Source organism: Microcebus murinus, chromosome 16 (assembly GCF_040939455.1).
Source record: "Microcebus murinus isolate Inina chromosome 16, M.murinus_Inina_mat1.0, whole genome shotgun sequence".
Classification (NCBI taxonomy): domain Eukaryota; kingdom Metazoa; phylum Chordata; class Mammalia; order Primates; family Cheirogaleidae; genus Microcebus; species Microcebus murinus.
In genome coordinates, this window is record NC_134119.1 from 40,027,260 (window position 1) to 40,312,236 (window position 284,977).

General features: G+C 46.6%; 5 protein-coding genes and 2 pseudogenes across 12 annotated transcripts; 3 read left to right on the forward strand and 4 right to left on the reverse strand.

The window, feature by feature from the left end:
* Positions 1 to 22,056: 22,056 nt before the first annotated feature.
* Positions 22,057 to 48,594, forward strand: TTPAL (alpha tocopherol transfer protein like). 3 transcript variants are annotated; one of them, XM_076011139.1, is made up of 7 exons: positions 22,057 to 22,706; positions 24,208 to 24,359; positions 25,022 to 25,113; positions 36,391 to 36,850; positions 40,050 to 40,243; positions 41,481 to 41,591; positions 44,168 to 48,594. In XM_076011139.1, exons 4-7 carry the CDS (start codon positions 36,406 to 36,408, stop codon positions 44,444 to 44,446), a joined length of 1,029 nt encoding a protein of 342 aa, XP_075867254.1. In that variant the 5' UTR covers positions 22,057 to 22,706; positions 24,208 to 24,359; positions 25,022 to 25,113; positions 36,391 to 36,405; the 3' UTR covers positions 44,447 to 48,594. The 3 variants fall into 3 exon arrangements, with proteins under 3 accessions (XP_075867254.1, XP_075867255.1, XP_012636280.2); XM_076011140.1 differs by lacking the exon at positions 25,022 to 25,113; XM_012780826.3 differs by lacking the exons at positions 22,057 to 22,706; positions 24,208 to 24,359; positions 25,022 to 25,113 and adding an exon at positions 31,390 to 31,485.
* Positions 48,595 to 52,010: 3,416 nt separating this feature from the next.
* On the reverse strand, positions 52,011 to 74,037 carry SERINC3 (serine incorporator 3). Its single transcript, XM_076011138.1, has 10 exons — positions 73,852 to 74,037; positions 66,590 to 66,751; positions 65,814 to 66,007; positions 64,098 to 64,177; positions 62,950 to 63,087; positions 59,417 to 59,586; positions 58,257 to 58,347; positions 57,095 to 57,275; positions 55,328 to 55,555; positions 52,011 to 54,693 (listed from the first exon to the last, which is right to left on the reverse strand). The coding sequence occupies exons 1-10, from the start codon at positions 73,888 to 73,890 to the stop codon at positions 54,555 to 54,557; spliced, it is 1,422 nt and encodes a 473-aa protein (XP_075867253.1). The 5' UTR covers positions 73,891 to 74,037; the 3' UTR covers positions 52,011 to 54,554.
* A 7,678-nt stretch (positions 74,038 to 81,715) lies between these two features.
* On the forward strand, positions 81,716 to 169,625 carry PKIG (cAMP-dependent protein kinase inhibitor gamma). Of its 6 annotated transcripts, XM_076011142.1 has the most exons (5): positions 81,716 to 81,842; positions 96,104 to 96,165; positions 137,304 to 137,373; positions 163,936 to 164,109; positions 168,867 to 169,625. In XM_076011142.1, exons 4-5 carry the CDS (start codon positions 163,959 to 163,961, stop codon positions 168,944 to 168,946), a joined length of 231 nt encoding a protein of 76 aa, XP_075867257.1. In that variant the 5' UTR covers positions 81,716 to 81,842; positions 96,104 to 96,165; positions 137,304 to 137,373; positions 163,936 to 163,958; the 3' UTR covers positions 168,947 to 169,625. The 6 variants fall into 6 exon arrangements, with proteins under 6 accessions (XP_075867257.1, XP_075867258.1, XP_075867259.1 ...); XM_076011143.1 differs by lacking the exon at positions 96,104 to 96,165 and having other exon boundaries at positions 81,719 to 81,842; XM_076011144.1 differs by lacking the exons at positions 81,716 to 81,842; positions 96,104 to 96,165 and adding an exon at positions 115,187 to 115,226.
* Positions 139,882 to 152,737, reverse strand: LOC105880022 (small ribosomal subunit protein uS15 pseudogene; annotated as a pseudogene).
* An 816-nt stretch (positions 169,626 to 170,441) lies between the features above and the next one.
* ADA (adenosine deaminase) lies at positions 170,442 to 193,679 on the reverse strand. Its single transcript, XM_076011141.1, has 12 exons — positions 193,528 to 193,679; positions 185,143 to 185,204; positions 179,336 to 179,458; positions 176,828 to 176,971; positions 176,053 to 176,168; positions 174,626 to 174,753; positions 173,923 to 173,994; positions 173,740 to 173,841; positions 173,418 to 173,482; positions 171,941 to 172,070; positions 171,246 to 171,348; positions 170,442 to 170,774 (listed from the first exon to the last, which is right to left on the reverse strand). The coding sequence occupies exons 1-12, from the start codon at positions 193,558 to 193,560 to the stop codon at positions 170,758 to 170,760; spliced, it is 1,095 nt and encodes a 364-aa protein (XP_075867256.1). The 5' UTR covers positions 193,561 to 193,679; the 3' UTR covers positions 170,442 to 170,757.
* A 14,254-nt stretch (positions 193,680 to 207,933) lies between these two features.
* LOC142861163 (developmental pluripotency-associated protein 4 pseudogene) lies at positions 207,934 to 209,044 on the reverse strand (annotated as a pseudogene).
* A 43,337-nt stretch (positions 209,045 to 252,381) lies between these two features.
* CCN5 (cellular communication network factor 5) lies at positions 252,382 to 265,120 on the forward strand. The gene is made up of 5 exons (XM_012780700.3): positions 252,382 to 252,664; positions 252,818 to 252,932; positions 256,579 to 256,795; positions 261,778 to 262,035; positions 264,165 to 265,120. The coding sequence occupies exons 2-5, from the start codon at positions 252,873 to 252,875 to the stop codon at positions 264,383 to 264,385; spliced, it is 756 nt and encodes a 251-aa protein (XP_012636154.1). The 5' UTR covers positions 252,382 to 252,664; positions 252,818 to 252,872; the 3' UTR covers positions 264,386 to 265,120.
* Positions 265,121 to 284,977: the final 19,857 nt, after the last annotated feature.

Below are 284,977 nucleotides of genomic sequence, written 5' to 3' on the forward strand. Positions count from 1 at the left end.
GGGGACCCCCATAGCTCAGAGTGGGGACCCCATAGCTCAGAGTGGGGACCAGACATGGAAGGGACAAGGGTGATAAGCGGCTTGAAGGTCCAAAGAAAGCGCCGTGCTGTGAATGCCACGTGGGTGTGGCTGCCCTACCCCTCGTTCCTAGGACCCAGATCACCTTTGATCCACGTATCTCGAGTCAGTGTGCCACACGCAAATCCTAAGACATGATCTAAGAGACCTGGATCACAAGAGCCCATGCGGCTGCTTGATGGTGGCAGAGCTAGAAGCCAAGTCATGCAACCAAGGACAACACGTACTGGCTTCTTTCTCTTTGCCAAACATTGCTGGACATGACTGAATCCCCACGACAACCCTCCGAGGCAGTTACTCTCGCTGTTCTGTTTCATACGTGAGGAAACAGGCTCAGAAGGAAGAAGGGCCTTGTCCGAGGCCCACAGCTGGCGTGACAGCTGATCCAGTGCCTGTCGTCCGATTCCAGGGGCCACCACAGGGGATTGAGGAGGACTCTGATGACTCCGTCACCGCGTGGTGGGCACAGAAGTCACGTGAATGGGGGGAAGTTCATCATATGACACGTGTGACCAGGCAAGGCCCCATGCCGCAGCACCCTGGGATTGTGAAGAAGCAATGCCACAAGGCGCTGCCTCCTGGAGCGTTGGGTTTCACCTGGGGAGGGAAAATGGGACGTCCTTGGCTACCACGGGCCAAAGGAGCGAGAGTGGCAGCTGGAGGGAGGGGAGCGAGGGAGAGATCACTGCGCCCTGGGGAAGACCACTCAGAAGGAGGAGGACTCAGAGGCGACGAGGAGACAGACAGAGCCAAGGCCGGGCGCACTGCAGGCTGAGATGCAAACCAACTTGCTAGTCGGAGGAGGCAGCGGGAAGCCTGGGCGGGAGGGAGGACGAAGGCCGGCACTTCCCAGCCCTGGGCATCGCGCGTGCCACCTCGACTTCTCTGTGCCCTAGAACCGCTGTGACTTCACGACTTACCGTTTTCCTTCAAATCAGTTCATCATCATCCTATTTATTTTATTTGTATGGTTTTAGAGACAGGGTCTCACTCTGTCGCCCAGGCTGGAGTACGGCGGCACAATCGAAGCTCACTGCAGCCTCGAACTCCTGGGCTCAAGCCATCCTCCAGCCTTGGCCTCCCAAAGTGCTGGGATTACAGGCGTGACCCTGGGCCATCATTCTCTTTAAACTTTAGGTCACTGACATAACCAGGAAACCAGCATCATTTGCCGTAAATAGAAGGTGATTGCAAAATTAAAGTGAAAAGAAAACAGTGCTCTCGAGCTGCAGCCTGATGGAATTACCCCAGGGAAAGCTCTGCTCTTTCTTCCTTTATTAAAAATGAAAACTGACAAGTGTTGCGGAGATGTTAAAGGCGTACACTTACCCAGTGGAGATTTTCTCCTTAAAGTTTTCAGGGGAAGACTTGTAAAGAGTAGACTTTGGGGACAATGTCACTCAACGCCATTCCTGTGTATCCCGGAAACCTCCCGGCATCCACTGCAGGCCCTCATCCCACGCCTGGAGGCTCGCTCACCACTGCGCTGGTCTGCGCACAGGTGCTGGGGGCCTCGAACGCTGGACAGAAGAGTCTGGAATTTCTTCCGAGGAAGTGGGAAGGCACCGGAGGTTTGACAGCAGGGAAGCTGTCAGGATCACTCCCGGCTGCTTCGGGACAGACAGAATTTTAGGAGCTGTGTCGGGCGACAGTGGTGTCCACACCCAGATAGGGGTGGTAGAGGAGAAGCAAGAACCAATCCGAAAGACATTCGTTCACTCATTCATTCATTCCTTCAGCAAATATCTAGTGATTGCCTACGGTGTGTGGAGCACTTTTCCGAGCCTGAGAGGTGGGCGGGCAAGACCAGACAGGGCCTTCAGGGCCATGAGAAAGAGCTTGTGTTTTATCGTAGGTGCCACGGGAGGTTCTTAGAAGTATTACCTTCATGTTCTTAAAAGGCCACTCCGCTGTGTAGACAGTGGAGTATGTGGAACAAGAGTGGATGCAGAGAAGCCGATGGGGCCTGTGCAGCCCAAGTGCGAGACAGTGGCAGCGTGGATCGGGGTCACGTAGCAGACAGAACCCTAAGACGGCACCCAAGATGCCCACCCTGGGCGCATACCCGCCTTCTCTCAATTATCCAGTGAGACTCTAAGCTAGGCGCTGCTGTGAAGGGGTTAGGCAGATGTACTTAAGGTCCCAAACCAACTGATGTTGTGATGGAGAAATTGCCCCTGGTGGGCCTGACCTAATCAGGTGAACCCTTCAAAGAGACTGGGCTCTTTCTGCAAAATGAAACGAGAAGCATGAGAGGGATCCATGTGAGGGAGATTCTCTGCTGCTGGATTGGAAGATGGAGGGGTCCCCGTGGCAAGGAGTGTGGGCAGCCTCCGGGAGCTGAGAGAGACCCCTGGCTGACAGCCAGCCGGGAAATGGTGACCTCCATCCTACACCCATGAGGAACCGAATTCGGCCAACAAGAGGCAGGAGCTTGGATCCTTCCTTAGGGGCTTCGGGTAGGAACACAGCCCAGCTGACCCCTTGATTTCAGCTGCATAAAACGCTGGGCAGAAAGAACCCAGTCGAGCCACATCTGGACTTCAGACCCACCAAACTGTGAGATAACAAATGCGTGTTGTTTCAAGCAACTACGTGAGTGGTCATTTGTTACGCAACAGCAGAAAATGAATACAGGCTGCGCGTGGTGGCGCACACCTGTAGTCCCAGCTACTCGGGAGGCTGAGGCAGGAGGATAGCTTGAGCCCAGGAGTTTGAGGCTGCAGTGAGCCATGATGATGCCACTGCACTCCAGCCTGGGTGACAGACCAAGACCCCGTCTCTTGAAAAAAAAAAGGAGGGAGTGTAGGTAGCAAACAGATTACAGGTTAGGTGAGGACTTTGCCCTGGGTCATAGCACCAAGGAGGTTGGAAAGAGGAACAGGAGCCAGCAAAGAACGAGTAAGATGAATGTTGGTGGTGAACAAAAGGATTCAGGGGACTTTGCTGCAGACCTACTATGTGCTAAGTGTGCTGACCTACTCACCGTCTTACCTGGTCACACCGGTGAGGTTGTGGAGCAGGTGAAACGCACTATCCTTGTTTCATTGGGGGGAAGTGACTTGCCCTAGGTCCACATGCAGCATAATAGTGGCAGAGTGAGACTCTCCATGCTGGTGTGGCCTGCGCACTGTTTCCTGTTTGTCACGAGTGAATGGATGAATGAGTGAATGAATGAACGAGTGAATGGATGAATGAGTGAATGGATGAACAAGTGAATGGATGAACGATGAACGGGTGAATGGATGAACGGGTGAATGGATGAACGAGTGAATGGATGAACGAGTGAATGGATGAACGGGTGAATGGATGAACGGGTGAATGGATGAACGAGTGAACGGATGAACGAGTGAATGGATGAATGAGTGAATGGATGAACGGGTGAACGGGTGAACGGGTGAACGGGTGAATGGGTGAACGAGTGAATGGATGAATGAGTGAATGGATGAACGAGTGAATGGATGAACGGGTGAATGGATGAACGGGTGAACGGGTGAATGGGTGAACGAGTGAATGGATGAACGAGTGAATGGATGAATGAGTGAATGGATGAATGGGTGAATGGGTGAACGGGTGAACGGGTGAACGAGTGAACGGGTGAACGAGTGAATGGGTGAACGAGTGAATGGGTGAATGGGTGAATGGGTGAATGGGTGAACGAGTGAATGGGTGAATGGGTGAATGGGTGAACGAGTGAACGGGTATCACTGTGCTCCAGGTGCTCCGAGAGGTTGAATCACCAGCAGATTCAACCTGAGGATCTGAGAACACGGTATTTTCAGAGACGTCGGGCCATAAAACTTGTTCCATTTCCTGACTTGCGCAACGCCCAGCCTCTCCCCTTGTGGCGCTGAGATTGCTCCCGGCCTTGGGAAGGCTCCTCGGGCTTATCTCGGGGGACAGTGAAACTGTAAAAACCTTTATGGCTTTCAGAGCGAGTCTGGCGGGGGCAGGATTGTCGCCATAAACCTGAGCCTGCCAAGCGGAGGAGGGCGATGCCCTGGCCCGAGAGGAGTTGAGGACAGTTGAGCAATGCCAGGGAGTGGCCTCTGCTGAGCCAGGTACTTTGGGGCCTGTCACAGACTTACCTCATTTCATCCTCACATAAACCCTGAGAGGCAACAGTTACTGTGACAGCTCTAAAAATTCTATGACACACCCTGTTTCACATTATGATATCGCCAAATCAAGATGTGTCTTATTTTTTTTTTTTTGAGACAGAGTCTCACTCTGTCACCTCTGGGCTAGAGTGCTGTGGCATCATCATGCCTCATTGCAGCCTCAAACTTCCGGGCTCAAGCGATCTTCCCGCCTCAGCCTCCTGAGTAGCTGGGACTACAGGTACATGTCACGGACCCCCGGCGACTCTTTCTGTTTTTAGTAGAGACGAGGTCTCACTCTTGCTCAGGCTAGTCTCGAAGGCCTGAGCTCAAGCAACCCTCCTGCCTCGGCCTGCCGGAGTGCTAGGGTTACAGGCATGAGCCACTGCACCTGGCCAGGATTGTCTTCAAATCAACACAACCCACATAGCTGTTGGTTAGATCAGATGGTGGCCATGACCTAGTTGTCGCTGATCATTACTTCCGGTGGCCTGACTGGACAACTGCACTCCCTTCGCATTTAATCACAAATGACTTAAGGACCATTTGAGGAAATGACATAAGCCCCAGTTGTTTCCTGAAACCTTGCATTGCCATTGCCACCTTCTGATAAGAGCAAGAAGGCAGCAGTGGGAAAACCTGCAGAACAGGAGTCAGTAGGTTGGGAGAAAATCCCAGAGACAACAGCAGCACATTCTTTCATGAAGTGCTGCGTGATCAAAGTGGTTACTAGTATAGGGGACAATATTGCATGAAAAAATGTAGACAGTCAAGACTCTGAGTGGAAAAATGACCTTGATGAGCCGGATGCTGACTGTGAAGAAGTTTTAGGAATTTTTTAAACTAATTTATCTCACTTATATTTTCCTGTTTATGTATGCACAAGAGTGATACATGGTTTTTAAAAAAACTATGTCTAAGTCTCAAAAAGCCTTTTTAATAAATATAAAATAAAAATTCAAAGTGATAAGAAAGCAGTATGTAGCAGCTTGATTGGCACCATGTTGTCTTCCTAAGTGATGCATAAAATGCTAGTGCCTCTTTAGGTAGTATGGACATTTTAACGATGTTGATTCTACCAATCCATGAGCAAGGTAGGTTTTTCCATCTATTTCCATCTTCTACAATTTCTTTTCTTAGTGTTTCGTAGTTCTCCCTGTATATGTCTCTCACATCTTTCATTAAATACATTCTTAGATATTTAATTTTCTTTGAGGCTATCGTAAAAGGTATTGCATTTTTGATTTGGTTCTCAGTTTGACTGTTATTGGCATATATGAATGTCTCTGATTCTTGTGTATTGATTTTGTATCCTGAGACTGTACTGAATTCATTTATCAATTCCAGGAGTCTCTTGGTTGAATCCTTGGGGTTTTCTAGATATAATATTATATCATTGGCAAAGAGCGAGAGTTTGATCTCATCTGCCCCCATTTGGATGCCCTTAATTCCCCTCTCTTGTTTAATTGCTCTAGCAAGGAGTTCCAGAACTATGTTGAATAGAACTGGAGATAGAGGACAATCTTGTGTGGGTCTGGTTCTAAGTGAGAATGGTTTCAATTTTTCCCCATTCAGTATGATAAAGTGATCTACAGAATTAATGCAATCCCTATCAAAGAACCATCATCATTCTTTATAGATCTAGAAAAAATAATTCTATGTTTTGTATGAAACCAGAGAAGACCTCATATAGCCAAAGTAATCTTAAGCAAAAAGAACAAACTTAGAGGTATCAGTCTACCAGACTTTAATCTGTACTACAAGACTATAGTAACTAAAACAGCATGAAACTCGCACAAGAACAGAGACATAGACCTTTGGAACAGGATAGAGAATCCAGAGATGAAACCATCCGCATACGGTAATCTAATCTTTGACAAAGCAGGCAAAAATATACACTGGGGGAAAGAAACTCTTTTCAATAAATGGTGCTGGGAGAACTGGATAGCTACATGCAGAAGATTGAAACTGGATCCCCACCTCTCACCTCTCACAAAAATCCATCCAAGATGGATAACAGACAAACCTAAGGCATGAAACCTTAAGAATTCTAGAAAATGTTGGGAAGACCCTTTCAGACATTGGCCTACGCAAAGAATTTTTGAAGAAGACCCCCAAAACAATCACAGCAGCAACAAAAATAAATAAATGGGATCTGATCAAATTAAAAAGCTTTTGCACAACCAAGGAAACTATCATTAGAGTGAATAGACAGCCTACAGAATGAGAGAATATATTTGCTCTTTACACATCTGATAAAGGGCTGATAACAAGAATCTATCTAGAACCTATAAAAATCAACAAGAAAAAATCAAACAACCCCATCAATAAATGGGCAAAGGAAATGAACAGAAACTTTTCAAAAGAAGACAGAATAATGGCCAGCAAACATATAAATAAAGGCTCAGCGTCTCTAATCATTAGAGAAATGCAAATCAAAACCACAATGAGATATCACCTAACCCCCAGTGAGATTGATCTCTATCAAAAAATCCCAAAACAACAAATGCTGGTGAGGATGTGGAGAGACAGGAATACTCTTACACTGTTGGTGGGACTAAAAATTAGTGCAACCTCTGTGGAAAAAAATTTGGAGATACCTCAAATAACTAAAAATAGAAATACCTTTCAATCCAGCAATAGCACTATTAGGTATCTACCCAAAAGAGCAAAAGATATCATTCTATAATAAAGACATCTACATCCAAATGTTTATGGCAGCACAATTCACTATTTATTGTAAGGATGTGGAAACAACCCAAGTGTCCATCAATTCATGAGTGGATTAATAAAAGTTGGTATATGCATACAATGGAATACTACTCAATAATAAACAACAGTGATCTAGCACCTCTTATATTTTCCTGGATAGAGCTTGAGCCCATCCTCCAAAGTGAGGTATTACAAGAACGGAAGAATAGGCTCTACATGTACTCGCCATCAAATTGGCACTGACTGATCAACACTATGGTGCTCACACGGTAGTAATATTCTACAGGGATCAGGGCTTGGGGGGGTAAACTGACAACTAATGGACACAGTGAGCATGGTAGAGGGGAAGGGCATGCCTCTAATCCTCGCTTGAGTGAGGCAAGGTCATGAAGTATAACCAAAATGTTTGTACCCTCATAATATCCTGAAATAAAAATAAATGAAAAATAAAATACCCACGTATTTTAAAACAATTGCTAATGCCTCTTACAATTGAAGCACCTTAGGTCAGGTTTCCCATTTCATAGATGAGAAAACTGAGGATACAGAGGGCACAAGGCAGATAAGTGAAGGAGCCTGGACTCTCTCTGACAACAGATCCTATGCGCTGTCTAATCCCTGAGGCTGACTTGGATGCCCATTAGCTCCCAGGCCCTACCTCCCTCACAGGTCTTGCCCCAAACAGCTCTAACTCTGCCAGCCCAAGGGGCTCTGGGAGGCAGTGAGCTACTCTGTTGTTCAAAATTCAAACAGAGGACGGTTAGCAGGAAGCCTCCTGCCCAACGGACCAACCACCCCTCCCCTCCTCTGCCCACATCAGCAACCCCAGTCTGGCCAAGACCACCCGATCTGCGCTGCCACACGCCCTTCACACTCTTCCTGGGGCCTTTAACCACCTGGTCTTGGGCCAGGCAGACCGGATTCCCCCCTCATTTTACAAAGGAGGAAACTGAGACCCAGAGAGGTTGCCCACCTCTCTCAAAGTCACGGGTGAGTCAGCGGCAGGGCAGGGCCTGGAACCCAGGGCTCAAAGTCCAGTGCTCATTCTGACTTCACAGATGTCTTAGATCCAGAAGAGACAGGCCAGGACAGGAGAACAAGGAACTCAAAGTGGGTCAAAAGAAAGGACGTCCTGGTCAGAGGGAGTGCCGAGTCCTGAACGTGTAGTGGAGGGATGATGCCAGAGGTTTGACCTGGGGCTCGTCAAGACCTACACGTTCTGGGGCCGCTGCGCTTAGCAGACAGCGGAGGCGCCATCTTGCTCAGAGGATGGGGCCAAACTACGCCAGGCATCTTTCCCATCCCCAGCCGATGCTGCCTCTCCTTGCTTAAAACCCTCCAGCGGCTTCCCATCATTCCCGGAACAAATTCAAACTCCTCTCCAGAGCCCCAAGGCCCTACATAGCTGCCTCCTGATCACGTGCCCAAGGTCATCCCCCCCCATGGGCACTCCGTCCCAGCCTTCCTCCCTGTTCCTCAACCCACTAAAGCTGTTCCCATTTCTCAGCTGATGTTCCCTTTGTCTGGAACATCCTTTCCTTAGCCCTTCCCACGGCCACTTCCTTCTAACCATTCGAGTTTCTTTAGGTTCAAATGCCACCTCTTGGAGAGGGCTTCCCTGATCTACTTAGCCAAATATATGAGGTTGTACAGGCTACACAGTCTCTGCTGCTACTACTACCTAAATCTGCTGCTACAGCGTGAAAGCAGCCATAGCGATCTGTACGTGAACGGGCATGGTTGAGTTCCGATGAAACTTAATTTACAAAAGCAGGCAGCAGGCTGGAGTTGTCCCATGATCCAAGTTTGTGCCAAACCCTGCTCTAACTCATTGTCTTGTTTGATTTTCTTCATTGCACTTACAATGATCCAAAACCATCCGATCTGTTTGTTTATGGATGTCTTGTTTTCCTCTACCTTTCCAACCCTAGACTGTTAACTCCACAAGAGCAGGGCTCTTCGTCAGTTTTGTTCAATTTCTGCTGAAGTAACCAGCCTTCATCCCCATTTCCTGGTATTCACACCACTGTGTAGTCTCCTCCAAAAGTGAATACGGCTGTCCCGTGCAAGCCCCAGGATCTTGTGGAAATGGTGCAGTGTGGCTTTTGAGGTAAGATCATAAAAGGCATTGTGGCTTCCATCTTGCCATCTTGGATCACTTGCTCTGGGGAAGCCAGCAGCCATGTTGGAAGGACACTCAAGTAACCCTAGGGTAAAGTTCACATGGAGAGGAGCGGAGGCCGCCTGCCAACTGCCGGCCACGTGGATGAGCCAAACTGGCGGTGAATTCTGTAGCCCCAATCAAGTCTTCAGGGAACCATGGTCCCAGCTGACACTTTGACTGCAACCTCATGAAAGACCTAAGCCCAAACCATGCAGCTAAACCATTCCTGAAATCCTAGGATACAAAACTATAATAAGTTAATACACATTTGGCGTTTTAAAATTGGGGTAATTTGTTATGCAGCCATAGATGACTAACAAAGTTGCCTAGCACAGTGTGTGATACATAGTATATGTTCACTTAATATTGGCTAATAAATCAGTTAGGTGATTAATTAATATAGAAGGACACATTATAAAAATAAAGATTTGAAAGACAAACATATTTCCTTGATGCAAAGGTATATAAGAAAAAAATAAAATAAAAGATAAACATAATATTTATATAAATAAATATAAAATATAAATTAAATAATATAGGAGGGCACAATTAAAACTTTCCTAATAAACTGATAGTCTTTGGATAAGATGCCTATGCAAGAATTCTTCCAACTTTGAGACCCTAAGCTTCCAGAATTGTCAGTTTCTGTGTATCTAATGCTCTCGTAAGTCCAGGATTATATGATTCTGAGATTTTAGGCTTCTGTTTCACCAAGTCCATGATTCTAAAAGTTTGTTGGTTCTGTGATTCCAACATCTTATGATTCATTTATTCATTTATCAACACATACTTTTGCTCAGCAACTCTCTCTGCCACTCACAGTGTGGGGAGATAGGGATTTACTAAAGAAAAAAAATGACAGGCTGGGCACTGTGGCTCACGCCTGTAATCCTAGCTCTCTGGGAGGCCGAGACGGGCGGATTGCTCAAAGTCAGGAGTTTGAAACCAGCCTGAGCAAGAGCGAGACCCCGTCTCTACTATAAATAGAAAGAAATTAATTGGCCAACTAATATATATAGAAAAAACTAGCTGTGCATGGTGGCACTTGCCTGTAGTCCCAGCTACTCGGGAGGCTGAGGCAGTAGGATTGCTTGAGCCCAGGAGTTTGAGGTTGCTGTGAGCCAGGCTGACACCATGGCACTCACTCTAGCCTGGGCAACAAAGCAAGATTCTGTCTCAAAAAAAAGAAAAGAAAAAAATAACAGTTTTTGCCCTCCTGTGGCTCACGAGCTGATGGGACACAGGCAAGCTCACAGGCACACACGAAGCACAGTGAACTTTGTCACATGGGTGAGCACAGGAGCTGGGGTGAGAAGTGTGAGGAGGGAAGAGGTACCAAGCGAGACTAGTTGGGAGGGACGTGAGCGGATACTGCACCCAGAGGAAACAGAAAGAGGGCACTTCAGCCAGAGAAGGGGGTGCTGGTGCAGTCGGCGCTCCAAGCAGAGGCATCAGCATGTGCAAAGGCGCAGGGATTAGGAGGAAGGAGAGAGAGACAGGGCACACAGTGCATCTGGTGAACTAAAACAAGTTCAGTGTGTGTTAGAGTAGAGTTGGGGGATGGGGGCAAAAGAGGGGTGGAGTGGTGACAGACTGTGGCCATATGACAGAGCGGACCTAGCAGACCATGTCAAGGAGTTTGAACTTTATCCTGAGGGCAAAGGGGAGCCAGTGAAGGGTTTTAAGGGAAAGAGTGACACGGACTGCTTAGTAGTTTGCAGAGATGCCTCCAGCTGTGCGTAGGTCTGAAAGGAGGAGAGACAGACAGAAGGCTGGAACGATACCCCAGGTGAGAGAAGAAGAGGCCTGAGAGGGTAGGAGATGGCCCGAGAGAGACATTGCATCCATGGCGTGGTGGACGGATGGGGGGAGGGGGTTATGCTGGTAACCTGTGAGCCCCGGACTCCTGGATTTCATGATTCCAAGATTCTCTGATTCTGTGTTTAATACTCCGTCATTCTGCGACACAAAATGCCTGTTGACATCACTATATGTTTATGATCCCGAACTCATCACCTCTATCCCTCCTTTCTGAGCCTCAGTAGTCCTGGCTTGCAAAGTGAGGACCGTCAACACTGTCCCTGCAGAGCAGCCGTGGTGGTGAGAGCTGGCATGTGCTCAGCGCGTTTGCCCTGAAGGGCTCAACACACAGGCGCTGTCAGGAAAGAGCTGGTGTCAAGAGAACAAACCAGATCACAAGGGAGTAGCAGGACAGGTAAAGAAAAGCCTGTCCTTATCTGGTGACTGGGGCTGCTCTGGCCTCTGGACTTACTGTTTTCTTTTCTCTTCTTCTTCTTTTTTTTTTTTAAAAGACAGAGTCTTTATCTGTTGCCTGGGCTAGAGTGCTATGGGGTGAGCCTGGCTCACAGCAACCTCAAACTCCTGGGTTCAAGCAATCCTCCTGCCTCAGCCTTCCGAGTAGCTGGGACTACAGGCACGTGCCACCACATCCAGCTAATTTTTTCTATTTGTAGTTGCCCAGCTAATTTCTTTCTATTTTTAGTAGAGACAGGGACTCACTCTTGCTCAGGCTGGTTTCGAACTCCAGACCTCAAGCGATTCTCCCACCTCAGCCTCCCAGAGTGCTAGGATTACAGGCGTGAGCCACTACACCTGGCCTGGCCTCTGGACTTCCGCCTGGGCATCTAGTGGCCAGATTTGCTTGTTTGTTTCTGGGCACCAGCAAGTATAAGAGTTGGTTGTGGGATTCCCCATTTCTGCAGCTAGTCAGCTCTGCCAACTCCCTCTCCAAGTCTTAAACTCCTTCAAGGGCAGCAGACACAAGCTGGGCGTAGCCAGGCAATACCTAGTCTTCCCCCGGCAGGTCCCAGCCATGCCAAATCCCACCAAGTGATTGGACCCAACTTGCTCACAACCAGGTGCCCCCGCTAGGCCATGCCATAGACCTCATCTTCTTAGGCGACTATTCCATTGGCTCCAACAAGTGCAGCTCTTTGGAGACAGAACCCTCACTCTTCTCCCCAAAACAAGTGGTCTCCTGAACCACCCCCAAGGCTTATATGTACTCCTGCGTTATAATTTCCTTCTTGCCAACGGTTCAGTTTTAATTCAGTTCAATTCACAAAATATCAATAGGCTAACATAACTGTGGGCAAACTCCAGAGCTGGCAGGACCCTAGGAGACCTACTCATTGCCTGGAGGAGCAGATGGCAGGCCAGGGGTGGGGGCCTGAGGCTGCACAGCGCTTAGTGGGAAACTTGGGCTCAGTCTTTGCACACAGTCAGTGTTCCACAAATGTCCACGAAACTGAGTCAAATTAGGAGTTTCAGTGACATAAGCCGCATACATGTACAGGCTAGCGTGTGCATCAACCATTTCTACAAGGTGAAGAGAGACCAGAGAGGAAACTGGCCTCTGGGAAGGCAGGCTAGGTAGTGGGGTCAGAGGTGAGAGGAAGACCTACTTTCCATTTTATGACCTTCTGCACCTTTTCAAATGTTGTATTTTCACCAAGTGCATACAGAACAGTCAATCAATGAAACAAACAATCACAATGACATAAACAGTCAGTGTGCCAGGCTCTTTTGAAAGTCCTTGGCTTTGTGCGTGCTGTTCTCTCTGGTGAAATACCCTTTCCTGGGGTTTCTCCACCTGGAAAACCACACATCGTCCAAGATGCACTCACATGTCCTGTCTTCTGGGGCCTGTCCCCACCTCCCCGTGATGGCTCTTCTCCGTGGGCCACCACTTCCACAGGCACACACCGGCCACCCCTCTGTCCTGCTCTGTGGCCCGGGAGGCACCCACGCCTTCTGACTTCCCTTCGCATTCAGCCAAGGGGATGAATCAATGGGAGGCTAAAGGGCAGGATGGGGGAGAAGTGGGTGTTTATACTGCCACCCACCCCTCCTTGTTTTGCCTTAATTTTGGAGGAGGCTGCATTTTTCCATGACCTCAACTCCCATCTTGGCCTTCCTTCCACGGCTCCAGCTACCCCTGGGTCAGGTGACACTGTATTCTCTCTCATCCCTTCAAGCCTTGGGGTGCTAACAGCTCCCCGCCATTGCTAGTCCCTGGGTGCCGCACCTCTGTAAACACTTCCTTCCTTAAACCTGCTCCAGGTAAGCCAGTGGTTCTCAACATGGGGCAACTTTGCCCCCCAGGGGACATTTGGCCCTGTGCTGGAGACATTTTTGGTTGTCACGCCTGGTGGCGGGACTGCTACTGGCATCTAGCGGGGAGAGGATGGAGACGGTGCTAAACATCCTGCCACAGCTGGGACAGTCCCGCCGCAACAGAATTTTCCAGCCCCAAATGTCAGCAGTGCTGAGACTGAGAAACCCCGACTTAAGCCTTTGGGACTCCAGTTGCTGCCTGAGCCGAGTGGGACAGTTCACGGCTGGGCGTCCTGGACTCCCGCTGCCCTTTCTGCACCGTGGTGTGGTCTGCCAGTTTCCACCCTGCTGCTCAACTCCTCTTACTGGCACAGAGATGAAAAGACCCGGACTCTGTTCTCAAGCCACCCCCAGCGCAGTGGAGAGAGACCGTAGTGAGCCGGGTCCCCTAGTAGCCTTGAGTCCTGGAGGGCAGGGTCTCTGTCATTCCCCACATGGCCCCAGTAGGAGATCAGCAGACATTTGCTGACTGAGCCAAAAGGGCCCTCGGAAATATCTTAAAACAGAGCGCTAGACTCAGTGGCCAAGCCAGATGCAGGACAGCTGGGTGCGAGTCCCTGTAACAAAGGTACCAAAGAAACCACAATCAGGAAAATATGTGCAGAATGAGTGATTGACAGTCCCAGGGATATGGGTGGGTGGACAAGACAGAAGACAAGTACCAGCGTCCCATATCTCTAAAATGGATATAATTGTAGATCCTACCTCCTAAGATTCTGCAAGAATAATGTTAATGGAAATCCCTTAGAGTGCTGCCTAGTACAACATCAAATTTTGTGATTGGCACAAAATAGACAGTATTCGCTAGCTACCCAGAGGAAGTGATGGAGGAAACGCATCAAGACAGGGGGCTGATGGCCAGGCGCCGTGGCTCACGCCTGTAATCCTAGCACTCTGGGAGGCCAAGACGGGCAGATCACTCAAGGTCAGGAGTTCGAGACCAGCCTGAGCAAGAGCGAGACCCCATCGCTACTAAAAATAGAAAGAAATTAATTGGCCAACTAAATAATATATATAGAAAAAATTAGCCAGGCATGGTGGTGCATACCTGTAGTCCGAGCTACTTGGGAGGCTGAGGCAGAAGGATTGCTTAAGCCCAGTAGTTTGAGGTTGCTGTGAGCTAGGCTGATGCCACAGCACTCTAGCTCAGGCAACAGAGTGAGACTCTGTCTCAAAAAAAAAAAAAAAAAAAATAGATGGGGGCTGGAGAAGAGCTCTGCCACTAACATGGGGCTGCTTTGCACCCCTGGGCCTCAGTTTCCCAATCCACAAAATGAGGAAAATGTAGGTAAGATTAGTGCTTTGCAGAAATATGTTAAGAGGGATTGACAACATATGACTGAAATATCATTTTCCAAATCAAATCTATAAATTTACAAAAGTAAAAGGCCGGTCTGTTAAATGACAGTGAAATATAACTGTCAGGCAGGCCGGGGGTGCAGCTCATCCTGTTTTGCTCAGGACTTTTCCAGTTTTAGCATTGAAAGTCCTGTGTCCTGAAATCCCCATCAGTTTCTGCAGACTGGGATGTCGGTCACCCTAGCAGGTCAGATGATGGTCACCTTGCCCATGCTAATTTTAAAGATAATAAATAGCTATCATATGTTGAGTGCTTATTTTCTGCCAGGCATTGTTTAAGGACTTTACAAGTATTAGCTCATTTGATCTTCATGAGAACCCAGTGGGGTAAATATTATTAGTGTCCCCTTTATACAGTGACACAGAGAGGTTCCATAACTGCCCAAGTCACACAGCTCCGAGTAGTAGGATTTGATTCCAGGCTGTCTGGGTCCAGAGTTCCCATATTTAACTATGACCTCTACTATATATTTGAATATATATATATATATATATTTTTTTTTTTTTTTTTTTTTTTTTTTTTTGGAGACAGTGTCTCGCTTTGTTGCCCAGGCTAGAGTGAGTGCCATGGCGTCAGCCTAGCTCACAGCAACCTCAAACTCCTGGGCTCAAGCGATCCTTCTGCCTCAGCCTCCCAAGTAGCTGGGACTACAGGCATGTGCCACCATGCCCGGCTAATTTTTTCTATATATATTAGTTGGCCAATTAATTTCTTTCTATTTATAGTAGAGACAGGGTCTTGCTCTTGCTCAGGCTGGTTTTGAACTCCTGACCTTGAGTGATCTGCCTGCCTCGGCCTCCCAGAGTGCTAGGATTACAGGCGTGAGCCACTGTGCCCAGCCTTGAATATATTTTTGAATATATGTGAATACATCTTTTGAAATGATGAAAGTAACAATGATAATAATAATAATAGAAATAGATTTGAAAACATTTTTTATAATCCTTCAATCTCATCGAATATCTAGTTATTGTTCATATTTTTAATTATGTCATAAGAGCCACAAATTGCAACTGGTTAATATATCATTTAAGTCTCCCTTTTTTTTTTTTTTTAAGACAGAGTCTCACTCTGTTGCCTGGACTAGAGTGCCGTGGCGTCAGCCTAGCTCACAGCAACCTCAAACTCCTGGGCTCAAGCGATCCTCCTGCCTCAGATTCCCAAGTAGCTGGGACTACAGGCACATGCTACCACGCCAGGCTAATTTTTCTATTATTAGTAGAGAAGGGGTCACGCTCTGGCTGAGCCTGGTCTCAAACTCCTGAGCTCAAGCAATCTTCCTGCCTTGGACTCCCAAAGTGCTAGAATTACAAGCATGAGCCCGGCCTTGAAAACATTTTTGAAATAGGAATAATGATAATAAATTTTTTGAGCACTCCAATATGCATTCCAGAGTTTAACCCAGAGGAGGCAACTTATACACTCACTTGGGCTGCCAGATTGACTGGTCGTTGCACACATCTCGGAATAAAGTATTTTTGGCCACCTCTGCTGAATTAAAGATGGAGTGAAATATTCAAATGTCTACAGATTCAATGTCAGTGAATGGATGTAGGGCAAGAGGGAGTGGTGGGGATTGTGGCAAAATAGGAATGAACTGCAATGTGCTGAGAAGATGTAGCCAGGACTGAAATCCAGGCACGTGGGATTGGGGACCCACCAATGGCAGATCCTCCAAGAGAAGTCAGGAGTGCATCCTCAACAGCAACTAATTCAACGCAAACAAAACAAAAACACTAGGTGTGTGAAACAAAGCGTGTCTGTGGGCCAAACCCAGTCCCTACCCACCTCCTTCTCCCAAATTGAATGTGTGCTCAGATCATCAGGCAAGCTGTTAAAAAACAATCAGTATTTGAAGCTGTGGTATGTTCCTACAATGGAACCCTGTACAGCAACGAGAATGTATGAAGTATGAGCTATGAAAATGTGAATGATCTTGCAAACATAAGCCAGACACAAAAGAACGCACCGCCTGTGTTGTCCCATTTCTACAGTGATCAACAACAGACAAAAAAGTTCACGCTGGTGTTAGGGTTGTGGTGATCCCGGAAGGCTTGCAGGCAGTGGTGGTGTTCTCTTTGGGATGATCCATTGAGCTGCACACTCAAGTTTTGAGCATTTTTTCTTTTTTTGGATATGTGTTATACTTCAAAATTGATACAGACATTTTTGAAACACATATACACAGAAATTGTTGCCATCTGGGAGTATTTCTCTGGACAAAGCAGATTGTGTTTGGATAGAAAGGAAAGCAAATGCTGAAATAATCAGATGACTCTTCACTGAATGAACGAAAAGAACACAATGGTCAGGTGTACCCCCATTTGAAATGGCAGGGTTTCTATTCAACAGCCTCGTGTTTTTCTCCAGGGTTGCCTTAAATGCTGACGTCGGTGTTAAGATTCGTGTCTGGCGCTCTCCTCTTTTACTGGCCTTCTCGGGCACTGGAACTGATAGCTTCCTATGGATTTCAGCCCTCAAGCTTTCATGGGAAAGGGGCTCCACAGCTGAGACGGTAGGAGAGCCCGAAGGCTGAGGTTCTAACTTCCGCCTCTCTGAAGCAGGCTGCAAGCGGCAGGATGGCTTTGTGGGGGATCCACAGGGCAGGGATGGCTGGGAGGGGAGTGCCTGTGGGGGGCAGGGCCCAGCAGGTAGGTGGCTGCCACAGCCACTCTGCAAAGGCGTGCCTCCATTTACAAAGGGCCCTTTCATCCGCTGGCGGCTCCTCAGCACATGTGTCCCCACGGCCTGCTCTGGGCCAGGTTGCCGTGGCGCCACGTGCATCCAATAATCACAAAGTTGCGAGGTGTCATGAGAGCAGATGGTCTGGGGACCCTCTCTGGTCTCAGCCCCACCTCCCAGCTACCCAAACTGGCCACTTCCCACTGCCTCCACTCCCCGCTCCCAGCCAGCCCTGGTCTCCACTGTTCTGCAGCCCACGGTTGCCACCTCGCTGGTCGCCCGTCCCACTCGGGCCCCTAAGTCCCCTCTCCACTGCGCTTTTGTGAAACACAAAGCAGAAGATGCTCACTCCTAGCCCTACCCCCGCCCTGCCCCCAGCTGGAAAGTTATCCCCGTGCCACATAGAGTAACATCCAAATGCCTTCTTCCCACGGCTCCCAGACGCCGCCCAGCAGCCCCGACGGCCTCCACGGCCCTAACGCCAGCCACGCTGGTCCAGCCCCAGGGCCTTTGCTCCCGCCGTGCCCTCTGCCCGGACTCTCCTCCCGCATCTTCAAAACAGCGGCTGCTGCTCATGACTCAGATGTCCCCACAAATGTCACCTACTCCTGAGAAACAGGCGACACAGGGGCCTCTTGGGAGGAAGACTGCCAAGCGGGGGCCAAGGGCACGGCAGGGAGAAGCGCTCTGCGTGGCTTGTGCACTGCTTGCGCTTCGCACACACTCAAACAAATTCTAATTAAAACAAAAGTGTCTCTTTGGAGAGGCCTTTCCAGGGCGCGACCTCCCCAGTTACTTCCTCTTAGGGTGCTAGAATTTCCCCTCATGAAGTGTTTATGACAGTCTGTAATTGCCTTGTTTGTTTAAGGGCTTCTTTCTTTTTTTAGTTTATTGTCTGTGTCCCCTTCGTGAGGACAGGGACTCTGCCTGTCTTCTCCACCCCGCGGCACATAGTAGGTGCTCAAGAAATATTTATTGAATAGGTGGAAACAGACGGGAGGGCAGGAAGGAAGCATGTCTGAGTTGACCCTCGGGAGTTAACCGGGCGAAGCTGGGGTCGCAGGGCTGGGCTCGGTTCCAAGCAGAGGGAGCGGGTGGCAGTTTGAAGACCTGGATGAAGAAGGCTAATGGCACTCCACGTGAGAGAGCCGGGGGTGTGAGGCAGGCGGGATTATGTCCACTTTACAGAGGAGGCATCTGAGGCTCAGAGATGGCAAGGGACTTGCCCAAGTCGCCCAGTGGGACAGGCTGTGAGTTTAGAATCCAAGTTCCAACTCAAGATTAAACAGAACCTCACTTACTGAGCACCTACATGTATTATTAACTCATGAGGTGAGTACTATCATTCCTTCCTCATTTGACGGATGAAGAAACCGATGCACAGGCAGGTTGAGTGACCTGCCCAAGGTCACACAGCTAGGAAGTGGCAAAGCCTTGGTTCTTTCCCTGGCTCCCCATGGCTACTCTCCACCACCCAGCTCTCAGCCTAGAGCCGAGTCATGACCCTCTCTGGAGGTCTGGGCAAAGCCAGGAAATCCATGAAACCCTCCAAGACCTGGGTTCCCCTAACTCCAAACCAAAAGAGCAAAACCAGTTCTGCTCGCAAGGCTTCTATGAGAAAAAAGTGATAAAAAAAAAATTATAGGACTTGTGATAAAAATAATTGCAGGGCTCCTGGCAAACAGCCCAGCTGTAGAGATACTGACTAATGATAGGAATTTATGGCCCCTGGGCCCAGCCTTTTCCAGGCTCCGGTGATAGGAGTGGGGTCATGAGTAGGGTCACAGGCAACTCCCAGCAGCCCCTTGTGGTGAGGACACTGAGCCTCTCTCCTACTGGCCACTGACTTCAGGGGCTCTCGGAAGGCCACTCCCCCAGCCCGCGGGCCACCTCAGTCATCCATTGGGTTGGCCCTGGTGTCTCTGGCTGCTGGCCTCTCTAAAAACCTTAACCGAGTAGCACTCCACGGTGACTTAGCCCATTCATCCATTCTCAGGGCCCCAGGGAAGGCAGGGAGCAGATTTTGGTGGTGGACCAAGACCCAGAAGGGGACAATAATTCATTCTTCCTGTAACCAACAGGTATTTACCAAGGGCTGCTCTGTGCCAGGGCCCTTGCTGGGAAGATGTTAGTGACTGGGACACCAGTGGCTGGCCCAGGGTCACAGAGGGCTCTAGGGTGGGGGGAAGTCAGGGTTGAACCCTGGGTCCCCAACTCCAAGGATAGTGGTCCCACCACCACAAACAAGACTGGGAACCTCTTGTCCCTTTGGCCAAATTGCTCCCTCTTAGGATGCCAGCCCTCCCTGCAGGTAGGTGTTCACAGCTAATTCGTGAAGACATCAGAAATGCACGTTAAACTGGGTGTGGTGCACCTGTAGTCCCAGCTACTCAGGAGGCTGAGGCAGGAGGGTCACTTGAGTCCCAGTTGGAGGCTGCAGTGAGCTATGATTGTGCCACTGCACTCCAGCCTGGGCGACAGAGCAAGACCCTGTGTCTAACAAAAGAAAGAAAGACAGATAGGCAGACAGAAAGAAAGAGAAAGAAAGAAAGAAAGAAAGAAAGAAAGAGAGAGAAAGAAAGAAAGAAAGAAAGAAAGAAAGAAAGAAAGAAAGAAAGAAAGAAAGAAAGAAAGAAAGAAAGAAAGAAAGAGGGCTGGGCGCGGTGGCTCACGCCTGTAATCCTAGCTCTCTGGGAGGCCGAGACGGGCGGATTGCTTGAGGTCAGGAGTTCGAAACCAGCCTGAGCAAGAGCGAGACCCTGGCTCTATTATAAATAGAAAGAAATTAATTGGCCGACTAATATATGTAGAAAAAATTAGCCGGGCATGGTGGCGCATGCCTGTGGTCCCAGCTACTTGGGAGGCTGAGGCAGAAGGATTGCTTGAGCCCAGGAGTTTGAGGTTGCTGTGAGCTAGGCTGACGCCATGGCACTCACTCTAGCCTGGGCAACAAAGTGAGACTCTGTCTCAAAAAAAAAAAAAAAACAGAAAGAAAGAAAGAAAGAAAGAAAGAAAGAAAGAAAGAAAGAAAGAAAGAAAGAAAGAAAGAAAGAAAGAAAGAAAGAAAGAAAGAAAGAAAGAAAGAAAGAAAGAAAGAAACTAAGGCTCACAGCCTAAAACTTGCCTGAAGTCACAAAGCTGAGCCTTGTACCCCAAACATCTGGACTCCAGAGGCAGACCTTAACCCCCAAGCCATAGCCCCCTTGCCCATCAGGACTGAAAAACAAGCACTGAGAAACCCAGAGGGCTTTGGAGTAGGTGAACATGACTTTGAATTCCTGCTCTGCCACAAACTAGCTGCGTCTCCTCCTCGAGCTAGTCCCTTACCCTCTCAGAGCATCAGTTTTCTCATCTCTAAAATGGGGCTGCAGATACCTATCTCACAGCGTTTCTGTAAATATTGCTATTACCTGGCTAGTCGCTGCTGTTTTGGGAACAGTATTGCATGTGGGGCTCCATCCTATCTGCTTTTCAGACAATACTCATTTAACTGAGAAGCACAGGCAAAGCACCTAACAAGTGAACAGGAATTTTAGTTCCCTTAGACTGTACATCGGACGGCAGGAACTTGGGCTGTTTTGCCCATTGTGTAACAGCAGAGCCTAAAAGAATGCCAGACACAAAGTAGATGCTCAAAAAAAAAAAAATTGTTGAATGAGTGAATGACTCTAACTTAGCCAATATCCATGACTAGGAGTTCTGCACTGCTAAGGGTAACTCACCCTTGGCCACCAACAGTAGGAGGAATAAATATGTGATAGTACATTTGTATGATGGAATACTACACAGCAATGAAAAAGAGCGTGTTACTGATAACCACAACAACATGGGTGAATCTCACAGTTATGTTGAAAGAAGCCAGCCACAAAAGGCTACTATAGTTGCCAGGTAAAATACAGGATGTCCAGTTAAATTTGAATTTCAGATAAACAATGAAGAATTATTTTAGCATAAGTATGTCTCAGGAGAAATTCAGATTTAAATGGTGTTCTGGGTTTTTATGTGCTGAACCTGGAAACCCTAAAGATTTCACATCTATGATTCCATTTATATTAGGTTCACAAACAAGCAAAACAAATAAATGGTGGTGGAAGCCAGGACAGTGGCTGCCCTGGGTGGGACAGCAGTGAGTAGAAAAGGAATTAGAAAAGTTTTACATCTTGATCTGGATGAAGGGTACTTGTGTGCATACACTTGTAACATTTCACGAACACGTGCACTTCGTATTTTCACATTTTACAACATTTGTAAATTATAAAAAAACCAAACTATGTTTTAAATAAAAATCATTTTTAAAACTCTACATGCCCTATGTATACAATCTTTAGTAATAGCCTGTAACTGATGGGGTGTTTGCAAGGTTAAAATGAAATGAAGTTTGTGACTCAACACGTTTTAGGATCTCATAGTAAGGGTTCAATAAATGGAAGCCATTGTTAAATGTAACAAGAGCGTCATGTCACCATCTTCACTCTCATCACGCCATTCTGGTTTTCTCTATTGCAGATTGATTGGGGATTGGGGGTGCCCTCTAGTGTCTACATTTTGTCATAGCACCTCAGTTACTGCGAAGAACACCCTTTTACCCAAGGCTTGGAGTTTCAAATCCAAAGGGCAATGGTTTTCTTTTCTTTTCTTTTCTTTTCTTTTCTTTTCTTTTCTTTTCTTTTCTTTTCTTTTCTTTTCTTTTCTTTTCTTTTCTTTTCTTTTCTTTTCTCTTTTCTTTTCTTTTCTTTTCTTCTTTTCTTTTCTTTTCTTTTCTTTTCTTTTCTTTTCTTTGTCCCTCCGGACCATATAAAAAGGCACGAAAATCCATATCAGACCGATGGTTCCTAAGTCCAACACAAGCCCTGCCCGTGATAGGTAAGTGTGTCAGAAGAAAGGCACAAGGGAACACACAGAGTTTCTTTCTCCCCTTGATTCAAGTGCAATCACGAACATTATCTAGTTTCACAGGAACGCTCATAATAATATTTGAACGTAGCATTGCACAAGCTACAAAAATGCCGCGACATGAATAATGATCACGGATAGCTTTCAGTGACAGCTTCCAGCACCAGCCACCTCACTAAGAGATATACGTCCATTTTTATCTTTAATCTTTAAAGTGACCCGTGAGGCATATATTGCATTGTAGCCTGCTGTTTTCCCCTGCAATAGTATGTTTTGGGCATCTTTCCATGGCAATAAATACAGTTGGGTCGGTACTTGAGTCAAAGGCTGAGAAACTTGAACAGTCAACAGCCACTGCCCAGGTGAAGATCAATAATAGTTAACATTTATTGAGTGCTTTATTACACTCCAGGGGCTAGGCTAATTGTTTAACATCAACTATCTCTCATTTGATCCTTGAGGCAATCCCAAGGTAGCGTCTAGTATTGTGCAGATGAGGAATCTGAAGCTCAAAGAGGCTCAAGAACGCTTTCAAGCTCAGACAGCTCCCGTAAACGGCGGAGCTGGGATTCAAACCCAGGTCGGTGGGATTCTGGTGCTGGGCCTCTCAACCAGCATATTCGGAGGGCCATACGAAGGAGGATACCAGGGAAGGTCTTCCGAGCAGGGAAAGGAACCCCTGACCAAGCCGGAAGGCAGGCAGGAGGGTGGTGTGGGCCACAGCCGCTAAGCAGGCAGTTTCTAGAAAGCCACGGTCCTCCATGGAAGGGACAGTAAGTAACTCTCTAGTTTTTGTTGTTGCTGTTTTTTTTTTTTTTTAATGGCACTGTTGGCCAGGCAAGGTGGCTCATGCCTTTAATCTCAGCACTTTGGAAGGCTGTCGCAGGAGGATCACTTGAGCCCAGGAGTTCAAGACCAGCCTGGGCAACATATCAAGACCCTGTATCTATAATAAAAAAAACAAAAAAATGAAAACAGTATTATTGAGATATAATTGATGTACAATAAACTGCATGCATCAAAATTGCATAATTTGATGAATTATGAAATATATACATACCACCACCACAATCAAAATGATGAGTGTTTCTATTGTCCCAAAAGTTTCCTTTATAAGTCATCCCACCCCCATTCCCGGCCAACCACAGTCACTATAAATTACTTTCTTTCACTATAGGTGGCTCTACATTTGCTGGAATTTTATAGAAATGGAATCATACAATTTGTACTTTTTTTATATGAACTCTTTCACTCCACATAATTATTTTAAGATTTGTCATGTTTTTGTACATGGGCAAAAATAGCATCAATAGTTTGTTCCTTTTTATTACTAAGTATTATAGTATTTTTTTTTCAACAGAGTCTCACTCTGTTGCCCCAGCTAGAGTGCCGTGGTGTCAGCCTAGCTCACAGTAACCTCAAACTCCTGGACTCAAGCGATCCTCCTGCCTCAGCCTCCCAAATAGCTGGGACTGCAGGTGTGCGCCACCATGCCCAGCTAATTTTTTCTATTTTTAATGGAGATGGTGTCTCACTCTTGCTCAGGCTGGTCTCGAACTCCTGACCTCAAGTGGTACTTCCACCTTGGCATCCCAAAGTGCTAGGATTACAGGTGTGAGCTCTCCAGTTTTTGACTATTACAAATAAAGCTACTATGAACATTCATATACATGTCTTTGAATGGACAAGTGCTTTCATTACTCTTGGATAAATGCCTAGGAATACAATTCCTGGGTCATCCAAGTGTAAGTATAACTTTTTAAGAAACTGCAAACTGTTTCCCAAAGTAGTTGTGCTATTTTGCATTTTCACCAGCAGTGTACAAGTCCTCTAGTTACTAGGGCCAGTCTTTTTAAATTGTGGTCATTCTAGATGCATTCAATTTTCAAACTGTGGGTCCAATAGATGGTTTCTTAGACTTTCTGAGCCTCAGTTTTTTCATGTGTAAAGTGGAGATAATTATATCAGCTTTGACATGTAAAGATGGAGCGAACTAGCACATATGCAGCACGTAGTATAGGCATCAGGACATAGCAGGTGTTTCATATAATGCAGCTATTTTATTGCACTTGAACCCCCAGCCACCTCATGATCTGGCAACTTACCCTGGGACACAGCACCCTCATCTAGATGAGAAAAAGCTGCTTCCTGGACATTCAGCAAGTGCTGTCAGCCTGGAGGAATAATTATGCAAGGTGCTTGTGTATGTGGAACCCTTGCAAAGCCCTGTGAGGTATGTGGTTGTTTTCCTTCCACACTGCACATGAGAAAACTGAGCTGCAGTTACCAGCCATTGGCCAAGGTCACACAGCAGTGAAGTGCTGGAGCTGGGATTTGAATCTATGTCAGTTTTGATTTGGGGTCCAGAATTCTCGCTAATGAAGTGCCTGGATCAGGGCTAGTGACGTGGCCCAGTCACAAACGCACCTGCTGATGCCCAGGGTCATCTTCGGTCCCCGGGAAGCAGAGCCTGAGGCAGGGATTAGGTATGTGTGGTTTATGAAGGAGGAACCTGAGAGGGAGGAAGGGAAGCAAGAGAGGGAGGGAAGGAAGCAGGGCTGTGGTCTCAGGTCAAGTCTAGCAAGGGGACTGGCCTTTTGCACCTTTGTGCCAGTCAGGGGTTGGCCGAAAGCCAACGTGGGTAAGGGGAATAGACTCCTGGGAGAGGAGATTCCTGGGTGGGGGACTGTCCCCCACAGGTGGGGGGTGGAGACCGGGAGGGGAGAATAAGGGTCTCACTTGAGTGGTCACCATCCCAGGTGGCTTCGAGCTGCCCCCTTCTGTCGTGGGATGCCACTGTGGGCTCCCCAGAGATGGCCATCCCCGCAGGGCCCCTCACCCTTGACCTTGGGGATAACCTCTCCTCCGGAGGGATCCTTGCGACTCCTTCCTCAGCCCTTAGGAATTCGACCTCCAATGCCACGTCTCGCTGCTGCCCCCCGACCCAGGAGGCCCTAGGGGACGGGAGCCAAGCTGGCCACTTGCAGGTAGGTGCTCCCTGCCCACGGCTGGTCCATGGGAAACACCCAAGCAGCCTGTGCCCCGAAATGCCTGGGAGTGCGGGCTCCCCTCTGCGCGTCCCCACTCCCCGCCCCTCCGGCCCCCTACATCGGACCCCTGGGCCCCACTCGGGAGTCACATGGGATGCTCTCCAAATGCCCCTCAAGGAACAGCCCCCATGACCACATTCCACCCTTCTGAGCAAAGGGCCGCCAAGGAATTCTTGGCTCCCTCTTCCCATCCGACGAGCACTGTGGGTGAACGTGGGGTTTGGAGCGGTCATGGCTACATTTCAGCAGCTGTGGGCTGTAGACTGTGCGCCTGAAAAATGATCACTGGTCGTCACTGCAGAGCTTCCTGGCAACATTGCACAAGTCACGTCCACCATTCCTGAATCTCAGTTTTGTCATATCCTTACTGGGGGTGACAACATCTACCCAATGGGGTTGTCATAAGGGCTGAGTGACACTCCAGGATTTCACAGTCACAGACCTGCAATGCCGTCTCCGTGTGACCATTTACAAGTGATTTGGCTCTCCGACTATGTCTGCTCATCTGTCGAATGGTACTCGAGACAGCCGCTGCTCCCCGGCATCCCGGAGGGGAGCCGAGTGAGTATACACGAAGTGCTTAGCGCCTGCCTGGCCAAGTGAGAACTCAGCCCTCGATGGGTTATGGTGGCTCACGCCTGTAATCCTAGCACTCTCGGAGGCCGAGGTGGGAGGATCGATCAAAGTCAGGAGTTCAAAACCAGCCTGAGCAAGAGTGAGACCGAGTCTCTACTAAAAGTAGAAAAAAGCCGGGCGCGGTGGCTCACGCCTGTAATCCTAGCTCTTGGGAGGCTGAGGCGGGCGGATTGCTCAAGGTCAGGAGTTCAAAACCAGCCTGAGCAAGAGCGAGACCCTGTCTCTACTATAAAAATACAAAGAAATTAATTGGCCAACTGATATATATATAAAAAATTAGCTGGGCATGGTGGCGCATGCCTGTAGTCCCAGCTACTTGGGAGGCTGAGGCAGAAGGATCGCTTGAGCCCAGGAGATTGAGGTTGCTGTGAGCTAGGCTGACGCCACGGCACTCACTCTAGCCTGGGCAACAAAGCGAGACTCTGTCTCAAAAAAAAAAAAAATAAAAATAAAAGTAGAAAAAAATTAATTGGCCAATTAAAACCATATAGAAAAAATTATCTGGGCGTGGTGGCACATGCCTGTAGTCCCAGCCACTCAGGAGGCTGAGGCAGGAGGATCGCTTGAGCCCAGGAGTTTGAGGTTGCTGTCAGCTAGGCTGATGCCACGGCACTCTAGCCCGGACAACAGAGTGAGACTCTGTCTCAAAAAAAAAAACCACACAAAAACATACAATGCAGGGTTGGCCCATGGAACAGGGGGTGTGGGATCTCCACCCCTTCCCGTCCCCCCACTACTCCAGGCCCTGTTTTGGAAAGACTTCAGCCCGGCTGGGATCCAGGGCCCTGGGGACCGGAGGACGTCCTGTACCTCCGAGTGGCAGTGCTGACTCAGATTAGGAAATCAATGTGCGACCACAGAAGCACAGCTGGGCTTCACCTCTTCTGGGAACACACACAGCCAGCCTTTGTGTGCCTCTTCACCCCCAGGCTGCGAGGGGCTAGCTCTGTGCTAGGTCCTGATCCTGAGGCCAGCGGCCAAAAGGCTAAGCACATAAGCACAGCAAGAAACAGGGGCCTCTGCCACCTTAAAGCACTCAGGGCCCGTGGGTCACAAGCTTCGCACGACCCTCTGATTGGGGTCAGGCACGTCTGGTGCTTGCCAAGCCTCTGACTTCTCCCAGCCCTCGCCCGGACGCTTCTCGAGCCAAGCCAGGCTCCGGACCACTGGTTGGGCAACCCATGACCTCAGACTGGGTCAGACCCATCAGGTGAGCATCTGTTTAAGGGTGTAGAACATTTCGTTCCTTAGAATCCCGAGGGACAGAGTATGAACCTTCCCCACCCCCAGTTCAAGCCCCTCTCCCATCCCTTACTGCCAATTACTTACTCTGTAACTTTGGGCAAGTCCCTTCGCCTCTCTAGGGTCGAGTTTCCCAGCCCTCAGATGCAGGCTAACAAGTACCTCCACCTCCCAGGGCTGTTTGTGAGACTCACGTGACGAGTGTCCAAGGATGGCACGCACAGTGGCAGGCACTCAATGGGGGGGGGGGTTATTATTGCAGACAGGGGCTCTGTAAAAAAATAGTCTAGTGTATGTATTAATATGACAGTGGGTGACAGTACAGACCGGGGAGCCAGACTGCCTGAGTTCCAACCCAGGCTGCTCTGCCACCTCCTGTGTGGCCATGAGTAACCTCTCTGAGCCTCAGTTTTATCCTCTGTAAAATGGATACAATCATAATCAGGTTGTGGGGTTCAATTATAATCAATTAGACTAGATGCCCTGGGAACAGTGCCTGGCACATAGTAATCATCTAATAAGTATTAACTATTTTTGACAAGTCAGGGTTTTTGAAAGGATTCACAGGGAACTCATATTTAGTGAGCATCTACTGTGTACCTGGTACCACCAGAAGCCAAACATTCATACACCTGTATATGTACATATACACACACATACGGTGAGGCGGGGACTTCTGTTTTCATTTTCTGAGATCTTTATAGTGTAAAACAAAACATATGCGGAAAACCACACGGATTAAATGTGTAGCTTACTGAGTTATTTCAAGGCAAACACCCTTGTAACCACCACCCAGATCAAGAAATAGAACTTTCCCAGCCATCCCAGTAACACCACCCCCCAATAGACCCCATCCCAAAAGTAACCACAGCTGTTCCCCTCAAAAGCAACCACTAACCTGACCATTATAGTAATTATTTCTTTGAATTTCTTTAATGTCCTATCATGTACAGAACAACACCCCCTGTAGCCCCAAATGCCAATAGTGTTAAGATTGAGAAACTCAGCCAGGCATGGCGGCTCATGCCTGTAATTCTAGCACTGTGGGAGGCCAAGGCGGGAGGATTGCTCAAGGTCAGGAGTTCAAAACCAGCCTGAGCAAGAGCAAGACCCCATCTCTACTAAAAATAGAAAGAAATTAATTAGCCAACTAAATAATATATATAGAAAAAATTAGCCGGGCATGGTGGTGCATTCCTATAGTCCCAGCTACTTGGGAGGCTGAGGCAGGAGGATCGCTTGAGCCCAGGAGGTTGAGGTTGCTGTGAGCTAGGCTGATGCCATGGCACTGACTCTAGCCTGGGCAACAAAGTGAGACTCTGTCTAAAAAAAAAAAAGATTGAAAAACTCTGCCCTACCTATACCAAGGTACCATCCTAAATAAGCCTTACCTTCAAATCAATACTAAAGCTGGTCCTAGGAGACTGTATGAGCTCAGAATCACATGCCTTGGAAACAGAGTCAGCTCAGCCATTTCTAGCTTCCTCCAGCATATACCCACCCAACGTCAGGATTTCTGTCTTCAGAGACTGGATAAAGCTAGGAAAGCAGGGCGTTTGGAACACTCCAAACCAGGACACAGGGCAAGCTGCCCTCTGCTGATCTTTCTGTGTGAGAGGCGGGTGATCATAACCAATAATCAGACATTTCATGATACAACGTACCAGGACTCTGCACATGCCACTCTGCTGAATCCTCCCAAGGGCCCCCTACAAACAAGGGGCACATGCACATTTTATACATAAGGACACGTGTCTTTTCAAGGGCTTACTGAGAGACTGTCACTTCTGAGTGTCCAAGGCAGAAGACAGAAGTTCAAGTCCCCACTCAACCACTTAGTCATTATGCGACTATGGGCAATTGCTTGTCCTCTGAGCCTGTTTCCCAACTTGTAAACACAAAAATATAGATCTGGATGACCTTTAGGGCAAAGTAAAATTGGGAACGGTGGGGTCACACAGATGTGAGCTCAAATCCAGCACGTCCATTGACTATGTTGAGCCCTTAGGCAAGTAACATTTTCTTTCTGGATTTTAGTTTTCTCTTTTGCAAATGGGACGATCCCAGCTTGCTGTTCATAGGGCTGTTGTAAGGCACAATTGAGATCGTACAAGCATGGTGCCTGGCATATGTTATTGCTCAAAAAGTGGAAATTCTTTCAGTCATTGCTGTTTATCTGAGACCTTCTAATCCTGAGATAACTTAGTTCTCTAAAATGTAACCTCCTTGTTCAGGAGGAACAAGAAATAGTGGCCCTCAATTGAGGGATGTGGAAGAGACTTCGGAGTCATCTTTGAAACCCTTCCCAGCCCTGCCCTGCCCTTGAGACCAAGTTCTTCTCCTCCTGCTGCCAGCGTCCAGGCTTGTAGTCTAGGCTCCATATACCGCCAGTAGATCCTGGGTTGGGTTGAGGAGACAAGCTTATCGCAACACCAAAGAAAGTGTGGTTTGGACAGGGGTATCCCTCACCTTTTGCCACAAGAGCTGCCATTTATTAAGCATTTATTGTTTGCCTGGCATAAGGAAAGATGTTTCCTCTTGTGAGATCATTTAATCCGCTTTTTGCCCATGAGAAACTAGAACCTTTAGGGGTTTGAGTAACTTGGCCAAGGTTACACAGCTTGGATTAGGGTTGCCAGATTTTGATAGGATAAATAATGTCCCCTGCCCCCCCCCACACACACACACAAGATGTTCTCATGCTAATGTCTGAAACCTGTGAATATCTTACCTTACCAGGTAAAAAGGATTTCATAGATGTGATTGATTGAAGGGCCTTGAGGTGGGAGGATTGTCATGGATGATCTGGATGGGCCAAGAGTCCTCACAAGAAGGGGTGGCAGGAGGACTAGAGTCAGGAGTAGGTGTGATGACAGAAGCAAGTGGTTGAAGTGATTTGAGGAAGGGGCCACGAGCCAAGAAATGCAGGTGGCCTCTGCAAGCTGAAAAAGGCAAGGAAACAGATACACCCCTGAAGTCCCCAGAGAGAATGCAGCCTTGCCAACACCTTGATTTCAGCCTTCTTACCTACAGAACTGTAAGCGAAAAATTTGTGTTGTTTCAACACACTAAGTTTGTAGTCATTTGTTATAACAGCAATAAGGAACTAAACACATAGATTTAGCAAAAACAAAACATTACAGAACGACAACCAGGATCCCCAGTTAGATTTGAATTTCTGATAAACAATTTTTGAAGTATAAGTCTGTCTCAAATGTTGCATAAGACATACTTACAATGAAATTGTTGTCTATCTGAAATTCAAAATTTAACTGAGTGTTCTGTATTTTATCTGGCAACCCTAGAAATGATGGAAATAGAGCAGGAGTCAGAACTCATGACTCCCTGGCCACCCCCGTGCTGCGTCCTTTCATTCCCCCCCACACACACATACAATCTAGCATCTGGCAGAGATTGCCATGTCGCCTGGTTTGGAATCTCTGCCTTTGGAGCAACCAGTCCCGGAGCAGCTGCGGTGGGAGGGATTCCGGAATGCTGATCCTGAGGGCTGGGTTTGAAGCCCTTTACCTCGCTGATTGCCAGTTTCCCTTTCATGACATAGCAGAATTGTATAAATGTAAGGATTTAATGAGATAATAGATGTAAAACACCAGGTACATGTTAGTGTTGTCAACAGAAAAGAAGCCAAACTCTGTGAAATAATTTAAAGAGGTTTATTCTGAGCCAAATTTGAGGACCCAAGAAACCTTGAGCAAGTGGACTACCTGTGGTTGGGTTACAGTTTGGTTTTATACATTTCAAGGAAACAGGGATTACAGGTAAAGTCATAAATTAATACATAGAAGGCATACATTGGTTTGACCAGAAAAGGTGGGCAGTCTGTTAATCAGAGACAAGCTACTGGCCATATATTTGTTGTGTAAACTGAGGCCCTGCAGGTTTGTCTAGCAAAGCCTTAGCCCTTTAGTGAGTTACAAAGGATGTTTACAAGAAGGGTGGGGGGTCATGAAGAGGCATGTCTGACCTCCCTCCTCATGGCAGGCAATTCACTTTTAGGGTACCCCTTTGGCCAGGAGGGGGTTCACTCAGTCAGCTGGTGGGGAGAAGCCTTAAGATATTATTTCAGTTCACAATGTATTCTTAGAAAATGGCAGCTTCTTTCCTTCCTTCTCTGGGCCTCAGTTTCCCCATCTATAAACCCGGCTTGACAAACTCCTAGCGCTCTCCATCCAGACCGGGCCCCAGAGCTCAGAGTCCGGCCGCCAGGTGGGGACAGAACGCCTGCTTTGCGGGGAGGTGTCGCACATGCGCGCTCCCAGGCGGCGCCCCGCCTTCCCACGCCCTGGACACGTCACTTCCGGCGCGAGGGGCCGGGCCTGGCCGGGCCGGGAGTGCGGGTCGGTTCTGTGCGCGCTGCCGGACGAGGCTCCAGCCGCCGATTGACCCGCGCTCCGCCCCGTAGCCGGGCCGGTGAGTGCCCGCGAGCCCGTCCGTGTGCCCTGGGGACCGAGGAGAGGGCCCCTGAGAGGGAGGGATAACCGGAAGTGGGGCCCAGAGGAACGAGACCCCAGGAAATGGGGACACTTGGGGAGGGGGTGACAGCCGGAAGTGGGGATCTGGGAAGCTTGTCAGCGGGCTCTGGGGGTCTCTGGGGTTCCAGGAGAGATGGCTGCCTGACCTGTCCTTGTTGGGGGGTGGGGTGGGGAGGAAGGGGGTGCTCCGCAAAATGATGGGCTGTAGGTAGGGAAGACGCCCAGCTTCACCCTAACAAATGATGTTTGCATCCCGTCTAAATCCCCACCTCTCAGCTCGCTCACCAGACTGTGACTGAGCCCTGGGGATTAAACATGAAGCTCCAGGTGGGGGGTAGAGATTCTGAGCCCAGGTTGGGGTTAGAGACATCCTTGCTCTGCCTCACTAGGTGTGTACCCTTGGGTGCGTCGCTTAACCTGTCTTCTGGGATTTACAGAGCACTGCCATGTGCCAGGCACTGGGGCTAGCAGTGAACATGGCAGGCAAGTTCTCTGCCTTCGTGGACTTTGCATTCTAGGGGACAGTTAGCTCCTTTGTAAAGTGAGAACAGTAATAGAGCTGTCGCCAAATATTGTGAAGATTACATGAGAAAACGGTGTATGGGGCTTAGCACTGTGCTTGATACATGGCAAAACACTCAAGTACATATTATCTCTTTTCATCATTCCTCTATAATATAAGCTTCATAAGGCAAAGAATAAGATTGGATGCTGCTGGGTGCCCAGTGCCTGTGAGCACAACGCCTGACACATAGGGTGGGGATCAGTAATTACTTGATAAATGAATAGATGGTGAAACTGGCTCCGAGGAGTTTCATAGCACTGGACTGCAATTTCTAAAGAAGAAACAGGAGCCCAGTGCTGTAGAAAACTGGAGATAATCACCTTGGGTGGGGGGCAGGGAAGGCTTCACAGAGGAGGTGACATTGCAGCTTGAAGGTGATGAGTTGTCTGCTTAGGAACAAACAAGGAGAGGAACTATCAGAAGTGCACGAGGTGTTCTGATAATGCTGGGCCACTTGTTTGTTTTGGCTGGCATTTAAGGTGCATCAAGGTGGGAAATGAGGCTGAAGAGGGGTGTTCAGGTGAGGCCTGAACGTGGACATTGCAGTTTATCTCCCAGGTAAACACTAGATAGAGATTGCATGCATCTCTTGGAGACTTCCATTCCTCACTCGGCATACCTCTGCCAAGTAGGTTGAACTCATTCAACAGATATTTTTGGAGTGCAGCCCTTGTATCTAACACCATGTTAGGTGCTGAGCTTAAGGTGATGAACCAGACAGTCAGGAGTGTTGCTCATAAATTGCCTACAGACAATTACAACTGCATGGGAGAAGTGCTATGCCAAAGAGCTCTGGTGTGGGGGCCACCTAACCTGGCTTGTCAGCAAAGGCTGCCTGCTTCAAGCCACTGTCATCCCTCACCAGGATTATTGCAGTAGCTGCTAAATGGTGTCTTTGCCCCAGTCCTTGCCCCCTTACAGTCCATTCTCAGGACAGCAGTGATCTTTTTAGAATGCAAATCAGGATCATGTCACTCTTCCCAAAACCCTCCATGGTGCCTACCTCACACAGAGTAACAGTCAGAATACTTGCCCATAAAGCCCTGGCCTTTGGGCTTCCCAGTAAGTCTCTGAAATCATCTGCTAGTATTTTTTACCTTGCTCACTTGGCTCAAGCCACACTGGCCTTCTTGCTGTTCCCCTAAAAAGCCAGCCATGTTCCTGCCTCAGGCTGTGCACTTCTTCTTCCCCCAGATATACATGGTTTACTCCTTCTCTTCCTTCATCTTTGCCCAGCTGTCACCTGCGTGAGGCCTTCCCTGACCACCTAATTTAAAATTGCAGCCCCTATCCCTGAGTACATCCAGCCCCTTTCCTTGCTCTGTTTCTCTCCATGGTATTTACCACCTTTTAGTAGACTACTGTGTTTCCCCGAAAATAAGACCTACCCATAATATAAGCCCTGGCAGGATTTCTAAGCATTTGCGCAATAGAAGCCCTACCCTGAAAATCAGACCTAGTTATGGGCGTGGCTACGCAGCGGATTTGCACAATCCATGCATTTTGTTGTTGAGCAGTAAAGAAGACGAGCAGCCCTTCTCATCTGCCCCATGAGAGCTCTATTGCTCGGCATGAGAGACTGGGGCCAATGGTTCTAAAGGAAATAGAGTCACAAGAAATTCAGGATGGAATTCGGGATTTGGAGAGTTATGATGATGTTCCAGAAGAAGACGACTTAACTATATTTGAATAAATGTAGATTGTTATACCGTACTTAAAAAAATAACACATCCCCTGAGAATAAGCCCTAGGATGTCTTCTTGAGGAAAAATAAATATAAGACTCTGTCTTATTTTTTGGGGAAACAGTACATAGTTTATTTTGCTTATTGTATCTCTCTCACTAGACTCTAAGCTCAATAAGGACTGGACTTTTTGTTCACTTCCATATCCCTTGTACCTGGAAGAGAGCCTGGTACGCTATAAGTCAGGAGTCCTTAAACTACAGCCTTCAGGCCACAGGCGGCCCACCAAGGACATTTATTCAGCCCGCCGGGTGTTTTTGCCGCTGCTGCCTATCCTGCTTAGCCGATTTGTCCCGGGCCCACAGTGCACATGTGTGGGATGTGTGCCGTGCTCTCCAGCAGCCCTCCAACTGTCTGAGGGACAGTGAACTGGCCCCCTCTTTAAAAAGTTTGAGGACCCCTGCAAGTGCTCAATGTCTGCTAAATGAATGAAGTGGCATTTAATCAGGACTTAAGGGTGAATCAGTGTTGGTCAGGTAAAATCTAGAGTGAGCATGCTAGCCGGAGGAAACAGGATGTGCACAGGACAAGAGAACACACCTTTGGGGGGAAGCAGAAAAATCTGGGTAGAGCTGGAAGTTGGAATGCAGGGAACAGAGAGGGCAGACCTAACATTGAGAAGGCATGACCTGGTTGCTCGTGGAAAGGGCAGGAGTGCAATTAGGTACAGTCAGGACATCAAAGGTATGTGCAGGGACCCTGGGACAGTCCTTGCTTTCCCTGTTGAGCTTGCAGTGGAGGGCCAGCAACAGCCCATCGACAAAAGCCTGTAGTCCCAGCTACTGGGGTAGCTGAGGCAGGAGGATTGATTGAGCCCAGGAGTTTGAGGTTGCTGTGAGCTGTGATGAAGTCACTACACTCTAGCCCAGAGCAAGACCCTGTCTTATATATATATATATAAAAGACTTGGGGTTTGGAACTGGGCAGTTCTGCTGCTACCTTATTCCTGAAATATCTAAGGCAGCTGCTTTGTTTTTGTTTTCCATTCAGTAAGTGTGTTAGTTCAGGTCCTCTGAGAAGCAGACACTGTGTGAGATTAGGCATGCAAGAAATTTAGAGGCATCACCTGTGAAGGATAAAGGGGCAAGGAGCTGGGGAAGTCAGGAAGCGCTTTGGGCCATGATGCCGGTCTGGCCCTGTGAAGGAGGTTTGGAAAGGAACAATGTCTCTGACTATAGTGCAGTCCCCAGAAGGGTCTGGCCAGGCCAACAGGGAGTCCTCAAGCCCAGGACGCCCGTTAGAGCCCAAGTCCCATGTCACACCCATGCATTGGCCAGAGTGATCCATGGAAAGTATGGCATCCTCTGGAAGTAGATCCAGAGGGAAAGTGGTTGGGGCCATTTGTCAATTCTGTTTTCCTAGCAGGAGGTCTGACCAGTGCATTTACATGGCCACCATGTTAAGTTATGTGGGTGCATGGTAAAAAATTCAAGCAGTATAGTAAAATGTCTCTTTCTCATTTTACTTTGATTTTCCTTTTAAAGACAGGGTCTTACTCTTGCCCAGGCTGAAGTGCAGTGGTGCAATCATAGCTCACTGCAACCTTGAACTCCTGTGTTTAAGCTATCTGTCTCAGCCTACTGGGCAGCTGAGACTACAGATGCGCCACCACATCCGGCTAATCTTTAAAATTTTTTGTAGAGACAAGGTCTCAGTACATTGCCAAGACTGGTCTCTAACTCCTGGGCTCAAGTGATCCTCCCGCCTCAGCCTCCCAAAGTGCTGGGATTTACAGGCGTGAGCCACCACACACCCGGCCTTTCTCATTTTAAATGTTTTGTTCCCTAGAGGTAACCATTGGTAACAGTTTCTTATATCTCCTTCCAGAAATTTCCTGTGTATTCACAAGTGTATATATATTTTAAAAACAAATGTGATTATTTTCTGCACACAGTTCTCCAACTTGCTTTCTTTTTTCTTAACATGTCAGTTCATAAAGATCTGCCAGATTCCTTTTCATGACTGGATTGCACCCCATTATTTAACCAGTCTCCTCCTGATGTGCACTTAAGGTGTTTCTAATCTTTTATCATTATAATCAATACTTGTACTTTGCACATATATACAAGCGTATGTCCTAGAAATGGCATGCTGATAGATATTGGCAAACTGCCCTCCAAAGAGGCTGTGTCACCATATACTCCCACCAGCAGCAAGCATATCAGAATACGTTTTTCATTTTTGCCAGTCTCAATCTCAGAGTTGTTTTAATTGACATTTATTTCATGACGGATGAGGTCAAGCGCCTATTCCTGCATTTGTAAGCAAGGCGGTGTGTTTACCGAGGAGTGTGTGTGTCGTGCCATAGCTGCCGGGTGTCTCTCCCCAGACTTTAAGTGCCATCAGTCTGGGGTCGGACCCATCGTTTATGCGTATGGTCCAGATCCAGTTCATTCCCCAATTTGAGAAACACTGCTCTGATGTTACTTGGCTTTGACAAAAATGTTCCTGTCCCCTAGGTCGTGCTGCCCCTGGGGGTTGAGATGCACGCTGCTAAGCTTTATTAATTTCGCTTGGGGCTTCTGTGTTGGCAGGGATCCTGGTAGCTCATGTCAAAAGAAAGCGATTCTCTGAGAACCAGCCCTTCTGTGGCCTCACTCTCTGAAAATGAGCTGTCGCCACCCCCTGAGCCTCCCGGCTACGTGTGCTCGCTGACAGAAGAACTGGTCACCAAAGCCCGGGAGGAGCTGCAGGAGAAGCCAGAATGGAGACTTCGGGACGTGCAGGCCCTTCGTGACATGGTGCGGAAGGACTACCCGAACCTCAGCACGTCCCTCGACGACGCCTTCCTGCTGCGCTTCCTCCGAGCCCGCAAGTTTGATTACGACCGCGCGCTGCAGCTCCTGGTCAACTACCACAGCTGCCGGAGAAGCTGGCCCGAAGTCTTCGATAACCTGAAGCCGTCGGCCTTAAAAGATGTCCTCGCTTCCGGGTTCCTCACCGTGCTGCCTCACACCGACCCCAGGGGCTGCCACGTCCTCTGCCTCCGCCCAGGTATTCTCCTAGACCGTGTGGGCACGTGTACAGCCTCCCTGGGGTGTGTCTCTCCAGCTCCACCTTCCTTTCCCAGTCCCTTTTGTACCCCTCCTGGTAGTCAAGATCTTCTGATTGCAGAGACAAAAACCTACTCAAACCAACTTAAGAAAAAAGTGAGGAGACTGGAGTATCTCCTAGAACCAGAGGGCTGAGAGTGCAGCAGCTCTCCTAGGCCCCAGAACCAAGAACCAGCATGCCACCAGGAGCTGACAGCCATTCTCCCTGCCTTTGCCTCGAACGTCTGTGTGTCCTTGGGACCACACATTTCTGTGGCCTTTTGCATATCTTCTTTACATTTTTTTCTGGCTCTGGCTGCCTCTGTGCACATAGCTAAATCTGGCAGCTCTCGGGTTTGCCTGACTACTCCATTCAGTTCCTCAGTGCAGAGTCCACATTTCCAGGGGAGACCATCTGGTGAGCTGAGGAATCTGCCCCTGGCCATAGGACACAGCATGGCTGCCAGGACCCTGCCTGACCTTCTTTGTGAGTAGGCCGGGGTACAGGAATCATTGAAAGGGTGTGGGCCTGGCCGACACCTGATAAGTTACCTACTCTTCCTGCAGCCTTTCCTTTCTTTCCTCCACTTTATTAAGCCACTGACAAGATTCACTTCAGATTGATTTTTTGATCTTAGCACTGCATGATAGTAATCAGGATACCTTACATTTCTTTAGCTTGGTAGTTTGCAATTGGGGGGGAGCTCCTTGCCACCTCCCAGCAAAGAGCATTTAGACATGACTAGAGGGTACTAGAACTTGAGACTTCTGATTTTTTTTTTTTTTTTTTTTTTTTTTTTTTGAGACAGAGTCTCACTTTGTTGCCCAGGCTAGAGTGAGTGCTGTGGTGTCAGCCTAGTTCACAGCAACTTTAAACTCCTGGGCTCAAGCAATCCTTCTGCCTCAGCCTCCCGACTACAGGCATGCACCACCATGCCCGGCTAATTTTTTCTATGTATATTAGTTGGCTAATTAATTTCTTTCTATTTATAGTAGAGACGGGGTCTCACTCTTGCTCAGGCTGGTTTCGAACTCCTGACCTTGAGCAATCCACCCGCCTCGGCCTCCCAGAGTGCTAGGATTACAGGCGTGAGCCACCTCACCCGGCCACGACTTCTGATTCTTAATCATGTTCTCTTCCATGACACCAAATGCATTAGAAACTTGGGAGTGTTCTCCACTCCACCCCCAACGTCAACATTTTCTATCAAACCAGAGCTGAGGAAAAAAATTGAAAGTAAGATACGATGTTTTTCCCAACCAGGCCAGGGATGGAGAACACACTGACAGCCCTCTTTTGCTCGTGAATACAAACTCCTCTTGAAGGCAAGTCTGATGGGCAGTGGACACCTCCACATACTTCCCTCTGCCTTTAGTCATTCACCAAACTCCCTTTGGAGACTAAACCGTTCTCCAGCCTATTCTATGTAGCAGGCATTGTGTGAACAGCTCACCTGCTGTTTTGGGCACTTTCCAAAATTAGGAGTGTTTATTTTAAAATAAGCAATGCAGTGCAGATTTCAGGGCACCGAGAGATCTAGAAACCAGTTAACGGGTTTTTCTGCTGCAACCCTATACTCAACCCCTAAGAATATTACAAAACAGTTAGATATTACCACACCGGTTGCACCTTTGCTTGTATGGTTTCAACCCTTTGCTCATGAGATGAACTTTTTCCCTGTTTGTCTGGAGCAGATCTGAACCCTTCCCCACTGACTCAGTTTTTTAGGAGGTGGCATTCACAGAAGGTTTTGTTCTCAAAAGTCTTATTTAAAAAAAATTTTTTTTAAAGCAGTTAATTTCTTAAGTTAAAAAAATTTTTTTACATTTTTGTTATTTTCTTTTTTTTACCTTGAGCTCCAGCTCAAAGGATGCCTTTTTTAGAGCTCTTTTGAGACATATGTGGTTGAGAGGGATGATATACAGTTATGAAGGGGCCAGTTTAATGAGCAACAGCAAGATAGCATAATTTTGGACAAAGGTTTGGACAAAGATTTTTGGACAAAGATTTTTCATAAGAATTTTACACATATTATAGATCCCATTGGTGGCAAATGTGAAATTTTACCTTTTTAAGAAAGTGGCATACAGGACTTGGTAGGATTTTCTTAAGAATAGCAGTTACTCAAAAATCATCATTTTCATCTTATTTCCAAAGAGAGGAAAAAAATCATTAAACATATGGGGAGTATTAAAGGAATGTCCATGCTAGAAAGGGGGGTTTGGTGAGGGGTATCCTCACAGCTTATTCTCCATACTCACAATAATCCCCCCCCAAAGGTGGTGTATGAGTTAGGACTCTCTTAGGGTGACATGTGACAGAAAGTCAACTCAGGTTGGATGAAACAAAAAAGGAGATCTCATTTGCTCAGATAACTGAAGTCTGAGCACAGCTGGACTCAGGGGCTCAAACTCCAGCATTGGAAAACTCTCCACTGCGGCTGTCCTTAGCATGGGCTTCATTCTCAGACCAGCTCTTGTCTCATGGGGCCCCTGAATCTCAGGCTCACAGCCTCGCCACTACAAGAGGGAAGAAAGATCTTTTTCCAAAGGGCCAAGGTCCCAGAAGTGAGTCTCCCTGGCTCAGCTTGGCCTGGCTTGGATCACACACTGTGGCCAGGGAGACGTAATACCAGATTGGCCAATCAGTTCCCAATCACTTGCCCACCGCTAGAGTCAGGAGTCAAGTCAGTTCTATCCAAATTGCATGGCTAGAGTGGGAGGAGGTGGTTCCTCAAGGAAACCCAGGGTGGTGTTACAAAGATAAGGGGAAATATCTAATAGCAGGAAGCATAGATGTTCATGGAGGTAGGTATAATTAGCCAATTCTATCCTATTCTACTTGTGCATAGTGAAGAACTTGGCCAAGGGTGCACAGCCAGTAAGCTTCAAAGCCCCAGGTGTGTCTGACTTCAGAGCTCATGCTTGTAACCTCAGCGTTCAATTGCATTTCCATTTCAGAATGTGCTGCTATGCTTAGAGTCAAGAAACATCGGCTGCTGCTTAAAGTGTCCCATTTACTAACCTAAATGGAATCTCGGCCATTTGAATATCTTTTTTTTCCATTTTGAAACAACAGTTTTAGAAAGGAGATAAATCTTTGTCTGATCACTTATTTATATTCACCTCTGTAACATACTGTCCATCTCTCATGACCTTAGACAGATGGATACCGAGCAACTACCCAATTACCGAAAACATCCGAGCCATATACTTGACATTAGAAAAACTCATTCAGTCTGAAGAAACCCAGGTGAATGGAATTGTAATTCTTGCGGACTACAAAGGAGTGAGCTTATCAAAAGCATCTCATTTTGGCCCTTTTATAGCCAAAAAGGTGATTGGCATCCTCCAGGTATGGCCCCTTCTTGTCGTGTGCCTGTTCTGCGGTTGCTTTGGGCTCCCTGGGGCCCTGTCCATTCACTGCAGGTCCCACGTGACACGCAAAGCTACATCCCACTCCCGCAGTCAGAAAGATACAAGAGCAGCAGGGGAAGAAATTTAACAGTCCTATTTATCACCCATTCTCATCAGGGTCTCTAGTACTTTCAATCTGGACAAGGTCAGTATTAGGGCAAGAGTCCAAAAACCCAGGGAAATGCTTTCTATTTTTTTCTTTTTGGTCTAGAAAGCAGAGGAGGAATTTTCCTAACAAACAAAACTGAGAAACTGTGCTTCTGCCCGAGTGTTGGAGCCCCTCTCCTCCCCACTCCCTACCCCCCATCCTCTGTGGACCTGGGGACGTGGAGTTCTGTTGGACTGCATTTTGGTCAGATGCTTCACACCTCATGTGCTGTGTGCATTTCAGAACACAAGTCACAGGGGACCATGAAGTTCCTTCCATATCTGCATAGTGTTTGACAATTTGCTTTTAATGTCATTAGAACCCATTTAGTCCTTTAAGGAATCCTGTGAGATAGGCAAGAATTACTTTTCCTTTTTGATAGATGGGGAAACTGAGGCCTAGAGAAGACACAGCCTCACCACAGTCTCACAGCTGTACAGGTGTTGTTGGTTCCTTGTTCATTCTGACCCACCACATGGGGTGCTGTCTCTTGGGAACTATGGGGCACCAGTGATTATAACAGATCTTCTCAATGAATTCCACAAATTCTGTGAGTGTCTGAGCCCCTGCCACGTACAAGGCTTATTATTTAAACAAATCAATGCTGCATTTAGACATTATCATAAATTCAAAATCTGGCCTTGAGCCAGTGCTCTGGCTTTCCTTAGCTTGCACTTTTCTGATGCCTTTTGCTGAATTCCATGTCGATTCAAGTTTCAGGGTACAGAGTTTGGATCAGTGTTTTCCTAGTACTGTAAGAGCATCTAGAGGGGAAAATATTTCCAGGGTTAGTATGTTTGGTAAATGCTGTCCCTTTTTTGTGAATTTCAACATATACCCCTTACATATTAAAGCCGCTGAACGTGGCTGGAGTTAAGAAAACCCATTTGATTATATTTAGTCTACTAGGAGGCCATGAGGGTCAGGCCAGACTGATGTTGGGGCTTAAAATGAAGATTTAACTGGGGGTGGCAGGTGTAGAAAGGTCCTCCCAATGTTCTAACACCTCTTTGCTTTCCCCCCACAGGACGGTTTCCCCATTCGGATAAAAGCAGTCCATATAGTGAATGAACCTCGAATATTTAAAGGCATTTTTGCCATCATAAAACCATTTCTGAAGGAGAAAATAGCAAACAGAGTAAGTGATGTTCCTATTGACTTCAGAGACTTTAATATATTTTTCTCCCTTGATTTATTTGTGACATCTAGTACTTAGTTTGTTGTTTTTGCCCTGGGACTAGTAATTTGGAAAGAAGTAAAGGGTTACAGATAAAATCAATGAACAATCCTTTTGTGAGGGGACCATGAAATTAGTAAGAATGTAATATTTGCCAGTAGAGAGAGCAGAGCCAGGATTTTTGTCATAAGTTGTGTATCCTTTAGACTTTTTGGTATCCTAGCTTGAGCATTGGGAACCAACGTTGCATTTTATGTGTAAGAGGACATAGAAAAGAGGAAGAGTGAAAGATAGTCACAGGGCAGATAGTTTAAAAGAGCTATGGTCATTTCTTACTATAGAATCTTGGGATTTAAAATTGCTATTTAAGACTTTCTATTTACCTAATATGTTGTCTCACTGTGTAAAGTTTGCAGGGAATTCAAGATTTAAAAGATGTGTGTTTAGCTTCTTATTTGAAAAGGGATTGATGACACTTTAACATTTAGACAGTCTTGGCTGGGCACAGTGGCTCACACCTTTAGTCCTAGCACTCTGGAAGGCCGAGGCGAGAGGATTGCTTGAGTTCAGGAGTTAGAGACCAGTGTGAGCAAGAGTGAGACCCTGTCTCTACTAAAAAATAGAAGAAATTAGCCAGGCATGGTCATGCGGGCCTGTGGTCCCAGCTATTCGGGAGGCTGAGGCAGGAGGATGCCTTGAGCCCAGGAGTTTGAGGTTGCTGTGAGCTAAGCTGATGCCACGGCACTCTAGCCTAGGCAACAGAGTGAGACTCTTTCTCATAAAACAAAACAAAACAAAACAAAAAAAAGACAGTCTTCCTTTCTGACCCAGGAGAGCCACCTCTCTGAACCTTTCCCAGTACCACTGATTCAAATGGGATTGGGAGTATTTTTCTCTTTCTTCCCTAGGCCTAGGAAGGTCACTCCAAAGACTGGGCCCTAAATTTTATATGCCTTTTCAAAGAGGAAGCATATAGAGACAGAGAATCTCAAGGTCGCAAGGGAGAGAACTTAAACTCAGATGTGGATTTCCAGGCCCTTTCCCTGTGGATTTTGATTCATCAGCTCAAGGGCAGAGCCCATTGACCTGTGCTTTTAAAATCTCCTTAGGTAATTCTGATGCATATCTAGGTTTGCAAACAATTAATTTAGTGGCCTCCCTGCTTGGGAGTGAACCCATGTTGGTTCCTAAAGATCCTGTTTGGAACTTTTACCAAAGTAACCTTTGGATGGGTCTTTTATTTTTTATTTTTATTTTTATTTTTTTTTTTTTTTGAGACAGAGTCTCGCTTGTTGCCCAGGCTAGAGTGAGTGCCGTGGTGTCAGCCTAGCTCACAGCAACCTCAAACTCCTGGGCTCAAGCAATCCTGCTGCCTCAGCCTCCCGAGTAGCTGGGACTACAGGCATGCGCCACCATGCCCGGCTAATTTTATATATTTATTAGTTGGCCAATTAATTTCTATTTATAGTAGAGACAGGGTCTCGCTCTTGCTCAGGCTGGTTTCGAACTCCTGACCTCGAGCAATCCGCCCGCCTCAGCCTCCCAGAGTGCTAGGATTACAGGCGTGAGCCACCACGCCCGGCTTGGATGGGTCTTTTATATATGTGAAATGCCCTATTGATAGCCCATGGTGTTGTTCATTTACTACTTTGAATGTTCATTCATTCATTCAAGAATATTTATTGATCAACTACTATGTGCAAGTATGTTCTTGATGAACAAAACAGACCCAAATCCCTGCCCCTAGGAAGCTTACATTCTAGAGAGAGATACAATGAATCATGTGTGTTATCTAGTATTAGGATGTGATAAGAGCTATGGGGCAAAATAAAACAGAGAAAAAGGATAGTGCGTGTGAGAGGTGGGGAAGGGTTGCAGTATCCAATAGGGTGGTGGCATTGAGAAGTGGACATTTGAGCAAAGACTTGAGAGGGAGTGAGCCACACAGGTACCTGGGAGACCAGCAACGAGCCAACGCTGAGGTGGGAACATGCCCGGCATGCCAGCAGAGCAGCTAGGAGGCTGGTGCAGCTGGTGCCAAGAGAGTGGAGGGGAGAATTGGTTGGAGGAGGAGTCAGAGAAGTGAGGGGGCAGGTTGTGACAGGCCTTGTGGGCCATCATGTGGGCTTTGGCTTTTAGTCTGTGAGGTGGGAGCGCTGGAAGGTTGTAAATAGAGGAATGACATGATCTCACTCACACTGAAAGGAGCTTAGATTGCAGAAGGCCAAGACTGGGAGCAGGGAGACCAAGTAGCAGGCTGCTGAGGGAATCCAGGTGAGAAGCGATGGCAGCATGGGACCATTAGGGTGGCCACCAAGTGGTTGGATCTCAGATATATCTCACAGGTCCAGCCAACAGGACATGTGGTATAAGGAAAAGAGAATTAAGGATACTCCAAGCTTTCTGGGCTGAGGGTAGAGTTGCCATGAACCTTTCCTTTCTTCGTTCAATAGATACCTGAGCACCCACCGTGAAGGAGATTTCTGCATTCCTGATTAACCTAAGGACATGTGTGTTTTCATTTCATTCCCCTTTAGTTCTTCCTCCACGGGTCTGACTTGAACTCTCTCCACACAAACCTTCCAAGAAGCATTCTCCCCAAGGAGTATGGGGGCACGGCGGGAGAGCTGGACACTGCCACCTGGAACGCAGTGCTGCTGGCCTCGGAGGACGACTTTGTCAAAGAGTTCTGCCAAGCGGCCCCTGCCTGCGACAGCACCCTGGGCCAGGCGCTGCTGCCTGAGGGACTGACTTCAGACGTGCAGTGTGATGACTCCATGCGAGGTGTGAAATCACAGCTATACTCCTGTTATTAGGCAGTCCTCTGTGTCACCATCTATAAATCCTTTTTTTTCTTTGGAGAGGCACAAGGAGAACTTAAGGTGCCAAGGATTTGGTCTTGTGCCTTGTAATGAAACTGCAGCATGGAGGAACAGCCCTAGAAATTTGAGAGTTAGTCCATCTGGGTAACTTGAATTTACTCCATGGAAGACACAGAAAATGTCCCAAGTGGTTCCCAAACATTTGGAATCCCACTTCGCAACTACTGATCTGGAAGCTGTATCTGTTTTGTTTGTTTCTTAATCTGGTTTTTATGCATCTTGGAAAAAAGAAAAATCATGACCAAAGTCACTTTGGTCCCACTTCCCAGGAGAAAACCGCCTGATTGGCCAGTCAGCACGGCTCTTAGGAAACACTTGGGCTAAACCTGCAAGGTGGCCTAATGTGAGGCTTTGGGAGTTTGTCTTTTACGTGAAGCCTACCTAACCACAGACCTCTGTTGGTCACCAGGAAACTTCACATTTGAAGTCTGGGCACCAGTTTCTATTACTGGGTTTGGAAAGCATCTTAAGTGAATCATGCAAGCATCGAGAGACATCAGCAGCGCTTCCTGATCAAATTTTGAAGCCCAGACTTCAGAGCACCTCTGGGATTCATTGGTTGAATCTTGCAATAGAAACTTAAGTTTTCCCAAACCCATAAAGCCTTAGCCCTGGTTCTCAATAGAATCATACAGGGTCCTAGAAGTGTATGATTTTTCTCAACCTAAAACACGGGATTCCAGGCCTGTGTAGCTGAAAGAATTCTGGCCTAGGAATCAGAGACCTGGACCCAACGTGTGCAACTTGGGATAAAACGAGGGCCTCTGTGGGCTTCAGCTTTCTCATCTGTAAAACGAGCCTGCGTGAAATGATGTCTAAGGTCCTTTTGGTGCTGAGGTTCTGGGATTTGGTTTAGTTACTGAATGTTAGATTTTCTGCCTAGAAAAATGACTACCTAGATACAAATGGTTGGATCCTGCTTTTCTATTGGAACACACGGGCCTTTCCAAGAATGTGTCATCATTTGGCCCTGACTTTAAGGAAACTAGTATGTATATTCCTGGAACTCAGTGATACCAATTTCCTTTGAATAGTGATGGTTAAACTTTAAAAAGATGGCTTTTGCAAGGCCAGGTGAAGTGACCAGGATCTTGTATGAACCTTTCCATCACTGAGACTCTGGTAGTTTGTTGTAAACCCGGCTACAATGGTTACATTCCTTAGGATTCTTAGATTTTGGTCTCTGGATTGCTGGATCACCGCCCTCCCAGATCCACTTGAATCTCTCTCTGGTATAAGCGGACCAGCCAGCCTGAATGTTAGCTCTGCATTTCAGCACTTTAGATCTTCCCTGTCAAGATTTTAGCCTTAGCCCAAGCATCAAATTAGGTGGTTCATATGATGGCTTTTGACCTATTTCCTTGGATGTTTATTCCATGTGATTATGGTGTTAAATAGTGACAAGTACTACGTGTTGTACATGTACCTTCTCCATGCATTTATTAGACTAAGGGGGCAAGGTGGACAGCTCAATTAGGAAGACAACAGTATTCTAAAATTCAAAGGCCAGTCTGTTGTTACAAAGCTGTTCATCTTTTTAGCACTTTTAAAAATGGAGAAACTGTTGGTGGATATTAATTTATTTACCTCATTAATGCCAATTCTAGAGAAAGTTCTTTTCACCATGGATACCAACTCTGGATCTTCTAGGGTCCTGGCTGAGCTGGAAGTGCCAAAACGTATACCCCTGGCTGCCTCTAGTTCCATTTGATGATGATGTGACCAGCACTGCTGAAAAGGCCGAAGTAGGGCAAGTAGGATGGCTAAAGTAGAGCATTCAGAACCCAATGGTCTGGATGGGACATGCTTGGAGGCTTTCTCAGGTCCCAAGAGGGAAGAGAGAAAAAAAACAACAAAAATTTTAAAACTAGGCAAAGAAAGGAATGAACTACTCAGCTCCACCAAGCTCCTGAGGTTTCAGTTCTGCATTGCATTCTTGGCCAATTGCCTTTGTCTATGTGACTTAACATAGGGATGGCCAAGCTCACCTAAAGAAATATCTCAGGCCTGGTGTGGTGGCTCAGGCCTGTAGTCCCTGCTACTTAGGAAGCTGAGGCAGGAGGATCGCTTGAGCCCAGGAGTTGGAGGTTGCTGTGAGCTCTGATGATGCCATTGTACTCTAGCTAAGGTGACAGAGCAAGACTCTGTCTAAAGAAAGAAAAGAAAAATCTCAAAGACCAGAAAGGATGTTGCCCATTTCCCAGGCCTTTCCAGTTGGATCAGGAACAAGCTATTTCATTCAGCTTCTGAAAGGAGTCAGAGCCTTGGTTTGTCTGCCTCCTGGAGGTGCTGTGCTTTCTTTCGGATCCAAAGAGAGATCACATCGTTCTGGCATCTCTCAGGTTTGAGCCAAGCTGTGAGACCAGGACCTCCCTGGGTGAAAATCAAGGCAGTGTCCTTGTGGCTTCACCAGGGTGTTGGTGGGAAGCTGCCCCAGCAGGATGGGGAACTTCCAGGATCAACACAGGGAGCCTGACTCAGTGGGACGCAGCACCCTGGCGGAGCAACAAGTGAACCTCAAGAACCAGGAGCGTTTTCCTTCAGGGAAAGGTTCTGGCCCATCGCATAAATACCTGGAAAGTAACCCTTCCCTAAAATCAAGGTAATGTGGTATTGGGAAGGAAAGGGATAGCAAATTAGGAGAGCCAAGTTCAAATTTACCTCGCTGTGTGGCCTTGGACGAGCCACTTACATCCCTGGATCATCCTATGATAGAGGAGAGCCATACTCTCAATTATCTGTCCCTGGCATCTGATTGGCTTTACTGCTACAGGGACACCACACTCTTGTCTTTCTGGAGGCCTTTTCCCCTTCATTGGGATGTTATTTAGGAGATTTAGGTCTGAATGAATTGGTAACTACAGCTTCCAAATTAATCTGTAAGCTGAGGTACATGGGAGTTTTCTTCCTCTTCTTTCCTTATACCCCTCTACACAGAATTCTGGAAAACTATGCCTCTTCCTAGAATTCTGTTCTACCTTCCTGGGGAGAGGCTGTATGAAATCTACAGAAACAGTCAGAAGTACAACCCTGGCTTCACATCTTGAGTTTCTTACTTGCTCTTGGCAAAGGTGGCTGTAAATCTCTCATGTCATCCTGTTTTTGCAAGAAGTCTTACGTGGTTTATTAATAATTCAGGTAACCAGATACTGTTTTTTTCAGAAACAGGGCAATAAGAAGTATTTTCCCCAAGCCTTTCAAAATTCTCCCTGGCTGGGCAGTTTCTCTCAATGCCATTTGACTCTCAGATCAATCATGGAATTACTTTTTCATTTGGGTAGCAAAAGCTATATATAATACTGTTATGGCATTATTCTGCTACCTCATTTTAAAGTTTTCAGCTTTTAAGGTTTTGCTTTGAAACCACCTTTCATTTAGGGAGTAAAATGTTAGCTAACCTAGTAAGTGTAGCTGTCCTGTGGTCCTAAGAGATGTGGAAGTACCAAACGTGTCTACTGTTGAGGAAAGATGTCAGTTCTGATAACACCTCTCAGTCTTGGGATCTGCTAATTCTAATTCTGCTCCTCTGACGTGGAGAAATGGTTTGCTTAAAATGCAAGTAACAAATACCATCAGAGTCAACAGGAGCTTGCTTCATGGAAGGCCCAGTGTGATTTGTAGGTGGAAATGATAGTGATGAATTTACTATTTTTACTTGGCTAGTTTTCTTTTAATCTCCCTGGGCAGTATATTTAGTCAGGCAGTAAGTCAGCACTGTTATGGATTCTTGTGAACGTGCCTCGGCTTCTTGGCACATCAGGTAGGAACTTGTTAAAAGTGCAATACTTGAAACCTCTCTGTGACCATCAGCCTCTGACACTACTCTCTGATGGGGTGAAAGGTAGGCTAATTTTCTGACCAGTTTGAGGCACCATTTCAGCCACTGGTCACATTCCTTGCTTCAAACTGAAATTCAGTTTGGCTTTGCGTGTAGGACACATGGTGGTGGATTCATGTACTTCAGTGTTTGTTTTGACCAAAAGTTTATTTTTCTAGTGCATTTTCTAAGTCAAAGTGGTGAAAATATGTAATTTTAGTATGCATGACTACTGGGTCTTAATAAAAACCCTTGTAAGGTTAAATATGTGTGGAGTTCTTTTGTGACGATGACAGTTTGGATAAAGTTTCTGAGGTTTATTATTCACAGGCCTTGACAGACAGAGCCTCCTCTCCAGGGGAGGTAGGAAGGGGACTGTCGCAGCAAAGTATCCTCTGTAGATCTGTGGTCCAACCCCCGGACCGTGGACCAGAAGCAGTCTGGAGCCTGTGAGGAACAGGGCCACACAGCAGGTGAGTGAGCAAAGCTTCATCTGTATTTACAGGTGCTCCCCATCGCTGGCATCACCACCTGAGCTCCACCTCCTGTCAAATCAGCAGTTACATCAGATTCTCATAGCGGTGCGAACCCCACTGTAAACTGCACATGCGAAGGATCTAGGTTGCAGGCTCCTTATGAAACTCTAATACCTGATGATCTGAGGTGGAGCTGAGGCAGTGATGCTAGCGCCGGGGAGCAGTTGCAAATACGGATTATTATTAGCAGAGATGTTTGTACAATAAATGTAATGCTCTTGAATCATGCCAAAACCATCTCCCCTTCCCCAGTGGAAAAACTGTCTTCCATGAAACAAGTCCCTGGTGCCAAAAACGTTGGGAACTGCTATTGTGGATGTTGGGCTGGCTGCCTCCAAAGACCATGTGCAGTTAGATTACACCAGTATGTAGAAAGGAGAATGAAACTAGCTACCAACAGCGACAGGAGTGATAGGCACATTTTTTAGTTCTTGAGGCCCAGCTATACTTGGACTGGCCTTGAATCTTTCCAATGACAGCTAACAATTTCCTGAGTGCTCACAAGGGCTGGGTACACACATGTTGAGTGTTGCTCATACATAATCTCATTTAACCTTCAGATACCCTTAATGAAGTAGTAGTATGTCCCTGTGGGAAAAATGAGACACAGAAAAGTAGCTTGCCCCAAGACACACAGCTAGGCAAATAGTGGAGATGGGATTCAAAACCAGACAGCCTGATTGGAGCCCACTATTTCCTCCTGATGGTTGGGGCTAGGTTGTGTGTGTGTCTTATTCTTATAGTTGAATAACCAACCTCCAGACAATATACAGGGAGAAAAGGAAGGGCTTTTTTATAGAGCAAGAAGGTACTAGAAATTGGCTTGTTTTCTGGCTTCTTAAAAATATAAAGCAGCTGTTCTTAACCTCTGAGACCCAAGTTATAATTGAACATTTTATTTCAGAAGCACCTATGAACAAGCCCAGACTCCCTGATGGGTAACTAGGGTGTAGCTGGACCAACTCTGGTCCCATGCATGCTATGCTGTTTCTCTGCATGCCCCGTTTGTTTTTATAGAGGAGCATACACTCTGCTCCAGAGTAGACAAAAGCTAGGTCCCCATGGTGGGTCTGGTGTGTCGCTGATGAGTCAGTTGAGAAATACTATGCCACAGGATGTACGCTTTTGATGATGCAAAAGGTTAAGCACTTACATTGCAACATACCAGCAATTCAGGTCGGCATTTCCTGAGGAAGTTGTGGAACTTAAGCACAGTCTGTCACATCTGGAAAAATGGAGCCACTGCTCCAATCCTTTTTATCTCACAACAGTGTCACAAGGAACACCGGAGGCACATTTCTGTGTCATGAGTCAACACTTTCTCAATGCTCATTCCTTACATGGTACCCTTAAACAATCAATGACAGCAAAAGTTTCACAGTTCAAGACCAGCCTGAGCAAAAGCGAGACCCCATCTCTACTAAAACAGAAAAATTAGGCCAGGTGCCGTGGCTCACGCCTGTAATCCTAGCACTCTGGGAGGCCCAGGCGGGTGGATTGCTCAAAGTCAGGAGTTTGAAACCGCCTGAGCAAGAGCGAGACCCCGTCTCTACTATAAATAGAAAGACATTAATTGACCAACTAATATAGAAAAAATTAGCTGGGCATGGTGGCACATGCCTATAGTCCCAGCTACTCGGGAGGCTGAGGCAGCAGGATTGCTTAAGCCCAGGAGTTTGAGGTTGCTGTGAGCTAGGCTGACGCCACAGCACTTACTCTAGCCTGGGCAACAAAGCAAGACTCTGTCTCAAAATTAATTCATTCATTAATTAATTAAATAAATAAAACAGAAAAATTAGCCAGACATCGGTGGTATGTGCCTGTAGTCCCAGCTACTTGGGAGGCTGAGGCAGGAGGATCACTTGAGCCCAGGAGTTGGAGATTGCAGTAAACAATGATAATACCACTGCACTCTAGCCTGGGGCAACTGTCTCAAAACAAAAACTCTTTAAGTCAAACCCTGGGATGGTTTCTCTGTCTCACCTCTGAGTAACCGAGGGCAAGTCATAAACTTTTCTAAGCCTCAATTTTATCTGTAATGGGGGGAGGGGTGGGTGGAAGGGAGGGAATAATCACCACTGTACAAGGGTGTAGCTAGTATCTGTTCACTGCTTGGTACACACAGCTATTTATGCGGTATTTACTATTATTCTTCACCCAAAGACACAGGCATCATGTGCTTGAGTCACCCAGCAGTAACCAAGGCATCACTGAGTAGGCTGACTGATCTGGGAGCCTAGCTAACAGGATGGACAGACCAACACAACAGGAGTAAAGAGAAGAACAGCAGCTCCCATTAATACTCATAAGCCTATTACCTGCTATATCAGTCTGCAGAGATCAAATGCATGACTCACTGTGTGAATACCCACTTTAGCTGTATAATCAAACAAGGACTTACAATGGACAAAAAAGCTGTCATGGTTTAAATTAGCCTGAGTTATGGCTTGGTTCAGAAACTCAAAAGCTATACCAGGCTGGTCCAAGTGCAGCGGTGTTAACAACTAATTGACCATGACCAGTTACAGATGTCTTTGTTCCTTCTCCATTTGCACTGCGCTTCACTTGATTAACGTGAACACCCTCACCCCCTAAAAATGCCTACATTGATAACCCGGCCCATGGCCACTCTTTGGGAGTCTGATTATCAAGAGAAAGTTTTATTTCCCAACCAAGTATCTTTCAAGACCAACTTAGAAAGTAAACAAATCCAGCATGAGCCTACAAGCTTTCTCCCAGCTGTAACAAGGTAAAACTGCTGTTGCCTTTCATGAATTCCTAAAGCATGCCCCGACCTCAAAGCCACCGTCCTCCAACTGCAGTCCTGGGGAAACAGACAAGCCTGTTCATAGTGATGAGACACCAAGTTAGTTACTCATCTGGAATGAGATGCTACCATGAGATCTTATGACTCAAAATACTCCCCTGCTTCAAATTATGATCTCAGGCTTACTCAAAATGTTGACATTATTTATGCTTATATGTAATTCAGCATTCACGTGCATAATTCACTTGAGTAAACTACTGGGTTTCTGATTAACAGGCAGATGTAACTCATTCTTAAGGTATGACCAAGGAAGGTAGGGGCACTGCTCCCCAATTTTTAAAGATAATTTTTTACTTCAAATCAATATCAAAGTTATCATCATGATAAAAAGTAAAAACTTTATTGGACTTTGTTACATTTATTTTACAGTTTAGTATTGCTTTTATTTTGAATTACATAAGGCGGAGAATGGGCGGGGGACACTGTAATGTTTTAGAAGTTTAGGACCTTTAAAGCTCTTTATCTGGCTCTCCTGCTGTTAAGGAAAGTAGGTATCTGATTTACACGGGTGAAATAAGGGGCTAACTCTTCCTATTTATTCCTCAAATCCCTTGCATCTTTTTCTCCATACATAGACATAAACCACTGGTTTAAAAGACAATGTGGTTCCAACAATTCATACCAATCCCTGCTTCCCTACCCGCTGCCTCTGCCGCGCCTGAGCCCACTCCCTCTATGTTCATCTGTTCGATTTTGTGATAACACCTCAAATCCTGCCTCCATCCATTTCTGGCTGAACATCTCTAACCTTTGAATATCATCCTGTCTCATTATAGCCCACATTGAGATTAACAGCTACTGTCAGAGTGCTTAAAATGGGGTAAGCACTTTGCAAAATGACTTTAAGCAATCTTACGTACTAAGGTACTAAAACTGAGGCTCAGAGAGGTAGAGACATTGGCTCAACTTCATAAAGCATAGTATGTACTCAATAAATACTAGCTCATCAGTTTGGCAGCTAGAAAATGACAAAGCTAGGATGCAGACTCAAACAATCTAACTCCCAAGCCTATTCTTAAGGGACCACCTACCTCCATCCTTCTAATTCCTGTTCCTTTTCCTGTTTCCCACCTGAATAAATGGAACCACCACCCACCCAGATGATTAAAGCAGAATCACTCAGAAATCTACCTCTCCCTCATATCTAATTAATTGCCAATGTTCAAATTCTAATTGCTAAGTAGCTCTCAGCTGTTAATTTCTCCCCATCCCCACTTCTACTTCTCTATTTCAAATCTCACATGGACTGGCCCTGGTCTCATCTCTCTAAATCCATTCTCTATACATCAGACAAAGTGACTGAAGATAAAATTTCATCATGGCACTAAGATGTGCTTCTGTTGCCCTCAACATAATAAGGTCCAAACTGTTTAGTAGGGTTTATAAAGCCCTTCATAACTCAGTCCCTACTTTTCCCCATTCTAGCTTTTTTTTCTATCTCTCTGCCTTTAATATGCAGTTTTGTCTACTCTTTAGCAATGTCATCCCACTTGCCCATTTCTGTCTTAGCTAATGCCTAACAGTTCTTGGCTTAGACATCACTTCCCCCAGGAAGCCTACCATGACACCCTTTATTTACTCCTGGTACCTCTCCTCTGAGTTCTCTGCAATTCCTAAATCATAGCACCAATTCACCACATTATAACCACTTGTCAGCTCATTTTCACTCTCCTCTAAGCTGTAAGTCCAAGATGGCAGAGCCTCTATCATGTTTAATTAAGGCTGTCCTCCAAAACCTACAGGGCCTGGGGCAGGACAGTGAATCTTTGCTGAAAAAACAAAATGGTTTTATTCTACCTTTTTATATGCTGCCTTCTTGAGAAAACATTTCTTAACAGTGCCTCACTTGTCTCTCATCTACCAAAGTGTCTTACTCAGAGAAGATATTTATGACGGTTTCTTAGTGAATTCAAGATTTTGCTCACCAGTCAGACCACATGAAGGAACAAGAGCATCTCACTTAGATGCTTGATGAACCTGACTGTCCAAAAAATAAAAAATGGCTAACTCATAAAAGCTGTTAAAGAAAGGGCCTTAAAATCTTAAAGTCGTTCTAGTTTAATCAAATACCTTTATAGTGCAAATATAACAAATTCACATGCATTTTACTTTTACATACTCATAACAAGATAATTACACAGACTAAAGTTGCAGTGTTTTCCCAAGTGAATGTTCACTTTAACGAAACCCACAAAGCATTTATTAAAATTAACATACCTGGCAAAGCACCACACTTGAATCAAGCAGCATCAATGCTATAGTATAAAAAAGGTAAATTAAAAAACTCAAGATGTAGCAGCAGTAGCCATATCAGCAACCACTCTTCTGGGAAGGACCCACATACATAATTCCCCAAGAACTATGATGCTACACCTCCAAAAAGTTTAAGCATGGAACACAGTGCTTGTATTACACTAGTAAGGACTTTCAGAGGAAAACTGTCATATAAATGCTTTTTTTTTCTTTTTTGCTTTTTAAGGATACTGCAATAGAAATATATTAATGATGGCCTCAAATATCCAACATTTTTCTATCTTATATTTTAAATCAAACTTCTAGGAACATATCAATCTTTATAAAGAACTCTCTTCACAGCACAGCTGTAGGTTCACTTTAAACATAAAAATGTTCCCTTTGTGCTATATCCTTACAAATAAACATAATATTAATATATAGATAAATGGAAAGTTCAGATTCTGCATCAAGCATTATTCGATCTTGCCTTTCTGCTATAAACCTGGATATAGTCAAATTTGTAAAGCGTTCACTTAATATTTTAGTTGAAGCAAACCTAAAAGAGATATGGGTTTTCGGCAAAGGAGACCTTTATGAATTTCAGTGGCATCCTTGGCACTCTGAAGTTCAGCTGAAGTCCCGATTAGTAAGGACAAGAGGAGCCACAAGGGTCCAGACGTAGAGGAGGAGGCAGACCCAGCTGGAGCTGATCTTCACCCAGACAGCTGGCCACTTGCTGGTCATGTTCTGGAACTTTGCATCGGGGCTGAGAAAACAGGAGAGTCATGTAAAGGAGCCTGATATCAGCATTTCACAGCCCCCCTGCCAAGGGCAAGAAATTCTCCACTGAAACATGGTTGGCACTAACCTCCCAGTAAGGTTCTAGAGGGGATTTGAGGAAGCTAGTTCTTAAGAGCAAGAGACTATGCCTCTCAAATGGCTTTTTTCTTCTTGTCAGCAGGAAAGACCCTGACTATCTGGGCAGAGTTCTTCAGAAACATCTCGTTATTCTAGTTACTGGTAAAAGTCTATTTTACCAGTAAATTAGACTGTCAATTGAGATGGCCTCCCGGAAACGTTCCTTCCTTAGCACCTTACTTGAACCATCTCTAGACACAGAAAATTAATGAACAAAGATGGGTCAGATTGCTTTATGTCATCATTATCTCTTTCAATTAACTCAAGTCTGGGAGAGCTCCTGATGATGTGCACTGCAAAGAATTCCAATAGGTTTTAAATGCTAGGGGAGGAACAGTCAAAAGTATTTCAGAAAAGAGTCAGCATTGAACATAACTTCATTATATGTGTAAGAGGACTTCTGAGGTTAGGACAATAGATGGACATTTTATAGGCCATCCAAGAGGCTATGTGGTGTTTTCTGTTTTGTCTGTGCCTCCTACCTGTACCAGCTGGTTAGGGTCATCATGATGTACAAGGAAGCCAAGCAGAGCATTAAGTGGAAGAAGGAGTAGCTGTACTGCACTCCCTCTTTTTCGTTGTCCACAGCCCGCCGAGGCTGCCCATCTTCTTCATCGCTGCCACCATTAGCAGTTGTATCACCAAGGATCACGCTGTCACTCCCTGACAAGGTCAGCTTGTCTACTTGGCTATTGCTGGAATTGCGGATGCTGGAAAGTGATCCCAAGGAAGACAAATCAGAAAGGTGCCATGAAGACAAACTGCTGCCACTGGCCTGTACACATTATTTCTGAGCTGTTCCTACTTTGGAGACAAGGCCTACTGAAGGAAGGCCCTGCTTCAAGTTCTGAACTGTTACTTGTCATCATAACCCCGACAGTACTCTCATCAGTTACTACTTGATGGCTTAATTGCTTATGAGTATACCAAAACATTCTGCTCTCAGTGTCTCCTTCCATGGCTTTTTGACTCTGCTATGCTTGGAATGTACCACCCACCAAACTCCTCCCAGCTAATTTACTCATCCTTCACTTCTCTGACTTGTGCCACGTCCTCTGGAAAGCCTTCCCCTGACACCAACTGTCACTAGGCTAGATTAGAAGACATTCCTCTGACTTCCCACAGCTTCCTAAGCTTCCTTCTGCCACTGCACTTATCATTCCTGTCTTTCTTGCTATTCAAAGAACTCCTTGACAATAACCTTAGTGTCATCTATGTGTTTCTAGCATCACAGATGCTCACTGAAAGTTTAAATGACCAAACAAAAAAGTACATACAAATAAAGGACAAAAACCACATGATTATTTCAACAGACATAGAAAAAAGCACCTGACAAAATCCAATACCCTTTCATGATAAAAACACCCAAAGCAGAAATAGAGAGAATGTCCTCAAACAGATAAAAGGCATCAATGAAAAACCCAGAGCTTACACCATACTCAATGGTGAAAAACTAAAAGCTTTCTCCTTACGATCAGGAACAAGACAAGGGTCCCATTCTCACCATTTCTATTCAACACTAGCTAGATGTTCAACACTGGCTAGATGTTCTAGCCAGAGCAATTAAGCAAGAAAAACAGATAAAAGGTATCCATGTCCAGATTGGAAAAGAAGTAAAATTATCTCTATTTGCAGATGCCTTGATCTTGTATCTAGAAAATCCTATGGAATACACACAAATTATTAGACACAATAAACAAGTTCAGCAAGGTTGCAGGATACAAGATCAATATACAAAAATGAATTGTATTTCTATACACTAGCAATAAACCACCCCAAAGTTAAATTAACAATTTCATTTACAATAGCATCAAAAAGAATACAATAGAAATTTAACAAAAAAAGTTGAAGACTGGTACACTGCTTACTACTAACCACTGAAGGAAATTAAAGATCTGAATAAATGGTCTAAGAAAACCTAAATAAGACATCATCATGTTCAGACTGTAAGCCTTAATATTGTTGAGATGGCAATATTCCCCAAATTGATTTATAGATTCAATACGATCCCTATCAAAATTCCAGCCACTTTCTTAAAATATCTCTTTGTAAGATTGAATAAAATATTTGATGAGTGGATTTAGTGAACTTTTAAGAACTGTACACAGCTCTGTAACTGGAGTAAAAGACTTTTCTTTAAAGATAGCTAATTTTTTTTTGTAATTCCTCACACTGCTTTTTGAAGGCAAAATAGCTTCCTTTATTATTATTCTCCATTGCCATCTTGTCCTAAGTATCTTTTAACTTACCTAGAATACAAAAGGCAGATAACAAAGACCAGCAGCCCAATGAAATTCTCTGTATCCAGAAAACCTCCACTCTTTGATGGTGGAGCAGAGGTAGGGGCCGGAGCAGTGGAATTTCCAGGAGCCAAAGTTGGTGCAGTTATGTGTGTAATGATGCTCAGCAGGCTAGGGTTGCAGGAACGATCTGAAAATGGGAAATGTTTTATTATCCTTCCAAGAAAGGGCTTGAGGAGTTGCTTACACATCATTCAGTCATGATGTAAAACATGGGAATGCCACATTTAAAGAATCTAAAACTCAGCAGTAACATATCTGCATCACAACCAGTGACTTAGTATTAGGAAAAAAAGAAAACAACAGTATCTGTCAAATTTCATAAATGTCTCTCTGGGTTTTATTGGTTTTATAGTTTAACTGACAAATCTTTTGAGTTCTATGATGTCAGGCTTTAAGTACTGAAGTTTATTCCTACTTTTATTTTTACCTAGTTACTTAAGAATAAAAAAGAAAGTTATCATTGGGGAGGGGGTATGCAATAATTGTTTTCCTCTAAAAGAAGCCCATAAAATGGGCATTTATCCTATTAAAAAATAATCCTGTAATAATTACAAAATGAAATTTCCTATAGATATTTTTTCAACAGCCTGTGACACCAAAGTAAAATTCAATAGAAACAATTTTACAAAAGGCCAAAAGAAGGCTGCCCTAGTCCAGAGCTCTTAACTAGATTGATTCAGTATAGGTTTGGTAAAGCTTAGACTATCTAAAAATGTGGTCCCCGACCCACAAGGCTACTACCCATTACTGGTCTGAGGCCTGTTAGGAAACAGGCCTTGCAAGACCACCTAAGCATCATGCCACCCTCGACCCCCCCCCCCATCCCCAGGCCACAGAAAAACTGTCTTCCATGAAACCCGTCCCAGTGCCAAAAAGGTTGGGGACTGCTGATCTAAAAGACAGCGGGACCCTTTAGGTTGTCAGTTATGAGTAGCTATGAATAGACGTAAAATGTGAAAAGGCAAACGTCTGTAAACCTACAGTGAACACTGTATGAAGTTTTGGTTTTTAATTTTATATTTGCCCTAGCTCTCATTTCTTCACCCACCTAAGGGGTAACTTCCTACTTTTCCTTCATCAAATGACTGTGCTATTGACATACCCTTACCAGGTTCATTGGACATGGCTGACCAGGTGAGGTACATGGTGTAGAGGGTGATTATAGAGGACTGCAGGAGGCCGGAGCGAGGCTGGTGTTCCTATGGAATCAAAAGGAAAACAATGCCACAGGGATTGCTAAGGCATGACTTTCTAAAACCCGGTGTACTTCCCAGGGGGTTCACTGAATCCCAAGTAACTGCCAGTAACTGAAAATCAGTTGAAAGATAAAAAGTACCCTTTCAGTTTGAGTTAGCTTGCAAATAAACCAAGAAAGACGAAGCATGTACTACTGTTCTCAAGGCATCTTATAGTCCTAGAAATTCCTGTGTGTCACACAAAGGCTTTGATTTTAGTCTAAGCTCAGCTTTAACACTGTTAGTTAGGTGAGACCCATCACTTCTTTGAGGCTTCAGTTTTTTCACTTTTAAAAGAAGAGGTGATGTTTAGATGTTCTTTTCATATTTCACATCTAAAACTCCATGACTTTTTTAAAGTATGGCATTTAAAAGATGAAACTCAAAAGTATGAATTTTGTTTTGAAATATTAAAATTAATTATTTTTCATAGCTTAATTCCCCCAAAATATCTTGGCTAATGAACCATAAAAATCATTCCCATGATATAAACATTTTTATAAGAACGACAAATTCTCAGGCCAGGCGCAGTGGCTCATCTCTGTAATCCTAGCACTCTAGGAGGCCAAAGCCGGAGGATTGCTTGAGCTTAGGAGTTTGAGACCAGTCTGAGCAAGAGCAAGATTCCGTCTCTACTAAAAATTGAAAAATTAGCCGGGCATCATGGCACACTACTCAGGAGGCTGAGACAGGAGGATCACTTCAACGTAAGAGTTAGAGGTTGCAGTGAGCTATGATGACGCCATTGTACTCTACCCAGGGTGACAAAGCGAGACTCTGTCTCCAAAAAAAAAAAAAAAAAAAAAAATTAAATTACCTAGGTTTTTTTTTTAACAGGGAATTTCATTGAATTATGATACTGGCACTCAATGGTACATTGTATCCTTATTGGATTATAATTATGAAGACATTATTATAGTATGAAAAAATGTTTAAGTGAACAAACTTAGACACAAATTCATTAAAAAAGTTATCTAGATTTTAAGCTTAGCATTAAATAAAAACAGAAGGAAGCAACACAAAACAATCATACCTGAATTTTTGGGTGGATTGATATAACAGAAACCACAATGCAAAGGATTAGATTAATACTGATGAAGAACTTATTTTCTGTGCAGCCATCTGGTTTGGTGTAATACGCATAGAGCAGCCCAACACCGATAATTGACAGGATATAAAAGAAGCTTGTGACAGACAGTAAAACTGGAAAAAGGAAACCAAAATGAATGTCCACAATTATAATAAACTTACAATGAAGACAAATTTTTTTCTACTCCATTTAAAAAAAAAGAGGCATCATTTCACTTTTACAGAGTTAGTAATTTACACTAAAATTACCAAATCTCTAAGGTTAAGTATCAGATTCTGTTAGATTGGCTCCATGTTAAATTCTAAATCCACCAAGCAACTGCATTCACTCGCTAGGTTACCTAATTTGATTTCATGGGTTGGATTACTAGACATTTTATCATCCCAGCTAGAGTAAACTGTTCACTACATGCTAAATAATGTATATTACAAGTTTTTCTTAGGAGCCTAGATGATTCCTCGGCCCTCAAAATGGCCCAGTTTACAGCAAACTACATGCCACGGACAGTGTTAGGGGAAAATAGAAGACATAGATACCTTTTTATGGCAGTTTTTCCTTCTGTAGCCACTGGCTACCTAAATCTGTTTCCCATCACAAACAGTGAGACTACATGACTGAACTGGGAAAGTGGCTCATTTGCTACTTTCAAATATCTAAGGTAATGTTCCTTTCCATTTACACAGATAATCTCTGAAAATCAGGGAAAACATGAAACAAAACATGCAATATACTCAGGCCAACTGCAGCAATGTTGACCTCAGTTAACCTGTACTCATTTAAAAAGCACAGACTTAGGAAAACTAGTTCTACTCTCCTTAATTGACTCTTAATGTTTAAAATTAAATGATGTATATATTAAGACACTAGCACAGCTCCTAATGTTTTTCCATCTGAATATACAAGATTTCTCCACACTTAAGTTACTGTAAAGTATGGCAATTAAGTTCTTCTCAAGTAGTGTGATCCAAAATGAATTACAGAAAACAGACGTAAATAGATGAAAAAATAAAATAAATTTATATTAGTCAGAAAGCAAACGAGCAGCTTTGGGATTTTCAACCCATAATAATAAATGATATAGACAGTTTTTAAAAATCTCTTGCTGAAAGAAATAGTCATTATAAACAATTTAAGTGACTAACAATAGGGCAAAGGTTAAATAAATATGGTACACTATGCGATGGAATGCCCCGGAATTGTATGGAATGGAATACCATATAGTTGTTAAATAAGTAAGTCATATCTATATTCACTAGCATGGAAGGATATGCATCATATAATAAGTGAAAAGGCAAGTCATGGAATAATACATGGTATAATCCTGTTTACAGTTAAATACAAAAGCAATGTATGTGTAACTATATAAAGGTCCAATAATAGTGGCTATACCTGGAAAAGAAAATGCATTGCAGGTGGGTGGAGATTTGCATATCTTATTCTTTATAAAGTTCTAGCATTTGTTTTTATGGTAAACATAGTATTTTTTAATATATGTATATATTTCAAAAAGCTAAATAAATAAAATGAAAATAAAATTGGACAATTTAATAGTATGTAGTAAAAGCATTCAAAATATTCATACACTTTGACCTTTCTACTTCTGGAAATTTATCCTAAGGAAATGATCAGAAATGCACTCAAACAAATATATGCTGTACTACAGCCAAAATATATTCACAGGCTACTTCTAAGTTTAAAAAAAGCCAAACTACAAACTATTCAAAAGTATAATGTATAAGATGATTAAAAAATAAACACATATGTTTTTCAATGACTTAAATTTTTCTTTTCTACACACAAAAGATACATATGGACACACAGAAAAAAGACACAAAGAAGGGCAGGCATGGTGGCTCACACCTATAATCCTAGCACTTTGGGAGACTGAGGTAGGAGGATCACTTGAGGTCAGGAGTTTGAGACCAGCCTGGGCAACATAAGAACTTATCTCTACAAAAAATATAAAAATTAGCTGAGCATGCTGGTACACATAAGTAGTCCCAGCTACTTGGGAGGCTGAGGCAGGAGGATTGCTTAAGCCTATGAGGTTGAGGCTGCAATGAGCTATGATGACACCACAGCACTCTAGCTGGGCAACAGAGGGACAACCTGTCAAAAAAAAAAAAAAAAAGACTGGAAGAATGTAGAGTAATATGTTAACAGTGATTAATAACTACTGGATAGTTGAATTATGGAGGATTTATTTTCTTTTGTGATTTTCTGTTTTCCAAGTTCTTGACACAAAGCATCTGTTACTTTTATAATGGAGGAAAGGCATGGGGTAGTATGGCCGGATAATTGCCACTAGTAAGTAGAGGGATCCAAAGTCCCTCCTCATCATGAAACAGGCTGTAAGTTCTATTCTCAGCCTAGAAATTTTAAGTGTTCCTTTCCTACCAGAAAGCTTTTCACAACAGGTGTGGGATCACATTCTGAATAAAGCAGTAAGGACTATTCACTCCAACTGCCTGAGGGATATAGGCAGCTGTCACGTATGTAGAATCCATTTGAATTCCATGTCCATAGAAACAAAGTTATCAAAATCAGAACTATGCTACTAAATACAACTGTTTTGCCTTATCTAAACAATGTGGTTACACTACAACTTTCAAAATAAATAAATTGGGAGAATCCAATGATTTACATTATCTATACTATTCCCTTCCAATAATGCCAGTAATTCAGAATCAAATTCAGAAAATTACAGTTTTTAAAAGGCAGCTTGAGGCCGGGCACGGTGGCTCACGCTTGTAATCCTAGCACTCTGGGAGGCTGAGGCGGGCGGATTGCTCAAGGTCAGGAGTTCAAAACCAGCCTGAATGAGACCCCGTCTCTACTATAAAAAATAGAAAGAAATTAATTGGCCAACTAATATATATATATATAAAAAAATTAGCCGGGCATGGTGGCACGTGCCTGTAGTCCCAGCTACTCGGGAGGCTGAGGCAGTAGGATTGCTTAAGCCCAGGAGTTTGAGGTTGCTGTGAGCTAGGCTGAAGCCACGGCACTCACTCTAGCCTGGGCAACAAAGTGAGACTCTGTCTCAAAAAAAAAAAAAAAAAGGCAGCTTGACATTGGGAATGTAGACATTTAAATCAACGGCGTTTTCTCTTTGTTTTTGGAGGCAGTCTCACTACCTTGCCCAGGCTGATTTGAAACTCCTGGGCTTAAGCAATCCTCCCACCTCAGCCTCCCATAGCTGAGGACTACAGTAGAGGGCTATATTCCAGATGATAAACCTTTTCGTCTATTTTAAGGGGGGAAAAAAATCACAGTAGAAATCCACAGATGTCACCTGATGCCACGTTAAGGAAGTAGGTTAAGACAGAAAGAGGAAGTAGGTTAAGACAGAAAGTAGAACACAAGGAGTAAAGTCCTTATGTTGATAAACTCTCTGATTAACTTAATTATAATGGAGATTTTATTGTACACCCTATGCAGCAGTACAGCTATCAAAGGTGAGGTTAGATACCTACCAGCATACCACAATCTTGGGTTTCCTTCTTCCATTCGATTTACCCATAATTCATTCAAAGAGTGAGCAAAGTCTACCAACAGCACCAACTGGATGAGGATGAAGAAAGCGGCCCCTCCCATGCCAACAGTAAACCAGGCTATAAAACAAGAGAACAAAGTTATTCTCTACCATAAGAGTAACATTTCAGAATGTATTGTTCAATATTCTGAACAGATTTCAATTCAAAGAAGAGAGATGGTAAAAACATTCTGTCTCTGATAATCTAGCAAGATTATAACTTCAAACTCAAAGGCATTCTCTGAGAAGTAGTCTGTTGGGTTTCAGACTTTTTAAAATGTTTTAGCTTGTGCCAAGGGGAGCCTGGGACCCAACATTCCAAATCATACGATAAGCCTTTTCCCTTATTTTAAGGGGGGAAAAAAAATCACAGCAGAAATCCACAGGTGTCACTTGATGCCATGTTAAGGAAGTAGGTTAAGACAGATAGTGAACACAAGGAATTAAAAGTCCTTATGTTGGCCAGGCGTGGTGGCTCACACCTATAATCCTAGCACTCTGGGAGGCCGAGGCGGGTGGATCCTTTAAGCTCAGGAGTTTGAGACCAGCCTGAGCAAGAGTGAGACCCCGTCTCTACTATAAATATAAAGAAATTAATTGGCCAACTAAAAATATATAGAAAAAATTAGCCAGGCATAGTAGCACATGCCTGTAGTCCCAGCTACTTGGGAGGCTGAGGCAGGAGGATCACCTGAGCCCAGGAGTTTGAGGTTGCTGTGAGCTAGGCTGATGCCATGGCACTTTAGCCCAGGCAACAGAGTGAGACTCTGTCTCAGGGGGGAAAAAAAAAGTCCTTATGTTGACAAGCTCTCTGATTAACTTTGTACTGAGTCAAATGAGAAGGTAAGCTATTAAAATATTGGCAATGGATTAACACATGGTTCCAGAAAAGCTGATAACTGGTCTGAAGGCTTCCCAGCTTTACATGAATACATTAATACTTGGTTGCAGGCACCAAGTCATATTAATCAGACACCATCTCACTTAATTATCAGTTCAACAAAATCAGTAATGAAAATGTAGCTTTAACTTAATCATTTATAGACTTTGTATAACTTATAATTAACTCCTTCAAATAGTGAGCCCTACCTGTGGTAAAAGGGCCTCCAGGAATGTAGAAAGCCCCAACCATGATTCCAACAAGAGCAGCAATTTTGAAGAACCAAAACCTATTAAAATACAAGAATGCATTTATGAAATGCTAAGTTTCACCCTTATACTGAGAAAAATTAATTTCTGAAATACAAAAATAAAGGCTTAATAGCTTTTCTCCCAACATGATTGGGCTTATTTTTTTGACATGAGGCTAATTCATTTAATATTTTACACAATTAAAGGACAACATAAGCACACAGAAATCATTCACATTAATAATAAGAGAAAAATATGTAAGTTTAGAATCTCCCTACTTCTAGCACTTATAGGTAGGAATTTTTCTAGCATTCTAGGAGTTCTAAAGTAACAGTGTTAGCTACATACAGAGCCTTTAATTATAAGGTTTGAAAGAAAAGCAATCAGCAAATATTTTGTTTACAACATAGGGCACAAATGTCTTGCCCAAAATGACACAGCTCATCACTGGCAAAGCCAGGACCAAACCTGACTTTCAGTTCATAGTCTTTAATGACTACTTTGTATGGCAAAGTGAGAACCAGGCAGACCTGAGTTTCAATCTGAGCTCTAATTGGCTGAGAGATCTCAAACAACTTATTTAACCTTTCTGAAATTCAGTCACTGCATTTGTAAAAAGGGACTGTAAAACATATATGAAGTTTATAAAGCTTGCTTCAGAAACAAGAACTGGTGGTCAGGAGTGAGAAGCATTAGAATATATAAATCAGTGGCCCACAGTACCCACCTTAGCCCCCAAGTAGCCAAGACTACAGGTGACTGCCACTGTGCCCTGCTAATATTTTGTTTGTTTTTTGGCTTTTAGTTTTGTTTTTATAGAGACATGGACACGATATGTTGCCTAGGCTGGTTTTGAACTCCTTGGCCTCAAGTGATGCTCCCACCTAAGCTTCCCAAAGTGCTGGGAGTACAAGCATAAGCCACTGCACCCAGCCTACTGGTTTCTGGTTTTGTTTTTGTGTGTTTGTGTATACACTGTTTAAATACATCAACTACATGTTTATCTTTTTTTTTTTTTTTTTTCTTTTTTTGAGACAGAGTCTTACTCTGTTGACCGGGCTAGAGTGCTGTGGCATCAACCTAGCTCACAGCAACCTCAAAGTCCTGGGCTCAAGCAATCCTCCTGCTTCAGCCTCCCGAGTAGCTGGGACTACAGGCATGTGTACCATGTCCAGCTAATTTTTTCTATGTATTTTTAGTTGGCCAATTAATTTTTATTTTTTAGTAGAGATGGGGTCTTGCTCTTGCTCAGGCTGGTTTCGAACTTCTGACCTTGAGCAATCCCCACCCACCTTGGCCTCCCAGAGTGCTAGGATTACAGGTATAAGCTACCACACCTGGCCAGATACATGTTTATCTTTAAACAATGGAAAAAGAAAAGTATGTGTATGTAGTATCTAGTGCTTAAAATATTTGATAGGCATCCAACGAAAATCTAAGAACTTGAAGCAAAAGTATCTTTAAAAAGACAGACAGAACTCCACATCCCCTCCATGTTATAAAGTTTTAACTGAAAATGACATTAAAACAATTTCATGAGTAAAACAGATCAGAAATACATCTGGGCTACTGATTGACATATTCCACTGCTTCCATCAGAATGGCAACATTAACTGCTTAAGGGGAGGAGGAGCCACACCACAATATAACAAGTTAATAATGAATCTCACATACCCATTGTGTACTGCTGCTCTAGGATCTTTACTTGTTTTTACTTTTAACATGAGCAGAAAGAAGACAAAGAAAAAGACAGCCAAGGCAAAGTTGATCCGATATACAGCTTTATAACCAACCAGCACATCACAGTCTTCATCTGCCTTTATGTCAGGCATTCTGATTTTAAATCCCCCTTCACAGAATCCAGGAATCTAAAAAAAAAAAGCAATTTCAATGCTATGGGACTATCCATATTTAAACAAAGATTCTATTCCACCACAGGAAAGCCTGAATTTATAAAATTACCCACTTTAACAACTGCAAGACTATGTAATTTTTCTCTTTGGCTTCCAATTCATTTATAATTCTGTTACCAAATAGTATAAACAACTTTCATTTTAAAAGTTAAAATGATCTCTCTTCTTTGCTTTTATGCTGATGAGGTTCTCTCCCATTTTCTCATAAGATTTTCCAGCTACAACCAACTCCGTCCAAAGGGGAAGAACCTGTCTAGTGTAGATGCTTAAATCTTAAACACACAAGGAAAGAAAATGTTTTGGAGCCATTCTTTTCATGGCTAGAGCCTGAAGATGTTCATTCTTTATTTCTGGGAAAAGACTAGTATCTTCATATTGTGTGTCTTGACTATACCCAAAAGTAATTAAAAATTCCAAAACTACAATGAACTTGACTGAGTTTAACAGTGAAGAAATAAAAACAATTACAACTAAAACTTTGCAAAATATAAAAATAAAAATAACCAGTATATTAAGGCTACTGTTACTTCTACTTACCTTCTTCAGCTGAGTTTCCATGTGTTTAGTCAACATGATACAGGATACAGCAGTGCCCAGGAGAAGAATGAAGGCATAAATGAGGCGCGTCACCGTGGAATTCTTAGTGTTAGGACAGCAACTACACAGCAAACATGATGCACCACTGCAGAGGCATGGAACCTGTAACAAGCATACCGTGGGTCATTTGACACATTTATCAGTGGACTCATCATGACACAGATGTCACAGAATAGAAGTTGAGGCAAATCAGGCTTTACAGTTTTAACTGAGAAAATCATGGCTAGGAGGAAGTGGTTTAAAGCATGGGCTCTGAAATCAACATTATTTCTGCTACTTTAGTTCTAAAAATTACATAATCTAACCTTATTTTCCCATACGTATTTTTTTTGGGGGGGGGGCAGAGTCTTGCTGTCATCTAGGCTAGAGTGTCGTGTCATCAGCCTAGCTCACAGCAACCTCAAACTCCTGGGTTCAAGCGAACCTCCTGCCTCAGCCTCCCGAGTAGCTGGGACTACAGGCATGTGCCACCATCCCTGGCTAATTTTTTTTATAGATGTATATTTTTAGTTGTCCAGCTAATTTCTTTCTTTCTTTCTTTTTTTTTTTTTTTTCAGTAGAGACGGGGTCTTGCTCTTGCTCAGGCTGGTCTTGAACTCCTGAGCTCAAGCAATCTGCCCGCCTTGGCCTCCCAGAGTACTACGATTACAGGTGGGAGCCACCACACCTGGCCTAATTTTTCTTATATTTTGTAGAGATGGGGTCTCACTATGTTGCCCAGGCTGGTCTCGAATTCCTGGCCTCAATATTCTATTTTTTATAATGAAATATACAGAATGGGTAAATCCAGAGGGGGGGCAAAAATAGAATAGGGATTGAAGGGAGAGGGTATTGGGGAGTAACTGTTTAATGAGTAAGGGAGTTTCCCTTTGGGTGATGAAAATGTTCTGGAACTAGGTAGATGTGATAGCAGCAAAACACCGTGAATGTACTAAATGTCACTGGATTACACACTTTGACATGGTTAATTATGTTATCTGAATTTTACCTCAGTTTAAGAAAAAAAAGCATAACCTAAATCTTTGGTCAGCTAAAATCTGTTAATGACCACCTAGGTGACAGAGGATATAATTTGAGTCATTCCTATATAATTAGGAAACTGCTTGAATTTCTTTGACAGGTGATGTTATCAAGTTATATTACAAGGACAGGCTAATTCAGAATTAGCCGGTGCAGACAATGGGTGACTGTAATCTTACAATATGGTCCCAATAATAATCTTTACTTTTTATAGGTGGACTTTACCATGGTTTTGTGTGGTCTGGAGCAAGCCATTAAACTTCTTAAGAGCTCAGTTTCTTTATTTGTAAAAATGAACATCATACTACCTACCCCAAAAGGGTTATTATATGAAAGGATGTCAAAAATACAAAGCACCCGCTTTAATACCTGACATCGTAGGCAGGGGTCCTCAAACTTTTTAAACAGGGGGCCAGTTCACTGTCCCTCAGACCCTTGGAGGGCTGTTGGAGAGTGCGGCGCACATTCCACACATGGGCACTGTGGGCCTGAGAGAAGTCGGCTGCTAAGCAGGACAGGCAGCGGCAGCAAAAACACCCAGCAGGCTGCATGTGGCCCGCGGGCCGTAGTTTGAGGACGCCTGTTAGAGGCTCAATATAGCATGGTAACCATTATTATTTGTAACTGCAACAGCAATGGGAAATTGATCAGCCATTTCAGTCTCCAATTCTTAACTACAATCTGGGCCAAATGACCAAAATGAAGTCTGTATCAGATGTTTTACAGCCAAAACAGTAACATTAATTACATTCAGGTTTACTTCATCTGCACTCTCACACTCCTGTCTCCCTTTAGCTATCTTTTTCTGCTCATTCAAATAATTACATAGTAATTGCCTGTTTCTTATGGGTTGAAAATTGTCCCCCCAAAATGTTACATGTGGTAGTCCTAATCCCCAGTACCTCACACTGTAACCTTACTTGGAAACAGGGTCATTATAAAGAGAAGAAGTTTGGAGATAGGCTTGCAAAACGCCTATCTGAAGATAGGCAGAGAAGGCCACCTGAAGATAAAGGCAGAAGTCAAGGAACATCAAAGATTGTCAGCTAGGGGAGAGGCAGGGAAGAAATTCTTCCTCACCACCCTTAGAAGGAACCAACCCTGATGACACCTTCATCTTGGAATTCTAGTCTCTAGAATTGAGAGACAATAAATTGCTGTTGTTTAAGCCACCCAGTTTGTGGTACTTTGTTATGCAGCCCTAGCAAACTAATACACTTAACTATTAATATAACTGTCATAAAAATACCTAATGGGGGATACTATCTTCACAATGTTTTATCTTTTGCTCCTTTACACAAAATGTATTCAGTAAATATCTGTGAAAAAAAACCTGTCCTACTACATGTCCTCATTTCCCTATTACAGTAAAGAACAACTCTATTCCTCCTGTTGCTCAGGCCAAAAACCTGGAGTCATCCTAGATGCCCTCCCTTTTCCCAAAATCCTCATCCAAGTTGTCAGTACCTCAGCTCTATCCTCAAAATACATCCAGAATCTGACCCCAGCATCCCTCACCTATCACTTTGGTCCAAGTCACTACTATCATCTCTCATCTGGATTAAATGCAATAGCTCCTGTCTAACTGCTGCAGGAACCCTTTCAGAACCCCTGAGTTAGTATAAAGATTATTTTAAACTGAAGATATTTAAGATTCAATAGATGCAGGAAAAAAGCCTTCCCAGAGGTTCCCTTGACCGACTAAAAGCAGCAACTTTTGAGAAATGCAGCTGCCATAAATTCCCTCTCCAAGGCAGTTTTAAGCCATGAAGAAGCTGGCAAGATCTCTCACAACTGGCCGGGCGCAGTGGCTCACACTTGTAATCCTAGCACTCTGGGAGGCTGAGGCAGGAGGATCGCTCAAATGTCAGGAGTTCAAAACCAGCCTGAGCAAGAGCGAGACCCCATCTCTACTACAAATACAAAGAAATTAATTGGCCAACTAAAAATATATATAAAAAATTAGCCGGGCATGGTGGCACATGCCTGTAGTCCCAGCTACTTGGGAGGCTAAGGCAGAAGGATTGCTTGAGCCCAGGAGTTTGAGGTCGCTGTGAGCTAAGCTGACACCATGGCACTGTAGCCTGGGCAACAGAGTGAGACTCTGTCTCAAAAAAAAAAAATAAAAAAGATCTCTCACAACTATGTAAAGGAGCATTATCACAAATTTTCCAATCTCCTATTTGTTCTCATAAAAACCCACTTCCTAAAGAAATCTATTTGTCCTTTTCATAGAAGTCTTTGTCTTACTAAGTTAAGAATTTAACCACTTCGGGGCCAGCATCGGGGCCAGCATCGACTGTAGTTGATAGCCACATATGAATGCGCACAGTGACTTTAGCTGACACCCATGATATGACTTTTCTAATTTTTCATTTATCAAAATAAAATTGTGAACATTTAAAAATAACATAATGAAACATATATGTATATTACATTACAAGTAAAGCTGCCTGTAAAGTAAAACAAGCTTTCAGTGCTTTAAAGCTTTCCTCATCACACAAGAGCAAAACGGATTCATCGTCAATGCACAGCACAAGGTATCGTAGGGACTATGAGTGCCGGCTGTGGGCAAGGTTTCTCGGCCAGTGAATGCAGTCCCACAGTGGATAAACCCCAAATTCTAACCAACCTATCAAGTTATTCATCACTGAGCACTCCTGCACATGTGTGCCTTGCATGCATAAACAAACTCCTGTTTCTCTGGCTAATCTATCTTGTCAGTCTAATTCACAGGCCCCTAGGCGCAGAACCCAAGAGGTTAGAGGAAACGTTTTTTCCTTCTCTACACTGCTTTATCCTTACCTTTCTACCATCTATTCTCCACATGGTAACCAGAACCCACGTTGTTAAAACCATAAGCCTAGATCAATCCACTCCTTTTTTCAAACTCTGTAATGGATTCCCATATCACTTGAGAGTAAAAGTCAAAGTCTTTCATGAAAGGGGAGGCCTTGCAAACATAACAGGAAAATTCCTAATCCCACAATTTCCCAGTAAAAGTTAAAGATCAATCCTATGAGTTCTCCCACTAACAGCCTCCCAGCGGGAGTTCTGTTTTGCACAACTTTTGAAAAGAGCTGAACAGTAGGAAAAGAGATGTAAATCTTTCTCTTTAAAATTGTTTTTTGAGAATCCGCTTTTATAGAGTTCCTGATTAAACAGCAGGAGAATGAGCTACAGCCTCAATCATATCTAGAGGGAAGAGTCACATCTCCTGTGATAATGATAATCCAAGGAAAGGCGGGGAAACCAACCAACTCTGTGACCTTGACTTCCAGCCCCAGCTTTTGTTATCAACTAACAGCCAACACAATTTTTTCTCTTCATCCCCCTTAAAATCAGCAAGCCAGAAGGCCTCAGGGCTGGGATCTCCCTTCTCTTTCTTTGGGATGCCACAGTCTACCTGCTCTCTTTCCTCCCCCTCTTCCCCTCTCACTCTCTCTCCTCTAAGAAGATAAAATAAACTTTTTTTACTTTTATATACCCTAACCACTGCATGAGAAACTTTCCTCCACCTGTGCCGGGAGCGCCTACTAGGCTTTCCACCCTAACACTTAAAGAGCTACAAGACCGTATCATAGCTAGCTACATGAGTTAACTACCTATCTTTCCGATTTTGTTTCCTATTACTCTTCTTCTCACTCATTCTACTCTCTGATATACTGAACCCCTTGCTGTTTCTACTGAATAAAAGGGATCAATAAAATATAAAAGCAATGGATAGGCAGAAATGTTTGGATGGCATCAATTCAAATCTTAGCTTTCAATCAAAGCCAAAATGTGTTTCAGGTTATCACCATAGGAAAGACAAGTTTGTTTCAAATTACCAATTCACTCCTTAACTAATGACCTTCTCAATCATATTTTTTTTTAAACTCTATTTTGTAAATAGAGAGTATGAACCACTAGTAGATTGTAAAAATCAGCTGAACAGGATTTTTTTTTTTTTAAGACAGAGTCTCACTCTGTTGCCTGGGCTAGAGTGCCATGGTGTCAGCCTAGCTCACAGCAACCTCAACCTCGTGGGGCTCAAGCAATCCTCCTGCCTCAGCCTCCCAAGTAGCTGGGACTACAGGCATGTGCCACTATGCCCGGCTAATTTTTTATACATATTTTTAGTTGTCCAATTAATTTCTTTCTATTTTTTGTAGCGACAGGGTCTCGCTCTCACTCAGGCTGGTTTCAAGCTCCTGACCTTGAGCGATTCTCCCACCTCGGCCTTCCAGAGTGCTAGGATTACAGGTGTGAGCCACCTCGCCCTGCCAGGATTTTTTTAAATGTGATAAAAGGAAAATTGGACAGTAAATGGTAAAGGATTATTTTGTAAAACTTTGTCTAAAAATGGATGCATTAGACCAATTATGTAAAATGTATTTCGCACTTTAGGTCAAGGTCAGAAAAATTATAAAACCACTGCTCTCAACAAAGTCCTAAAAATACTCTTATCTATGACTTTGGCAAAAAAGAAAAAAAAAGCAAGCCATAAACGACTGAATGCCCTTTGATTTAGGATGAACAACTTTAAAGGACGAAAAATACATTCTGTTCCTAAGAAATAATAGTGGAATGAGCTAAGACAGAATCCTTAGTGTGATACTATGAAATATATATTTTGGTACCCAAGTCCTGGCGCGCAACTCCTAAAATCCTTGGAATTACTAAGTGATAAAGTGTCTTTTTATATGGTAATGAGATGACTGGCAGCTGGCAGTCCCTAGGAAGCTTCAGTAAGAAGGCGGTGGGTCACCTGAAAGACCAAGGCAGGATTAGAAGGTAGGGAATTTCAGCCCCTCCCACTCCAACCTTCAAGGAAAAGAGTGGGGCTGAAGGCTAGACTGAAAACCAATGGCCAATAATTTAATCAATGATACCCACATAATGACACCTCCATAAAAGCCCAAAAGGACAGAGTTCAGAAGAGCTTCCGGATAGCTGAACATGTGATGGTTTCTGGAGGGTGGTGCCCTAGAGCGGGCATGGATGCTCTGCACCCCTTCCCCCTTAGCTCATTCTGCGCATTTTTTATCTGTATCTTTTAAAATATCCTTTATAATAAATGACTAAACATGTTTCCCATTGTTTTGTGAGCAATTTAATCAAACCCAAGAAAGGGAGGTTGTGGGAACCCTGATTTATAGCTGGTCCTCAGAAGCACAGGTAAAACCACCTGAGGCTTGCGATTGGCATCAGAAATGGGCGACAGTCTTTGGGACTGAGCCCTCCACCTGGAGGACCTAATGCCATCTCCAAGTAGATAGCCTCTGAACTGAATTGAAGGACACCCAGCTGATATCCATTGCAGAAGTGATTGCTCGATGCCTGGGGGAAAATCCCCACACCTCGGGTCTCAAAAGCGTAAAGCATACCACGAGAAATTTAGTTTGTTTTTTCTACACACTTGCTCAATTACATCAGCTGGGGAATTAGAAAACAAGGAAATGATTTCAAGAATTCACACTCCTGTGAAGTGGGTATACAAAGGAAATCAGCACATTCTCTTTTACAGACCCCAAAATTTCCTTTTAAAAACAGGTTTACAAATTACAAAGTGATTCAACACATTTGTTCATTTAATCCTCACAAAAGTTCTCAAAGGGAGGAGTGCTGGGGTGATTATCATCAGAGATAAATGACTTGTAGAGGTCCCAAAAGGTTCAGGCTATGGCTTCCAATTTTGAATAAAAATCTACAAGGCCTTCTTTCCCTTGCACTAGAGCTGCCGACAGGCCGCTAATTAAATCCCAGCTCTGCCACACGCTCCGTAGTTTCGTCAAACCCCGTGCTTCGGATAAAAATATTCGAGCCACCCAAGATTAAATGACGCCACCTTAAGAGGTGCTTTGGAATGAACCACAGCCACGGCCCCTTGGTCCTACTCCAGCTCCGCAGAAACCTCGAGTCCGGAAGGCTCGCGGGGGCGGGGCCATCGGAATTGTAAACAATGGCGGCCGAGCCACCTCCGTTCCTCAACGAACCCGGAAAGCAAGCAGCCCGATCCCGCTCTGGGGAAATCGCGGATTTGGGGCCGGGCCTCCGCAAGCCCTCTGCACCCCAGGGCCAACCCCAACGCCCGGGCCTCTGTGGCCGAGGTCCGTTCGGGTCCGGACGCGAGCTTCCTTCCCTATCGCCCTTTTCCCCAACGCCGCTGGTCCAGCGAGAACACAGGCCCCCGAACTCACCCAGCTGGCGAGGGAGCAGACGCCCAGCACAGCTCCCATGGTGACGCCAGTGATGGAAGTGGCTGGTCCAGAGGTTTCAAAGGCGGTGGTAACCGCCAGCCGAGGCGTCGCCCCAGAAATGCGACGGTTTCTCCGGCCGGAAACACGGCCCACCCCTCGACCAACCCAAGGTCTGCGTCATTGCGTGGCCCCGCCCACCGCCCTCGGCCGGCGCAGCCCAGAGGGCGCCTGTCATTGGTTGAGGGGGAAGGCGGGGCTAAGCCTGCCTGGGGTTGCTGGAACTGTGAAGGTATCATTCCTTACCTCACTCATTTGTATTCCCTAGGAGCCCATTATGTGTAAAGATCTACGGGTTACAGAAGTGTGCAGAGAGACACAGTATCCTTTCTAAGGGGGCCTGGTGAGTCATGCCTCAAATGATAAAATCTCACTAAACAAGTTTTGTTAACCCAATATAATGTGGTTTGCTTCCCAACCTGTTTCCTGTATAGCATCACATGAAAGATAGAAGACCCTCAAGCGTTCTTGTTCTTTTCCGCTGACTCCCGGTCTTTTAGACAAAGCCTAACTCTTTCAGCCAATTGTTAACTAGAGAATCCCCAAATCCACCTATGATTTGTAAGCCCCTGCTTGGAGATGTCCTGCCTTTTCAGGCCAAACCAATGTACGCCTTCCATGTGTTGATTTATGACTTTAAACTTTTATACATTTCTCTCTCCCTGAAATGTATAAAACCAAACTGAAACCCAGCCACAGTGAGTCCACTTGCTCAAGGCTTCTGGGGTGTGGCTCTGGGTCATGATCCTCAAATTTGGCTCAGGGTAAACCTCTTTAATTATTTTACAAAGTTTGGCTTCTTTTCCATTGGCATATTGTAAGGGGACAGTAACTTAGGGAGTAGTCTTGAAAGGCTTTTTTGAAGAATTTATATTTAATCTGAGAATTTAAGGATGAGTCCAAGTTAACCAAGGGAAGATGGGCATTGTTTCCTAAAATGTTACATGTACACCATTTGGGATAAATGAAAGAATCTAAGGGGTGCATGAATAGGACATTAAGTAACATTGAAAAGCAGAGTGAAAGCATCTGGTTTCAAACCAACAAGCTAGTTGTTTGAGGCTAGTATATTTAACATGTTTCTAACATTTAGCTCCCTTTTTAACAGAGCGAAGACTTCATTTTCCAAATCTCTCCCATATGCAACCACATCTATGGTTTAATAACATTGTCTTATTTTGTTTAATTTATTTTTGGTAGAGTCTTCATATTGCCCAGGGTGGTCTTGAACCTGGCCTCAAGCTATCCTCTAGTCTCAGCCTCCCAAAGAGCTAGGATTATAGACATGAGCCACCTCGTCTGGCTGCTGTGTTTTTTTTGTGTGTTTTGTTTTGAGAGTATCACTCTGTTGCCTGGGCTAGAGTGTTGTGGCGTCAGCCTAGCTCACAGCAACCTCAAACTCTTAGGCTCAAGCAATCCTCCTGTCTCAGCCTCCTGAGTAGCTGGGACTACAGGCATGTACCACCATGCCCGGCTAATTTTTTTTTCTATTTTTAGTTGTTTGGCTAATTTCTTTCTATTTATAGTAGAGACAGGGTCTCACTCTTGCTCAGGCTGGTCTCGAAGTCCTGAGCTCAAGCAATCCTCCCACCTCAGCCTCCCAGAGTACTAGATCACAGGCATGAGCCACCACGCCCAGCCTGTTGTTTTGTTTTGAGGTGTGTGTTGGCAATAATTCTTCCATTTCTACCAAGCAATACTGGTTTCCCATTTAAGCAGAGATGTAAATTTTCCTTTCGAAATTTATGTAAAAATTGAGAGTTAAAAAAAAAATTGAGAGTTCATTTAAAGAAAAATAAATGGAAAAGTTAATTTGCTTACATAATAGTATAGGTATAATACAGATATGGCAAAAATGATAATGTCTGCAAATTAAAGGTGTCGGCCTTTAATTTCTTCTCCTGTGGTGTATTTTTTTTTCTTTTTTTTTTTTTTTTGAGACAGAGTCTCACTTTGTTGCCCAGGGTAGGGTGAGTGCCGTGGTGTCAGCCTAGCTCACAGCAACCTCAAACTCCTGAGCTCAAGCGATCCTTCTGCCTCAGCCTCCCAAGTAGCTGGGACTACAGGCATGCGCCACCATGCCCGGCTAATTTTTTGTATGTATATTTTTAGTTGGTCAATTAATTTCTTTCTATTTTTTTTAGTAGAGACGGGGTCTCGCTCAGGCTAGTTTCGAACTCCTGACCTCAAGCAATCCGCCAGCCTTGGCCTCCCAGAGTGCTAGGATTACAGGCGCTGGCTCCTGTGGTGTATTAATCTTCCTTGATTGATAAAATTCTCTGGGAGGGGATTCGTAACAACTGAATTCCTTCTGGATTATCTGACTTTAGTCTGATGAGGGAAATTCAGGAAAACCCCCTCTGTGCTTTTGCTGTTCCTCAAATGCCCTCAATCTGAAGTGATTATCATACCAGTGTGACATATTTGGGGATGTTATTTCCTGGATTTCTTTAAAATATATTCCAAATTCATCTTTTACAGAAATGGGGAAAGGCTGAAAGTGAAATGGTTTTCCCAAAGTCACAGAAAGAGTTGATGGCAGAAGAAAGAGAATTACTCAAGCTTCCTAATTCCTACCTCAGCCCTTCTCTTCCACCAGACCCCTTCTCCCTCTGCTCAACACACACACACACACACACACACACACACACACACACACACACACACACACACACACACACACACCAGTTCAAATTAGTTTGCTTCCGGACCACTGAACTTTCCAGGTAACCCTTAAAATTCTTGCTTCTTCCTGTCTGGGTATTGATGAACTGGGCCAAAGACAGCTAAGACTGATAAAACCCATAGATCAAATTCCACCAGGAATATAGCTGTAGTCAAAAAGAATTAGGTTTATGGGAGGGTGGGGTTGTGTAAAAGGTAAAAAGAATTAGGCTTATTTAGTTTGTTCAGCAAGGAAGAACACACAGCAGAGAAACCATGAGGAGTCTTTTGCTCTATAGCTCTGGGTAGAATGCAGTGGCATCATTACAGCTCATTGCAACCTCATACTCCTCGGCTCAAGTGATCCTTCTACTTCAGCCTCTCAAATAGCTGGGGCTACATGCCCACACCAGGATACTCAGCTAATTTTTCTATTTTTAGTTGGGATGAGGTCTTGCTCTTGCTCAGGCTGGTCTCCAGTTCCTGAGCTCAAGCGGTCCTCCTGCCTCAGCCTCCCAGAGTGCTAGGATTCTAGGTGTGAGCCACTGCGCCTGGCCACCAGGAGGTGTCTTGTAAAAGGTAACTGGGAAGAGCTTATTTTAGAATTTGGGTTTGTGCTGGGCAACTCTAAGAATGGTTTAAGGAAGAAGGGGGGGGATAGTTTTGGATTGGACACAGTCAAGAAGCAGCGGCAATTCAGTGACTAGGTATCTGAAAAACTGGTATCCAAGAGGTAGGAGGATTAAAGCAAGGGTGGCACTCATGTTAGTCAGAAGAGGAGGATGTTTTTCATATTTGTGGTACCAGAGTGGCCTTGTCCCTGTCTTGGTCCTACTATAGAGTGGTTTTAGCTCATATTTGTTTATATTTTGTGATCACTGTTTATGTTCAGTTCAAAACATTGGGTCTAGCTGCCAGCTGAACAGTTTTTCATTTTCTTGCCTGCAAGCATTTGTCCTCTCAAATGTGGGGTCCCACGCTCTTAGTGTTTCTAGCCCTAAATAGTTAAATGTGTCTGTTCTAGTTGGCAAAGGAGGGTAGAGTAGATTTTTGAGATCATCTTCTTTAATATCTCACCTAAGGCAGGACCCCCTCAACTACATCTCTACTAGGGTAGGGGACTCACTGCCACCCAGGCTGCTCTTCCCATCTTTGCATGTCCATTGTCAAAACTAGGTTGTTAGCCGGGCGCGGTGGCTCACGCCTGTAATCCTAGCTCTGGGAGGCTGAGGCGGGCGGATTGCTCGAGGTCAGGAGTTCGAAACCAGCCTGAGCAAGAGCAAGACCCCGTCTCTATTTATAAAAAAAAAAAAAAAAAAGAAAAGAAAAAAAAAAAAAAAACTAGGTTGTTGTCTCCATATATTGTTTGAAAACATAATACATGTACTTGGTATAAAAATGCTGCATAAAAGAGCATACAGTGAAAATGTAGTGTCCTTCCATCTTAAACCCCCCTCTCCCCTTCTCTCAGATCTCCTTCCAGAGTTCCTAATATAATATACACATGCCAGTGTAGGAACCAAGGCTCTTGGCCCCCTAAAGGCTCATGACACGAGGCAGATTAATAGGAGAAAAGGCATACAAATGTATTTAACATGTATACATGGTAGCTTGCAGAATGAAAACTCAAAGGTACAGGGGAAATTGTCCATTTTTATGATTAGGTTTAAAGTATGGACAGCTATGGAGAAGCGTGATTGAACACAATGGATATGATCTAATGCTAATACACTGAGTCATGAAACCCAGCAAGGCCTGTCTGTCTAGATTTTCCTTGGCCTCTCTGGGCATGCATTCCTGCCTTCTGGGAATAGGAGAGGGCCCTCTCTGGAATGGGGGTCCTATGACCAAACAAAGTAGGTCAGATCATTTCTTTATGGCCAGATTTTACACAGAATAATTGTAGGTTTTATGGCTGGCTTTTGAGAAAAGAGGTTCTGGCTTTTATGACCTGCTGTGGGGAAGAGGGCTTCCAGTTTCTATGACTAGCTTCAGGGAGGAATGGGACTCAGAGACACGAGGAATGAAGAAGTTCAAAGAAAACTGTTTGCTTCTTAGGCCTTCATTTTGGGGTAGTGTTTTCTGAGCTCCAACACCAGCATTGTGTGTATCATCTATCACTTCTTTTTACACATGCTAACATTCCAACCACAGAGAGTTGCACAGTGCTTTTTTTCACTTAACTTATTCATTCATTCAACAAATACTTACCAAGCTCTTACTATGTGTCAGGCACTGTTCCCAGTCATGAGAAAACAGCAGGGAACAAAACAAAGTGCCTTCCTTAAATGAGCTTATGCTGTGGTAAAAAGAGACAAACAGCAAATAAACAAATATATAACTGTCAGACACTGACAAGAACCATGAAGAAAAAGAAAGGAGAGTACAGTTTATGGGGGTCTACTATTTTCAAGAGTAGCCAAGGCAGGGCTTTTTGAGGATGGAACATGGGCGCACAGACATGAAGGAAGTGAGGAACTAGGTATAGAGACACCTGGAGGAAGACCGGTTCCAACATTGAGTAGCCAAAATAAAGGCCCTGAGATAGAAGCATGCTTGTAAAGCAGCAGTCCCCAACCTTTTTGTCACCAGGGACGAGTTTCATGGAAGACAATTTTTCCATAGATATGGTAGTGGGGAGGGGGGGTTGGGATAATTCAAGCCCCTTACATCTATTGTGCATTTTATTTCCATTATTACATTGTAATATATAATGAAATAATTATACCACTCACCATAATGCAACCTCTCTGCTAATGATAATCTGTATTTGCAGCTGCTCCCCAGGGCCAGCATCACTGTCTGAGCTCCACCTGAGATCATCAGGCATAGGATTTTCATAGGGAGTGTGCAACCTAGATCCCTGGCATGCGCAGTTTACAGTAGGGTTTGTGCTCCTATGAGAATCTAATGCTACTGCTGATCTGACAGGAGGTGGAGCTCAGGTGGTGATGCAGCAATGGGGAGCAGCTGTAAATACAGATGAAGCTTCGGTGGGCCGCAGAGCAGTATGCCTGGTCACCTACTGCTATGTGGCCTGGTTTATAGCAGGTCATAGACATGTACTAGTCCACAACCCAGGGATTGAGGACCATGCAGTTGTAAAGGAAACCAAAATATTCCTCTCTAAAATACTGGGGAATCACAAATATTGGGGAGCTAAAGAGGGTCAAACACAGAGGGACACTGCTTCTCCCTCTGCTTGCATAATGTCAGGACAGCAATTTACAAAGATAAAGGTATTCCTGCCCTGCTCTCTTCCTTTTCCCACCTTTATAAGGCATGCTTATCAGCTCAGAGACAGCAGTGCCAGATCTAGGAGAATTTACTCTTCCCATAAATTTATCTTCCCACATTTTTCTGTCTTTTGGAAGCCTGAAGATGTTCTTTTCTTTGTCTTGTCATTATATGAGATTTATGGCACTTTCTAAAATACTATTTAAGCAAGGCCTCTAAGCCACTGCCTTGAGAAAAAAAAATACTTTTAAGCTGAGGCCTCTCCCAAATGATGGGTATACTATGCATTAAACTTCTGCCAGTTTTTTTCATATTAATTTGACATTTGTTTTAACTAAGAACCTAAGAGGTTCTAAACTAAGAGGGAAAAAAGTATGTTTTCTCTCCTACACTTAACTTCAAAACCACAAAGCCAATGTGGCTGGAGCATGAACAAGAGGGGAAATGGTAAGAGATGAAGTTGGACAGGTACCTGGGGGGCAGTTCACTTCTGGTCTTGTTGGTTGTGACAGCAACTCTAGATTTTATTCTAAATGTGATGGGGAAACTGCTGAAAGGTTTTCAGCAGAGGAGGACATGGTCATGTTTACATTTTAAAAGGATCATCTTACTGCTGGTTGGAACGTGTAGACTAGGGCAGGGGTGAGGTAGTGTTGGAGGTAATAGAAGAAAAGGCAAGACCAGTTAGGAGACTACTGCTGTATATATAACTTGAAGATAGGTGTGTATCTAAACCCCATCTACCTTGGTCCTTCTTAATTCTTGCTACAGTAATCTATTTTATGGATGTACCATAATTTATTTACTCAATCTCCTACTGAATGGTGTAATGAATGTATCCTTTGTGTTTAAGTTCCAGTACATCTGCAGAATTATTCCAAGAAGTATAATTGCTAGATACAAAGTAAGTAATTTCCCATATTGACATTAAATCTTGTCAGCCCAAATAAATGGCTGGGGCAAAAGTCTCAATCAGTGGAGGTTTAATTAAGCCAGGATTTTGAGGATGCATCCTGGGAAAAACACAAGTAGCAGAGATGTGGCTGTTTTTCCAAAGGGGAAGTTGGAACCTTCAGCATTTTACAGGCATAGAGAGAGAAGGAAAAGGCAGGGCTGAGGGAGGGGTTAGTGGTTACATTCTTGTGAGGCCTTAGAAATCTACATTGTATTTACATACAATAACAGAGAGAAGGAAGCATCAACTATGTAGGTGTCCCTGGGTAGGTGGAAGAATGTTTCATTCAGTCTTGTCTCCAGTTGTTACCTGTAAGATAAACTTGTAATTCTTTATTAGTATGGAATCAAACAGGCTTTAGTTTTAGGTGCTAGACATAGGTATAATTTGCATGTCCTTGTTTATGGGAGGTTAGCAAGAAATTTCAAGAAATTTCTTAAATGAATGATCTCTGGGGCCTGTTCTTCATTCTCTTTTGCATAAGGAGTGGGGGGAGGGGCTGAGACTTAGATTTTGTTTTTACAATCTGGTGATCTAATTATCACCCAAAGAAACAAGTTTATTCACTTTTTGCCACATCAGCCCTTCACAGATTATAAAACAATCTGCCAACCCTCTCCCCATCAGTTTTCTCCTCTTTAAATATTCCCAAGCTAGCAAGCTGCCACCTGAGGCCCTCCCCCCAACACCCCCCCTCCTTGTCAAATGTGCCCATCTCAGGTTACATAGAGATAAACTGAGCCACGAGGTACAAGTCCTCTGCCTGGCCTCTCTGTCCCCCTTCCCCCACCTTCCTCCAGGACAAGTTCCAGGCTGCCAAACCCAACTCAGATCCCTCACTGACCAGGACTCCGACACCCACCGCATTCTTCCTCCCCCAGCTCCGCTGCTGAGGAAGGCGTTGCGAACTCGCCAGGTCCCATCCGAGCCTCCGTAGCGCGAGCGCCGCGGGAGTTCGGCAGCCGCGGTCGCCAAGGTAACGGGCTCCGCTGCAGGCTGCGGGCGCCAGGCTGCCCCGGGGAGGCGCTGCGGGCCGGCGGCCCCGTCACGACGAGGCGGCGAGGCGGCGAGACGGCAGGTGAGCAGGGACCCAGCGGGCAGTGCCAGCCCCAATGATCCGGCCTGGCGTCGCCTAGTACACACGGGCGAGGGGCCGGGTCTCGGGGGACCCCAGGGAAGGAGGCTGGAGCCGGACCTTTGTCCCTCAGCTGCGTCGGGGGCGGTGCCCCCAATGCCCTTTGACCCTGCCCTGCGTTCAGCCGGCGTGCGCTTTCTGCTGTTTATCGTAATTTTAGGCATTGCTTGGCCTTATTCGGAAGTTTTTTTTTGTTTTTTTTTTTAAAGCCCTTATTTGGGGGTCGGGGGATAACTCGAAACTGCAGAAAATGTTTATGTGTGCGACTCTTCTGGGGCCAGAGAGGATTGACTCTGTGAGTCAGTTTTCTTGCCTGCAAATTGGGGATAATGATAGCATCTGTCTTATAAGGTTATTACAAAGTAAATTTATATTTAAAATTATTGAAGGTAGGTCCTCACTACTTGGGAGCTTTTATTATTACTACGACTACAAGGAGGTCCATCAATGAATATTTATTGTGAACCAGGGGTGAAAAAGTGAATGAGACATCTTGTCCTGCGGGAACTCCACAGTTTTGCGGAGGAGACAGATCCATAAACAGGCATTCATAGCGACTCGAGCTATGATTTTGGACACATAGAGGGCTATGAATGTACGTAGAAGACAGCCTAGATTTCCGGAGGTGGGGTTAGTGAGGATAGTCAAAGAGGAGAGATTCCAAAAGAAGGTGACTTCTGAAATGAGACCTGAAGGCTGCCTTTGTATTGGCCAGAGGATGAGGCTGGTGAAGTGCACCAGGCTCTAGAGACAGGGGGCGTGTGCAAAGCCCTGGGGGGAGAGTGCAGACTTCTTGGGCATCTGCAAGGATTTCAGGCTGCCCTGAGACCATATTCTGAGAGTTGAAGGTGGTCTGGCCAAATGATGATTGAGAGATTAGCAGGTGTTCCTCCTGAAAGACTTTCTTTGTATGTTTTGAGGAATTGGGACTTTATTTTGGGGGCAGAGGGAAACCATCAAAGGGTTTTAAGCAGAGGGGAGGGTGTGGGGTGTGTGCATGTGTGTTACGCAGTATGTGTGTTTGCTCAGAGCTATGGTTTCAGAAAGATCAGGGTTTTTTTTGTTGTTCTCTCTTGGTCTCATCACTGTTCCCATCTGTTTTTCACTTTGCAGCCATTTATTTCTGGGTGATTAAAAAAAAAAAAAAGATATATGTAGTTTTGAGACAAGGCCTTGCTGTATTGCCCAAGCTGGTCTTGGACTCCTCAGCTTAAGCCATCCTCCTGCCTCAGGCTCCTCAGTTGAGTGGGACTCCAGGTGCACACCACCACACCTGACTAATTTAAAAAATATTTATTGAGCATCTACTATGTGCTAGGCATTGTATAGGTAGTAAGGAAACAGGTCCTCCCCACATGAAGATCACACATTAGTGAAGAAAATATACATCAGGCAATTGATTATAAATATTATGCGAGTTGTGAAAGGGGGTGCATATTAAGGTGAATCCAACCTAGTTGGGAGATTCGGGGAGGGTCTTGATGAAATGTGTGGAGGGAGTAGTATGAGTTAGCTGCAGTGGGCAATATTCTAAACATGTATTCCAAACCTGTTCAAGGTACATTCATGAAGATGAAAGCAGTCCATGACAACTGGAACTTAAAAATCAATATTTAAAGAGATCCATCTAGAAGGATTTTAAAAAAAGGCCCAGATCATTCAGGGCTATTGCATTGCATGCTCTTGGAAGAAAGAGCCATTCATATGTAGGCTACACCAAGAAGAAATGGCTAGAGATGTAGGAGGGAAACCAGGTGAGTATAGTATAGTAATGAAGGCCAAAGGAGAATGTCAGCTTTTCTGATGTTACTGAGATGTCAAGTAAGATAAGTTAAAACTTAAAATGTTTCCTTGGATAAATAAATATGGAGGTCACTGGGGACCCTCATTGAGCAGATTTGGTGAAATGGTGGGGGTGGAATCTATAATATCGGCAGCTTTCAAAGGTTCAATGTAATATATCAGTGGGATGAGCCAAGAGTGGGATGTGAGAAAGACAAAGTGTAGGCAGCTCGAAGAAGTTTGGCTGTGAAGGGAGGGAGAGAGAAGGCTGGAGAGCAATTGGCGAATAAGGTGAAGGTTTTTTTAAGCATGAGAGAGATTAAATGCTCTTGGCAAAGAGCCAGTAGAGAGGGAAAGGGTGAGAAGTTACAGGAGATGAAGGGGAGAATTGATAGTGTAACTTTCCTGAGAAGGTGGGAGTGAATAAGCTCCACAGCACAGATCCTTTAATAGGAGTCTGATGGTTTCTTTTTGGAGAAGTAGGAAGCAAGATAATTACCGAAAGGAGTGCAACAATGTTATGCAACAACAATAAATGAATAAAAGGTGTAAGTGTGGAAAGAAAGTCACATCTTCCATTATTGGCAAGTAGGCATTTATTGAACTACTGTTGTGTTAAGCACTTTTCATGCATGATAATCTCAATTATTAATATAATCTTTACAGCAACCTTGTGAGAAAGGCCTTATTTTAATCCCTAGTTTATGGACGAAGAAACTGAGATAAAATGCTCACCCAAGATCACATAATATTTGAATTCAGGTCTGCCTGAGCTTTTTTTACTCTTAACCACTAACTAGATGATATAATTCTCTACCTATAATATGATTATCTTCTGAGGAAATGCAAGAGAATTAAGTTAAAAATACTTAGATAAGGTTAAGTGAACAGCTGCTATAAGATAGATAAAAAGCAGGCCAGGCGTGGAGGCTCACGCCTGTAATTCTAGTACTCTGGGATTCCGAGGCGGGAGGATTGCTTGAGCTCAGGAGTTCGAGACCAGCCTGAGCAAGAGTGAGACCCCTGTCTCTATTAAAAAATAGAAAGAAGTTTGGCTGGGCAACTGAAAAAAAAAAAAGTTAGCCAGGCGTAGTGGTACACACCTGTAGTCCCAGCTACTTGGGCAGCTAAGGCAGGAGGATTGCTTGAGCCCAGGAGTTTGAGGTTGCTGTGAGCTAGGCTGATGCCATGTCACTCTACCAGGCAACAGAGCCAGACTCTGTATAAAAAAAAAAAATAGATGAAATAGCTTTAAAATAGCATAAAGATAGCTTTATGCAAGCAATTATAGTCAAAAATGCAATTGTAGGAAAAATGACAATAGCAACATGAAAAATAAATACTTAGAAATAAATTTAAAAATAAATATGCCCATAGCCTCATAGAGTAAGAGTTGGCCGGGGGTAGTGGTGGGAGGGCAGAATGGGTGTTAGGATGAAGAGGCTATGGGAAAATTAGGATATTGATACCAGAAAAGGGGCAGGCAAAAATCAGGTGTCTAACATAAGATTTAATCAGAAAGTGTGTAAAGATGTTGACTATGATGTTTTTATAATTTTGAAAAACTGAAAATAGACTAAATTATGGTGCAGTCACATGATGGATACTATAAGCTATTAAAAGAAAATTAGGTGGGAGCTATATATATTAGCTATATATATGATGTTTACATCATATGGTTAGGTGCAAAAAGCAGATTACAGTATGTTCCTGTTTTTGTTTTTTTAAAGTGTGTACATACATATTTATAGAAAATGTCTGAAAATATTCTTTTAAAATTTTTTAAATGTTTAACTGTGATAAAATTCACATGAAATTTACCATCTTAACCATTTTTAAGTGTACGGGTTAGTAATATTAAATATATTCACATTGTTGTGCAGCCAATCTCCAGAACTTTTTCATCTTGCAATACTATAAAGCTCTGTACCTGTTAAACAATTCCCCATATCCTCCTCTCCCTCAGTCCCTGGCAACTACCATTCTACTTTTGTGTCTATTAGTTTGGCTACTCTAGATACCTCACAGAAGTGGAATCTTGCTGTATTTATCTTTTTGTGAGTGGTTTATTTTACTTAGCATATTGTCCTCATGGTTCATCTTTGTCGTAGCATGTATCAGAATTTCCTTCTTTTTTAAATGCTGAATAATACTCCATTGTATGTTTATACCACATTTTGTTTACTCATTCATTCATTTAATGGACACTAGGTTTGCTTCCATCTTTTTGCTGTTGTGAATAATGCTGCTATGAAACACAAGTGTATTAGGTAAATTCTTTATGTCTTTGCTGTGAGATTATGGGGAAACTTTTATTCCTTTCCTCATTGCCTTATTTTTCTTTTTTTATGAGCATGAATTGCTTTCACAATCAGAAAAGGCAATCAAGATGAGGTATGGGGGAACAAAGGTAAAAAAGGGCAGTAGCAGTGGGAATGGAGTGGAGAGGTTGGATTTGAGAGAGATTTCAGAAGGAGAATCAGCAACACTTGACAATTAAGAGATATGGGGGAGAAGAGTGGAAGGTGATGCCTTCCTGGCCTCTGATAGGAAGAGGCATCCCTCCTGGTGGGGTTTTGACTAGGGGAGGAGGAAGCAACTAAGGCTGGAGAGCCACCTGAGTCTTTTTTTTTAGCAGTCTGGGCTTTTTCCAGAAGGCAGAAAGACACCATTGAAAGGAAGTGAAATTACTTGATCAGATTTGATATAGAAAGAGAACCCTGGCTCCCTCCAACCCATTCTGCAAGCTGAAGCCAGGTAGCTGAATATCCCTTTGGGTTACTAAGATTTGAATCTCTGGTAATTTCCTTTTATTTGAGATTTGCCTTTAGTGCTAAAAGATACATACCTACTGTTCTAAAAGCACCTGGAATGGTTTAAACCAAGTCTTATTTGGATTACATTGATGCCTAATTGTGGTCAGTTTTATCTCAACACAGTCTCCTGTAAATTTACTTTCTACCTTTAGTAGGAGAAATGTGAGTAATGGCAAAAGTAAAGAAGAAATATAAACAATTCAAAGTGGAGAACTTCAATTTACTTAAAATATCTTTGATACTCTCCTTTGAGAGAAAAGGGCCAGTATAAAGTAAACAGTGTCATATTAAGGAACTATTACAAAACAAAAATTCTTAGGGTCCAGATGGATCTAGCCCATCACTTATCTCTACTCCCACAATCCTGTAATCTCTACTTCCAAAGCATTACAGAGGAAGCTAACTGTTGTGCTAACATTTGTAAATAGCTTTACAGTTTTTAAGAGCTGGATTTCCAAAAGATACATATCCATGATCTCATTTCAGTCCTCCCAACAGTTTTATGGGGTAGGGATTATCATTCCCCTTTCCAGATAAGAAAATTAAACATCACAGGATTCAAGAGACCACTCCTGCATGCTATATCATAATAAGTCCTGGAATTTAAATCCAAATTTTCTTATTTTCTGCTTATATTTTAGACTTTTATTATGGAAAATTTTAAACATATACAAAAGTAGACAGGATAATAAAAAAACACCTATGTACCCATCCCATCTTTCACCATCAACAGTTATCAACATATGGTCAATTATAGTTCATCTGTACTCTCCACTTTCTCCCCACCTTAGATTATAAATAATATAAACCAAATCCTAGACAATGTAGGAACCAAGGCCCTTGGCCCCCTAAAGCTTCCCGAAAAAATCACTGACAATGAGGCAGATTGATTAATAAGAGAAAAGTCATACAAATTAATTTATACAAGAAGAGAGCCTTCAGAATGAAGACCTAAAAATGCAGAGGAAATCATCCGTTTTTATGCTTAGGTTCAATAAAGTGTAGACAGCCACTTAGAAATATGATTAGACAAAGAGGGCATATTCTAATGGAATAGACTAGGGAAACCCAGCCCCAGCAAGGCCTGTCTGTCTAGATTTTTCTTGGCCTCTCTGAACATGCATTCCTGCCTTCTGGGTATAGGGCAGGGCCCTCTCTGGAATGGGGGTCCTATGACCTACAGTCAAACAAGTTAGGTCAGATAATTTCTTTATAGCCAGATTTTACACAGAATAACTATAGGTTTTATGGCTGGTTTTGGGGAAAAGGGTTCCTGGTTTCTATTACCTGCCTTGGGAAAGAGGGATTCTAGTTTCTCTGACTAGCCTCAGGGAAGAGTGGGACTGAGAGATGGGAGCACAGGATAAGGTCAGAAAAAACCTGTTGCTTCTGAAGCCTTCATTTAGGAGTACTGTTTTCTGAGCCCCAATAGCATCATATCATTTCATCCATAAATACTATACTTCAATATGCATATCTAAAAGAAAAATGCTTTTTCTCTCCCTTTTCTCTGTATAATCACAGTATCTTCATTATACCTAAGGAAATTCATAAATATTACTTTTGGTATTCAGTTTCCTTAACAAGCTTATAAATATATTTTAATTTTTTTAAAAAATTTACTTTTTTTAGCGATGGCATTTTGCTAGGTTGTCCAGGCTGGACTTGAACTCCTGGGTTCAAGTAATCCTCCCACTTCAGTTCCCTGAGTAACTGGGACAATAGGCTCATGCTACTGTGCCTGGCTTTTTACAGTTGGTGTGTTTAAATTGGGATCCAAACAAGGTCCCCATATTACACCTGGCTGATGGTCTCTTAAGTGCTTAATCTATAGCAATTTCTCCTCTTTTTTTTCCTCCCCTTGCCATTTGCCCTTCTCATATTTGGATTTGGCTGATTGTATCCCTTTAATGTGTTTCTCTTTAATTTTTTTTTTTTTTTTTTTTTTTTGAGACAGAGTCTCACTCTGTTGCCCGGGCTAGAGTGCCATGGCATCAGTCAAGCTCACAGCAACCTCAAACTCCTGGGCTCAAGCAGTCCGTCTGCCTCAGCCTCCTGAGTAGCTGGGACTACAGGCATGTGCCACCATGCCCAGCTAATTTTTTATATATATATATTTTTTTAGTTGGCCAATTAATTCCTTTCTGTTTATAGTAGAGACAGGGTCTCGCTCTTGCTCCAACTGGTTTCGAGCTCCTGACCTTGAGCGATCTGCCCACCTCGGCCTCCCTGAGTGCTAGGATTACAGGCGTGAGCCACCGTGCCCCAGCCAGCCATTACACTTTATAAGTGATGCTGTGTACTTCCTATTGCATCATACCAAAAATCAATAAGGTCTAGTTGGTTCTCTTTATGTGATATTAAGATTAATCATTGGGTTTAGTTGTTGATAGCATGCTCCATCCATTATAAGTTTTCATCAGTCTTTCACAGAATGGCTTTAGCAGCTACTAATGATCATTGCCTAGATCTTTTATTTCATTAGGGGTTGTGAAATGAATCCAGGTTTTCTGATGCCAAGTCCTGTGCTCTGTTTAATCCCCCTGTCTCCTAACTAAAGGAAGCCTTTACTCACTGTCATGTATTCTCCACTCTGGTAGGTAGAGAAAAATCCCTCATTAAGTAGCTCAATTTAATGTAGTAATAAAAAGGAACCAGGACCTGCATTCTCTGCCAACACTAGCTGCTCCCAACATTGCTTTCCTGGTTTGTCTTCATGCATTTGCAAAACCAGATAATGGAAGGGCTGCCTATGTTAGTATTTTTCAAACTGTTGGTTGTTATACATTAATAGGTTGAGGAAAATTTGGGGTAAGGATTCCAGCATATTTTTTTAATGAAAGAAGAGAAAAAAGTAGAATATGTCTCATATAGAGCAAGAATAAGGTTTGTTTTATAAAATTTTATTTCAGCTCTATTTATATATTTCTGAGCCATGAGGTAAAATGTATTTCTTATTGGAGTCCTGGTCAAAACTATATTGTTCCAATATTTAAATGACCACCCTGAGGTATAGCAAGTTTCTCAGCCAAGGATTCAATTATGTTCAAACCTGCTACTTATAAAATAGTACAGTATATTGATCACTTTCAAAAATTGTACAATATATTGACCCATTTTAGAATTTCCTTTAAAGACTTTGTTGGGTGACTACCAGTTAACCAAAATTACATTCCCCATTGACCTAATCCTCTGATATTCAAGTTGAATTGGATACATGAAGAATGTGAATCCTCCAGAGATTTTCACAAATACTGATATATTTGATTCTCTGGTTATACTTGGGGTAGAGTATGATTCTAGCCAGGACTGGAACTGCTAGAGGCATGCTGTGCCCCATCAGTATTAGTTGGTTGGGAAGGGGTAAGAGGTTAGGACTGGGCAGGAATGAGTGGGTGGAGAAGCTGACTCAGCCCTTTGGCTGGCTTCTGGGACATGGGAATCCAGGTTCAATCTAATGTTGTTCCTGCCCTAATCAGGATTGGTTTAGGACATGAGCAGGTAGAATATGTAGTGACAATAGCAATGAGAGACTAGGAGATGCAGACTTTGGGCTTCAGTGCACAGTTAACATTTTAAAGCTGTGGAAAGTGGAGTTTGGAGAGTATAAGTTGCTCATAGCCAGTAAGTGAGGGAGCCAAATTTCAGGGTATGGCTTTATCATACCCTGGAATTATTCTGAATAAATGTTTGAGTAAATTCCTTAATAATAGCTTCTACTGCATAAGGTTATTGTTAGGATTGAATATGTAGCTAAAGCACCTTAACCTAGTGCCTGGCTGTGAGAACCACTTGGTAAATATTAGCTGCTAATATTTCTGAATCATATTTTACAATGTTGAGTAGTTGAGCTTCTTGCTTTTTTTTTTTTTTTTTTTTTTTTTTATCCCAACCCCTGTTCAATTTCATTTTTCACCTCCTACCTTTTCTTCTATGTAGTCTGGTGGCATACCCTTATTGAAAACATGATTAGCAATCTCCTTTGGCTTGAGGCAATTAGTAGCCACAGGATGTTAGAAAGAAGTTAGGACCTGGTTAGGGTGGCTCTGAAAATGGTATTATTTGGGGGAGATGATGGACCCTTTGTGAACAAAGACACTAAGTAAAATGCACATAAAGCCTTATTTTTTGATGTTTTTAATGTAATTTTTATCAAAGTAGCAATAAAACCTTCTAAATGCTGTACTGTATAGGCTGTAACATTCTATATTTGGGGATCTCAGCTGCCTGGAGAACAACTATCATATACATATGTCATTTAAAAATGTAACTTCTAAGTTTTTATAAACAATTTAATATGATATTTAGTTGTAGATGAGGCAGGTCAGGTGATTTTTTTTTTTTTAAGTAATTCTCCATGGGCAGTATATTTTTAAGACTAGGCTTTGTTTTTATTTTAATATTTGTACCAAAGCTTAGCATTATACTGCTTATTGGTTGTATTTTACTACCTAAGAAAATAAATATGTATTATTTTAAATTAGTTTATCTGAAATATAATATCTGTTTCCTTGTGGATTTTTAGTAAAAACTTGAAGCATTAGATCTTTTCAGTGTAGGTTATTTTCTTACAGATAATCTGTTAAAGCCAAAGGCCCCATGATTGAAAGTAACTGAAACTTAATTAAAATGTTATTGTCAGGGAGGCTAATAAGATGTATAACTTTCCTGTGGCCTAAAGGTCATTGTGCTCTGTGAGATAGTCCTTGGAAAGTCCCAGAACTCATAGGAATGCAGGGTTGTATAATGAGAACAAGAACTTGGGTTTCAGGCAAATCAGGGTAACCTTGAGCAAGGTCTCTGAGTTTAAGTTCCCTTATATGTAAAATGTCTCATGAGGTCATTTGAGAGTTAACCATTATAAAACTTGGTCATAGAAAGACCTTAATATATGTGACTTATTTTCCTTTCTCCCAGTCCAGATTTTACAAACCCACCTAATTCTGCACTACTAATCACCAAAAGGAAACTCTTAAAAGAAAAAAAAATGCTTGTGGTCTAATCCTGATTTTCAGTGTCAGTTAAGCATAATGTAATTCTGTTGCTTTCTTGTGTGCATAAGGTTTAACTTTGAATGGTTTTTTATGATCTCTGCATGTTATATGTAGCACATATTAAATGTGGTGGCCATATTTTCTAAGCCAAACAATTGGGACCGGTGGTGCAATGAATATAGTATGTAGAGGGTCAAGAGAACAGAATATTTTGAAGTAGTGCAGTCTCAGTGAAATGGTAGATGTGCTCTTATGTATCCATAAGGAAGCATTACAAAGTCATGGTTAGGAACAAGGCTCTAGAGTCCCTTGGACATGAATTCAAACCTTGGCCCTGGCACGTTCTACTTTCAAGCACAAGTTACTTAATCTTTCTAAGCTTCAGAGTTTCCTCACTTGTGAAATGAATATTATGAGATTTCTTTGTTTCTTGTTAGAATTGCATTAAATAAAGGGCGCAGCACAGTCTTGGCAAGTAGTAAGTACTTGATATAAATGTTAGCTGTTGTATTTATTATTGTGAGGTCTTTGAAAGGTGTACACTTATACAGTAACCTTTTTTTTGCAAAAGCCTGTGCAAAAAGCTCTTCTAAAATAACTCAGTATTTGGGAACTTACCTTATAATTTCTTTATCAGGCTAGAATGGAAAAGGCACAGAAATATTTTGAAGACCCCATGCCCAGCCTTGCATGCCTACTGGGAAGACCTGACTGACTTGCCTTCTCAAAATACTTGAATAACTCTCAGCATCTATTTCATTGCTTCTGAGATGCTCTCACTGTAATGTGGATATGTTGATATTCATATAGTTTACTTGTGCTAGAGGTAGGAGAGACTTTGAGGTTAACATAGTCCACTGTCTCAGGCTTCTTTCCCTAAGATTCTTTTGGTGTACCCTCCCCAGAGAACTGGCTTCATCCTGAGGCTAGCAGCAAAATAGCTGCAGTAGCTCTAGGCCCTGAATCCATGCACGGCATCTGCCTAAGGAATAGAAAGATTGTCTCTTCCTCTGTTCTTCCCCTAAGAGTCAGAACTTTTCTCAGAAACCCTCATAAAACTAACCCTAGAATCTCAGTGGCCTGAATTGGGTCATGTGCCCCTTCCTGAACCAATTCTGGTCACTAGGGCAATGCCATGCCCTGATCAAGTAATTTATAAGAGGGATGGAATTATCTTTAAGCTAATCAGAAACAGAATTGTGTTTTTGTTAGGAAGGATGTTTTTCTATGATTAAGGGATGGATGCAGAGTTGATTGGTCAACTAGGAATTATGTTGGCTGCTGATAACAGTATTTAAATAAGACAGGTTATTCTTTTCTCAAGAAATACTAAGTCCAAAGTAGATAATCTGTTGCTGGCTTGGCAGTTCCACAGTGCTATCAGCCAATCTAAATCTTTCTCTCTACTTCACCATCCTTATCACATAACTTGCATTCTCATGGTCACCTTGTGGTCACAAGTGGGCTTCTGGCTCTTCAAACAGTCCTTGAGGCAGGAAGAAGTAGGAAAGCAGAGGGCAAAGGATACCCTTTAACATATCTTAAGTCCCAACCAACATGTTCAGTTTACATCCCATTGTCCCTTCTTATTTGGAAGGAGGCTGTTAAATGTATTTTCTTAGCTGGACATATTGCTATTCCCAGTAACGCAGTGATTCTGTTGCTATGGAAGAATGGGAAATGGATATAGGCCTGTCAGTGGGTGCTGCACACCACAGGAGGCTGCCAACAATGTGTCCACTATACCTTCTATTTGGAGGAAACTGCTGTTTTTATGTTTACTGTCTTTCTATTCATGATTTTTTAACCATACTTTACATAATGTTTCATAAATCACTGTTCCCATTTTACTACATCATGAGTATTTTTTTATGACAGTTATTAAACAGAAGCTTCTTAACCACTCAACTTATCAGATACTTAACAGATACTAGATTAACAGATCATTTCCATTCTCACTATAAAGCTTAATTAAGTGATTAATTCTCATGGCCTTCTGAATGTTCTCTACTAGTAGACTATTCTCTGCTACACTGTCCAGTGCAATAGGTACTGGGTGTGTGTAGCTGTTTAAATTTAAATTACTTAAAATTAAGTTAAAAATTCAGTTTCTCAGTCTCAATAGCCACTGTTTTTAATTCAGGTTACTGTATTGGACAGCCAAGATATAGAACATTTTCATCATTGCAGAAACGTCTATTGGACACCATTGCTTTAGAGCACCAGCACACTATAGCTCTCTCCCATTTGGTTTTAGGGGCTAGTGATTAAAGTCATCAACTTGAAACTAGAGTATGCCTGGGTTTGCATTCTTTCTCTGCTATTTACTAGTTGTGAGACCTCAGACAAATTACTTAACCTTACTATGCCTCAGTTTCCTTATTTGTAAAATAGTGACCATGGTGGTATGTAGATCATGAGGATTAAAGGACTTAATATGTGTAGAGTACTTAAAACAGTGCCTGGCAGACCTTAACACATTATAAATATTTGCCATGATATTGATGGTGATGATCAAAAAGAGTCAGCTGGGTTTGTTCCAATACTGATTGAGTTTTGCTATTGTAATTACAAAATAATTAAATGTTATGTTAACTAATGAAATATGAGGGCAAAAAGGAAAAAAGATATTGCTTTTGTAAGATGAATGTGTTTGAAAGACCTGACAAACATAAATGGCTAAGGAAAAAAGGTTTTGTCAAATTAGTAGTGGAAGAGACCTGAAAAGATTGAAGAAAAAAATTTATCAAAATGGAGGATTCAGTCTTCAGAATACGTCACAAGTGTCTTTCCAGTAAAAACTGGAAATGTAGACATGCATCATGGATGTGGTTTCTGCAGGAATTTTTAATTAGTTGAGCTTATTCTAAAAGAAAAGGCCTTGGTCCATTATCAAGTATTTGGCAAATAAACATACATTTTTAATGATTCCTCTTTTTAAAAATGAATTACACCATTATTGATACTGATCACATCAGGGATAGAGCTTCTACTTTATTTATTTTTAAATTGTTATGTATGGGTTACAGTTCATCAATTGAAATGAATAGTATCATCAAGCCCTATGTTGGACATGTACGTTGTTTTTCAGTTTTAAGTATTAAATATATATTTATTTATTTATGTATTTTAAGGCTGGTCAAGTGAAGCAGTAGGAGAATTTTAAGTATTATAAATGATTATCTGGTGGTCTTCTTTCCAGCTAAATCTTCTCTAATCAGTATGTTTTGATCCAAAGACTTCAGAGGAACTTTCTTCCCTTCCTTATTGAAAGGCCTAGATTTCAGTCTGGGAGCCATTATAATAATCATAAAAGAGGGCATGTGGCATTCCAGATCTAATTTTGCTTTTGGATGTAGCTCATTTTCTTCTGTGGCCCACTCATTTTAATTTTTTTCTTTTCTTTCTTTTCTTTTTTTTCTTTTTATTTTTTTTAAAGAGATGGGGTTTCTCTCTGTTGTTCAGGCTGGAGCAAAGTGATGCCATGGTGGCTCATTGCAGCCTCAAACTCCTGGGATCAAGCTCAAGGGATCCTCCTGCCTAAGCATCTCATGTAGCTGGAACTACAAGTGCATGCCACCATGCCTGGCTAATTTTTTTAATTTATTTTTTGTAAAGACAGTTTCTCATTATGTTGCCCAGGCTGGGTCTTGAACCTCTGGCCTTAAACCATCCTTCCACCTGAGCCTCCCAAAGTGCTGGGATTATAGGTGTGAGCCACTGAGCCCAGCCCCTTTAATTTTTAATTTTTTAAATTAAATTTTACTGTTTTAGAGACAGAGTCTTGCTCTGTCATCTGAGCTGGAGTACAGTGGCATGATCATAGCTTACTGTAGCCTCGAGCTCCTGGGCTCAAATGATCCCCTTGCCTTAGCCTCCCAAGTGCTGGGATTATAGGCATGAGCCACTGAGCTTAGCCCAATCACTGATTTTAAATAATGTTTAATATACCAAAAAGTTTGGACATCCCAGAGAGTTCAGTCTCATGGAATTTGTTCTGATGTGACTTTTTCCAGCTCACATAGCACTTTGTTTGAACTTTTCTTTTTATAGCATTTCTTATAAACAGATTCCTCCATAATTACTTTTGCATTCATTTTGTTTTGTGTCTGCTGCTAAACTCTTAGCTTGTTGAGGACAGGAGTCCTTCACTGGACCTTTGCGTATCCGAACATATAATGTGTGTTGAATTTGTGTTTGTGGAATGTGTGAATGAATCAATGTCACTTTCTTCTGTTATTATGTAGCTGTCTTCAGTAACATTTTCCTTTGAGTTCATTGTCAGTAGAGTCTCTTTTCAATAGCTCAGATTGCATGTTAGAGCAAAATGTTTATAAGGTTATTTAATGTTATAAGGTAATATTAAATATTCATAAGGTAATTTAAAATATAAACAAAGGTAGAGAGAATAGTATAAAGAAACCCCCATTACACATCATGTAATGTCAACAATTACCAATATTTTAGAGCAAAATTTGATTTGGGATTAGGGTAAAGAAAACATGAGGATTTGGGGATGTCCATTTTTAGAAGAGAAGCAGGGCAATATGGTGGGCAGGGTAGAAAAAGGAGGTTGGTGGTCCAAAGACAAACCTGCCTACCTATCTTATAGGGTTATCTTGAAGATTACATGAATTGATACGTGGAAGTGCAAAGAACAATGCCCAGCACATGGTGAGTACAACTTAAGTGTTGCTGCTGCTGCTGCTGCCATTACTATCTCTACTGTATAGCTTGAGGGAGCTGAGAGTAGTGGCCATGGCACTTACTACCTTAGTGACTTTGGACACCAAGCTTTCCTGGCTGCAGTTTCTTCTTTTAAAAAATGGAAATAATAATAGTGACTTATACATAGCATTTTATACCACATAGGCAGTGAAATAATACATGTAAATGTGTTCTGGATTAATTAACATTAATCACAATTTTCCAGAGTAGTGTTCTAGTCTGCAGGGGGGAATCATGTTTCTGGAGTTTGTATGGGAGTCAGGCCAATTCCTTCCATGGGTTTTCATTCTGAGACTTCATGATATTTGCCCCAGAGTCATTTGTCAGACTCGCAAATAGATATTATAGCACAATAAGCTTGGTTTCCATTTGCAAAATGTTTTTTAAAGCATGAAAACAGTTTCACTTTATGTAGTTTGTCCATATATGCACTGGAAATGAAATACTTATCAACCAAGTTGATAAAGGCTTAAAAATAGTTTTCCTAAGGAGCTGTTTGCTGAGGATTAGTGTTGGAAAAATTTCGTAGCAGAATCTTGTTTCCCCATCTTTGAAATATAAACAGTATCTTTATTTGTCTAGACTTTTCTTATAACAATTTGCTCAACTCCTAATTAAAGACAGCTAGTTCTGTAATCCACAGATTACTTAGCTACTTTCCCAAAGCCAGAATTTCTCTAGAAAATCAGTTTTCTTTCAAGTGAAGACTAAGTTTTAAACACTTTGCCTACTCCTCAGTACTGCAAAAAATTATAATTATGTAGAACATTCATCCAAACCAAACACACATATATCTGTCTGAGATAAGAATTAGATACTGTGGGAAGAGAAATGAAATATCTCTGATGGTTATAATAATTTTCTGCAGTGTTTGTTTGGACAGGACAATCGGCCGTCACGTCCCCTGGGTATGAGCGTTACATAACCCCAGGTCCAAAAGTCAACGCTCTAGACTTAAATTCTCAGAAAATTTTAAAACTTTTAAAACTTTTTTTAAAAATACCACTTGCCATTTAGCTTTGACTATTTAAAAGTTCAGCTTTTACTGTTTCAGATATTAAAAATTTGGCCACCTTAGTATTTGTGATTTATAGCATCTTGTCCTTTTACAAACTTCTTTATCCCAACAAATTAAACCCTTACTCTATGCCTCTAAATAACAAAAACAAACAAATACAAGATATAGTTTTATCTCAAAATGAGCAATATCCTAATGTTACCATTTGACCCCATGACCTGTGAACTCTTAGTTTTTTCCCCCATAGCCTGTTCTATTTAAATGCTCTATTACACAATCTTTTTATTGATTATTTTTCCTAGGATTTCAGTATATTTTGTTGATAATTTCTTTGCAGAGGATATGGAACAAATCATCTCTAGTAGTCATCCAGCCATTGTTATATTAGAAGACATGTTACTTCTGATTTAAACTTCCATTTGATAAGGGTGACAGGAGAAACTTTGGATTTTTATAATTATAGGAATCTTTTATTTAATACCTATTATGTCTCCTTGAGTGAAAGGAAGTCAGAAAGGGGTCTAAATATACCCTTGATCTTCCTTGTTAATCATTGAAAAATGAAATTTGGAACTAGTTTTAGCTTCTGAAGGAATTGGGAATTTTTTTCTAGTACCTGAGGTGTACATTAGGGGTTTTTTTGTTTTTTGTTTTTTGTTTTTTGTTTTTTTTTTTTGAGACAGAGTCTCGCTTTTTTTTTTTTTTTTTTTGCCCAGGCTAGAGTGAGTGCCATGGCGTCAGCCTAGCTCACAGCAACCTCAAACTCCTGGGCTCAAGCAATCCTCCTGCCTCAGCCTCCCAAGTAGCTGGGACTACAGGCATGCGCCACCATGCCCGGCTAATTTTTTCTATATATATTAGTTGGCCAATTAATTTGTTTCTATTTTATAGTAGAGACGGGGTCTCGCTCTTGCTCAGGGTGGTTTCGAACTCCTGACCTTGAGCAATCCGCCCGCCTCGGCCTCCCAGAGTGCTAGGATTACAGGCGTGAGCCACCGCGCCCGGCCTACATTAGGGTTTTTAATGTATGGGATCTTTAGGACCAATATTATTCTTTCATTTAAACATCTACTATGTGCTTACTATTGTGTTGTGTGTTTTACATGGTTTAAGTCATTTAATTCTCACAGAAGTGTTGTTGGGTAGATATGAGGGGATTTCAAAAAGTTTGTAGAAAAATGGAATTAAAAGATAAAAATAAAATATAAACTTTATTTCTCCACATAAACTCCATCAAGGTCAAGACACTTTTTTGTAAGAGATGATACCAGCCATTTAATTCATCCTTAAAGAACTGAGGGTCCTGGGAATTCAACCATGTCAATACTGTCTTTTTTACATTAACTGAAGAAAAATTGCCCTTTAAAGTTTTTTTTTTTAAGATTAAGAAACAAAAAGAAGTCAGAAGGAGCCAAATCAAGACTGTAAGGTGGACGTCTAATGATTTCCCACAGAAATTCTAACAAAATTGCCCTTGTCTGATGAAGGAATAAACAGGGTATTGTCATGGTGGAGAAGGACTCTCTGAAGCTGTCCTGGGCATATTTTGCTAAAGGTTTGGCTCACTTTTTTGAAATAACTTTCATAATAATCAGGTATTATAATTCTTTGGCCCTCCAGAAAGTCAACAAGCAGAACGCCTTGAGCATCCCAAAAAACTGTTACTGTGACCTTTGCTCTTGATTGGTCTACTTTTGCTTTGACTGGACCTAGTCCACCTCTTGGTGGCCATTGCTTTGATTGTGCTTTGTCTTCGGGATGGTACTGGTAAAGCCACATTTCACCTTCTGTTACAGTTCTTCCAAGAAATGCTTCAGGATCTTGATCCTACTTGTTTAAAATTCTGTCTGCAGCTGATCTGGGCACAGAGGTTTTGCCACCAATTGAATGGAAGCTCAACTTTAATTTTTCAGTCAGAATTGCATAAGCTAACCAGTTGAGATAGTCTGTGGTATTGGCTGCTGTTTCTGCTCCTAGTTTCAGTCCTCTTCAATGAGGACACAAAAAAGATTAATTTTTCCTCACAAATTGATATGGATGGTCTACCACACTTCATCTTCAACATCGTCTTGTCCCTTCTTAAAACAAATTTTCTGTTTGTAAACCACTGATTTCTTTGGAGCATTGTAAAGCCTTCTCCTAAAGCATTGATAATTTCACCATTCCTCCCCCCACACTTAAATTTGATGTTTGTTCCTGCTTCAATTTTAACACAATTCATATTGCTCTGATAGGGGTTCTTTTAAAACTGATGTCTTATCCTTCTTAGTGCCTTAAACTAGATCCTGTGCAGATATGTTATAACAATTTAGTACAAGTTTATTTTGGTGCAAAAAAATTTTGAAATCATGCATAGTTTTTTCATAATATGCATTTCCCACGAACTTTTTGAAGACTCCTTGTATGATCTAAATACGCAGCTGCTTAAGATAAAAAGTACATCTTCCTCTTTAGTCTTTCTCACCCTCCTGTCCACATCTAGTCTGTTTGGTTACGGTGCTATAGCAGCAAACCACCCCCCAACCCCGCTGCAATCAGGGAGCCATCAGACAATGGCAGCAGTCTCTTTGCTAGTCTCCCTGATTTGTTTCTTGTCCCATTACAAAATAAATAAATACACATAATTGTATATGCATGTATATAAATCTATTCTTCACTTAGCAGCCAGGGTGACCTTTTTTTTCCAACTTTGAGATAATTGTAGATTTGCATGAAGTTATAAAAATTAATACAGAGAGATCCTATGTAGCCTTTACCCAATTTCCTTTTTTTTTTTTTTTTTTTTGTGAGACAGAATCTCGCTTTGTTGCCCAGGCTACAGTGAGTGCTGTGGCATCAGCCTAGCTTATAGCAACCTCAAACTCCTAGGCTCAAGCAATCCTCCTGCCTCAGCCTCCCGAGTAGCTGGGGCTACAGACATGCGCCACCATGCCTGGCTAATTTTTTCTATATATATTAGTTGGCCAATTAATTTCTTTCTATTTATAGTAGAGACGGGGTCTCGTTCTTGCTCAGGCTGGTTTCGAACTCCTGACCTTGAGCAATCCACCTGCCTCGGCCTCCCAGAGTGCTAGGATTACAGGCATGAGCCACCATGCCCAGCCTACCCAATTTCCATTAATAGTAACATCTTGCAGCACTATAGTCCAATATCACAACTAGGATGTTTTATTGGTACAGTCCACCAGTCTTGTTCAGATTTCCTCACAGAGTGATTTCTTAAAAACATAAATTTGATCATGTCACTCTCAGCTTTAGCACTGCCATGGCTTTCCCTTGCTCATGGATTAACATCCAAACTCCTTAACAGAGCTCCCCAAAGCCTGTGGAACTTAGTGCGTGTCTCTCTAGCCACATTGTTTTTCTTGCTCACCAGGTGCTAGCCAGTAGCAGCTTCCTCCTTTTCCTAGAACCCGTGCCACTAATTCCCTCCTCAAGGTGTTTGCACTGTGTGCTGTGTTCTCTCTGCCTGGGATGCTGTTCCCCAGCATTTCACATTCTGACATCAGCTTAAATGTCACCTCAAGGCAGCCATCCCTAACTGCTCTAACTTAGCCTCCTCTCCACCCTATTTAATTTACTCATTACTTACTCCATTTAATTTTTTTCGTAGAATTTGTTTCTGTCTGAAATTACATTATTTGTTTAATTGCTTTTAGTAAAAGGTAAGCTAAAGAGAGTGGGAACCTTTTCTGTGCTATTCGTTGCTTTGTCTGCCATGCCTAGAACAGGACATGGTGTGTAGTAGGCACTTGATAAATGAATGAATGAACTTTATGGACGAGGAAACTGACTTTCAAAGTGATTAAGTAACTTATCTTACTTAACTCACATAGCTAGTGTACTAGAACCATGAGTGGAAGACACGGCGCAAAGGCCCTAAAGGGAGTGTTGAATTTGGCCTATTCAAAGGACAGGTGGGACCATGAGGCTGATGGGGGATAGACAGTGAGAGGGAGAGTGGTATAGTTTCAGACTGGAGTAGTCAGGAACCAGGTTACCTCAGGCTTTGCAGACTGGCAGGAGTACAGATGTCATTCTAAGCACAGTGGGAAGTATTGGGAAGTTGTAAGCAAGGAGACACCATAAAACAACCTGGTCCACTTAGCACTAGTATTTTACTCTGGTGCTGGACCAAAGTCCCAGTCTGGAAGGATGCTTTTGTTTTCCTTGCTTTGCCCCGTATATGTACACTTTTCGCTTTGAGACCATTTCAGGAAAAGGACTCTGGTCCTGTCACCTTCTGAATAACACCCATTAATTACATCACATTGGTCCTTTCAGTAGGGAATTCAGGCAGAATGATGGGTTTGCTGGAAGGGAAGGGAAGACACGGCGTATGCTGGGCTTTGTGTATGTTCAGGAGGAGGCACTATGTGACACCCGGGTCAGTATCCCAGTGTGCCCTAGCCTCTGATGATTGTGCAGCATAGCTCATGCAGCTTAGAATTCTTCGGGACCACCTCAGCTTTATGTTAGCACAGAAGATATTTCCAAGTAAAGTGTACTGTTTGGGGCAAAGCCTTTGGATCAAGTTTCATCTGAGGCAATATTAAAAACGAGGGCAAGTTCATCAGAAAGCAAATGCAGCAGCCTAGATCAAAGAAAGATTTCATCATGCCCCTTCTGCAAGAGGCTATGAGAAGCCTACAAAAATATACAGCAAAGAAAGACATAACAGCCCTTGTCTTTAAGGAGTTTAAAGTCTCTTTGGAAAGATACCTGCAGACTGAAAGGTAATTGACACTACGAGGCAGTCCTGTGTTAAGTTTCTGGGAGAAGGACTCCAGAGGAGGACAGCCAAGTGATGGCTGAGCCTGGCAAGGCTCACAAAGGAGCTGGTGCTTGACCAGCATTCTGAAGGATGAATAAGAAACAGAGTTAGGAGGGAGAAAAGGTGTTCAGGTGGGATGGGGAGAGAATAAGATCTGGAGATGTGTGAGAAAAAAATGCACTAGAGTATCAGAGGCGTAAGTAAGATCTGTCTGTCTGGAATATATTTAAGAAGGGGATAGAAGGAAAGGAAGGATTCTTGGTCAAGAATTTCCAATTTTCTGCTCATACAAGTAACTCAGGGTGGAAAAATGGGCAGGTGCATGGGTGACTATTTACTGAGATATGATGATAATAACTATGACTTTAGTAGTGCCTTCTCTGTGCCAGGCTGTGTTCTAAAAAACTTTTACTTGTTAACTCATTTAACCCTTATAATAGCTCTATGAAGATAGGTACTATTATTAATATTATCCTCATGTATAGATAGGGAAACTGAGGCAAAGAGAGGGAAAGTAACTTGCCTATAGTGACAGAGTTCTAGATTCCGTGCACTTAACCTCTGTTATGACCTCTCACTTAGTGAGGGCCAGATGGTTTTTTCCCCGTCAGCCTTTTATTATGAAAATTCTAAAACATACAGAAAAAAAGTATAACAAGCATCTGTATCAGACACCTAGATCAAACAGTTGTTCACATTTTCATGCATATGCTTTATCTGCATGTGTGTATGTACTTCAGGTTTGTGCTGATCTATTTGAAAGTATGTTATGGATATGATAATTTGCCCCTAAATACAAAGCAAAGCTTGGAGACATCCTGGTCTCTACTTACTAATTGCCCATTTGAGTGAGGAAGCAGTCAAATATTGTGACAATGAAAAATGCCCTCCCCTCCTCCCACATTTCCAGAAAGCCCTCTAGCAGACTGTGCCTGTTGAATGTCATTGACTTGATTAGTCCCCTAATGAAGGGAGCTGTAGGTTAAATTAAAAGAAAATGTATGCTCACAGAACCCTATAATGATTCATTGTTTAGGTAATGAAGGTGGTAGAACTTATCTGTATTTCTCCTTTTTGTTATACAACCACATATGTTCTAGATTTATGTACAAGCATTCATTTATTCAGTTATACCCTACCACCACCACTTGGTTCCAGAAAGGTTACATGGTAGTTATTTAACCATTAAGTGTCTCCCCACTGAATCAAGTAGGTAATATTTGTAATTCCTGTGCTTTTCCATATAAAGGGACTTGAAGCAGACTCAGGGGGCACACAATATTGAATCTGTTTTTCCCAGCTTTATTTCTCCCTGTTTTGTTGGAGGTACTAAAGGTTTTATCCCAACTGTACTACTCCCTGTGCTCCACTGATCTCTTTAATTTTCAGTTTCCTGTCTAAGTTCATTTGTCAGTCTTATTTCAAATACTATATTGTTCACAAATCATACACATTCTCTCTCATGATACAACCACAGACTGACTTTGTTACATTTGATTGTGTGTTTCCCTTAACTTCCACATATATTTCAGTGGTAATTTCCTGGGCAACTCCTATGTAGCAGGCCTTCGTTTAGGATCATGGAAATAGGTGAATATCTCTCCTAGTTATAATATGCTGCTGCTTTTACTTTCTTTCTTTTTTTTTTTTTTTTTTTTGAGACAGAGTCTCGCTTTGTTGTCCAGGCTAGAGTGAGTGCCGTGGCGTCAGCCTAGCTCACAGCAACCTCAAACTCCTGGGCTCGAGTGATCCTTCTGCCTCAGCCTCCCGAGTAGCTGGGACTACAGGCATGCGCCACCATGCCCGGCTAATTTTTATATATATATATATCAGTTGGCCAATTAATTTCTTTCTATTTATAGTAGAGACGGGGTCTCGTGCTTTTACTTTCTTGATAACTGAAATGGCCTCTTCTTCCCTTATATCCTCTGTAGTATCTGGTACATTGCCTTGCATGGGGTTATTCATATATATATTTCTGAATTCAATTTGGCATAAAAGGAAACATGCAAGTACTTCCAGGTCAGATCTGAATTTAAATCCTGGTGCTGCCATTAGGCAACTTTGGATAAATCATTTAACCTCTGTGCTCTAGGTTCCTTATCTATAAAATGTTGATAATTACACCCATCTTACAGGGTTGTTATAAAGTTTATTTATTTTGTTTTTTATTAAAAATATCTATATTTTTTAGAGACAGGGCCTCGCTCTGTTGCCCAGGCTGGAGTGGAGTGTGGTGGCATGATCATGACTCACTGTAACCTTCAATTCCTGGGCTCAAGCAATCCTCCTGCCTCATCCTCCCTAATACCTGGGACTACATGTGCATGTCATGATGCCTGGCTAACTTTTTGATTTTCTGTAGTGATAGGGTCTTGCCCTAGAACTCCTGGCCTCAAATCATACTCCCGCCTTGTCTTCCCACAGTGCTGGGATTACAGGCATGAGCCACCATGCCTGGCCTGTTATAAAGTTTAAAGATGAATAGTGTGATGTGCCTGGCAGAGTTATTGGCACATAGTAAGTGCCCATGAAGTGGTAGTTTTTGTACAGGAGGTTCAGTCATTCCTGTAGGTCACTTGAGTGAGCAGTGGGTGCATTTGGGATCTTTATTGTCTTGAAGGAAATTCTTGCTTATTCTTGGGGCTTCTCCAAGAAGAAACAGGCTCTGGGGAAGGTCTGGCCCATTGCTGATTAACTGTTCCCTTTTTAGAGTCAATGATCTGAATCTGTGTTTTGGAACTACTTATATAATGTATACCACCTGTTATTTGTGTATTTTTAGAAGTGGGAGTCGAGTAATCCTAATCCTGTCAGTAAAAGAGCAAACTGTTTACCAGAAGCAGAGCTTTTTTCTTAACACTGACTCACACTGACTCATCCTTCTCATTTTCCTTCCCACCGCCTCATAACAACCTCATAACAACCTTGCAAGGGAGAGAATTTTGGGGGAATTCAGTTGGCATACTTTTTTTTTTTTTTAACTTTACAAAGTTGAAAGCTTGAAGGTGTCATGTCATTAATTCCATCTCAGGAAAGGGTAAAGTTTATGGTGCCTTGGAATGGCCAGTATGACCCACAACATGTAGCCAAACATCTCACATAAAAACCCTTGTCTAGTCAAATCAATTCTGTGGGCTGAGAGGTTAGACAAGTGCCTGAAGTGTACATGTTAAGAGTAAACACATTTTGCTCTTTGAAAATTGTTGTCGCCTTAAATTCTGTTGAACCTGGAAAATTTCCTCTTCTGAGATAGGAAACCCAAGCAGAATTAAAGCCAGAGCTATGATGCTTTCACAGATGGATTTGAGATGACAGACACAGAATTCAGACAGCACGTTAGAGTCAGCAAAATGGGGAAGGAAGGTTTATAGATCAGAATGACTAATATCCTTATGCCTTCATTTGACACTCATTAAATGAATATTTACTGATCATCTATGATATGCCTGCTGCTAGGGTTATAACAGTGAATAGTAGAAACATGGTAGCTGCTGCCATAGAGCATTGTAGACCAGTTTATTATAAAAAAAAAACATTTTTAAGGCTGGACACAGTGGCTCACGCCTGTAATCCTAGCACTCTGGGAGGCCAAGGCGGGCGGATTGCTTGAGGTCAGGAGTTCGAAACCAGCCTGAGCAAGAGCGAGACCCTGTCTCTACTATTAAAAAAATAGAAAGAAATTAATTGGACAACTAATATATATAAAGAAAAAAAAGGGTTTTTTGTGTTTTTTTGAGACAGAGTCTCACTTTGTTGCCCAGGCTAGAGTGAGTGCCATTACGTCAGCCTAGCTCACAGCAACCTCAAACTCCTGGGCTCTAGCGATACTACTGCTTCAGCCTCCCAAGTAGCTGGGACTACAGGCATGTGCCACCATGCCCGGCTAATTTTTTGTATATATATTTTTAGTTGGTCAATTAATTTCTTTCTATTTTTAGTAGAGATGGGATCTCGCTCAGGCTGGTTTCGAACTCCTGACCTCGAGCAATCCACCCGCCTCAGCCTCCCACAGTGTTGGGATTACAGGCGTGAGCCACTCCATCCGGCCAAAAAAACCCCATTTTTAACCTCAATTTTACACATGGTGAAATGCTCATGACAAATGCATATACCCGTGTAATCAACACCTCATTACAAGTAGGGACTTTTAACTTGTTTCTACGAGTGAGAGGAAGGATGGGTTTTGAGCAAGGCCCAGACTTGATGCCAATTCCTAGCTAAGAACTGCGATGGTGAGGGAGATGGAGGGAGGGGGATGGAGGGGTTGCAGGTACCAGTGGGGATAGGGTTGGAATAGACAGTGGTTTGCTGGTGGGTAGGAGCTCCCAGCTTGGGAACGAATCAGAATCTTGGTTTTCCTGAGCTGTTTTGAGCAGAGGACAAACCCCTAAGTGCTTTGTAGGATCCAAAGTGTCCACACAAAGCACAGTAGACTGTGTTTTTTCAAGATCTTTCTGGAAGGACTCCCAAGCTGCCTGCATTTTGAAGAAAGCTTCCTGAAAATGGGGGTTGGGGGGGGAAGCAGCTACAGAGATAGGATTTCTTCCAACTTAATTGACAAAACACAGGAAAATAATCACTTTATTGATTTATTTTTGTTCTATGGTGTATGTGACATTTTTCCTTTTCTAAGAGTAGGGTATTAAAAATTTTGTTACAGTTCTGGGTTTTAGGGATTTATTGAAGCTTAGTATCATTTAAATGTTCTATTTTGATATCTGGATTTTTGATAGGGTGCCAGAAATCATTTAACATGTTACTGTGCTATTTTTATTGATGTCATTATTCTTTTTTTTATGTTGTTATTCTTAAAGAAAAGATACTATTGATAGAATTATCCTCAGTGTTAGAAATTAAGAAATATTTTACTTTCAATTAAAAAAACCAAGCAAACACAAAAATGTACTGAGAGATTCACATCTATTCTCCACCTTTTTTTCCCTTTTACAAAAACCACAGGAATAGTGCTTAACGGTTTGCTGCCAAAACACAAGTACATTTACAGAAAGTTCATTTCTCTCTAGATTTTTTGTTTGTTTGTTTCTCCAAAGCTTGCCAAGCTCTATATGTTTTACATAAACTTACAAATATTTTTGTACACGTTGGCCTTAAGCTAAATCCTTCTAGTATCCATACTGCCTTGTATATTTCTGTGTCTAAATTCAGAGATATCATTCTTTCAGTTTTAGGTAAATTATAGAGTAGTTTAGGCCCACTTGATTGAAGCTCACCCACAGTTCTTCAGTAATACTTACAGATTTCATCTGAAAAACATCCTGCTCATACTCTGAAAATATTTCTTTCATCTTAGTACTCCCACCAATTTAGTGTGTGTATATGTAGATTATCTTATTTGTTGTTCCTCATATTTTTAAACAAGAAAATACTTGTTACATGGTAAAGACAAAGAACCCAAGATTTGGAAGGCATATTAGAGCCATCTTCTAATTATAAAGTTTTTGCTGATTTATTACTGTGAACATCTAAGTCATTTGTTGCCTAAAATCTTTTTATTTTCTGTCCTTATTTAGCTGAATCTCTAAACTTAAAAAAATATGTTTGGCTCAGTCAATAAATAAGTTATCCCACATATGTGACAACCAAAACTTAAATATTAGCCATAATGACATCTTTTGGCTAATGATAGTAGTAAGTTTATGGAGATCTGTACTAAATTTGGATTCTAAGTGAAATATTTTCTTTTTCATTTATGGCAAAGTAGAGAGCTAATAAGTACTTGTTGGTTTTTTACTAGCTTTCTCAAATTGGTATGTGAAATCATACTAGATGTGTAGATTTAAGTCTCCTTCATGTGGTTTCCTTTCTGCTAAGTCTTTAGAATATGCCCTACTTTTCAAAAGGCCCCACTCATTACTTTTATAATAGTGGAATAAAAGTTTCCAGTTTGGAGAGCTCATTGTTCTTCAAGCCTTCCAGGATTGTTTGCAGTTCCAAAATAAACTGCTGGGGGAATTTATGTGTCTTGCAATATGAGTGATTCATTAAAATTAAGGGGACCATGGATCTTATCTACTCTGTTAAGGTAAGATATAAATAAATGATTTTATTAAGATTTTTGGTATATTTAGAGTAACCTATACTTAACGAAAGGATTTATACTTTTCATTTCTTTATACTCTCCTGCCTTTCCTGAAGAGTAGATGTTTGAAAGAAACTATAGCCTTATGCCTTGGCCTCAAAGAGAGAGCTATGGTGGAGTATAGGGTGCAAACATGAGACTTGGTGCTATTTTAGATTCCAAAGGCTTTTTCCATGTCTGAGAATTCAGGAGGAAGCACTTTGCATAGCAGATGGGCTGGGAACCTCACTATTTCTCCAAAGTTGGCTAGCTTTCTCTAAGGTTACCCCTATAAAATCACTAGTCATTGGGAGTAAAACTTTCAGTCTTTAAGTGACCACAATATTTCTTAAAAAGAGAGAATGAATATATCCTTTATGCCACCCCTTTCCATAACATAGATGTGTTTCTGAAAGGCCGCTTAGATATACTTGAGTCCTAATACAGAGAGTTTGCTATATCAATTATCATCTCATCATTGTGTTAGTAGTAGTAGTTACAGTAGTAGTATTAGTAGTTAACATTTATGTAACACTTTGTATGTGTTATATACGTAGTTTCGTTTAATCCTTATAACAATCCTATGAGTTGGGAATTTCATTCTCTCCATTTTACAGGTAGAACTGAGACTTGGTAAGTGGACTATATGGTTGGTTTGTTTGGTTGGTTTTGGTAAAGTTCAGATACATTTTGTCCTATGCTTGACACTCTAAAATAGTAAGTATTTGGGTAATAAATAATTGTGTGAGATATAAAATCATTTTATCTTTTGCACTATTCTATTCTATTCCTACTGCCAACTGTCCAGTCCAAGCTCACATTTCTGGCCAGGCATGGTGGCTCACACCTATAATCCTAGCACTCTGGGAGGCTGAACGGGGAGGGTCACTTGAGCTCAGGAGTTCGAGACCCTGTCTCTACAGAAAATAGAAAAATTAGCTAGGCATGGTAGTATGTGCCTGTAGTCCCAGCTCCTCAGGAGGCTGAGGCAGGAAGATTGCTTGAGCCTAGGAATTTGAGGTTACAGTGAGCTATGATCATGCCTCTGCCCTCTGACCAGGGCAACAGAGTGAGACTCTGTCTCCAAAAAAAAACCCAAGCTCCATGTCTTTTAAGTCTAAACAGTCTGCCAGTCTGCCTTTTCCCAACCTCTCTTTACTTTAGTCCATGCTCCTGCTGAAGTTATATCCAAACTCTACTTTGCACACATCACCCTGCCACTTAAAATAGTTTAATCATTTCTTATCACTTATCACCTAAAGAATGATAATGGGCTTTCCTTCGAGTGGCCCTCAGTAAGAACAAGCATCTAAATATTTCAGTGTATCTCAGTTTCAGAATAGCCTATCTCATCTGACTTTTTTTCTTTTTAAAATAAACTGTTTTTTAAAATAAATTATTTGTTTTGGCCAGGCACAGTGGCTTATGCCTGTAATCCCAGCACTTAGGGAGGCCAAGGTGGGAGGATCACTTGAGGCCAGGAGTTTGAGACCAGCCTGGGGAATACAGCAAGACTTCGTCTCCACAAAAAAAATAAAAAAATTAGCCAGGCATGGGGGCACACATGTGTAGTCCTAGCTACTCAGAAGGCTATAGTAAGATTACTTGAACTCAGGAGTTCAAGGCTGCAGTAAACTATGATTGCACCACTGTACTCCAGCCTGGGCAACAGTGAGACCCTGTCCCTAAAAAGAAAAAGAAAAAAAAAGGGGGGGGCGCTATTTCCTTAATCTATAAAGAGCTTTTAGAAATTGATAAGACAAAAACCAATAACCCAAGGGCTTGATTCGAAGTTCTCCTTTGAGTTTTCCCAGCTGGGGACTCAGATAACATAGAACAGAAAGAAGCCATCCTTTTGGTGCCTGGACCAAATTTCTGACCCACAGAATCCCTGAGGTAAAGAAAAGGTTAATTTTTAAAGTTTTTGTAGAGATGGGGTCTTGCTGTCCAGGCTTGTCTCAAACTCCTGGCCTCAAGTTCCTCAAGATTCTCCCACCTAATGTCTCCTAAAGTGCTGGGATTAGAAACTTGAGCCCCTGCACCTGGCCATGGAAATAGGCTATTTATTGATAGGAAATACAATTTTTTTTTTTTTTTTTGAGACAGAGTCTCGCTTTGTTGTCCAGGCTAGAGTGAGTGCCGTGGCGTTAGCCTAGCTCACAGCAACCTCAAACTCCTGGGCTCGAGCGATCCTTCTGCCTCAGCCTCCCGAGTAGCTGGGACTACAGGCATGCGCCACCATGCCCGGCTAATTTTTTATATATATATCAGTTGGCCAATTAATTTCTTTCTATTTATAGTAGAGACGGGGTCTTGCTCTTGCTCAGGCTGGTTTTGAACTCCTGACCTTGAGCAATCCTCCCGTCTCGGCCTCCCAAGAGCTAGGATTACATGCGTGAGCCACCTTGAGGAAATACAATTTTTCCTAGTTTGATATTTGATTTTTACTTTGCTAATCATGATTTTTGCCACACAGAATATTTTTATTTCTACATAGTCAAATTTATCAATATTTTCTTTAACAACTTTTGGATTTTATATCTATTATTGTACTTGGAAAAGTCTTCCCATTGTGAGGTTATAAAATGTGCCATGTGTTTTTCTAGTACTTACATGGCTTCATATTTTTGCATTTAAGTGGACAACTTTGAGTCAAATCTTTGCATACACATCTATAGTGATTTCTTGTGGATAAATTCTTAAAAGTGAAATAACTAGATCAAAGGGCATGTACATGCTTTTAAATTAATAAACTTTGTTTTTTAGAGCAGTTTTAGGTTCACAGCAAAATTGAGCTTCAGAAATTACAGAGAGTTCCCATATACCCCTGTACATGTACCTTTAGGATTTCAGTGTATATTGTCAAATTGCCCTTTAGGAACCTTATGCCAGTTTCCATTCTCACCTACATTCCATATCTCCACAACACTGGGTATTATCATTAAAAAGAAATCTTTATTGAGGCAGATGTAAAGCAGAATACCTATTCCAGTCATCATCCTAAGAGTAAATTTTCTTTCTTCTGAAATTTATGTTGGCATTAGTCATTCCATTATTTTTTATTGTGGTTGGTGATAGCAGAATACTACCAGCCTTCCTTCCTTTGCCAATTTAACAAAAATTATAAAAGTAAAACATGTACACAAAAATAAACATTCAGATAGAATAGAAAGGTACAGAGGAAAAAGTTAAAAAAAAACAAAAAAAACCCACCTCCCTCTTCACTTGCCCTAGCCAGGCCTTCTCCTGAAAGCCAGTTATGTGTTGCTTTAACGGTTTTTTGGAGTTGTGGTGATTACCTCCAAAAGTCAAATATACATGTACTTCTTTATTTGTCTTTTTGGACAGCTACTTTGAGAAGTAGCAGCTCTGTATTATTAGAATTGCAGGTGTCTTTAAAGGCTCTGATGCTTGCTTATCTTGTTGGATTTGTGTTTCTCATTTGGCCTCAGGAAACTTCCCATGTTTTCTTTTAAGCTCTTCCATGTATTTGGCATATTTACAAGGATGATAACATTCATCATTTTAGGTGTTTGTGGGAGGAGGGTTTCGAAGTAGTGTCCTGATCCACTCACTCTTTATCTCCTGACTCACCTCTGAAAGATGAAGAAATTAGCACTCTTCTACTTCATTCTACCTCTTTTCTTCCCTCCATCTTTTTATATTCAAGTCAGATATTATTTTCTTCATTTTACAAATGAACTACCAGAGATCAGAGAGGTTAAGTGATGCCAGAGGTCATACAACTAGTAAGTGGGGGAGGGAGCCAGGATTTCAACAGCATGCTCTGACTGTGCTACTGACCTTCCTGCTTCTGTCATTACTACCACTTCCCTGTGAGTTTAGGAAAAGGTAGGTTGGTCTGTATTCTGATTTTGGCATCAAGATTTGGAAGCTGATTAAAACTATGGTGCTCAAATGGTGGTAGTGTTCACCAGGGATTGGGGAGGGGGTAGACCCACATCTTAGTGAGCATTGTGGAGGGGAAGGGCATACCGCTAACCCTTCTTAGGGAGAGGCAAAGATATAAAATGTAACCAAAATGTCAAAAAAAAAACAAAAAAAACAAAAAATACCAAACTTTTAATGGGTGTCAGGCAGGTGTGGGAGTTGAGGGGATGGGTGTATACTTACATAATGAGTGCGATGCGCATCACCCAGAGGATGGACACGCTTGAAGCTCTGACTTGGGGGGGTGGCAAGAGCAATATATGGCAAGGGCATTAATTTCATAATATGATGAAAAAAAAAGACTTAGAAGCTTATAAATGAGGCTGGGTAAGTCATTTTGACCTTCTTTGCCTGTATGTTTTCTTCTACTCAGTGAGAAGATAAACACTTGTAATGAAGTGTATTTTGCACAGGAAATAAGACAATCTATGTGAAAGTCCCCATGCAATGCAAATATCAGACATTATTATTACTAAAGAGCTCAATAAATATTTGCTAATCTAACCGTGCAAACCAGCCATGTAGGCTATGGACTTCTCATAGCATAGATGAGTTTTTTGGAAAAATCTTTTGGTTTGTTAATTCCTTTTTCTTAAAGTGGCATTTTAAAAAAATCCATGGTTATTGTTTTAAAACAGTTCTTTTTTTATTTTGTTTCTATTTTGAAATATTTTTATGCAGACACAGAGAGAAATCATAAGTCCACAGGAGGAGCAGGTTGGCTACTTAAAAATGACACCAGTGACCTGTTGTTTTCCTTCTTTATTACTTGTCCAATATTCATGTCAATCATTTTCACGTGTTCTTTCATTTGTAGCCTGTAAGTCCTGGAGCCAAAAAGGAACTTGAGGGGCGAGGTTAGTCTGATTCGTACAGTCTGATTTATCTCACTGTATTGTGGTGGTCTGTTTTCTTGTTTGCTTCTCTCAGTTGACCATAACTCTGTCCAGGGATCACATGTATCTTTATACCATCAGGATCTAGTGTATTAGGTCCCCAACAAATGTTTATAAATGAATGAATGTTGGGAATGTTCTTAGGCTTTCTGTATAAACTGTAAGTGGTTTGTGATACCCATTATCAACAAAAAGCAATGTCCATCCAAACTGTTACAGTTTCCCTTGAGCAAGTTCTTGAACTTGGTCTGTAATGTATCCAGGGATGGCTTTTAGGAGTGCAGCAAACTCCCTGAAATTATATTTGTTTGAAGATATACATTTTCTGCCAAAAAGGTTCTTAGCTTTCATTAGATTCTCAAAGAGATCTATGTGACTTAAAGTGAGTAGAAATCACTGCACAAATTATGAAAAGCTTTTCAGTGGTGCGGAATAGTTCAGGCAGCTTAATTTTGCACACACACACATCAATTTGTTTCTTTTTTTTTTGAGACAGAGTTTCACTTTGTTACCCAGGCTAGAGTGAGTGCCCTGGCATCAGCCTAGCTCAAAGCAACCTCAAACTCCTGGGCTCAAGCAATCCTTCTGCTCAGCGTCTGGAGTAGCTGGGACTACAGGCATGCACCACCATGCCCGGCTTATTTTTTCTATATATATTAGTTGGCCAGTTGATTTCTTTCTATTTATACTAGAGACAGGATCTTGCTCTTGCTCAGGCTGGTCTCGAACTCCTGACCTTGAGCAATCCGCCCGCCTCGGCTTCCCAGAGTGCTAGGATTGCAGGCGTGAGCCACCGAGCCCGGGCTCAATTTGTTTCTTGATCCTACTTGATAAGCAATATATGACCCAGATATCTCAGCATTTGAAGATCTTGATCAGATCAGCTTGACCCATTGTTTCATCCTGTGTAGAAGTCTGGAGTTTCCCAAGATTCTGTAGGGACATTGCAGCAGCATCTCATTTAATCCTCACAGCCATAGGAGGTTTCTGTTATTCCATTTTAGAGATAGGCAAATTGAGGCCAAATTGAGGCACAGTTTAATTTTAGTGAGTAGCCAGTGAATGGCAGTTGGAATCTGAATACTAGTGTGTATGAATACAAAGCCTACACTTTTAATTACCTCTCTCAAAATGAACCAAAAGTTTAAATGTACATTTTGAACCAAGGAATTCTAGTTGTAGAAATTCATTACTTGGAGAAATCAGACAAGAACACATTGTTTGATAAATCTTATTTATTGTATATTACTTAGAATAGCAAATATTGGAAATATGTTTCAGGAAGTCACCAGTTAGCCATAAGCTTCAAGTTTATTTTTGGTAAACAAGACCCCCTATCTCAGAGTATGTGAGGAGTTCATGAGACAAAGCACAGTACCTGGCTCATCGTCAATGTTTTGCTGTTGTTGCCACATACATTTAAATTTCTAAATGGATATACACCATACCAAATTGTTAACAAAGGGTATCTCTGGACAGTGGGATTACAGAGGGAGTTTCATTAACTAATTGTATAAAACACGTTCTAATTTTTATAAAATATACATTAATGTTCATTAAAATAAAGATATTACTATTTGGGGAGAAAAAGGGGGATTAAGAAAATAAAATTAGAGCATCTTAAACTGGAAGAAACTCAATTTTTGGGATAGTGACAGCAACTAGATCTCAAAATAAAAATGTTCCTCTTCTTTTGTTCTGTGTAAGAACAAGATCTTCAATGAGGTTGTAGGTCCCATCCCATTGTAAGAGCTACATTCACAGTGAAGTAAAGGAGATTCTTAATAAAAATACAGACCTACAGAATTTATTAAGATGGCTTCATGAAATTTGAGATGTTAAAGCATGTATATAAAAAGAAAGTTCTTTATAATCATATATGCTTTCTAGAGAGAGAGGCTCCTGCCAAGTGGATGGCCCTTTTAGCTGTCGATCTCCTTTTTTGGGTTCAGCAATGCAAAAAATAACAAATAAAAGCTAGAGGTTGCTAAATAGCTCTGTGCAACACAGAAGGAAGAACTGAAATTCCAGGGGAAGTCTGTGAGCTATAAAAAAAAGGGAAGGAACCAGGAGCCAGGAAGATGGCAGAAGTCTGGATTTTCTGCTGACTCCTTCCTGGGCCCCCCAAATCATGAGCAAAACCAACAACACTTACAAATGATTTTTGTGAATATATTCTTTGTTGACAAAACCAAGAAAGGGACTAAGTTTCAATTCTGGGCTGACAGGGAAAGAGGCTGCAGAAACGACCAGGAGAGCATATGCCACACCTTCTCCCCGAAGGAGGTAGGATGGGAGGAGGTAGCAGTGAAAGGCAAGCAGTAAACAAATGAACAAAACAAATAGTGATGCTGTGCAGATAATTAGAAAGAAAGTGATGAGACAGGTAGATGGGTGGATATCTTAGGTTGGGGTGGGTGGGTGAAGTCCTTCTGAAGAAGTGACATTTTAGCTAAGGTCTGAAGGACAAGGATATTTTTATATTTCTAAAATTCCTAGAAATAGAATCATGGGATCAAAGATTACATGCGTTAAAAATTTTTGGTCAATATAGTATTGACAAATTGACCTGAAAAAAATGTTTTATGTAATTTATGTTTATTTATGTTTATATAATTTATCCCCCTTATGTATAGACATGCCTCTTTCCTGCACCATCACCAGGACTTTTCTCCTAATGTTAAAAAGTAGGGTTGTTAAAAGATTATTTTAGGGACCTTTCCATTTGTCTTCTAATGAGCTTCATTAGCAGGGGGAGAAGATAAGAAAACAAGTCAGTTCCTTTGAGGAATCCCATCTATTTCCTCTCCCTAAGTTAATTGTCCACCCTCACCCATTACACTACAAACCTTTCTCTTCACTTACTATATTTTTTCTTTACACCAGATCCTGCTCGCATTCTATAATAGGACTAGAAGCTGCCAACATACATAGTGGTTAATAACCACTTTTCCCTCTTCAGAATTAGGCAATGCCTGGCTCAGAGGAGATGAGGATCAACATTGCTTTTGCTATAAAAACAAGGCAACTTTTAGCGGAAGGCTAGTTTTTCCAAACAAATGCATTCTGTGAGTTAAAACTGTGCAGAAGGCTCTGCATATCTTTTAGTTACAGTGCATTATGACTGCTTCTGCCCTAGAATCGGTGGGGAATGAGACCTCTTTTGTTAGTTTGCAATGCGTGTATGATTACACATTGTTTGTGGATCTGTTCTGGAAGCCTTTAATCACCGTATGTTAACTGTACTGTAAGAAACATTCTCTATGAAGGTCTTGAGCAGGGCTCAGCATCAGGACAACAATTTGGTAATTACAGACATCATTCAGGTAGTTTTGTTCATTTATAGGACAGTTGTATATTTTTATAGAATATACATATATTAGAACTTAATTTCTCATTCAACCTTAAAATACTATGTAGTTCAAACTTGTAGATAAATGGATTAAAAGTCATTTGTTCTTAAAATGCGATTTCTTTTTATAATCTTTTAAAATTCAGCAACTTAAATAAAACATCCTGAGGGCAACATGTGTTAGAGGGTCTGGGGGTGGCGTGGGGAGGGAATGTGTTTGGTAAAATTGTCCAGGAGCAAAGCACCGCTTACTTGAAGCCCAGAGATTTGTCATCCAAATATGTGCAGATTGCTGGTGCTATAAATAGTTTGAACTCAAGTAAACAGCCTCTTCCCCCTAACTGCTGCTTGGCCATTATTCATTCAGATGCCAGAACAGGCTGGAGAGCAGCGTCTGACACCAGGCTCAAGGCTCTTACGCCCAAATCTTGAGCTGCTTCTCTGCTGGGCAGAGTGGTCAGCTACCCAGGACTTCAGATGACCAAGGAACAGATATTCACCCACTTTAGTTATGCCACTTTTGACTCCCACCCCTACACAGCCTGATGTGCAGTTTTATAAAGTCACCTCTGCTCTAGAGTAGCACTGGTCTAAGATTCCTGGCAACTATTAAAAAGCCCTAGGGCCACGTGGCTGTTGACTAAAGTAGATTTAGGAGGCACAGACGTTCTCTTTTCAGGGCAGAAGCATGCATGGCTCATTTCTTTCTTTGGAGCCAAGAAGAGTGGCACTGGTTGTCAGAACTTCTGTGAGCTGCTTGTGCCAGCAGCTGATCTGCTTATGCCAGGCAGGCTGCTGACATTTCAGAGTCCCTTTGAGGACTCAAGCAAAATGCTGACATTAGAGCAACTGAGGACATTCCATGTTTATTACTATATTTCCATTGGAAAAAATAAGTCTCTTCCTCTCACTCTCTTTTTTAAATTCCTGCTTCAGCTGCATTCATTTACAGTGACGCTTATGTCAAATGACCATGAGGAGGTTGTGAATAATTTGACATTTTTTTTGTTGAGGGGACAGATGATAAGAAATGGTAGAAAGAATACTGGATTAAGAATCAGAAAGCCTGGATTCTTGGGCAAGTTACCTAACTTTTCTTAGCTTTGATTTCTTCATTTGTCAAGTAAGGAAAGTCCTTTCTCTCCTATTTCATGAGGTTGATGAAAAAAATTATGTAAAAGTACTTTCTGGACTATATTGAATGTATATAAGTACATAAGTAAAATGTAAAGGAGAGGTAGGATAGTGGAAAGAGCTTGGGCATTAGAGTCTTACAGGTATAGCCCACGGTGACATCAAGCAAATGGGTAATGTCTGTTAGTCTCAACCTTTTTGTCTGTAAATTGGAAATATCAATATTGACTTGCAGGAGTGTTAGAAGGATTAGAAATAACATATATAAAGTACTGACAGATGGCAAACAATAAATGGCAATAAGTATTATTATTGTACTTAATGTGGAGACATTCACTCAGTGATTTAGGATTCTAAACCTGAGGAAATATTCAGTTTATAGATGTAGAAGTTAACAAAAGGCCCTGCTAAAAACTAATAGCAGTAACTGATAATAATAGATAACTTTTAAAATCAAAGTAATACATGAACATTACTTTTAAAAAAATCCATGAGTCCAGAAAGGCATCCTTCTCCTGCTTACTCCCTCACCCCCAGGCAGCCATTTTATTTTTCTGCTTTTATTTCTTATAATGGTTACTTCCATTTCTTTTTTAAAATTAATTTTGTTTTGTCAGAATGGCACATGCACATAGTTTTGTTTAGTCTTTTTTAAGATCAAATATCATTAAAACTTAAAAGCCAGCTTTCCCCTGCCCTCATCCCTTCTTTGCCCCCCCATCCTGTTCCCAAGAGCATATACTTTTGATCCCTTTAGCTGTTTGATCTAGTGTTTTGCTGTATATATCTAAATAAGATGCTTATACAACTATCTCTGTTTTTCTTAAAAATTGTATTATGGTGGCCGGGCGCGGTGGCTCACGCCTGTAATCCTAGCACTCTGGGAAGCCGAGGCGGGAGGATTGCTCGAAGTCAGGAGTTTGAAACCAGCCTGAGCAAGAGCGAGACCCCATCTCTACTATAAATGGAAAGAAATTAATTGGCCAACTAAAAATATATAGAAAAAAAATTAGCCGGGCATAGTGGCGCATGCCTGTAGTCCCAGCTACTCGGGAGGCTGAGGCAGGAGGATCCCTTGAGCCCAGGAGTCTGAGTTTGCTGTGAGCTAGGCTGTCACTATGGCACTCACTCTAGCCTGGGCAACAAAGCGAGACTCTGTCTCAAAAAAAAAAAAAAATTGTATTATGGAAACGTTCAACATGTACAAAGCTGGAGAGAATAGTATAATGAATCCTCACAAACCACCTGTTACCTGGCTTCAAAAATCAACAACCCATGATTAGTCTTGTTTCATCTATGCTTATAGCCATTTTTCCTGCTACTAGATTATTTTGGAGTAAATTCTAGACATCATATCATTTCATCAGTAACTCCTATAGCATGTATCTCTAAGAAAATAAGGACTTTTTTTTTACATAACTATATTACTATTATCACACATAAAATAACCCCTTATTAGCAAAATAATAATTCAGTTAACTCATAAATATTGTTTTATTCCAGTCAGATCCAAATGAGGATCACATTACTATACTGGCCTTTCTTGACTCATCAATTTTAGATGCTACCTGGTGACTTCCTAGGATGGCACATGGGGCCTTAGCTGTTTTATACGCACCATAGCCCCATTCGCACTCCTTCTCCTTCCCTTTTCTCCCAATATCACAGTTTTTGGTTAAATCAATATTCAGTGTTTTACCGTGTTATGGCATTGTAAATATGATTTACTGCTGTGCCAGTAACGTTCTAATTATTTTCCTCTCTGTGTTACTTTTTTTTCTGGATTAATAATAGCTGCTTCTTTCACATGCTTAGTTTTCCTTTCCTCATTGCCAAGTCTTTCCACATTTTCCCATAGACTTTCAATACAGTTTTCATCAAACCTGTTAGGCGGTTTGTCAGTTCTGTTTACCTATAGCCTTCCACCCTCCTGCTCTAATCAGACTGGTCCTTTCTAGGCCTATAGCTTCAGTTGAGGTTCCAGAGCTGCCTTCATCATTGTCCTTGGCCTTCCTTTCACCTCTCTCTTGTTGGATCCCTGTTTTTAAAATCCTACTTCTTTCTTAGTTTAAACCCTTGTTTAGGTGAAGCATATTCTCTAGTTTACTGAGAAGACAGTGCATGAGAGATCATTTGTTCTAAGTCCTGAAAATGTCTTTCTTTTGCTTCGTTAAGTATAGAATTCTAGGTTCCAAATCATTTTCCATTAGAACTTTTTCCAGCCAGGCATGGTGGCTCATGCCTGTAATCCTGGCACTTTGGGAGGCCAAAGCAGGGGGATTGCTTGAGGCCAGGGTTTAAGACTAGCCTGAGAAAGAGCTAGACCCTGTTTCTACAAAAAAAAAAAAAAAAGAAGAAGAAGAAGAAGAAAGAAAAGAAAAGAAAAAGGAAACTCAGCTGAGTGTGGTATCACATGCCTATAGTCCCAGCTACTCCGGAAGCTGAAGCAGAAGGATCACTTGAGCCCAGGAGTTTGAGGTTGTAGTGAGCTATGATGATGCCACTGCACTGTAGCCCAGGTGACAGAGTGAGAACCTGTCTCAAACAAACATACAACTTTTTCCTTAGAAAGCATTGTTCCATTGTCTTCAGGTACCAGTATTGCTGGTAAGAAGTCCCATACCAGTATGCTTCTTTTCTTTTGAAATAATCTTTGTCCCTCTGGAAACCTTTAGGATTTTTTCTTTTGAATTCTGAAAGGTTAGGAAGCTATATCTAGGTATGGTCCTACTCAGCACTTTTCAGACTTTTCAATTGGAAGATTCATGTCTTCCTTTAGCTGTGGGGAATTTTCCTCATGATTTCTTGGATAATTTCCTATTGTCTTTTTTTTATTATTACTACTTAGTCTGATATTGAACTTCCTGGGTTGTTGCTTTATATTAATAAGATCCTTTATTTTTCTGTATTTTTTCCCTATATTTTGAAAGATTTCCTTATTTTCTGGTCCTTCTAAATTAATTTCAGTATTCATATTGTTAATTGTCAAGAGCTCATTTTTGTCAGTTTATTTTCTTTACGTTTTATGGACACAATATCTCTAAAATCTCTGAAGACATACGAATATTTTTAAAGGCTTCTGATTTTTCTGATTTTCTTTTCCATAAAGGATCTGTTCTTCAGATACCCTGTGATACTTTTTTTGCCATTTGCAATCAATAAAAGGCTCCTTTTACGGGCTAGGCCTTGGTTTCTCCTGGAGTTGGTTATCTATTTGTCCCATACTCCTGTATCCTGCCTGGGAAGCTGCTGGAAGCTCTATGGGCCAAGTGGCAATGGCAAGTGCTTTAGGGCATGTGAGCAAGAGCAGCAGTTAAACTGAGGGCCTTTCATATGTCAGAATGAGTAGGCCATTCTTTTGCTAGAAGCCCTAGATCAACCCCAAGCAGTTCATTCAATTTATTTAAAGATGCCTCCTGTCTTTGCCCGTGGTTCTATGGAGCTTTCAGGCCCACTGTGTGTCACAGGTATGGGCCGGGGGAAGGGTGGGCTGGCTGGCACAGCCTTGCAATGGATCTCCTAATTTTCAGCCCTTCTCCTAAATCATCCTCTTCACACCTGCGGTCTTTAGGCCCATAGTCTCCCTGGGGTTCCACACAGTTGTTTGTCTTTCATTTCAGATGGTGCTTTCTGTGCTCTGAACTTCAGCTTCTGATGTCACACTTTTATGAACTTTTTCTATCTTTTGGAAATTATTTGAAATGAAATCTCTTATTCTCTAATGATGCTTCCTACAGAGGGAAGGCCAAGTTATAGTTTAGGAGACATGGTACTTTTTAAAAAATGTATGCTGTTGTTTTACTCCAGACTGGACTAAGTAGGATGTGTGTGAGTGTGTGTGTGTTTAGAAAATATTTTTTGAGTTTCCTGTTCTGTGCCAGCCACTGTTCTAGGCAGTTGGGATAGATACATTCAGTGAACCAGGGAGACATACTGTTGGCCTCGGCCTCGTGGAGCTTACAATCTGATAGGGAAACACATATAACATGTACTTATCACATACGTTAAGGGTTTTGAGAGAAGAGATAGAGGGTATCATGGGACCAGTACAGCAGGGTGAGCTAAGGGAAAAATTCTCCCAAAGGAAGTGACATTTAATCTGAAATCTGATGGCTGAGTAGGAGTTAACCAAAACAATAGGGAAAGGCCCTTCAGATTTGTATTTCAAAGTGCAGTGGCAAATGAGGGTCTCAAGCCAATAGAAGGTCTTTCTACTGTTGGAGCACCAGGCTATGTAACCTCAGGATAATCTCTTTCCTTCTCTGGGCCTGGCATTCCTAACCTCTGAAATGAGGTGATCACATGCTCTTTTTGGCTGTAAAAATCAGTGAGTCCAAGATTAACATTAATTCTAGTGGAGGTCCATCTCTCTCCTAACTGCCCCAATCTAAAACTTATCTCAAGCTGGTGGGAAACAGTTCTAAAAAAGGCAGGAAGGGCACAGTGCATTATCCTGTGAACCTATCCATTTTCAAGGCACATACTTACAGGTCTCAGGCTTCCCTTCTGCCAACTCTCCATAGGACATACCACATCAATAATCCAAACGGGACCAGGAAGTGGAGCCTCAGAACATCAAACACCAGAGAAAAAGCAGCTACATGGTCTCCAGAACCAAAAAAAAAAAAAATATATATATATATATATATATATATATATATATATATATATATATATTGAACATGTCTTGGGGTTGACTGCTCTGCACCACCCGTTCTCAAATGACTTCAGTTTCTGATTTCAAAACACTGTTTTGAGTGTAAGTGTGGTTCCTTCTCTGGGGCTTTACATTAGGACGTTGGTGGGATGATGGATGATTTTCTTCCTTTTTTTCTTGTTTTATATTTTCTTATTTTTTTTACCTCATATAAATATGAGTATAATTGGAAAGAGAAAAAAATTTAATTTTACTTATAAATCTCATTCAATGTACTTCTCAATTAGTAGTCTAGAAAAAGCATGGACCTTCTAGCTATAGGGCTTAGTAAGTAAGTGAGTTTGAAATGGCATGACAACTGAAAGCTGCCTTTGATGGGATGACAAGCTAATTACATTTTATAGCAGCAGTTTGGACAAGAAAGTGGGTAGTGGCGGCCAGAATGTATTCAATCACACATTCTTTTCAACAGGTATCTGTCAGTTACTAATTGAACAAATTAATCAGTCTGTGTCAGGAATCTCATCATGTATCAAGTGGAAATAATTATTATGCCTACCTCATAGGGATCCTTATGGGGATTAAATAAGGTAATTTATATAAAGCAGTTAGAATATTACTTGGCATATGGTAAACATTCAATAAAAGTTTTTGGTTTTTGTTTATGGTTTCTTTTTCTTTTTTTTTTTTTTTCCTTTTTACAAACCCTTGTGTCTGTTTATGGGTTTCTTTATTTTAATAAGTGTCTCATAAGATGCAACATGGAGGCTTTCCTTAAGAAGCTCAGATTCTAGCAGAGGAATAAGACCTGCCCCCAAATAAATATGCCTCAAAGAAGAAAAGGATATTTCTTAAGAGAGAAATGGCTACTACTAAGGAAATTCAGGGGAAAAAGAAACCCTTCTGGACTGGGTGTAAGGGGTCAAATTAAGCATAGGTAAGCAGCCAGAGTTTCCTTCATCCTCAAATGGAACTGATGCTGCTGTCTGTGAAAAACAGCCAAATTGCCCCCAGGGAAACCCTTTGAGAGGCAGTAGACACAGGGGCTGGGGACACAGGCCTGGCCTCAGAAGGTTCCAAGTTAGACCACAGGCTCTGCCCCTTACTCCTGTGGACTGTTGAGCAGGTTGGCCAGCCTCGCCACGCGTCTGTTGCCACAGCTGTGAGGTATGAATGTTAATAATAGTATCCTGCACCTGACTGTTGTGAGGATTACAGGAAGTAGTGTTTAGAGAGTGCTCAGCACAGAGTGTGACCCCAGTCCACCAAGTGTAGTCACTATTGTCAGTTGTGGCTGTCAATAATGGGCCAGTGTTGCTAGGTTCTTTCTTCATAGATTGTGTCACTGATGTAGGATTATTCAGTTCAGGAGGCAAGTGTTACAAAGTACATGTTGTTGAAGAAAATGATGATATTCTTATGAATGGGCTCCTTACTGTTATTTTTTTTTCAAGTAATAAAACATGATTCAAAGCACCAACGGTGATGTCAGTAAACTGACCCATCTCGAGAGTCCAGCTTCATTTCCTGACGCCTACTCAGGCTTCTGAAATAAAGGCACAGCCAAACAATGGCCCCAACCTTCAGTCCCTCCAAGCTGAGTGTTGCTGCTGAGAACATGTTGACAGCTCTTGGTGGGCTTTGGTTCATTACTCATCCTGACATTCTGGAGAAATACGTACCCCTTCTGACTTCCTGACATTTTTGCCTTAATTTCATTTTCACATCATTGTCAGGGGAGAGGATGGTGAAACTGAATGAGAATTAGAAAATAATGTCTTTACTGCTAAAACATTGCAGCTTATTTTTGCAAGTATTTTTGAACTTATAGTATGTGTCAGACACTTAACCCACACAAGAACCATATAGAGTAAATGCTGTTATTATTCTCATTTTACATTGGAAAACCAAGGCACAAAGAAGTGAAATAGTTTGTCTAAGGTTATTCACAGCTAGAAGGACCTGGGACCAGAAGGAAACCCAGATCTCTGAAGTATGGCATACTGTTTTCCGAAGGTTATTTATTATTCCACGACAGTCCTATGTCAACTTGTTGAAAAGCCTTCAGATTCGCAAACTCCCTCATAGTATAGCCTGTTTGCTTGGATCTTTCTTAGTAAGCATCAGAGTTTTCTGAGAACTAATTAACGTTCTTATTAAGTCACAAACTATCACAGCATTACTGCCACCTATAGAAAGCTGCTTCCCTGGTAGAGCTCCAGTCCTAATTTGCTATCCCCTTCAAATAGCATTAAAACATATCACATCTGCCCTTTTTTTGGGAAAGGCAGTTGGAGCCCAGAGTTGCTTCAGTCCACACAGTGATTTGGTGGTAAAGCAAGTAAAGTACCCCTCTGACCTAGTGGCCTTAAGCGTTTCCTTTGCCAGGCTGGGTGGAGTAGCGATTTTGAGAAATAGCATTGGCATGTGTGTGGCATGTATGCTGACCTAGTTAGGATTTAAGAGATTATTTCTAATTCTGGCCCTTTCATTTTGAGCTCTGTGACCTTGGGCATGTCACTTAACCTCTCTGTTTCACTTTCTTATTCAGGAAAGAGAGAATAATAATGTAGCCTCTGCGTACCCAATTCTCCTAAGGGTATTATGAGAATCAAATGAGATTATATGCAACAATGAGAGCTAACATCTATTCAATACTTAGTATATACCAGAAATAATTGAAATTCCCTTGCATGTGCTAATTCTCAAAATTTTAAAATGGAGGCACTATAGTATCTCATTTTACGGTAAAAACACTAAAGTTCAGAGAAATTAAGTCACCTAGGACTCAGATCCAGATGCCTGGCTTCCAAATGTTCCTAATCACCCTGCATGCCACATGGCTTCCCATTATACACAAAAGTAGAGTAAGTTTATGGTGTTACCATCAAGCACTTTACAAATGTTAAGAGATTGTCTGTCATGACCAGGGCTGTTCTGTGTTAGTCCCTAAGGACACTTAAATTCCCTTATTTATCTTATCTGGCAATGATGCTGAATTCACTTGTTTAGTGAATTCTTTTGTTTTTTTCCCAGAGAATCAGTTTGGCTCCTTCATAAAGGGGGTTAAAGGAGTCCAGCTGAGCCTGGCGTCCTGGGCAGTGGCCTCTGACTGCTCCAGGGCTCTTTCCTCCCTCAAGTGTATAGTTGGTTTTAAGGTAGTAAAATGCCTTATAAAGCATTTGTTGATAAGCTTCTCAGTCACTGATTTTTGGTCACTGAATTTCAGGAGTGGAAAACACCAAAGCCATCATTTTATTGATGGGGAAACTGAGGTCCAGAGAGGGAGATGACTTGGTTGAGGCCATTCATCTAGTTGGAGGCCTAAGTCCAGAACCCAGTTCCCTAGGCAACAGACCAGTGCTGTTTCCAAGCCTGTCCTGCGGGCATGCGTCATCTCTCCTACACGAAGAACAAACTGACGTACTGTGCCCTGGATGTACCTAGGAAACTTTATGGAGAAATTCAACAACTCAGAAAATTGGGCAGGAAGAAAGAGATGGAGGTGGGGTGGGATTAAGATCTCCACCCTGACTAGTATACACTAATGAATTAAAACACAGCAAAGCAAAGCAGACGGCCTGCAGTGGGCAATAACTAAGAAGCAAGGGAATTTACACTGGGAGCCCTGGCTGAGTGAGTGATAGGAAGCCTTTTGTCACTAATGCTGCAGGGTTGAAAATTGAAGGAAGGATGTTAGGCAAATGTGACGGGCCTGGGATGCAGTTATAGCCCCTTGGCTTATTGTCCAAAGGAAACAGAGCGCTCCCGTGGACAGAGAGGTGGAAACTGAGCAAGTGAGTTGAGTGGTTGACATCATCAGGCTGAGCATTGGATTACAACAAATGGGGACTTACTTGGCCCGAGACGTGGGAAACACCCACTAAAACCTCGAAGTGCTTTTCATTTAGAAGACACAGGGGAGAACGAGAGGGGGTAAGAGAGAATCCTGCCTGCACCCAGGTCTGCACTTCTAATCTTGATCCTGGTTTCTTAAATTCTACCTCCACTTCTGACTGAGGACCACTGGACTTTGAGGAAACTTTGCGGTTGTAAGTAGAACTTTACTCTCCTTCCCTGCCCCCCACCTCCGGGGAGAAGCAGAGTGTGGAGGCTGAGCTCTCTGGAGAGCTGCTTTCCAGGCTGTTGGTCACAAAGTGTCTATTTTTATATTATGCTATATGTGAGCTTGCTCTGAAAATTATGGCTTTGTCTGAAACTGCCTAGGGCTGGACTCGGAGCCTCAAATCTCACAGATGGGCTCCATTCAAATGCTGTTTTACTTTTTTACCCAGAGAACTTTGGCAGAGTATCCAGAGCTTTAAAGGCAACAACTTGCCCTAAATATAGGTGAAGAAATAAATTTTCCCCTAGAAATTGGTGTTTGTAAAACCTTTGTTTTTTTCTGATTACAAAGGTGGTACAAACAATTTTAAACATTCTAGAAAGAAATGTCTCTGAAAGTAAAAATAACCTGTAATCTTCCCCTCACAAATAGAAGATTGGTGAGTTAAATATCAGATACAGATATAGTTGGATTTCATGAAGTTACCACTTACAAATCCAGTGCTGCAGTAGCTGTGTGGCAAACTCCAAGATGAAAAGAAGGGTTGGAAATCTTTAACTTTGGGTTTGTGATCCTTTTATTGCTTCCTTTTCAAAATTTACTTTATACCTAGACGTATTCTAGACATAAACAAAACATGTAAGCCCTTAGATGTTTTATTTGTTGGTATCTGTTTTCAGGGTTTTAAACTAAGCAAGCTACCCTTTTGTGGAGAGGAAGGGAGGGGGCTCTTGTTGCCACCACATCCCTTACTGCTGCGTCTCCGAGCTGAGCATTCTCAGATGGCCTGCAATGTGCGGGCACCCAGCTCCCCTGGTAGCAGGTTAAATATATTTGAAAAATCAAAATTAAAGGAAAAATTTCAGCTTTAAAAACCAAAAAGCCATAGAATGATCACCCAAGGAAACGATGCCATCTTGGGCAAGTGTTTCTCACTCTCTGGGCCTCAGTTTCCTCATTCATACCTAAATGAGGGCACAAAAGTAGATGATCTCTGTATTTCCAAATTTAGCTTGGAATGAATTGTCCATATTTCTTTTCTCTTTGTGGCAGAGACCCTTATGGCTTTCAGAGCTAAGTGCCCTAGTTTTTAGTATTCTGGAGTGGCTAAAACCTGGTGCCTGTAGGACAATTAAAAGAAGACATAAAACAGGCAACATTAAGTTACTTCTAAGTTTTTATTTTTTTTTTTTTTAAGATTTGTTATTCTTGAAGAAAGAGAAAGTTTGAGTGCGTGTACATGTGTACTCACAAACGTGTACTTGGGGAGAGAGAGAAAAAGAAAATTGATATATTGAGCATCTCTTAAGTGCTAGGCCTGATGTTATGCCCAACCCTTTATGTAACACTAGATGGTCAGTGATATCATTCCCTACCCCATTAACTGAGGGCAAACATCCACTGTATGTTCCCATATTATCCTTAAGCCCCTCCTAGTGTTTATCTGAACTGTATTTACATAATTACTGGAATAACTTCAATTCCCTGTGTCTTCACTAGACTGTCTGTGCCCTCTCTGTGTGCTTACTGTGCCCCATTGCCTAGTAGAAAGCCTGGCACATATGTACAAAGGAGACACAGCTTACTCAGTTTTAACTTAAATGCCTAGTTCCCAGTTTGGCAAGAGAGAGGGAGAAAAGGAGGGGGAAAATCCCTTTATTTGTCTCCTTTCCTCCTCCTTTTAGCCTAGACACATCGTCCGCTGCTGCAGGGAAAGGATAGCCACAAAGTGCCAAGAAGAGCAAAAGTAGTCAGATCTTGAATTTCAAGTTTCCAAAATTGTACTTCTTGATAAATTAAGGGCTTTTTATCTTTAAGGATATCAGAGACTGTAATCCTCAGGAAGATGTTTTCTTTAAAACCTATTTGAATTAAGATCCTGATTAACAGGAGGGGCCTCAAAGCCCCTCGGCATATCTTAAAGCTGTATTCTTCCCCAGCAGCAAAGCCTGTTGAAGGTGGGCATGGGCAGTGGGAATGCCAGAGCCATCTCCTCTGCCTTACCCCTGGGTCTTTTTTTTTTTTTTTTCTTTTTTTTTTTTTTGAGACAGAGTCTCGCTTTGTTGCCCGGGCTAGAGTGAGTGCCGTGGCGTCAGCCTAGCTCACAGCAACCTCAAACTCCTGGGCTCGAGTGATCCTTCTGCCTCAGCCTCCCGGGTAGCTGGGACTACAGGCATGCGCCACCATGCCCGGCTAATTTTATATATATGTATCAGTTGGCCAATTAATTTCTTTCTATTTATAGTAGAGACGGGGTCTCGCTCAGGCTGGTTTTGAACTCCTGACCTTGAGCAATCCGCCCGCCTCGGCCTCCCAAGAGCTAGGATTACAGGCGTGAGCCACAGCGCCCGGCCTACCCCTGGGTCTTGAGACATTGGATAATCAAAAAAGGCATTCCTTTTCCTAAGATGGTGGTGAGGAGGTAACGTTCTAGAAGAAGTTACCTGGACTTTCCGGTGCCTGCCAGGAGGCAGGGATTGGAGATGTGGTAGAATGCGTCACACCCCTCAATCCAGGCCTGCATGTACCAGATGAAGGTGGCTTGATTGTCTAGTTTTTGTTTTTTTAATAGAGACAGTGTCTTGCTCCGTCAACCATGCTGGAGTGCAGTACCATGATCATAGCTCACTGCAGCCTTATACTCCTAAGCTTTTGCAATCTTCCCACCTCAGCCTCCCAAGTAGCTAGGACTACAGGTGTGCACCACCACACCCAGCTAATATTTAAATTTTCTGTAGAGACAAAGTCTCACTGTGTTGCTCAGGCTGGTCTCGAACTCCTGTCCTCAAGTGATTCTCTCACCTCTGTCTCCCAAAGTGGTGGAATTCCAGGTGTGAGCCACTGCACTTAGCCTCTAGTTTCTTATTTTATATATCAATGTCAGCACTGTTGTCAGTGAGCTTTTTCTGATCTACCCCACTTCAGCTGCCCCAGCAGTAAGTTTAGGGCATTTTGGGAGTGGAGGTAGATTATGGAAGGGACTACCACGTCCAGAGCGCTTACTCAGCTTTTGTATCTTCCTGCAATATGTGTCACACACAGGACTGGGCATGATGCATGTGCTGACTTCTTTTTTAATCTTCACAGCAACGATATGAAGCAGAGATTCTCTCCATTTTATGCATGAGAGAGGCACAGAGAGGTTAAGTGAATTGCTCAAGGTCTCATAGCTAGCAGGTGATAGAGCTGGAGTTCCTAATGAGAACTGGCTCTCCATGAAGCCCTTGCACTTCATACCACACTGTACTGCCTTTTCTATATCACCTCCCTGGGTCTCAGTTTCCCCATCCATTAAATGAGGAGGATTGAACCAGAGTCAGAAGTCAGAGTAATGGCTTTATTTCTAATTTGAATGTCTTTAGGGGAGTGTGTTCTCCAGTTCATTCTCATCTGTGCTATTCCTCTGCCCAGTCTATTGTGCTCTCTGGTCGCCTGGCTGGCTGCTGACCTCTCTGGACATTTTTTTTTTTTTTGAGACAGGGTCTCGCTTTGTTACACAGGCTAGAGTGAGTGCCGTAGCATCAGCCTAGCTCACAGCAACCTCAAACTCCTGGGCTCAAGCAATCCTCCTGCCTCGGCCTCTCGAGTAGCTGGGACTACAGGCATGCGCCGCCATGCCCTGCTAATTTTTTTCTATATATATTAGTTGGCCAATTAATTTCTTTCTATTTATAGTAGAGACGGGGTCTCGCTCTTGCTCAGGCTGGTTTTGAACTCCTGACCTCGAGCAATCTGCCCGTCTTGGCCTCCCAGAGTGCTAGGATTACAGGCGTGAGCCACCGCGCCCGGCCCTCTCTGGACATTTTTAACCCTAGGACTGGTTGGTGTCCACAGTCTCTTTCAGTTTAGAAAATCTAGGGTTCAATGAGAAGTCAGCAAGGATAGCAGGTAAGAGCTCTGCCCTCACCACCTCCCAGCTGGAGGATCCTAGTGAAGTTACCTCATCTCACATAAAGTGGGGGTCACAGTTTTACCTACCTCAGAGGGTTACCATGGGGGTGAAATGGGATAAGGCTCATAAAGCACTTTGTTGGTACAAAAATACATGCTCAGGATTAGCTGCTTTAAAATTCCAGAGAGAGAATTTCAACCAGTGCATAGGCATCTGCCCCCTCAGTCAGAGGGTGGCATTTGCATGAGGAACCTCAGGTCATCTCTGTACTCATCAATTTTGAAACCGCTTGATGGACCCTAGAGCTGCCATGTTGGCTCTTCAAACCAAGCCTCTGCATTATTTCCTGTCACCCAGTCAAGTGATGCTGAACTTCAAATCAGCCAGCCAGTGCTAAGGCCAAAAGCAGAAGTGGGGGCAATTCTCCTGGGACCAGAGGACTCTGGGCCAGCCACTTAAGGAAGAAGCTGGGTAGCAGGTGCTGTGTGTGACAGATGAGAAGTTGATCTCGCCCCATTAACTCTGCTGAGTGTTTTCATGAGAAGCTATTTCTAAGTGAAGACAGAGGTGGAAAAGCTAAAGTTCTTGGAAACAGGTTATTAGCCATGAACAGAAGCTGAGCCCATTACCTCCTGGAAATCCTTCCTAAATGCCAATATGCAACTTTGAGAACTGCTCCTTCAAAGAGTAGTTTCTTTGGAAGTTGCATTCAGCTGTGATGACTGATTCTGAATTGCAGATAAAGGAAGCCAGCATGTCCTAACTTTAAAAGAAGCCTCTTTAATCTTCCACAAATTACTGGCTTCAGTTTGGCTCTTTAGAACTGAATAATGGACCTTCAGGGAAATAAAGTAATGTCTTACTATGTCCCAGGGACCTAGATCTGTTACTGTGTTTAGTACTTGATAGGTGTGGTCTCTAACATTCAATAAATGTATATTGAGGACCCCCTAGTACTAAGTACTGGGCTAGAGGAACAGGGTGATTAGAGACACAGCGTCTGGCCTTGTGGAGTTCTCTGTGCATCAGAGAAGATAGGCAGGTGAATAAATAATTATAATGTCTTCTAAAAAGCACTATGAAAGAAGTATGCAAAAGTGCTACAGAATACCAGGCAGTGGATGAGGCCCTGATCTTGAGCTGGGTTGATTACTCTCACACTCTCCCTTTGGTTCTTAACTCAGGGAGCTTTGCCAGCATTTGCATTAGAGAGACACTGAGAGCTGCCTCCTGCTGAAGCACTCACTCCTGGCACCTTCCTATTCCCCAGGGCTTCAGAGGGATAAAGACAACACTTCCTCACTAAGTGTAGGGTCCCACCTGAGAAGACTCTGAATCTGGAGTCCCAAGATGTAGTAAGGAAACATAGGGATAGGTGATTTTATAGTCTAAAATTACCACTGAATTTTCCATTGGTTTGTTTTTATAATATTTATTGTGGGGTTATTTTTTCCTGATTGAAATATTAGAACATGTTCAAGGAAAGGAAATGTAGATAGCGCAGAAAAAACATACTTAAAGAAATCACTAAGTGATTTGACTTCTGTGATTTTTAAATAAGGGCTTGTCTCCCTAACCCCTCACCCACATACACCACTGCATTTCAAGTTTAGCTCTAATTTTAATTTCTCCCTGGGCAGTCTCATGTTTGTTTGCATATCTCAAAGGTGCTTTGGTTCCATGCTACAGTCACTGAGTAGGAGAAAGACTATTATCTGCGATTAGTTAGAGGCTGCAGCTTCATGTTTTCATGTGTGTGTGCATGAATTCACATACGGTTAAGAACTCTTTATGTGTCAGACATTCTGCAAGGTGCTGTGGGGAATATCAAGGTAAATAAAACTTTTAAGTTGCTCACAGTCTGATAGGAAAGAAGACTCAGGTAACTAACACATGTGGTAATGTACCCCAAGACAGGTACAGAGTCCTGTGGAAAGCCCGATCAGGTGGAGGAGCAGTAGCATTTGAGCCAAGCCTTCAATAAATTTTTTATGTATTCAGCCAGTTTTTATTGAGCACCTAATATTTGCCAGGCCCTGGGCAAAGTGATAGGTAGATAGTATTAAATAAGACAGGCATGGCAGGACATGGTAGGTCACACTTGTAATCCTAGTACTCTGGAAGGCCAAGGTGGGAGGATTGCTTGAGCTCAGGAGTTCGAGACCAGCCTGAGCAAGAGTGAGACCCCATCTCCAAAAAAAAAAAAAAAAACCCAGAAAAATTAGCCAGGCATGGTGGCACATGCCTGTAGGCCCAGCTACTCGGAGGCTGAGGCAGAAGGATGGCTTGAGCCCAGGAGTTTGAGTTTGCAGTGAGCTATGATGATGCCAGTATACTCTACTTGGGGTGACAGAGCAAGACTCTGTCTCTAAATAAATAAATAAGAAAGGTGTGGCCTGTACCCACATGAAGTTTACAAGGACAAATAGTGGTGTTAGGAAGTCAGTAGGCAGGGGGAGTGATAGAGGAGGAGAGTGTGGCTTCCTTGAAGAGGTGGTGTTTAAACCAGGATGAGTCAGTTATGCCAAGAGCTCAGGGGGGAGAGGGAAAAGAGGGTTGCTGTGGAGTAGAGCAGTATAATCCAGCCACAGAGACGTGCACGTGTGAAAGGACGAGGCAGTAAAGCATGCAGCTGAGAGCCTGAAAGGAGGCCAGTGTGGCCAAAGCACAAGGGGGTGAGAGGAAAGAAATGGGTGAAGATCAGGAGGCAGGGGCCTAAGGATGTGGGCCTTTGTGGGTGACAGTGATCTTTGCTATGTGGAGAACGGATTGGAAGGAAAGAGTGGAGCAGAGTGAGGAGGCTGCCATAAAATGTGCTTTGTAAAATGTGAAGTCCTGTAGAAATATGAGGTATCATTAACGATGAAATAAAAGTTAAAAGTAAAACATTCTACCATGTGAGAGTGGAATGTACCTTTCAGGTAATTGAAGTGGCAAATTCAGCATAGGTAGCTCTCCTTCAAGTGCCTGTTATGAATACCATTCAGCTTCTTTTCTCTTTCATTTCATCATTCTGCTACTTTCTCTTTCCATCAAAATGATTTGCAAAACATCCCCACCAGATTCCAGACCTATGTGATACAGAGGCCAAAGCATTTGCCTGTAAACCAAGAGAGCCCTGTGTGCAGAGATGCTGCTGTTTGCAGGGCTCCGCTCCCCAGCGACGGTACCCTTCCAGGAGGCGGGAGGAGGGAGGGAACCAAGGGCACCAACCTCTTTAGGCTTGCTTTTGGATTTTAAAGGGGAGAATGTTTTCTTAAGTAAAGATCTTTTCCCCTTTTTGTAAATGCTTAAGAAAGAAAGTATACTTTTCCCCCATGAAGCCTTTTTCTTTTTTTAATTTGCCTTCCAACTACCAAAACAATAGGGGAAGACCTATTCTATTTTGATCAAAAAAAACAAAGTGACAATAAATGCAACTTACTATCCCATATAAAGATAAATGGATAGTGTGTAACATAGTTTACCATTGTTCCGTTTCTGCTTGGATGTATTTTTTGTTTTTGTTTGTTTTTATTATATTCATTTTTCCCTTAAGTAATAGGCATGCTCCTTGTCACTAAGTAAACAATTTGAAGATGTATAAAGAAAAAGTTATAATTTCTCTCCTTACTCCCCATTTCCATCCTTCTGCAATAACCAGTGTTATGAGTTTGGTATATATCCTTCCATACCTTTCTCCAACCTCCTATTTAAATGAATATAAGGTTTGGGAGTATATGTGGTTATTTGTTTTGTCAAAAGTGGTACCAGGCTGGGCACAGTGGCTCATGCCTGTAATCCTAGCACTCTGGGAGGCCAAGGCGGGAGGATCGCTCAAGGTCAGGAGTTCGAAACCAGCCTGAGCAAGAGCAAGACCCCATTTCTACTAAAAAAATAAAAAGAAACTAATTGGGCAACTAAAAATATATATAGAAAAAATTAGCCAGGCATGGTGGCGCATGCCTGTAGTCTCAGCTACTCGGGAGGCTGAGGCAGAAGGATTGCTTAAGCCCAGGAGTTTGAGGTTGCTGTGAGCTAGGCTGATGCCACGCCATTCTAGCCTGGGCAACAGAGTGAGACTCTGTCTCAAAAAAAAAAAAAAAAAAAAAAGTGGTACCATATTTTATTCATTCCTCTGCAGTTTATATTTCCCACTAAATAATACATCATGAGTAGTTGTAAATGGCTTTTAAATGGCTTCAGGCCTATAGATCTAGAAATACCACAGTATAGTCAACCATTTCTCTTTTGACAGATATTTGAGTAATCTGGGCTTTTTCTACACAAATATTGTTGCATCAAATATCTTTATGTACATATTCTTCTTTATTGGTGCTTTTGTTTTAGTAGGTTACATTTTAAAAAATAGTATTGCTGGGTCAAAGGGTATTTGTATTTAACGTTTTAATAGATAATACCATCCTACTTTACAAAGAGTTGGAGTAATTTACATTCTTCCCAGCAATATATGAGTACTTCTGTTTCCTTAAATCTTTACCAATATTAGATATTCTCTTCCTTCTTCCCTTTTACCTCTCTTACCCCCTCCTTTCCTCTCTTTCTATTATTTTATTTTGTGGCCAAGATAATGGGGGAAAATGGTGTCTTATAGTTGCTTACTTTGTATTTTCTTTACTACTAGTGAGATTAAACATTATTTCATGTTAATTGGCCATTTCATTTTCCTCTTCTGTAAATTTCCTTCACCTTGAAGTAGATAGACTAAAGATGGCTCCTGTAGATCTAAAATGGAGTCTGTCTTGCTCCAACTATTAGTAAAAGGTCCCGACCTCTTAGGAAAGTTCCCAGAGGAGGCAGGAGAAAGTCAAGGAGGCCTGTTCTCAAAAAGAAAAGAGAGGTCCTGTTCCCGGAAAGTCCCTTGTCCCTTAGTGTACCTTTCCATCGTTTGCTTAACTAGCTTAACTAACGGCTAGGCTAACCGCAAAGTTCTGCTTCTGTGATTGCTTGCTTGCATAGCTGCCAGCCCCCAGGGTATAAGAGAAATGCAAAGGCTCAAAGGCTTTGTTCGGGGGCTGCTTCTCCCTCCTTGCATGGAGTGGTGACAGCCCCTGCACAGGTAGAAATAAACTAATTTGGCTGATTGGATTCTAGTGTCCGAGGCCCCTTGATCCGCTGGTTGATAACAACCTATTTTTCTTAGTTGTTTGCTTTTATCTCAATAAGTTCTAGGAGCCTTTTATATATTTATATATTAAGGATTACATAATGTGCTATAAATATTTTTCCTAATCTATCACTTTGTTTTTATTATTAAATATAATATTATTTATGGCAAAATATATCCGTTTTCTATTTTTCTCTTCATAGTGTCTGAATTTCTTCTTGCCTTGTTTAGGAATAACTTCCATACTTTAGAGTTATATAAATATTTTCCTAAATGTTCTTCTAATATTTTTATTGTTTTAATTAACTTAATCTAGAACCTTTAATCCATTTAGAATTTATGTTCATATGTAGTAAGAGGTAGCTTTCTTCTAGTTATATTAGCACCACTTCTTAAATAAACCATCTTCTTCCTTTTGTATTGAAATCCTACCTTTTTTTTTTTTATTTTTTTTTTTATTTTTTTTTTTTTACTTTTTCTCTTTAACAATAAATCTTGGTGAGAAGAAATCCTACCTTTTTTTATAAATAAGTTCCTTTATTTACTTGTATCTATTTCTGGACTTTCTAATCTAGTCCACAAACCTATTTGTTTTATGTTAATACCATATCTTTTTTTTTTTTTTTTTTTTTTGAGATAGAATCTCACTCTGTTGCTCAGGCTAGAATGCCGTGGCATCAGCCTAGCTCACAGCAACCTCAAACTCCTGGGCTTAAGCAATCCTTCTGCCTCAGCCTCCCGAGTAGCTGGGACTACAGGCATGCACCACCATGCCCAGCTAATTTATATATATATATATATATATATATATATATATATATATATTTTTAGTTGTCCAGCTAATTTCTTTTGACTTTTAGTAGAGATAGTCTTACCTCACTCTTACTCAAGCTGGTCTCGAACTCCTGAGCTCAAGCAATCCTTCCGCCTTAGCCTCCCAGAATGCTAGGATTACAGGTGTGAGTCACCACTCCTCATCCTCAGTCAATACTTTAAATTTACCAATGTGCTTACTAATTCCTTTGCTCACTGCTGATTCTAAAATCTCATTTATTTTATGTGTCAGTCTCCTTGCTTGGAGAATGTTCTTGGGGTCTGTGAATGATAAACTTGCTTAGTCTTTGTTTGAAAATATCTTTTGCTCTCACTCTTAATATTTTAGCTGGATATAGAATTTTGCATAGACAGCATGTGTAATGATTTTGAAAGTTATACATGCCTCTTTAAAAGTTGTCAATCAAAACAGAAATAGATAATGTACAAAGTTGAAAGTCTTTCATTCCTTTCCTCTGAATCTCTGAGTCCTAGAGAGAACCACTGTTTGTAGTTTGTTTTTTTCTGTGTATACTTTAAAAATTTTAAACTATAAATTCTGTATACTTTTAAATATATGTACACAAATGCCTTCTTTTTCTCTAAGTATACTCATGTTCATATTTTTTATTAAAAAGTGATAATATATGCAATTTTACAATATACTCTCTTTGTTTTTTTTGTTTTTTTTTTTGAGACAGAGTCTCACTCTGTTTCTGGTGCTAGAGTGCTGTGGCATCAGCCTAGCTCAGAGCAACCTCAAACTCCTAGGCTCAAGCGATCCTACTGCCTCAGCCTCCCAAGTAGCTGGGACTACAGGCATGCTCCACCATGCCCAGCTAATTTTTTCTATTTTTGGTAGAGACAGAGTCTCACTCTTGCTCAGGCTGGTTTCTAACTCTTGAGCTCAAATGATCCTCCCGCCTCAGCCTCCCAGAGTGCTAGGATTACAGGCATGAGCCACCACACCTGACCTACAATATACTCTTTAACAATCAAGCATGTATATGTTTCCATTTCAGTACAATGAAATCTCTCTCATTCTTTGAAATAACTGTATAGTTTCTCATTGTATTGATACACTATAATTTAAATGTTATTCCATTTACAGACATTTAAGTCATTTCCCTCTTTGTTTTGCTACTATATATTTCACTGAGTATCCTTTTACTTATGTAAACATATGTATTGTACAAATTCCTGGACATTTGGCTAACCCTAATGGATGTGCACATTTAATATGTTAATAGATATTATTAACTTGCCTTCCCAAAAGATTGTTTCAGTTTACAACCCCAGAGTATGTCTGGCTTTAATTTTTGTTTTTCTTTTGGTTCCTTAGAATTTCCACACTGATTAGTCAACAGTGGAAAATCTGAAGACATGCAAGCAGGAAAAAGAAATTAAACCAGGTGAGTAGTCATGCTGTTCATACTGTGCTACCAGAGCATCACAGATTTTTGCCTAAATACCTGTATTTCTGCTTGAAGAAAGAAAATAAGTAGGTTTTAAATGACATTAAAGACAAAAAGAGTACTTGTGCAAAGCTTCTAGAACTATTATTAGTATTTACTTAAGCCATGTGCCAGACATTATGATAAGCACTTAAATACTTCTTAATCTTATTTAATCTTATGAGGTACATATATATTATCCCCATTTTATAGATCAGGAAACTGAGGCTCTAAGAGGTAAAACTACTTGCCCATGATAACACAGGAATAAGTAGAAGAGCCAGAATGCATAGGGCTTGCCCTTCTGCTGATACTCTTTCTGCAGATGTTTCAGACAGTGTGGAAGCCACAGAGAAATTAAAGGACAGCTCCTGTGTTCTCTTATATCTTGAAAATTCTGTGCAGGGCCCTCACATAACTAACATATGATCTGAAACTGAATCCTGGGGCTAACATGCCCATTTAGCATTTCCCCTCAGTCCTTTTCTTCAAGTGCATTAAAAACGGCTGCTACCTTCCCACCACATGGGCACACTGCATGGCAGCCAGGAGTGTGCCTGCTCGTCTCCCAGGCTGTTTTCCTTCTGACCTCAGCAAGGGGGGCAGGCCATGCATGCAGGGGAAGCACACAGCTATTCCTCAAGGAGGCTGTCACCTGCTCTGGCCTGGCACAGACACTGAAGACGTTCCCCATCTCTTGGCTGAGGAAATCTCCTAGGAGAGGAGCCAGTGAAGCAAGCAGAGAGTAGAAAGTGAAAAAGAATCTCACCTGGCTGAACAAGATCTCTAAGGCCCAGGACTAGAAAAGGTTGAAGCTGTGTCCATACCAAGCCATTTAAAGAATCTGCCTCGTATAATAGAATCAATATTGTCAAAATGTCCCTACTACCCAAAGTGATCTACAGATTTAATGCCATCTCTAACAAAATTCCAATAGCTTTTTTCACAGAAATAGATTTTAAAAAATTCTAAAACTCATATGGAACCATGAAAGATCCCAAATAACTAAGGCAATCTTGAGCAAGAAGGATAACAAAGTTGGAGGCATCATACCACTTGATTTCAAATTATATCACAAAGCTGTGGTAATCAAAATGTATGGTACTGGCATTAAAAAAAGACATATAGACCAATGGAATAGAATGGAAAGGCCAGAAATAAACCCACATGTGTACGGTGAGCTAACCTCTGACAAAGGTGCCAAGAATATATGATGAGGAAAGGATAGTCACTTCAATAAACAGAAAAACTTGATATACACATGCAAAAAATGAAATAGGATTCTTATACCTTACATAAAAACCAACTATAAATGGATTAAAGATTTAAATGTAAGACTTAGAACCTTAAAACTTGCAGAAGAAAACGGGAAAAACTCCATGATATTGTGCTTTGGCAGTGATTTTTTTGGATGTTAGCCCAAAAGTACAGGCAACAAAAGCAAAGAAACAAAACAAGTAGACTACATTAAACTAAGAGTTTCTGCTGGGTGACTGGACAAAGAAAAAGTGATATACTATGGAATATTACTCAGCCATAAAAAAGAATGAAATCATGTCCTTTGCAGGAAGATGGATAGAACTGGAGGCCATTGTCTTAAGTAAAATATTAAATAATTCAGAAATCAAATACCACATGTGCTCTCTTATAAGTAGGAGCTAAATAATGTCCACACATCGACATAGAATGGAATAATAAATAGTGGAGACTCAGAAGGTGAAAGGGTAGGAGGGAGGTGAGGGATGGAAAATTACTTAATGGGTACAGTGTACACTGTTCAGATGATGGTTACACTATCAGCCCAAACTTTACAACTATATACTAATTCATGTAACAGAACTGCACTTGTACTCCCTAAATCTATAAAAATAAAAATAAATAAGGTTCTACATAGCAAAGGAAATAACAAAATGAAAAGACAACTTATATGATGGGAGAAAATATTTTCAAAACATATATCAAATAAAGGGTTAATATTTAAAATATATAAGGAACACATATAACTCAACACCAAAAAAACAAGTAACCCAATTAAAAAATGGACAAAGGACCTGAATAGATATTTTTTGAAGACATTAAAATGGCCAACAGTTTTATGAAAAGGTGCTCAACAGAACTAATCGTTAGAAAAATACAAATCAAAACCACAATGAGATATTATCTTACACATTAGAATGACTATTATAAAAAAGTCAAGAGATAAATGTTGACAGGACGTGGAGAAAGGGAACCCTTATACAGTAAGTCCTCACTTGATGTTGTTGATTGGTTCTTGAAAACTGTGATTTTAAGTGAAACAACATATAATGAAACCAACTTTGCCAGAGGCTAATTGATAGAAACAAGAGTTAATTCGTATGGCATATTTCTGGTCACAGAAACATCACCAAACTTCTAAATGAAGGCCCAAACACTTCTAACATTAAACATTGGAATAAATGTGAATTATACATTTAAGAAAGATTAATAAAAAGTATGACAATTATTTATACATTTGTTTCACTTCAAGGTCCTAGGTAGCCAGGGCCTATCCTGGCAGCTCAGGGAACAAGGCAGGAACCCACCCACCCTGGACAGGACACCATTCTGTCACAGTGTACACCCACAGACACACCTTCCCACACTCACTGACACTGGAACAATTTAGACGTGCCTTTGAACCTAACATGCACACGTTCAAGATATGGGAGGAAACTGCAGTGCCCAGAGAAAACCCATGAAGGCAGAGGAGAACATGCAGACTTCACACAGATAGTGGCCTCAGCTGAGAATTAATTTATTTTTCTCATCAATGTTAAAATGAAATGACATTGAGTGAAATGACATTGAATGAAAGACATTATTCAAGGACCTGTACACATTGTTGGTAGGAATGTAAATTGGTATGACCATTATGGAAAACAGTATAGAGGTTCCTCAAAAAAGTAAAACTAGAACTACAATGTGATCTAACAATCGCACTACTGGGGATATATTCAAAGGAAATAAAATCACTATTTTGGAGAGAGATCTGCACTCCCATGTTCATTGCAGCATTATTTACAGTAGCCAAAATCTGGAAACAACAAACCTAAGTGTCCATTGACAGATGAATGGAAAAAGAAAATGTGGGGGCTGTGTATACACACACACACACACACACACACACACACACACACACTGGAATATTATTCATCCTTTAAAAATAAAATCCTGCCATTTGCAACAACATGAATGAACCTAGAGGACATTTTGCTAAGGGAAATAAGCCAGACACAGAAAGACAAATACCGTATGATCTCACTTATGTGGGATCTAAAAACATTGAACTCAGAGTAGAAGGGTGGTTACCAGGAGTTGGGTGGGGGGAATGGGAAGATGTTGGTCAAAGGATACAAATTTGCAGTTTATAAGATGAATAAATTCTGGAGCCCTAGTGTACAGCCTGGTAACCATAGTTAATTATAATGTATTATATACTTGAAATTTGCTAAGAGAGTAGATCCCAAGTATTGTCACTGCACACAAAAAAAGGTAACTATCTGATGTGGTGGATATGTTAATTCGTTTGATTGTAGTAATCATGTCATGGTATATACATATATCAAAACATCACATTGTACACGTTGAATATATACAATTTTTATCTGTCAATTAAATGTTAATAAAAAAAAAAAAGAATCTGCCCAGTTCACAGGAAGCCATCAGTCAAGCCCTGAGCTCTTGTGTCAGCCCATAGAATATGGTTCGTGTTTTATAGCTTATAAATAAATGAGTGCTCTTGTGCTGAGCACTGGGCTAAACTTTTAAATCCAGGGTCTCATTAGCTCCTATTATTATTCATGTTTTATCAAGGAAGAAACTGAGGCTTTTGGAAATTATGTTTGGCAAGTGTGCCAAAGCTGAAAAGTGGCTTAACCAAGATTTCACTGTAGCTTTTTTTTTTTTTTTTTTTTTTTTTTTAGCTCTGTATCTTTTATTTTTTAAACTACACCAAAATGACTTTTGGAATTTAGCTTCACTTTTCTGGTAATGGTAACTACCACCTTTTATTGACTGTCTCACCATGTGAAGTAGGCATTATACATCTATTATTTCTAATCCTAATACAACTTTGCAAAGAAAGTATTATTGTTCCCATTTCACAGATGAAGAACTTAAAGTTCAGAGAGGTTTGGAATCTTGCATAACTAAGTGGTGGAGCCAGGATTAGAACCCAAGTTTTATCTGAGACCAGAGTGAGCTCTCAGCTCTCCTGTACTTCTTCCATGCCTTACTTTTTCAGGTTCTTAGGAGGAAAGGACTCAAAAAAATTATGCATGAATTTCCTTTAACCTCACAACAACCCTAAGAGTTGGGGATTGGTATCTCTATTTTACAAGAGAATAAACTGCTCAGGGATAAGTGATTTGCTCAATACCATATGGCTAGTAATTCATGGAGCCACGATTCAAACAGCTTCCAATCCATAGTGTACTGGCCTCTCCCATTCCCACCCCTCCTCCCCCCTTTCACCTCTGTCTCCTCACAGTTAGGCCAGAATCTCCAGCCTTTATTTCTCTAAGTCCTAGTAGTCCTGGGAGTTTGGGGGATTTCCAGCCCCCTTGAATTCCTTCTTAGGACTTGCTGTGCCTCTAGCTCCTCTCTTAAGATTCCTCTTCTCATCTGGAGGAAACTGCCTTGAGGTTGGAGCTCCTTGACTGCTTATCAGCAAGGCTTCTGGGCCTTGCCCTAATGCAGCTTCCCAAGCCACCAGGCTTGTGTCCTGTTCTGATTCAGGGCCCCTGGGAATCCCCTGGATGCAGATGTTTGCAGTGACTAGGATGCAGCAGTCAGCTCTCAGCACTATTTTTCTGGCCAAGGCCAGTTTAGGCGGGCAAGCCTCCAAAGAACCTTCTGTCCTTAACTGCTGTGGGAGCATCGAGGTTGAAAACCTCAGAGCCTTAAGAAGGCTGGGGTTATGTGACTTCTAGAGCTAAGGTTTTTAACCAGGGGTTTATGGGTAGGTGTTAGGGATTAAAAAGGCCTGTGTAATCATGGGTATGGTTACACATACATACATACACACACACACACACACATACACATACACAAAATATACTTTTCTGGGCAAAGTTTCCATAGCTTTCCTCAGATTCTCAAATGAGACTGTGACCTTTGAAGTTTAAGAACTGTTGGTCTAGAGAGAACCCAAAGTGTTACGGGCCACCGTGTCCCTGTGGGCACCAGTTTCTCAGATGTCAGAATCTTGGGAGACTACACCAGGCCTTAAGGTGTTTCTGTTTAGGGGTGAACTGGGATACATTACCAATATTGCTGAAACTCACAGCTGTCCTGTAGGATGTCCCAAGTCTAGTCACAAAAATGCACCCCCCCAGCCCATTTCATCTCACTGAACTCACCAAGCGTACTGAACACTATGTGGGTTTTATGGTTTCTGAGTCCAGAGCTCAGGAGGGCTTCTATAGGCAGTTACACTGACAACAGCAAGAATAGTGTTGACAGCTGAAATTTAGTATGGTTTACCATTGCCAAGAACAGCATTAAATGCTTTATACTCATTATCTTATTTAATCTTTACAATGTCCCAGTGAGGTTGACACTTTTATTTTACATATGGAGAAACTGAGTCATGGAGAGCTTGAGTTACTCGCCAGAGATCACACAGCCAAAGATCACACAGCTTTTACTTACTTACTTACAGTCAGTAAGACTCAAGTACGTGATCTTCACCACCAAGATTTAAGATAAAAGTAAAGGATATTTTCAGAGAAAAATAAATAAATAAAAATATGGGGCAGTTTTGTTTAAGACAGACAGCCTTGTATATTGTGATACTAAGAACATTGCTGTGTTACAGCTGATATGAAAAACTATGTTTATAGCAGTGATCTGAAATCAAGAATAAAAGGCTAGTGAGTAATAATACATGAATGCCTTAGTGCAATACATGAGGACAATTTCTCTCCATTGTAATTCAGATAAGAATTTTTAAGAAAAGCTTTATTGAAATACAATTCACATGCCATAATGTGAATTGTACCCATTTAAAGTGTACAATTTAGTGGCCTTCAGTATGTTCAGACTTGTGCATCCATCACCACAATCAATTTTAGAACATTTTTACCCCAAAAGAAACCCCGCATCCTTTAGCCATCACCCACCCAACCCCCTACCCCTCCCTAGTCTTTGGTTTCGATACTTGGTTTTGAGTAACAGTGTGGGAATCTTGGTGCTCTGGCATGCGACATTCCCTGAGGAATAATTAGACAAATAAAATTGACTCTAATGTATTTTATAAATGGCTTTATTACTGTGAAGCTACAAGCATGTCGCTGATATGCCTGAATTTGGAGTTGACATAGGAGTATTTTTCTAATTTCCACTTATCAGGTCTCCTGTCCACTAGGCTCTTCTCAGTGAGCAACTGTAAAACGATGATGGTTTTGTGGGGCCACATTTCTCTATTGGCGTCAGAACCGGTGGTAGTTCAGCACAGGATCTTCTTTCTGTCACCTGAATCCCTGGCTTGGTTTCTCTCTGTCTTGCTGTAGTTGTCAGTGTGAAGGGCACTCATGTAGATACTATCACTCTTTGAAATTCAGGAGACAGCATGCAGAGCGTCCTGTCAGGCACCTGGAGGGCTAGAACTGTATGCTCTCTTGAGCTGTTTCATGTTAGCAGATCTCTTGTGTGTCTCCCCTGACTTATTCATTCATTCATTCTTTTAGAAAATATTTATTAGGAACTATGCACCAGGCACCGTGCTAGGTGCCTAGAGAATCACTCTGAAAGCCTATCATCCAGATCCTTACCGTGCGTGGCCTTATTTGACCCTGGTGGGGATAGCCATTTCAGCTGAGAGAAGCCAGTGGGGCAGGGAGGTTGCTAATAGGACAGTTTTCTGCCATGGATGAGGCAGATGCAATATCATCCACAGCAGGGCAAAGCCATCACCAGAATACACCATCCTAAAGAATATACACTGAATCAGGAATGAATAAACACAGTTTCAAGTGCTGATTCAGTCACTAACTGGTTGGAGGACCTTGGGTAATCCATGCCATTTCTCTGAGCCCTGGGCTGTCCATTGTGAGGATTAAGTAATGCAGGGTCTCTAAAAGTACCTTCAGGATCATTGCTGAAAACAGTACGTACTTAGTAATCTTGAAAGAATGACTGCAGGAATGAAGGAATATTTTGTAATTCTCAATGCTAGAGCATAAGGTCAGATAACTAGGTGGTGACAGGTATAAATGAAGACAAAAGAGAACCTCTCTCTTTTCTCCTAGTCAGTCTGCTTCTGTCACCTATAAGCTCACCTTTTCCTAGCCACATCCTCTGATTCCCTGAGCCATAGAGGCATTGCCTTTTGAGCCCTTGGGACTAGGAGTCAGACAGTCCTGGGTTTGAATCCAGGCTCTAGTACGTCGTAGCTATGTGTAAAAGTGATTATACAGGGCTACTGTGTATTATACAGGGCTATTGTGAAGCTTAAATAAGATGATACATGGGAAGTATCTGTCACCATCTTTGAACTTAGTATAGACATCTCATAAATGGTAATCATTTTTATTTTATTAAATTTTAAATAAATTAATTTTAAGTAAATTTTTGTTTTGTTTTATCATTGTTATTATTTATTTGGTTAGGAGCTAGGACTCAGATGGTTATCTTAATCACTGGCTTGAGGGTGTATATGTTTTTATTTTGTTTATTGGTTTCTTGGGTTATTTATTAATTTATTCATGTATTTATAGCTATTGAGTATCTTCAATGTGTCAGGATCTGTGCTATATGCTGGGGAGTGACAAAGAAAAAAGTCAGAGTATCTGTCCTCTTGGAACCAGTCAGAAACACAGATAGTAAACAAATATATTAGCATCTGCACTGAGCCTGGCTCACGGGAGACTTCAGTATGTATTTGTTGAATAAATTACAAGTGTAGTGATTATTAGAAAGCAGGAATCAAGGTGCTAAAGGTGGCAAACAGGGAAACTTTATCTCTTTGAGTAGATCAGGGAAGGGGAAGAGATGCTTAGGCTAAGGGGTCTATTTCCCGGGCCACTGGGAGTTACACAGGACAGTTGTGCTGGGGGCTGGTAGTCCCATGAATGCTCAGAACTTAGAGGTGGTGTGGAGGTCCGGCACACTGAACCAGTGTTAATGTGGGCCAAAGTTACAGGTGACATCTACACTCTGCTCAAGTAGTGATGGTCCCTCGCTTGTAAACAGGTTGCTCTTCCAGGCTCCAAGGAAGGCTGTTTAATTAGTATTGCCTACGTGGGGTTTTTGATTCTGAACCCTGCTTCTATCTGGAGACAGGAAGAGTGGAAGGAGGTCCTTCAGCTTGAGATAGGAGGTCCTCAACCCCTTATGGCCCTGGCCTTGGGCACACAGTACCGGTGCCTATGGGCAGTGTTTGAAGAGATTTCCTCACTGCCTCCAGGCCTCATTCTCCCTGTAGGGAGAAGCCTGTGAAATTGGCTTGGAAGGGACACATTAAAGTGTTCAATTGGAAATGCGAGTATAAGGGTAAAACCCAAGTCAGAGCAAATTTCAAAGTCTGCCTTTGCCCTCCAAGACCTGGAAAGTCCCCAGGCTCAGCCAATCCTGTCTCACCCCTCTCATCCACTCACTGCTCCCAGCCCGCAGCCTCCTTGTTACTCTTTGTGGGCAGCAGGTGTGCCTACCTCATGCATGCTATTTCCTCTGACTGGTACACTTTCCCCAGGTGTGAGCCTGGCTCCCTCCTCACTTCTTTCAGGTTTCTGCACCAGTGTCACCTCTGTCAGGCTTTCTGTCCTCTCTGTAGAAAAATCTCACTTCCCTGTCTTGCCCTACTTTAGTTTTCTCCATAGCACTTTTGCCATGTGATAGTTATTTTGTTAGCGATGAGTCACTCTGCTAGAATGTGAGCTTCATGAGGGCAAAGAGTCTGTTATGCTCATTGCTGAATCCTCAGTGCCTGGCGAACAATAAATATAAAGGCTATTATAAAGGAAGGGAGGAACTTCCTTAAAATTAGTGACTGTATATAAATGACTGGACTCCTGACCCCCCATTCCACCTTGTACATCTTTTTGCTGTAGCTCTTAACTACCAAGCCTTTTAAAGAGTTTTAAAGTTTTTGAAGATTTATATATATAGAAGTGCTCCCTAAATTCTTTTCTCTCTTACCATGTGTGTGGCGTGATGTTCCCATCAGGAAGCTGACAGGGCAGTGATCACCAGCTACAGAGCACATTCCCTGGTTCTCCCACCTGGGTGGTATTAGAATCCCCAGGGGAAGCTAGGGGTATAGTTTGAAAGTGTCTCCCAGTGGTAATTCCAATATGTCCCCTCCCCACTACCACTGGTTAAGAATCGTGAGTTTACAAGTTGATCTTCATAACCAGACCATGAATTTCCCTCAGGGGCATGATGGTGTCTTACTGTTTTTGTATCCATGGCATCTAGTACCAAGCCTGGTACACATTGGGGGATCAGTAAAATTTTTTTTTTTTTTTTTTTTTTTTTTAGTTAAACAATGATTTTACTGCTTGAGTTCAGAGACAAATTTATGCAACCAGGGCAGAGGCTGTGGATGACTCATACTTCCAGTTGGGAGGAAGAACTCGCTTGGTCTTGTAATATCGAGCCAATCGATGAATTTGGCTCTCTGTCAGAATCAGACGGAATTTAGCATCCTTATCCTTTCTATTCCTCTCAAGATACTTTTGAACAGCAACCTCTTTCTTAATTAAATAATAGAGATCTTCAGGAAGATCAGGAGCAAGTCCTTAGACTTAAGGATTCTCAAGATTTTATTTCCTGTCACAAAACGTACTTGTGCAACGCCATGTGAGTCCCTCAGGATCACACCAATCTGTGAGGGAGTAAGGCCCTTCTTGGCCAGTTTATAAATCTGCTCCTTACGTTGTCAGACGCCACTTCAGCCAAGTGGGGACGCTGTGGCAATAGGGCAAAGCTGACTGGGACAGGCCCTTCCTGGGAGCATGCATGTGACCCATGATGGCTGCAGTCTGGCAGCAAAAAAAAAGCGGATCAGTAAAATTTGTTAAATGAGTGAATGAATGTTACAGAGATAACATCTTGCTGCTTTTCATTCTCCACAGTGTATGTTGGTGATGCTTTTTATAGAATTCTAGAGAAACTGGAGAGGAAACCCAAAGCTGGGAGTGACATTAGAGATTGCTTTGGTTACCCACTTCTGCATAATATATCACCCCCGATACTTAGTGGTTTAAAACAACAGCAATAATTTATTGTCTCTTGTGGTTGCTGTGGGTTATGAATTTGGGAACAGATTGCCTGGGAAATTCTGGCTTGGATCTCTTATGTAGTTGCAGTTAGATAGTGACTGGAGCTGGAGCAGCTAAGGGCCAGCACAGCTAGAGGCTGGCTGGCTGCTTCTCTCTGTATGCTGTCTCAGGACCTCTCCATGTGATCACTTCATGGGCCCTGTTTGGGCTTCCTTACATCATGGCTACCTCAGATTTCCTACATGCAGCTCAAAGCTCCAAAGGCAAGTGTCTCAAGAGAGAACCAGGTGAAAACTGTATAACCCTCTCTGCCCTCATCTTGGAAGTCACACAACATCATTTCTGGTGTGTTCTATTTGTTAGCGGTTTGTCACTAAGGCCAGCTAATTCAATGGGGTTGAAATTAGACTCCTCTCCTGATAGGAGGAATGTCAAAGAATTTGCAGACATGTTTCAAAATCACCACAGAGAGATCCACTTCACCCCTTCAGTCTGCACTTGAGACTGCTGAGGTTTGAGGGAGAAGAACCTTGCCCAGAGGCCCCCAGTGTGGCATCAGCAGAGGTGGAGCACAGCCTAGCCCCTGGACTTTGGCAGGCCTGCTTGGAAGTGATCTCACTTTCCCTTCCTGCCCCTCCCTGCACAGTAGGATGGAGCCTGCCACTCTCTGGGAACCTTGCTTTGTAGCTGATCCCTCACCCAGAGTAGATAATGCATGAACAGCAGGAGGGGAGCCCCAGCATGCCTGGCCACCAAGCAGTAATCCATCTGGACCTTTCTTCTTCCTGAAGACCTCCAAAGAAGCCCCAGCTTTCATGGGTTGAAGAGAGTCCATGTCACAATTCCAATCACCAGCCCCAGCCCTATGTGAAGTAATAACACTGCCCTGCTGCAGGGTAGGATACAGCTGCTGAGGGGGAGAGAGTTTTAAAATGTGTAGCCCAAAATAATTATTTTTACTATTGCTGTGAAGTTAGATACCAAAAAATAGAATCTGGGGTAGAACTCAGAGAATCAACCCAACATTGCAGAAAAGATTCTGAAGATTTTTACCTCCAGCTGAACATCCATAAGAAAAGGTTGCTTAAGCATGGATAAAATGCATCTATGTACATGTTTTAGCCAGCACTGTAGAATGCTTTCTTGGGACTTCCTTGCTTTCTTGCCCTTCCTTCAGAAATGCCTCATTATGAGGTGCGGACAGGGGAGAAAGAAGGGCAGAAGAAGGAGTGGACACTTTTTAATAAACCCTTACTATATGCCAGGAAGGATGCTAATTCATTTCCATGCTTTACCTAATAGCACAGCCCCATCCTGCTCCACACCCTCTGGGTATATGGCCTTGGACAAGCTCCTTAACCTCTCTGAGCCTCAGTTGCCTCTTTTGTATGATGGGATGATGATACTCTCTATTTCATAGAGTTGCTATAAAATTGAATGAGATAATGCCTATAAGATGCTAGCACAGTCTGGCATGTAGTAAGGACTCCATAAATGCTGGCTTTGATTAATCCCACAATCACCATTTCAGGCAGTTGTTAGCCCCCCATTTTATAGAAGAAATGGTCAGGTGGGTTGCCCAGCACCATGTGGTGCAGCTGTAGGGGCAGGAGTTGAGACTCCAAAGCCCTTGCTGTGTCCACCACGCCACATTAGCCTCCAGGCAGCTCTGCCAGTGCCTTCCTGACATGCAGGAATGGGGGACAGAGGAACTCAGGAGGCTTCATGCCCTGTAGGGGCCCCATGTCAAATCCTAGAGGAGGAACCTTTGCAAAGCCAGGGCCAGGACCACCTACCACTTACACAGCTCTATAGAGAGCAGGGTAACGGAACATTACAGGAAGAGGGAACAGTCTAGTAAAGGTTCCGGGGTCAGGGATTAAGTGAGGTTTGAGGAATTAGAGAGGCCAGTGTGGCCAGAGCAAAATGGGCCAGGAAGAGAGTGGAAATAAGACGGAAGTTTGCAGAGGAAGGCAGGGCCAGATCACTGCAGGGCTTCAGGGGCTGGCAGAAGGAATATGGATTTTGCTAGATCTGGAATGGGAAGGCATCAAAGGCTTGATGAAGCAGGGGAATGACATGACCTAATTTCTGTTTTGAGAACATCACCCTGGCTACTGTGTAGAAAATAGACCTTGGGCTGTGGCAGGGGAGGGAAGCAGGATTGTGGTGAGGGACTCTGCTGGGGGTCCAGGTGAGGCATCATGGAGCCTGCGTGGTGCACACGGAGGAGAGAGGTGAGCAGATTCAAGCTCTGTTTTGCAAGTAGAAAGAATAGGACATGGTGACAAATCGTATGTGGGTGGTGAAGGAGGAGGAGGCTTAGGGATGGGCAGCCTGGGCATGTGGTGCCTTCGCTGAGCTGGGGAAGGTTGGAGGGGAGCAGGCTGGAGACTTGCTGTGTGCAATTTGAAATGCTGCTGAGGTAGTCAGATGACACGCTGCCCAGGCAGTCAGAGTCACACATCTAGGCTCTTGGCAGTCATCACCATACACTATTTAAGGGAAAGGGTAAGAACCCCCAGGGAAGAAATGAAAAGCAGATCGGCCTCCTGGGGAGGCTCTGGCTCAAAGGTGCTGTCAGGAGGAGCTGCCTGTGTGGAGCGGCAGAGAGGCTGGAGCAGGCCCTGAGGGTGTGGTGTCTGGAAGGCCCACAAAGAGTGTGCTCGGAGAAGATAATAAGCGGGAAAAGGAAACATAAAGCGAGGTGTCCATGGGAACAGGCCATGTGGAAGCATCAGGCTTAGTCTCATTTTGTGTTCTCTGTTCTTGGTGTGTTCATGGCCAAAAAATGACCAGACAAGCCTGAGGTGAAATTTATTGAGCGGGGAGCAAGATAGGATCATAGAGCAAGAGCAAGACATGGGTTTACAAAGCCAGGTACATACAGCACAGATGTCTCCTTGTTGCAGCAGAAAAAGAGAGCAAGAGGAAGGGCAAAAAGGGTCTGGTTATGGTCTGTGTCTTATTTTATAGTGCCCAGATTGGGACCTCCCTCATGGTTTAGAGGCCACCATGGAACCACTTTGGACAATTGAGAGTTGTATGGCCTGTCGTACTACACATGTGGGTTGTTCTAGGTCAATTTCCAGACACTATGGTACCTATGCTGCTTGGCCCGTGGGCTAGAGGGTTCTCGGCATGCTTTTGCAGCTGGGTGCTAAGTTCCAATTGGCAGATTTGTAGAATATTCCCTCCTCTCCCAGGTATGGTGGCAACTCAGGGCAGGATTAGGGCAGGGCAGGACCAAGATGGGGGCCTGGGGCCCACCTTGTCCTTCTTCCCAGGTGGGGCAGTTGCACCAAGGCAACAGCACCCACTTTTATCCCTAGGAGACACGGGATCCCTTGCTATCTACCTAACAAAAGTCACCGAGGACCTTGTCTGGCTCTAGCACTTTGCCCTTTCCCTCCTCACCCCTGCCTGCACCCAGGCCTGCACGAGTCTGGGCCTTCCAGAAGCAGAAGCAGAGGCCAAGGCCTGGCCTGTCTGTTTCCAAATAAAGCCTCCCCAAGGGCCGCTCTTTGTGAATGGGCAGCAGGTACCGTCCTGGCAGGAGACAGGCTCCACTCTGGTAATCCTGGGCTGGAGGTGCCCCTAAGGCACTGGATAGAGCTTTGGTGCCAGCCCCCAGCAGGCCACACGTGGCTAGAACCAGCAGCCCTGCCCTTTCCCAGGTTTTTGGAATGTTCTCAATCTGGGGCCCTGACTTTTCTGTTTGTCTTAGTGCCTCTCTGGTTCTGGCTTCTCATCACAGAGAGAAGCCGCTGCTCTTTGAATGTGAGGAATGCCAGTTCAATAGGCCTTGGTATTTTCATCATGTTTCCACAGCCCTTTCTTTCTTCCCTCAGAGAAGCCTCAGAGAACATTTGCCCACCCTTAAGGAAGCCTCTCCCATGAGACCAAGTCCCATTTCTGTGCTTTGTGTCTTCTGCAAAATATCTGCTTGCTTTTTGTGTGGTTTCTGCAAATATTGAATTTTTTAAAAGAAAAAAAAAACAGGAAATGACCTTTCTAGTATATTTGGAAAACAATTTGGAGCTGTAATGGAATCTGCCTGAGCAAGGAGGACTAATAGCTGCAGACTTGGAACAGACCATGTAGCTCTTGGCAGAGCCCGGGAGCCCTTCAGCTTACAAAGCGGGGGGAGTAGTAACCCAAGAGAGAAGCGGCTTCCTGTGGGGAAACCTGACTGTGCCCAGAGCAAGCACCTGCAGGTGTCGTAGCCTCTGAGCCCACGGCCCCAGGGGTCTGGGGACATAGTATAAGGGTTTCTCCCTTCTGTCCTGGACATTCAAGGTCAGTCAAATGCCCTCCAGTGATCCAGATCCTGCAAGACACCAGAACCTCCTGAGGATGAGGAAGAGCCCCAGAGGGCTCAAGCTGAGATAGGAGATACTAGGCTACCAGTGGACTCAGGTTGCCTGTTGGCTCTGTCTGAATCACTTTCTATCCAACTTTCCTGTAGATTTCAGCCAAAATCACCTCCTCAAGGTGGCCTTCTCTAACCATACAACTTTTAACTGAATTATCCACACACTCAGAACCCTCTCCTCTTCTTCCATAGCACATATCGTAATCTGTGATGATAGGTTCATTTACTTATTTAGTGCCTTTTACTCTTTTCAGATCATAAAATTTATTTTAGTTTCCAGTGTATACCCCACACGTGGCACAGTGCCTGGCATATAGAAGGTGCATTAGTAAACACTGAATGTATGAATGAGTGAAATGGCAGGACTGAAAGAGACTTAGGAATCATAATTCAACCTTCATTATTCAGATGGGGAAAAGGAAGCTGGGAGAGATGAAGGGTCACATTTCTGGTATGGGCATTGAGCCAGACCTTCAGCCATTGTTACGATGGAGGGCTGCATGTCCTTTGTTCTTTCTACCCTGGAATCTAGAGCATCTTCTATTATTTGCTCATTTATCACATATTCATTGAGCTTCAACTATGTGCTAGGCCTTCCAGATATAACAGTAAGCATGCCAGCAGGGTCACCACTTTTGTGCAATTTATATTCCTTCCACTCAGCACTATAAAGTGCAAAAGAAGGAAGTATAAGTTTTGACCTTTTATAGCACCATTAAACAGTAAAAACAAAGGAGATGTATGAAATGTCAAAAGGAAAATTTTTATTAATACTAATAAAATACTAAAATTAGTATTAATACTAATATTAATAAATTTTATTAATACACACCATGAATGAACCATATTAACAGTTTATTAATTTTATGCTGCTTATGTTACATCCCACATAACTTATCAGACTCTTCATGTATCATCATCTCATTGAATCTTCACAACAGCCCCATGAGCAGGGTATTACTGTTGTCCCCATGTTGCTGAGGTGAAGGGAGTTGTCCAAGGTCTCACAGTTAGTAAACAGGGAAGCTAGGCTGGACTGCTGCACTAGATGGTTTCTACCATGCCACACACCCCCTCTCAGAGATCTGTAACGTCATCTGAGACTCCCAAAGAGACAGTGTAGTGTGGGAGAAAGAGCTCTGGACCAGGAGTTAGGACCCCTAGATGAAGAACTTTGAGCAAATCACTTTCCCTTTCCAAGCTCATTTTCTCCAATTGTTAGTGAGAGGATTGTCTAGATGAGCTCTGGGATCTCTTCCAGTTAGGTTCTACAACAACTTTTCCTTAGTCGAACAAATATTTCCTGAGCTTCTGCTATGGACCAGACCCTGTGATAGTCCTGAATGAAAGCTGTTCCCCTGATGGAGATAGGTCATAGGCCATTGGAAGTAAAGACCCAGAACTCAGGAGAGAAAAGACTCTCTAGAATTAGATCCGTATCTTAGGGCATGTTAAAAATCATTTGTTGAAAACATCCTCCCATGTCAATATACCTAAATGGATCTGCCTTATTCTTTTTAATCATTGAAGGTTTCTGAGCTGGGTGTGAGTATGCACCATCTGATGTTTGAGAATGTGCTTCTTGCAAGCAGAGGACAGAGGGCTTGAGGATGAATTGGGGACAGGAAGGTGAGGAGTAGGTAGGAAATCTGGAGGCAGGAAAACCAGTTAGAAGAAGGTTGTAATAGACTCAATACTGATGATAAAGCATAAGGTCGTCATCATGTGGCAGAAATGCAAGGATGGACCTGAAGTATTTAAGAGAGAAAGTATTTGAACCTAGGTGATTGAGCTTTAGAGCTTTAAGGTACAGGATACCTCCTTAAAGAGGGAAAAATGAGATGAGGCATGAATTAAGGGGAATAGTTTTTTTTTTTTTTTTTGAGACAGAGTCTCACTTTGTTGCCCAGGCTACAGTGAGTGCCGTGGCATCAGCCTAGCTCACAGCAACCTCAAACTCCTGGGCTCAAGCAATCCTCCTGCCTTAGCCTCCTGAGTAGCTGGGACTACAGGCATGCCCCACCATGCCCGACTAATTTTTTCTATATATATATTAGTTGACCAATTTCTTTCTATTTATAGTAGAGACGGGATCTCGCTCTTGCTCAGGCTGGTTTCGAACTCCTGACCTCGAGCAGTCCACCCGCCTCAGCCTCCCAGAGTGCTAGGATTACAGGCGTGAGCCACCACACCCGGCCGGGGAATAGATTTTTGACTTGGGCAACCGATTATGGAGGTGGCTCTTGACTAAGAGAACAAATGAATGAGAGAGAGGGTACTGGAGGAGAGGAGCATAATCCTGTTTGTATCCTCTTGGTGGATTCATCTAGATGTCTGCAGCTCAGCAGTGAGAAGATCAACATTGAATGAATGGAAGGTGATGACATGAGAGAGGATGAGCTGTGTAGAACACTGAGAGGAAATACGGTAGAAGAGAATAAAGGATGGAATTAAAGGCATATACCAGTAGTCAAGGTGTTGGACTAGGAGAATGAGAAAGAGCATTCCAAGAAGTTGAAGGAAATACTTCACTGCCTAAGCCTTAATTTCCTCATTTCTAGAATGAGGATTAGAATAGTACCTACTCATTTGCTGTGCTGAGAGCTATGTGAGAGAATGCATGGAAGACACTTAGCCTTGCATCTCAGAAGTAGAACTCATGGAGTAATTCATTATTCATCCAGTAAGTATGAACCGGGCACTACCATATGCCAGACACTGGACCAGCCCTTTGGGATACGGTGGGGAACAAGAGGGAAGACTGAGTGCTTGACTTTGTGGGAAGGGGATTGTAAAACAAAGATGACTCACTATCATAAAAATGTCACTTTTGTCTACATTCTGTATTCATGTACCATGTATCACTGTATACATTTATGGCAATCCCAATAAAAATACCAGGAGACTTTTGGAAACAAGTGAAATAACTATTAAATTCATAAGAAGGCTGTGCGCAGTGGCTCACGCCTGTAATCCTAGCACTCTGGGAGGCCGAGGTGGGCGGATTGCTTGAGGTCAGGAGTTCGAAACCAGCCTGAGCAAGAGCAAGACCCCGTCTCTACTATAAATAGAAAGAAATTATTTGGCCAACTAATATATATATAGAAAAAATTAGCCGGGCATGGTGGTGCATGCCTGTAGTCCCAGCTACTGGGGAGACTGAGGCAGGAGGATCACTTAAGCCCAGGAGTTTGAGGTTGCTGTGAGGTAGGCTGATGCACTCACTGTAGCCTGGGCAACAAAGCGAGACTCTGTCTCAAAAAAAAAAGTTCATAAGAAAACATAGACTAGTAAAAACAACCAGAAAAATTCTGAAGACAAAAAAGATCTAGGGGTCCTCAAACTTTTTAAACAGGGGACCAGTTCACTGTCCCTCATACCATTGGAGGGCCATTTGAGAGTGCGGTGCACATTCCACACATGCACACTGTGGGCCCAGGACAAGTCGGCTGCTAAGCAGGACAGGCAGCGGCAGCAAAAACACCCAGTGGGATGGATAAAAGTCTTCGGCGGGCCACATGTGGCCTACAGGCTGCAGTTTGAGGACCCCTATGAGAAGGAAACTAGCCTATGGGTATTTTTTTAAAAAAATAAAGCTAAAGTAATATAAACAACTCAATAGTAGGACATGAGTATCTAGATCAATTGAAGAGACTAAAAGGTTCAGAAACAGACCCTGATAATACAGTTTTGTATATAATGTAGTGTTTCAAGTTAATGAAAACCCCAAATGATTTTGAGATAAATGAAAAAAATTAAGATGAATCTATAACTCATACACAAATAAATTTCAGATCAACCAAACATTTAAATATGAGCTAGGTATAATGGTTTATGCTTGTAATCCCAGCTACTTCGAAGTTGAGCAGGGAGGATTGTTTGAGGCCAGGAGTTCCAGATCAGCCTGGACAACATAGCAAGACCCAATCTTAAAAAATAAAAGGAAAAAATTAGCCATGAGGATAGCTTGAGCCCAGGAATTCAAGGCTGCAGTGAGCTGTGATCATGCCACTGTACTCCATCCTGGGTGACAGAGCCAGACTGTCTTAAAAACAAAAATTTTTAAAAATATTTAAATATGAAAAATGAAGCCATGAAAGTACCAGAAATAAACAAAGGAGAATTATTTACAATCTTGGAGACATTTCTAATTATGTTCCAAAATCCAGAAACCATAAAATAAAATATGGACCAATTTGACTACATGAATATATATAAATACATGTATGTGTGAAGAGAAGTCCCCAAAACAAACTCAAGGTACAAGTGACAAGTAAAAAATACTTGTAATTCCTCTTAGGGCAAAAGACTAATTGTCTTAATATATTAAAAGTCCCCACAAATCAATAAGAAAAAGATGTAAAATCCATTACAAATATGGGCAAAAGGATTGGAAGAAACAGCAGAAAGGGAAGTGCACATGGAAAGATGCTCAACTGCACTCACAGGAGTAATACAAACTAAAACAACCGAATGCTGCTTTTCACCTAGCAGATTAAAAACATTAAAACATCAAAGAGAAGAATGTGGTGGAAAAAAGTGCTTCTCAGATAAACTTAGTGGGAATTGCTATGGTTTAGGGGGGTGGCCTTTAAGAGGTGATTAGGCCATCAGGGCTCCTCCCTCACTAATGGGATCTAGTGCCTTTAAAGAAAGGCTAGAGGGAGGGAGTCTGCCCTTCTTTCCCTTTCTGCCGTCTGCCCTGCAAGGACACAGTGCTCAAGGCACCAAGGGAAGGAAGCAGAGAGCAGCCCTCATCAGACACTGAATCTGCCAGTGCCTTGATCTTGGACTTCCCAGCCTCCAGAACTGTGTGAAATAAATTTCTGGTTTTTTTTAAATTACCAGTTTCAGGTATTTTGTTGTAGCAGCACAAAATGGACTGAAACAGGAATTAACCTGTGTGGAGGAAAATTTGGCAATACCTATTACAATAAAAAAAAAATGTAGATCCTTTGATGTGGCAATTCTACTTTTATGGAAACAACCTCAAAGTCCATCAAAAGGGAAGTAATTAAATTAGTCCACAGTAATGAGCAACAGAATATCACACAGAACAATTTAGCTCTGTAGGAATTTTGATAAAATAAATGCTTCAGTGGCTTCAGGGTGAGCTAGAATTGTTTTTAAAACATATTTTTAAATGAGAAAAGCAAGATGGAAAACAAAATTTTGTTTTAAATAAAGAAAAAAGGAAGGGAAGGGAAGTGAGGAATATGTACCAGGTGTCCTCAAACTACGGCCCGTGGGCTATACCAGGGTGTTTTTTCCCGTTTGTTTTTTTACTTCAAAATAAGATATGTGCAGTGTGCATAGGAATTTGTTCATAGTTTTTTTAAAAACTATAGTCCAGCCCTCCAACTGTCTGAGGGACAGTGAACTGGCCCTCTGTTTAAAAAGTTTGAGGACCCGTGGCATAGACTGTCTCTAGGACACAAGAAAATGCTTGCCTCCAGTTCTGGAGGCTGGGAAGTCTAGAAGTCCAGTGTAGTACAGGGTGGGAAGGAAACTGAGTTCTTACTCTTTCCTTTGGTACCTTTTGAGTTTTATTTTTTTTTTCCTTCTTTTTTTTTTTTTTTTTACGGATTCTCAGCAGAACCTTTTGAGTTTTATACACATGCACATATACACAAATATTAAGCAATGTAAAAATAAAGCGAATGCTTTCACTGTAAATTTGGAAGATATAAAAGATATTTTAGAATCATTTATAATTAAATATTAGTATATGTGATTATATCAATGAGATTCTGTTTCATTTAACAATATATGTGAACATTTTCCCATGTCTGTCTGGTTTTTTTTTTTGAGACAGAGTCTCACTCTGTTGCCTGGCTAGAGTGCCATGGCATCAGCCTCGCTCACAGCAACCTCAAACTCCTGGGCTCAAGCAGTCCTTCTGCCTCAGCCTCCCGAGTAGCTAGGACTACAGGCACGTGCCACCATGCTCGGCTAATTTTATTTATATTTACATATATATATAAAATATATTAAATATATATATATATATTTTAGTTGTCCAGCTAATTTCTTTCTTATTTTTTTTTTCTTTTTTTTGTAGAGATGGGGTCTTACTCTTGCTCAGGCTTGTCTCAAACTCCTGAGCTCAAATGGTCTGCCTGCCTCGGCCTCTCATAGTGCTAGGATTACAGGTGTGAGCCACCACGCCTGGCCCCCATGTTTTTAAAAATATTTATAAACATCCTTTTAATGCCTAAATGATATTTCATTTGGATATAAAATAGTTAAATAAATATGTCCATTGTCCATTTAGGACATTCGACATGTCTATTTACATCATTTTGATGTCTTTGGTTTTTGGCTATTATAAATAATACTGTAATAATACATTTATATTCCCACCAGCAGCTTACAAGATTGCCCATTTATCTGCACCCTTGCTAACAAGAAGTATTGCTACTATATGAATAAAAGGTTAACCTGCTAGGTGAATACTAATATCTTTCATTGAGCACCTATGGTTTTCTGAAGGTAATCAAATCACATGGTTTTGTGAAGGTAATCATTTATCTTTGTACATTTCATGTACAACTTGAATTATTTTAATAAATTATTATAAACTGACTTAGTGGCTCAAGGAAATGAAAACATTTGAGGTTTCTTGCTACATATTGTAAAGTCACTCCCCAGGGAGGTCCTGGGAGTTCATACTCTCATTAACAGGGTCTGAGAATGACCTTTTTTATTTTTTTGAGAAAGAGTCTCCCTCTGTTGCTTGGGCTAGAGTGCCCATGGCATCGGCCTAGCTCACAGTAACCTCAAATTCCTATGCTTCAAGCAATCCTCCTGCCTCAGCCTCCCAAGTAGCTGGGACTACAGGTGTGTACCACCTACCCAGCTAATTGTTTCTATTTTTAGTAGAGACAGGGTCTCACTCTTGGTCAGGCAGATCTCGAACTCCTGACCACAAGCAATCCTCCTGTCTCAGCCTCCCAGAGTGCTGGGATTACAAGTGTGAGCCACTGCACCTGGCCTGATAATGACCATTTCCTGACATCTAAGGATTCTTTTCTTTTGTTTACCCATTTGCTGTTGACTTTAAAGAGCAGAGGGTGAGCAAAGAATACAAATGTGGAAGAAAAATGAAATTACATATTTATGCTTTGGATCAGAGAGTTCCCCAGACCCCGTTTGTAATCGCTGTTCCCTGAGGGAGCACATTGGCTCAGTTGATGTTTTCCAGGATTAGGCTTTGAGCATGGCACAGTTCTCTCTATGCCACGAGGGTCAGCTTCCTATACTGGGCAGCTTGTAAGGTCAGATAGGGCAAGGGCGAGGTCCCAGCCCCAGGAGTCTGTTCCAGCAGGAAGCTAGCCTCTTGGATGGAGCCTGTAACTCCATCCCATGGTGTCAGATCCTAGAGATACCAGTCAAGAATAGCAGCACAGCCCTCCTGCCTGTCATCCCCACAGATAGGTAGGGAGTAGGGGAGAGACAGTGAAAGGGAGGGGGGAGAGAGAAGGTAGATACAAATTCATTCTCATCAGCAGGGTCTGAAAATGAAATTCAGGGAGCATTTATGGAGTGCCTACTCTTTGCTGGGTGCTGGTTGAGAATCAGGGAATGGAGCAGGCAGAGCATGTAGGCTCAGCTGCCAGGATTAGGTTGCAGTCTGGCATGGTGACAATCCAGATGGAAATCCCTGTTCTCATGGAGCTGACGTTCTAATAGGAGGAAAATTGCTGAGGAGATGAGGCTCTGGGAGATGGTGTGGCCTGCTCAGGGTTTGTCCCTTCCCAGAGGCAGCAGGTGTGCTGTGGAAAGTGAGCCGAGACCTTTCTGAGTCATGGTTATAAACTCCCTCACTTCCCCCAGAGGGCTGATGTGGCCATTAAGTGATGTATGTAAAACACACAAGCACCTGGTAAATGTTAGTTATTGTTACTGTTAGAATTGTAGTCATAATTGTTATTACTATTGTTATAACAGGCCATTCCCTGTTGTGAAGCTTTGGGCAGTTTCTCCAGAGAAGAGGGCAGGAGTGAAACTCTGGTCTGCAGAAGGAACCAGCTCTGGAACTTCTGGGAATTGGTTTGGCTGAGGGGCCAGAGCAGGACTGGGGCAGTGTCTCCAGGCAGCTGAGAAAGCTGAGCAGGGCGCGCCATCTGCTGGAGCCAGGAGGAACTACCTGGGACAGTATTCTGGCCCCGCCTTTGTTTTTACACATGGGGAAACAGAGGCCCAAGAAAGGCAGGGTCTTGCTCAGGGTCCAGTGGCAGAATTTGGGTTTAAGGTCACATGTCTCATTATTTGCTCTTTCTACTGCAGGACATCTGCCTGTCTCATCTGTCTGATCTTTGATTGCCCCTAATTCATTCTTTAAAGTGTCTCTTCTGAGCTAGGTGTTGTGGGCAACTCTGGACCCAGCCCCTATGCTGATTATCCCTCCTTTGTATCTGTCTGTCTGTCTGTCTGTCTGTCTGTCTGTCTGTCTGTCTCTCTTTCTCTCTCTCTCTCACACACACACACACACACACACACACACACACACACACACAATGGCACTTACTAAACCCCACCCTGGGTGCTTTCTGGGCACTTCCTGCCAATGTCAGTTACCTTCTAAAAGCATTACATGATAACTTGGGTTTATAAAAACTTCAACCATTACAAAAATATAAACTTAGAAAACAGAAGTTTCCCTTAATCACAAAGAACCACAGTTGACAAAGTTGATATGTGTTTTTTCAGATTTGTTTTTCATATGTCTGCTATCTTTCCCCACAGAAACTGGGTTTTATTTCAGGTGTTGTTTTGCAACTCATATTTTTCTATTGACGGTTTCATCTCAGACATCTTGCTGTGTCAGTACAGGTCTATCTGGCACATTTCATTTTATTTATTTATGTTTTTACTAACACATTGTAATTGTATGTATTAATATTTATAGGGTACATTTTTTTTTTTAATTTGAGACAAGAGTCTTACTCTGTAGCCCTACTAGTGTGCAGTGGCTTCATTGTAGCTCACTGCAACCTGAAACTCATGAGCTCAAAGTGATCCTTCTGTCTCAGCCTCCTGAGTAGCTGAGACTACAGGTACGAGCCACCATAGCTTGCCAATTTTATCTATTTTTAGTAGAGACAAGATCTGACTCTTGCTCAGGCTGGTCTCAAAACTCCTGAGCTCAAGTGATCCTTGTGCCTCAGCCTCCCAGAGTGCTAGGATTATAGGTATGAGCCACCACACTGGGCTGCCGATTTGATTTTTTGATATATATGTTATATAATATTCAAATCAGGGTAGTTAGTATATCCATTACCTCATGCATTTATCATTTCTTTGTAGTAAGAACATTCAAAAGCCTCTCTTCTAGCTATTTTGTAACATACAATGCCTTTCTGTTAACTATCATTGCCCTATAGTGCCACAGGACTAAACTTATTCCTCCTGTCTAATTGTAACTTTGTACACATTGACTAACCTCTCCTTCCTCTTTCCTCCCTCCCCAGTCTCTGGTAACCACTATTCTATTCTCCACCTCTATGGTATCAATTTTCTTTCTTTTAGATACCATATATAAGTGATATCACACAGTATTTGTCTGTGTCTGGCTTATTTCACTTAACATAATGTCCTTCAAGTCCATCCATGTTGTCACAAATGATAGGATTTCATTCCTTTTAATGGCTAAATCATATTCCCTTGTGTGTATACACATTTTCTTTATCCATTGTTGGACACTTGAGTTGATACAATAGCCAAGACTTTGGCTATTGTAATTAGTGCTGCAGTAAACATAGTAGGACAGATATCTCTCTGATATAGTGATTTCATCTCCTTTGGACATATACCCAGTAGTGGGCTTATTGGATCATATGGTAGTTCTGTTTTTAATTTTTTGAAGAACCTTTATGCTGTTTTCCACAGTGGCTTGTAGTGCACATATTTTTAGTGAATACTTCATAATTCTCATAATGCCTGGCCTCCTGGTGGACATTTGGGTGGTTTCTTATAGGTTGCCATTACTGACCACATGCAGTGAACATCCTCACAATTTAGAGAACATGGGGAATTTGCCTGAGTGTGTCTAGAACTGGGATTTTCTAGGCCCACCCCACTGGACTGTGAACCCCTAAAGTCAGGCCAGTGTTTAGACCCCACACCCCTTCCTAACTCAGTCTGCCAGGTAGCCAGAGTCCATGCAATGACTGTGATTCAGTTTCCTTCAGAAAACCATATGTGCTCAATAGAGATACTAATATCCCCCTAGCAAATTAACCTTTTATGACTATAGTAACAATACTTCTTGTTGGCAAGGGTACAGATAAAAGGGCAATCTTGTGTGCTGCTGGTGGGAATATAAATAGGAACAGTACTGATTTGATAAGGTTTTTTTCTCCCAATTTTTATTATAAATACTACTATGCCACTTGGGAAGGCAACTTGGAAATGTGTCAGAAGTCTAAACATTATTTCACTCTTCCCTTTAGCTCAGCAACTCTACTTTTAAGAATATGCTCTAAGGAAACATTAATGATTACAGGTGGGCACAAAGATTTACAGAAAAACAGTATTGTTTACAGGTGTGGAAAATTGGAAAGTCCCTCCGTCCCTCAGTCCCTAGGGGACTGATCCTAGTGTATTAGTGTATCCTGGCATGTCCAAGTGTGCAGGTACAAGAACTAGGAGGAGGGAGCCTTAACAACATGCTCTTAAGTGTTCTGAAGAGTAGGCTATACAATACAACGTATGGTATGATCCCAAATCAATTCTAATTTTATGTGGCTCTTCTATATATGTGTGGTTTTCTTCTCTCTCTAGGCTGTACTGTCAACCACCAGGGCTGTTACCTACCATCTGTGTAGTAAGAACTCCCAATTTCATATCTTTCCCACCCCTCATTTGAGCTCCAGTCTCCTAGCTCCATGTACTACTCTATCTCACCCCTTGGAGGGCTCACAGGCATCTCAAAGTTAACGTGGCACCAAAAGGACTCTTAATTTCCACCCCATTTCACTCCCCAAATATTCCTGTTATTGCTCATCTCAGTAAACTACATCTGTCCACCTACTTACCCACATCAGAAACCTGAATTTCCCATCCATCAAACACTGAGTCCTGTTGATTTTTTTCTCCAAATTACATCTGGAATCTGTCCCACCACCACCACTGCCTTCCTCCACTCACCATCTTTGCACCTGAACTTCTGTGGGAGCCTCTTGCCCTCTTCCCAGCCCTGCCCCACCCAGACACCAGAGTCATCTTTGAAGATGGACAGCTGATTGTTCCTGACGCTCAGGGACCAAGTCTGAAATGTGGTCTGGCCCCTACTCACCTCAGCAGTGCCCTTCTCCCGCCATGCTCCAGCCTGCTGGCCCTTTGTGTTCTTCATCCCACCTCGCCTCCCCCCGCCCCAGAGCCTTCAGACGCGCTGTTCCCCTCACTCTGCAGCTAGATGATGCCTGTTCCTCCTCGGAACTCAGCTAAAATGTCCCTTCCTGACCCAGCCTTGATCAGGTCCTTGTGGTCACTCCGGCACCCTCCCTTGAATCCCTGAGCACCAAGGTCATGACTTAGGTGCTAGGTGACTTTATGCCACCTCCTGTAGATGGTAAGCTCTGTGAGGGCAGGGACCATGGTGACTTGTTCAATGCTGCATCTACGGCACCTCGCCAGTGCCAGGCACATGATATTGATAAGTGCGTATGTGTTTATCAATAACTTTATTTAAAAGTCTGGACCCACGTTCTTCAAAATGTTGATGGTGGTTGTCTAGATATGGAATTACGAGTGACTTACTTCATACTTTGTACTTGTTTTCAATGAGAAAGACAGTAACTATCATTTTGTCAGAAAACATCAGTGCTGGGAACTGCAGCTGAGTCTCCTCTGCAAGATACACCTGCACTCACCTCTGCTGCTTTCCCCACCCCACAGGCCTGAGGAGCGATGCGACAGGCATGATGGAGGTCGAGTCCTCCTACTCGGACTTCATCTCCTGTGACCGGACGGGCCGTCGGAACGCTGTCCCTGACATCCAGGGAGACTCGGAGGCTGTGAGCGTGAGGAAGCTGGCTGGAGACATGAGCGAGCTGGCACTGGAGGGTACAGGTCAGAGCCAGCAGGTCCTCCATACTCTCTGCCAGGCTCCAGGCTGGCTTCCAAGTCTAGACTGCTCACAGTTTCTCAGGGAAGAAACTGCATTTAAATCAGGCCTGTCCCAGGGGCAGTGGCAGAGAGTCCAGCCAATCTCTAGGTGGGAGGGTGCCAGCGTCTCAGGCCCCAGGGACTCTTTGGCCAGGCATCCTGGGCTCTGCCCCACCCCCACAGTCCTTCTGAAAGTCCTGTCAGTTCTCCTCTAAGATACATCCCAGGTCCCTCCACTTCTTTCCATCCCACAGCCACACCCGGCTGGCTGCAGTGCCCTCGTTCCTGGCTCCCTGCACCCCTCTGTCCTGCTCTGTGCAGCAGCCTGAGGATTCCTGTAAACTGTCCTGTCCCGTCCCATCATGCTTCTGCCAAAATACCCCCCAGGGACACCACCCTCAGTGCACCCAGACTTGTCACAGTGCCTACAGCAGTCCTGCTGTGAGCCAGGGCCCTGATGCCATTTTCCCTTCACCACACCTGCGTGTCTGACTCTCAGTGAAGGCACCGTCCTTCCCCTTGAGGTCCTTTGTCTCGCTGCTCCCTCCGTGTAGAATGTTCCCCACCCAGTGCTGTGGCTGCCACCTCCTCACACTCAGGCCCAAGCTCAGATACCAGGCACTGGGAGGGGCTTTCCCTGTCTGTTACACCATCCCTTCCCGGGCACGTGACCTCATCACTCTCTGACAGGGTCTCATTTGTTTAAATATGAGCTCCAGGAGAACAGAGGCCTTCTGTCTGGCACACAGCAGGTACTTGGTAACCACAAACTGAACGAATGACTAGAGGAAACGTAGCATCTGCCACCCCAGTGTTACCCAAGACACTTCTACGCCCCCCCCCTACCCTCCCTCCATTCTCCCAGAGGGCCCTGCTTGGCTCAAGTTCTTGGTCAGCCTGGGACCTTCCTCTGGGAAGCCTTCCCTGACCCTGCACTGGCTAAGGCCTTTTCTCCTGCTCCCACAGCTCCACGGCCTGTGTCTGTCACATTGCTTCTCGTAGCGCAGCTGTCAGGTCACAACCCTGCCTTTCACTGTGTCACCCCAGTTTAGAGCTCTTGGCCCTCACTGGCCAGAGTGACCTGTGAGTACAAAACAGAGAAGGCTTTGTGGGGACATGGACCCAACCCTCTCGTGTTATAGATGGACAAACTGAGGCCCAGAGAGGACAGGTTAACATAGTTAGTGTAAGAATCTGGCTGCCTCAAGAGAGAGTCCCTTCCCGTGGAACCCCACTGCTCCGAGCCTTCCCTGTTCCAGTGGTCTGTCAGCCCTCCTTTGTCATGTGGCTCCAGCTCCTTACATGCACATCAGCCTCTGTGGGTGTCACCCCCCTCACCTCTCCAGCCTCAGCCTCCCCTTCCTCCCCCAGGTCCTGCTCATGCAGCCAGAGGAAAGTCCTTTTCTCTCTCAGAAGCCCCCAGGCACCTTAACACACCAGACCTCTGCCTGGTCCTCACCCACACCCACACCCACCTGGCTTCTCCTCGTCCTTAGAGTCCCAGATGCCTGCTCTGCTGAGTAGCCTTCCCTGATGGCAGTGCCCCCTCCCAGACAGGGAGGCACCTCTTCTCCCTGCTGCCGCCGTAACCCCACATAGCACAGGGCCCTTCCTCTACGCTGAGCTTCTCCAGCACAGGGTCTGTGTCTTGTGCCCTCGGTGCCTGGTGGCGTTTGGCATGTGATAGAGGTGTCTAGTCAATGGCTGTTCACTGACCGACTGAATGACCAGCAGGCCCAGCTGTCACCCCGGGCATGCTGCCAGGGCTCGCTCTCAAGGCTTCTGTGTCCTTCCCCTCAGCTCTGGTAAGCTTTATTTTCTGTCTCCCTCTACCTCAGCAGTTGCAGCCACTCATCCCTGTACCCGGGCACTTCTGACTCAGAATCTCTTAAGTGTCGGGGACTCTGGGTACATGACATTTGCCTGCCAAGGCAACTGACATTTAAAAAATGAAACCTAGGGGCTGGGAACAGTGGGGCTCAAGCCTGTAATCCTAGTACTTTGGGAAGCTGAGGCAGGAGATACACTTGAGGCCAGGAGTTGGAGACCACCCTGGGCAACATAGTGAGACTCCCGTTTCTACAAAAAATAACAAAAATTAGCTGGGCATGGTGGTGCACGCCTGTAGTCCCAGCTGCTCAGGAGGCTGAGGCTGGAGGATCACTTGAGCCCAGGAGTTCCAGGCTGCAGTGAGTTATGACTCACTGCCACTGCACTCCAGCCTGGGCAACAGAGTGAGACCCTATCTCTAAAAAAATTAATAAAAATAAGATTAAAAATTAAGAGGAAATAAAAGGGGGACCTGAGGAAAGAACAGTACCCACTGCAAGGAATTGCAGCCCTCATGGTGGAGTCCCTGCAGGAGTGACTAGCCAAGGAGCCTCACAGGAGGCTAATAGCAGTGTAGTTTCCACAGGCAGGGCTGAGGCCGTGGGAATACAGGGTTCCAGGTGCCACCCCAGAGATTCTGATAGCAGCATGTTTGGGGCCTCTGCTGGCCTCCCAGGAAACTACAGCACAGCAGGGGAAGGGGAGCCTCCCAGCTCCCAACGTCTGTGGCCTGTCATGTTTGTTAGCACTCCCCAAGCACGCTGTGTGCAAACCTTTGCCATTCCTTGATATTTCCATGTGTAGGGAGCACCGAAGTTTCCTTAATTGGCCTTAAGAAAGAAACAGCAGGCAAGGCATGAAGAAGTGTGAGTGCCCTGCCCACCTTTGTGGAATGTTTTCTAATCGTGCTCTGAAACTGGCCCCGAGAGAGTCCTGAGGGTGCCAGTTGGAGAGGAAAGTGCTCTCCCTGCCTGAGAGCGAGCCAGGACTGGCACAGAGGAAGCATTCCCAGCAGCTAAGCCATTCCCATGTGCCAGATGACCACATTCGTGCCCTGCACCCTCCTCATGGCCTGGGCAGAGGTTGTCACCATCCTCCTTTATAGACCAGGAAGCAGAGGCTCAGAGACATTCAATGACTTGCCCAAGGCCCCATGGCAAGAAAATAAAACAGAGGTCACTAGGGAATTTAAAGACAACCTTCCTGCTTGTGGCAGGAGGAGGCTTGGGGACAAATAGGACATCACAAGGTGGAAATTTTGCCTGAAGAGTAGTCTGGTTGGTCAGGCTTCTGGAGGGCCAGAAGAATCTTCTGGACCTTTGCTAAGGCACCGTCCCAGGAAAGGAGGCAGGCTGGGAGTGGGCAGGCAGCAAGGCCAGCACAGGCTTGAGGGCCAGACCTCCAAGTTCTTCCTGTACCACTTGCCGCCACTGCCTGAGCTTGCTGGAAGGACACAGTGAGGCAGCACTGATGCTGGGCCTTTTGAAACCCTTGAGCAGTCTTATCGGAAGAGGTTAGGTTTAGTGGAAGGGGTACGAGCCTTGGTGGCAGGCAGAGCTCTCTTGCTCTCTCCACCACTTGATCTCAGGCAAAACATCCACACCTCTGAGCCTCTATTTTCTTTTGTGTATCATGACCCTAATGACACCTTCAGGTTGCTGTGTGGATTGCATGAAAAAGTGCCCCCAGCAGTCGGCACACCCTGAGGGCTGGTACAGGGTATGGTTTTCCTCAGTTGTGGCATGAAGGATGCAAAGGTGTGCTCTGGTGAGGGCTGGATTTGAAGTCGGGCCCTTGGTGAGCTTGTATGGCACCTGGTGACATTGCAGTGTTGCTGAGGTTGAAGAACTGCACCCCTGATGGAGCTCTGCCCACATGCCAGGCCCCTTTGGGGCACTCATGGGAAGGTGCCTAATTAACAGAGACTGGGAGGGGTGGGCGGGGTACACGCTTGACACTGCCGGACCAGTGGGTGACAGGGCCTGCCTGTTCCACTTTCCACAGTGGGGCTTGAGAGAAGCTGGGCCACAGGAGACCCAGCTTGTACCCGACTCACTGGACAAGTCGCTCCTCCTCACCCTGGTGGGGGTTCCAGCAGGATAGGGTTGGGGAGGGGCGGCAGCACGCTGGCTCAGGCTCTGCACAACACCCGCCTCTCCAGGATTGCTGTGGTCACCCACAGGCCACACCCTGGCACCCCCTGAGCTGGCCTGGTTCTGTGCCCTTTAAGTACAGCTACCCATTGCTGAGCACCTGTGGCACCCTGGGACTTAACATTTGCCCTCTCCCTCTGGTGATCCTGCATAAACATACCTTCAACAGCTATTCACGTGATGCTTTTAGCGCCCATCCACAATCCTTGCCTTTGACTTTTGAGACACTCACTCTGTTGCCTGGGGTGGTGTGCAGTGGTGTGATCACAGCTACTGCAGCCACAAACTCCTGGGCTCAAGCAATCTTCCTGCCTTAGCTTCCTGAGTAGCTGGGACTAAAGGTGCACCACCATGCCTGGCTAATTTTTTTCTATTTTTTATAGAGACAAGGTCTCGCTATTGCCCAGGCTGGTCTCAAACTCCTGGGTTCAAGCAATCCTCCTGCCTCAGCCTCCCAAAGTGCTAGGATTACAGGTGTGAGCCACCATACCTGGCCCTTTAATTGACTTTTAATTATACTAGTAACACCACATATATCTCCACTGTAAAAATTAAGATATTGCAGTCCAGGCTAAAGTTCCCGTTGGCCACCACCACTCCTAATCCAGCTCCAGTCCTGCTGCTCCCCAGGGCTTATTTGATGGTACCAATTTGGCCGGGCCCCCCCTACCCCGCTTCTGTGCTTTATATTTGTGTATGTGCCCAAGAAATACCTGCTGCTCTTTCTCTCCCTTCCAGAAGGACAGGCCGAGGCAAGCACTGCAGACAAGGAGGCTAGCAACCAGCCCCAGAGCAGCGATGGCGCCACCTCGTCTTGAGTCCAACCTTGTCCAGGGAGGCTGGAAGAGAGACCTGCTGTCCTCTCCTGGGAGGGGAACCCTGGTACTGGCCTGGCAGCCTCTTCTCTGAGCCCCACCATGTCCCAGGCAAGCCAGGCCAGACTGAGAGGGCCCCCCAGAGGCCCCCACTCTGGGTAATTCCTCTGCCCACCCCACAGGCTCCACACTCCCACCACCTTCTCGCCAGGCACAGGTACACCTTCAAGACACTGTAGCCACAGGATGTTATTTATTCAGCTGGCACCGAGACTCAGGCTGGGCCCTGCCTGCAGGGTGAGCGGCCCATGCAGGAACACTCCTTTTGTCAGCGGCCTGGGCGGGGACCATGTCTCTACACCGACCCCTCCTCTCCAACCACAACCTTCTGGGTCAAGACCTTCTTACCCCTTTTTTAAAAAACACTTTTAAAACTTTTTAAAAATTTTAAACCTTTTTTCAGCAGAGGAGAGAGTTGACAATTTACTTTTTTTTTTTTTTTAAGCCATTTTAAGCTGAACTCTCACCATCTATCTAGGCAGCTCTGAGGTTCCCTCATGGAGCTTCACAGATCCATTTTTAAGGAAGGGATTTTGGCTCAAAACTATCTGACCAACTCTTTGCCCTTTCTACCAAGATAAGTGACACCTACGACCCAGGAAATAAATGCTGATGATCTGTGTGACTGGTTTATTTCTCCTACAAAGAGCAAGAACAGGGATTGGGCCTTATTTTCTCCAAGTCCACACGGAGCTGGACTTGCTCCAGGCTGCACAGGAAGAGACACTGAGAAGATGCAGGATTCCGCAGAGGCTGGGACCTCTCCTAGGCCCCAGTGTCTGATGAGTCCTTTTCCATCTCACCCTGGCCCACAGCTTCAAGAACCCAAAAGGAAGCGTCTCCTCTTAACCACTTCGGTACGGCGCTCACCGGCCAAGAAACCTCGCCCACAGCTGGCACTCACAGTCGGCATGGTAGTCTGTGCTGTGCATTGACGACGAATCACCATTTTGCTCTTGTGTGATGAGGAAAGCTTTAAAGCACTGAAAGCTTGTTTTACTTTACAGGCACCTTTACTTGTAATGTAAATCAGAATAGGTAACATATGCATATATGTTTTCATAACGTTATTTTTAAATGTTCACAATTTTATTTTGATAAATGAAAAATTAGAAAAGTCATATCATGGCTGTCGGCTAAAGTCGACGCTCAGCTGTGCGCGTTCATCTGTGGCTATCGACTATAGTCGACGCTGGTACCGAAGTGGTTAAGATTCAGAGTAGGCGGGGCTCAGAGTTCGAGGAACATTTGAGCGACAACTGTTCAAGAGAAGCCTTATTTCTTCCGGAGGGAGGACAGGCTATGGGTCCCTCTTAGCAAGGGGTTCCCATTCACAGCCTCCACTGGGCTCCCTGGACCCTGCTGCTGAGCAGGCTGGCCGCGTCTAGGAGCCCCAGGTCTCAGCCCGCCCGAGACCACAGCACCACACGCCACCTGCTGCATGACACCAGCCATGGGCTTCTTTATTAAGCACCACATTTTCAGTACAAGTTGCCATAGAAGGAGGGTTTCAGATTCAGCCACGCCCTCCAGCATGGGCCCTGGTCCCTGAGAAGGGCACATAATCAGAGGAGAGATGTGGCCATGCCGAGGTATATGTGTGTACAGAAACAGGCACATGGGCTTCAAGAGCAGTAGTAGCTGACTATCGAAATCATAGTCTTCTTGGAAGGAATAAATGCAAGTGTTGCTTGACCCCACAGAGTTGCGAAGACTCCACGGGGTAAGGGCTCGGAGAGGTGGCCATGGCATCTTCAGGGGTGCTGCCTCTCTGCTTGTCAGGTCAGAGAAGCAGAAAAATCAGGAAAGTCACAGTACCCAGGATGTTGTAAAATCACAGACCACCAGAACCAGAAAGGACCTTCTTTCTACAGGTGGCAAGACCGAGGCTTAGAGCAAGGGGATGCCTTGCCAAGGCCACCCAGGAAGAAAGGGGCAAATAGACCTGGGCCCTACACTCCCTGCCTTTGGCTTTGCGGCAGCCATGGAGATGCCCCAAACTGCCCAGACCTTTAGGACTTGAGCAAGTCTTTCCCTTAGACCACCCTCTCAAGATAGCAGTTATATAGAAAATGAGCCAATCTGACAAGAGGCTGCTCCCAGCCGGGGCCCACTAACCAAGGAGTCATCACATATTCAAGGTGTTGCCCAAGAGAGGAGGGGTATTTTACTAGAAGTCCCACAGAAAGCCAGGCTGGAGCCAGGGCATGGCAACAGCCCAGAAACCCAGACAACAACATACCTGCAGCAGCTGAAGGTGGCATCCCATAGGCTTTATAGAGCAGGTTGACAAGTTCTGTCTTCTCATCTTCTGGGAGGAAGCTGGACTTTGCTGCATTAATGTTCTGGAAGGGCCAGGATGGCAGACAACATGGAACCAGAGAGCAAGGCAGGGAGCCCTTGGCAATCTAGTGGCAATCTATCCTCTTCGTTGAACATGGGCAGGTAAGCTGAGGGAGGGGAGACTTGTCCAAGGTCACATGGCAGCTAGTGCCAGAGTAGAGACCATGAGGTTCTGGGTTCTTAATGTGGCATTACATGACAGGGATGTGAGAAGTTGGAGAAACCTTGGAGAGGCAGGGTGGCAAGTGGGAGACCAGAGAGATGCCACCCTACACAAGCTGACTCACACAGCCTAGGAACAGCCTGGAGCGTTTGTATGGAATTTCATAGCTGGCCACACCTTTCTGGGGAAGGGTCGACAGATTTCACCGCATTCTTTAACGGCACTTAACCCAAGCAAAGGATAAAAAACCAGGTCCTAGGTCAAAACCTCAGCACAAAGATATCTTCTCTGTGGACAGCACCCGACCCTAGGTCTGGCTTGTCTTGGACTGTGTAGGCACTCACTCACCTCCGAGGCACCAGGCCCTGGACAGGCCCTGCACGCCTCACACTCCCAGGCCCAAGGGTCAAGGCCAATCAATACCCACTCACCAGCCTCTTAAACTCCTCTTCGGTAAAGCCCATGTCCTGTTTGGTCATCTGGTAATCAGTGTTCAGGGTGGACTTGAAGATGAGCGGGTCATCTGTGTTGAGCGAGTAGTTAGCCTGGTCATTTTTGAACCTGGATCAGGAGGAGGGGGCAAGAGGGAGCCTCCTTTTACTCTTTCATAAAGTCAGCACACACTGACCTTCACCCTCCTTTGATCCTCATGGCAACTGTAGACCTGATCCTTGCACAGAGGAAGAAACAAAGTACACAGCCCTGGGGTGACTTGTCCAAGGCCACGCAAGTAGCAACTGCAGAGTCAAGCCCACCCTGCCAGTCCAGACCTGGGCTATGGCAGCAGAGAGGCCTGGCGTGACAGAATGGGAGCTTGGGGAGGCCAAGGAGCCCTCCCCTCTCCATCCTGCCCCCATCGTCCTCAGTCCCACGGGATCTGGCTATTCCAACACACCATGGAAACTGTTCTTAGCACAATCCCTGACACCATCTTGTTAAATCTGGTGGATCTTTCTTAGCTCTTACCTTAATTGACTTGTGTAGCAGAATTTGGTACTGTAGCCTGTTCTTGAAACCCTTTCCCCAGATTTCTCTGACACCATACTTTTGCCTTTCCTCCTACTTGTCTCTTTTGCCTGTCCCTTAAATGTCACTGTCCTTCAGGGTTCTATCCTAGGCCCTCTTGCTCCACCATCTCCTGGGGCCATCACTTCTACTCCAGCCACCAGATCTGTGCAGATGACTCACTCTTGACTTCCTCCAGCCCACAGGCTGTGTACCCACATACTGTATGTTCCTAAGGCACCAGAACATCAGCCCAAGCTCCGTCCCTTCTCATGAGCTTGGCAGACAGACCAGCACTGGCCTGACCATGGTCACCCTGAGTTCCTGCTGTCCTTATCTTTCGTCAGGGGAAGGCGGCTCTACCTGCCTGAGACCTCATGCCACTCCCAGGGCTCGGTCACAGGACAGAAGGGCCTTGGCCCTGGTTAGGCTGCGGGCTGGGAGCAGGGTAGGGAGGGACAGGCCCAGGGGAAAGCTTTTAAGAAGATGCTCAGAGCAATGCCCAGAGGTGCCAAGAGGTCCCAAGGGCCAGGTGGCAGGAGCAGAGAACGTGCAGGCAGCAGGGACTCATGCTTCCTGATGTGATGCCCAGGAGGCAGAATTGGGAGAACTGGGAGTATGGAAGCTTCCCTCGGGGGAGCAGGGCATTGTGCTGTAGCTGAATGAGCTGCAGGGCCCCGAGCTCTGCTAGTTAGCAGCTGGATGACCTTGGTGGAATTACAGCACGTCTGAGCTTCGATCCCTCATTTGTAAGATGAGGACAGCCATGCCTGCTTCCCAAGGAGTCAAAGAGATTTCATATCTAAGAGACTGGGCATATGCTGGTGCCTGGTCCCTACGTTTCCTTCCCATCCTTGGTCTTCCTGGAACAAAATTGAACGGGCACAGGGGACCAGAGCTCACCGAACGACCGCATGCTCCGTTTCTGGCTTCCAGGCACCAGTGAGGTAGCTGGACCAGGGGCAGACCTGGAAGAGCAGGTGTGAGGCTGGCAGGGACAGCTCCAGGCCATGCTGACCCCTCCATGGGGCACCCCCCATTGCTGGATCCCACGAGCTTGGCATTCTCATCCCCCTCCAGCATTTAGCGGCTTTGCTGCCCACTGTCCACTCCCGTCCTGGCTCACCTGCCCCTTCAGCTCCTGGGACCCGCCTGGCCTTCTACCTCTCTGTCCAGGAGGGGGAGGACAGCCGGGGAGGCTCCTCCTTACTCTCTGGCCCCTCACCTCAAAGTGCATGTTTTCCTGCCGCAGCCTGTCGTAAAGAGCCTTGTCTTCCAGGGTGTGGTAGCCGTGTCCCAGCCGCTCTGTCTTGAGCACGTCCACAGCCTGCAGAGAAGCAGAGTGGAGCCAAGTGTGGGGCAGGGGGGAGGCGGGCAAGGAGGCCCCGAGGCCAGCCCAGCTCCTCACCTCTTTCACCACTTCAGCCGAGCCCACCTCTCCGGCGTGGACGGTGCGGTGAATGCCGCTTCTCACGGCCTCCTGGAGGGGCGAGAGCCAGGTCATGTGCGGCCTCAGGAGGCCCAGTAGCCCTGCCTTCGCCACGCCGTGGGCTTGGACCACCCCAGGCAGGATGGCCCATGTCAGCAACTGGAGAAGTCTGGTCTCCCCCAGCCCACCATCGCCTAAGCGGTAGCTACGTGTATTAGCCAGCACCATATGGGATGGTTTCTTCACATTACCTGATATTCACAACCATCATCCCACCCGTCCTATAGGAGGGGAGCTCAGGAAAGTTAGGTGACATGACCAAGGTCAAACAGGAAGCACAGAGCCAAGCTCTGAACCGGGCAGTGGGACTCCAGAGCATGTGCCCTTAACCACCGCGCCACGCCCCTTGCACAGGAAGGACATTCATCGTTAGGTGGAAGGGACCTTTGGGATGTCTCCTCCAACCCAGTCGTCTCAACAGAGGAAACTCGCCCGAGGCTACACAGCAAATCATAGACAGAAGCGGGTTCAATCTCGGGACTCCCAACACCCAGGGGTCTTCACGCCCAGTTCCTAGCCCCAGACCCAACCAAGGCACACTCGGGAACTCAGGAGCGCCACGCTCCGGGTTTGTGTGGCTTCTCCCGACTGTGGGCAGGAGACAAGCTGGCCCAGGGCCCACCTCGTAGGCCTGCACGTGGCCGGGATACAGGCTGCTTCCTTGGAGGGTCTCGTCTCCCGCCAGGTCGATGGCCACCACGGTGTGCTGCCGGTACTTCTTGCACAGCTCCGCCACCTCGAGGGACCAGTCTGTGGGCGACACTCCCGCCGGGCTCTGTCAGCAGCAGCGGAGAGACCTCCCAGCCTCCTGCTCCCGGTCCCGCCCCCGCCCCCAACCCTGCCCAAGGCCAGCATGAGGCAGGGCCCAGTGCCCCATGCTCAAACCCCAACTGCCACGTCCCAACCACATGGCCCTCAGCAAACTGTGCTGCACAGTGCCTCAGTTTCCCTCCTTCCCCGGGGGGGGGCACTACCAGCTACCACACAGGGCGTGGCAAGGCTCTGCTGAGCCTTGTGTGTAAAGCGCCAAGGACAGGGCCTGAGCTCAGTAAATGACAAATGGGCTGTTCTGTCGCATGGTGCCCACAGCCGCCCTCAAGGTGGGCTCACCCCACTTGGCGCATGAAGAGGTGGAGGGGAGGGCACACCGTCTAACGCTGAACCCGCAGTCCAGCCCACACCCCTACCGAGCGTGTTGCTAGCGCATCGTGTCATCTTAACCAGTAAAGTTACCACGAAGTATTCGAAGCAGAATGCACATGCTCAGGCTTTGGAATGAGAGGGCTCTGGGTCCAAATTAAGACTTTGTACCTCCTTGATTGAGGAGCGAGAGGCTTCACACCTCTCTGCCTCAATTTCCTCATCTGTCAAATGGGAATAAACAACAGTAGTGCTACTCCCCAGGCTGCCGCGAGGGCTCGAGAAAGCGCAGGCCAGGCGCTCTGCAAGTAGGTCTGTAGGTTGGCATTAACCCCTGGCTCTGGCTCTCGCTGACCCTTAGGGTGGAGGAAGGCAGTACGTGCGACCGTCTCCATGTGACAGCACATAACTGAGGCCTAGAGAGGTGCTATGACCCGCTGGGCCACACAGTGGGGCTCTGCCCATGAAGCTCCTGCCCTAGAGATTTGATCAGCATCCGTGACAAGGGAGACCCCTTAGAAATCCTGAAAATCAGATCTGTTCATGGGGTCGGTGGCCCAGGCAGGACAAGGCCTGGCCCACAGGTTATCAAGAGAGGACTGTGGGCTGATCAGAACTAGCTTAGATTTTTTCCCCCCAATTGTCTAAGCTCCTTTGGCTTTGAGCTACCTGCAGGCCATGTGGCTGTCAAGGCCTGGTCTCCCTGGGGAGAAAGTATGTCACCAGGAAGTTCTGAGTCTGCCTAGGAGGCCTCCGTGGCTTCAGGAAGCACCAAGTTCCTGCTCGTGGGCTCAAGGGGACACCGTGGGTCAGGCGTGCAGGGCAGACGAGGTGCACCCCCACTGCCGGGCCAGGAGGTGGGGGCCGGGGTCGAGTGGGCGGCTCGGGCAGGGCGGGGATCCTACTCACTGGGCTGGTGGCGCATGCAGCACAGGATGGACCGCACCTTGACCCCGAAGTCTCGCTCCCCTTCCTGCAGGCCCTGGCCCACTAGGGCCACCACCTCGTCCGGGGTGAGGTCCCCTCTGTGTGGGGAGAGGAGCAGGGGCAGGCCTGAGGCGAAGGGAAGGCCGGAAGGGCAGCCCTGGGGCTGGCACAGAGGAGGAGGAGGAGTGTTTGGGAGGACTGCAGGCAAACCCGGGCGCAGCACCCCCTCCAGCTTCCTTAGAGCCTCTGGATCCCCGTGGGAGGTGGGTGGTGTCAGACACAGCCCTCCCCACCCCAGGTGGACAGCAGTGCTAAGCTCGAGCCTTGCCATGGGTGTCAGAATTGTGGCTCCGAAGGCGGGAGAGGGTGGTTTTGTGATGCTGCTTAGAGATCTGTGGGGGTCCAGGCAAGGGGGTGAGGATGGGTCAGACTCACTTCAGTTACGAGGTTAGAGCAGGACCCTGAGTCACCAGCTAAGCAGGTTAACATCCTGGGCAGCAGAACTATGTCTGCAGCTATGGGCTGCAAGACAGCTAAACACTTTTGCCCAAGGTAAAAACAGAACCGCATGCAAGGTGACAGACGGCAGCCTCGTCTCATGGTGGAAGTAAACCCCTGTTTCTGAGGCCACAGATCAGATCGGGGGCAAGACCATGGTCTTGCTTGGGCCAGCGACTCCCAACAGTCCACCCCTCTGGTCTCAAGGTGGGGCCGCCCAGCCACACCTCACCGTACCCCCTACCAGGGCCCCACTCACTCGGCCTGGTTCCATGGGATAGGCTCCACCTTGGAGTTGGCCAGCAGGTGCGGGCTGTAGCGCACCTCCACATACACCACGCCCTCCTTGGCCTTCATCTCCACAAACTCGTAGGCAATCCTTTTGATGGCCTCCCGGGAGCCTCTGGGAAGGGAAGGGAAGAGAAGGGGTTGGGGACAACCTTCCCCAAATCCCTTGGGAGCCCCAGGAGGAAACAAGGCTGTCCCCAACCCTTGGCAGATCAAACCCACTTTTTGTCCCCAATCCCTTGGCCCCAGCTCTGGGCATCTGCTGGGTAGGGGCCTAAACACTCGGCAGGTCCTGTCAGCTCTACCTCCAAGCCACATGCCAACTCTCACCCCTCCACCCTGGCTCGAACCACGTCCTCTCTAACTGGCCTCCCTGTCTGCAGGCGTGGACCTGTAACCATTCACGGCACAGCAGCTGGGACAGTCTTCTGTGAGTATGAGAGTGTATTTGTCGCTCCTCCCCGCGAAGCCCCCGTTGCAATCCCAACTCCGCGGCCCTGCACGATCCAGCCCTGCTGGCCTCCCCAGCACCTTCCTTCTCCTCACTCTCCGAGGCCACCAGAGCCTCCTTCCTGTCCAAGCACAGTCAAGCCTCGGTGCTGCAGCCCCCTGTGGCACGCTCTCCCCCAGTCTTGTCCCCTGCTGCCTCCCTCCTTCCCAAGCCTCACCACCTCCAAGAGGCCTCCCCAGCTGCCTTGGCACAAAGTGTCCCCTCCGCCACTCCCCCTCGCTTTACTTTTTCTATGGTCCTTATCACAATTCGACACCGTACGTCCCATGGCTTCTTAGCCAATTTCCTCTCCTTCTAGCAGCACGTGGTCTCCGTGAGGCAAGGACCCTCCACCTGCCTCGTCACTGCCCTACCTCTCAGCCCAGGACAGTGCGGAGGACGCAGGGGCGGGGTGTTTGTTGATGATGGGCGTAAGGCCGGCGGGGAAGAGAAATGCGAGGACCCAGAGGGACTCTGGAAGGGGAGACACCTGGGGCTCGGCCGTGCACTCGGACCCTTGTTCCCGCACTTATCTGCTGTGTAACCCCGGGTGAGTCACCCACTCTGACACCTCCATCGTGGGGGTTTGTGGAGACGAACGAGTCACACTTCATAACCCTCCCCTAGGCCAGCTCCTGGGGCAGACCAATGCTCAAGGCACGTTAGTTATGACCGAGCGTTGGCTCCGGAAGCAAGGCACAAATTGACCCGCAAGGGCCACTGCAGGCTCAATGACAAATGTGCTGATCAAATGACAGCGGAGGGAGCCTCGCTGGAAGTCCCGCCCTGAAGAGTGAAAGGGAACGGTTACGAGAACGAGAGGGAAGGTACACAAGCGCCAAGAGCCGGGGTAGGAAGACGGTGCACTGCCCCGGGGAAATCGGGCCTCTCCCGGGAGGAGCGTCCCTAGGAGTGCCCGTGCCTTGAGGCTGCAGATGGACGGTGCTAGTCCCCTGTGGGGCGGGGCGGCGCGCCTGGACCCTGGGCCTCAGCCCCCACAGGTGACTGGCCTCCTGGGACAAGGCTAACCCCACACCCCGAGCTGGGGGGTCTGGGGCAGGGCACTGGCTTGGGCTTAAGGACGGTTGAGGTTTCTCTCTAGACACCCCCAGCTCCGCTTCTGGGCCTTTCCAGTACCCAGTAATGTTCCTCGTCGACTCAAGACAGGAAAAAAGGAGCCTCGAGAACCCACTCCACCCTGTCTCTCTCACCTCCCCGACGCCACACTTCCCATCTCAGAGTAAGCCTCCTCTCCCCTCCCAACACGAAGCCCTGAACCAGCAGCTAGAAGACGCGTGTGCCCAAGCCCTGTACTGCCTCTGACGCGTGCCTTCTCTGGCCCTGGTTCCCCCTGGCCGAGGGGCTCTTCCCCTGACGTCTGTGGACGGTGGCCAGGTCAGGGCAGGTCAGACCCTCAGGGGACCGAGGCCCCAAAAGGCCAAGCAGGCAGGCCTCCTGGGAGACGGGGCTCCGTCTGCGGCTGGGGAGGTGCAGCTGCCTCTGCGGTGGCGTGGGAGGTGGCGAGCCCACGCGAGGTGCCTCGCACGCACAGGAGGTCCCCTAAGCGGGGTGCCGTGGTGGGGTGTCTCTGGGGAGCCTCGGCGGGCGCTCCAGGGTGGCAGCCGTGCGCGTCTGTGCGCCAGCACCTCCCAGGCCGAGCCCCGGGCTTCCAGGACTCCACGCCCACCCCGCCAGCTGCAAACGGAAGCCCAGAGAAGGTGACTTTGCCCAGTGTCACAGCTATTGCATGAAAGCGTCTGATACGAGGATCTGTATCTGCCACTTCTCCATAGAAGCGATTTGGTCCATCATGCCCACACTTCACAAGGGAAAACCAAGGCCTGAAAGCATCGGAGGGAGTCACTCAAGCCTATACGATGCTGAGCTGAGGTTTCAAGCGCATTCTCGGCCCTGCAGGCTGAGGCACAGGGCGGGGCCGGCCACAGGGACCGACGCTGGCGCAGGGCCCGAGGGCTGGGGGCAACTCACGCGACAGCCGGCATGTAGTAGTCAAACTTGGCCAAGAAGCCCGGGAGGGTGAGCGGCTTGTCCATGCCGATGATGTTCTGCAGCTCCTCCGCCGTGTTGGCTGGAAGCGGGATCCCCCTCTTTCTGGAAACGAAAAGAATGAGGATGGCCAGCCAACCCAGGCCAGGATGGAACAGCCTCCTCGAAGGAGCCCAGCAGGAAACGCAGGCTTCCCTCCATCCAACTCCTCCCATTAGACAGATGGGAAAACTGAGGCCCAGGGCATATGGAGCCAGGACCAGAATCCTCCCAACAGCCCCGCCCCCAAGACACAAGTCAGCGCATCTCAAGGGGGGAGTGGGTGGAAGTTGTTGGTGTGGATGCACATGCGTGTGTATGCGTGCACACACCCATCCATGTCCCTGGCGGGCTGGTGCCTGCAGACAGGGAAAGAGCCAGGGCAAGGCCACGACTTCCTCCTCAGCCCCAGGAGCCGGCAGAGCCAGCATGTCCTACATCCGCTCAGGGGTTATCAGGGGCAGTGACTGCAGCGTCACAATTCCCGGGCCGGGGCGGGGCAGGCGCCAGTCGGTCCCTCATCCGCCCTCCATCTGGCCAGCACATCAGAGAGGCTTGCCAGGCCCTGCGTACTGGGAGACCCGCGGGTGGGGCCCAGGGAGCCTGCCGCCGGGCTCGGCGCTCTCACCCCACCGCCCCACCCCCTGCGCAGGGCTGGACCCCAGCAACGCTCAGCGAGGGCCCTGCCTGGACCTCCTTAGCATCTCTGTCCCCTCCCAGCCGCAGGGAGCCAGGTGCGAGCTCAGGGGGCTCGCTCCCTTCTGCACGGCCCCTGCCGCCGCCTCCTCCCATCTGACTCTGCCTGCGTCACAAGGCCACCCCGGGCCTTCCCCACTTTTGAGATCGGAGGGACGGCCAAAGAGCCCCAGAGATTAAGAGATGCTTCTTGGCCGGGCGCGGTGGCTCACGGCTGTAATCCCAGCAGTTTGAGAGGCTGAGGCGGGAGGATGGCTTAAAGCCAGGAGTTCAAGGCCAGTCTGGGTAAAATAGTGAGACCCCATCTCTCAAAAAAATAGAAAAATTAGCCGGACGTGGTGGCGAGCACCTATAAGTCTTAGCTACTCGGGAGGCTGAGGTGGGAGGATCACTTGAGCCCAGGAGTTTGGGGTTGCTGTGAGCTATGATGACATCACTGCACTCTACCTGGGGTGACAGAGTAAGACCCTGTCTTAAAAGAAAAATGCTTCTAACATGAGGGACAAGAGAACAGATAAAAGACACTCTGAGGCAACAATGCCGAGAACAGAAGAAAAACTTAAAAAAAACCCCAAAACCCCAAAATGAATACCCTCAAGGAGCAGAGAAGATATTACATCCTTGAAATAAAAAAATCCCTTTATAGAAAAGGAACATTCAGATAATAAGAATGGGCTCTCGGAAATGTGAGGAGACATGGCAGCAACATAGGATATAATGGCAGCAATATAGGATATAATAATATTAGCAATAATATAGCTAATAATATTAACAATAATAGCAATATAGGATATAATAGGATATAATAAAAGGAGAGAAAGCTGAAAGTGAAGAAATCCTCCAGGAAGGAGAACAAAAAGACGAGACGATGAAAAACTAGGAGCAAACAGCTAAGAAAATTAGAAGATTAAAGTAGGCGGTCCAAGCATCCAATCGTCCACAGAGCGAAAACAGAAGACAGACAGGAGGAAATTGCCAAATGGAAGTTTGACCAAATAGTGTCTAAGTTCTGTAATGGCTTCTGTGATTACAATGTTTTCCTACATAAATATCTGTGCCTTAAGCCTCTTCCCCATCTGGTGGCCTCAGTCCCTGCGATTGCCGGTAGGTCCCACCAAGGCGTCACCCTGCCGTCCACCACCTGCCGGTCAGCCCGCCACGGCCGTCACCAGCGCCCAGTGGCTGTGCAGCACCATGGGAAAGGACGCCCCATGCGGTGCTGGCACCCAGAGTGTGGACGCTCAGTGCCCACAGCGCCCCCAGTGCCAGCCAGCCTGCCCCAAAGTCACCCTCATTAGGCTGTAACTGTGGCCCCCCGCAGAGCCCGTACGGTTGCTAAACCCTATATCTGGAGATCCTGGGAGCCAGTGGGAAGGCAAGGAGGTGAGGCTAAGGTTCTGGCTCCCACATTGCCAAACCCAGCGGCCACCTTTGCCTTGGGCCCCTGGCCCAGCGGGGTGCAACTCTCCCGATGGCCTTCGTCCAGCTCCCAGGACCCCACCACTGCCTGCCGGGCTCGTCCCGCTGGCCCTGCTCGCTCAGACCCTGCCTCTTCTGCACCTGCCCCAAGAACCTATCTCCTTTCACGGTTTCCACCTGGGTCCACAACTTCTAATCTCCGTCCACACTCCACCATCTGGGGGCCTGGGCAGACAGCAGCAACCAGGGCGGGCCCCTGTGTCTGCCCGCCTTTCCCCTTTCCCCCAGAGCTCTCCCAGCCCAGGTTCCACATTTCCACGTGGCTCCCCCATCTTCCCAAGCCAGAGGCAGGGGCCTCCCCCGGCCTCCGCCACCCCCCTTGCCTACCAATAGCCAGTCCCCGAGATCTCATTATTTTGCTTTCTAGATATTTCTCCGCTTGGTTTCTTCTTCTCCAGCCTCCCTCCTCAACGGTCACCAAGAAAGATCTTTTTTAACACATGGTTGAGATGGGGCAGCCAGGGACAGCCTCTCTGAGGAGGTGACATTTAAGCAGAAGAGTTAGAGGACGGACAGGCGGGGGGCTCCTATGCTGGGGCAGTGGCGGGGCACACGGGGAGCAGGGCAAGTGCCCGATGGTGGGCCAGAGAGGAAGGGGCCGGGCTGCGGCCAGGGAGGGGCTGGGACTGTGTCCGGAGGCGCTGGGAAGCCACTGGAGCATTTTAAGCAGGGCGGTGGCATGACATGATTTATCTTTTTAAAACCTCCTCCGGCTGTTGCACGGGGAACAAACCAGGGAAGCAGAGCAGGAGCCAGGAGCTAAGGCAGCCACCTGGCAGGAGACAGGGAGACCCTCTCCAGCACCCCGCAGGCGGGATGTGGCCCCCGGAAGCTGCTCAGACAACTAGAAAGTCGTTCCCACGGCCCTGCTCTTCCCGCCAACCCCAGCCACTCGCAGAAGCCAGGGCTCCTCAGCCCAGCTCTGCTTCCAGACGCCCCCTGGTCGGCCATAGCAGCTGCCCCCTCCCCGTCCCCACTCCGTAGGGTCCTCTTCTGGCTTGGTGGCAACATGGCCACCAAGAGCTCACCCTCAGGGAGCCCAGGGAGGGAGGATGAGCTCAGGCTTTGGGGGTCAGAGGCCATCTCCTGCCTTTATTGACCACATTACTCCGGGCAGGAGCTCTCTGAGGACCTGGATGCCCTCATCAGTAAAACACAGATATCGCCTTTGCAGGGGTACGAAGAGGAACAAACGAGACTGTTACATGTCACGGGAAAGACAGCCGGCTCCAAAGCCCAGCGGCCTGCGTTAGAATCCCAGCTCTGTTACTTAAAGGCTGTGTGACCTTGGGCAAATTACCCAGCCTCTCTGGCATGTGTGGGAAACACCCAGTGTGGACTAAGCAAGGAGCAGTAGAGAGGTCAGAGAGGTCAGCTGGGCTTTGCACGACTTTAAGGGGCCACATGAGGCCTTTGGCTTTGACCCTGAGCGGGACGGGGGCTGGGGGGGGGAGGAGGATTTCCGGCAGCGGACGAGCCGGTGGGACCACGTTTGAAGACACCTGCTCTGACCACAGCCTGCAGGACCAGTGGAGGCGGCGCCACGGCGCACGTGAGAGAGGTGGCGTCTCACACTGGGGAGGTGCAGGGGGAATTCGGCCAGATTCGGAATGTCCTTTGGAGAAAGGGCTGCCGGGCATGAAGGAGAGAGGACAGAGGGAGAGAAGGAACAGAAGTGCCGGAAACACGTAAGAAAGCAGGTGAGAACAGTCAACTGAGGCAGCCCCAAGTCAGACACAGAGGGGACCACGGCATTGGCCTGGGGGTGACATGGGCCAGCGGCTCCCCTCCCGGCCTGCCCCCACCCGGCCTCTGGCTTGTGTTCACGGGCACGGGTATCTGACTGTGACCCGCTCCCAGGTCCCCCAGCCTGACTCGGCCGAACTCCAGCTGGCGCCCGCCACAGCCCCTCCCCGGGGCCTGGGGTGACGTGGGACACACGAACCCAGCCCGGCCCATGCCTATCAGCTCCTTTCCCTTTTCCTCCACCCTGCCCCAGACGCCGTCACCTTCCTGACCCCACTGATGAGCGCCCAATGACCCCTTAATGAGCACCTGGATTAGATCCCATCTTGGTGCCCCACCTAAGTGACCTCATTAGGGGTCTGTGACAACAGTGGTGGCTCAACGCGGGCAAAGGCCAGGCAGAGATAAGCCAAGAGGCTTCGCTCCACTTAGCCAGAGCCATTAGGCTCTAATTAATAACATTATCATTAAGTGACATTTATGGAGCACTTAACCTGCGCGAGGCCCTGAGCTAAGCGTTTTACGTGCGTTACTTCACCCAAACCTCTACCCTGCAGGCGCAAGGTCAGGGCCAGACCACCGCCCTGTGCTTACGAGGCAGGTTATTTTGCCTACTGCGGCACAGCTTCCTCGTCTGTGAGTTGGGGCAGTCAGAGTCCCTATCTCAGAAGTTGTCGTGAGGATTCGATAACTTAACCCAGGTGAAGCACTTAAAGAAATGCTTGGCACGTAGGAAATGCCAATGTGCTTGTATCACACAGTCGAATGAAAGTTAAATCAATGGCAGCTTCCTGGGGCAGAAAAAGGTCGCTGGGAGCGCGACAAGGCGGAGAGAAGTGGACTTACCAGAACTCTCTCAGGGCCTCGGAAGAAATGCTCCCGGGGGCTGGGGGCAAACCCCCAAGCATCCCTAGTTCTCGCCTAAGGACCAGGTCTCTGGGCAACTGAGGGGACTCTGGTCTATGGAGCAGAGAGTTCAAGTTTGGATCCAGAGCTGATCTTCTCGAGACGGGGGGGGGGGGGGGGGGGGCAGAGGCTGGGCTGGAAGGACGGCCCGTCCCTAGTCGGCTCTGGGGGAGGCCCTGCTCTCTCCCCTCAACCTAGAGACCGAGGTTGCAGACAGGAACCGAGGTGTCCACATTCGAATGCAGACCCCTGGGCCTCCAAAGTCCCTGCTCCGAAATGCTCGTCCCAAGAGAGGGGCTCCTCTGAGCCCTTGAGGTCTGGGAGGGGGCACGGACGTCCCCCGCTGGGAGGGCTCACCCAGTGAGCTCGCCCACAAGGGCTGAGGCAGGAACACGTGAGGCACGTGTTCTCACGTGCGAGACGCAGAGATCTGGGCCCAGGGAGGCTGAGCCGCTTTCCCACGGCTCCTAGCAGGCCATTGCCACGATGTTGTAGTAAAGTGGGGGTCAGACAGCCGCAGGCTCAGCTCTTGATTGCACTGTGAGCTCGTTGGGTGGCCTTGGGCCACTGTCTTCACTTGTCCAGGCCAGCACTAGGACGTGCTCGGCAGACAGCACCTGGCGTCCCGTGTGGGCCCATCACCTGCCCCGGCTCTTGGCCCAGTCAAAGGACACAGCGGTTGATGCAGCCCTGGGAACTACCTTGGCCTGGCCAGCCTGGCGGCAGGAGGACAAGGGTCAGAGGCCCAGAAGGCGCAGGAGTTGGGCTACGGGTCTCCAATTATGTCCCCACACAACCCCTCTGGCTGGGGGCTGGCTTGATTCCCACAGAGATACGGGGAGCAGCGGTGACCCTGGCGTTCTCCAGGGGCCTGTGGGCAGCACTGGGGACCCTGCCCACATCCTGCCATAGTATTACCTTACCTGCCATAGTATAAGATGGTTTCGGGTTTGATGGCTCCATCTAGGTGGACGTGCAGTTCCACCTGCAAGGGGGGGAGGGGAGGAGAGAAGGAGGGGGGAGGGGGAGAGAAGGAGAGAGAGGGAGAAGACACCTATGAATGCCTGAAGGCTCTCTCAAAGCATTAATATCAGCATTAATCACGATGACCATTTGCCACGATTTACCGGACACTCACACACACACTGCGCTACACTCTTTGCCCGCACCGCCTTGTTCAGTCCTCACCTGTGGGGTGGGTTCGGTTGTTAACTCTTTCACAACTGATGACAGTAGGGTTCAGAGAGGTTAAGTATCTTGTCCAAAACCACACAGCAAGTGATGGAAGCAGGAACGCCTCCCCCACCCCCCACCGCCTTTGTTCTTAACTACAGCCAGTGAGCGGCAGAACAGCCAGAGCTCGAACCCGAGCCCAGTTGCGAAGCGCGTGCTCTTGCCCGCGAGGACAGCCAGGGCCCCGTGGGAACGACTAGGTCTGAGCCGCCACGCGGGCTGCTCCTGCTCCCAGTGAACTCGAGAGACAAAATCCAGCTTTAACAAAAAGGATTGCCCTGGGCGTCCCCACTGGTGAATGCCCACAACGCATTTCAGACACGAGGCTCCACTTGCCAAAGCAGGTGCTAGTCGAGCACAGCTTATCAAGAATCGACATTAGGCAATACGAGATCTTTCTAGTACTCTGGAAAGGGTGCCGGATACTTGGCCTTCTTGATGATCACCTGCAAGCTCAGCCCTATTTTTGACACTTTGCACTCAAAGCCAAGTTTAAGAGCAGGGGCTTTGGAGACAGCCCATCTGGCTTGACTCCTGCCTCTGCCCCTTCTCTGGCTGTGTGACCTCAGACGAGACACTTGACCTCTCTGAGCTTCAGTTTCCTCAACTGAAAAACAATGGGCTATTACACCTCCCCATCCAAGAACTGTAAAGATTTAAAAAGACGGTGTGGGCAGACAAAACGGCCCCTGCCTCTCAGCCAGGTGTGTCCCAAGAGCCGTTAAGAGCAGCGCAGCAGGTGCTGGGGGGCAGTGGGGAAGGGACCTTGTCATCTGCCCGTTCCAGGTGACAAGTGAGCTTTTCCCCCGGCCAGGGACAGATCCAGAAAACTCTCAGCTGACATCTCCACCAGGAGAGGCCATCTCTGGAACTTGGAGACTCGGACATTTCTTACGTCCAAAGACGCAGCCGAGGAGCTGAGGCCCAAGGGCGTCCTCGGGCACACGCGGCTGCAGAGGAAACCCAGCCCACCCCACCGGAAGCCAGCAGGGAACAGAGACAAGAAGTCCTCCCGGCAGGAACTCGGAGTAATCAGATCTCCCCAGAGGTCACCCAGCTGGTGAAGGACAGAGCAGTCCTCACACCCAGGCTCGGAGTCAACTTAGTTGTTGCAGTTCCTGGAAAAATGAGTTCAAGTCCCACTCGGCCAAATGTTTACAGAGTTCTCAAAATACACCCAGCACTGGGAGTGCTGGGGCTGCAGCCCGGGGAGTGACAAGCAGCTGCGGCCGCTGGGGGAGGCAGGGGTGTCCCAGGGATGTTATGTGTTCACGGGGAGGCCGAAGCTGAACGAAAGGTACGGAGGTAGGAGGGAGGTAGAGGCAGAACCCAGCCTCGCCTCGGACCAGCCTCCGAGAGCAGGAGAGTCAGGCTGTGGATCAGGGAGGGGTCACTGGTCCTGTCTCCCTGCTGTGGCTGGGGAGGGGGCGGTCTGCGTGGCTACTTCCGGCTAGAGCATTCCAATGCCGACGCCCCCACCTCTCACTTCACTCTGCGACACTGTTCAGGACGGTGATCGCCCCATCTGCCCGCGGTCCTGAGTGACAGCCACGAGCAGAACACGCCTCCACCCCACCCCCACCCCGCCCAGACTCGTGACGGATAAGCAGCAAGAGAGCCAGGCACGCCTAGGCTGCTGTACGCCCCTCAGTCTGGGGGTGTTGGCTACCACAGCACCGTGTCACCCTCCTGCCTTCCTAGACCCAGAGTCACAGACAAGCAGTGGAACCAAGTGCTGGGAGATAAACACACAGTGGGGGTGCAACGTAGACGGCACATCTAGAAAAGATCATGTAGGGGAGGAGCTAGCCAGGGAGGGGGAGGAGGAAGGGGCGGGTGGTGGCTCTGGGCAGGGGGCCCTGCAGGTGCCACGTGTCTGAACCAGAGGCGGGCCGGGAGGTGGTGGCGAGAATGAGGCCAGAGTGATGGGGGAGGGTTTCCCACCGGGAGGTTTTCCCACCCAGGTATTTTCTCTAGGGCAGCGGGCCCCAACCCTTTTGGGGGGGAGTGGGTATAGAGTAAATGCAGACGAAGCTCGCCGCCTGCTGTGTGGCCGGTTCCCAACAGGCCACAGGCCGGCCCTGGGTCCGTGGCCCAGGAGTTAGGGACTCCGCTATAGCGGAGTCTCCCTATAAAAAGCTGTTCCTGGCTGTTGTGACCGAGCACCAGCCTGGCAGTTCAGACGGGAGGTGAACAAGTTGTCACAGCAGTACCTGCTGCAGCCCGGGACACAGCAAGTGCTCGGTGAGCAGGAGCCTCGTCACACAGCAGTCCCGGGACGGTGGGTCTCGGGTGGCGGGCCAGGCCGGGAGTGCCCCGGGAGGGGGCGGGCAGAGCCCAGCATGGCCTGCAGGTCCCACCCCTCCTCTGGCTGCCTGGGAAGCTGCCCAGACGGGTTTCCAGCGGGGGCAGAGGCAGCACCTCCAAGGCAGCCGCCGCGCTTCCCAGAAACCGCAGCCATCGTGGAGATGTCTACCAGCCCACCTCAGACGACAATGGGGTGGCCCCCGGCTCTCCTGGCCCCATTCGGGGAAACGGAACACAGTGGCCTCTAATTTTTGAGTGCCTGCTGTGTGCTAGACCACCTACACACATTATCTTATTTCATCCTTGTAACCAGTAAGGTAGGGACTTCACTCCCATTTTACAGATGAGGAAACTGAGGCTCAAATAAGTATCCAAAGACACAGTCAGTGATGCAGTCAGAATGTGAACCCAGGTCTGATCCTTGAGCTCCTAACTGCTGTACCATGCTGCCCCTGCGGGCCTAGCCTCGGACACCAATAATGATAATAATAAAAGCAGCTACCTACTATTATCAGACCCATCATCTCATTTAATCTTAACCCCCAGGCAACGTACTCAGCAGCCCATGTTGCAGATGGGGAAATGGACCTGCCACGCTAAGCTCAGAGAGGTTCAGTGACCTGCCCAGGGTTGCGCAGATCAGTGGTGGCAGACTGAGGCTGGGACCCATGTCCACCTGCCCGATGCTCAGGTGCCGCCCAGGGGCTGCGCCCCCTCCTTGGTCCCCTCCCACTGCACGCGCCCTCTGGGGTCTGCCTCACAGCCCACCCAGCCTCGGCCACACGGCAGGAAATCCTCCCAGAGCTAATCCGAACCGGAAGCATCCTCAGCTACCAGCAAATGTTTACGACGCCCCGAGCGTGGTGGGGGCATCGCAGAGACGTGCCAAGTCCTTGCTCTCCAGAACCCCCGCCGGACAAATGCGGCCCGGGAGGTGGGGTCGCTCCCCCAAGGTCAGACAGCGTGTCACCAGTAGAGCCAGGATGAACCCGGGTCTCGGACACGCCCAGATCACGGGTTCCCAGTCGCCGGAGGGTGCGCAGGGCCGCCTACCGCCGCCCCCCAAATCCAACCTGACTTCTTCCCCCCGGGGCTCGCTGGGCCACCTCAAACACATCCTCCTTTTTGTTTCCCTCCTGCTAGTTTTGCTCACGTATTTAACACGTCCATCTCCCCCAGCAGTAGTTTCCTAAGGGACCTTGTCTGTGTCACCACACCGTGCCACTGGGCTACAAGGAACGGGCTGAGCTCCCCACCTCGGGCTTGGCAGGGGACCCAGAGGGGCACAGTGGCCAAGGCTGCCTGATCGGCCCTCAGAACCTGAGCACTGAGGCCAGAACCCAGATGAGCCACAGGTGCCCACCGCCAGCCAGGAGTCCCTCCGTCCATCCCTCCCTCCCTCACTCACTCACCCTGCTCTTCGCAGTGAGCTGGGCAGGGCCGGGGGTCACTGCCTCATGCCGCCAGGGCCTCTCGGCTGACTTTCGGGGTGAGGCCAGGAGACAGAGCAGCCTCCCCTCCTGCAGAGAGTCCTCCGTGCTCAGCCTTGTCCTGGCCTCTGCAACCGCAAGGTACAGCGGGGAAGAGGCTGCTAGTGCCCCAGTGTCTCTGCTGACTTAGGGCCCGAGTCCTCTGTCCTCTGCGGCTGCCACGAGGTTCCCCAGAGGTTTCACAGAAGACAAGTGCGTCTTCCCCTGGAGGGAGACCCGCGGAGCAGCTGCCTAGGAACACGGCACAGCTATCCCCATTTTACAGGCGGTAAGACCGAGGCTCAGAGAGTTCAAGAACTTGCCTTAGGTCACGAAAGACTAATGGGTGTCCCAGACTAGTGAGCAGCACCCGGGGAGGCTGTTTGACTCTAAAGCCGGGTCTTCACTGCTGCAACGCACTCCCCGCGCCCTGCATAGCGAGCACCGGGTCCACGGTGGCAGAGTCTAAACTGGAGGACTAACAACCAGGCAGCAATGACGCTGACCAACAGCCGCATCGCTGGGCTGCCTGCTCTGAGCCAGGCCCGCACTTGGTGTTTGTGAGGTGGGTACAGGTATAATTCCCATTATAGAAAGGGAAACTGAGGTGCAGTGAAGGCAAGCAACTTATTCAGGCTCCGCCAGCTGGTAAGTGGGAGATTAGGACTCAGACCCAAGCAGCCTTGCCCCAGCCAGTGTTCAAGTTCAAATTCCTTGGCCATTTACCCCCCTGGTCACCAAGAGCACAGCAGTTATCCCCTCCCCCCCGGACCCGGTTTGGGGCCTTAGGACACTAAGGAGCACGGGTGAGCCCCAACACCTTGGCTAAATGTAGGTTCGAACCTCACTCTGGGACCCCCAGCCTGCTCTTCCCCCCTGTCAAAAGCTGGTCCACAGTCCTACCCTCCTCCACCCCGGGGGGCAGCACAGGGGCCCCTGAGGACACCTGGGCAAGGGGACAAGTCCCCCACAGCTCGCTGTGCCCCCCCCATGCCAAGCCCACCCGAGGCTGGACATGGAATCGGGAGGCTGTCTGGCCTCCCTGCCTCCCTGCCTCCCTGTGTGACCACAGACCACTTCCTTTGAGCCTCGCTTCCTCTCCTGTGAGGCCGAAGGCTTCAATGAAACCCAATGTCCCCCTCCCCGCAACTGCCACGGGAGTCGAACTGGGCAAGGCAGGCTCCTCCCAGGGGTATTTTTGTTCTAACAGGTGGCTCTGTAACTGAAAGCCCAAAGACGGCAACCGGTGGGCCTCGTGTCAGGAAGACCAGAAAAGAGAAAGATCTGCAGGTGGGAGGCGTCCCAGAGTCAACCGCAGCCCCAGGAAGGAAACGCACCCCCCCCAGGGCCTGCCCTGCTGGTGCCAGCCAGGTGCCGTAGGAGAACCAGGAAGGACAATACCACTGGTTTTATTATCCCATTTCACAGAGGAGGAAGCTGAGGCTGTCTGCACGAGGTACAGCTACTAAGTGGCGAGGCAAGGAGTGAACTCTAGCCTGTCTGAAGCCCAAGGCCAACGCACCAGCCCACCCACATTGCCACCCTGACTCTAACTCTTCTCTGCATCCTGCCCCACTTTTATATGCACAAAGTGCATATAAAGTCGCAAATTGGCATAGCAGCTAACAGCAGCGACTGCAGTTTTAGGTGGGCCCGGGCTCAGGTCTAGCTCTGCTGCTTTATGGCTGTGTGACTTGGGCAAGTTCCTTCCCCTCTGAGTCTCAGTTTTGAAGATGATAACAAGACCAACCTCTAGGGCATTAAATGCCACACGTCAAAACAGCACCTCGTGATGAGTAAACGTTCAAACATGAGAGAGCGGAAGCACATCAGGGATTTAGCCCCAGCCCCGCTCTGCACCGGGAAGGGACAGTCCCAGCCTGGGCCAGTCTGGGGCTTCAAGGCTCTCAGATTTTATGTAGCCTTGGGCAAGCCCCTTCACCTCTCTAAGCCTCAGTTTCTCCATCTGTAAATGGGGACAAAGACTTCTGCCTTGTCGAGCCATCCAGAGGATTCTGTGAGCTAAATGGCTGGGCGTACCTGGTACCCACACGACGCGAAGGACGGCCATTATTACAACAATAGGCCTGTGATCAGCACCACCGTCCAGGACACAGAATGGCACCAGGGCCTCCTGTGGACACAGGCGGATAAGGGCCACAACCTCCGCCCCCTCGGTGCTTAGGAAGAATTAGCTGGAGTGACACAATCAGACCAGGTAGGCAGCTGCCAGGGCTTTGCTGCTCTGAGCGTGTGGGTGGATGGGCAGCACCAGCGTCACCTGGGACGTGACAAGCGATAAGCGCAGCGTCTCAAGCCCCCACAGGCTTCCGGAACCAGAGAGCATTAGGGGTCAGGTGATTTGCGTGCAGCTGGAACAGCACTGCCCTGCTCTGCCCTCCTCAAGCTGGCCAGGTCCCGGCCCCGGAGGGTGGTAGGTACGAGAGGCTAATAAATACGGGAGCGGCTCCTGTCCCCAGGAGCCTGCACCTGAGGCACTGGCACCCCCATCCCCAAAAGCTTCTGCAGGGAAGATGGCGAGGGGCGTGTGACTTTGAAGCCAGTCTCCCCTAGGCTCAACCTCCAAATTGGCCACTTCCTAGCTGTGTGATGTCCAGCCTAGTTAACCTCTCTGTGCCTGTTTCTTCATCTATAAACTAGAGATGACAGCAGCTACCCTCAGAGTCATTGCCAGGGTCAAATGAATGAATGCAGGTAACATGTTTAAAATGTGCTGGCACAGAACAGTCAACACACTGTGACATTATAATCATTATCTGTCACACCCATGGAAAGACAGGGAGCTGGCTCTGGTCACAGTGGCTCCGAGATTCACACTCCTCCCAGCTGCTCCTGCCGGCTCAGGCAAGTCCCCTCCTTACAATAATGAGATCCGTCACACCTCAAGCACATGGCACCCACCTTCACTCTCAACCTTCACCTTTTGGCTTCCAGACACCCACACAAGTAGGTGGTGTCCCATTCCCCAGATGTGGAAACTGAGGCCCAGAGCGGAGACAGGACCTGCCGGCTTAAAGCAGTTGAGAGGATTGGGCAAGGCCAAAATCTAGGGCTAATAATATCAGTCCCTCTCTCGCTGGGCGGTTATAAAAGCATTGCAAGGATGAACGGAGTGCATGTGGCAAGCACTGTAGAAGCATCAACTCCATCTCACTCTCAACGAAGGGGTTTTGCCTACGGCTTAGGGTTCACTCAGGGTAGGGCAGCGGGACCCAGAGCACTACAAAGGAAAAAAAAAGACGTCAAGGGAAAGAGGCACTAACGTGGGGCATGGGCACCCGACAAGACCGGAGGAGGTGGGGGTGGGGGAGGGCTGGTCCCTGCACTCCCCACCTCCGGTTGGTGGGGGCCTCAGAAGGCAGGTGGGTGCTGGCTCTCACTCTCTCTCTCACAGACATACTCACTCAATTCTCTGCACTTTTGTGACGTCTGCCATCGCCACTCACTCCAATTTCTCAGGGGGTAAGTTGAGGCTGATCGCAGCTGACTCCTCCCCCTCCTCCGGTCCCACGCCCTTGTGGCCGATTCGCTGGGCGTGGCGGACTCCTGGGCCCCCTCCCTCCCTGGACAGTATCCCCGGGTCCCGAGCAGGCCAAGCGGGCCCCAGCCCCTGACCCTCCCTGACCCCGCGGCTCCCTAGGCGCAGCGGCTGCGGGGCGGGGCGGAGAGACTGGGGCCGGCGGCTGGGGCTTGGCCCCAGCGAAGGCGCTACGGCCCAAGTCCCAGGGCCCACCCAGCCCTTTTGCACCCTGCGTGAGGAAGGGGGTGCCATGCTGGCTGCCCTCCCCTTTCTGCCAGGTCTCACAGTTCTTCCCACCAGCTCATCCGCGCACCTGGGCTCCGCGGCGCTCCCCATCACGTTGGAGTTTAAGGCCACTTCCCTGCACCGAGCGCTCAGTACGCACGCACGGGGCACGACACCAGGTGCCCGCGGGCTTGGACACTGGGCCTCACCTTACAGCTGGGGTTCGGAGAGGTCAAGCCCCTGCCTAGGCTCCCCGGCCGGCGGTGCAGGAAGCCCACTTGCCAGATGGACAAACAGACCCGGAGGGGCCCCGTCAGGGGCAGAAGCAGAACCCGGAGGCCTCCGGGATCGGGACCCTCCCCGCCTCACTGTCCCCCATTGAACAGCCTGGAGGCGGGCCAAGGCCCGAGCAGAGGGAAGAGAGCGCCTGCAAGAGCCGGTGTTCGCCCCGGGTTCGGACGCCCAGGCCTGGGTCCCCCGACCCCCCAGGCAGACCCGGAGCCGGCCGGCCCGCAGCCCCCGCCCGCGCTCACTTTGGGCTTGTCGAAGGCGGGTGTCTGGGCCATGGTGCCCGCGTGCGCCCGGGTGCTGCTTGCTCAGCTGAAGCTCGGTGTGTCTCCGCCCGGCTGGCAGCTGGTCGGCTCTCCCCGGGGCCCTCGGTGGCCGCGGCCCGCCACGCTCCTCTTAACCGGGCCGGGCCCCGCCCACGCCCCGCCCACGCCCCGCCCACCCCGTTCCCGCCCCGCCCCCCGCCCGCCGGCGGCCCGGGCTGCGAGTTTCCTGGAGTTCCCGACCCGGAGCCCTCGTGGCCGCTGCCGACCCGCCGACTCCGGCCCGGGACGCGCGATGGGACGCACCTGGGTGCTGCGGTCCGAGCCGCCTCGCGGGCTCTACCTCCTCCCCGGCCTGCCTGCAACCTGCAGGCGTCCCCGGCGCCTCCGATGCGCCAGGCCCCATCGCGAGCCTGGGGGGCCGCGTTCTGCCGGGCTCGAGGGACGCCCGTCGCAGGATCGCACAACATGAGTGTGTAATTAGGAAGCTTTAACGGGAGGCCAGCCGTGGCCCGCAGTACCTGCAGGAGTTCGCCCGGTGAAAGGGGGCGGGGGCGGGGGCGCGGAAGCGGGCGGCCCTGGCGGGGAGACTCGGGGAGCTGGGAGTGAAAGGAGGCCTGGGTGGCCGGAGCACGGGGGGCGTGGGAGAACACAGAAAGTCCCCTCCTAGGTAGTCACCCTTGAGAAACCTGCCCAGCCGCAGCAGGAGACCTGTACAAAATCTTCGCGCCAGCGGGGTTCGTAATGACAAGAACATCGGAAACACCCCTCAACGCCCATCCACCAATAAACCGGAATATTCACACCATGCGAGATTATACAGCAGTGAAACTGAACTTCAGACAAACAGGTCTATCTCGGAAACAATGTTGAGTGAGAAAAAGTTGCAGAAAGTGACGTACACTATGGTGCAACTTCTAGAATGTACGAAAGCAAAACCAAAAATGTGCCTGTTAAGACACATGCATAGGTGGAAAACATTTTAAAGCAAGGGAAAGACAAATATGAGAAGAATGGTTATCTCAGGTGAACCGGGCGGATGGGGGCGGGGTATACAGGTGCTTTCAGGTTATCGGTGATGTTCCAGTACCGGGGTGGCACGGTGGTTTCACTTCATTGGATCATAAATAAGGGGGAAAGAGAGGGAGGGAGATTGAAGAGGAAGGGGATAGAGGGTCAGGTGGGAACGGGCTCCTGCCCAGACTACGGGACACAGTGAGGGTTTGGTCTTTCCCTGAGAGCACTGGGAAATCAGTGAAGTGTTTTAAGTGGAGGAAAGGCAGAATCCAAGTTTTATTTGGAAAAAAATATCCTCCAGCTACTAAAGGTGGGGCCCGGGAATCATCCGGATCAAGGTCACCTGGCAGCTGATTAGAAATGCAGGTCCTCAGACTCCAGCCCAGACCTTCTGACCTGGAATCTGTGTTTTAACAAGATCCCCCCAAGCAGCTCGTGTGCGTGTTGCAGTTTGAGAAACCTGGGCTCCCTGCCATGAAGGGACGGCATTGCATGTGGCCGGAGACCAGGAAGGTGGCAGCTGCGGTGGTCTGGGTAGGAGGTGGCGGTGTCAGTGGGGGACATGGGGACCCTCAGATTCAAGCTACACCAGGAGAGCAAAATCAGCCGGACTTGGGGCTCAGCTATATGTGGGAGTGGGGGAGACGATGGGTCCAAATGGAGCCTTCTAACACATTGTTGAAGCCAGAGGAGTTTTTGGTAAGATCCTTTCCTGGTGCTTGGTGTTACTCAGGTTAAATAATAAAGGTTGCTGTTTATTGCGACACACTTGGACCAGGTCCTCTGGGAAGCACTTTATAAGCACCGTCTGATTAGATGTGTACAGTCACCCGGTGAAGTAAGAGTTGGTCCTTCTTATGCAGATGACGACACTGAGCCCCAGAGAGACAGCCTGCCTGGCTCAGGGGTTGTAAGTGGCAGAGCTGGGGTTTGAATTTGAATCTGACTCTAGAAACTTCGCTTTGCACCTTATCACTACCTCCCCAGCCTCTGTCATGAATCAGGTTCCTCTCTGACTGCAGTCCCTCCACTTCCAGCATGTTCCTGAAATGCCAGTCAACCTGGATGGCTTGCTGGTCAGTTAAAGATGACCACAAGTTCTGTGCAGTTCCTCCCATTCCGAAGTGGAGTCTGATTTTCCTCCTCTTGCACCAGGCCTGGCCTGAACTGACCCTCCAGACCAGCTGCTAGCCAAAAACCTGCCTTCAGTCAGTGCTGTGTGGCACAGAAGAGTTACCCAGATACGCCCAGCCCACATTCCTGCCCTACCATACTGTGCTGTATAATCAAATAGTGGTTATGTTGAGCCACTATGTTTTGGGTGCAGATTGTCCTGCAGCAGTGAGTAACAGGAATGCTGGCTCCCACCTCCCTCTGGCCTCAGCCTCTGCACCTTAGTTTTCTTCATCCTGACACCTGGAGAAGCCTCTTCCGAGATCCTAGACTACCAAAATTCTGCTTTCCACACAGACCACACACAAAGGGAAAGAGCCGGGCTGGGTGCCGCAGTTCCGTCTGCCCCCGGAGGTGGTTCACCCTCCTGCCTGCTGCCCTGCCGCTCTGTGCCCAGCGACACCCTGGGTCTCTCGCCCTCTGGCTGGGATTGGCTGAAGGGGACACTGGCGGGAGATCAGAAGATGAGAGGAGGGAAAGGTCAGGAATGTTTATTCCCTCTCCCCCTGCACAGTCACTGGGTTGACTGTGTCTCTCTACCAAGGCCACAGGTCCTGGCAGTCCTGCCGGCTGTCCTGTCCATACCGTTCCCTCTCTGGTCTGTCCTTCCTTCCTTCCTTCCTCTTTCTTTTTTTCTTTTTCCTTCCTTCCTTTTTGTCTTTCTTTTTCCTTTCTTTCTTTTTCTTCCTTTATTTTATTTTCCTTCCTTCCTTTTTTTCTTTCTCTTTTTTCTTTTTCCTTCCTTCCTTTTTGTCTTTCTGTCTTTTTGCTTTCTTTTTCTTCCTTCCTTCATTTTTCTTCCTTTTTCCTTGTTTTTTGTCCTTCCTTTTTCTGTTTCTTTCTTTCCTCTCTCTCTTTCTTAGACAGGGTCTTGCTCTGGGTTAGAGTTCAGTGGCATGATCATAGCTCACAGCAACCTCAAACTCCTGGGCTTAAATGATCTTCCTGCCTCAGCCTCCCGAGTAGCTGGGTCTACAGGCACCACCATGCCTGGCTAACTGCCCTTTTCTTGGAAGGCTATGGCTCCTTTTGTCACCACCCTCAAAGTACTGTGCCACCCTTTGTTGCTTTCCCAAAATTCTGCTGTTTGGGTTAGAAGCAGAGCCTGAGACAAAGATATGAGTGCAAGTAGTTTATTTGAGACGCGATCACAGGACACTCAGGAGGTGGGGGGTTGGGAGTGCAGAAATAAGACAGGGAATGAAAGAAGCCAATTCGGGTATATCACCCCACTGGGCATCTGAGGCTCAGCCCCTCTGGGAGGTGACGGAGAATGTCATAGAGTTAACCCAACTGAGGAGGGAGGAACCTGGGGGATTCATCTACTCACTCCCCTCTGGCAGTGCTTCCAGAACATCAACTTCCTGGCACTCTTTGTTCAACCTAATGGGCTAAGCTTGCTCCCATGGCTGGAAAATACCTGCACCAGAGAGAGGGAGGGAGGGAGCGAGAGGACTCAGGTGTTAGCAGTAGTAGCCATAGTCATGGAGACGGTGCTGGGGGCCTACGGACAAGACTCTGACAGCTACAACTGCCGACACACTTGTAAATAATTCCTTTATTAAACTCTTCAATACTCAGTCTGAGTGTGTCACCTGGTTCCTGCCGGGACCCTGGGTGACACAGGCTGGTCTTGAGCTTCTCCACGGCAACACACAGTGGGCCAGTGTCTACAGAGAGTTGGAGAAGGGACAGAGATGCCTTCCCCAGAAATGCATTCCCAAACATGCAGGAATCCTAACTCTTTCAGAACCTTCCTGAAAACTCTAGTTCAAGATCTAATTCCAGCCAACAAGAAGAAGAATGAATGGAAACAGAACAAATGAATCCCAGTCTGAGAGTACTGGTCAGGAGTATCATGTTCAGTTAAGCAGAGTTAAGTTGTAACAGTAGCATTGGTAACTTAGTGCTACAGCACCAAATGCAACTGTTAATGTTGTGAAGGGGGAAAGCTACATGATAATACCCCCCCCCCAAAAAAAATCAGCTTTCAAGGCAGATGCATTAGTTAGGGTAACCCTGGCTACTGTAACCCATAGAATGTTACAAATACCTGGCAAACATTTGCCACCTACTTCTTGCTCTTCTCAAACTCCCGGGTGAGCAGCCCTCTCCTCTCAGTCCTTCTGGGACTCAGGCTGAGCCTACAACAGGTGGGTCTCGAGGTTGCCCTGGGTGTCATCTTTATTCCTGCCAGGCAAAAGGGGGAAAGAGTATTGAGGAGTGTATGGGGTTGGGGGGGCAGGGACAGGCTCAGAAGTGGCATGCATCGCTTCAGCCTACCACTGCTCGGTCACGTGACCACACTGAATTGCGGGGGAGGCTGGGAAATGTAGTTCAGCAGCACCTAGCAGTCCCTGCCGGAGTGGGAATGCGTCTTCCTCGAGGAAGAAGCCCTTTTGCTCTTCTTCCCACAAGATGAAGACTTCTCATCTTTCTGGAAGCAGAGGGTCATGTGACCTGGGCTAACCTCTCCAGGCAGGTGGACAGGTTTGCTTTCTCTCTGGGTCTCCAGCCCTAGCCCAGGGCCTAGTGGAGAGTAGGAGCTTGTTTTGTGTCGGGGGAATGATGGCAAGCAAGTGGGCACTTCAGGCCATTGTTCCCAAGCTCCTGAGATACCTGGGAAGCCCTCTCGTGAGCAGGGCCTACGTGCAGCGCTCAGGCTGCCTCGGGCTAAGGGAGGGAGAGGTGAGGCCTAAGGGCAAAGGTTTCCAGACATAGGCAAATCAATCCCTCCCCACCATACACTCCTACCAAATATGTGTTCCAACAAAGCTACTATTTATTGAGCACCTGTTATGGGCAGGCTGGAGACGAGATTTGCCTGTGTGATCTCAGCCGGCCCTCCCGGCAGCCCCGTGGGTGAGGTCCCGTGATTAGCCCCATGGCTGGGAGAGGAACCAAGGCTCAAAGCAGGCAAAGCTGGGCTTGGGGGTGAATATGTTGGTCCTCACAGCCTGTGCACTTGACCTCTGTCAGTATCTAGGAGAAAGCAGCTTAGGTTGTATGGCAGCCAGGCCTAGGGGAAGAGTCCAGGGAGGGCCGGTAGGAGCCCTGGTTTTGCATCCTGGCTCTGCTCTGGCTCCATGTGACTGGGGGGGGGGTGGTGTCACCTTATTCATTCTGCACGCAGTTCCCTAGACTGCTATGCACCAGGTGCTAAGAATATGGAGACAAACCCCACTGTCTCGTTGCTCACCATGGCTGTATGATGCAATACGACAGTGGTCATTGTGTATTTCCTCTTCTTGGCTCTGCTGTCTTCCTCTGGTTTTGAGGAGGGGTTGGGAAGTCAAGAGTTGCAAACTCAAATGCTGACAGAGCAGGCACAGGGTGCAGATGGTCCGGAGTCTCAACTCTGCCACTTACAGCTCTATGGCTTTGGGCAAGTCCCTTTCAGCCTTGGTTTCCTCATCTGTGTAGCGAGCCAGCACATGCACATACTAACTCACAGGATGAGCCGTAGACATGCCTCGAGCATGGACGAGGAGACCATCCTCACGCAATGAGAGAGCAGGTGCCTCACCTAAATGCTGCTGCGCTGAAACATGAATCCGGTGGTGCCAGCTCCTCTGAGTATTCAAGAAAGGCTGGAAATCCCAACTGCAATGTTTATAATGTGTTCAGATATCTCCCACTTATTATTAAAACTCTGAGCTAAAGAAGGCATCTGTGGGCCAGGACCACACAGCTAAGTCCCTGCTGATTCTGACCTGGGGTCTCTGAATAGGTAAGAGGACAAGGGCAGGGTTGCCCCTCAACTCAGACTTTTCAGACAGTTTTAGCACCGGTTGCACACAACAGAAACCCCCAAAATAACAGTGGCTGAAACAAGACAGAAGTTTATTTCTCCATCATGTGAAAAGTCTAGAGGTAGGGCTGGTGTGGCAACTGTACGAACACAGCTCCTTCCACCTCTCTGCTCTGTCATGCCTAGCACGCAGCCCCTCTCCTCGTTGTCCAGCATGGCTGCTGGACACCGGCTTTCACATCTGCAGTCCAGAGAGCAGGGCTGAAGAAGGGAGGAAGCAGTTAGAGCATCCCTCTTTTAAAGATCCATATCCCTGGATTTCCTCATAACAAATTCCACTTGCATAGTCCCATGGCCACACCTACTTGCAAAGGAGCCTGGGAAATGTAGCTGTGAGGCAAGGTACCTAGCTGAAAAAGAGGTTCTATTGCTAAAGAAGAGGATCATGGGTATTAGAAGGCAACCACCCATTTCTGCCACATCCAGCAGCCTGCCGGGTGAGGGGGTGTGTAGCTAGGTGGAAAGTATACTAGCAGGAGGCCAGATTCTACTGTCCATGTTACCTTGCTTTGCCTCATATGTCTGTGAGCCTCTTTCTGACCAGGAGACAAATGTGAGAGAGAAGACAGAGGCCATCCGAGTATAATAATGATGGTGACAGCTTACCAGGGACCTGCCCCAGTATGAGGCTTGTGTGAACACTGTCCTAGTCCATTTTGTGCTGCTGTAACAGCAGACCTGGGGCGGGTAGTTGACAATGAACAGTTCATTGACTCCTGGTTCTGGAGACCGGGAAGTCCAATGTCAAGGTGCCAGCATCTGCCGAGGGCCTTCTTGCTGTCAGTCCACGGCACAAGGCGAGAGAGTGAGGCAGGGTGAGAGAGGAGTGAGACACTGAGGTCCCAGCCTCGAGCCCTTTTATAATTGGCATTAATCCATCTGCGAGGGTGGAGCAGTTCCCACGAGGCCCCGCCTGCCAACACCGTTGCACTGGGGATTACGTTTCCAACACATGCTTTTGGGGGACACATTCGAACCATAGCAGACATCATCTCGGATTATTCTTTTCCAGCCTCTCCCATGAGTGGGCCTCCGAGCGGGCCTCCTGCTATGGTGGGGAGGGGCCACCCTGCGTGTGCCAGCTGGGGTAGGAGACTGAGACAGCCAGTTGTCCCCCAGGCTGATAACCAAGAGGCCTTCTGTTTGCAGTCCTACCCCACACCTCTCGGTCTTTGGAGGTTTCTGGTCCTTCCGATCCCTGAGCCTGTCTGAGGTTCTACGTGTTGTCCGGTGTCCTGCAGGCTGTCCTCGAACAGCCAGGTCTGGTTGTCCCCGAAGAGCCAGGTCTAGCTGCCCAGGTGCCTCGTTAGGCCTCACTCACCATCTGTTTTCCAGCGTCCAGAAGCTGGCTGATTCCTCTCCTCTGCTGTTATCTCCTCACCTATTTTCTTTGTCCCAGTAGATAGATATGCATTAGAAAGATTCCTTCGTGTCATTTTCTTGGAATTTCAGAGAACGCTGGAGACAAATAAGTATATTCAATCTGCCATGTTTAACCAGCAGCCTCCAGCTTGAGTTCTTGAATAGGGGAGCCCTCAGTGCTTGGAAGGATGGTATGGCGTCCCCATCCCACCCCACTCCTTCCTCATCCCGCCCCAGGAGCCCCTGGGAGCCTTCAGCACACAGGACTCTCTTCCTGGCCCCTCTCAGCAGGGGCAGGCTCTGTCCCGCCTCGACAGCCCACACCTGCTTCTCAAGCGCAGGGGCCGGGCCTCTGGCTTCTCTGCACCTTGGCAGGTTGGGGCAGGCCTCTGGAAGGTGGGTAGGAGTCCACGGTGTGGCTCATTCCTGAGAAGTCACTCTGGCTTTGATGAGTCAAAATTCAAAGCTGGGGATGAGAGCCAGACATTTCTATATTGGACTAGTCAAGTAAATCTTCCCCTAAAGGTGCATTCCCATTGTGTGGGAGGCCAATGTCAACACCCAAGGGCAAAGAGTCACACTTATCCTTGAAAAGCTCTCAGAAAGGTGCCAGGTTGGAGACAGACACTCTGCCCCCCCAGTGAACCCAACAGAGACAGCATTTCCTCCCCTGCAGGAGACCCTGGTTTGGGGTGGGAGGCTGCGTTGTATGGACAATATGAACCTGTGGACCCAAGAGTCTCCCCCTCAGTGGGGCATGGCCCTCATGAGGCTCATAGGAGAAGTCACCCATCCTGGTTTGCCACGACTGAGGAGTTTACTGAAATACAGGGTTTTCAGTGCTAAAACCAGAACAGTCCCAGGGGAAATATAAGAACACCTGTAACAGCAGGTGTACCCCTCACGCACCCTCCTGGGCATGCATATATCACACACTTAGTGTTCTACAGTGTTAGCTGCTCTACTGGAACACCTGAGATTAGGTAATTTACAAAAAAAAAAAAAAAAAAGGAGGTTTATTTCTTACAGTTCTGGAGACTGGGAAGTCCAAGATCCGGTGGCTGCATCTGCTTGGCCTCTGGTGAGGGCCTCATGCTGCGCCATAACGTGGGGGAAGGCAGCCCAGGGCAAGATGGGAAGCAAGAGGAAAATGAATGAGGCTGCACTCGCTTTTGCAATGACCCACTCTCATGACAACAATCTCACTCCCTTGAGATTTAACACACTCCCTGGAGAAAGGCGTTAATCCCTCTTAACAACCTATATACCTCTTAAAGCCCCCCTTCCCAACACCATTACATTAAGGATCAAATTTCAACATGAGTTTTGGGGGAGACAAATCACATCCAAACAGCATAAAATGGGTGCTCCCTGCTGCTACCACCCACCCCACCCCCACTTCACCCAGCACTCTTAAGCAGGGCAGACGGTGACGGTTGAGAGAGCCAGCTCTAGGTCCAGGCTGCCTGGGTCCAACCCCCAGCTGCAATGCTGGCTCACCATCTGTGTGTCTTTGGGCAAGTCACTTCACCTCTCTCTGCCTCGGTTTCCTCATCTACTCAACGGGAAGAAAAATAACAACAAAGTCTAAGCATCGAGTTAATAGATACAAAGCAGTTAGGACGGTGCCTGCCATATAGTGAGCTACTCAGGCCACAACCCCTTAGCCAAGAGCTTGATGTCTCAGGGGCCTGATGTACTTTGGGATTTGGGGAGTTTGGGGTTTTGGGAGGCATGTGACATATGTTATGCAACACCCTAAGGGGGCCTGGCTTAGCATCCCATAACTAAATGCATTAATATTTGTGCAGAAAACAATGTATGAATATTCACGCGTCTGTTCAGGTTAGGTTTTTGCTACCAAATGAGTTTTGATGCTAAACATAGTTTGTTGAGAAATTTGGGGATCTCTGAAGTAAGGATAAGGGATCCTAGGCCTGTGAAAGGGTTTGCTGTTATTATTGTTTAATGCACATCTGGTGTAACTGCCATGTGCTTGCTTCTTGAGGACAACTCTGAGTTTCGTGCCCAAGGCCCCCTTGGGTCCCCAGAGTTCTCTAGCAGGGCCTTTCTGCACCAACAGCTCTGAACGACCCCCAAAGGCTGAGGGGATACTCTCTTTGTGTCTTTCTCTACCCCAGCCCTCAATTTAGCTCCTTTCAATGTGGCTTTAATGGTTGGTGGTGGGGAGGGGTGGGTTGCCAATTCAAGTCTCTGAGAGCCTTTTTCTCAGCCTGAGCTGGGGGTCCCGCTGGCCCCCAGTGGGGGAGGGGCGTAGGTTGCCGAGTTTCTGGCAAAGCTGCTGTGGGTTCCAGGCAATCGTCTGGTCTGGGCAGGCGAGATAGAGGCGCCAAAGCAGGCTTCTGGCCACTCAGCAGTCCCTGGGTGTCCAGACGTCTTCTCAGCGGCAGACACTGTAGCCCTTGCAGAAAAATGTCAGAGGGAAATCCGAGGAAATGCACGTGTCAACAGGTATTGGGGACTCGCAGCAGCGGCTCTGGGAGGGGAGGGGGCGAGAGGGCTGGAACCCAGCTCTCCACGCCCCGCAAGCTCCCTGCAAAGCCCTCTCCAGCCTCTGACACAGATGGATGTTGCTGGCCCAGCTAATGAATTCTGCAAATTCATTTCTTTTGAGATTGGATCGGGAGGGAAAATTGGCCCCTGCTCCTTGTCAGTGGAGCTTTGGTGCTAAAAGACATGGGCCTTGCCCAAGAGGCAGAGAGAGGAGGCCTGGCTCGGGCCCCTGGCAGAGGGAGCCTTGCATCGCCTGCTGGGTGCTTCGAGCCCTATGTGAACCGTGGGATCCTCACCGTGTGGAAAAGTGAGCCCGGTGTGGCCAGATTCCTGGCTTCTCAAGTGAAGCCGCGTCCATCCGTATAAGCTGCTGTGACAACCAACCCACCCTGCAGCTCAGCGCCTGGATGCCATCAAGGTTTCTCTCCTGTTCCCACTGCAGTTCAATGTGGGCCAGCAGGAGCCTCTGCACGCCATGGAGGAGCCCAGCTCCTTTCACTAGGTGGCTCTGCCATCTGCGAGGGCCTCGAAGTCCCCACCTGGGTCCTCTGCATCTGGCCAGCAGACAGGGAGGACAGCATGGAGGAGCACAAGGGAGGTTTTAGGGATTGGGTGAGACGTATTTACTCCTGCCCACATGCCGTGGGCTAGAACCCGGTCACGTGGTCCCAACTGACCGCAAGGGAGGCTGGGAAATAGAGTCTCGCTGTGTGCCTGGAAGAAAAGACCTGGGTTTGGAGAAAGCTAGTCAAACTCCGCCACAAGCTGACATTTTATGTGTGATCTTTTCATTTTTAAATATTGGCAAGAAATTCAAATTTTACAAAGATATTGTGCGGGTGTCACAACCCCTGTTTATGAGCCGTCTAGTCCCTGTGCTGTCAGTGTGTGACCTTCTACCCAAATGAGCTACGGTTCTCCTGGGACAGGCCAACGACAGGGGAGGCGGCTGCTTCTGTCTACTCAGGTTTGCGCGCAGTCGTTCAACAAACATCTACAGACCTCCTGCTCCACGCCAGGCCCAAAGGCAGGGAGGACACGAGATGAACGGAAAACTCATTCCTTCCCTTGGAGAGCTCAGGATTGATTTCACCTCTGTGTGGGAAACAGTGTTAGATTTTAAAGCCAAATTTTAGAGTTATTTGCCATAGTGTGACATTTTAACACTAAAATGTAACTTAACTGAGAAGAATGGCTGCCTAAGGGGGACAGTCGAGGCTGGGCCTCTGTCTCCACCTCCGTGAGATGGGGATGATGGTGCCTGTCTTACAGGGCTGTTGGGAAGGAAGAGAAACGTTGGAAACATCTGGCAACTGGAGTCCTGCAACTGCTTGGAGTTTGCCAGCTGCTGCTGCAGTGATCCCGGGTGAGGACTTGGGGCGGAAAGCGTCCCACCATCGCCTGCGGTTCTCAGCCAGCACTGACTGAATGTGGCCCTGGGCCGGGCCCCGTGCCAGCTGCTGGGGACAGTGGTGAGAAAGGCCTGGCCCCTCCGAGAGGAACTCACAGTCCACGAGCCTGCCCGTGATGGAGGTGCGCTCATCCCTCTTCAAAGCGAGAAGGAGGGAGAATTGCATGCTCATAGAAGAGTTACTTTTTGATAACGAACAGGTTCATCATCTTGGTTGATATCAGCAAAGAAGTATCAGCAGAAGCCTTGGGGTGACCCCAAGGGGCTGGGGTACAGGCAGGGGGTTGAGACAGGCTCAGCTTGCAGAGAGGAGAAAAAGCCTTCTGCTTAGGCCCCAGTTCACAAAAACGAAGCTACTACTTCCTGCTTCTGTGCCTAGGGCCAGAGCACTTCCTCTAACCTAACGCTATCTACAATCCGTTCACCCTGTGGGGGGGAGGTGCAGTCATCAGACCCATTTTACAGATGAGGACATCGAGGCTCAGAACGGTATTGCCAACTTGCCCAAAGCTTCACGGCTGGTAAGATTCAAATCTAGGTCCACACTCTTTCATGCCTCATGACACGAGGGAGTGGGAGGGAGATTTCTGCTGTGGGGCTTGGAAGACCTCCTCTTGGGTTCCCAATCAGCCGTCCAGGATGGAGGGTGGGAGGCAAGCCATCTAGGGCTCTGCGGGGGTCTGGTAAGAAATGAAGTTTCTCTGTCTGAGCCTGAGAAGCTGGAGTTCGTTTGTTTCTTCATGCATTCATTCATTCATTCTGGTTGACCCCAGCTCTGGGAGTTACTATCTGGGTGACCCTGGCAGGTCAGTTCAGCCTTCAGAGCCTGAGACTCTTCTATGTACCAGGAACTGCTCAGGGTCTCCTGAGGGTACACAGTGACTAGACTGACATGGCCTCCAGCCACGTCCAGCAGATAGTGGGGTGAGGACAGGGGCAGCTAGCTTATTCTAGAAGCTTCCTGGAAGAAGCAATGCTGGCTTGAGTGGAAGTGGACAGATGAGAAGCTGCTGACCATTTTTCTCTCCGGTAGGCATGGTGGGGATGTCATTCTGGGGAGAGGCAGAAGCGGATTCTGCAGACTTGCTGCGAACATCACAAGCAAGTCCCAGAGCCAGCCCCTCACCGGCCAGGCGCCTTCCAGCAACCTGGGAGGGGCTGAGCAAGGCACGCCCGGGATCACATGCTTTTGTAGAACTTGCCAATGTAAGATATTTTCACTGTAATTGATTAAGAATGCTTCCTCTTCCTGTGCCAGCTTCCCTCTGTCACACTTCCCCTCCTTTGGATGTTGCTGGAGTGGCTGGTGGCATTTTTGGGGATCTAGCTAAGGGGAAGTTGTCACAGACTACTAGCATCAGTGAAAATAACAAAAACCAAAATACACCACTATGAAAAGGATGTTGACAACAAACTGGTTAATAGGTGGCGTTAATTCCGAAAATTTTTAAAATGAGTAATCAAGGAAACAAAAAGTCTCAAAATGTTACAGCTCCTATATAAAAGAAACTTGATAGAGGTTCTTCTAAATTTGACACCAATCCTAAAATTTTATGACACTACAGTAGTCCCCCATTATCCCAGGGGGATATGTTCCAAGACTCCCAGTAGATTCCTGAAATCATGGATAGTCTGAACTCTACATGTGCTATAATTTTTCAGTCTGATAACCGAGACAACAACTAAGTGAGTAATGGGACGGTAGCATGTACAGCCTGCATATGCTAGACAAAAGAATGATTCACGGCCCAGGTGGGACAGAATACGACAGTGTGAAATTTCATTATGCTACTCAGAGTGGTGTGCAGTTTAAAACTTATGAATTGCTTATTTCTCGAATTTTCCATTTAATATTTTTGGACTGCAGTTGACTGTGGGTAACAGAAACCTCGGGAAGCAAAACCTTGGATAAGGAAGGGTAGGCTACTATCTCAATAATGAGTTGCGAAGCCGAAAGAAACTTTTCTAAACTATCAACAATAAAAAATTTTAGTCAACTGTGCTAGAGAAAAGACTAAATTATCTTCTTAGTCCCTCTAAAGAAAATGACATTACTAAATCAACGTTATATGATGCGGTTAACCTAAAAGTGTACAACAAAAATGTAGGAAATGAAATTATTATAGAGATATATCATATTAATGTAAATATGAAAGTAAATGTAAATTTACATAATTATGTAACAAAAATGTAATGTTAATATGTAAGTATGTTTGTTATGTAATTTAGCATGTTTAATAACATCTTACATTGTTATTTATGAACTCTTGCTGGCTGTATGGCCAGAGAGGGGAGGAAATCTGGGGACCCTTATCCAGAGAGACCAAGGCCAAAGAAAGGATCTAATAAGTTGTTTCCTTCAACCTCCCACCAGTGCAGGAATCCTCTTCCTGACAGGTGCCCACTGAGTGGTGGTTTTGCACACCTCCTGGGATGGGGAGCTCACCCTTCCCCCAAATCCTGCACTATACATGAGTCAAAACTCTGGTTATGGGAAGTTCTTTTGCCAATCTGTCTGTGGGTTCTCCTTGGGTCCTGATCTTCCCCAAGACCCCCAGAAATAGTCGGTCATTTCTTCCAATTTCATAATAGCGCTACAGTGCTATATAGCAGTGCTCTAGTGTCTTGTCCTTGCCCAAGATAACCTGCCTTCCTTCAACCATCCCTCTTATGTCTTTTTTTTTTTTTTTATTATGACTAGGAAGCTTAAACATTTTTTCCTTTTATTTTTTCCAGCATATTATGGGGGAGGGTGGTACAAATGTTAAGGTTACATATATTTTCTTTGCCCCCATCCCAAGCTTAAACATTTTAGGCACAAAATAAACAAAACAATTGTAAGTATATACAATATTAACAAAGTGCCTTGTGTTTTTAGCCTTTAGTCAAGCTAGAAGTCCCAGGTTATTAAGAGAACTTTGAAAAATGTTTTGTAAATGAAGGAGAAGTAACAGTCTGTCTTTGCTTTAAAACACCAGCCCGCATGGCCTGTGAGCAGGTATGAAGTTGACCAGAGTTCCGCTGTTAGTGGCACCATGGAATCAACAGTCAAACATTTCTGTTTATTTACAATTAAAGATGAGTCCTTTTTCATGGTATTCTATTCCCACTGAAGGCTTTTTATTAACACCTTGTTCCTTTGAACGCATGTGGGACACAACATATTGTCCTCAAGATGCGGGGGTGGGAAGTTGCAGGAAAGAAGCAGGAAGAGTGTACTCACTCTGTCTCCCGTCTTTTCTGGAACCCAGGCCTGTCCAGCATGAAACTGGAGGCGAACCCAACCATCTGTGTCTGCAGGGAGACTTTTCCCATGGACCACACACCACCTGACATCACAGTTCTCCTGTGGAGATTCCACTGCCTCCACGGATGACCCAGCCCTGGCTGCAGTTCTCGCCCAGGAAGCCAACACAGCCTCCGGGGCAGAAGTTGTCACCACAACTGTATTAACTCCCTCAAGAAGAGAGGCAGACTCTGGGGCAGGGAACCCCTCCTCAGGGGGAGGACCTACTGCAGGAAGATCAGTCCCCTCACAACACAGCCTTTGCCCTGAACTTTTCAGGGACATTTCCTTCTTCTCTACATTTGATTTTCTTTTGGATGATACCCGGATCTTGGCCTCCTTGGCTGTGGAAGGAATATCCTTTTGATTTGGATACGCATATTCACATAACCGTCTATATACCTCCAATTTCTGGCCTTTGCTGCTCAGCTTTAATTGCTGGCACCAGGCCCGTACAATGTCCCGGTGAAGCAGATTCACCGGGGACAGTGTGGCAGGTAAGGGAGGAATTGGTATCTTCTTCCGGGGTTTGGGCTCTTCATTGCATTCTGCCGCCTTCTTTGGGCAGGACTCTTCGTTATGCTTGGCAGACCTTTTCCGTTTGGTCCCCTTCTTTACTGAGGTTCCCGGTACCACTGTGCTCTGTTGATTGGCAACCTGCTGATCGCCTCCGGTTTCTGCCTGCTCTTGTTTAGATTCGGAATGTCCACATTCCTCCCTGGACTTCTCTGTGGCGTTCCACTCCTTGCCTCTTGCGTTCTCCATACCTGGAAAGAAGTGCCCCTCTTATGTCTTGACTTCCAAAATCTTCCTCATCCATTATCTCGAAGATCTATCAACCTGCCATACTTATATGAGGGTGAGAATGATGATGATGATAACAGTAACAGCTAACAAGCGTAATTTAACACATTTAACGTGTATGTGCACTTGGTTTTGCTCTTATAAATGAACATTTAATAATAATTATGTTTTATGATGTCCTTACTTTAAAAGGTTTTTCAAATCTTTTTGGTAACTATCCCCTTAAAGTTTTGCACAGCTAAATTAAAGGATGAATATTCACTGAAAATCTAGATCGTTTCCCAATAAGATATAATGCTAAGACATTAATTACTACATATGAGTTTAGGCTCATATACTTTTGACTTCTTATTTCAGGGAAACCAAAGATATTTAGATCTGTTAGTAAAAACTTCCCATTCCACATTGAAAAATTGTTCCAGGCCGGGCGTGGTGGCTCATGCCTGTAATCCTAGCACTCTGGGAGGCCAAGGCGGGCGGATTGCTCAAGGTCAGGAGTTCAAAACCAGCCTGAGCGAAACCCCGTCTCTACCATAAAAATAGAAAGAAATTAATTGGCCAACTAATATATGTAATATAAAAATCAGCCGGGCATGGTGGCTCGTGCCTGTAGTCCCAGCTACTCGGGAGGCTGAGGCAGGAGGATTGCTTGAGCCCAGGAGTCTGAGGTTGCTGTGAGCGAGGCTGACGCCACGGCACTCACTGTAGCCTGGGCAAGAAAGCGAGACTCTGTCTCAAAAAAAAAAACAAAACAAAAAAGAAAAAAAAGAAAAATTGTTCCATTACAAAGCTTATGTTTATAAATATTTAAAATGTGTATTCATAAATTGTTAGTATATGACTGACAGTTAAAATTACTTATTTCTTAGGTTTTCACTGTAAATTAAGGTTACTAAGAGTTAAAATTCTGACTAATACATGGTAACTAAAATGAGATAAGAAGAAAACAATTCTATACACAGACTGTATATGAAAATAAGGTGTGTTTAGTAAGGAAGGTTATAAGAAAGACATGAGGATGTGGTTGTCCTTAGAGAAAAAGTGACTTTTGTCTAGTTTAGAGGTTATTTAAAGGTTGTATAAAACTGAGGAATAAAAGAAGGAAAGAATAAAATAGATAAATTGAATGGATATTAGAAAGTTTGGAAAAGAGAATAGAAAAATTGTAAGAGGTTATAAAAGATTTATGGAAATACCATCTTGTGTGGTCAAAGCTAATTGAAATTGGATAGATTTGTTTATGAGGTTTTATTAAAATTAGGTTAAATATTTATAATACACTGATGCAAAGGTAGAATTTGGTTTTCTCTTTTGAGCAAGATTATCACATGTTATTAATAAGATACAGTAAAAGATTTTTTTTGTTAACCTTTTGAGTAAACTACAAAAAAGGGCCAAGAGAGACAAATTCTGTTGGTCTCATGCTGTCTTCATTAGGCTTTTGATTGTTTGGAAAACTGAGTCTCCTTTCTCTGAAACAGTAAAGGGTTTGCTTTTTGAAATATTTGAATTATCACTTTGGCTAGATGACTATTATTTTACAGTAACCTGTGATCTTATTTTGTTATCAAGTGGTTCATACCTTTGAAATTTGACATACTTTCCAAAATCAAATTTCAAATTCTAAATTAAATCTTTTTGAAAACAAAACTAGTTTTTGGACATTCAAAAAAAGGACCCTTGAAAGTCCAAGAGAGACATATTAGGTTTTTTTTTTTTTTTTGGTATGTTAAAACTTTATGGGAGGCTGGGCACGTGGCTCACGCCTGTAATCCTAGCACTCTGGGAGGCCAAGGCAGGTGGATTGCCCAATGTCAGGAGTTTGAAACCAGCCTCAGCAAGAGCAAGACCCCGTCTCTACTAAAAATAGAAAGAAATTGGCTAGACAACTAAAAATATACAGAAAATATTAGCTGGGCATGGTGGCATATTCCTGTAGTCCCAGCTACCCAGGAGGCTGAGGCAGGTGGATCACTTGAGCCCAGGAGTTTGAGGTTGCTGTGAGCTAGGCTGGCGCCATGGCACTCTAGCCTGGGTAACAGAGTGAGACTCTGTCTCAAAAAAAAAAAAACAAAACTATATGGGAAGCACTGTCAAATAAGAAATGCTGGCCGGGCGCTGTGGCTCACGCCTGTAATCCTAGCTCTTGGGAGGCCGAGGCGGGCGGATTGCTCAAGGTCAGGAGTTCAAAAAACCAGCCTGAGCAAGAGCGAGACCCCGTCTCTACTACAAATAGAAAGAAATTAATTGGCCAACTGATATATATATAAAAAATTAGCCGGGCATGGTGGCGCATGCCTGTTGTCCCAGCTACCCGGGAGGCTGAGGCAGAAGGATCGCTTGAGCCCAGAAGTTTGAGGTTGCTGTGAGCTAGGCTGACGCCACGGCACTCACTCTAGCCTGGGCAACAAAGCGAGACTCTGTCTCAACAAAAAAATAAATAAATAAATAAGAAATGCTGTTTAACATTATTTGAATTATATTTGTATGTGTCATTAATGCATTCCAAAATTTATGAGATTTTTAAAAAATCTGATATGTCTTGTTATATGTTATTAGTCATAATTATGGTTATTATGTTAAATTGTTGTATGCTACAGAAATAACCAAGTTTTCTTGTCAATTGGGTCTTTAACTATGGCCATTCTAAGTCTTTCGACATCCACAGATAATTATTGTTTTACTTTGATTCTTCTCAGAAAGTGGTTTATAATCAGCTACAATCCAAAATTTGCTTCCTCAAAAAAATTCATGGAAAGGACCATGACAAGTACTCTTGAACACAGATTTCTGATGGCTCTGGACATCATACCATTGAACGAGGTAAAAGCTTCCAGAACTCTAACAAAAACAAAAAACTGATAGGTTCATGAAGGTTGCTAATCCAACATCAAGCAGAACAAGAATTAATTACGTGGGACTAAATTAATGGAGGATTAAAGTGGTTTTTTATGAATTTTTGGTTGAAACATTGCTGATTCTTTTTCTTTTGTTTTCCAATCAAGAAAACTTTCTTTTAAGCTACTTACAGCTTACAGCAATTGGGTAAAGTAGTATTTTGTGAGCAAATTGAGACATTTACGTTTCTCTCTGATTTCTCTGGAATTCAGAAAACATTTCTGAGTATCCTTATTGTATAGCAATACAGTTATTCGCCTAAGTTCCATATGGATTTCTCGTTTTCCTTCGTAACAGGACAATTGGAAGCACTGGTTACTTGGCCAATGCTTTGACTGGCATGGCTTACTTTCAGATGTGACCAGACTGCCTTGAGGGGTTCAGGTTGACTCTATAAAGCCGACAGACTTGGAAAAAGACTGCCTAAGTGGTTCCCTTACAGGGTTTCTGACCTGGAGGTAAGTGAAGAATCTACCACTTTCTGACAAGCTCAGGAATCTCAAGACATGATGGTGAATCCTTGGCTCAGTCTGATGGTAAATCCTTGAGAGGCTTTTAAAAGTCTAATCTGAAATTCTTTTTTTTTTTGAGACAGAGTCCTGCTTTGTTGCCCAGGCTAGAGTGAGTGTCGTGGCATCAGCCCAGCTCACAGCAACCTCAAACTCCTGGGCTCAAGCAATCCTGCTGCCTCAGCCTCTTGGGTAGCTAGGACTACAGGCATGCACCACCGTGCCCGGCTAATTTTTTCTATATATACTAGTTGGCCAATTAATTTCTTTCTATTTATAGTAGAGACGGAGTCTTGCTCTTGCTCAGGCTGGTTTCGAACTCCTGACCTTGAGCGATCATCCCGCCTCGGCCTCCCAGAGAGCTGGGATTACAGGTGTGAGCCGCTGCGCCCGGCCTAATCTGAAATTCTTGATGGAAAAGTTCCAGGAAAACCAATTTTAAAGGATTCTATATGGCCAGTCACTATTCTTGCTGCCCTTTATGCAAATAATCAGGCCGAGTCTTACTTGCAAAATCATGGTATCCCAAAGACTAGAGATGATTCAACAAGTAAAAACCGCTGTATAGATCAAGGGCTTGACTATGGTCTCATTTTTTGCCACTCTGTGATGCCATCGCAGTTTGGCTTTTGGGGGCTCTAAAAATTCCTCACTGAGACATCTCCTTCCCCCTCTATGTGGAACAGGACTATCCAGGAATGAGCCTTCCCAGTGACAAGGGACACCGTGACACTTAGATTTTGATCATCGATGCTTTCATGAAGAAAGATATTTGATCAAAAGGGGGAAATGAGAAAGAAAAGACGCTTTTCATCTAAGAAAAGCAAGCCCCTTTAAATGATCAGGCCTGGAGAAGGATTGGAATGAGACAGCTAAGGAATCCCCCTACCATGAGCTAAGTAATCATTTCAGTCATTTCATGCTTGCAGTGTAGACTCTAGGCTGAGTGTCACCACCAAAAGCTGTAAATTAACCTGACAATGCCATACACTGGACGCTGTAACTCCTACCCTATAGTGCAACAATCGATAGCCAATCACTAATCGATCCCTTGTGTAAACCAATAAGAATTCCTGAAAAACAACTTGTGTAATCACCCCCTCTCCTTTTTCTCTTTAAAAATTCCAGCCTCTCTTTTGTTCTCTGGAGCATTTTGCCAAGGTAACTTGGAAGTATTTCTGGGCTTCAGTTCTCAACCGTGGCCCAAATAAACTATTTATATTAATTTGCCTCAGTTTCTTTCTTTTGATCGACCGTGGTAAGTATATTCACACTGTTGTGCAGTAGATCTCCAGGACTTTTTCCACCTTGCAAGACTGAAACTCTGCACCCACTAAACAACTCCTCCTTGCCCTTCCCCCAGCCCCTGGGAACCGCCATCCTACGCCTGTCTCTATGACTTTGACTACTCTAGACACCTCATATGCATGCGATCATACAGTACTTGTCTCTTTGTGACTGGCTTGTTTCCATTAGCATAACGGCCTCAAAGTCCACCCATGCTGTGGCATGTATCAGAACGTCCTTCCTGCGTTAGGCAGATCATAGCCATGTATCTGCATGCCACGTCAAGTATTCCCTTAAGCACTAAGGGAGCCAGGGATGGGCCAGAAGAGCAGGGGGAGCACTGAGAGCTGATTTTTTGGAGCCACTTCTTGCATTCCATTGCTCCCTGGGAAGCCTCCTGTTTGCAACAAACAAACAGAGACTCACCCTGGGAATGACTGACGGCATTCTGCAGCCTGCCCCAGACCATCCGGGCTAGGGAGGGCTAGATAAGCAGTCACCAGATGCCTGACCCCACAGACGCCCTGCCCAGCCTCAGCTGGTCCCTGCTAATGGCCAGCCTGCACCTGGCAATGATCTCAGAGCAGGGCCTGCCAACGCTAGCCATCACGCGACAAAGTGGGAAACAGCCTGCCTCTGTCTTCCCTCCCCCCCTGCCCTGCCCTTCCTGGCCCACCAGGAAGCCGGGTCCCCAGCTCTCAAGGCCATTATAATAACAACTATTCACATCTGCTCTACCCTGCATGGTTCACCAAGCATGCCTCAGGGGACCCTCACCATGGCCCGCAAGGGAGGGAGAAGGGGTGTGGAGAGACGGGGAAGATGCCCCCCACTTTACAGGTGAGGAGACCGGGACCCAGAGGAGGCCCAGTTGATGGGTCTGCTTCCCCCACCAGACTATGAGCTCCTTAAGGTGAAGGATCAGGTTTTGCTCATTCAGTCATCCACTCTAGGTAGAGGAGACAGTGCAAATGCAAAGGTCCTGAGGCAGGAATGGCTTTGGTATGTTGGAGAACCATCTAGAAGGCCCATGTGGCTGGAATAGTTAGAGTGAGAACAGCTGTAAGAGATAAGCTGGAGAAGCAGACACTGGGCAGACCGCGCAGGGCCTTGCAAAACATGAAAAGGAGTCTGGCTTTTATTCCAGTGGCCGGGGAAGTCACTGGGAGAGGCTTCTCTGAGGTCCCACACTGAGAAACAATAGCCAGTTACACAGGTCCGTCCTCATGTTCTGGAGGCAAACGTAGGAGGCAGACAGTTGCATGGCCAGTCACAGAGGGATGTGCGGGACCACGATGAGGGACCCACAGGGCTGGGAAAGCCCAGAAGAAGGGCCTGCCCCAGCCTCAGGGCCCGAGCGCACTGCCCAGGGGAAGAGACCGTTCAGCTGAGACCTGACTCAGGAGGGGACAGGAAGTGGCTTCCAGGCAGAGGGACCAGCAAGTGCAAAGACCTGAGACAACAGAAAGCCCGGGGCAACTGGGAACCACAAGAGGGTTAATACGGCTGGATTGCAGGGGCAGCCGGGGGTTGGCCTGGGTGCAGGGGCAGCAGCTAGCAGGGTCTGCTCTCTCACTTACATACCATGAGCATCTCCCTAAGTCAGCAAGCATCCTCTCCTGTAGGGTTTCTAGGGGCTGCATAGTATTATTCCATCGCACATTCTGCTGTGGAGAAACCAGACCCCCAGTGTTGGACGCTTAGGCTCTTTCTAGTCTTCCCAGTTGTACACGATGCTGTGATGCCCATCTTTGCTCTTCTGTCTCTGTGCACATGCGTTATGATTGCCATCTAGTCTCTGGGGTTACTTGGCAGACAGGCTCGAGAGGGGCCTTGGAGGGGCCAGAGTTGGATCTGTCTGCCAAAGCAGGCCCGGGGCAGCCCTCTGCTGGGTTTCTACTTGAGGGACCCTAAACAGGGAGGTGCTGGGAGAAGGCGTGAGGGACAGATAAGGAGCCCTGAATGTGAACTCTGGCTGCCCAGGCCAGATAACAGGCAGGAGAGAGAGGAGCCCCAGACTCTGGGCCCCACATGTCCTGTTGGCCATCTGTTTGTCTGTCCGGCTGGCCTGGTGTACCAGCTCCAGGTGCCTTCCATGCAAGCAACAAAAGTACATCCAATCGGGCCTGGGTTCAAATTACAGCGCGCCTGCTAAAATGCTAAGCGATTACTCAATCACTCCAATCTCAGTGCCCTTATCTGCAAAACAGGGGAAACCATCTAACAGAAAGAGAAATGAGATCAGTGAGTCCTGACCTTAGACCCTGCTTCCAGGAAATGATGTTGTACATTTTTATTGTCATCTTGGGTCTCCATCCTTTTAAAAAAAATTATTTTCACAACAGCTTTATTGAGAGAAAATTTTGCATGCCGTATTATTCTCCTATTTAAAGGGTACAATTCAAGTTTTTTTGTACATGCATCACAATAAATTTGGGCACTTTCTCATCATCCCTAAAAGAAACCCTGTACCTATTAGCTAAACCCTGTACCTGTCATTCCCTATCTCCCTGCTGAGTGACCCTCCTGTCCCCCTCCCCGCCACCATTCCCCAGCCCTAGCAACTGCTAATCACCTTCTCTCTCTATGGATTTGCTTATTCTGGAAATTTCATATAAGTGGGATCATACAAGATGTGGTCTTCTGTGACTGGCTTCTTTCACTTAGCATCACGTTTTTGTGTCCACCCACGTTATATCACCTTCATTCCTTGTCTAATATATCCATTCAGCAGTTGATGGGCATGTGGCTTGTCTCCACTTTGGGCTCTTAAGAATAATGCAGCTACAGACATTTGTATGTGGATGCATGTGTTCATTTCTCTTGGGTATATACTTAGGAGTGGAATGGCTGGGTCACAGGATAACTCTATTTCTAACATTTTGAGGAACCGCCAGACTATTTTCCAAGAGTTGCAACACTTACCATCCCCGTCAGCAGCGTGTGAGAGCCCTCATTTCTCCACACCCTTACCTCCTGTTGTCGTCTGCTTTTTTTTTTTTTTTTTTTTTTTTGAGACAGAGTCTCGCTTTGTTGTCCAGGCTAGAGTGAGTGCCGTGGCGTCAGCCTAGCTCACAGCAACCTCAAACTCCTGGGCTCAAGCGATCCTTCTGCCTCAGCCTCCCGAGTAGCTGGGACTACAGGCATGCGCCACCATGCCCGGCTAATTTTTTTATATATATATATCAGTTGGCCAATTAATTTCTTTCTATTTATAGTAGAGACGGGGTCTCGCTCTTGCTCAGGCTGGTTTTGAACTCCTGACCTTGAGCAATCCGCCCGCCTCGGCCTCCCAAGAGCTAGGATTACAGGCGTGAGCCACAGCGCCCGGCCTGTCTGTCTTTTTGATGGTAGCCATCCTGCTGGGTGTGTCGTGGTAGCTCATCGTGGTTTTGATTTGCATTTCCTTAATGGCTAATGTTTCCATCTTTTTCAGTGGAATCCTCTTTTTGTGTCCAGGGGCACATAAATCCTGGGACACCCCATTCCCAATGTGGAAGCACTAACTCACCCCAAAGAAAGGAAAGAATCTTAGATGGAAAAAGATGTTCATTACCGCTACATAACATTCCTTAGCAAAAGTGGCTCTTCCATAAATGAGTGGATGATTTCCTTGTTTTGGAGGACTGGGTAGTTCCCAGTTTTCTTCTATTGTCTTTAATGTTATAATTACAAAGACTGGCTATCACATGGGAAATGCCTATGATACAGGAACGAAAGCAGAATGAAAACATACTCAGTGTAGGCATTTTAGCTAAAAAAAAGTTTGCTCGAGCATGCAAATGTTTTGTGAGCACTGCTGTGTGCCAAGCCCTGTGCCAGCTTATGGGCCAAGACTGGAAAAGAACTGGCAAGAATGAAAGCCCTGCCTGTGCGGGAGTGACATTCCGGGTGATCCTCACCCTTCCCTGCCCCTTTCCCCTTTCCTCTCTCTACTGTCGTGGTATTGCCTGGCCACGACAAAACCGGGAGAAAAAAGAACCATGATGGACCAAAGAATGACGGGAGAAACATTTCTCAAGCCAGTGCCTTTCAAGGCTGTTATTTTGTGGAATCTCCACACAACCCCTGGGAAATTCATGATAATAATAATAACTGCTACTATTAGGACACTTACTGTGTGCCTGGCCTGTGCCACTAGTTAGATACCATTATTGTCCCCATTTTACAGATGAGAAAACTGAGGCTGGGCGAGCAGGTGCCCTTCTGCTTGGTGGTCTGTACGTAACCACACACGTGCAGGGCTGCACCGAAGCTCATGTTCACACTCAGATCCACATATCTGCACACACAGGACTACACACGCCACACCCAGACACACATGCGCACTCACACATAGGACTGCTCGTATCCAGAGGTATGTGCATTGTGACACATGTGTACACACGTGTATATTCCATGTGCACGCATGCCCTACACTTTTGGACACACATCTGCCTGGGAGTGGGAAAGGGGTGCAGGTATAGGGGCCAGAGTCCAGCTTTGCCTCCTCCCTGCACCTGCTAGCAGGTGTGTGCAGGACTGGGTGGGGCACGGACAGGTGGCTACGGGTTCAAAGGGCAGAGCAGGCCTTGCATTAGAAACCCACCTGCCAAACTTCCAAGTGTAGCTACAGTGACTAAGGGGCCTTGCCTTTTGGGCCAACCGCCAGCCGGAGGGTGGGGCCCTGATGCTCCAGGAGCCCCCAGGGGATGGAGAAGATGAGAAGCGTGTCCAGCAGCCCCTGTCGCGGGCAGCGTGGCATCCTGGCTAAGGGCAAGCACTCTTCCGGCAGGATGCCTGGGCGACAAGCCTGCGGAGTAAGCTGCTTCGGCAAAGGGGGTGTGGGAGATGAGGAGGAGGGGAGACAGGCACTGAGTAGAAAGAGCTTCCCCGGGACCCAGAGTCTGATGGCCTTGGCCTGCATCCCACAGCTAGTGACACTGAGCAAGTCACACAACCTGCTCGAACGCCAACGTCCTCATTTGTAAACTTAGCACAGATCTTTCCTTTGACCACTAAACAAGTATCTGTTGAGGACCTACCACGCCAGGAACGGTGCCCGCCCTGGGAAAAGCGCGGTGTGCAAGCAGACGTGTGCTGGCCTGCGTGGAGCCTGCGGAATTAGGGGAAGGATGACATCTAAACACCCTGCACCCAGTAGATGCTCAGTCAGCATTCCTTCCTGTCTTCCTTTTCCGCCATTACAAAGGCGGTGCAACAATGATACAGGAAGTTGGGGGGGGGGGGACCAAGGAACTCCATCACCAAGAATCCCGGGGCACCCCACACAACTGCTAGCTTCATCCCTGCCAACTCCATAATCTCATACAGGGGTTGGCCCACCGTAAAGCATTGCAATGAATCAACACATTACATCTGGCATCAGCAGGAAAAAGCTAATCACACTCTCACAGATTTACTTGATGAAAAGCAAAGCAAGTAATCATGGCCATCCCTTTGCCTGCATAGAAGCTTTTCTTTGGGAACAATATTTCCATTTTATAGAAAAGGAAACTGAGGCTCAGAGAGGTCAAGGCACTTACCCAAGGTCACACAGAGAGAAATGCGAAGAGCTGGTTCCAGGAGCCCGAACCCTGTTGCCCACGCTGTCCCGGCTGTGGCGGGCAGCCAGGGATGGACACGGGGCTCCAGACGTCACCTGGCCGCCTTTCCGTACACGGGAGCTCCGGGCTTGGGGAGCCCCTGGGGGCCAGTTGCAGTCTACCCGGCCACCGGCAGCCAGCCCTGGGGACACAGGAAACCTACCAGGCTTTTCACTGGCTGGAAGTGAGCGCGGGGCCGGGGGACACTTTGGGCCCAGGGGACACTTTGGGCCCAGAAACCCCTAACTCCCACCTGGCTGGGGGGCCTGCTTAGCCCGGGGCGCAGAGGTTTCTGGCGCCCTCTAGTGGGCACAGAGAGCAAAGCCCGGAGACCCAGCTGCCCAAGTCAGCCGCTGAGGCTGCTATTCCTAATGATGATGATGATGAAGGTTTCACGCGATGAGTATTTACCACGTGTAGGCAGTTTTACACCTCATCTAATTCAGTGCCCTTAACCACTCCCTAAGGGTAGGAACCATTATTACCGCTTTATATAAATAATCTGAGACTTGGGACAATGACTTCCCACGGTCACATGGCTGGTGGGTGGCAGAGCCCAGAGTCGAGCCCTTGGAGCTCAGAGGAGGAAGAGACCATCCTCAAGGAAGGCGTCCTGAGACCAGCCCGGGCAACAGAGTGAAACCCCATCTCTAAGACAATTTTAAAAAATTAGCAGGGTGTGGTGGTGCGCGCCTGCGATCTCAGCTTCTGGGGAGGCTGAGGCAGGAGGATCCCCTGAGCCCAGGGCTTCCAGGCTGCAGTGAGCTATGATGGTGCCACTGCACTCCGGCATGGCTGGGCACACAGGCAGATTCACGGTGAGGCTAAGGAAGCTTCAGGACTCCTCCCTAGCACGTGCCCTTCCAAGACCTTTGCAGGGACTCTCCAACCATTCACGTGGTCATATGTTTTATAAAATGTGCAAAATTAAAAAGCAAAAAAAAACTAGTCAGCATTACCTTCCTTCAGAACTCTAAATAAGTTTAATTACTCAATAATTAAGATTCATAGAGCAGCTTTAACTTTAAGCAATTGGATAAAGAATAAAAGTGATTGTGTCTTTTAAAAAAAATTGCAAAACTAAGTCATTTTAGTTGCAACTGGCTAAACCCATTGTCTCTAGAGCTTGGATACTGTCTTCACATAATAGGTTATAAATATGTTAATAAATAAATTTTGTGTTTAATAAATTTTGTTGAATGAATGAATGAATGAAGTAGCATTTAGTTCAATCTTGAAGGAAGGGCAGGATTTTAGAGAGTAATTCTCATGCAGTCTAGGGGTTACCTCCACAGACAGACCAAACTTAGGCCATGAGATGGCCTTGAATGCCACAGTGAGGAATCTGGCAGGCAATGGGGATCCATGGAAGGTTTTAGAGCAGAGGGAGGATTTTAGTGTAATTAGGCGGGGAGTTGAATGTCAGATAAGAGGACAGGGTCCTATGGTGGCTGGCCAGAGTGGCTCAGATAAAATTCTTCTCATCTGGCACCACCAAAGAGCTGGTGCTGGCCAGGCATGGTGGCTCACACCTGTAATCCTAGCACTCTGGGAGGCCAAGGCGGGCAGATAGTTTGAGCTCAGGAGTTAGAGACCAGCCTGAGCAAGAGCGAGATTCTGTCTCTACTAAAAATGGAAAGAAATTAATTGACCAACTAAAAAATATATATATAGAAAGAATTATCCGGGCATGGTGGTGCATGCCTGTAGTCCCAGCTACTCGGGAGGCTGAGACAGGAGGATTGCTTGAGCCCAGGAGTTTGAGGTTGCTGTGAGCCAGGCTGATGCCACGGCACTCTAGCCCATGCAACAGAGTGAGACTCTGTCTCAAAAAAAAAAAAAAGAGCTGGTGTTCATGTGATGTGATCACAGTGGCCCAATCGGGGTGTCCACAAGCTCCCTGGGAGAGAGAGTGCATGCTTTGGTGGGTGTTGAGGGTGGATTTGTGCCCAGCCCAACCCAGCTTAGCCATGAGGTCCCTGGGATTGCAGCATGTCTGAGCCCCCAGGGGGAAAGTGAGGTGACCATTCCCTAGAAAAGGAACTGAGGTCTAACAGCTGGCTAGGTGGGTCCAAAAAATTCCACCTGCCTCCTCTGCTAGCTCCAGCCGTCCTTCCTCTCTCCCTTTGGGTCTTTCTGAATGTCAAGAATTCCAGCTAACACAGGGGAAAGGGAGGGATTTGTTAAAGGATACAAAATGACAGCTAGATGGGAGTAAATTCTAGTGATCTATGCCACGGTAGGGTGACTATAGTTAACGATAATATATTCTATAGTTTCAAATAGCTAGAAGGAGGATATCGAACATTCCTAACACAAGGAAATGACAAATGTTTGAGATGATGGATGTGATAATTATTCGTATCTGACCACTATACATTATATGCATCAAAACATCACTATGTACACCATGGATATGTACAATTATTGTCATTAAAAAATAAAATAAAAAATAAATCCATATTCAGTGAGATCCAAATTTAGAAAATACATAAAAAGGATTTCAGCAGTCAAAAAAAAATTCCAGCTATTATTTATTTGTCGTTTGTTTTGTGCCATACCCTCTGTTAAGTACCTTCATGTCCTATCTACTGATTATTCCTTCAACAACCCTATAAGTGAGAGGAATAGTTATTATTCCCATTTTACAGATGAGGAGGTAGACGGCCTAGAGAGGCGAAGTTGCTTACCCAAGGTCACACAGCAGTAAATGGTGGACGTGAGATCAAACCCAGATTTCAGAGGCAGCCTTCTTAGTCCCTGACTGCCCTCCCTCCTCTCCTGGTCCAAGTTGGGCGCAGGGGAAGGAACTCAGCGTGGCCAGCAGGGGGCAGTATGCCATCAGAGATAAGCCCTGTTTCCCAGAACTCCGGCCAACACCCGGCTGGCTGCATCCCTGCTACAGCTTGATTCTGAAATATCTGGCCGTCAGCCCGACTTCGTCCCAGGCTAGGGTTGGGGCCTGAGGGGCATGGAGACGGGTGCAGAGAGGTACACAGCAGCCCTCAAAATGGGGTGTGCCCATAATTCACAGGAAAGGAAACGCAGTGGCTTTTTAGCATGTAAAAAGACGCTCTCTGTCCCGGCCCGCGGGACCTTCTGTTACTCGCGGGGGCGAGGGGGACCATGCCTGAAAGAGATGAGCGAGAGAAAGGAACGAGACCAAGCGAATGATTGTCAAGGTCTACTTTACTTGGATTTTTAGTAGGTTTTATATACAGAAAACAAGGAAGTAGAAACAGAAAAATAGAGTGGGGGGATGATGAGGCTTGGGTGTGGGCCAATCAGCCCCAATCAGCATCTCAATGGCACCGAAAGCTGTAATGTATTCTTCTCGGAACTATAGCTGGAGGGCTGGGTGCTATTTTCATCTTAGGCTATTTTTCATGCGTAGGACAAGTCAGGACAAGTCGTTGGAATGCGGAGGGTCTTAGTCTCCAACATCTCCCCCTATCTTTATTAATATGAGGGAGATTTACACAGGTTGGTGGAGAGCCTGTCTTAGGCTACGCGATGGGCTTCCTCGACCAGCACCCCAAATATAAGATCGGGCGATCAATGTGAAGGTGAGGCCTGGGTCTTAGGCTATGTAGGTGGCATCTAGCTCCGGCACTCCTGATTATGAAGTGTGCCCCCGGGCATGGACCTACAATATTCCCGTCATGGAGTCACCTCACTGCTGGCGGGGTGTGCACCTGGTACACGGCATCGCGATAATCCCGTCATGGGCGTCTCCACAGCTTTTGGAACCAACTGCGTTCCATGTCTGCGGCAAGGTCTGAGAAATTTAGACCTTCAGTGGGTGTGTTGGGAGACTCTTCATGGAGGTCTTCTCTGGAGCCTCTTAGTTCTAGCCGTTGGTAAAACACGGAGACCGATTTTTGTGTGGCTGCGTCTACCTGCGACTTGACAAAGTTGGTTAGTTTTTTGAAAGCCCAAGGCCCAAAAGTGAGAAGCAACAGAAAACCTACAAGCGGCCCTAAGACACTGGGAAGCAATGTGGATAGCCAGGGGGATGTGGAAAACCAATTTTGATACCATGCCTCACTTTGTTCTCTCCGTTTTTTTCTATCTTTTAGGCTCTGTCTAACTCTCTCAATGCTATCTTTTACCAGATCTGTTTTGTCTGCGTAAAAGCAACATTCTTCTTTGAGTGTTGCACAAGCCTCCCTCTTGGAGGAACACTAAGTCTAGGCCTCTTCTATTTTGCAACACTATCTCAGAAAGCGAAGCGAGGGATTCTTTGAGATATTTTAGGCCCTGCTGTAGCTCTCGGAGATCGTTATCGATGGCAGCAGAGAGCTGCAGGTATTGTTGATTGGAGGTGACTAGAGAGGCTATGCCTGTTCCAGCCCCTGTGGCACCAAGGCCTAGAACAACTGCGAGTGTTATGGCCGTGATGGGTTCTCTCTTTTTTCCGGGGCATTGTGGTGCCGCGCTCCCAAAATTTAAGCAATTCGTCAGCAGGATGTACAGTGAGTCTGGGGAAGAGCATGACTAACACACAATACTCTCTATGCTCAAGAAACGTTGCAGTGACTACATACGGGGTAAGGCCAGAAGAACAAGCAAAATAGGAGGTGTTAGATGCCTGAATATACTGAAAAGTGGAGTTGACAGTAATTGACTGATTGCATATTTTTTCTAGGTGTGGGAGGGAGCATTCTTGGGCCAAGAAGGCAAAGACCTAGGCCTGTGACTTGGCTGAGCGTCAGGCCATCATGGGTCTCTAGACCCCATCTGAGTCTGCTGGTGTCATTAGTAAATAATGGCTCACCAAAAGTAGCGACGCCTTCATAGAAGGGAGGCCGGGGGGAGTAGCATACCCAACACTCCTGATATTTTGAATTATTAGCCTCTCGGATGGTCCTGACAGAGGCGTTGACTAAGGAGAGAATTAGTTCTGCCGAGGAAGGGGGCCCCTCGGGCAGGGTAGGTTGGTATAGGGAGGTGCTGAGCGGAGGAGGGGACACAGTTGGGGAGGAGGGTAGGCCCCTGGAGGGACCGTGAGGTCGAGGTGGGTGTAGGTTGTTATTAGGGCCTAATGCGACCGTAGGACCTCTGGGGAGGCTTTTAATTAACTTGATTTTAAATGTGAGACCAATATCTCTCCCAGATATGTAAAGTCTGAGCCCCCATTCAAATCCCCTGGACTGGTCCCAAGAAGCCTTTTTTCCAGTTTCGGTGAATGAAATTAACAGGGGGTTGCACCATTGGTTGCTACATTCTTTCTTAAAGGGGACCGGACCACTGTTGAGGTGGTATGGGGAAGGGGATTTTTTTTTAACTGTTATATAGTCCCAGGAGGAGGAGGGGCTCCAGTATGTATCGCCAGCCCGTAGTCTCACAGCCCCAGGAGGCACAAAAGAAGTAGGGGCCATGGTTAGATAAGTCCTTCGAACCTGTTAACGGAAAAAAATCCAAACTCTGTAAAATAATTTTAAAGAGATTTATTCTGAGCCAAATTTGAGGACCATGACCCGGAGCCACTGCCAAGAGGCCTTGGGCAAGTGGACTCGCTGTGGCTGGGTTACAGTTTGGTTTTTATACATTTTAGAGACAAGGGTTATGGGTAAAGCCATCAATCAATGTGTGGGAGGTATACATTGGTTTGGCCCAAAAAGGAGGGCCATCTCGAAGCGGGGGCTTACAGGTTATAGGTGGGTTTAAAGATTCTTTAGATTGTAATTGGCTAAAGACATGAGGCTTTGTCTAAAGAGGTGGAATGTTTTAACATAAACTGTTTACCAGAGGTAAGCCACCATTTGTTGCAAATAGAAGGCCTGCAGGTTTGTCTTGCATACCCTCAGGCCTATTAGTGGGTTACAAAGGAAGTCTCCAAGAAGGGAGGGGGGCATAAGGCCTGTCTGACCTCCCTCCTCCTGGCAGGCAACTTTGCCCTTGAATATTCCTCTGGCCACGAGGGGGTCCATTCAGTCAGCCGGTAGGGGTTGAGGATTTTAGTTCACAAACCCCAGAGCTACAACCTGTCCGAGAACTGGTGTCTGGTTCTCCCGTGTTAATGGGTTTTACCTGTGGTGCAAATGTGAGGGCGTGCCCCAACAGTCATGGGCTCCAAGGGCCAACACGCATAGGTCGGCTTCTAGTGGATCCCATGGCGTAGTGGCGGAGAGGTGCGAGGAGGAATTGGCAACGTCTCCTGCCTCATTAATTATTTGCCATGTATAGTTGTAGATCTGATGGGTGTTGGTTGCGATGGTGCTCTTGATCACGACTAGAATCAGGCATAGGAGAGGCAGCGCCTTTTCTTGGGGAGTCATTGTATTTCTGGAAGAGAACAGAATTAAGAATTCTTCTCAGGGGATTCCCTGGGTGGGTTATATAACTTAATCGCTCTCTCTGGTAGCCATCTGGCGTTTCCTGCCTGGGTATCGTAGATGCAGGCATGTCCTTTTCCCCATATGAGGACAGGGTCAGGCCCCAGCCATTTGCCTGTAAGCGGCTCTTTCCATAAGGCCTGTGCATAAGTATCCATGGTGGATGGGTGCCAAAGGCGGTCGGCAGCTGTTTTGCTGGCAGTGTCAAAGGTGAGAAAGTTTAAAATGAACAGGGCATGATTAAGCAGGGTTTTGGAATTACCTGTCAAAGGGTACAAAATTCCTCCTCCCGATTGTAGTTTGGAGAGCGTATTTTTTAACGTCTGATGAGCTCTCTCTACAATACCTTGGCCCTGAGGGTTGTATGGAATGCCTGTAACATGTTTAATGCCTAACTGAGCACAAAAACTTTTGAAGTTAGAGTTGACATATCCTGGGCCATTGTCAGTCTTAATAACTTTAGGCTGAGGGAGGGAGGTGAGACAGGCTATAATATGACTGATAACGTGGCGGGTGGCCTCGCCTGTTTGTAGGGAAGCCAAGATAAATCCACTGCAAGTATCTATAGAGACATGTACATATTTAAGCTTTCCGAAAGGGGGGTAATGAGTGACATCCATCTGCCAGAGCTCCCCAGGGATCAGGCCGCGAGGGTTGACTCCTAGGTGTGGCTCAGGGAGAAGGGTAAAACAGGCCTTGCATTGGCGGACGATTTCTCTGGCCTGTTCTTTAGTAATGGAGAATTTAAGCCTGAGGGTATGGGCGTTGAGATGGTGTAAATCATGAGCCTGGCGTGCGGTGCAGACAGGATCAACAGTGATATTGTGAACAGCGCCTGCAACGCGAGTCGCCTGATCAACAAGATTATTTCCAGCTACTAGAGGCCCAGGAAGGCCAGTGTGGGCGCGAATATGGCCTATAAAAAAGGGCGCGGAACGGGAGTGAATGAGTCCTTGTAGTTGCTGGAACATTTGAGTAGTATTGTTGGAGGGCCGAATATGAGGCACAGTTTCCAAAGCGGCGACAGCATGAACAACATAAGAACTATCAGTATACAAGTTAAATGGTGACTGATCTACGTATTTGAAGACTGCGACTAAGGCTGCTAACTCAACCAGTTGAGCAGAGGAGAATCTGGTGGGAAAACTGTGGACCTGGCCATTAATGCTATAGGCCGCGGTGCCTGAGGAGGATCCGTCGGTAAAGACTAAGACGGCTCCTGGAATGGGGGAGACTCTTGTTTTTTTGGGAAATATTACAGGTGTCCGATAGAGGAACTGAATTAGTTTATCAGGGGGGTAATGATTATCTAGTTTGCCCTGGAAAGACGTACAGTTAACCGCCCAGTCATCATCATTTTGTATTAGCCACCGAATTTGAGAAGCATTGTAAGGGAGTATTATGATATCTGGATCCTTTCCAAAGAGCTTAAGGGAGTTTTCTCGGCCCAATCGAATAATTTTAGCTACTAAGTAAGGGTAGGTGGGAAGGACTTTAGGGGAGGAAGCCGATAGGTGAACCCAAAAAAGAGGCTTGCCCTGCCAAAAGAGTCCAGTGGGCGAAAAGGGGGTGGGGAGGACAAGTCTTTGGAAAGCTGGGCAAACTCTTTTTGAAGTTGTAAAACATCTCTTAATTGCGTAACCCTTTGACTTAAGTCTTTTTTGGTACGCAAAAGCAAGGGCATTGCAAGGGGAGGCATTAACGAAGGTGCGTATATCTGGGGCGTGTAAGGAGGAGGTCATTCGGGATTGTGATATTGGGCCGCTTCCTCTCCGAGGGTTGCCTCTTCTGCGGGGTCGAGGGACTTGTTTTTTGAACACCGGGTAATTAAATGCATGAGGGGCTGTACCCTCGGGTAAGGGAGGATAGAGGGTCTTGGTGTCTGGCAAAATACACATAAAATTTACCATTTTGACCGTTAGGGGTACAGCTCGGTGGCATTAAGTGCATTCATGTTGCTGGGCAGCCATCACCGCCATCCACGTCCAGAGCTCTTTCCCCATTCCAACCTGAAACTTTGTCCCCATTCCCCTGCTCCCAGCCCCTCGAAGCCACTATTGTACTTTCTGTCTCTATGAATCTGAATCTGACTATTCTAGATATCTCGTGTAAGTGGAATCACACATTATTTGTCTTGTATGTCTGGCTTGTTTCACTTAGCATAGTGTCTTCAAGGTTCATCATGTTGTAGCATGTATCAGAATTTTCTTTTTTTAATTTTTTTTTTTGAGACAGAGTCTTACTCTGTTGGCCTAGGGAAAGTGCAGTGGCATCATTGTAGCTCACAGCAACCTCAAACTCCTGGGCTCAAGTGATCCTCCTGCCTCAACCTCCCAAGTAGCTGGGACTACAGGCACACGCCACCATGCGTGGCTAATTTTTCTGTTTTAGCAGAGATGGGAGTCTCGCTCTTGCTCAGGCTGGTCTCAAACTGCTGATAGCAAGCGATTCTCCCGCCTCGGCCTCCCAGAGTGCTAGGATTACAGGCGTGATCCACCGTGCCGGCCAAGAATTTCCTTTCTTTTTAAAGACTGAACAATATTCCAGCATATGTACGTACCACATTTTTGTTCATCCATTCTTTTGTTGATGGACATTTGGATTGTTTCCACCTTTTGGCTATTTTGAATAATGCTGCTATGAACATTTCTGTACAAATATCTGTTTGAGTCCATGTTCTCAATACTTTTGTGTATGTCGTATTTTATCGAATAGCACTATACTAACAATTTCCATAGCCACGCTATTTGAAATATCCCTAAGCCAAGAACTACCCAAATGCTCATCAATAGTAGAATGGATAAATAAATTGTGATATATTCATACAACGAAATAACTACAGTGAGAATGAAAATGAATGAACAACTACACACAGCAGTGTGGATAAAGTCAGCATAAGAAGCCTCACAAAAGAGTACATAATGTATTATCGTATGATTCCACTTACACAAAATTCAAAAGAGGCAAAACTAAGCGAACATGCTAGAAGTCAGGAAGTGCTACTCTCTCTGGGTCATGAGCCGGCTTCTCTGGGGCGAGCAGTGTCCTGGTAATCTCGGTACTGGTTTCAGGAGTGTGATCACTTTGTGAAAACTTATCAAGCTAAGCACTTAGGATTTCTGTTCAGTATATGCCAAATTTCCATAAGAAGTTCCCCAAAAATGCTTTGATCCAGCAGCAATTCCACTCTTAGAAATGAAATGACAGGTATATTTTCACAAGAGTAAAATGAAGTGTGCAAAAGATTATCCATTGCAGGGTTTTTTTATAATAGCAAAAGATTGAAAACATACAATCTCACACCCATTAGGATCGCTACTATAAAAAAAAATGAAAGTAAGTGTTGGCGAGGATGTGGAGAAATTGGAACCCTTGGGCACGGTTGGTGGGAATGTAAAATGGTGCAACTGCTATGGAAATACAGTATGGCATTACTATACGATCTATAATTCCTTTTGGGTATGTGCCCAAAAGAATTGAAAGCAGGGTCTTGAACAGATATTTGTGCACCCGTGTTCATAGCAGGATTATTCACAACAGCCAAAGGTGGAAGCAACCCGAGTGTTCGTCCATGGATGAATGGATAAACAAAGTGTAGCATTTATGTACAATGCAATGTCATTCAGCCTCAAAAAGAAAGGGAATTTGAATACATGTAATAACATGGATGAACCTTGAGGACACTTTGCTAAGTGAAATAACCCAGTCACAAAAGGACACATTTCCTTCTATGAGCTCTCTCTCTCCTCTCAAGTCATTCAACTTAGAGACAGAAAGTAGAATGGTTTCCAGGAGCCAGGAGGAGGGGATCGGGGAGTCAGTGTCCAACCGGTGCAGAGCTTCAGTATTGCAAGATGAAGAGCATTCTAGAGACAGATGTTGATGATGGTTGCACAACAATGTGAATGTAATTAATGCCATGAACTGTAAACTTCAAAATGGTCAAGAGGATAAATGTTATATTATGTGTATCTTACCACAATTAAGAAATTTAAAAATCGGCCAGGCGAGGTGGCTCACGCCTGTAATCCTAGCACTCTGGGAGGCTGAGGCGGGCGGATTGCTCAAGGTCTGGAGTTCGAAACCAGCCTGAGCAAGAGCGAGACCCTGTCTCTACTATAAATAGAAATTAATTGGCCAACTAATATATATAGAAAAAATTAGCCGGGCATGGTGGCACATGCCTGTAGTCCCAGCTACTCGGGAGGCTGAGGCAGAAGGATTGCTTGAGCCCAGGAGTTTGAGGTTGCTGTGAGCTCAACCTTGCCGCCACGGCACTCACTCTAGCCTGGACAACAAAGTGAGACTTTGTCTCAAAAAATAAAAAATTTAAAAATCAAGATATCTGTAACAAAAGGTGAGAAAATATTAAAGATGTAAGGGAAATAAAAACCAAAGGGAGAAGAGTGTGTAAGGGATGTTTCTATTTGTTTAAATATATCAAAATGTTCAACAGAAGACACTGAAGAGGAGAGATGGGAACTCCAGACCAGGTGGCCAGGCACGAAGGATTTACAGAAGAGGTGGTCACGGCCCTGTGTCCCCTTCTTCTGCCTTCACCAACTGCAGAGAGCAAGGAGGAGGCTCGGGGAGGAGACCTTGCAGGACGGGGGCAGCTCCGGCTGTGAAACGCCCCTACAGGTGGCCACTGCTGCAGCTCCAGGTGTTGGGCAGGGGACCTGGGAGGCTTGGGGGGTGCAGAAGGGTAGCTGGCTGGGGGCCAGCTTGGCTCCTGTCCCCTAGGGCCTCCTGGAGGGGTAGAGGGGGGTCATCGTCGAGACATGGCGTTGGAGGTCGGATTCCCAAGGGCTGAGGAAGGAGTTGCAAGGGTCCCTCAGGAGGAGAGGGGATCCCCCAAGGTCAGGGGTGAGGGACCCTGTGGGGATGGCCGTCTCCGGGGAGCCCACGGCGGCATCCCACGACAGAAGGGGCAGCTTGAAGCCAGCCGGGATGGTGGCATCTCAGGCAAGACCCTTCCTCTCCCCTCGCCATCTCCACTGCCCCCACCTGCGGGGGAGGGGAGGAGAGACAGAGAAGGGGTCGCCCAGGCCACCTTCCCCCCCCTCCCCACAGGCCTTGGCTGCGTGAGGGGAGAAGGTTTAAACCCAAATCAAAACTGGAAGTTTCAATGAGTTGCGACCACGTTGGTGACTTAAAGTGACAGCAGAGCTGTCTGTTATCTGGGGAGCTCGGGCAAGGTCACATTGCAAGGGGGTGCGGGAAGAGAGGGGTGGAGAATGGGGCCCACTTCGTAATCAGTCCAGCAAAATCCCCTCGCTTTCCTTGCCAGAGAGGCTGGAAAACGTAGACTCGCTGCGTGTCCCGGCAGAAGAGGGACGAGCTCGGAGAAGGGCTTGCCGGTCTCCACCACCTTTGCGTGCAGGCACAGCCTGCGGTGTGCTCAGCCCAGCAGGGGGGCTCAGAGAGAGCGAGGCCCTTGGGACAGAGGTCCTGATCCCGCACCTGTGGGCTACTGACCTCTGCGCTCACAACTTCCGTTTTCTTATCTGTAAAATGGGCACAGCCATCACCGTCACCATCATCTTCATCTCCTCCCATCGGTGTGGCGGTGATAAAAGCACCTTGTCAATTCAGGGAGGTCTTCAGACTTTGCCAAGTGGATGGCACTGTCCCTGCCCTCAAAAGTGTTAAATAAAGAAGACAAGAAGTCAAGACATGTCCCCAGACCTGGTGAGACTGCAGGGGCTGTGCTGCCAGGGCAGGGGAGAGAATGGGAGAGGCGGCGGCAGGAGAGGGCAGAACGGGGAGAGACAGAGGACGCGGCGCGTGCAAAGCTGTGGGGGCTGGAACACGCGTGGTGCGTGGAAGGGTCCTGCACCCCACGGTTCAAAGCAGAAACCCTCCAAGGGTTCGATGTTGGCTGGGCCGGGAGCTGACGCACACTCGCATGCTTGCTCCTTGGCAGGATGGGTTTGAAAAGGGGAAAAAAAGGAGCATGGGAGATTGAAAACAGATTATTGGGGAGAAAAGTATTCCCGGCGCGAGACGACTGTCTCTGCAGCCTCTGGCTCCTGTCCCACCCATTCCCTGGCCCTGACGAAGGGCTGGCTGGAAGAAGGTGTTCCTCCCGGGGGTTGTTCAATCAAAGGGCCCGGCTGGCAGGAGCCTGAAGCCTCCCCGTTCCTGTCTGGGTGCCAGACTCTGCACGAGGCTTAAATATACCCCCAGCCTGGCCCTGTGCCGAGGCCACGCTAAATGCTTCCCATGCTCTTTGAATTCTCTCCTCAAGGTGCATCCTATGATAGTCCCAATTTCCCAGATGAGTAAACTGAGGCTTGGAGGGGTTAACTGGCTTGCCCACATAGCCAACCAGGGTTGAGAATGTCTGAATTTTCCATTGCCTTATCCTGGGCTTGGGTACAGGTTTAGGATGGCAAGGAAGAGTGTCCTGCAGGGTATGGCATTAGTGTAAGCAGCAGTATGGGGCAGTGGTTAAGTGCCTGATTGGAGGCAGCCTTTGGGGGCTGTTTGTCATAGCAGCATGACCTCGCCCATCCTGACTGATGCGAATCATGATACACTAAGCCCCATGTCCCAGAACATGTTAGGAATTACCATATTCCTTTTAGGAGTGGCATTTTTTAAAAAGAATTTTTAAGTTTGGCAAAATACGAGTCACATAAAATTTACCATCTTAATGCTTTTAAGTACACAGTTCAGGGGCAGTAAGTACCTTCACATTATCCATCCACAGAACTCTTTGCTTCTTGCAAAACTGAAATTCTACACCCATGAAACACTCCCTCTCCTTCCCCCCGCCCCAGACCCTGGCAATTCTACTTTCTGTCTCTATGAATTGGATACTTTACACAGATACCTTGCATAAGTGGAACCGCACAGTATTTGTCTGCTTGTTATTGGTTTATTTCACTTAGCATAATGCCCTCAAGGCTCATGCCTGCTGTAGCACAAGTCAGAATTTCCTGCCTTCTTCAGGCCAGTGAAGCCAGAGACCAGGGGTCTAGGCTCGGCCACGAGCTTGCTGCGTAGCTTTGGGCACGTGGCTTCCTGCACCGGGCGTCGTGATTCCAGCTCTCCTCCCCTCCACCGCCTGCCCCGGCGGCGTGCTGGGGACCGGGGAGACGGTGGGGCATGAAAGCCCTCGGCAAAGAAAGCCACAAGGGATCGTTCTTGTTGTTGCTCGGTGGGGTGAGAGCATGAGTCACTGGTGGTGGAATTCCAGGCATCAGGAGGCGCCGCCGTTCTGGGCAGCAAAGCCCAGATTCCACACAGAGCCGTGACCCTGACCCTGAGCCCCCAGAGGAGCCACACCCTCTCTCCTTGGCCCCTGGCTGCTGTGAGGAAGGAGTCAGAGAATGTCATAATCATCTGAGTCCCCAGGAGTAATGCCTCCAGTCCCACGGCCTTACACAACTGTTATTAAGGAAGCTCAGAAAGGGTGTTGCACTTGCCCAGAGTCACACAGCCAGAGAGCAGCGAAAGCCCGTCTGGAACTGGAAACCTCAGCCTCCCAGCCCCGCACCACACTGCCTCCCACGTGGTCCTAACACTAGCAAGAGGGGGTCAGGAGTGATCCCGGAACAGCAATTTGGAGCAGGGAGTGTTGGAGGACCCAAATGGTTCAAGGTGAGGGTAGAACTTCCCTCTTCTGTGTCTCACGGGGATTGGCTTAAGAACCTTTTGGCTTATAGCCCCCTCTGTATATTTTCCAAAATCTTAATTAATTTTGAGACTACTAGTGCTAATAATAATTGCTACTATTAATTGAGCCCTCCTTCCTAAGTCCCAGGCACAGAGCTGAGCACTTCACATGCCTGGTCACGTTTCATCCCTCCTAGGAGGAAGGAACCAGGGTTATTCCATACAAAAGCCCCCAAGCCTGAGTTCAGTGGCATTTCCAAGGTTACAAAGTGAAAACAGGTCAGAGCTGGGATTCAAACGCAGGGCTGGGCGCCCACAGACTCTGTCTCTACTAGAGTGTCAACTGAGTTCTGACACAGCTCTGGCAGAGGCAGGGAATGTTGACTGTGCCCATTGCCCAGGTGGAAAAACTGAGGCTTAGAGTCGATCGGTGCATCCTGGTGAGAGGAGGAGCAGGGGCTAGGACCCTCCCACCAGGGCTGGCGTCTGCCCAGCATGTCTGCTCTCAGGAAGAGATAGCTCCGTCCAGGGCTCGTGGCCCCTGCCAAACCTAAGCTTAGAGGTGCAGGCTGAGGAGGGGTGTCGAAGTCTGAATGTGGCCCCTCCCGCAGGGATGACGATGGCAGCCAGCACTTGAGGAGCCCTTCCTGGGTGCAAGAGTTCCGGCTTCAGACTTTACATCATTTATTTCCTTTCGTCTTCACTCACAGTAAAGGGATTCACTTTCCACACCCATTTTACAGATGGAAACACTTTGGCTCAGAGAAGTAAGCTCCCCTGTCTAAGCAGTTGTGGAATCGAGATGCTAAAGTGGGGCCTCTTAACCACCAGGCGAATTCCCCCCCCCCAGGGGAGGGGAAGAAGCAGCCTGAACACCCCCCTGCACAGCCCACCAGCCCTAGAGGTTCTAGGACCCTGGGACTCCACAAATGCGTGGTTCCAAGAAACCAAATGCTTCTGGTGGAGCACTGCTACGTGATGGTTCAACAGTCGCCCCGTGCTCTGCGTCCGCTGGGTGACTCACGGGTGCAGAGCCAGCAAAGGGCCCGCAGTGCCTCGAGGTGCTGGTGACCCCACTGACAGCAGGTACGACCGGTCAGGTTTGGGTATCTACGAAGCCGGTCTCCCTGTTCGCACCGCTCTAGCCCCAGCGTGTGGGGAAGGCAGCTGCCTCCTCCCGAAGCCCCATCCTCCCACGGCTCAGCTCAAGTCTAGCTGAATCCAAGCTCCCCCTTCCTGCCTTCGTCTTTCTCCACGGAGCCTTGCCTTCGTTCTGGAACATGCGGTGAGGAATATGCTCCAGGAAGAAATCTCTGCCCCAGACCCAGGGGCTCAACCATTCGGAGTTCTCCAGTCCCCCTGGCTGATGTGTACGGGTGAAGTTAAGTCATGCCACTAATAGCTGCTCTAACAAATAACTACTAATACAAAATTTTAGTGGCTTTGCACCATAAATGTTTCGTTCTTTTTCACGTCACAGTACAATACCTCTTGACAGGAGGGCTCTGTTTTGTGCAGTCATTTAGAGACTCCTAAGTCCCTAAATTCCTATTTTGCGGCTCTTCTTTCCTCATTCTCGGAGTCCTCTCCACTCAGCAGGTGCGTGGGGAAAGACAGTGAGGATTGTGGGTAGGAGATTTTTATAGGCCAGACCTGAAATACATACAATTATTTTTTGCTCACATCCCATTGGCCAGACCATAGTCACATGGCCACATCTAACTGCAAAGGAGGCTGGGAAACATAGCCCAGGCGTGTGTCCAGAAAGAAGATGCTATTGGTGGGCACTGGCAGTCTTCCACAAGAATGTGACCCGGTTCTGACTGATAGGACATAAGGGAAAGTCTGCTGGGGAGTTTTGAGAAGGGTTGGCCTCAATCATAAAAAGGAGTTTGGGAGAAAGTCCACTGTCCTTCCCTGTAAGTGGTTGTATGCGGATGTGATGTCTGGAACTTTGGCAGCAATGCTGTGAGCATGAAGGGCTAAGCCTGAGGACTACAGCCAAGGCACTGAGGGTGCCAGTGTCAAAATACATGTTCCAAATGACATCGCTGAACCTCTGAATGAACCGAACCTGGGGCTACCCAACCTCCAGATTTCTTAACCACAAGGACCCTTGTTGTCGAAGTCAGGAGTAGCAGGGCATTCTGTTACTTGCAGCCTGAAACCTTCTAACTGACTGACACTCAGGTGTGAATAGTGAAAACGGCTAAGGGGCAAACCTACCCCAGATGTGCCTTTGGTGGGGGGCAGAGGGTACAGCAGTTCAAATGCAAAATGAGCAGCTATGTGCGGGTCCTTTGCACACATAGTGCATATTGGGGGACGATCACTTGGATTCACATTTGGGCTCCACCACCTCACCAGCCATGTGACCCTGGGCAACCTCACTGGGCCAGTCTCTCCATTACTAACACTGCGGTGATTACAAATGTTCTACATAATGGGTAGAGGATTAAACGTCTCATTCAGGTAAAGAGCTTAGCACAGTATCAGTAAATATGAGCTTAAAAAGTCCTGAGCAGAACCCTGTGGGATGTGAGTAATATTAACCCCACCTTAGAGATGGGCGTCTGAGGTTGGAGGAAATGAAGCCCAAGGACATACAAATAGTAACAGACAGAGCCTAGACTTGAATATAGGTCTAACTGCACGCCTACTATGTGCCAGGCATTGTGTCTGATGTTTAGCTGCATTATCCCACTGGATGTATCAGCAATCCTGCAGGGGAGGTATTCTTACTGTTAGTATTGCTATCATTCCTTCTGGACACATGGGAAAACCAAGGCTCAGAGAGGTGATGAGACTTGTCTACAGGCAGAGTCAAGATGCAGGACTTGGACCTAGACCTGAGTCCAAGCTTGTATTCTTTCCAGCATTCATAAGCTCCCTAATGGGGAGTCACAGACTGTTACGGTGGAGTTTCGGGCATCAAAAGAACAACACATTTGGCTGCTCAGGGTCCCCTGAAGTCATTCCCCAAAGCTGGCTGACAGTCCAGCCTAGCCCCAAGGTTGTCCTGGTGATGGCTTTGCCCTTGCTCCTCCTCCAGGGGAATAACTGGGAGGTGGAGTGGAGAGTCCCAAAAGAAAGTCTGGCTCCCATGATAAGGCAGAACTTTCCAACAATTCGAGCTCATGCACAGTAGAAGAGGCTGCCTTGGGATGGGACGAGCCCCCTGGCCCTGGGAGGGTAAAAGCAAAGGCTGGCAGCCACCTGCAGAGACAATTCCTGCAGAGAAAGTGATATTGGATTCAAAGACCTTTCAGGTTTGAAAATCCGTGGTTGCAAAGTCCTCAGATGCCATTTTCTCAGATTCCAGGCTGCTACCGCATCCAAGCCAGCATCTAGACGGCGTAAATTCCCCCCTGTATCTTCTGTGTAGGGAGTGAGACTACAGGGCATCTACTGACTCAGGGAAGGCAAGTTTCAGGTAAAGTGGAGAACAGATTTTGAGTTTCAAACGCCCTTTTTCCCCCAAAACAGAACATCTCTGAAGGGACTTGAGGCATAGTGAATACTTAATGCATCTGAGAAAAGATCTTCCATCCTGTTGCCGTCCTTAGGGCTGTTCACGAATATTCTGCTTCCGCTTTCAGGCTGTCTTAGTCTGTCTGGGCCGCTATAGCAAAATGCCATAAGTTGGGTAATGGGTAAACAACAGAAATGCATCGCTCACAGTTCTGGGGGCTGGGAAGTCCAAGATCAAGTCTCCAGCAGATTCGGTGGCTCATAGACAGAGCCTCCTATGTGTCCTCACAAGGTGGCAGAGGCAAGGGGGCTGCCCTGGCCTCTTTGGTAAGGGCACTGATCCCGTTGCTGAGGGCAGAGCCCTTCTGACCTAGTCACCTCTCAAGGGCCTCCGTTCTTAACATCATCAGCGCGGAGGTTAAGTCTCAACACATGAATTTTAGTGGACACGAATATTCAGAGCCTGGCACAGGCCCCTAGGAGGATTTTCACTCGCAATCCCTCCCCCATCTGAAGTTAGGTAGAGCCAAGTAACTAGCTTTGGCCAGGGAAACGTGAGCAGAAGTGACATGTGTCACTTCCTGGTGGAGATGTCAGGAGCAAGTGTGTGTTGTGACACTTTCTCTTTCCCTCTGCTGTACAACATTTGAGATGGTGGCTGTTGCCTCACCTTGGACCCTGGAGTGAGGTGACACAGAGGACATGGGGGGAGGGGACGTGCAGCATGAGCCACTGAGCAACAAGATTTAGGGGCTGTCACTGCACCAGAGCCTCCCCTCCCCTGACTGATGCGCGTCTCTCCCCTCCCCTCCCCCCCTCCTCCCCACTAAGAGTGCTGGGAGGGGAACCAGAGAAAAAGCTACTGAGTGAGCACATTTTGGATATTGTGTTATAGGTCAGCATACCCCAGAGAGCCTTGAGGAGTTCAAAAGTAGACAGTGGGAAGGGTCTTGAGAGACGAAATAGCCAAGAGGGTCTGAGACAACCTCATACTTAGACACGACCATAGGAAAAATGAATGGGTGGGGCAAGGTGATGGGGTTCAGGAAAAACCCCAATTGAGTAAGATTAACTTTCTGCCCATATATGAAATGGGGCATCTACATTAAAACTAATTAAACAGATTGTAAATCTATTTGTAAATAGATTACATTTCCTGCGCATATGAATTTGAGACTGAGATTTGCACCTGCTACACTTAATTTGCCTAATTTGAATCGGCTACACCTAAGATTGCACAATTTCAAGGGCTCTGGGCTCTTGCAGTGACTCGTTCACTGGGCAGAATGTTGCACGCAGACGCCAGGAGCACCCAGGCCTAGAATCCAGGAGAACTGGGCTTTCCTCGCTGATGTCACCTTCCCAGGGTGGCCTTCCCTGACCACCTGATTTAAAATAGAACATTTTACGCCAGGCTGGGCATTCTCCATCCTTCTTTATTTTTCTCCAAGGTACCTAACATCAACTGATAGACCACATGTTTTACTCAGTTGCTTATTATCTATTTTCGCTCCCTAATTGTAAGTTCCAAAAGGGCTGATATTCCCTCCCACTTCTCCTCTCTCTTCTCTCTTTTTTCCCTTTTAGTTATAAAAAATCTCAAACATACAGAAAAGCACAGAAAGCATATATAATGAAGACCCATTTCCCACTTACCCACCACCTAGACTTAACTGTGAGCATTTTACTATATTTGCTTCATTGTTTTGGTGCTGGCATTTTCAGAAGTAAATGATCTTCATCATGATTTTTTTTTTTAGCTGGAAGGTAGGGAGTTTAGTCTGTTTTATTCACTGCCATGTTACTCACCACCTGGAAGCTGGTAGGCCTTCAATAAACAGTTATTGAATAAATAGTTCTCATTTAATCCTCATGGCAGCTTTATGCAGTGGGTATTATTATTATTATCCCCATTTTACAGAAGAGGAAACTGAGGCACAGGGAGCAAAATGAGTTTGCCCAAGGCCAGGAGGGGGTGACAAGGGACTTGTGCTCAGGCAGGCTGAGCCCTGAGCTCTTACATTCCCTGCACTATTGCTCTTTTGGGGACGTTCATTCCTTCTCTCTAGACACCATCCACAGAGGGTACCCAGGGGAGGAAGAGGGGCTCACAGGCTGGCCAAAACCAGGTCATCCCCATTTGGGGACCCAAGTGGTCTCACAAAGCCTGGGGCCTTCTGACCTGCCCCGGGTGGAGACAGAACACTCCTTCCCAGACAAGTGACCTTTGGAGTTTGTTATGAATAGAGATTCCTTCTGAGGAACGTGATGGCTGATGCTGGGAGCCTGGGTCCCCAGACTTAACCCCCAGGAATGTGGACAGGCATCTCCAGGCATCCACCCCAGGAGGCCGGCTCTCCCAGCTGCCCATTCCAGCCAGAGGAGGGCGGTTCTAGGGAGCTGAACTGGGACCTTCTATCCCCAGGCGGGGAGGCAGCTCCCCAGGGTAAAAAGACCCCAGGCTTCAAACTCAAAGAGCCCCGGGGTCTGTGTCTTCCTCCCCAGCTGTGTGACATTGGAAGGGTGCCCAACCTGGGGAAGCCTTGGTTTTCCCATCTGTCAAATGGGGATAATTATTATAGCGACCCTCAGCCCAGCCCTGCCTCCCGGGGTTGCTGTGGGAAGGAAATGAGATATTTTACGCATAGCATGTTAGCACCACGCCTAGTGCACACTTGGTGCTCACTCTTTGGTGTGTGATTGTTACTATCATCTGCACTGACCATCTTTCTGCGGCTGGCTGAGTCCATTTCCCAGCCATGGCCCTGCCTTGGGCCCCTCGCCACGGCCTCCGTCTCTCCCTCCGCTTGTGCGTTTTTATTGTTTCTCCCGTTTAACGTGATTTCATTCCTATTATGCACTAGTCCTTTCCTGGGTCTGTATCTCCCACTCTGTGTTGATGGCGTGGAAACAGTAATTACTAGGAGTCGCCGCCTGTCAGGCACTGGGCTAAGCTCATGCCGGATCTCATGGAATCTTTATGATGACCCTGTGAGCTAGGAACTATGATTAGACCCATTTTACAAATGAGGAAACTGAGGCACTGAAATACTGAGTAGCTTGTCCACTGTTAGGAAGGGCCAGAGCTGGAAGTAAAAGCAAAAAAAATGGTCTCACCCCTAAATCCCATGAGGCGGAGCGCAGAATGCTGTTTCTTCCACTCCTCGCCAGCCCCTGCCCCTCCGGGCACAAGCAGATGGCTCCAGGCAGGGTCCTGGTGCTGCCTGGGGGAGACCGATCTCTCTGGGCTAAGTCAGGTCCTAGGAACCCGAGGACAGCTGGAGGGACCAGATGCTCTCTGGGCATCTCTAGGCCACGCCAGGCCGTTCCAAGTCCCGTGTTCACGGGGCACATGTCGCACCCAGCTACATGCCTCCCGGTCAAGGTCTCTGTCCGTCCTCACAGCAGCCTCTCATTTATGACAGTCTTCATGGGACAGATGGGGGAACTCAAGTGCCAAGGCCTCCAGGCACCTGGCCAGGGTCTCAGCCCACGTACACGGCAGGGCCGAGGTCCGAACCCCAGATGGGCTGGGGGTGAAGGCCGGCTGCGGAGCGCCCTGGGGGCTCTTGACCCCTGCGTCCAACCCCTCATGCGCCTCCTCCCTGCGGCAGCAGCTGAGGGTGCCACTGTGGCGTTTACCCCAAAGGAGGGCATTGAAGGGGCAGGGCCGGGGTGGCAAGGAAGGCACATTTCCGGGCTCCCAGGGCCCTAAGCTGGGACACTGTGTGCCCAGGCCCTGGGATCCCAGCACATGCGCACATTGCTTTAAACGAAGCAGAACACGGGCGGTACGTTCTGATTTGGGGGAGGCAGCTCATCACGGGTAGCAATGTTGAGACTTGTTATTTGTGCACACTGTTTTTCTCCCTGCCTTCTACCTCCTTCCTTTGTCGCCCGTCTTCCACCCTGGCCACCAGAGTGGCTGTACCTGTGGCCACCAGCAGGTGCTGCTTGGGACTCTCCAGGGGCTCCCACCCCACAGCATGTTCTAAAAACTCTTCCCTGGCACTCTAGGCTGTTTGCAGACGTCCCTCAACCTTGCTGCCTGCTGCCCTGCCCGCCACACCCCAGCCCTGCGCGCCGCAGTCTTCGCTGGTCCACGCACAGCTCGCGTTGCCGGGAGCAAGGCAGCCCCGCCTCTCTGCCTCTCCGCAGGCAGGTGTGCGACTCCACCTAGAATGTCCTCCCTCCACCTAGAATGTCCTCCCTCCACCTAGAAGGTCCTCTGGGTCTTCTCAGGTCAGGCCGGGCACTCCTGTGAGCTCCCAGGCTGAGGCTGTTGTGCAATTTGACACTACGTCCGCGTTTTGGGAAGATAACGCGTGGCTGAGTGGTTAACAATGCAGGCTTTGAACTTGGCCTTGGGTTCACTCTCAGCTCTGTCTCCTGCCGGCTGTGGAACCTTGGGCTGGCCTCTCTCACCCACTGCTTGCTTTTCCGAACACGGACTGGTGTGACCCACGCCGTCGGGGTGGAGAGGGTGAAGGAAGACACGGACTGGGCTCGGAAACCATCGGGTTCCATCTGGCCATTCCCCAGCCGGGGACTAAATACCGACTCGGTGCCGGGCTCTGAGCTGGGCTCGGGGACAGAGCAGTGAGTGGCCCATGTGGTCCCTGTTCTCACAAAGACAGAGACTGAACAGGCAGGCGTCACCCAATTAGTAACTAGGTGACCACAATTAGGGATGTCACCCCCACAACTGCCCAGCCCCCACCTCCCATCCCTGGCCTTGACTTGGAAGCTCCCTGGAACAGGCTCCATATCCGAGGTGCCTCTATGACCCCAGCTCCTCGTGCAAGGTCTGGATGCCCAGCAAATGTTTAAGTTGGAGAGATTTCTATGACAAATACTTTTGCACTTAGTTTGTGACAGGGACAGTTCTAAGCACTTTACAATTACTAAATCATTCTGATTATGTCAACATCCCCGGGAAGTATGTACTATTAGCACTATCTCCATTTCACAGATGGGGAAACTGAGGCACAGAAAAGTCAAATAAGCTTCCCAGAGTGATATACCCAGCGAGGGCCACAGCCAGAGTGTGGACCCAGGCCATCTGCCTCTAGATCTGTGTTCCACTCGCCTCCCTGAGATGATGCCAGCTTCTCGGGGGTGTCCAGAAAGGGCCTGGCCCCTGGCCCCAGTTTGGGCAGCCATACCAGGGGGCCGGAGCTGGCCTGAAGACCTGGCCCATCTCAGCCGCCCACCGGGCTTCTGGGCTCTCCACTGCCAGGTGGGCCGTGGGGGCAAACAAGGCCCCAGCTTCAGCCTCTGGTGGCTCCTGCCAAGCTGGCACTTTGAGGCCTGGGGGTGTCCCGGGGGATCCCAGCCCAGCAGCTGGGCTGACCTCAGGGCCAGCGTTTCCGTAAACACCCCAGCGAGCCAGCCCCGCGTGGTTGGCCTGTGGGTCGCTGGCCAGGAGGGGCTGAGGTCTGGCCAGCCCTGTGCGGTTTCCTCTGACACAGCCACTTCCGCCCCTCTGCCCGGCCGAGCTTCCAGGAATGAAGTGTTTTCTCTGGGGCTGGGGGAGCTGGCGGGGCTGGTGGCACGAGGCCCTGGGCCTCCCTGCGCCTGTAGCTGCTCAGGTGCCCCTCACTGCAGCCTGGCTCTCTGAGGGCTCCTGGCCTCTTAGGGGGGGTCTTGGGCTCTGAGCGTGGAACGGGGGCTACGCCCCAGGGACAGTGTGTGGCCACACCCTGGCCTGTTGGTCCTTTCTGAGGACCTGGCGGGTTGGGAAACAGCTTCCCCTGGGGACAGACCGAGGCAGCTCAGGGATGCAAGGGAAGGTCAAAGAGACCCAAAGAGAGTGGCTTCAGGGGGCCACGGGGCAGGGGTGGACACTAAAGGAACAGCAGTCATGACAATGGCTGCCATGTCCCAGATGCCACTGGGCCCCAGGTCTCACAATGAGTAAATGACAGAGCCAGGACATGGCCAAGTCTCTCCCACCACTTGGAACGATCTCCATCTTTCTGTAGAAGCGCCAGGCAGTAGGAACCGGAAGGTGCTTCCAGGACGTCTTCTAAGAGGCACAGCGATGGGAGTGCAGACTCAGGGGCCAGCCACCTGGGTTCCAATCCCATGTGACCTTGGGCAACCGACTTAACTTCCTGGTGACTCAGTTTCCCCATTTGTAAAATGAGGAGAATAACGATGTGTGGCTTAGAGGGCCCCTGTGAGGACTGACACCTAGGACAGCGCTAGTGACTCTAACCTCTCGCCACCCTTCGCCTGGCAGACGGGACACACAGGCCCACGGACGGAGGCTAAGCCTGCAGGACGGAGGCTAAGCCTGCAGGGGCCGTGCCGGGGTGGGGCACAGCTTCGGTCCAGGGCCCTGCGGGGGGCAGTGGAGGAGGCTCTTGCTTTATCCTCCACCCTACGGGAGGGGAAGGATGGAGTCAGCGCCCAGGGAGCGGAGAAGCCAAAGAGGTGCTGTGTGACCCGGGCTCAGTCCCTGTGCCTCAGACTCAGTCTTCCCTCCCGAGGGATGAGGGTGTTTAGACTCTTGGACTTGGAGGGGCTCCTGGGGGGCCGTGGGGCTGCTTCCACTGAGGCCTCGCCATCTGCTTCCTCTTGAACCATTTTTCTTAGGCCTGTTTTCAATCTCCGAGTTTGGTGTGAGGCTCATGCTCACAAACGGTCCACTGTCTTGAGGAGGCAGCTGGGGTGGCTGTGCACAGGGAAGGGCCCTCCCCCATCTGGGGACCCTGGGGCCCAAGCTGATGACTGGCCAGTGACTCACTCCCTTCTCGGCACGTCCTGTCATCCCATGACTGGGAGCCCCTTGGGGGTGGCTCCTAACCGAGGTCCCCCATGCTGGCGCCCCGCCTGCCCCTAACACACGCCGAGGCCGGGAACAAGTCACTCCTTCCCCCGGCCAGGGCAGATGCTCACGCCGCATTGGTCGTGCTGACCACAAGTGACTCAAGGGCTCCCTCAGAGCTGGAAGGGTCCCAGGAAGCTAGAAGGGAAGCCTGTCACCTCACAGAGGGGGAACTGAGGCCCAGAGAGGCCAGGTGAGCTGCCCAAGGCCACTCAGGAGAGGAGGGGAGGAAGGAACCTGGTGTTCAACCTGACCCTGAGCTTTGCGACCTCTCCGGATGGTCCTTGGATGAGCCCAAGGCCTTGGTCCCCATCCCCACCCCAAATCACAAATGTCTCCCCAACTCAGGGCCCCTCCCTCCACGTCTCACCCCACCTCCCACCTGGCTGGTGGCTTCACCCAGACTCAGCTGCTCACAGCTCCCCAGATGGCCCCAGCTCTCGTGACCTTCCAGGCCTTTGGACTCTCCTGCCCCTCTGTGTTCACCGCCTCCTGCTCTGGCTTTAAGAGTCAGCACAGATGTCACCTCCTCCAGGAAGCCTTCCAGAGCCTCCTCGGCCTCCCAGGCTGGGTTAGGTCCATCTCTTTGCCCTTGGAACCTGGTGTTTCCCACAAACTGTGCGGAAATCATCCTTTCGCTTGTCTCTACCTCCTCTAGTCTGTGAGTTCAACATGGACAGAGATCTTACTTTTGATTCTTTATTTAATAGTAGGACATGGCACACTACATTCAGTGTTTGTTGAGTGAATGCATGGATGGATGGATGGATGGATGGATGGATGGATGGATGGATGGATAGATGGATGGATAGATGGATGGATATACGGATGGATGGATGGATGGATGGATGGATGGATGGATGGATGGGTTGGTGGACAAATGGATGGGCAGTTGGGTGAACAGATGATGGATGAATGGATAGACAAACATATGGATGGATTAGGCCACGGCACCTGCAGGGACTCAGACAGCGAGAGGTAAGTCTCTGGAGACCGGGCATCCTGACTGATGGAGGGGCTCTGGGATGGGGACGGAACATCCTAACCTGTTACCTGCCTCCTCCCAGGGACATCTGGCCAGGAGCACAGCCACCTCTGTCCTGGTGCCTTGGCCTTCCTGAGCAACTGGCTCCAACCCCATAGGTTCTCCTGAACTCTGGCAATGAGGGAGACATCAGAGAGTCTGTAGGAGTCACCCCTGACATTCTGGGACTCTGCATTCCTGAGCCCTCCCTCCAAGCCTCTTTGCGATTCAGAGCTGCTGCTGTCCCAGAAATGCTTTCAGGCACAGAAACATAGACCCCCAGGGCCAAGAGTCTCTAGAGAAGATGGAGTTCACTGCTCTCCCCTTTACAGATGAGGAAACTCAGGCCAGGGAACTTGCCCAGGGATGCACAGCAGTGGGGCTGGGATTAGAGCTGGGGTCTCCCCAGCCATTTATTCATTCATGCAACAGATATGTATCTCGTACCTAACACGTGCCAGGTTCAGTGCCTGTTCCCTGGCACGTTCAGCCTGTAAATAAGCCCCCATGCCAACTTCCAAAGCCCTTTCTGTGCCCCATCATGACCTCCTCTAGCAGCCTTGCCAAGCGTCACCAGCTGCACACTTGGCACCGGCCCCATGCCAACCCTCTCACCCAACAAACGAGGACACTTTGCAGCCAGGAACCCCCAGCTGGCACCAGCGTGGGTAGCCGCGTGCAGAGGCAGTCACGTGCGTGTGCTGTGAGCTGCACGTTCCCTCCCCGGCCTCGCTGGGGACTGTGTCGGTCCCTGCACGCTGGTCCTTGCCAGCTCAGATGATGCTAAGAATTCAAGTCCCACAGCCGCCCCAGTGGGAGCCACCAAGTGGCACCTGGGATCTCAGGGCCAGGAGCAGAGATCTGAATCCCAGCCCCAACTGGGGGGTGTGTGGCAAGAGGAGGCCATAGAGGAGGTCCTGGGGGCGGGACACTCACAGCCCGGCTGAGCAGGCCGCCCTTCCCCCTTCGCCCCTCCCACCGTGGCTGAGGCAGGGGCTGCGAGGATACGGCCAGTCCTGGAGAGATGGAGCCTCAAGTTTGGGGGCAAGAGCCTGGCCACGTGAGTCAGGGCCACTGCTGGGTCCGGTCTGTGGACTTCCGTGATAAACGTGACCTTACTGAAGACAACTCAGTGTCGTAAGGGCCAAAATTAGGTGCAGCTGTGTGGACCAGAAAAGCCTCTGGAAATAAATCAATGAATTAGCGAACAAACAAACGAAGATAGTGAAAGATTAACAGAAGCAAGAGCTGTTTCTAAGATGAAATTAGTATGGGAGACAGACTCCTGAAGAGATTGGTCATGATGGAAGAGAGACGAAGAGGTAAAATAAATATGGAGTAAAAACGGGAAATAACACTGACTGAGAGATTTAAAGTAATTTAAAAAACTATTGTAAAAAAAAAAAACTATTGTGAACAGCTATATGCTCATAACTTTGAAAACTGAAATTCCTGGAAAGGTATAAAATGCCAAAAGATTGACCCAAGAAGAAATAGAGCATTTCAGTAGGTCAATCAGTATTATAGAAACTGAAATGGTTGTCAGAGCCCTACCACTCTCCAAAAATAAGACCCAGATTTATTTATTTTTTTTTACTTTATATTTTAGAGATAGGATCTTGCTGTGTTGCCCAGGCTAGAGTGCAGTGACCTGATCATAGTTCACTGTAACCTAGAATTCCTGAGCGCAAACAATCCTCCCACCTCAACCTCCTGGTAGCTAGGACTACAGGTGCGCACCACCACACCTGGCTAATTTGTGTAGAGATGGGATCTTGCTGTGTTGCCCAGGCTGGTTTTGAACTCCTGGCCTCAAGTGATCCTCCCACCTCGGCCTCCCAAAGTGCTGGAACTACAGGAGCGAGCCACCACATCTGGCTCCCAGATGCTGTTATGAGTAAGTTCTGCTGAACTTTTAAGAAATAATTAATTCTATCTTACACAAGTTGTTAAAAAAATTTTTTTAAATCCCCAAACAAACAAAAAAAAGAAGTAGCCAACCTAGCTTATTTTATAAGTGTTATCTTGGTTACATAAACCAGATAAGACAATACAGAAAAAGGAAATTATAGGCCATTTCATTTGTGAAAATATTAATGGTAAAACACAAAAGAAAATATTTGCTTACTGAATTTGGCAGAGTTAAAATAATGATACATCACCACCAGGAAGGGTTTATCTCAGAAAATCATTAACATCAGAAAATCCATGATGTATGATTATGTCAGTTGGTGCAGAAAAAGCTTTTGATAAGGTCCTTAGGTATTTATGATTTTTTAAAATTCTTATCAAACTGGAGCAAAAGAGAAGTTCCTTAATTTAGGAGGGATTTTTAATACCCAAAGCCTACAGAAAATATTCCTAGTGGAAAAACTTTACATATATGTTTTTAAGATCAGGAATGAGGCAGGAATGAGAGTTACTGCTGCTACTGTTTAATGCCTGGTGCTGGAGGGCCAACCTCAAGCTACAAGGAAAGAAAATGAGAGGCGTAATTATTGGAAGGGAAGAGAAAACTGTCACTGTCTGCAGGTGGCGTGATCATCTACCTTGAAAAACTAACCAAATAAACTGACAAAATATTCGAGCAAATAAGAGAGTTCAGCAATGTTGCCAGATACACTGTCAACAACAAAAATCAAAACATTTTCACAACAGCAATGACTAACCAGAAAAACTGCAAATAATGTTGCCTTAAATAGGAAGGTGTGTATATAGAGAGAGTATATATAAATTACATATGTATATAAATATAAAAATGGTGTGTATATATGAAATAGTGTATTTATGTGTACACACACACATACACATATTATGTTTTTAATCATGTGAATGAAATCTACAAGTAGAGTCCAGGGCATATATGGCAGCTCTAGTGTCAACAGGGATCCGAGCTCCTTCTTTATTTCTCCTTCAATCTTCTCTGCTCTTAAAGTCCATCTTCAAGGTACCCTCATGGCCCACAGTGGCTGCCAAACTCCACCATCACATCCGCATTACCGACTAGAAGCAGCAGGAAGGAGGCAGTGGTAGTGGTGGGACAAAAGAGGAGTCCTTCCTTTCAAGGAGCCGTCCCAGAATCGGCACACAGCACTTCTGCTCACATCTCCCTGCTGCTCCTTAGTCCCACGGCCACACCTAACTGCAAAGCCGAGTGCATTGCTGCCTGCCCCAAATAAAATCAGGGATTGGTGACTGAGGAAAGAAGGGAAGGAGGACAATGAATGGGCATCGATCAGGCTCCGCCACAGATCCCAGTTTCTATGAGAGGAGACTGAGGCCCAGAGAGGGGGAGGAACTTACGCACAGCCACAAAGCAAATGAGCGGCGGAGTTGGGATTTGCAGCTGACTGTTGATGGTGCCACGGTGCAGTTGTCACCCCCCACTCTAGGATGTGCGGCCTACTCACTCCCGCCCTGCTTGGGTCAGTCCCCCAATCGCACCTGCGAGCTCCGCCTCCCACCTCCCCAGCAGCAGGCGCGGGACGGCCAGGGCGCAGGCGCAAGGTGCAGGAGCGCAGGTGCAACGCGCAGGTGCAAAGGCAGGGGCGCACCCAGGGAGCTGACCAGCCGCAAATGGCTGACGCCGGCTTCTCCTTTTCAGCTGCAGATACACTTCACGGTTTCCGTACGCTGTGTCCTGATCACGACGTGTTTCCTCAGTTTCCCTTTTCAGATTCACTTAGATCCTAACATGTGAGGCCTGGCCCGGGCCTGGAAGAACATGCAGGCTGCCTTTTATTTATTTATTTATTTATTTTTTAACAAACGGAGAAACTGAGGCAAAAGTGAAGCAAAAGTCGGTATCCCAGATCCCAAGGTACCTGCGGCAAAGAATATTACCCGTCTCTTAGACATGAGGGTCTTGTGTGAAAAAAAATAAATAAATAAATAAATAAAAAAGAATATGACCCGTCTCTCACTCTGGTTTCTCTTCAGCGGCACACGCAGAAAGACGGCATTTCTCTAATAAGAAAATTAGAAATGACACTTTTTGTGGACAGTCCTTAACACAGGCTGGATCTTGCTGGGTGCTCCATACACGATCACTTTATTGTCACTGAATCCAGCCAGCCCAGCAAGGACAGCCTCCGCTGCAGTGGAGTTGGGGCCCTGTGACTCGTGCTGGCCAATGAAATATGAGCAGAAGTGATGATGTCACTTCTCCATCCCCTTTCCCTGCCAAGGTGACCTTGGAGGCCACTGCTCTAGAACAGGGATTTACAAGCTGTCCTGTGCATGTGAATCACCTGGGGGTCTTATCAAAGTTTAGATCTGATTGCGGGGTGGGGCCTTTCCAACAAGCAGCCAGGTGATGCTGAGGCCGTTGGTCCTCGGGCCTCGCAACTGGGTAGGGAGGAGGTGCAGACGCGGCTCCAAGAGGGGGCCCCGCCGGACCTGCGCTGACTACTTGTGAGCAACAAGTAAATCTTCATTGGGTTAAGCCACTGAGACGTGGGAGTTTGTTTATGGCCGCAGCATGGCCTAATCTGCCCTGATTCATACATTGGGAGAGGGAATTGTCATTTAGTCAGTCAACCAACACTGAGTGAGTTCCTTCCATGAACCCCTTCAGTGCCCTGGGCGCTCACTCCTGGGTCAGGGCCTGAGAGTGAGGCCCTCCTCAAACTGCGCAGGCGCCTGGCTCACCCCACCCCACCCCGGCCCGGCCCGGCCCGGGCCTGCAAGTCGGTGGCGGAGCGGGCTTTGAAGCTGGGGCCTTTCGACTTGGGAGCCTGTGTTTCCTTTTGCTGCGCTCACCCGGGGCCTTACTGGGGGGCAGGGCTCCCTGGACCCTCACGTCGCTCTGGGGCCCAGCTGGGTGGGCGGGGTGCGCTCGGAATCTTTCCCGGTGGAAGGCGGTCCCCCGTCCCTCGCGCTCCGTCCCCGACGCCCGTTGACGCCCGTGAGGCCGCCCGCGGGGCTCCAGGTCTGGCCAGGCGCCAGGGCCCCCTCCCCACTCTCCCAGCCTCCGTTATTGCAGAGGAAAGTTCCAGAAAGAATCCACGCGGCCTCTGCTACTCGCATGGCTGCGACCGGGGTGTCTGTCTCCGCGTCTCCGCCGCACCCCTGATCTCTCCAGGTATTTCCCTTCATGCCTCTGAGAAAGAGCGGGTTTAAAATGGATCCTCTCAGGGAAAAACGAAGTCAGAATAGGAGGTATCTGGGGGGCAGAGTCTTGGAAGGGGCACGAGGAACCTTCTGGAAATGTAGCTTGATCTGGGTGGTGGATTACATGGGTATATACCTCATCATGAACACGCATGATTATACATGTAGACACAAGTCCATGTGCATACATGATTATACATGTACATGCATAGATATGAGGAGTCATCAAGCAGTACATTTAATACTGGTTCACTTTAAGCACTTTTCTTTTTTTATTTATTTATTTATTTATTTTATTTTGGCATATTATAGGGGGTACAGATTTTAAGGTTTCAATAAATGCCGATTCCCCCCTCGCCCTAAGCACTTTTCTGTGTATTTGTTACCCCTCAATTTAAAAAATATGTATCACAGAGCTCTATGGGCAGTAGCAAAAATACATAAAAACAACAAAACTGCATCTTATGTTTTAGAGTCATATGGACCTCTGCTGAAAATCGGGCTCTGCTTTCCATCTGTGTGACCTCAGGCAAGTTACTTAACCTTTCTGAACCCCACCTTTTTGTTGAGGTATGGATTGTGAAAATTAGAAATGACACATTTTATGAACGGTCCTTAGCACACGGGCTGGATCTTGCTGGGTGCTCAATACTCCATCACTTAATTGTTACTAAGACGAGCAGCCCACCTAGGACAGGAAGGTGAGTGATTTTCCCTGGGTGCAGACAATAAGGGGCAGCAGGTAGAGAAGTTAAAGATAAAATAAAAGTGATGAGAAGGCAGTCTGCTTTTGACTGTCACCGTGTGGTGGCAAATATAGGTAATGTCAGTGATAATGTTCTCTGTCCTGAAAATATCATTTATTGGCCCAAGTTCCAAACAGATGTTGAATTTTAATAACATATATGTAAGTTTCAAAGGAGCACATTTCAATTCTTCTCCTTTGATAAACGCAGTCTACATAGAGGCTGGCTTGGAGAACTTACAGGAGCACAGCTGCCCCCAGCACACTTGGACATAGGGACACGCGGTCATGGAGAGAGCAGGTTCCTAACCGTCATGAATCCCTCCGCTGTCTGGCATTCCGTATTTCTGCATTTAAACAGTAGATCTGAACAAACAACGAATGCAGAGTGATGGTACAGACAACAACGTAAGGATTTCCATTTTGTCATCTTGCATGACTACTTGGAGTTTTGATTTGTGCTTAAATTTTTATTTTTTTTTTTGAGACAGAGTCTCGCTTTGTTGCCCAGGCTAGAGTGAGTGCCATGGTGTCAGCCTGGCTCACAGCAACCTCAAACTCCTGGGCTCAAGCAATCCTCTTGCCTCAGCCTCTCGAGTAGCTGGGACTACAGGCATGCGCCACCATGCCCAGCTAATTTTTTCTATATATATTAGTTGGCTAATTAATTTCTTTCTATTTATAGTAGAGAAAGGGTCTTGCTCTTGCTCAGGCTGGTTTTGAACTCCTGACCTCGAACAATCCGCCCGCCTCGGCCTCCCAGAGTGCTAGGATTACAGGCGTGAGCCACCGCGCCCGGCCTGTGCTTAAAATTTTGAAAAGAGTGAAACAGTGTGAACCGTGAAGGGAAATGGTTTTGCTTGGTAAGTGCAAATTTTAGTTCATACATGAAATATGTTTGTTTCATTTCATGATTATTACTGAAAATAATTTTGCTGCAGGAAGGAGGGGGATGCTTAGAATGATCCATTTGGATTGTAAAATACCCTAGGCATGCCTCTGATCGAAACATCAGCAGTTTTTAAGAAAAAACAGAAATTCACTCTGTTTCTCTTTTCCCCTCATGTCTCTGGACCCCCCCACCCTGGCCACTCCCTCCTTCCATAAATGATCAAATCCCACATTTCCATCCTCAACCTCCATCTCCATTGCCTCTTTCTCTGGGGGCTGCATGCAGCAGGAGGGTGTCTCCCCCATGCTGAACACCCTGCAGTCTTGCTCCTTACCAACTGCCCCTTCTGGAACCTTCTACTGTCCAGCTCCATCACTTTGAGGTTTGGGATACTGGTGGGGGTGATGGGGGGCCAAGCCTTCCCCAGCCACCCCTTGGCATCACCTCTATAATTATCTTTGCCAAATTCTACAGGCAAAGCCCATGTCTTTCCATCCCCCACCCCCAGTGGCTGGAAAGTTGCAGGTGGCCCCAAACCTTGGTGGTGTGACTGCGCCTTACCGTCCACGACATCACACTCCCTGTGCGCGGAAAGCTGCGGTCCTACCAGGCACCTTCGGCTCCCAGAGTAGGCAGCTATCAGCTATGCGTCCCACCTCTAGGCGTTTGTACGTGCTGTGCCCTCTGCCTGGAACATTCCGCCCTCTCTCGCCCTCTCTTTTCTCTTTCCTCTGAAATGAAACCTCCTTCAGAAAGCTGTCCGTCGCCTTTGGTCTCAACAAGGGACCCTCCGTGGTATTCCCAGGAGTTCCACCTGTCTTCCCACTGTTGTCACCCTCTGGCCCTGTCCTTAGGTCAGTGCTGTGTCCCTTGCTCCTGCAGAGGGGGCCGCAGAGGTGGCTGAATTAATAATCAAAATGCATCTGGCTGGACCAGATCGTCCCGCAGTGGGAGGCAAGCGCTGCGCACAGTAGGTCCAGCCTGCTTGGCTCGCCCACTGCGGGCCACCTTCCAGAGCCGGCGAGCAGGCCATGGGAGACCCCTCACTGCCAAGAGCAAGCAGGCCGCCCAGGGAGGTTTTGCTCTGGGTCACACCCACCTCTGGGTGGCTGCCAGTCTTCTTGCCAGAAACCGCAGGCTGAGCCGAGGCTGCCCAGAGCCTGGGCCACGGGGCCGAGGAGCCCCTGGGGTCAGCCCCGCACAGGGGGTGTTTGCTGAGCGCTCCTGGCGTCTACAGCCCCTCTGGGCTCGGGCAGGGGTCTGGGGCAGGGCGGCTACGGCGGCGGTGGGGGCTCAGGCCCTCTTGGGCTGGGAGGAGTCGGAGAGGCCCTGCCAGGCTGTCACAGCTCCCGGCGCTGGCACTGGCTCAGGCTTTCACACACACTGGCAGGCCCCCCGTGGTGGCCTCCACTGTCTCACCTGCAGGTAAATGGGCTCATCACCGGGACCAGGAGGATGGGGAGAGGAGCAAGGAATGGAAAGGCCAGTGTGTGTGCGTGTGTGCGTGCGTGTGTGTGTGTGTGTGTGTGTGTGTGTGTGCGTGCCTGGGAGTGACCTCACAGCCGCCGGAACATAAAGACCCACAGGTCCTGCCTCCCAGAATCTAAGCTGGCTCTGCAGGGAACACAGTGACATGAGAGGCACATCACAGACCCACCTCCTGGCCTTCTCTCTCCTCTGCCTCCTCGCAAAGGTAAGGGGGCCCGGGCCGGAGGGGGCAGGGGTGTAAAATCACAGCCAGGGGCCCCCTGGCAGAATTCCTCCAGGGCCCCACTCTGGGCACAGTCTGGTCACTGTGCCCAAACCAGGCTTCCCTCCCTGGTGCCAGGGAGCTGCCTCTGGCCAGCCCTGCTGTGTGACCTCAGGCCACTCCCTTTCCTTCTCTGAGCCTCAGTTTTTTCCTCAGTTGAATGGGCACAATGTCCGTGAGGCCTGCGTGACGATCATTCGTGATAACTCATCTAAAATGCTTAGCCAGGCCCTGGCATGCGGTAAATGTTCAGAAGAGGATTTTAATGACGATTACCCATCCCCACACCCCTCTACAAAGCAGGGGCGGGTATCCCCGTCATAAATGGGGGCATTTAAGCCATGACGTGCACTGCCTAACTCTGGGCCAGGGTTCGGATGGATGTTTGAGTGGTGTCTCACTCACTGGAAAGTTCGCTCTGCAAGGGTATTAATGCTGTGGGGTCCTCAGGCAGTGAGTGCCCCGCTGACCCTGGCTACAGGGATACAGGACACCCCAATGCGGTAATAGTCTTCTCCCCCAGTGATGCATGGGACATTTATCAAAGGGCATGTGGGATGTTCACCTCGCCTAACATGCACAACAACCATATAATGAATTATCATCTTCAGTTTTCAGTCAAGTGAGGCTCAGAGAGGGTAAGCAACTCTCCCAAAGCCACACAGCAAAGAAACATCAGTGCAATAGAGAAGAGGCGTGGCAGAGCCCACGATACACATGGGTGTGTATATGGGAGAGGGACTCCAGTCTGCACCTTCCCAGCCCTAACCTGCACCAGGGCCACAGCTACCGAGCTGTGTCATCCCCGCAGCAAATGCTGAGTTCCTTCCAGGAACCACGGATTGGCCTCACCATGCCCATGACCTCACTGTATTTGAGGAGCACAGGCAGGAGTTTCTCTCTCCTGTCCACAGGCAATCGGGCCAGGGAAAGCCGAGAACGCCGCTGGCACCGGGTTCCACTGTTTGTTCTCTCAAAGGGGACGGGCAGGACGTGATGCAGGCTGGGTGGCTTGGGTAGCTGGAGCAGGGGACTTGGGGTCCTGGGAGGGAGAAGGGGCCTGGGATCATGAAAGGCCAATATAAAGCTTCCCTAGACTTACCACGGGGAGAGACCAAGGGGACCCCCCAGCCCTGGTCCCAGGAAGCCAGGCAGCGTCCTGCGCAGGAACACGGGCTGAGTCACGGCCGGCACGGGAGCCACAGCAACCCACAGAGAGAGAGCTGCAAGTCTTCCAGGCAGGCTGCGGGATCCTGGGCTCAGGGCTGGGGGCAGGGCAGGAGGCAGACCCCTGGAAATGAGCAAAGTCAGGTTGATCCAACAGCTGGCCAGGAGCTCCACTCGGAGCTGGGCGGCGCACGCTTCGTGTTGCAGAGGAGAAGCTGGGCACCGCCACCACGCCACAAGCAGTGAGGCCGTGTGTTCAAAGTCACGTAGCAAGTCGGTGGTAGAACTTGGATCTCAACGCTTGCCCAGGAAACTCCAGGCCCAGAGCTTCGCCACTGAGCCTCTCCCTGGCCACCGCAGCTAAGCTCCGGGGAAGCCCGGGTGTGGACAGGACAACTTGAGCTTGGGCCTTGGATTCACATGAATGTGGATTCTAATCCTGGCTCCACCGCTTACTGGCTGTGTTACTACATGGCTTTGAGTATCAGTTTGCAAATCTTTACAATGGGCATAAGGCTGGTCCCTCACACGGAAGGGTTAAATGAGACAACAGCACTTGGCACATGGCACAGGCGTGGTGTGACACGTGACAACTGACAGCTACAGTCGCGGATATCACTAATAGCCTCTGGGGGGTGGGCGCCCTGGGGACCCGGCAGAGTCCAGCCCCTGCCAAGCTTGCCGGGCAGAGGGCGCTCACGGCAGGGACCCAGGTCGCAGCAGAAGGCCTATTTCCTGGCGTCCCTGTTTTCAGGTGACAGGGACCCGAGAGCCAGGTCTGGTCGGAGTCCCCCACTGCTCACAAACGCAGGGCGCCGAGCCTCTGGTTTGAAGGAAACCCCAAAGTCAGCCTGTCTCTTCTCAGCCCCTCTAGATCTGCGGGCCTTAGAGGCCGCATTTCTAGCAAGATCCCCGGCAAGGTTGCCGCGCTAGTCTAGCCACACCTGAGGGCGAGGCTGGGCCGTCTCCTAGAACCTGCAGATCCTGCAGAGATGGGCCCTGGTCCCCGCGAGGCCACACACCCCCCCAGCTACCCCGTGCGCCGGGAGGCGGGTCGGCCCGTTCAGGGCGGCCCCTGGCGGCCGGGGCGGGAGCTGCAGGCAACTGGAAGCGGGTTCGCGGGACTTTGGGGGGTGGGGCGCGTGCTGGGGTGGGGGCGGGGCGGGGGCTAAGGGCAAAGGGGTCGTTGCCTGCTTTGAGGACACACGGGAGACCCGAGGTCACTAATATCACCTTCCTAAAGTGTGTATCTCCTTCCTCCAGTTAAACCCTCTAGCTCCCTGAGGGTCCTGCTGAACTAGAAATTGTCTCCCACGGGCCACTGGGTGTTACAGGGAATTACAGCCACCCTTTGGTCCCCAGCCCCAAAGGGACAAGCAAGGAGCCCACAGCGACCGATTTGGGGTTTGCTTGTTTCCTGGACCTGTGTGCGAGGGGCAGGTGGGTCACCTGGGTTGACACCTTGGCCCTGCCTCTGGGGGGTGGTCCCTGGCTCAGGCTTTTCCCTGTTTTGGAGAAAGTGAACCCCGCCCAGCGCCCCTGGGCCCTCACCAGGGAAGCAGGACCTGGGACTGCTCCCAGCTCTGCAGCCAGCGAGCTGACTTTGGCAAGTCCCTTCCTCTCTCTGGAGCTCGGTGGCCCCATCTGTGCCTGGCATGGGGGGGTGCGGAAGTGCCGAACCCCAAATGAATTTAAAGCTTCAGAAGCCCCCCCCCAGCTTGTTAAAAATACAGATTCCAGGGCCCTGCCTTTGGGACTTCTGATTTGGTAAGTGCCAGAGGGGTCTGGATGTTCGTATTTCACCAAGTTTTCTGGCACATGCAGGGTTTGGAGACATGTTTGGATTGCTCCAAAGACCAGACACACCCATGGTACTGTTCCACGTACTCAGTCCTCAAGATAAGCACCCGCATGCTGGAAAACGTGCCATGCCCTGCGCTTCCATCCTTGTTGCTTCTGCCCTTCCGTCACCTTCTAGCAGGCAGGAGCTGAGCCCCTCATTGTGATTAACTGTGATGGTCACCAGGGCTCAATGCATTGAGCACCTACTGCATGCCAGGCCCTGGGCTGAGGGTGTGGTGTGCGCCAGTTCATGTGCTCCTCAAAACAGTGCTCTGAGGGAGATTCTACTATTGCTCCCATTTTATAGTTGATGAAACTGAGGCTCCGAGAGCTTAAGTAACTTCCCCAAGGTCACTCAGCTAATAAGGGCCGAGTTAGAATTGGAACTCCTGTCCACAGTCTTTGCTCTTGGTCACAATGCCATACCGCCTCTCAGGGAGTGCCACGGGGCTGCCAGGGTTCAGGGCCAGGCCAAGGTGTGAACCCCACACCTCCCAGCCTGGCAGGGAGGTGGCCAGTTGTGAGGGTCTCACTGTCCACCTCCAAAGCCCGCGGCTCAGTGAGGTCTCTGTCTCTCCAGGCGTGTGCCCAGCCGTGCCCGGCACGGTGCGACTGCCCCTGGCGACCGCCCCCATGCCCCCCGGGGGTGCCCCTGGTGCTGGACGGCTGTGGCTGCTGCCGGGTGTGCGCACGGCAGCTGGGGGAGCCCTGCGACCGCCTCCACGTGTGCGACGACAGCAAGGGCCTGGGCTGCAAGCCCGGGGTGGGCCCCGGCGGCCAGGGGGACGTTTGCCTCTGTAAGCAGGTTTGCGGGGCCCATGGAGGGTGTGTGCGGGAGGTCAAGGCCATGGGGTCCTGAATCGAAGGGCAACCCTCCTCTCTCTCCCTCCATCCACCCTCTTCAGGCACACCGTCCATTCCAGCCAAACCTGGCGGCCGAGGTTCTCCCAGGCCCACTGCTTACTTCCCCCCTCTTGGTCTTTGTTCGGATCATGCCTGCCACCTGGACCCCCTCCTCCTGTCCCCACCTGTCCAAATCATTGCCAACTTCCAAAGCCAAGCTCAAACACCTCCCCTGAGAAGCCCTCCCAGATTCTTCCAACTGGAAGCCACCAACCCCTTCTCAGGATCCTCACAACACTTTGGGGAAAATAAAAGTGCAACCCCTTATTTAGGGCGTAATACGTGTCCGGCACTGTGCTAAGCGCACACTACACAAGTCACATCATCCCCACAATGATCCGACGGCAGTAAGTACTTTCAGACCCATTTTACAAGTGAGGAAACTGAGGCTCAGTGGTATTAACTGACATGCCTCACGTCGCACAGCTTGGGACCTGATCTGACAGGCTGTAAAGGAACTTTCCATTCCATCTTCCTCCCGGAGTGGGAGCCCTCAGACCAGTTTGAATCTTGGGTTTGCTATTTACCAGGGAACTTGAACATGTTACATTTCTCACCACTCTTCCAGGCTGTGGTATCCTCTGACGCTTTCGGGCATGGTTTGGCAGCTTGCTCTAGTGACATCTGGGGCCAGGCAATTCTTCGCTGGGGGTGGGGAGCTGTCCTGTGTGTAATAGGAGACTGAGCGGCACCCTGAACCCCACCCACTAGATGCCAGCAACAACCCTCGCCCCACCCCCTGGCCCAGTGGTGACAGTGTGTCTTTAGACATTGCCAAATGTCCTCAGGGAGCAAAACTCCCAGTTAAGAACCATTGCTTTAGAGAACTAGAAAGAGGTAAGCATTTGGTCGTTCCTTTTTTTAAAAATAATAATAATAATAAGCCTTGTAGAACTATTTAATTCTTTCATCTATGTGCATGTCACTGTAACAAAAATAAGGACAAGAGCGAGACAGAGCGAGAGGTTCATGAATCATTGACAATGGCTCCATCAATAGGAAAAGCCTCGTTCAAAAAACAAGAAAACTTATAGACCAAACGTTATCAGTAGTAAATCCTTGTTACGTGATTTATTTGATTGGGGCATATTGGAAGGAGAAAGGGATGATTTGTCATACAAACTCACAGTGATTGCTCACGAAAATGTACCTAAAGAAAAAAAAACGAGATAAGTAATACTTAGCTTCAGAGACTGTTATTTAAATTCTCCATGACACGCGTAAACAGCACTTGCCAGAGTTTATTTATTGAACACTTCCATAGCCCTTACCGTATGCCAGGCACTGAGGGCTTCAGGAATATCAACTCGTTTTATCTCACAACCACCATATGGGGTTGGTACCAATGTTATCCTTATTTTATAAATGGAAATAAGGGGCACAGAGAGGTTAAGCAACTTGCCCAAGGCCACACAGCGCATAAGTGGCAGAGCAGCAATTTGAACTCAGGGAGGTGGCTCCATGACCTTAGGCTCCATGACCTCAACTGCCTAACACACGGCATGTGATTATTACATAGTGGCTGTTGTTGCCAATAACTTTTTTAAAGGAGCTTTCTTATTCCATCTTAATTCAGACTTCAAACACCTGCAGGCCAAGGATTTACTGGGTCCCTGGTCCTTCCTGCAGCTTCCAAGCCTGGTCTGGCAACACGGTGGGTGCTCAGGAATGTTTGAAGTGAGTTTGAACCGAGTTTCTAGGCTGGGGCTGGAGAGCAGCATTCACGACCCTGCCAACAGCACGTCCCCCGCTGAGCTCCCGCCTCCTGTCCCCCAAACCCGCAGCTTCCCCGGCGTCTCCGTCCTCCCCACGGCTCAGGCCCAGCACCCTGGGGTCATTCTCGATGTCTTTCTCCTTCTCACGCCCCTCTCACTCACTCTTCACCTGCAGCCTCTCCACGGCATTCCCAGCATCCGACACCTCTCAGCCCTGCACGGCCACCACCCTGTCGTCCTTTGCCGGGACTTCGCAGCAGCCCCGCAATTGTCTCCTTCCTCTGTCCTCGCCCCGGTCTATTCGCAACACAGCGGGCAGAGGGCTCGGAGCACACCCTCCTCTGCCCTGGCCCCTCCAGTGGCTTCCCTTCTCCTCCGAGTAAAAGCCAAAGTCCCCACAGTGGCCTGCCAGGCACCAAGGGATCCTGCTCCTGTTTCCTCTTCCTCCCTTTCTCTGCTCCGGCCTCACTGACCTCCTCACCATTCCTGAAATACAACAGGCACACTCCTGCCACAGGGCCTTTGCACCGCCTCTTCCCCCACCACCATTCTTTCCCCACAGCTATCTGCTGAGCAAGTTCCTTCATCTCTACTCTTTATTCAAGCATCACTTCTCAGCGAGGCCGTCCCAGATCACCATACTTAAACCCCTCCCCTACTCCTTAACCTCCCTTTATTTTTCTAGCACTCACCACCAGCTGACATAATAAACCTACTTGTTTATGATGTTTATTTCCACTAGGGTGAAAGCTAGGATGTTTTGCCCGTTTTATTCGTGGCTATATCACAAGTACCTACAGCAGTGCCCGGGCCACAGGCAAATATTTGTCAAATAAATAATAACCATGGCGCTAGTGGGGCTAGCAGTACCAGGAACCATTGATTGAGCACGTACCGTGAGCAAGTCCTTGATGTATGTGATTTCGTGTTATCCTTCACGTTGAGGCGGGTCCTATTATTAGCCCTATTTTGCAGACAAGGAAACTGGGCTCAGAGAGGTTAAGTCATCTGCCCAAGGTCACACAGTGTGCAAGTGGCTGAAGGTAAAAATAATAATAATAACAATACTGTTGTTCCTGCCCCTGCAAAGGACTCCAAGAGAGCAAGAAGAACACAGAAATTGCCAGGTGACAAGACTGTGCTCTGAGCCTGGGTCGGGCTGTGGGAACCAGAGGAAGGCAGTGTTTGGGGAGGTTGATGGCGGCAGGAACATCGCAGGGGCTGAAAGGAGGAGCAGGGTGTGGGCGGCCGCACGTGTGGCACTGGGAGAACAGGGCAGCACGAGGTGCTTCGTGGTGTGTGGGACGTGCACACCCTGGCGGGCAGAGTGGCAGCCCAGGGACCAGGACTGCCGCCTCCAGCCCCAGCCAGCTCTGAGCTGCGGCCCCCAGCGGAGGTGCCCGGAAACCTTGCTAAAGCGACCCCTGCTCTGGCCGATTTCCCTAAACAAGCCCTCTGTTTACCGGGTCGGCCCAGCGACCCGGAGGCCCCAGGGCGGCGGCACCGGAGTCAGGCTGGGAGACTTGGGCTCGGCCAGGCCAGGGGTGGGGATGAGGGTGCAGCTGCCCCTGCGGTTTCTAGAAAACTGGCAGCCACATGATCCCGGCCAGAAAGGTCAGGGATTCGGAGCCCAAGAGCTGTGGTCTGGAGAGAGCCGGGAGAGAGAGCTGACGCCGGTCCTGTCCTGCCCGGAGAATGAGCGTGGCCCACTCCCGTCTGCTGAGCAGCTGCTCTGTGCCAGGCTGGGGCAGAATGCTTTAAGTACGCCAGCTCGTGTAACCCTCCAGCAAGCCCGGGAGCAGGGTACTGAGGCTCAGAGAGGTGAGGTCACTTGCCCCAGGCTCCACAGCTGGCCAGCAGGAGCTAGGGTTTGAACCCTAGTACGTGCGGTTCCAAACCCCTGCGTGTGCATAGACCTATTTGAGGTTTTTCCCAGAAGACCTGGGAGAACCTGCTTGCCAATGAGTCCCTTCCCCAGCCCAGCCCAACTGCCACCCAGGTCCCCGAGAACTTCTCCCTCCTGCCTGCAAACACACACCTTGCTCCTTTGTCTGCCTTCCAGAACAGCTCACGGGCACCTCTCCGGGGCTCTTGTTTCACCCTGTCTTGGAGGTGGTGACTTTCACACCTGTCTCCCCACTAGCCCACGAGTCATTCTCAGTATGAACTTTCTTATTCCTGTCTAGGAGCGCAGTGGCTGGCATACAGGAAGGGCACGGTAAATATCTCTGGAATTAGAAGGAGCCAGAACTGTTTTATCAGTGTCTGTCCTGTGCTGAGCCTTGTGCCAGCACTCAAAGGGCATATCCTGAGGTTCTTTGTGTCCCATCCAGGCTCTGAGCCAGCCCGATGGGTGCCAGGATTAATACACTCAGCCCCAGCCCTCATGGAGTTCAAGTCCAGGGGAGGAAGTGGGAATAACCCCATATCCTGAGGGCTTCATTCCGAGTGTCCCCAAGTAGGTTCTGAGTGTAGTAGGTTCTGAGTGTCCCCAAGAACCTACTACATGTTGTGCACTGTGCTAGATGCTATCTCTGTACACATTACCCTGTGTAACCCAAAGGTGCAAAAATTACTGTTCTCATCATTGCTATTGCTCAGGCCACTCAGAGAAGTTAAGTAACTGACCCAAAGTCACACAGCCTGCAAGTTAAGCCCTGACCTGGAAGATGACTACAACACAGCAGGTGGACAGTGAGTTTGTTGCATGAATCTCAGGGTGTATATAATAGGTAACTATTATTAATATATCATAACTATACTAATGATAACAGAGTAGTTAGGACTACATATTCAAGGTCTCCTTTACGTTGGGGTCATGGCATATATCATTTCATTTCATCTATACCACTCCGTGAAATAAGTACCATTATATCCCATTTTGCGGATGAGGAAACTGGGGCAAGAAGAAGTGAGATCACTTGGCCAAGGTTCACAGCTAAGAGGGGGCAGAGCAGGGGCTCAAGCCAGGCCAGTCTTCCTGCAAACCCCGGGTGCCAGGATCCAGGATGCCACGCCGGGCGGGCTGGTGGTGGAGAGGCGGGTGTTGCAGGTCGCTGGGCCAGAGCTCCAGGCGGGGCTCAGGTGCTGTAAAGGCACGGCCGGCTCTGCAAAGCGAGCGTGCAGGGCTGGGGGGCCAGTGCTGGGTCTCTCGTCCGCAGGGGGAGAGGAGGACGACGGGAGCTGCCTGGTGAATGGCCGCAGGTACCAGGACGGGGAGACCTTCCAGCCCCACTGCAAGACCCTCTGCCGCTGTGAGGACGGCGGCGCCACCTGCGTGCCGCTGTGCAGCGAGGAAATCCGGCTGCCCAGCTGGGACTGCCCTTACCCCCGGAGGGTGGAGGTCCCCGGAAAGTGCTGCCCCGAGTGGGTGTGCCTCGGGGACTCTGAGCTGCAGATCCGGCCCCTTCCGGCCCAAGGTGAGTGCAGGGCTGGCCCCTGCCCAGGGGCACCGTGGGCCAGGGGGCTGGCAGGGGAGGGCTCTTCTTAGGTGCCAGGACTCCGGGCACATCAGAAGTGGGGGTGGGCGGTGGCTGAAGAGAGATGCAGGCAACAGGAGTAAAGAGTCACCAGGTCTCTTTAAAAGTGGCAAAGCAAGAAGCAGCCATTTAAATATGTAATTTAGGCCTGGCAAGGTGGCTCATGCCTGTAATCCTAGCACTCTGGGAGGCAAAGGCGAGTAGATCGCTCGAGGTCAGGAGTTCAAAACCAGCCTGAGCAAGAGTGAGACCCAGTCTCTACTAAAAAAATAGAAAGAAATTAATTGGCCAACTAAATATATATAGAAAAAATTAGCCGGGCATGGTGGCGCATGCCTGTTGTCCCAGCTACTCGGGAGGCTGAGGCAGGAGGATTGCTTGAGCCCAGGAGTTTGGGGTTGCTGTGAGCTAGGCTGACATCGCGGCACTCTAGCTCAGGGAACACAATTAGACTCTGTCTCAAAAAAAAAAAAGGAAAAAAATATGTAATTTAAAATCATAAATAATGAAAAATTAAAACTAGGCGGCAGCGTGGGGAGGGGAAAGGAGGATTAGGATACTTGAGCCAAATTCTCACATTTCCTAGCAGAGATGTAATAGTATATAATGTGATCGAGGTACACTGTGATGAAATATATTAGTATGTTTGTATAGTATGTTTTACTATGTTTGTATAGTATGTTGTGTATACGATAACATATTAGTATGTTTATAGTATATCAATAATATATATCAATAATATATATTATTTATTTATTATTATTTGGGTTTATAAGAAAAGGACTCAAAGCTGAGCTAGGCAAGGCAGTTTTCTCTGGAACATGGGCCTGGGGGTGGGCAGAGAGGGACAAAAGACAGTTACCCCCGCCATAAACGCTTCAGTTTTAGAGACTTGTTGTTGCTAGGTTGCTTTTTCAAAAGTTACTATTACATAGCTGTGACTTTATAAAAAAGGGCAACAGAAAGAGAAGACTGGTTCCGTGCATGCCGCCGCCACCTGCCGCCGCCACCCGCGGAGGCCGCAGGGCGGGGCGGGTTAGATGCGTGGAGCCCCCACCGGCCCCGCCTCCTCCTGGCTCTGCGACTCTGAGAAAATTGCCTCACTTTTCTGGGTCTCGATTTCTAGAACGGTTAAGTGGGGATAATAACAGCAGCCGCCTCATAGCATTGCCGTGAGGACTACAGGAAAGCAGGCAGGACGAGGAAAGCAGGCACAGCACACACGGCACGCGGCACTGCATCAGTGGCGGCCCGTCCCGGTGACGGGACAGGAGACATCCATTCCAACGCGTAGCACAGCGCCGGCAAGCTCGCATCGTGTGTCAAAAGCAGGACAAGAATCCGCGTGTCCAATGCGGTCTCCACGCGTGTGTGCGTGTGTGCGTGTATGCGCACACGTGCCGAGGAACACACGTGTTTCTCAACCTCAGCACAAGGGACATTCGGGGCGAGTCATTCTTGAGGAGGGATGTTTAGCAGCACCCCTGGCCTCTACCCACTGGATGCCAGCAGCCACCGCCCCTCCAACTGTGACAACCAGAAAACGTCTCTGGATATTGACAAACGTCCCCTGTGGGGAGCAAAATCAGCCTTGGTTGAGAACCACTGGCATAGGACTGGAAGGAAGGACATCAAAATATTAATGGAGAAGGAGGAGGCTTGGGGAGGAGGAAAAGCTAGACCACGGTCACAGGAGTCTTGGCATCTTTAGCATCCTGGCCCTGGGCACCTGGCACCAGTATACATGCTGGGCCCCTCCTGCCCGGGCGATGTGACTTATTATCAAAGATGCCAGGGGGTTACAGAAGGAGAAAGCCCTAATGTTTACTGGGGAGCCATCCAGACCCGCACTGTCCTAGTTGGCTAATAACTACTGTTTACAGGGAGCTTACAAGTTCACACCCATCCTTTTATTCCATCCCAACAAGCAACTGTTAGGAAATTTACATAAGAAGAAACAGGTCCAGAGAGGGTAAGTACCTTGGTACATCACTGTGGCCATCGGCAGGTAGGTCGCTTTGGCTGCCAAGCTGTGACCTCACAGTGCTGACTCCTTGTTCTTCCCCCAGGACCCCAGTTTTCTGGCCTTGTCCCTGCCCCACCCTCTGGCAACCGCTGCCCGGACTGGAGCACGCCCTGGGGCCCCTGCTCGACCAGCTGTGGGCTGGGCATCTCCACCCGGGTGTCCAACCAGAACAGACTCTGCATACTGGAGTTCCAGCGCCGCCCCTGCCTGCTCAGGCCCTGCCCGCCTTCCAGGGCCCTCGGAACACTGCGCAGAGCCTTCTAGAGCCTGGCTGGGAACGGAGACGCCATGCCCACCATCCCCAGCAGGCGGCTCTGTGAGCTTGGGTCCACCATCCAGGGCCAGGGGGACAAGAATATTCACAAGCCACCTGGTCCCGCCAGACCCTGAGATACAGCGGGGGGGTGCATGACCTAGTCCCGCTTCCTAACTCACAGCCTGGGAGGCTGGGCAAGCTTTCCAGGGTCTTCCAGTCTATTCTCAGCCTAGACTCAGCCTGTATCAAACATGCACATGGCGAGCTTTCTCTGCCACCTCCCCTGGGCAGGAGATGGACACAACCACTCCCTTGCAACGACACTGCAGCAGGGCTGGGCTGGGCTGGCCACTTTTATGGGGGTGTAGCGAAGAAGGGGCACACAGATATTCTGAATCTCTTGCTTCCTTTCCTGGAGTTTTGTAAAATGGTCCCTGAACTTGTGCGTGAACTTGTGTGTCAGGCTCCTGCTGCCTGGGGACGCCCTGCCACCCGGGACAGAGCTCAGAGAGCTGAATTCTTTGTGAACCCTGCCAGGTGAATCACAGGGTCTTGAAGAAAGTCAGAAAAGCAGGCTTTCCAGTGATCCATGGAACCCAATTTGTATTAGTAAAAATTAACCTTTCCTGCACACCTCCCGTGTGCCGGGCACTGAGCCCCACACGCTTTGCACGGGCATGAAGGCCACCTCCCAGGGACTGGGGGACACAGCCTGAAATAAACCAACCCAAGTGTGAAATGCTGTTTGAGGTCTCGTGTTTCATTGTTTATAGAAAGAAAAAAAGAAATCGAAACACATACATTTTACATCCTCCTCTACGGTCTACCTGTGTTTGTTTAAAAATTAAAACTGTGTTTCCATCCCAGGAAATTAGAAAAACACTCAGCATTTAAACAGGGATTTCTACTTATTAAACCGATTTTACTGAGGTATGATTTACACACAGTTAAATACACAGGTGTTACGCATGTGGCTTAACGAGGCTTGGCAAATGTACACAGTCAGGTGACCAACACCTCGACCAAGGTATAAAACATTCCCATCATCTCAGAGTGTCCCTCTGGCCACTTCCTGGTTACCCTCTCCTCTCCCCAAGGCAACCACTGTTCTGATTTCTGTCACCAAAGATGAGTTTTCCTGTCCTTGAGCTTCGCTGACATGGAGCCATGTATTAATAGTAGGAACTCTCCAACGAATGACTTCTCTCACTCAGCATAATAGAAAAGAAGGGATGTAACGAGGGGACAGGAACGTAGTTACCCAGCTGAGAGGCCAGATAGGGGACTGTGAAAGGCAAGAGGGAAAGTCAGTGCCAGGCTGGGGCGGAAGGGGGCAGAGCCCCGACACTGGCGCCCGCAGGCAGAAGATGGAACCTGGAACCACAGGCCCTCTGCTGGGAGCTGGAGCTGCCGAGGGGACGCAGCCTTGCAGACCTAACAAGTAGACCGAGATGGGGACCCGTACCCCGGCTCGTCCCTCTTCTGTCCCCGTTTCTGGTTGTGCCTCCCATTAGGCAAAGCTACTGGGAAGGAGCAAGGCAAGGGAGCTGGGGGCCGAGGGGCAGGAGGGCGCTGGGAACGGGGCGATTTAAATTCCACCCCCCAGGTGTGGCCGCTGGTCAGGAGGGCACGTGCTGCCCGCCCTCATGCTCGCTTCACGTACCACCCCACGGCAGAGATAACCGACTCCGGGGACCTGCCCAAAGCAGGCGTCCTCCAACTACGGCCCGCGGGCCACATGCGGGTGTTTTTGCCTGTTTGTTTTTTTACTTCAAAACCAGATATGTGCAGTGTGCACGGGAATTGGTTCATAGTTTTTTTTTTTAAACTATAGTCCGGCCCTCCAATGGTCTGAGGGACAGTGAACTGGCCCCCTGTTTAAAAAGTCTGAGGACCCCTGAAGGATGGTCTGCGGGGGGAGGTGGGGGATTTTCATCCAAACGGAGGCTATCTGACCCTCGAGCCTGGCTTTAGAATCTCTCCCAGGCAGTGGATTTCGGCGGGCCTGGCTCTGCGAGTGAACTCTCAACTCAGCGCCAGGAAAAGTTCCGGTCACATCCCGATGAGCAGCGGGAGTGAGGACGAGCGCCAGGAACACGCATCAGCCGGTTCCTGCAGGGAAGGCTCTCTCTGCCCAGAGCTCTAGCCACACTACCGTGTGTCGTCCTTGGGACACCCCTACAGGAACCAGCTACCGCTGTTCCCATCTTAGAGATGAGTACACTGAGACTTGGGTGATGAACAAGTCGCGCCGGGGTCGTGGAGCTGGGGCCCTCGGCCCGGCCCGGCGGGCTCCAAGGACCTCTCGCCGGGGCAGCCGCTGGGCAGTGCTGGAGTGCGTGGCCTGGCCGGCCTGCCCAGGCCTGGGGCCTGGCTCTGCTGTTTCCTAGCGGTGTGATCTTAACAAAGTACTTAACGTCCTTGAGCCTCGGTTTCCTTTCTTTAAAATGGGGATAAATGGCAGTACTCAACACAGAGGATTACTGAGAGTACTATTTGATTTAAACAAAAAATTTTAGCAATTATTATCCTGACTTGACCTCTTGGTGCTTCAGTGTTTTAATCTGTAAAATGGGGATAAATGGCAGTGCCCACCCCATAGGATCGTGGGATTGAGTGAGTACCCACTCCCTAGGGGGCTTGTGAGTGTGAGGTGAGTAATTCCTCCATGTTCTTAAATGGAAGCCACCATTACCATCCCGCCTCTGCAGTTCTTTGCAGAGAGTGAGGCACGGGCTGGGACTCCTCTTGTTTGTGGAGGTGTCGTGGGCAGAGGCCACAGGTGGAAACCAGCCAACCCTGTCTGCAGCCCTCACAGCCAGAGATTCCTGGGCCTGGCCGTTCCCTGGAGCTTCCTCAACGCTGGGTTGGGGCTGCCAGGGGGAAGGAGTGTTCCTGGGCCCAGTGCTCTCTGCAGAGCCCTTTGCTGCCCGCCGTGGCCACACAGCCTGGCAGGGAGCCTGTCCCTCGGTCCTCACACACCGTCCTCCTCCACACTGGGAGCCGGAAGAAAGAGGAAGTTTCCAGAGTGGGGAGCATCAGCAGGCCCCCGAGATCCTCCTGCCTGCCGGCATGCCCGGGGCCCTCCCCATCCCCGCGGGTGGCAGTTCAGATGAATTCAGCAAACACAGCCGGCCAGGCCCTGCCCTGGGATCTGGGGACAAGGATGGCACCCAGAGGTGCTCACACTCTGGAGGGGCGCAGCTTACACGATTGCTGTTTATGGAGCACCTACTTGTTCCTGGTGCTTTCTATACATTATCTTACCAAGGGGGAGGTAGCTGTTGGGATCCGCATTCTACAGATGAGAAACTCAGGCCTGGGTAGGAGAATTACTGCTCACCCTCCGGGCCGGGGAGGCCAGAACTGGGGAACCCAGGGGCCCGGCCAGCCTTTGTCTCTCTCTCTCTCTTTCTCTCTTTCCCAAGCTCCCTCCTTCCCTCCCTTCCATCTTTTCCTCTTTTCCCTTCCCTTTCCATTCTTTTCCTTCTTTCTTGATTTTGAATTAAGTTTAAAAAGTATACAAATCCTGAGTGTTCTGTTTGTCCAGTTTTCACAAACAAAACATACCCACTCAGTCAGCACCTGAGTCAAAAGCAGGATCTCACACTTCTGCATGTCCGAACCCCCCTTGGGCACCCTTCCATCACCACCCAACATAGCCATTCCCCTGAGTTCTAGCAGCGTGGATTGGTACCTGTCTTCAAACTTCGTTTAAATGAAATAATACATTATGTTCCTTTCTGTGCCTGATTTTTTTTCACTCACCATGTTTCCAGTTTCATCCATGTTGTTGTAACAATAGTTCATTCCTTCTCATTCCTGCATAACATTCCATTGTGTGGATATACCTCATTTTACTTTCAATGGGCATTTGGGTAGTTTCCAGTTTGGGGCTATTATGAACAGGGTATTGTGAACATCCCAGTATGTGTCTTCTGCTGGAGATTTGCGAACATTTTTATTGGATGTTTATCCAAGAGCAGAATTGCTGTGTCAGGCCCTATATTCTTTCTGCTGGGTCAGATCATCCCCCAGTATAATGGAAGACTCTACACATAATAGGTGCTCGATAAATACCTGTTGCATAAATAATAAAAATAAGAGCTCATATTTATTGAGTTCTAACTACATGCCAGGCTCTAAGTATCTTCTATATAATGACTCACTTGACCCGCACAAAAAGGCTTTGAAGTATGAAGATGCCCATTTCACAGATGAAGAAACTGAGATACAGAGAAACTAAGGAAATAGCCCAAGTTCACACCATTCAAAGTTGGCAGAACCAAGATTCAAACCCAGAAAGCCCTGCCCCAGGCGCCATGCTCTTGGCCACCGGGCCACAGTGAATGCAGCTACCGCAGTGGTGCAGGTACAGTGCAAGGGCCTGCGTGAGTAGCCACGGGAATGAGGAGGAAGGGACGGAGGAGAACCAGCAGGGCTCGACCCACATGTGTGAGATCTTGATTGAAGGGAAACGGGGAAAGAAGACGTCCAACACGCCCCTGGGCTTTCCCTGGAGGACGGGGAGGTGCCATTGACAGAAACCAGGAAGGGCAGAGGGGAGCCCCTTTAGGTGGCAGGCAGGAGGGAGTGTCCTACAGGTTCTGACTTCCAGGAGACAGTAGCCACCAGGACACGGCTGGAGGCGGTTGGAGACCCCAGACGGGTCAGGTCTGGAGCAGAGAGTGCAGGTGTGGGCAGCGAGAACTTGAGTCTGCTGCACAGAGGGGAGGAGTCAACAATCAGATCGCCTGAGCTGACTTAGTTAGGAAAAGAGCTAACAGGTACTTGTGTGTTTGCATGCAGAGCCTCTATCACCCCCTCTGCCTTCACTGCGGCCCCTGGCCGGAGTCACCTGGGCTCTGCCCAGACGACAGCAGTAGCTGCCTCCTGCTATCCCAGCTTCCACGCTTACTCCTTACCATCTGTGCTCCACACAGCAGCCAGAGGGGCCTATGAGAACCAAGCCAGATCACGTCGCTCCTTTACACCCCAAGAACAGCTAAAGGCCCTCGCATGACTTACAAGACCCCCACTAGCTGTCCCCAGCCACCTCTCTACCCTCCCCCCATCCCCCTCTATGACTTGCTCACAGTGCTGCCACCTCATTGGTCTCCTTGCTGTTCCTCATACCTGCCACACATGCCCCCACCCCAGGGCCTTTGCACTGGCTGTCCCCTCTGCCTGCCGTCATTTTCCCCAGATATGCTGGCTGATCCCCCACCCCATCCGCGATCTTGTTCCACTTTGATTCACAAGTCACCATTTCGCTGAGAAGCCGTCCTGGCCATCCTCATCCAATCCCCCTTAGGCTGCTCTATTTACTCTTTTTCCCGTAGCACACATCACCTTTTAACATGCGACATACTTTATATATTTATTACACTTATTACTTGTTGCCTGACACCACAAGCACTGGGACTTCTTTTATCTGCTTTGTTCAATGATGGGTCCCCAGAACCAAGAACAGTCCCAACACAGAACCACACTTGGTACTGAATGAATGAGGAAATAGATCTTGCTTGGGAGAAAATATTTGCAAGCCATACATCGGATAGGGGGTTAATACTCACGCGACATATATAATGAACTCAAACAACTCAACAGCAAGAAAAATAACCTGATTTCAAAGGGGGCAAAGGACCTGGATAGGCCGGGCGTGGTGGCTCACGCCTGTAATCCTAGCACTCTGGGAGGCCGAGGCGGGCGGATTGCTCGAGGTCAGGAGTTCGAAACCAGCCTGAGCGAGAGCAAGACCCCGTCTCTACTATAAATAGAAAGAAATTAATTGGCCAACTAATATATATATATATAAAATTAGCCGGGCATGGTGGCGCATGCCTGTAGTCCCAGCTACTCGGGAGGCTGAGGCAGAAGGATTGCTCAAGCCCAGGAGTTTGAGGTTGCTGTGAGCTAGGCTGACGCCATGGCACTCACTCTAGCCTGTGCAACAAAGTGAGACTCTGTCTCAAAAAAAAAAAAAAAAAAAAAAAAAAAGGACCTGGATAGACATTTCTCAGAAGAGGATACACAAATGGCCAACAGGTATATGAAAAAGTGCTCAACATCACCAATCATTAGGGGAATGCAAATTAAAACCAAATGAGATATCTATTATTGCACCTCTGGTAGAATGGATAGTATCGAAAGATGAAAGATAACAAGTATTGGCGAGGGTGTGGAGAAAAGGGAACCCCTGTCCACTGTGGATGGGGGTGTAAATTAGTACAGCCATTATGGAGAACTGTATGGAGGTTCCTCCAAAACTGGAAATAGAATTATCATACTATCCAGCCCCTCCACTTGTGAGCACATATCCAAAGGGTTTGAAATCAGCATGTCAAAGAGACATCTGCACTCCCATTTCGCTATTCACAATAGCCAAGCTATGGAATCCACCTAGGTGTCCGTCAATGAATGAATGAAGAAACTGTGGTGTAAATACACAACGGAATAGTATTCGGCCTTTCAAAGGAACGAAATTCCGTCATCGGCGACAGCACGGATGAACCTGGAAGGCATTATGCGAAGTGAAATAAGCCAGGCGCAGAAAGACAGATTCCACGTGATCTCACATGATGTTTTATATGTGGGATATAAAAAAGTCAAATTCACTGAAGCAGAGAGTAGAATGGTGGGTACCAGAAGCTGGGGGCTGGGGCGAATGGGGAGATGTTGGTCCAAGAGTACAAAGTTTTGGTTAGACAGGAGGAATACATTTTTTTTGAGATCTATTGCACAGCATGGTGACAATAGTCAGTGATAATGTATTGTACACTTCAAAATTGCTAAGAGTGGGCCGGGCGAGGTGGCTCACGCCTGTAATCCTAGCACTCTGGGAGGCCGAGGCGGGCGGATTGCTCGAGGTCAGGAGTTCGAAACCAGCCTGAGCAAGAGCGAGACCCCTTCTCTACTATAAATAGAAAGAAATTAATTGGCCAACTAAAAATATATAGAAAAAATTAGCCGGGCATGGTGGTGCATGCCTGTAGTCCCAGCTACTTGGGAGGTTGAGGCAGGAGGATCACTTGAGCCCAGGAGATTGAGTTTGCTGTGAGCTAGGCTGACGCCACGGCACTCACTCTAGCCTGGGCAACAAAGCAAGACTCTGTCTCAAAAAAAAAAAAATTGCTAAGAGTAAATCTCAAAGGTTCTCACCACAAAAAGTAAGTATTCCAGGGGACAGATATGTTAATTAGCTTGATTTAATCCTTCCACGTTGTATGTATACATCACTTTGTATCCCATAAATATATACAATTATAATTTGTCAACTTACAATAAAATAAAAAAATCTATATTCCTTTTTATTTATTTATTTTGAGACAGAGTCTGGCTTTGTTGCCCAGGCTAGAGTGTCATGGCGTCAGCCTAGCTCACAGCAACCTCAAACTCCTGGGCTCAAGCAGTCCTCCTGCCTCAGCCTCCTGAGTAGATGGGACTATAGGCATGCGCCCCCATGCCTGACTAATTTTTTTCTGTATATATTTTTAGTTGTCCAGCTAATTTCTATTTTTTTTAGTAGAGATGGGGTCTTGCTTTTGCTCAGGCTGGTCTCGAACTCCTGAGCTCAAGCAATCTGCCCGCCTCGGCCTCCTAGAGTGCTAGGATTATAGGCGTGAGCCACCAAGCCCGGCCTATACTCCTTTTTAAAACAGTATTTAATGGGGCTTAGAAAAGTATGTAGTTGAAAAACTGGAGTGGCAGCCCCGTTCACAGGATTTCCCAGTGGCCAAGTCTGCGGGGGTCAGAGCTCACCTCCTGCCCCCATCCATCCCCAATCCGGGCTGTTCTCAAAGTGTGGCCCCCAGACCAGAAGCCTCAGCCATCCCCTGGGAACTTGGTAGAAATGCAAACACCTGTGTTATATCCCAGACCTACAGAAGCTCTGGGGATAGGGCCGGAAATGTTTTAGCAAACCTTCCCACCTCGCTGAAATCTGTGTAAGATTTAGGGACAGTGGCTTCAGAGTCCTGGGAGAGGAAAACGATGGTGTGTGCTGTCCCCTGGTGGCACTGCCATGCACGGACAGCCGCGGGGCACGCACTTGGGAGGCAGGCCGCAGAGCCGGGCCCAACGGCCTCCTCTTGTTTCCCAGAGGTAGAAAACGGGGTGCTCCGCAAAGGGAGGGGCTCGCCCAAGCCCTCAGAGGGGGCAGCGGCAGAGCCGGGCCTAGGGTTCTTTCCAGTCTGCCCGGGTGCGGCAGCTTTCTCCTCTGGAAGTATGATTTGAACAGATGCCTGTCAGTGCCAGTGCCCAGCCCTGAGCCAGGGCTCCTCCATCTGTCCCCTGGACGACGCCCGTCCCCCTGCACACAGCCAGCTCCCTCCTGCCACCGGCAACACCGCACAGCCAGGCGGGTCTTTCTCAAGAACGACCACGGTGTGTCACTCCGCTCCCGCCCCTCTGAGCCTCAGCGCTGCCCTCCGGGTTGGGCCAGGCTCCTGCCACGGCTCACGGTCCCTCCTGCTTTTCCAGCCCCTTCTGTGCAGCAGCCACACTGCGGGGCTGGGCTCCCCGCCCTGGCCAGCCCCTCACCCCCAGACACACTTCTACCCCTTCACCTGGGTGACCCCGATTATTCTGCACGAGTCCCTGTCCCCGTTTCCACCTGGGGCCACCCCTCCCCCTGCCCTGGCTCCCCTACTCTCGCCTTTCAGGTGCCCCACTTCCTTCTCGCCCCCAGAGCTCCGGTTCTCCCCGTCTGGGCCGTCAGTATTCACAGGCGTTAGTGCGTTTTCCCAGAGCCGCAAAAGGCAGCGCCACCAGCCCAGGCTACGCTGGCTACTCTGGTAACAAAAGGTGGGGTGCTGTCTTCAAGGGACAACTCCACGGCCTTCCTGGGGGGTGCCCCCACCTTCTGCCTGGCAAGGGTGAGGCTACCAATGGCCACCGTGCTTCACAGGGTAGCAAAATGTCTCCTGCCTCAATGAGGTCTTGGGTCTGAAGTCCACTCTCGGCCTTGGAGTCATGTTTTAGCTGATTCTTGGGAAGCCATCTGTTCCTCTTCCACTGCAACCAATTATGACATGAGGGAGAACCCACAGGCAGGGGCCTAGGCATCCTGGTCACCTCTAGGTTGGCCGGCAAACCTACCATGTTTCCCCGAAAACAAGACAGAGTCTTATATTTATTTTTCCTCAAGAAGACACCCTAGGGCGTATTTTCAGGGGATGCGTTGTTTTCCCCTCAAAGCCTCAGCTTGCAGCACCCACAGGATGGCCGGGACCTGACAGGGGGAGCCGCCCTTGTTGGTGGGGCTGCCCGCACCTTTCCGGTCACCTCTGGGACAGTAGCTGTCACGAGGGGGCAGATGAGAAGGGCTGCTCGTCATCTTTACCGCTCCAACGAAATGCATGGGTTGTGCAGATGCGCTGCATGGCCACGCCCACCACTAGGTCTTATTTTCGGGGTAGGGCTTATATTGTGCAAATGCTTAGAAATCCTGCTAGGGCTTATTTTATAGGTAGGTCTTATTTTCGGGGAAACACGGTAGTTGAAAGTGGCCCCATCACACAGGCCTGGTCCTGTCCCTGCCCCCTGCCCGTCCCCACGGGCCTCATGGAAATGTTTCCATCTCGTTTCTGGGCCAAGTCTTTTCATCCACTCTCTGCTGGGCGCTGATAACCTCACATGAGCTTCTCCCCTTCCCTGAAACCAGCAGGGGTCAGACACGGGTGACTGACTTTGACTTTGCCCACTGCTCCCCTCAAAGACTGGTCCTCCATGACTCGCTCAGCCTCCTGCATCCCTCAGTCTCTGAGACACCCCATCGAGTCCCACTGCCCTGCCTTCCTCTCTTGACGCCCGCTCCTCACCCCTACCGCACAAGGTCGACATGGCACCAGTGGAGTCCTTTCCCCAACTCGGGCAGATTGCTCAAGTGTCAGGCTTTGATCTCCAAAAGAAATCTAAGTTTATTTTTTTTCCTAATTTTTTATTTTATTATTTTATTTTATTTTATTTTATTTTATTTTATTTTATTTTATTTTATTTTATTTTATTTTATTTTATTTTATTTTATTTTATTTGTAGAGATGGGGTCTCACTCTTGCTCAGCCTGGTCTCAAACTCCTGAGCTCAAGCAATCTGCCCACCTTGGCCTCCCAGAGTGCCAGGATTACAGCCCAGAAATCTGTTTATTTAAAAACTTTATGTCAGCTGGGCGCGGTGGCTCACGCCTGTAATCCTAGCACTCTGGGAGGCCGAGGCGGGCAGATTGCTCCAGGTCAGAAGTTCAAAACCAGCCTGAGCAAGAGCGAGACCCCATCTCTACTATAAATAGAAAGAAATTAATTGGCCAACTAATATATATAGAAAAATTTAGCTGGGCATGGTGGCGCATGCCTGTAGTCCCAGCTACTCGAGAGGCTGAGGCAGGAGGATCGCTTGAGCCCAGGAGTTTGAGGTTGCTGTGAGCTAGGCTGACGCCACGGCACTCACTCTAGCCTGGGCAACAAAGCGAGACTCTGTCTCAAAAAAAAAAAAAAATTATGTCAACAGTCATATTTGTAATTGTTCTTTTTTCCCTTACACATTAGGGTATACATATGGATGCTCGTCATGTCACTATTTATACCTTTATGTATGCCTTTATTGGCCGGGGTAAACTAGATCCCAGTGATAAATAAACCCCAAATGCAGTGGCACACAAGGGGCCAGGGGAGGTGGTGGAAACTGTCTCCATGGTGGGAAGGAATATTTTAACACTGAAGTGTTTAGAATTGCTGGCATGTGGCAATAAAAAGCAGATTGACTTTTATACACTTTTATTATTGTTTTAAAATTCTCTATAAACAATGTACCCCTTTATCACTGCATCCAGGGCAGACCACTTCTACTACCACCAGCCCCACAGGGATGCCACTGCCAAAATGCTTATAGCCAGAGGACAAAGTCCATTTCTCAGTTATGCTACGTTCCCAGCAGGTGTTTCTGGTTGGTGGGCTCCTCCACGTGGTGATCCAGGGACTCAGGCTCCTTTCATCTAGGGTTCCTCCCTCCCTTCCCGCTCATCTGTATCCAGTATGGCCAGAACACGTTGGGAGGCAGACCCAGACATTTCACTGAAAGCCTTAGCCAGGAAGAGGCGCAAATAACTCTGCTCTCATCTCATTGGCTATAACTCAGTCACATGGCCACACCAAACTGCAAGGGAGGCTGGGAAATGTAGTTTGTTTGCATTTCTACACTTTGCATGATATCACAAACTTCTAGCAGTCTTTGCCACATGTCTTAAATATTATTATTTCATAATAATATTTTTAAAATGTCTGGTTAGACAAGAGTGTGGATAAACTACCTTCTATGAGCCTTCTTTCTCTGTGTAGAAGTCTTACCATGGGGTACATAGTCATGGCTCCTCCAGTCGAAACAATCCCAAACTTTGCACCATTCCAGTGACCCAAATGCTGAGCTCACAGAGCCTTCTACTGTCTTCTTCTCCTACTTAGAGCACATCTGAGCACATGACCAGACTACAATTCCCAGTCTCCTTGCAGTTAGTTCTGGCCATGTGACTAAATCCTTATCAATAAAATATGAATGGAAGTGAGGGTGCCACTTCCTGACCTAAGCCTTAAAAGCTACTCTGTCTCTGTCACGAGCTCCTTACCTTCCCATTGGCTGCAGCCATCAGTGGCCCAGCCACCTGGGTGCAGATCATAATAATACCCGAGGGCAGTGGTTCTCAAACTTTCAGAGTCACTTGGAGGGCCTGTTAAGACACAGATTGCTGGGCACTACACCCATAGTTTCTGAGTCCCTAGGTCTGGGGTAGGGTCTGAGAATTTACGTTTCTAACAAGTTGCCAGGTGCTGCTGCTGTTGCTGCTGGTCCAGGGACCACACTGAAAACCACTGTCATAGGGAACAATGGAGGACATGATGAAGAATCCTGTGTCCCTGAGTGGCCCTGTAGATCCCAGCTGCTCTGTCATCCTCAGTAGCTCAGCTGATAAATAAGTAAACTTTTTTTATTTTTTAAGTCACTGTACTGCTGGGCATCTTTGTTACAGCAGCTTACCCTTTTACCCTAGGAGTTGGGTTTCTATCACTTGCAACCAAGAGTTCTGACCAATACAGACTTATAGCTTAACTTCAGTAAGTTTAGCTGCTCAGAGAGTTTGCTTCTTTTTTCCTGCTTCACCCAAACCCCCACTTTTTTCATCCTACCTTGGCATTGGCCAGGACTCTAGAAGGGGATGTGCATATGCACCAAGCCCCAGGAAGGGGCTGGGGTGTGAAGAAAAACCCCACTCTGTTACAATATTACCAAACATTAACATTAGCATTATTGTTATTTCAGCTACTTGCTTGAGTCCCTTGAACACCAGGCCCAACTCTGAAATGTAGCTTTGCCATGGAGTCTGGAGCCAGCCCAGGTAACCACTCCCTCATTGGTGGGTAGTTTTTGTGCTCTCTGATTTCCTGGCTTTAGGTGTACACTCATTGTGCAGGTAAAGGAGGGGACAAACCCAGGAGGTGGGGACATGTGTGGTCCAAGCTCTTCCTGATCACCACTGTATCACCAGCTTCCAGCATAGCACTTGGCACAGAATAGGTATTCAGTGAATATCCGTGGAATGGATGACTGAATGTCATCTTCCCCTTGATCATGTTACCCCTCTGTGTTTCTCCTTCCAGCACTTGCCCAAGCCTCTCTCTCAAATTTCCTCCACATTCAGATAGTCATCAAGATCTTGTCATTTTTCCTTGAAAAGTTCTTGAACATTGCTTCCTGCTACCACACACTTCGTTCCTATAAACATCCCATATATTAGTTTTTTTATTGCTGCATGGCAAACAAACTGCCCCAAAACTTAGTAGATTAAAATAATTACTTATTATCTCACAATTCTGAAGTGGGCAATTTGGTATGGGCTCAGCAGGGTGGTTTTTCTGGTCTCAGCTGGGCTACCTCATACATCTGCAATCAGCTATAGGCTGTGTAGCAGCTTTGCCTTTCTTGGCTGGGCCATCACATGGCCTTGGATGAGATAGCTCAAATCTGCACCACGTTGTCTCTTGTTGTCCAGAAGAGTGGCTCTGGCTCATTCACAGAGTGGCTGGGCAGAGTTCCGAGAGAGAGAGAGAGGGAAAGTCTGCAAGGTCTCTTGAGGCCTGGGCTTGGAACTCGCCAAAGAAAGTCATAAGCCCTGCCCAGATTCAAGGAGCAAAAGAAATAGATTTCCCTTTGTGATGGGGCATGGGTATAGAGAGATAAATAATTGCAGCAATTTTGCAAATAATTTATCACTAACCCTATATTCCAAGCCACCCCACTCTCTCATCTCTCCATCTTGCCATCTCAATATAGTCCCTCCTATTCTACTTGCCATCTGTGTGCAGTTTCTCAAGTGTGCTATGGTCTCTTCATTGATGGGTCCTTGTGCCTTCTGTTCCCTGTGCCTGGCATTCCCTCTGCTTTGCCCTTCCCAACCTCCAGCCTGGATCAGGTATGCCCTCCTTCTGTCCCAGAGCATACAGTACTGTCACTGCCATTGCCACAAGCGGCATCTGTTGTTTTTGCCTTTTCAGCACATTATTCCTTTTCTTTTGGGGACAGTCCCCAAGTTTTTCCTTTGGCAGACCTTCCACCTCCCAAAGGAGGCTGATTGAAACACCCCAGATGCAGAGGCCAATAGGTGACTAGGCCTGGTCAACTACAATTATACCGATTGGCTCAGGGATGATCATGTGATTCTATTCAGGCCAATGAGAGTCAAGCTCAAGACTGTTTCTGGAACAATTGGGAAAGTGGTACCAACTTTTGACTCAAGTTGCCAAACTAGCAGAGGGTAAGTTTGGAATCACTGGGGGCTATCTTTGTCACCATGAGAAAAGATTCAATCTGAAAAATGTAGCCACACAGCATCAAGAGAATAAGAAAAACAAATTCCAGGCAACATGATTTGAGTTGCTGGATCCAGCTATACCTGAAACCATTTAGCCCTAAATTTTTCATTATGTGAACCAACACATTTCATTTATTACTTAAACTAGTTGGGGTTGGGTTCCTATCTTGAACTAAAAGAGTCTTGACAAATATAATTATACATAGTGGTATAATTACCTGTCTATTCTTGGATTTTCTACTGGCATTTGCTCCCTAGAAGCTGAGTAGATTTCTGATTCATCTCTGTATCCGTGGACCCCAGCACAGAACCTGGTATATAGTAAGTATTTAATACTTTCCTACTGAATGATGATTGAGACCTGGGTACTATCCCTGATTCTGCCTCTGGTTTGTCACCTTGAGCATGTATTTCTCCTTTCTGAGCTCAGTTTCCAACTCTGCACGTGAAGATCATCCTCCTTGCCCTGCCTTGCTTGAGGGCTGTCGTAAGAATTAGATGAGTCCAGGCTTATGAAGTCCTTGGCAAACTCTAAACTCTATTTTCAGGGGTATACATTTTGTCCTAATTTTATAAGCCTCCAATAAACTATAAGATCTTGGGGCACAAAACATTCAGTACATTGAAACAGCAAGAGGAAGATCTGAGAAGCTCAGTCCCAACCGGCCCCAGAGCTGCCTACATGCAATACAGATTTGTCACACCTGCAGATGAAATAAGAAAGATGGGCCCCTGCTGCCCGGCACCTGCCTCCCTCCCTCCGCCCCCGCTCAGAACGGAGGATGCTATATAAACAGTCCCAATGTCTCCTTGAATTTGAATTATTGCAAGTGACAGGACAATGGGGCAGAGTCTGGCTGGCTGTTCTCCAAACTGTCTCCCTTTTCCTCCTGGGCATCCAGAGAGAGACTACATCTCCCAGCCAGGTGACTGAGGTCTGGCCACGATGTGACTCCAGACCTGAACCATGAAACTCCCTCATAATCGTCTACACTCGCTTTCTGCCCTCATCTTTTAGTCACATGCAGAGGACTCAGTAGAGGACTCTAAGGCTCTAGAATATGGTTCTTAACTTTTCTTTATGAGCCCAGGACCCCTTGGGCAACTGATAAAGCCTATGGTATCTCTCTAAGACTAATAATTTTAACTGTATAAAATAAAATACATAGGATTACAAAGGAAACAAATTATTGAGATACAGGAACAAAAATTTTAAAAGTGTGTAACATAGTGCTTCTTTATTAACACTTGAAGCAACAAGATCTAGTCTAATAACCATAATTTCAACATGGTGCCAGTATAAACAATATATTTTTGAGATATCAACAATAACTTCAACGTGGTATGAAAATATCCATGATTTCTAATAGCAACAATTAGGTACTGCTAACATCACTTTGTTCATTGTCTACATTCATCATTGAAGGAAATGTCAAATGTCAGAGGTTAGTATAAATAAATATGCAATTATTTTCCCTTTCAAGTCCATGAATGCCTGAATTCCATCCACAAATCTCTTGGGGGTCTGTTGTCTCCAAGATAGGAATCTCAGCTTTACAGCATGACAGAGCCACAAGAAAAAAGGAGCCTGGGTCCCTGGATGACCACATGGAACAGAGGTCCCTCCAACGTTATTAAACTTGAAGGAAAAGACTATTTCTTCCAGGAGCATTGAGACTCTGGAGCCAGGCCTGAGACTCAGTGGGGTGACCCTGAGCAAGTCATCTAACCTTTCTGAACCTCAGTGCCCTCATAAAGAAAATGTAGACTAGGGTCCCCTCTGTGGTCTGAATGTTTGTGTCCTCCACAAATCCCTGTGTTGAAACATAACCCCCAGGGCAATAGTATTAATATTAAGAGGTGGGGCCTTTGGGAGGCGATTTGGGCAGAGCCCTCATGAATGGGGCTAGTCCCCTTATAAAGGACACCCGAGGCTGCTTGTCATCTCCTTTGCCCTCCTGCCACCTGAGGACACAGAGACGGTGCCATCCAGGGGGAACAAGCCCTCACCAGATACCAAATCTGCTGCAGCCTTGATCTTGGACTTCCCAGACCCGGAACTATAAGCAATAAATTACCGTTCTTGTAAATTACCCAGTCTAAGGTGGCTTTGTTATAGCTACTTGAATAGACTAAGACAATCCCAGTCTTGTAGGTCTGTCACGAGGATTAAAGGGGATAAAAGTCTGAATGCTTGTAAACTTTATGGTAAATTACACCTGGGTTCTCCAAACACTGCCCAGTGAGCTGGCACTACAGATAAGAGCAACACAGTGAAATCTCATCAGTGAAATAGATTCCGTCTGAAAAGCTGGCCTTTAAGATTATGACCTTCCTAATTTGAGAGGTTATAAAATTCGTTCTTTTATAAAATGAGAGTGATTGTAAATAGTACTTATGGATTTTTTCCCCATCGTTCTTCCTTTGTAAATGGAGTTGACAACATTATTTGGATTCATAAATATTTTATGAAATGTAACTGGTTTATGAAAACTGCAAAGTATAAGAATCATTGCTTTCTACCACCACAAAAATATTCATTTTTATTGTCACTCAAAAGTAATGAAGCCTAGAAAGGATTTGATTCCTGACCTAGCACAAGTTTTAATAATAAGAAGAGTTAACATGAAGATTTCAATGTGCCCCAAGCTGATCTAAATATTTCACATGTATAACTGATGTATTGAATAATCTGAATTTGCGGAGGGACACCCATAAATGAGTTTAGTTTTTCTTCAACTGTTGCATTCCAGTATATTCGATCAAATCTCTCCTTCTTGTCCATTCCATCCCATTTTAAAATCCAGTCATATATATTTAACATTTCCTCTAAATCAAGCTTGACCTTCCACCTATACCGTGTATTGCTATTTAGTTAAACAGCCCAACTATGTGCACCTTACAAGGCTATGAGGTAGGTACTATTTTTTTTTTTTTTGAGACAGAGTCTCTGTTGCCCCGGCTAGAGTGCCGTGGTATCAGCCTAGTTCACAGCAACCTCAAACTCCTGGGTTCAAGCGATTCTTCTGCCTCAGCCTCCCAAGTAGCTGGGACTACAGGCATGTGCCACCATGCCCAGCTAACTTTGTCTATATATTTTTTGTTGGCCAATTAATTTCTTTCTATTTTTAGAAGGGTCCCGCTCTTGCTCAGGCTGGAATTTTTAATGGCATCTTATAGACATTAAGGCTCAGAGAGGTGAGGTAACTTTCCCAAAGTCACACAGCTGGTAAGTTGTAGACACAGGATTCAAACTTAGGCTGTCTGGCTCCAGAAATTTGCCCTTAACCTGTATTCCTATTCTTCTTGTATAGGCTTAGGGATCTGGGATGGTGGGAGGAAGGCTGGTATAATCTCCCTAAGAAAGTCCTGCAGTCATGTGTTTTGTGGCTTTCTGGAACATGGGGGTATTTAGCACCTCCAGTCCACCCTCAGCTTGGGGCTTTACCTGGAAATTTGAGACAATAGGAAAAGTCCCATTTAAAAGTTTGTTACATGTGTGTCATCTAATATATCTCACAGCAGCCTTATATGGTAAGTCTATTAAATAGGGTAATGCTAGCTACGATAACAAACAGCCTCCAAATTTAGTGGCTCAATACAGTAGCGGTTTATCTCTCATATAATGTTCTAAGGCAGGTGTTCCTGGTTGGAGGGCAGCCTTGCCTTCACGTGGTGATCCTGGTAACTGACAGGTTTTGGCTCCTCCATCATCCCCAGGGCTTTGAGGTCCTCTGCACCTAGATTGCAGATGGGGAAGGAGAAGCTCACCTGCTTCCTAAAATCCCTCCCTGGATGTAACGCTCACCATTCCAGCTCATCTTCCATTGGTAAAGACTAGTCACATGACTAGATGCAAGGGAGGCTGGGAAATGTAGTCTTTGACCAGACAGGCATCTTTCCTAGACAACTCTACACTGTGGAATCTTTTCCAGGATTAGTGCAACAAAAAAGTTCTCTTAACCAATCTGTTTAACCAGCTCACCAGGATAACCAGTGCTCCCACTCTGCCTGAATGCAACACTACTGCCCCAGGCATATTGAATGCTCATGGCTAGTAAGCCACTCTCTGGCCTCCATGTCCTCTTTGGCTCTCTGTCATAGAATGGCATGCTTGCCAAGAGTCTGTTGGGTTTGTTCCCAAACCAGTTCGCACCAGCCCCACTTGTTATTGTAATGTGGTAATTGAATTAGATATTCCATAAGCTGATGAAATATGAGTGCAAAAGAAAGAGATTTGTTTTTATGAAAACTCAATAAGGACTAGTTGCTAAAGAGAATACTGCCAAGTTAGGTGTGGAAGAAACAACTAACTACAAAAACTCTGGAACAAAATAACCATGAAAACCTAGAGAGATTCGACACCCAAGTTGCTGCAGACATAAGTGTCTGCAGGTCCTTGTTCTACATTAAAGAAACCAAAATTGAAAATCAAAAGATAGATTCTGGGTGTGGTTTATGCAAGGAGGACAATGTGCAAAGACAATTAACAGACCCACACTCAAAGAACAGATTGGCAAATGAGCGTATGCGTGTGCTTTTAGTTGAACAAAATGTCCAAGGTGTGTATCATTTAAAAGAATTCTGTGCTTCTTTGATGAACTGACTAACCACTGGTCCCAAATAAGCTGGATACGTTGGCTTCTACAGGAGTATTATCCTCATTTTATAGGGGAATAAATTGAGGCCCAGGATAATAGCAGGGGCAGAGCCAAGATTCAAAACCAGCCAGTCTGGTCTCAATGTCTATGCTCTTACCCTCTAAGCCAGAGGGGTCCAGTCGAACTTTCCATGATGACAGAGATGGTCTATATCTTCTCTGTCCAATGGCCACTAGCACATGTGGCTAATGTGCGCTTGAATAGTGTCTAGTGGGACTGAAGAATTGAAATTGCAATTTGATCTAATTTTAATTACTTTATAAATGGCCGCCTTTGGCTAGTGGCTCAGGTATTGGACAGTGCACTCTGTGCTACAGTGCCATTAGCACACACGTTTCACCACGTCTCATGCTCTTTGCTTTGCCTTGACTCTTTCCAGGGCAAGCCCCACCCCCTTTGATTCAGGCGTGTCTGGATTCCAATATATTCCGCTGACTGGGGAAGGGAGGGGTGGACCTTGGCGGGAGGAACGGGAGCAGGCCTCTGTCAGCAGCAGCTGAGCTCAAATTGCCATATGGTAGCAGCTGCCACCTGCGCCAGCACCATGCTAAGCTCCTCGCCGGCAGGGAAGTGCTGCTGTTTAGAGCAAGAGCTCGGCAGACAGCACCCCCCTCCTTGGCAACGTGACTTCGAACAAATCACTGCATCCTTCTGAGCCTTGGTTTCCTCCTCTGCAGGGTGGGATTAAAAGGGCCTACTCCACAGTGCTGTGAGGATTAAATGAAGTGACGCCTGCTTCGTGCTTGGATCGCTGTGACTAGTCCACGAACTTCGTGCTTGGATCACAGTGACTACTCACAGTGACTACTCAACAAACGTCACCGTTCATATCTGCTCTCACCCTCCCTGCCAAAGGAATAGAAGGGGAAAAATCGGGGTGGGATAGAGCGAAAGGGTTCATTATATTGGGAAAATTCTCAAACATACATGAAAGTAGAGAAAATGATTTAATAAACCTCCATACTCCTATCACTTAGATTTTAAAATTATTAACCAGAGTAAAGGATTTAATATCTCCATTAACCCAAAGATGTCAGTCCTTAGGAGGCTGAAAAACAAATTCTCAATGTCTCCAACTAAATGGTCACAAACACGTGTTAGGACTCCTCTGAGCAGCCTTGGCTGGGACTCAACATTCAGAGACAGGAGTCACTTTCAGACAGTTGTCATTCGCCCCCCAAATAATACCTTCATCCTCCTGGGAACAATGGTCCCCCACGCTGGGTGTGGCTATGGTGTTTTCCTGGAGATACTCAAGGTTCCATTTCTCTGGGTTCCTCCAAACCATATGATTTTTCGGTACCCAGAAGATTCCAGGAGACCCCAAAATCCTACCTATAACATTCCTTACATTAATAAGAGGCAGCTTTTAATTTCTTGCAACCCAGATCCCTAAATGGTAATCAGGCTGCAGAAAGGCCACAGCTGCCATCTCTCAAGACTGGTACCTCTTGTCCCCTGAGGTTAAAATAATCCATTCTTTTAGGAGCCAGGCAAGAGAGAGCTCTTATCAGGGAAAACGCCTGGGCCCTCTGGCCTTCTGGAAAACTACTGAACTATATTCTAACTATAAAAATCAATCCCTTAAGATGCCAGGAGCCTGGGGAATAGGCAGGGTGGAAAAGGGGAAAGTAGAAATTCACTGGAGGGGCTACTGGCCTTCACCGGGCACTGCTCTGCACTGAGAGCTTCTCACATACCTCCATCCAGTCCTCACAGGGATACTGCTGGGCAGATATTCCCACCCCGGCTCACAGATGAGGAAACCGAGGCTCAGAGAGGTGGAGTCACTTGCCCCAAGTGGAAGCAAGGTCTGGCTCACTCTTAAACTCATGCTCTTTCTCAAGCAGTGCCCTATTGTGTGCAGCCTTAGGTGAGCTCCCCCTTCCCCTCCCCCTCCCCTCCCCCTCCCCTTCCCCCTCCCTCTCCTCCTCCCCTTTCCTCTCCCCCTCCCCCTCCCCCTCCCTCTCCAATTCTGAGTCTCAGATTCCTCTCCCTGACACAGGAATGGCAAGTTCTGCCTGGCTCACAAAGCTTTCGGAAAGATCTAGACTCATAAGTGATATGAAATGCTTCGAAGG

What these genes read in the sequence shown, in the direction of transcription:
- ADA (XM_076011141.1), bottom strand. Translation starts at nt 193,560, where the DNA reads ATGGCCCAGACACCCGCCTTCGACAAGCCCAAA. An exon ending in ATCCCATGGAACCAGGCCGA is followed by an intron (nt 176,169 to 176,827) that starts GTGAGTGGGGCC and finishes CTCCCCACACAG; the next exon opens with AGGGGACCTCACCCCGGACG. An exon ending in AAGAGGAGTTTAAGAGGCTG is followed by an intron (nt 171,349 to 171,940) that starts GTGAGTGGGTAT and finishes TGGCCCTTCCAG; the next exon opens with AACATTAATGCAGCAAAGTC.
- SERINC3 (XM_076011138.1), bottom strand. Translation starts at nt 73,890, where the DNA reads ATGGGAGCTGTGCTGGGCGTCTGCTCCCTCGCCAGCTGG. An exon ending in TCTGCTCCCTCGCCAGCTGG is followed by an intron (nt 66,752 to 73,851) that starts GTGAGTTCGGGG and finishes TGCTTGTTACAG; the next exon opens with GTTCCATGCCTCTGCAGTGG. An exon ending in ATCTGCCTTTTGTATTCTAG is followed by an intron (nt 55,556 to 57,094) that starts GTAAGTTAAAAG and finishes ATCACTTTCCAG; the next exon opens with CATCCGCAATTCCAGCAATA.
- TTPAL (XM_076011139.1), top strand. Translation starts at nt 36,406, where the DNA reads ATGTCAAAAGAAAGCGATTCTCTGAGAACCAGCCCTTCTGTGGCCTCA. An exon ending in CGTCCTCTGCCTCCGCCCAG is followed by an intron (nt 36,851 to 40,049) that starts GTATTCTCCTAG and finishes TCATGACCTTAG; the next exon opens with ACAGATGGATACCGAGCAAC. An exon ending in AGGTGATTGGCATCCTCCAG is followed by an intron (nt 40,244 to 41,480) that starts GTATGGCCCCTT and finishes TTCCCCCCACAG; the next exon opens with GACGGTTTCCCCATTCGGAT.
- PKIG (XM_076011142.1), top strand. Translation starts at nt 163,959, where the DNA reads ATGATGGAGGTCGAGTCCTCCTACTCGGACTTCATCTCCTGTGACCGG. An exon ending in GCTGGCACTGGAGGGTACAG is followed by an intron (nt 164,110 to 168,866) that starts GTCAGAGCCAGC and finishes TCTCCCTTCCAG; the next exon opens with AAGGACAGGCCGAGGCAAGC.
- CCN5 (XM_012780700.3), top strand. Translation starts at nt 252,873, where the DNA reads ATGAGAGGCACATCACAGACCCACCTCCTGGCCTTCTCTCTCCTCTGC. An exon ending in CCAGGGGGACGTTTGCCTCT is followed by an intron (nt 256,796 to 261,777) that starts GTAAGCAGGTTT and finishes TCTCGTCCGCAG; the next exon opens with GGGGAGAGGAGGACGACGGG. An exon ending in CCGGCCCCTTCCGGCCCAAG is followed by an intron (nt 262,036 to 264,164) that starts GTGAGTGCAGGG and finishes TTCTTCCCCCAG; the next exon opens with GACCCCAGTTTTCTGGCCTT.